The 223,077-nt window shown below is 62.7% G+C and overlaps 3 protein-coding genes and 1 long non-coding RNA gene across 11 annotated transcripts; 2 read left to right on the top strand and 2 right to left on the bottom strand.

Annotated features, from left to right (window-relative positions):
• Nucleotides 1-26,899: 26,899 nt before the first annotated feature.
• On the top strand, nt 26,900-30,973 carry LOC149121881 (uncharacterized). Its single transcript, XR_016221357.1, has 3 exons — nt 26,900-26,966; nt 30,458-30,574; nt 30,811-30,973. It is a non-coding gene; the product is annotated as an uncharacterized LOC149121881 (long non-coding RNA).
• A 28,446-nt stretch (nt 30,974-59,419) lies between these two features.
• Nucleotides 59,420-213,892, top strand: INPP5A (inositol polyphosphate-5-phosphatase A). Of its 8 annotated transcripts, none has more exons than XM_070057046.2 (16): nt 59,422-59,789; nt 115,085-115,126; nt 133,992-134,092; nt 137,118-137,205; nt 162,693-162,756; nt 170,985-171,088; nt 176,865-176,917; nt 178,365-178,484; nt 189,942-190,026; nt 199,719-199,814; nt 199,923-199,997; nt 205,821-205,894; nt 209,912-210,023; nt 212,303-212,371; nt 212,847-212,883; nt 213,015-213,892. In XM_070057046.2, exons 1-16 carry the CDS (start codon nt 59,715-59,717, stop codon nt 213,062-213,064), a joined length of 1,245 nt encoding a protein of 414 aa, XP_069913147.1. In that variant the 5' UTR covers nt 59,422-59,714; the 3' UTR covers nt 213,065-213,892. The 8 variants fall into 8 exon arrangements, with proteins under 8 accessions (XP_069913146.1, XP_069913151.1, XP_069913147.1 ...); XM_070057048.2 differs by having other exon boundaries at nt 59,424-59,789; nt 212,847-212,931; XM_070057051.2 differs by lacking the exon at nt 59,422-59,789 and adding an exon at nt 107,911-107,984 and having other exon boundaries at nt 212,847-212,931.
• LOC149121880 (uncharacterized) lies at nt 62,138-65,470 on the bottom strand. The gene has a single exon (XM_089313531.1). The coding sequence runs from the start codon at nt 64,296-64,298 to the stop codon at nt 63,147-63,149; it is 1,152 nt and encodes a 383-aa protein (XP_089169657.1). The 5' UTR covers nt 64,299-65,470; the 3' UTR covers nt 62,138-63,146.
• On the bottom strand, nt 213,539-215,920 carry NKX6-2 (NK6 homeobox 2). The gene is made up of 4 exons (XM_051830607.3): nt 215,301-215,920; nt 215,058-215,230; nt 214,254-214,925; nt 213,539-213,863 (listed from the first exon to the last, which is right to left on the bottom strand). The coding sequence occupies exons 1-3, from the start codon at nt 215,704-215,706 to the stop codon at nt 214,671-214,673; spliced, it is 834 nt and encodes a 277-aa protein (XP_051686567.1). The 5' UTR covers nt 215,707-215,920; the 3' UTR covers nt 213,539-213,863; nt 214,254-214,670.
• Nucleotides 215,921-223,077: the final 7,157 nt, after the last annotated feature.

Here is a 223,077-nt window from a genome sequence, read left to right as displayed (position 1 = left end):
GACGTGGAGGGCACAGGGCCGGGTACCCTCAGTCACCACTCGGGGCCCGTGGGTGACGTGGAGGGCACAGGGCCGGGTACCCTCAGTCACCACTTGGGGCCCGTGGGTGACGTGGAGGGCACAGGGCCGGGCACCTGCTGTCACCACCCGGGGCCCGTGGGTGAATGGGAGGGCACAGGGCCGGGCACCTGCTGTCACCACCGGGGCCCGTGGGTGAATGGGAGGGCACAGGGCCGGGCACCTGCTGTCACCACCGGGGCCCGTGGGTGAATGGGAGGGCACAGGGCCGGGCACCTGCTGTCACCACCGGGGCCCGTGGGTGAATGGGAGGGCACAGGGCCGGGCCCCCTGCTGCTGCTGCTGCGCTGGGGGTTGCTCAGGTTGCCGACTGCAGAGGGGCCGCCCTGCTGGTTTCCTGGGAAGGGGCCGGCCTCTCCCTCCCTCCCACGGCTGAGCCCTCCTGTCTCCCACAGAACCCTGGCAGTGACCCTGGGGGTGGCCGTGGCTTTGCTCGTTCCTGACTTTACTGGAATATTCTGGGTTCTGGGCAGGGACCGTGTGTGTGCGTGGGGCTGGCGGTCAGGCGGCAGAGACAGAGAAGCTGGGCTCAGAAGGCCGTGGCCGGGGGTCTCCCTGCCGCCCTGTGGCTCCGGGGGCCGGGTATGGTTGTGCCTTGGGGCAGCAGGACGGGCTCCTGGGAGCACTCGGGGATCCTCAGGCGTGGGGGGAGGAGCAGAGAGAGGGACGTGGCAGGAGCGAGAGCAGGTGCCTGCCCTCGCCTGGTCCCCTGGCTCCCCAGGCCTGGGCGACCAGGCCCACCAGGCACCCAGTCCCCCCTCGGTGGCAGCCCAGGCGCTGTCCGTCTTGGAGCCCAGCCGTGAGGAGCTACAGCTGGTGTGTGTGCAGCAGGGGCCAAGGCGGAGGTGCCGCAGGCTGGGCCACAGTGGCCTCGCCCAGGCGCCTCCGCACCTCAGGAGCCCTGAGCGTGCCCGGCCCAGGCGCTTCTGCTGTTGGCCACCCAGCCTGGGCCCCACAGGCTCCCGTGGGTCAGCGCGGCAGCCAGGGCAGGGCGGGGCTGGAGGGAGCAGGTCCTGGGGCCTTCCCTGCTCCAGGCCCAGCCTGCTGTGGCTCCTGCCTGGTGAGAGTTCACCCACAGGGGGACAGAGCTGGGCTAGGCCTCCCGCTCCGGCCGTTCTGCTGGAAGTGGAGGGGCCGTGTGCCCGGGGCCTTCTGTTTCCAGGGCAGAAAACCCCTGCCATTTCTTTGTCAGTTTGGTTTCCCAGCTCAGGCCACACCCAGAAGAGGGAGGTGGGGCACCAGGGCACCAGGGCACCAGGACCTGGGGCACCCACCCAGCCCCCAAAGCGGCCTCGGCACAGTGGCTCCAGGAAGCGGGTGGGCCCGTACCCCCGTGTGCCGGCCGGCAGCGCCTCAGCCTGGACAGCAGTGGCCAGCCCTGTGTGCACCCTCACGCCCTGCCCACGAGCTCCCGGGCTCAGTGCCTTGCTTCGACTTCGCGTGGGCGGGCTCCGGGGCACACCCTGCTATCAGTCACCACCCCATCTAGTCACAAGGGGGGCCGCACAGAGGGGCTCCTGCTCTGCTCGCTGCCCACAGGCTGGGGGAGGGAGCGCCCAGGGCAGTGGTTGGGGGCGTGAGTCCGGGGCAGGGCGGGGCTGGAGGGAGCGGGTCCTGGGGCCTTCCCTGCTCCAGGCCCAGCCTCCTGTGGCTCCTGCCTGGCGAGAGTTCACCCACAGGGGGACAGAGCTGGGCTAGGCCTCCCGGAGCTGTCTGCTCTGCGGTCTCTGGGGGAGGGGCTCCAGCCTTCAGCCTTCCAGGGAGCCACGGGGTGGGGCAGGGACCAGGGCAGGGGAGGCTCTGGCCCGGCCCCCAGAGCCTTCAGGGAAACAGCTGCGACCGGCTGCCCAGGCACTGGCGTGAGCTCCTGTCCCCAGCCTCCCCTCTCTCCACCAGGGCTGGACCTCTGAGGTGGCATGGGTGATGTGCAGCCGAGGGCCCTGTCTCTGCCGGGGCAGCGTGACTGGGCCTTGGAAGGCTGGACAGGGAGGGCCGGGTGCTGGACCCGAGCTTTGGGCCCAGGACTTGCTTGTCCCCAGGAGCCTCCGTGCCCCACCAGGGCGCCCAGGAAGGGGTGCAGTGGACTGGGGGCTGTGGGGCAAGGGCTGGTGCTCACTCGGGCCAGAGCACCTGCGGCCGAGCGCCGGACCTGGTGCCCCACACTCTGGGTGCCCAGACCCGCCGCACGGGAGCTGTTTACCGTTCATTTGTAGCCCTGTCCACGGCCATAAATTAGAAAGGCAAGTGAAGGATCTGCAGGGCCCCAGCCCCCGGGGCCTTCCGCGCGGCGCTTCCAGGGGTCAGCAGGTGCTGGCTCTGCAGATCTGGCCTCCTGCCGCCCAGCCCGCCCTTCCTGTGGCTCCTGTGCTGTCCAGGGGGCTCCCCTCCCCCACCTGCCCTGGGAGGGAGCAGGGGAGAGGGGGCTGGTTGGGTTGGGGCGCCTGTCCCTGGCCTGAGAGGAGTGGCCATCTGCTCGCTGTGCCCAGCAAGCTGAAGAAGCTTCCAGATCAGATCTCTTCCCAGCCGGAAGGAAGGCGCCACGGCTGGCCCCCGCCCAAGCCTGGCTTCCTTTTCCTCCTTGCCCAGGGTCTCGGGTGGGAGGCAGGGTCTGCTCCAGGGCCCTGCGGAGGCGCTGCCACCAGCGCTGCTGCCCTGCCGTCTATTTTTAGCCCAGCCCTGCCCTGGGCCTCTCCAGCGGGATCTGGGGCTCTGTGGACTCCAGGGAGGGAGGGCAGTGGCCTGGAGCATGGGGGTGGGGCCAGGAGCCCCATGGCAGGCCGAGGCCAGGGGCCACAGCAGAGAGGACTAGAGGGGCTGCAGCGTGCGGAGGTGGGCAGGGAAGGGGGAGGCCTGAGGGGACCAGGAGCAGAGAGGGGTGGAGACCGCACGCGTGTGTGTGTGTGTGTGTGAGGATGGGGGTGAGGGCAGGGTCAGGTGGGTGAGGGCGGGGTCAGGTGGGTGATGGTGGGGTCAGGTCCAGGTGAGGGCAGGGTTGGGTGGGTGAGGGGGTTAGGGCTACTCCGGGGAGGGCCCTCCGGGGGGTTAGGGCTACTCCGGGGAGGGCCCTCCCTGGCTGCAGAGGCGTCCGGACAGGGGTCCCAGGCAGCCCGGTGGAAGGGGACTGTCCCCACACGGCCACCTGGCAGGTGTGTGGCCCTTGCCATCCTGGAGACCCCAGGCCTTGGTGGGAGCAGGAGGGGCCAGCCTTGTGGTGGAAGCCCCTCAGGTGGGCAGTGGGGGGATACCTGTCCCCCATCGGGCACCGCACGGCCTGGCCCGCGTCTGCTGGGTCAGCCCCACCCTGGTTTTCTCCAGCGGCGTCTGTGAGGCATGTGCAGCAGGGATTGGGGTGAGCATTGGTGGGAGGGGAGCAGGGGTCTGGGGGCCTTTGAGACCATGTGGGGGGCAGGAGCGAGCCTTTAAACACAGCTCACAGGCCACGCCACTCACCCCTGCAGGTACACGGCGTTTGTCATCTACAGAGACGAACGAAGCTGTGGGCACCTGAGAGCACCTGTGTGAGTGCCTGTGTGAACACATGTCTGAATACATGTGTGTGTGAGCAGTGTGTGAGCACACGTATGAGCATGTGTGAGTCGAGCACGTGTGTGGGCAGGTGTGTTTCATTTCTCCGCACACCTGAGCGCGGAGCTGTGGGCACCTGTGGGCCGCATCTGCGTCGCCCCCTGCAGGTGTCGTGCTGCAGACTTGCAGGCCTAGGTGAGCTGGCAGCGGGGCTGACGAGCAGGCGCAGGTGCCTCCCTGCTGCCCACTGGCCCCGCTCCATCGCCACGGCTGACACACTGTGCCCCAGCCCTCCCCAGGGCCGCCCTGCGGGGGTGAAGCCGTCCCACTGCAGGCGGGGCACAGAGACTGGGAGGCCTGTCCCCTCCCCGTGGGGCCCGAGCAGAGATGCTCTGCTGAGCTGAGGGCCTGGCCAGTCTCCGCTGGCTTTGGCTTTGCCTGCCTCCTGGCCTGTAGCTTGCGAGGACGGAGCAGGCGCCGTTTGGCCGGCTCAGCGCTGGGCAGCGAGGCCCGGCGCAGGCAGCACCACTGGCCACACACCGCTGGCCGCGCTCCCCAGACGTTGAGGGGAGCTGTCTTCCTGGGCCTGTTGCCCTGGGACATTTGCATATCCAGCTCCAGCTTCAAGCCCGGCTGCATGAGGTGGACAGGGCCGTTTACGTCGTGGAGCCGAGTCTGGCTCTGGGATTTTGACACGAGGGGGGGGGGCGGATCCGAGTGAGTTCGTGTCTGGGGCAGACCGTGCGGTTGATCCTTCTCTGGGCCCTGTGGCTGAGAGCTGGGGGGATGGGCAGGGCTGGCTCTGTCCTGTCAGTGCCGGCGTGGACACTCGGGGCCGCGTGGTGGCCCAGCGCCATCTGCACTGCCAATTCCAGTCCCGGCTTCTCCGCGTCCCCTCCAACTCCCTGCTGACAGCCTGGGATCGCCGCAGAAGGCAGCCCAGGTACTTGGGTCCCTGCACCCCTGTGGGAGCCCAGGATGGAGCTCCAGGCTCCTGGCTTCAGCCTGGCCCAGCCCCAGCCATTGTGGCCGTTTGGGGAGTGAACCAGCAGATGGGAGGTCTCCCTGTCTCTCCCTCACTCTCCGCCTTTCAAATAGATAAAATAGATATTTTTAAAAAAAGAAGGAAGGAAATTCAGAATACCTCATCTCCAGAAATGAGCTTGGTTTCGTAACTGAACGCAGTAGCTGAGTTTAAACCTCACACGCATTCAGAGTGGGAGACGCCCAGCTGACCAAACGCAGCTGGGAGTGGATGAGCTGGGCGTGGGATAGAGTGGGCTGCACGAACAGTGCCGGTCCACGCGTGCCACAGGCGTGGGAGCAGCGTGACTGACGCGTGTACGCCCTGAGCTGCTCTCCGGTGTGCTGCTGCCTTCCTCGGACGCCGCCCCGGAGGTGTAGCCGGCTGGAGCCGAGGGCCGGCGGCCCAGGGTGTCCGGCCCCACTGCCCTCCCTGGCAGCACGGCTGCAGGCCAGCTGCTGCCGCGCTCCGGGGGTGGGGCTGGGGACTTGTTGTTTTCATCATTGAATAGGCACAATAAAATGGTAGAATTTATTTTTAAATTTGTGTTGATTTATTTATTTCCGAGGCAGAGAGAGAGAGACAGGGAGCACCCATCTGCCAGCCACACCCCAGATGCCCACAGTAACTCTGGTTGCGCTGGGCTGGGCTGAGGCAGGAGCTGGGACCTCCCTCCCAAGGCCCCCAGGGGTCTGCGTCAGCAGGAAGCTGGCTGGGAGCCAGAGGCAGGGTCAGAGCCAGGCTCTCCCTGCGAGAGGCAGGCACTACCCACCAGGCCACCTGGCTGCCCCAGGTGTTGTTTCTTAGAGCAGCTTTTGGCTCGCCGGAAACTGAGCAGACACTGCGGTCACCCGGCGTCCCCTGCTCCTTGCACCTGTGCTGGTGTGGCTCGTCCAGTCTCTCTGGCCCCCAGGTAACCCCCGCTCTGCAGGGGTCACTGCCAGTGCTGGGCATCCTGAGCTCAGGAAAGTGGGGACAGAATGGTCGTCACACACCGCAGGAAAGATAGCGGGCACTGTGGCACCACCCCATGCTGGGCAGCGAATCCAGTGGCCGGCGGCCCCGGGCCCTGGGGGCCAGGGGTGAAGGCAGCGGTTGGAGCAGGGCCAGGTCTTCGTCCAGTGGGAGGAAGTGCTGTACCGTCAGGGTGATGCCGCCAGGCCCTGAGCTGAGGTGCCCACTGGAGGGACCCTGACAGCCCGGGGACCAGAGCAGCACACGGCACCGGGGACCAGAAGTGCGATTCCCAGCCAAGTAGCCACAGTAGCCGTGTGGCTGCTGACAGCCGTCCAGGGGGAGTCCAGTTATCTCCCCTCGCTGGGAGTGGTGAATGAGAAGGGGAGTAGGCTTTGCAAAAGGGGGTGTGATCAGTGCCCACCACACAGCAGCTGCAGCTGCATTTCAGTGTCTTCCTGTGGCTGGGACAGGTGCTGCCTGGGCTGAGGGGGCGGCCTCGGCACACGTGTCTCAGGAGCAGTGCCAGCCACAGGGGAGCCGTGAGCACACCGCCATCTTCATCACCACATCACCGCTGGCACCACCGTCACCATCATCACCACCATCACCACCAGCAGTACCGTCAATATCATCTTCACCATCACCATCACCACCATCACCATCCTCATCACCATCACCATCCTCATCACCATCATCTTCTCAAACCCATCCTTGTGGTCATCCCCACTGCTATCTTTATCATCATCACCACCATTGGCACAGTCATTGCCATCACCGCCGTCACCATCGCAGCCAGCAGACTCCTGGTGTGAAGGCCTGGGGCGAGCAAGGCTGCTCCTGGCGAGGGGCCCCGAGGGACACCCAGTGGGCAGGCATGCTGAGCAGGTGTGGCTGGGCTCTGTGGACACAGGGGCTCTCAGGGTGGGGCGTGCCCTCTGGAGAGCAAGGGGTGGCTCCAGAGCAGGCCCTGAGGGGCGGGCAGCCGGTGGTGTGGCCCTGAGCCCTGCGCCAGCACTCGGAGGCAGTGCCTCCGTGGGGACGTCCAAGCAGGCGGGAGCCCCGGCCCCACCCCTGCTGTTCCGGTGCACGTGTCCCATTTTCTGCCCCGGTTGCTCCGACCTCCTGTCTCCAAGGACCACAGATGTCCCCTCCCCGCTGCCTCCGTCGCTGGGGTCCAGCACACGGTAGACACCCTGTCCACCTGCCCCTGGAGCTGGGGGTCTTACGGGAAGCTGGACAGCCTGTTCAGGTCCTGGGGGAGAAGCCCGACTCAGAGAAGCAGGGACTTGAGTGTCAGCCTGGGTCCCCGGGCTCGGCTCCTTCGTGTCCCTGTCCTCCCCCACAGTGCAGCCTGGCTCCGGGCCACAGGCTGCTGGCCATGGGCATGTTGGACGTGGGCGTGCTGGCCACGGCCCTGGTGGGAGGGTCGGCTCCGCTGCCCCACCCCCACCCAGTCTCCTGAGATCACGGCTCAGGGTCCGTCCACCCCCCGTCGTGTCCAGACTTTCCTGGTGCTGCCCCTGCATCCCCTCACAGCCTGGTGGAAGAGCACGGGCCCTCCCCTCCGTGTGCTCAGGGCTTGTCCGGCTCCTCTCTGGCTCTCCTGGCCCTATCTGGCCTCTGTGGACATCTGGTCCACGCGCAGGTGCAGGGCCTTGGAAAGTGGTCCTCGGCTGGAAGCAACAGAGACTGCCCTGGACCAGGGGCCCCTCCCCACCTCCTGTGTGCTCCAGGACCCCTCCACGCCTCCCCTGTGCTCCAGGGCCCCTCCCTGCCCCGTGTGCTCCAGGGCCCCTCCCCGCCCCGTGTGCTCCAGGGTCCCTCCCCGCCCCGTGTGCTCCAGGGCCCCTCCCCGCCCCGTGTGCTCCAGGGCCCCTCCCCGCCCCGTGTGCTCCAGGGTCCCTCCCCGCCCCGTGTGCTCCAGGGCCCCTCCCCGCCCCGTGTGCTCCAGGGTCCCTCCCCGCCCCGTGTGCTCCAGGGTCCCCGGCCCCGTGTGCTCCAGGGCCCCTCCCCGCCCCGTGTGCTCCAGGGCCCCTCCCCGCCCCGTGTGCTCCAGGGCCCCCCCCGCCCCGTGTGCTCCAGGGCCCCTCCCTGCCCCGTGTGCTCCAGGGCCCCTCCCCGCCCCGTGTGCTCCAGGGTCCCTCCCTGCCCCGTGTGCTCCAGGGCCCCTCCCTGCCCCGTGTGCTCCAGGGCCCCTCCACGCCTCCCCTGTGCTCCAGGGCCCCTCCCCGCCCCGTGTGCTCCAGGACCCCTCCCCACCCTGTGTGCTCCAGGGCCCCTCCCTGCCCCGTGTGCTCCAGGGCCCCTCCCTGCCCCGTGTGCTCCAGGGCCCCTCCACGCCTCCCCTGTGCTCCAGGGCCCCTCCCCGCCCCGTGTGCTCCAGGACCCCTCCCTGCCCCGTGTGCTCCAGGGCCCCTCCCTGCCCCGCCCCATGTGCTCCAGGGCCCTGCCCCGTGTGCTCCAGGGTCCCCGGCCCCGTGTGCTCCAGGGCCCCCCCCACCCCGTGTGCTCCAGGGCCCCTCCCTGCCCCGTGTGCTCCAGGGCCCCTCCCTGCCCCGTGTGCTCCAGGCCCCCCCCCCCCCCGCAATGTGCTCCAGGCCCCGCTTTCGTCCTGGGCCCTCCCTTCCTCCAGCAGCTGCTGCCTCCTGGAAAGCACAGTCCCGGGACCAGGGCCCACGCTGGGGCCCCGCTGACCGAGTGACCGCCCGGCCCAGCTGGAGAGGGGCAGGAAGCACAGGGCCCGTCTCCTCCCCTTGTGCTGGGGGCCGCAGACTCACGGGCGCTCTGGGGGTCTGGGCTGCACCTGCCCCGTCCCGTGTCCCGGGCCCGTCCTCACCCGCGTGGGCCTCTCCGCGGGCACTGTGCTGCGTCACACCTGGGCCCACCCGCGGCCTGAGCCCAGGGTGGGCTCCAGGGGCCCATGCTGCCTGACGCCGCCGCTGTTTCCTGGGAAACCAGAGCTGCCGCCGGCCCTGTCTCCTCTTCCCCAGGGGCTGCGGCGGTGCAGCCGGGAAGGCGTGTGCGACCGCGTGGTTGGGGGGGCTGTGCGGGGCATGACTTGGGTGGGGTGGGAGGGTTCATATGGGGGTGCAGGGTCATCTGTGTGTGACTGTGAGGTCTATAGGGCTGCTGTGTCTGCGGGGGGCTGGGTGCACCTGCTCTCGCTGCCTCTGCAGCCTCCCCGCCGGCCCAGTTTCAAGGTTGCTGCGTCCTCCAACAGCACAGGGCCCCCTCCACCCACACCTGCTCCCTGCCCGTCCCCCCACGAGTCCCCACTCTGCAGGGCGGGGCGTACCCTCTTTCCTGTCCCAGCCCTTGCAGGCTCTGGGAGGGGCTCTGTGGTGTGGTCCAGGCAGACTGTGGGGAGGAGCAGCACAAGTGGGTCATGGAGGGGCCTCTGGCTGAGCTGTGGGCACATCAGGGCAGGGGGCAAGGGCCGAGCCAAGTCTCTAGGCGCATAGGGACCCCCAACCCCGCTACAGGAGCAAGACGAAGACAAAGGCCCCTCCCAGCCCCCCTCAGGCCAGTCACAGCAAGGAGGAAAGGGGGCGGCGGGAGCTGGGATGTCCCTGGGGGCTGCACCCTGCTCTGGGCTTTGGGTGGCGGCCTTGTGTCTGGTGAGGCCACAGGCTCAGACCAGCGGGAGCAGGGCCTGGGGTTCGCTCTGAGGCCCAGGACACGGCCTGCGTGGGCACCAGGGACAGGAGCTTCCACTGTCCCCGCAGCCCTTTCAGCCCCATGGCTGTCCTCAAATGCTTGGCCACCCCCGGACTGCCCACCTCAGAGGCCCCAGTGGAGGGACAGGGCTCTGCAGTCCCCCACGTCTGTGTCTCCCTCAGCGGCCTGTGGAGCCCTGGGTACGTGCCAGGTTCCAGGGACCCCCGGTCACTGCAGACCCCGTTTCTGTGTTGGATGAGCAATGCTCACACGGCACCCCAAGAACCTGCTCCCCTTTACAGTAATGCCCGATGAGACGAGCGGCCTCTGAGCTCCTGCCTGCCCAGGGCAGCCCAGCCCTGGCCCCTCACCCCGGGCAGGCCCGCGTGGGCCGTGTGGGCCCAGAGCACCCCAGGAGCCGCAGCTGCCTCTGTCGCCTGCTGGCCCCTCCCCCGAGCCTCTTGGGCAGGCAGGTGGCTCGTCGTCCAAAGTGTCCTCTGGTGCCTGGTGGCCTTGTCCAGGGCAGATGGGGATCCCCCTTCCCAGGGTGGGGTGGGGGCTGCAGCATTCAGCCTGAGTCCCCGTGCAGGGGCAGACGTGGCCCTGGCCTCTCCTGCCTGCATGCTGGGGCGTCCACCTCTGCCCCGCCTGAGTGAGTTCCTGCGCTCACGGCAGGACGCCTCAGACCACACAGGCAGACAGCACCCACGTGTGGCCCACAGTCCTGGGGCTCGGGGCCACCACGTATGGAATCCGGGGCTCTGCTCCCAAGGTGGCGCCTGCTTGCCACGCCCTCCCTGTGGCGGAAGGAGGAGGAAGGCGGGGGGGGGGGCCCAAGCTCTTCTCCCAGGACGCTGGTCCTCAGGCCAAGCCCCGCAATCTCACCCCTGCTGGGGCCCACGTCCTGACCCCAGCACACTGCGGGGGCGAGGCCGCACCGGGTGACCTGGGGCCGCCAGTGTTGGGACCAGAGCAGGGCCAGCCCTGGCCACGTCCTCGGCCATGCGGGCAGCCTGGACTCTTAGCTCTTAGCTGAGGTGACAGGTGAGTCCTTGGACTCTCAAGAGAGGAGACCGTGCTCCCTCAGGAGGGGGCGGCCAGAGAGAGGAAGCAGAGCGCCTGGGAGGTGGGGACGTGTCTCCCAGCAGCCTTTGGGCTTGAGACACACGGCCGGCTGGCCCTGGCCCGAGCTGCCCGCAGGTGCCCGCACAGCTCAGACGTGCAGCCTCCACCACCAGAGAGCCGATTCCTCAAAACGACGCTGCTACACGTGTGTTCTCCGTGCATGTATGCTACATGTGCTGTGAAGAGCTGCTGGCCGTGTGCGGGCACGGAACGCTGCGGCACGTGAGCTGCGCTTCATCCGTGACTCCGTGAGGTTCCAGAAGCGCCTCATGCAAACCAGACGTGCGTCTGTGAGTGCGCGCACCGCACACACGCTGACACACACCCAGTGCGCGTGCACACACTTCTCCACACTACACACGCACACACATATATATACTGTTTCTATGTATACACACTGTGTATCTGTACATATGTATATACATATATGTGTACATATATAGACACTGTTTCTACATGCTACACACACACACACACACACACACACACTCTGTATAAAGAGAACCTTGAGTTTGTGGAAAATTCACATCACCTTTATTTCTGCTTTTTCACAAAGTTTGGAGGTCCCTCAGAAGTTTCTGCACACATACCGTCTCTGTACACACTGCGAATACACATACACACATCCTCCATATACACACGTTATACACACGTACATGGAAACTGTGTCCACCCTGCAATGTACACACATGTACACACATGCACTCTGCACACACGGTACACACACGCATGTCCACTGTCACTATGCACACTCCCTCTACACCTACCTACACACACATGTGTCCTGTACTCACATGTATGTGCCCTAGACACTGGAGCAGACACATATGGGCTCTGGTTGCACAGACACAGGTGTGCTCTCTGTGACCGTATGGACACGCATGTGGTCTGTGTTCACACGGACAAGCGTGTGCTCGTACACTTGTGCAGACACTCCGTGCCAGGGGACCTGTGTTCCCGCTACACCAGCGCTCAGTCGGGTGTGAGTTCGGGTTGGCGAATGTCCATGATGACATTTGCCCTCATCATTGCCTGGGACTGACAGAATGAAAAATTGGTGTTGATCTGAAATTCAAATCTCACTTTCTTATCTTTGACCTTTTGTGTGCGCTGGCCCGGGCCACTCCCGGGGAACACCCAGATGGGCTGAGGGGCAGGGGCAGACTGGGGAAGCTGCCCAGCCCGGCCCCTCCTTGCCTCCTGGGACCTCCCAGGTCACCTGCGCTGGGGCGAGGGCAAGGAGATGGGGTTAGACCTCTCTGGGCATGACATGCAGCCCGACTTCAAGCCGCACCCTCAGCTCACCCCAAATTCCTTTCGGGTACAATCACACTCAGGGCATTTGGCCTGGAGTTCATGGCTGGGGCCCTGCTCTGCGCCTGACCCCTGGCCCAGGTCGGCATTGCTCCCTCCTGGTTCACACTGAGGTGCGTGGCGCCTCCTCCTGGAAGCAGGAGCACCCAGCCCACGCCCGGGGCCGCAGCCACGGGGAGCCAGCCCTCCTGCTGTCCTCGGCTCCCCTCTTCCCACGTGGAAACCGTGGCTGTGCATCGTGGGTTATTCAGGAAATGTGGGGCAAAGGGGCCTTGCCGCTGCCACCAAGGAAAGCGACACACAGGCACGCGTCTGCACGTGTGTGGGGCGCTGTCTGCACGTCTCGGCCACTTGCACTGGGACACTCACTGTACACACACGGTCACGTGTCTGCACGTGTGCGGGGCGCTGTCTGCACGTCTCGGCCGTTTGCACTGGGACATGCAGTGTACACGCACGGGCACGCGTCTGCACGTGTGCGGGGCGCTGTCTGCATGTCTCGGCCGTTTGCACTGGGACACTCACTGTACACACACGGTCACGTGTCTGCATGTGTGCGGGGCGCTGTCTGCACGTCTCGGCCACTTGCACTGGGACACTCACTGTACACACACGGTCACGTGTCTGCACGTGTGCGGGGCGCTGTCTGCACGTCTCGGCCGTTTGCACTGGGACATGCAGTGTACACGCACGGGCACGCGTCTGCACGTGTGCGGGGCGCTGTCTGCATGTCTCGGCCGTTTGCACTGGGACACTCACTGTACACACACGGTCACGTGTCTGCATGTGTGCGGGGCGCTGTCTGCACGTCTCGGCCACTTGACTGGGACATGCACTGTACACACACGGTCACGTGTCTGCACGTGTGCGGGGCGCTGTCTGCACGTCTCGGCCGTTTGCACTGGGACACTCACTGTACACACACGGTCACGTGTCTGCATGTGTGCGGGGCGCTGTCTGCACGTCTCGGCCACTTGACTGGGACATGCACTGTACACACACGGTCACGTGTCTGCACGTGTGCGGGGCGCTGTCTGCACGTCTCGGCCACTTGCACTGGGACACTCACTGTACACGCACAGTCACATGTCTGCACATGTGCGGGGCGCTGTCTGCACGTCTCGGCCACTTCTCATGCTCTGCAGGTGTTCAGAAACCACAGGGTCTGCGAGCCTGGCCGTGCCCTGGGGCGGCTGCTCATACCCAGGGCAGAGTTAGAGAGACAGAGAGAGATCTTCCATCTGCTGGTTCTCTCCCCACGCGGTCACCATGGCCAGGGCTGGGCTAGGAGCCAGGAGTTTCTTCCAGGCCATTAGCAGGGATCTGGATGGGAACACGAACGCCGCTGTGCCCGGCTTCCCGGGGACCCGGAGCAGCCCCAGGACGGGGTCCGGCGTGGCGGGGCCCGGCGGCCCTGAGCCTGTGGCAGAGGACACAGCAGTCAGGGAGCCGTCCTGGGGGCAGGGCCGGCCCTGGCTTGAGACGGGGGTCACAGGGCTGTGGGAGGGCCAGGCCGGAAGGGGCTGCCTGGGGAGGGGGCTCTCTCGCACACTCCTTCCTCCAGGACGCTGAGTTCTGACCCCTGTGGAGGACCTGGGTGGCCCAGGCCAGCTGGAGTCCAGGCCACCCGTGCTGGTGCTCTCCCAGCAGCGTCAGGGCCCGGGCACCCCCGGGTGAAGCCCCCTGGCCTCTGTGTGATGGATCCAGGGACCCGGCTGCCCAGGCCCCTCGGAGCTGGCCCTGGACGTGGGCCCCTCGAAGCAGAAGAGAGATTTTCTAAGAAAAATATTCACGCGGCAAGAACTCAGGTAGCACTGGAAGGCTAAGGGGAGCAGGACGGCCCCCATGCCCCGCCCCTCGTGGGGGGGGCTGGTGGGCGGGGCTGGAGTGGGGTGGAGAGGGAACCGGGTACACGCGCTCCTCCAGCCGGATTTCTCTCTTAGCTCACTTCCTGTCACCAAAGTGACACACGGAACCTCAGCGTGTGAGCCAGCACCCCACACCCTGGCACGCCCGGGCGTTCCCGAGGCCTGGCCGGCATGCGTGTGCGTGTGCATTCTTCACCCGGGCGAGTCCTGGCAGGGCGTGGGAAGAGGGACCCCAGCGCAGGCGGTGCGCATCGCACACCCGGGCGCGGGCAGGGCTCCGTCCGTCCTGGGCGGGGCTGGGCACGTCCACATGAAGCAGGGTTCCGGAACCTCTGAGAGGGCTCCGTGGCTTCCGGGGGCAGCCCGAGCGGAGGCTGCTACTGGGTCAGCCGCGTGTGTGTGGCAAAGCCAGGCCCTGAGCTGGGCAACCCGCCACTGCCCCTCCGTCTGCCTGGCTCGGTGCTGGGCCTGCTGGAGGCCCCCTCAGGGCGGGGGAGACCTGGGGCGAGGCCCAAACAAGAGGGTGAGGTGGGCGGGGCGGGAGGTGGGCGCTGGCATTGTCCTGCCAGGACAGGATGCTGGGGCGGGCGGCCTGGGGAGAGCCCTGGACCGGCCGTGGAGGCCTCTCAGCTCCTGCTGACCCCTGGAGCATGGGGAAGAAGTGGTCAGAGCCCAGCAGGGGCAGGGTGGGGGCAGAAGGGGAGGGGGAGGCTGGTGCCAAGGTCTCCTGGGAGCAGGGCTCTGCCGTCCATGGTGGCTCCGGGGCCCCGGGCACTGGCAGACACAGGAGACAGGGCGGAAACAAGCAGATCCACGGGTGGGGTCCCTGGGAAAGTCACCAGGGGGAGGGGCCCCACTAGAGGCTGGGGGGCTCCCTGCGGGTGCCCCTCTGAAAGGCCCGACAGATCCCAGCTCAGGGGCAAGGCTGGGGACTTGACTGACAGTGGCCCGGGAACTAGGTGGAGGCTTCTCGCCCTCACCCTGCAGAGTGGCCCCATCCGGGGGCAGGGGAGCGGCTCAGGGCGCCATCGAAGCAGGGGTCTCCCGAGGGGCATCCAGAGTGGAGCTGGCAGAGGGAGGGCTGGGCACGTGCTGACTCAGCAACCGAGAGAGAGAGAGAGAGAGAGAGAGAGAGAGAGAGAGAGAGCACGCGCGCCAGGATGTGCACGTGACCCCCGGCTGGCCAGCCGGCAGAGGAAGCCACTGGGAAGTTTGGGGGAGGAGCGCAGTGCAGAGGTGCGGGCCCCTCGCCCCGCAGCACAGCCAGGAGGGCACAGGGCTGCTCCATGGGGAGCCAGGGAGAGCTGGGTGTGGTCCTCGGAGTGGCCACTGTGGCAGCCTGGGCCCTGTAGGTGGCATGGGAGCTGTCATCAGAGCTCAGAGGTGAAAGTCCCTGTGTCCACCTCACAGGCGCCTGGGGGAGGCCGGCGGCTGCCCAGTGACCAGGCCCTGTGGCTTCTGGGTGGTCTGCAGAGCCCCAGGGCACACGCGCCCTCTGCTGGCCACTGTGCAGAAAGACAAAGCTGCCGCCTGGCTCAGGGCCCCTCCCCTGCCCCCAACGCCGCACCCGCACCCCCCCCCCCGCCCCGCACACACCTGTTCCGCAACACCTGCAGGGAGTCAGGTACCCACGGCCTCGGCCTCCCCAGGCTGCTCTGGACAGCGGCTCCTTCTTTGGCCTGGGAGGTGGGACTGGTGGTTTGGCAGTGCGAGGGGCTATTCCCCGCCCTGGCCCTGTCCTGGAGCCTGGACCAGACCTTGCTGGGCCTCTGCTCTGGGGGTTTGGCCACTGTCTGGGACTTTTGCATAACCAGTACCCCCGGCCTGACCGCCCGCCCCAGCTGGGCAGGTGCACCCAGGACTGGTGCCCCAGACTCATGGGGCCACTGTGGTCTGGTCCACGTGGGGCTCAGTGACCAGAGGGGTCCCAGGAAGGGCAGGAAGACCAGGCTTCTCTAAAGCCAGGTTCAGGCCAGGCAAGAACAAACCTCTTGTGCCTCAGTTTCCCCCTCTTTCCCCAGGACTGGGCGGGGCATAAACTGCAGGCCCCCAAACCCTTCACAGACCTCTGAGAACTTCCCCGGGGTGCAGGGAGGGGTGAAAGCAGTGCGGCGGCGCCACCTGCTGGTGAGTCTCAACATTGCACCCGGCTGGCCGCCAGGCTGGAATCCTCACCGGAAGTGGACCTGGGCTTGGCTCCTGCTTCTTTGACAAACACAGTCACTACGCCGAGCAAGGAGCCATAAAGCCAGGTGGCACTGAGCTGCTCCACAGCATTCGCTGAGTCACGGCCAGGGAGCAAGCTCCGGGGGAGATGTCCTCCAGGCACTGTGGGCAGCCAGGGTGTGACCAGTGCAGCTCCGGTGACGGGCTGAGCTAGGCTGGCAGGGGAGGCAGCCAGCCCTGCTTCCCCGCCCGCTGCAGCTCTGTCCTGCTCTGCACTCAGAAGCGACCGCTCAGGGGCCCTTTTGTCGCCTTCATGCTGCAGACGTCGGAGCCGTCACCGGCCAGAGTAGCAGACTTCAGTGTAAAGATGGCCGCTGGGCCCGGGTGCACTGGACCACAGCTGGGGCCGTGACCACTGTGAGGCTGCTTCCTGGGTGCATCTGCCCGGCTGGGACACCAGGACTGGGGGTGCCGGATATGCAGAGGCCCCAGGGTGGTCTGGTCTAGTCCCCTGGAGCATGGGGGTCACACGTGGGCCCTGGAGGCCAGGGCAGGCTGTGGCCACTCCCAGCAGCCTGGCACTACACCCTCAGACTCCCAGAGGCCCCCAGGCAGGGAGCCGCCCGGGGTCTCCTCAGTGGGGAGTGTCCTCCGAGAGCAGAGCCCGGGGCTGGGCTGGGAGGCAGGAAGGGGCAGCCATCGGAAGGAGCCGGGCGGTGCGTGGCAGCTTCTCTCCCGGGATAGACAGGGGACACTGGCCCAGCAGGCGGCCGCTGCTTCAGGCCCGCTTCCCTGCTCGGCGGCACGGGGCGCACTGGGCAGAGTCTGCAGCAATGTCCCCCGCGAGCGAGGTCAGCAAGGGCCGGGGCCTAGGCAGCGCTGCAGTGCAAGGCGAGGCCGAGGCTGGGGAGCCCAGGAGGCCCACACGGCCCTGTCCTAAGCCGCGCACCTGCTGGCGCCCTGGGCCCGTGCACTTGCACCCCACCTTCTGTGGAGACCCACGCTGGACAGACGAGGCCTGTGGCCTCCATGGGAGCTCCCTCCACGCTGAGCCATGCATTCCACAGGAGCTCAGGCCAGGTGCTGCGAGGACGGAGCCACGGCGGCCACAGCAGCCTGCCAGTGGGCACGAGGCTCCTGTGGGCAGGGAGTGGGGCACGCGCCTCTCCCGTGGCCCACGCGATGGTGGCCATACAGGACACAGCTGTGGAGTGAGCGAGGCTTCCTGAACCCTACCAGCCTCTCTGTGGGGGCGGCCGCACACGGCCCCCACGCTGGCCTCTGGGGACCCGGCGGATGGGTGACCCAGCACAGCTGGGCAGCGCCCCCTCCCTGCACCCCATAATCAGAGCCACGGCTGTGCCTGAGGAATACTCCCGCCTCCCCAAGGCCAGATGGGAGGCCTGGCTTTCCGGGGGGGCACAGCTCGGGCACCGGGACTCACCGGCTCCTTCTGGGTCCTGCTTCCTCAGCCGTGGGACCCCAGAGGGACACATCTTACCCTGCCCAGGGGACAGTTTGCCCAGGATCCTGACATAAGCAGGCACCCTCGAGGATGGGACACTGGGGACGCCGGGGGCCGAGGAGGGGCCGGGGCCCTGCATTCTCCCCCCGCCCACTGACGGGGCTCCCGGGCAGCGGGGAAGGGGGCGTCCACCATGGGCAGTGGGCAGCGGGCAGCCGGGAAGGGGGCAGCCAGGGTCTCTCCTGGAGCTGCAGCCCTGCCCGCGAGGCCTGACCACGGCCCCCCGGCCTCCGGGGCTCTCCTCGCCAGCTCTGGGAGCAGGTTGGTGGGCCCAGCCGTCTGCTCTCCTGTGGGCAGGGAGTGTGACCAGGCCCCTTGGGCCATCTTTCCACACCCTCGGGAAGCCCTCAAGCCGGCTGGGCAGCACCTGCGTGGGCAGGCCAGACAGCAGCCCAGGATATGAGGGTGAGGGCCACGGGAGCACAGGGGGGAGCCGTCCTGTTTCCCAGCGAGAGATGTGGGCAGTGCCCACTGTGGGGGAGCAGCTGCCGGCGGCACCCTGAGGGGCTCCCTGGGCAGTGTTGCCCCGGGGTTCGGGTGGGGCTGCCACCCTCCCATTACCACCACAGCAGCCCAGTGTCCGCCTTCTCTCGGGTGCTCCGTGGTGACAGTGGCTAGGCTGGAGGAGCCCTGGCCTCAGCAGGCAGGGTGGGAGCTGGTGGCCGCTGAGCACCAAGGACGACCCTGCAGGCTGCACTCTCGGGCCTGGGCACCAGAGGCTCAGGGTCCCAGGAAGCCAGGGCCGGGGCGGAAACGGGGGCGGTGACTCTCAAACCTGGTGTGAAGCCCACAGGGGTCCAGGAGGGTGCGCAGTCATGATGTCCACTGGAAACAGCGTCGGCAGTCAGGTGGGCACCTGGGGTCCCAGAGGGGCCTTCTCCAGCCCAGGGTGTGGGAGCCAGAGCCCAGCCTGCCCTGGGACCCCTGCCGCTGGGGGTGACACCTCCTGGACTCTCGCAGCATAGACAGACCCGGACCCCCGGTTTGCAGCAGGTGCCCCCGGGGGTCTGACGGGCCCAGGGCACCCGACAACCTCAGACTCTGAGCTCTCATCCTGTCCTCTGGCTGCCGAGAGCCGCTGACCCATCAGTCATGCCTGGAGACCATCACTCAGCAAAAAGACCGCAGCGCCCCGGCTGCATTTACCCTGCCAGCCGGGCCCTGGGCCACGCCCCCAACCCCCAAAGACAGCAGCAGGTGGGGACGCTCCCAAGACCAGAGGGAGAGGGCCTGGCGCTGCCGGGCTGGCCTCTTCCATCTCAGCCACCACACCCACTTCTGCCAGCAGAGGGCGCCCCGACACGGGGGAGCAGGAGCCCCGCCCACCGGCTCCAGGCTTCCCGGGAGAGACCCTTGGCGAAGGAGACCCCGCCAGCCAGAGACGCCCTGCTGCCGCTGTGGCGCCCGAGCAGCCCTGGCCCTGCCCGAGCCACGAGCCTGCTCGTCACCATCCCCGCAGAGCCTGGGCCAGAGCCGGGTCAGGCGGCTCACAGGGGCCGTCCTCCAGTTTCTAAACCAGTTGGGTGACCGAGGGGCAACCGGTCACAGGGGGGGCCTTCCCTGGGGTCTCAGGGCCTCCTGCAGCTGTCACTGGTCCTGGTGGGCGGGGCGGGCCAGGAGGAGGCTTCAGCTTCTGCAGCCCCTAAGCAGGGGGTCCTTGGGGGGGGGGGCCGTGGGAAACACACACGAGTGCCTCTGGGACTGCCTGGGGCCTGGCTGTTGGCCTGCTGTGGTGCGCAGCTGTGGCCGTGGTGTGGCCATGGCTATGGTGCGTCACTGTGGCCATGGCAGTGCTGTTTGCCTTCGTCTCACGGCGGGGAAGGGGGCGTGCATCTCCTCTGGCCACCCCAGCTGATGACCACAAACGTAGTTGCTTAAACATGCAAGTGGTCCCCACCGCCCCAAGAGCGGAAGTCCCGCTGTCAGGTAGGAAGTTAGAAACCAGCCTGTATGTGTGTATGCATGTGTGTGTGTGCACGCATGTGTGTTGTGTGTACACGCATGTGTACATGCGTGTGCGCATGTGTATCTGTGTGTACGCACGTGTCCATGCATGTGTGGTTGTGTGTGCGTGTTGTTATGTGTACACATGTGTGTGTGCAGGCATGTGTCCGTGCATGTGTGCATGCATGTGTGCGTGCATGTGTGCGTGTGTGTGTGACAGGAGCCCTAGGAAACCAGAGCATCTGAAGGAGCTGGGAGCTCCCCTTGGAAGCAGCCCAGGATTCTGCACTGCAAAGTCCCGCCCAGACCCTGACTGACAGGAGGTGACAGGAGGTCCCAGCCTCCCCCAGTGACAGCTCCCAGGAGCACTGCCCAGGTGACCCAGCCTGGCAACACTGGGCAGAGTCCTCACAGCCCCCCTCACGCGGTGACCGCCCCGCCGCGTGTTCCCCCCGCGACCTCACTCGCCCTCACTCCCGGGCCTGGGTGGCTGGGCTCTCAGTTCTGTCTGCAGAGGCGTCACTGCGATGGACGCCCGCCCCGTTGAACCTTGCTACCCTGCTGGCCACTCCTCCAGGTCCCCTGAATTCTGTCCTGCTGGGAGACAAGAACCCGTCCCAGCCATCGCCGCCAACACCTGGGGCCTCACCAGAGCCTGCGGGCTGCACGGGTGTCCTCGGGCCCCTCCCTGCAGGCTGGGCTGGGGGCAGGCGTGTCCAGCTCCGGTCACCAACAGAACGACCGGCACGGGGGGGCCTTCAGCAGTGGCTGGGAGCACAGCTCTGGGCGGGGCCGGGGAGGCAGGCTCCTCCCCCCGCCTGCCCCCGCCCTGGTAACCTGGGACCACGAGGTTGCAGGCTCTCAGCCCCGCGCCCGTCAGCCCCCGCCCCGCCCAGGCCCTGCTCTGCAGAGGCTTCCCGAGGGGCAGGGAGGAGCGGCCACCCTTCATTAAGTGGTCCGGGATGCTCATCATTCCTCAGGTTTGCCCGACTGTGGAGCGGCCACAGGCTGTGGCAGGACGCACGTGGAGAGGTGTCCATCCTGGCTAGCCTGGCTCGGCCGAGCCAGCACGGAGCTGGACGGAGCAGTCTCGACTCCAGCCACACACCTCGTCCCCACCCAGCTTGTGTGGAGGTGGCCGTGGCACCAGCTGCCTGTCCCGCCGGGCTGCTTTCCCCAGGGTTGGCTCCCAAGTGGGGCTGCGGCTGTCAGGGCCCAGCAGGGCCTGTCCGCCTCCATGGAGGCTGGGGGCGCCCATGCCGGAGCGGACCCCGGTGGGAAGAGTGGTGGCTATCAGAGCCCGCCCACCAGCCCCAAGACCACTGAGACCCTCTGTAGCTCCCAGCAGCTCCAGCGACACCAGGGTCCTGGGCCCGGGCCTCATGATGGCCCAGCTCTGGCTCTGCCCACCCCAGCTAGCAGTGGCAGCCCCCTCCCAGTGCTCCCACTGCTCTCCCTCCTCCCTAGGCAGGAGCCCAGACCCAGGGTCTGTGGCTGGGGGCCCAGGGACGCAGCAGGCGCGGGCAGAGCTGTCCAGAGAGCCAGCCGGGGCCCCGCACTGGTCGCCCCGCCCGCCTCTCTCCAGGGGAGAAAAAATCAGGTCAGTGAGCTCTTCCCTGAGGGGAGGGAGGCAGCCCCGGAAACCGGGACGCCTCTCGGGGGCGAGGGTGGCCCCCAGGTCCGCTCTAAACTAGATAGAAGGCGGCCGGAGCCCAGGGGCGGGAGCACGTGCAGTCCCGGCATCCCCGGCGTGAGCGGAAGGGCCGATGCGCAGGCCACACGGCCCCCACGCAAGAAATGATGGGGTGGTGGGAGGAGGAGGAATGGAGGGCGAGGTAGGGTCTGGGCTCCTGCCCAGGTGAGGGGCTGGGCACCAGCGGGGGTGAGGAGACCACGCCTGGATAGGTGAGGGGCTGGGCACCAGTAAGAGTGGTAGGCACCTGTGTAGCTGAAGGGGCACCTGCACCCTGACCCCAGCCCAAGTAGGGGAGGAACTCTGAGGACAGGACGTGGCCCCTCTCTGGCCTGTAGCCCCCCCTGCCTGCCAAGGGGTCAGCACCCCTCCCCCCCCCCCGCCTCATTTGTCTGGGAGAGGTTGGGCTCTGTGACCCACAAAGGCCCTGGGCTGTGGTATGTGATCACCCTTGCTGGCTGGGAATGGTGCCCCAGCCCCAGAAGCCTCCCCAGGGCCTGCTGCGCTGTGGCCCAGGTAGGGCCAGCTCCTCCCCCCGGAAGCCTCGCGTGGGCTGAGGGCTGAGGGCGGCCTGAGTCACATCCACGCTTGGTCCAGGCACGGCTGCTCTCCAGCATCCTCCAGACACCCTCACCTGTCTGTGCACCCCGGGGTCTGCGGGGGCCGGGCAAAGCAGGCCTGAGTGGTACCGGCAGCTCTAGGGGTGCCCCACGGCCCAGTATGGGGGTGTCTGTGAATGACGCCAGACCCCAACTGGCATGGTAGTCTGGGCAGGAAGCAGAGAGACGGAGGCCCGGAGGGTGGGGTCCCCGATCCTAGAGGCCGAGCTGGACCCTGGGCCCCCGGCCCCCTACCCCTAGGCCCTCTGTGCTGGTGTTGTAGCTAGGGTCCCGGCCGGGAGTCTGCCTCCCACACCGCGCAGGCCGCGCCATCCCCAGCACCAGGCCTCCTGGAGGCAGGACGGCTGCTGAGGCCCCGGCGGTGGGAAAGGAAGTGGCTGGGCTGCGTGGAGGGCGCCCATCGGGTTTGCTTCACGGGCCTGGATTCCAGCCGAGCCTGCCCCAACCCGGAAGCTTCCAGGATGTGCTGCGGCCGAGCCGGCTCCGCCCCCGCAGGCCCAGCACTTGGAACTCACCCCTGCTGGCTGGGAGCGCTGAGCTCTGAGCTGAAACACCTCCCCGCCCCCAGCCACGCCGTCCCAGCCCAGGGCAGTGCGTGCAGGGGCTCAGCAGGGTCGTCCGCTGCTGTCCAGGGCTCTAGGCCTGGGCACCAGGCCTGGCCCTGGGAGGGATCTCGTGTGGATGCTGGGGAGGCGTCCACACAGATGCAGGGCTGTGGCCAAGGGCAGGGAGCTGGGCAGGTCCTGAAGGGCCCGGCTTCGACCCCTGAGGGCACCACACAGAACTGCCGGGGTGGGGGCTATTCCCCTGCCCGTGGCCTCTGTGGCCCAAGTCCCCAGGCCCCTGAAGGCCACCTGTCTCCCCTGCCTGTGAGCGAGGAGCTCACTTGCCATCCTGCATCGCTGGGGCAGACACCCACAGGAAGCGCCCCCCGCCCCACAGCCCCCCTCAGCAGCCTCCGGTCACTCAGGCAAGAGGCCCTGGGAACCAGAACGCCAGCCTCGCTTCTGCCTGGCCTGCAGAGGGAGGGAGCGGGCCCAGGCCACGCCGCCTACTCTCGAGGCTGGGCAGAGCCAGCTCAGCTCCCAGCATGCCCTGGCTATTGGACGCTGCGGTCCCAGGTGGTGACAGCAGCTGGGATGCGTCCGGCTGTCTCCACCACGTTGGTAGAGGCCGGCAGTCCTGGGAGTTCTCATGCAAAGAGGCTACTGTCCATGCCCCCTGGCGTCCTGACAGGCAGCCGGACATCCCGTGAGCCTCACCAAAGCGGCACAAGGCCAGGGCCACCATCCCCATTTTACACACGGGGAAGCTGAGGCACAAGGGACACACAGGAAGCAAGTGGCAGGGCTGGGCCACCCAGCGATCACGTGAGGGGCAGTGGCCGGCCACCCCCTCCCCAGGAGGCCCTGTCCCCGGCTGGGAGTGAGGGGGTTCAGGCCCATGCTGTGCCCTGTGAAAGATCCCACTGTGCCGAAGACCCCGCCCTCGCTGGGCTGTCCCGCCTGCCTGCTCCAGACGGTGGCCAAGGGTGAGCCAGACCCATGGAGCTGGGCTCAGGGGCCAGGGGCCCGGGGCAGAGCGCGTGCGCCACACTTGGCCCTGCCAGGCTCTTGGGGTCCCTCCTGGGCCCCTGTGTGCTCAGCTAAGGAGGTCAAGGTCAGCCCTTTCTCACATCCATGACCTGGACACCCCCTTTGAAATAACACATCCTGCAGGCACTCAAGAAGGTGCCCAGCCCAGCGCAGCCCGTGCAGCCGGCCGGGAGCTCAGTCCCAGGGGCGGGCAGGGCACCGGGGGCCCTGGGAAAGAGGCAGTTTCTCTAAGGGCGGGGACCAGAGGCAGCAGCAGCAGTTCACTCCCCCAGCGGCCTGCGGCGAGGCCACGTGTCCAGCTGGACGCAGAGGACAGGCAGGCTCCACCACCTGTGCCCCGCGTGGCAGGCTCAGTCCCTGATCCTCGGAGCCCACCTGAGCAGGTGGGGCGGGGCTCAGGCGGCTCCCGGCCTCTCCAGATTGAGGCCAGAAGGGGCTGTCCTATGAGACTGTGCCGGCAGATAGCTCCTCTTCCAGCCCCGCCAGGCGGCCCTGGCCCACCCCACCTGGCCAAGGCTGTGGGACCACCACTCAGCTGGGGGCTCCTTTAGGCAGAGGCAGGGCGGGGCCCATGGCAGGTGACACGCTCGGAGATGCTCGTACCCAGCACTCACCATTGCCCAAGGAACACACGGACCCTCCACCCTTGCGGAGAGGGCTGTTGGGGGCGGGGAGGAGCTGCAGGTTTCTGCCACCTGAGCCCCCAGGGTGAGGGGCCGATGCGCTTAAAGTGGGGGCGGTCGTCAAGTGGGGGCGGTCCTCGGCAGGGAGTGGTCCACAGCAGGGGGGCATTGGAGGTGAGCAAGAGGCTGCCCCGTGCTGGGGCTGGGCATCCCCGTCCTGGGTGCTGGGGTTTGGAGAAGCTGGGAATCGGGAGACACCTGGGGGCCTTGCCCCTCCCCCAGCCCACCCCCTCGGGCCTCACTCACTGCAGTGCCCCAGATTCCGCTTCTGGAAATAGCCTGCCATTACCAGCAAAGCCCGGAGGGCCGCCTGAACCAGGCAGACGGGGACATTGCGGTTCCCAGGCTCCCAGGGCTGCTGGGCAGATGGCAGGAATGTGAGCTCCCAGGGCTGGCCGTGGGGGCACTGGCACAGGTGACCAGGGAGGGGCCCCTGCTGGGTGCCTTGCTAAGGAACACTTTCCGTTGGCAAACAGCTGCTCTGCCCAGGGGCTGCCCAAGGAGAAAATTCCCAGGATGTGAAAGAGGGGCTGACCGCCCCTGGTGGGTGCTGGGACCCTGGCGGGGAACCCACAGACAGGGCTGAGGTACAGCGGGGGACGAGGCCCTGGGCAGCCAGCAGGGGCACAGGTGCACACCCCCTCCAGGCTGCAGAATACAGAGGTTCTCTTCAGCCCCTCGGCGACAGGAGGGATGGGAGGAGAGGGTGGGGGGAGAGGAGATGGAGGGGAGGAGGAGGAGGGGGGAGAGGAGATGGAGGGGAGGAGAGGGTGGGGGGGAGGGGAGGCTGTGGTGGCCAGCATGCAGCCTCCAGGCCGAGCTCTGCACGCACATGTGTGCACATGCATGTACACACACGTACGCGTACCCTTCCTCTGCCTCCACCTCACGCCCAGCCCCGGCCCCTTCCTTTCTGAGCTCAATGGGCTCCCTCACTGTTTGTTTTCCTTTAAACTAAACATTTATCAGTGCTGTCGGAAACGGGTAAGACAGAGGAGAGCGGCAGCACCCAGCTCCAGGGCGTCAAGGCAGCCTCTCCACTGTTTCTGGTTCCTGCGGCTGGGCGGGGCCTGGCCAAGGCGGCAGACAGGGACTCGAATCGGCGCCCCCATGGGCTGAACCCCAGCGCTCTGAGCACGCGGCTGAGCCGGGCGCCGGCCCAAGCCGTGGGCGGTGTGTGAGCCGTGCATCCTCACTCAGACAAATGCGGCGACGCGGCGTTTCTCCCTTAGCAAAGTGGCCGAGTTACTTTGCTGGGCTCACACTCCTCTGTGCTCTCACCTGGGACCGTCTAGAGAGTCTCGGAACCAGGTTAGCACTGGATGCGTAAAGGTAGCTGGGAAGTGTCCCCGCCTGCCATCAGTTCTCAATCTAGTGACTTCACAAGCATCTGTCCCTGGAAGTCTGGAACGCTCCGCCACGGACTTGTCTCCATCTGCCGCCGTCGGCCAGGACTCCTCAGGCCGTTCGGTTCATCCCGTGGTTGTTCGAGTTTCAATTTGCCTTTGAGAGGATTTCTGGAAAGCACATTTTCCTAGGAGACCGCCCCTCACTGTTCGGAGGTTCAAATTCAGCGTTGTGCTTGAGTCACTGACAATTTTTTTTTTTTTTTGACAGGCAGAGTGGACAGTGAGAGAGAGACAGAGAGAAAGGTCTTCCTTTGCCATTGGTTCACCTCCAATGGCCGCCGCGGCCGGCACATCGCGCTGATCCGAAGCCAGGAGCCAGGTGCTTCTCCTGGTCTCCCATGGGGTGCAGGGCCCGAGCACTTGGGCATCCTCCACTGCACTCCCTGGCCACAGCAGAGGGCTGGCCTGGAAGAGGGGCAACCGGGACAGAATCCGGCGCCCCGACCGGGACTAGAACCCGGTGTACCGGCGCCGCAGGCGGAGGATTAGCCTAGTGAGCTGCGGCGCCGGCTGAGTCACTGACAATTTTAAACCACTATGGTACTCTAAAAGAATTGCTTTTGGGGGCTGGCGCTGTGGCGTAGCGGGCTAAGCCTCTGCCTGCGGTGCCAGAACCCCATGTGAGCACCAGTTCTAGTCCCGGCTGCTCCTCTTCCGATCCAGCTCTCCGCTGTGGCCTGGGAAAGCAGGTGCTTGGGCCCCTGCACCCGGAGGAAGTTCCCAGCTCCTGGCTTTGGATCGGCACAGCTCCGGCCACTGCAGCCATCTGGGAGGTGAACGAGAGGATGGAAGGCCGCTCTGTCTGTCTCTCCCTCTCTGTCTACAACTCTGCCTCTCGAATAAATGAATAAATAAATAAAATATTTTAAAAGAATTGGTTTCGGCGTGTTCGGTAATTGGCAGCTGACTAGTTCCTGAGACCAGTCCCGTGTTTAGCTCCCTGCTAGTTCCCGCGACATTTCAGAGGTCCCAACACTCCCCCCGGCCGTGTCCTCACCTGGGCCAGGCGTCCAGGCGCCCTTTGCCCCTCGCTGCGTGCGTCAGCTCTGTGGTTCCATCCGACGTCCAGCAGCTCCTCTCTCGTCCCAAAGCTCACCCTACTCCAGCAAGCCCTCTCGCTGCCCCCTGCTCCCCGAGTCCTTTACCTTAATGTTCAATGGCAGCAGAAGGCCAGCACCTTAAAAACACTTTGTCTGCTAGGGAACCTTCTAGAAATGTGTTTCGTCTTCATCTTTATTGCTATGGTCACTTCACTGAGCCTGGCCTCTCCCGCTGGAGCTGTGTGACCCCTGTGGGCCGGACCCACCTCTGTGCCGCTGCACAGGTGGGTAAACTGAAGCAGGGCCCCACTACAGCCAGGGGTCTGCCAAGCATGGCGGAGCTCCGGGCAGGGGATCCCCACTGCTGTCTGGGCTGGCGCCCCTTCTCCCCACACCTCGGGGAGGCAGCACCGGGGGTGGGGGGGGAGGTCTCTGCACCACACGGCCCAGACACAGAGTGCAGGCACCAGCTGCCAGGCCTCAGAGAGCTAGCAGAAGGGAGCAGAGAGCTTCCTGGGGAGGTGTGCCTGGGAGCCCAGGTACGGGGGGAGCAGACTCCAGGTAACGGGGTGGGGGGGCAGAGATGAAGCCAGGCAGGCGGCGCCCTTAGACTAGGGGCCCCCAGGGCCTGAGGCTGCCGGAGCTGGAATCTTCCAGAAGGCGGTGCACTGGGGGCCACGTGGTGAGATGCTGCCTTCACCTGGAGGGAGGGTTCTCTGGGAGGCTGGAGGAGAAGCCACCAGGTAGGGAAGAATGCAGAGGCGGGGTGTGGTCGGGGTCCCGGGCTGGAGGAGGGGCCACGTGGACAGAGGATGGAAGGGAGGGACCGGCCAGGGCCACGGGAGGGAGGCTCCGCCCACAGGGGCCCAGCAGCAGCTCTTACTCGCGAGCGCCGAGCCGGGCGAAGGTGCGCTGATGCACACTTCTGCCGCGGTCCCGGCCGGAGCTGGACGTGCCCGTAGGCCGGGCGGGACTGCATCTCAAGAACAGGGTGCACTCCCGGGGGCTGTGGGGGCGGGCCCCCGAGGGCTGAGAAGCCCCGGCCCTCGTCCACCCCCCACCCCGGGCCTGGGAGGCAGCTGTGGCGGGAAGGGACTGCTGTCTGTCTCCCGCAGCGTGGAACAGGAGCGCGAGCTCCTCCCTGCACCCCGCTCTCGGCTGCGCCACCTGCCTCGAGGGGGAGGAGCCCAGCAGTGTCCACACAAGGCGCAGGCGGCAGACGTGGGGGTGGCGGGAGCTGGCTCTGCTGCCGGCTGCCTCAGCGCACGGGCAGGAGCCGATCCAGACCCGTGGACGGACAGGTGTCAGCCTCACCAGGTGGGCGGGGCCTCGCTCCTGCTCAGGATGGACAGGTGTCAGCCTCAGCAGGTGGGCGGGGCCTCGCTCCTGCTCAGGATGGACAGGTGTCAGCCTCACCAGGTGGGCGGGGCCTCTCTCCTCCTCAGGATGGACAGGTGTCAGCCTCAGCAGGTGGGCGGGGCCTCGCTCCTCCTCAGGATGGACGGGTGTCAGCCTCAGCAGGTGGGCGGGGCCTCGCTCCTGCTCAGGATGGACAGGTGTCAGCTTCACCAGGTGGGCGGGGCCTCTCTCCTCCTCAGGACAGACAGGTGTCAGCCTCACCAGGTAGGCGGGGCCTCTCTCAGGATAGACAGGTGTCAGCCTCACCAGGTGGGCGGGGCCTCTCTCCTCATCAGGACAGACAGGTGTCAGCCTCAGCAGGTGGGCGGGGCCTCGCTCCTCCTCAGGATGGACAGGTGTCAGCCTCACCAGGTGGGCGGGGCCTCTCTCCTCATCAGGACAGACAGGTGTCAGCCTCAGCAGGTGGGCGGGGCCTCTCTCAGGATAGACAGGTGTCAGCCTCAGCAGGTGGGCGGGGCCTCTCTCAGGATAGACAGGTGTCAGCCTCACCAGGTGGGCGGGGCCTCTCTCCTCATCAGGACAGACAGGTGTCAGCCTCAGCAGGTGGGCGGGGCCTCTCTCAGGATAGACAGGTGTCAGCCTCAGCAGGTGGGCGGGGCCTCTCTCAGGATAGACAGGTGTCAGCCTCACCAGGTGGGCGGGGCCTCTCTCAGGATAGACAGGTGTCAGTTTCACCAGGTGGGTAGCAAAAGAGATAAAGGGACAGAAACAGAGAAGGGGGTGTGTGGACACTATTAACGTTATAACCACACTGGATTCCCCTCCTGGGAGAGAAAGCATTTATCACCATCATCGTCATCAATATTCTCACAGGCAGAAAGGGCTGGTGGGGCCCAAATCCACCTCCCCACTCAGCAGGGGCCTGGGCGTGCACAGAGCTGGGGGTGGTGGCAGGCGTGGGGGTGGGCAAGTCTGGAGCACGCCCCTTTCCTGGCTCCGCCTTCACATGCGCGGCTCGTCACAGCTGGTGTCATGTCACATTCTAATGCACGTGACACCGTCAAGCTCACTCTGCGGGCTCAACTACGAGGTTGGTGGCAGCCAGTTCTGTCCAGTTTTATCAGGGACCCCAGAAGACAGCTCATCAATTTTTTTTTTTTTTTTTAGCAAAATCAGCTATTATGGGATTCCAAGTTTCCATGCAACAGGCCAGCAAGTGACTATTATGGGCTGTTAGTATGTCAGGTGAGCCCTTTGCTGTCCATGGCCTCAGAGGGAGCCCCCGTCCACCGGTTCACTGCCAGGCAATCAGCCAGGACTAGGCCAGGCTGAGGCTGGGAGCCAGGAGCCTGCTCCACATGGGGGTGGAGCCCCATGACCACAGCCATCCCCCTGTCTCCCAGGGCCCACATCAGCAGGAAGCTGGCATCAGGAGCTGAGCCGGGACCTGAACCCAGGAGTTCGGGTACAGAAAGTGGCAGCCCCAGTGGTGCCTTAGCTGCTGTGCCAGACACCGGCCGTGTCCCAGCCCTCGAGGCGATGAAGTGGCTCCCATCAGCATACCAAGATGGCTTGGCTCTTTATATCCCCCTCCATCTCTACATCCCTGTCACCTGTCACCTATCGTCCATCACCCATCACCCATCTATCATCTGTCTGTCGCCCATCTTCTATCCATCACCTGGTATCTATCTGCTATCTGTTATCTTTCTACCACCTGTCACCCACTATCTGTTACCTGTCCATCACCTATCATCCATCATCCATCATCCATCAATCATCTACCCATCATCCATCACCTATCCAACACCTATCATCTCTCATCGGTCTATAGTCTACAACCTATCATCTATGATCTATCAGTCTTCTATCTGTTTTCTGTCTCCTTCCATCACTTGTCCGTCCGTCCAGCCATCCATCACTATAATATGTTCATTACTTGGTGGGGTCTGTCCACTGCAGTGATGTCCGAGTGTCCGTTTGCCCTCTCCGCCTCTGGTCAGTGAGTTCTTCATCAAGTCACCCCGACTCCATCTGTATGATCCTGGACTCCTCGCCAGCGTCCTGGGCGTCTGGGGCTCCCCTGTGTGCATCTCCTCTCCCACACCTCGTTCAGCCACTCAGGGAGCCCGGGCCTCCCTGCAGAGGGTGCATCCAGGTGACAGGGACCCCGAGGATGCTGTGTGCGTGCGTGCGGTGCTTCTGTGCCCATCTGCTTCCTGCCTTCCCCACTGAAAACCTTGGTTCTTAAGAACACGGAGGATACAGAGGCTGGAACGCCGCAGGCGCTCGTCAGCTGGTTTCCGAGTCAGAGAAGCAAAAGCAACGCCGTAGTCGCCAGGATGCTCCTGCAGAGAGTTCTAGGAATTTTGCTCAAGTGTCCTTCCTGGGTCAGGGTCTGTGACCCCAGCACTGCACAGCCCTGGTCAGGGTCTGTGACCCCAGCACTGCACAGCCTGGGTCGGGGTCTCTGTGACCCCAGCACTGCACAGCCCTGGGTCAGGGTCTGTGACCCCAGCACTGCACAGCCCTGGGTCAGGGTCTGTGACCCCAGCACCGCCCTCCCCCTGGGTCAGGGTCTGTGACCCCAGCACTGCACAGCCCTGGGTCAGGGTCTGTGACCCCAGCACCGCCCTCCCCCCGGGTCAGGGTCTCTGTGACCCCAGCACCGCCCTCCCCTGGGTCAGGGTCTGTGACCCAGAACCACACAACTCCTGCTGTCTTGACTGGCCGTGACTGTACATTTAAATCCTGCCCCAGTGCTCGCGGGTACCCTCCAGTTATCTGGGTCTCTGAAGCCTCGGCTCCTGCCCATCTCCTTGTTCGCTGGTTTCCCCACAACTCTAATCTTTTCTTTATTCCTTCCTGATTGTAGTGTCGCGGCTCTCCTGCCTTGTTCTTCCTGGCAGTGTCTGTGCGTGAATCCCCAGTCTGCTTGGTCTGCTTGCGCTGGCGTCTCTCATGCTCCGTTCCTGCCCTACGCCTGCAGCAGGTGCCCCTCCACGTACCTGCAGGCTGTGGGGGAGGGCTGGCCTCTGGTCCACCACGGGAAGTGCTGAGCAAGCCTCATGTCTCCGAGGCTGGGGGCAGGGCATGGGGCCCATCGCCCTCCAGATCAGCCCTCAAAGTCCCTCTTCAGGGCTGGCACTGTGGCTGAGTGGGTAAAGCATCTCATTGCAGCACCATATGGGCGCTGGTTCAAGTCTGGCTGCTCTACTTCTGATCCAGCTCCCTGCTAATGCGCCTGGGAAGGCAGCAGGGCCCCTGCACCTGCATGGGAGACCCGGATGAAACTCCTGGCTTCTGGCTTCGTCCTAGCCAAGTCCTGGCTGCTGTGGCTCTCTGGGGAGTGAACCAGCAAATGGAAGATCTCTCTCTCTCTCTTTCTGTAACTCTGACTTTCAAAATAAATAAATCTTCTTTTTTTTAAAAAAAAAAAAGTCTTTTTTCCTATGCACTATCAGTATTTAAAAAAATATACGTCAGTTCTCCAGAAAGGCCCCGGCTCCCAGACCAGGCCGTGTCACCCCAGGGAGAGTTCTCGCCGCTCTTTCCTCCATTGTGGTGGCCTGCCCCATCCACAGCTCTGCCTTCGTCAGGCGATGCTTGGAGCAGGTGGGGCCGGGGTGGGGCAGGGCTCCGTGCACTTCCTGTTCCCACTGGATCACAGAGAACAACCCGGAAACCCCTGGAGTCTGTGGGGGACAGAACAGGAAGCAAGTCCCAGACACCGTCCTGGCCCGGCCACAGAGGCCGCTGTGCAGCAGGGCTGGCCTAGCGGGCACCCGTGTGGCCTCAGCACCCAGGGTCCCCGAGGCCCTGAAGGGGGAGCAGATGCTGGGCCCTCAGGGGAGCTCTGCGAGCTGGTGGTGAGAGGCACCTGCCTGCTGCAGCTGCCTGCTGCAGCTGCGGGGGGCCACGGGGGCCGGGGCCGGTGGGCACCTCGCCTGGGCACCTGCTCCCTCCTCTGACCAACTCCTGGGTCACAGCTCACTGCGGCCCCCGGACACCCTCGGAATGTCCCACCGGAAAGACCTGGAGCGCTGGCACACGGGCCAGACAGGAGACAGCGGGGACAGGGCAGCTGCGGGGGAGTGACATCCTCTGCTTTCAACCCAGCTGCGTGGGACAGCTGACCTGAACCCAGCCCTGGTCGCCCAAGGCACCACACCAGCCCGGGGCTTGGACCAGCCCCAAGGGCAGGGTCACCAGCAGGCAGCGCTGGGACACAGACGGGGCCGGCTGGCTGGGAGTAGACACACCTGCCTTGGAGACTGGGGGGACAGGGACACCCTGCTGAGGGACACGCCCACCTTGGGGACAGGGCACAACTGCTGTGGGGACATTCTCAGCCACAGGGGTCCTGTCGGGCTGGTCTGACTTCTCCCAGGACTTGGATGACGCAAAGCTCACAGCCCTGGGAAGCTGTGTCTGAGACAGCACCATACACAGGCCCTGGGCCACGAAACCTGTCCCATCTGTGCCCATCTCCTCCGGGACGCAAGACCCAGGGGCTCGGGGCGTGGACACCAAGTTACCTCACTGAGGTGTGGGAGGGGGGCCAGGGCCGGGGGCTCACCACCTGTCCCCGGTTGGCACTGTTTCCCACAGGTCACCCCCATGCACAGGGCAGGCCGAGCCTGTCACCAGATGGCTGGAGCTGCCGCAGACCCAGCCCAGCCAGCAGCTGGGATCAGGAAGCCCGCTGCAGACCTCCCGCTGCCCGTGTGAGCCTGGCCCCCCAACCAGTCCCCTGCACACACCCAGGGCCAGCACGGGACAGGCGGCCGGCCAGAGCCTGAGCATGGAGGCGACAGTGAGGGGTGGAGAGGATGGTGGGGCGTGCCCTCACCCACCACAGCCGGATCCGAGGTTTCTCCTCCCAGCCTGGGCTCTCTCAGACATCAAGGTCTGCAAGTGGTGTGGGGTGTCTGATGCCGGGGAACTGCAGGGTGCCCGTGTCCAGGGCTGTCCACCCAAAGAATGTGTGTTGGGGGGAGCAAAGGCAGGGATTGGAGGGGCCCCAGAGGGGTCTCTGGGCAGAGGCAGTGTCCTCCACGCCACCACCTGGGGCTGCAGGGGAGCAGGCAGAGGTGGGGAGCCCTGGGGAGCTGTGGGAACATTTTTAAATTCGTTCCAAGGCAGGGAGGAGGTGGCGCTATTAATACAACAGCCTGTGATTATCTCATCAAACGGCTCTCAGGTGCCGGGGTCCAACACGGGGCGACCCAGTTCCCTCAATCAAAAGCTGCCCCGGATGAGCCTGGCTTTTCCTGGGCTGCCTGTCCCTTCCTGGGCCCGGGCTAAGCCTGGGTCTGTTGTGGTTGGGCCTGGGTCTTCCTGGACCACCAAGCATTAGAAAAATGTGAATTCAAACCACAAGAAGAAGCCACTGTGCATCCAGGAAGATGGCTACCAGCAAGAAGCAGAAAAAGCCCAGTGCTGGGAGCAGGCAGAGAGCTGGAGCCCACTGCCCGACTCTGCCCCCCGGGGACGCGGCTCGGGCCGCCTCCGACACCCCAGGGCAGCGCAAGCCCATCCCGAATGGGCATTTGAGCACCCGTGGTCACCGTGGCCCTGTTCACAAGTGTCCACCAGTGGGGGATGGGTGGACACAGCGTGGATGACCCACAGGAAGTCCCCGCCCTGAATGGCAGCAGCACCAAGCCAGACGCAGTGGTCACCGGAAGTCCCACACCCATTGAGTCCACTTCTGTGGGGCAGAGAGAGGTCAGGGTCTGAGCACAGAAGCTCTCAGGCCAGGGGCTGGGAGGGCTGAGGTCCGAGGTGGGCGGAGCTGACGGGTGGCTGGGTGGCTGGGGGTGTGTTTCAGCCCAGGTGGATTTCACCACAGATTGAGGAAAACCCTGAATGTACAGCTCATCAAAATGGAACACACAAGCCTGGTTCTTCCTTAGACTTCAAGCTCAACTTATATTCCAGGATATTCTTTTTTTTTATTTAAAAAAAGATTTATTTATTTATTTATTTGAGTTACAGAGAGGCAGAGGCGGAGAGAGAGAAAGAGAGAGGTCTTCCATCGCTGGTTCACTCCCCAGGTGGCCACAACGGCTGGAGCTGTGCCGATCCGGAGTCAGGAACCAGGAGCCTCCTCCTGGTCTCCCACATGGGTGCAGGGGCCCAAGGACTTGTCCACCTTCTACTGCTTTCCCAGGCCGCAGCAGAGAGCTGGATCGGAAGTGGAACAGCTGGGACTTGAACCGGTATTGGATCTGGCACTGCAGGCGGAGGCTTTACACGTGCACACTGCCTGCCCCATTCTCTCTCTCTCTCTCTCTCTCTCTCTCTCTCTCTTTTAAGAATTATTTACTTGAAAGGCACAGCGACATAGAGAAGGGACAGAGAGAGGAGATCTTCCATGTGCTGGTTCATGTCCTCCGATGGCGGCGGCGGCGGCAGCAGCAGCCGGGGCAGGGCCCATCTCTGGCCGTCGAGATATTTAAATCCCTGCCTTCGGACTCCACAGATTTCAAACACCTTTCTCCATGCAGACCGCACCGCTCATAGTCAACAGCATGCGCCCAGGCCCAGATGCGCCCCGACGCTTCGTGGGTGCGCGCTCCAGGCTCCGGAAGTGAAGAGGGAGGCCGGTGGGGCGCGGGTTCGGGGCTCAGCAGCGGACCCCGCCCAGGGACGCGAGCCTCTGGGACAAGTGCGCTGCGCGGACTCGGCCCGACCCCAGCAGGCAGCCCTGAGCGGCCTCCCCAGGGCCCGAAGAAGGCGCGCCCCACACAGGCTTCTTGGATGTGAATCTCCACCTTGGGCCCACACAGCGCCAGGAGGAGGAGTCATCCCCGGGACGGGGCAAGCCGGAGATGGCCGGGCGGTGCCGACCGCAGGGCCCAGGACCCGGATGCGTCCTGGAAGCGGCCCCGACGTCCTCTGATCTGTGCCGGGCCGGCCCTCGCCCTGAGCCTGCGGCTTTGCGCGGTCCTAACGGCCTTTCACGCCCAGAGGGCCCGCTCTGCGCGTCCCCGCCTCCAGCCCCGCGCCGCCCCCAACCCCTGCACCGCCCACGCCCCGCCGCAGGGTAGGCCCCCTAGCCCCTCTGCACACGCCCCCGCCCCTCCCCTTCTCTGGCCACCCCAGGGAGCCGCGGCCCCGCCCCTGCTCCTGCGCACCCCCTCCCCCGTCCCCGCCTCCAACCCCCCACGCACGCCCCCCACCCCCCGCGCAGCTCCCGCGCGTGACGCCGGCCCTGTGTGCCGCTCGTGTTAGTGCCGGGGACGTGCGCGTCGGGTCCAAGCAGCCATGGAAATTTCCCACGCTATTTAGGCCAGGATGAGTCAGTGGCTAAGGAAATCTTTTTTTAGCTGCCGCTCAGAGGTCGATTCCGAGGCCCGGCCTGGATGTTTTTACAACCGAAGCGCGCGGCCCTGCGGAGATGCGCACTTGCGGCGCTGCCCCGGTCTCCCACCGCGGAAGGTTCCAGAACGCAGCCACACAGCTGGCACGTCTGGGTGCCGGGGCTGGGCCCCTGGACTCCAGGGCAGAGAGCAGAGCCGGGCCCGCAGGCCTGCTGGGGCTCCCGCCCCTGCCCCGCTCCTGCCCTCGAAGGCCTGGCCCCCGCGGTGCTGAGCCAAGCGCAGGAAGCCCAGGGCGCTGGCCGCCCAGGTGCTGGGGTAGAAAAAGGCCGGTCCTGGGCCTGTGGCTCCGCCTCAAACCGCTCAGGAAGCCCGGGCAGCCCAGGGCCCTGGGACCCTCGGGTACTGCACTCGCGGCTGCACTCCTCGGGGGTCTGCTGGGGCCTCCGAGGACTGCGCCCCACCCCCACTGCGCCTCTCTCCCCTCAGGTTACCTGGAGGCCAGGCTGCAGATTCAGATTCTGTCCCTGCCCCCCCCTCCCACCAGGGACTCCCAGACCCAGGAGTCTCCAGTGCCCATGGCCTCCTTCGGAGTGACCCTGACAGTGGAGGCCAGGCTGGTGGGAAAACGATGGTCTGATTGTCACCAGACTTGGGCTCCCAAGGTCAGCTGTGGTGTCAGATGGGAGACTCAGGGCTGGGGCAGCAGGTGCGTGGCAGCTTCCCCAGGGAGTGTGTGTTTGGGGAGGGAGCCCAGTGGGGCACGAGTTGAGTGCCAGTGCAGAAGGGAACCACAGGGACCAGTGGGCATCCCGGGGCCAGGACAGGGCCCGACCTCAGCCGGGAGCTTTTGCCTGGTGGAGCCAGCTGGAACCCCTGCCTGTGATGAGGGCGTAGGGAGAGCAGGGGTCCCTCAGGGCTGCCTCGGAGACACCCTGCCCTCCCCCTGGGGTCCTTGGGACACTTTCTGTGGGCAGGGGAGGGCTGTTCCTGGAGGACCTGTGCTGACTGTGGCCCTGGACACCATCGAGTCCCACAGGCAGCCTGGGGCCTGCAGGTCAGCTTTCTGGTGCAGCTGTCTGGTTCCACGGACAGCTGCCACGTGGTGAGGGGCCAGCGAGCCAGCCCGCAGAGCTGCGCAGCCGTGCAGCACCTGGGTCGGCTCCCTTCTCTGCCGTGCCCTCGTCTTTCCAGAAGCAGGGAGGATGTAGGCCACGGGGACGCGTCCTTGCGTAGATTGGGGGCGCTCGTCTGAGGGCAGGGTGTTCTGAGTGTAATGAGGTCGCCCACGTCTCAATTTGGCAATGACATTAAAAAGCATCCCGGAGGAGCCCCCGCGGAGACCCTGGAGAGAGGACACTTGGCAAGGCGGGGCTGCCTCGGTCCCTTTCTTCAGGCTGGGCAGGGCTCTAGCAGGTGCAGGGCTCCCGGCTGTGAGGCCAGGTTGCAGCAGGGCCCTGAGAGGGAACAGGGGGGCCTGCTCCCCGCCGAGGGTGGGGCAGACCCTGTGAGTCCTCTCGGTCACACCCCTCTCCCAGGACACACCTGCCCAGGTCATGGCCCTCGTCCACCATGCACCTGCCTAGGGAAATGTTCCCTCCTAGAAGCTCGCGGTCCACTCATCACGGACGATAGCAGCACCTGCCTCCTGGTGACACACGTGGACCTCCAGGGACCCCTCAGACTCACACCTGTTCCCAAGCCAGGCCCCAGGACCCCTTGAAACTGAGGGTGCCAGACTCCTGCTTGCCACACCTGCTCACAACTCGTGACTGCTGGGCCACACTGAGATCTGAAGCAAGGAAGCCTGGGAGGCTTTGGTGAGGTGGGGGCAGGTGCTGCCTGGGGCCCTGGACAAGCTCAGCTGCTCCCATCCGTGAACTTGGCTGGTCACGAAGACTCGGTTTCCTTGCCCGTCACGGGGGCGTGAGTGGGACCCAGGATTCCTCCCGCCCAGTCTGTGCCTCTCTGTCAGCCTGCCTTTCCTTCCGAGCAGCCTGAGGCCTCTGGGCGGGACTTCGCAGGTGCACAGGCCCGGCCCGGCCCGGCCAGAGGCCCAGCGGAGCTCCTGAGAGGCGGCTCGGGGGCACGACAGGTCTCCTGGTGACGCTCAGCGCCAGGCTCTGAGGTCCACCTGCCAGGAACTGTCAGTGCGGGGCAGCTGGCTGCACACCACTCAGCCTGGGCGTTGTCCCAGGGGAGGCAGGCGCTGGGCGCGGTGGTCAGTACCAGCTGGGCCCAGCATTCCCCCAGCTGGTCCTGGGTCTATTTGAGTTTAGAGTTTGCTATGCAAATGAAGGGAAATCCTCCCCAGTTGACAGGAACACCAGTGATGTCCCAAGTCAGCCTGCACTGAAGCCAGGCCCCATGGTGGCTGCCAGGACAGCGGCCGCCTGGACACAGTGCTCCCCCTGGCAAAGGAAGCGGCCACGTCCTGGGTGGGCCTTTCTTCACGGAAGTGTGCACCAGACAAAAGCATGCTGGGAAGTGCTTCACATACCCACTCCCCACTGCCAGGAGCAGAGGGACCGCCGCGGGTGGCCATCTCTGCCCATCTAGGTGCTCTAGGGAGGCCGAGCACCATTCCCAGGAACCGGAGGGGCGTGCTGGGGACACTGGGGGCAGCTCACGTGAGCTCAGATCACACAGGCCAAGAGCACCAGCCACCCTGGCCCCAGGAACAAAGATGGGCAGGGGGAGGAGGCTCCAGGGGTCCACAGCCTCTCCTGGGGCTGCAGCCACACCCGGCTGGGGTGCCCCCAACTCCTCACCAGCAAAAGCTTCAGCCGCACCGAGCACCAAGAGGGTCTGGGTCCCTGTCCACTTCATCCCATGGGCAGCCAGACCGGGCTGCACACAGAACAGAAGCCACTCTGGGTCTCACACACATGGGATGGCTCTGCCCTGAGGCCAGCCACGCCCACCTTGAGGGCCCAGTTCCCGGCACCTGGTCCGGGCAGGGAGGCCCTGGGGTGGACTAGAGCTGGGAGCACAGGGGACCGGCAGTGGCCAGAGCCCGGACAAAGACGGCTGGTCCCAGCAGACTGTGCGTGTACAAGCTGTCTCTGCAACCTGGAGGCGAACCCCCTGCACCCCATCCCCCTGCCCCAGGAGCCTCTGTGTGTCTGCTCTGAGTGGGACTCTGGCCCAGGTCCGGAGTAACCCACGAAGGCTGATCCCTCTGCCTGCCCTCCTCCGAGGACCGAGGACCGGCTGTTAGCAGTGATTCCTAGATAGCATCTTAAAAAAATAGCTTCCAGGGTTGCTGGCCTGTTGACTTTTCCTCAAGCTTCTAGAAGCCACTGTGTTAATTTACATTCAGAATTTTGTATTTATTTGTTTTTATTTGAAAGACAAGCAGAGATCTTGCATCTGCTGGTTCTCTCCCAAAACGCCTGCAACATCTGGGGCTGGGTCAGGCTGAAGCCAAGACCTTGGAGCTACCTCTGGGGTCTCCCACGTGAGTGTCAGGGACCCAGGTACCTGACCACCACTGCCTCCCCGCGGGCTGCTCATCAGCAGGAAGCTGGACAGGAAGTGGAGGCGGGACTGGGACGGCGTCCCCTGTGCGGAACACCTGCCGTGTTAGTTCACATCTGTGTGAGGCAGCACTGTAGGAGCCCAGGTTAACCCCGCTCTTGTGGTAGCTATAATTTTGCTGGTTCGCATTTTCTTCCCTTTTTTTGGATTCTATTCGCTGTGGGTTTCTTTCTGCCTTCCTGTCCGCCCCCCCACCCCCAGCCCAGCAGTGGGATGGTCGATTGTTTTTCTACTTTTTCAGTTTCTGAGTTCTGAACGCTTAGTTCTGCCTTCGGGTTTGTTTTGTGGCCTGCTTCGCTACTGCTTTATTTTATTTTATTTTATTTTTTAAAAGACTTATTTTATTTATTTGAAGGGCAAAGTTACAGAGAGGCAGAGGCAGAGAGAGAGAGAGGTCTTCCATCTGCTGGTTCACTCCCCAGATGGCCACAATAGCTGGAGCTGTGCCAATGCAAAGCCAGGAGCCAGGAGCCTCTGCTGGGTCTCCCACGTGGGTGCAGGGGCCCAAGGACTCGAGCCATCTTCCACTGCTTTCCAGGCTAGCACAGAGAGGTGGATCGGAAGTGGAGCAGCCAGGACTCAAACCGGTGCCCATGTGGGATGCCAGCACTGCAGGCGGCAGCGGCTTCACCCAGATGCCACTGCTTTGGTCAGATGCTTCATGGGCCTTGGCGGCTGTTCAGCAATGGCGTGCAGTCTACCAGGCTGCCTCTGGGGAGAGTTGACGCCTTGCAACTTGGACAGGTGCTGTTTCCTGACCTCTGGGCTGGCAGCTTTGCCTCTTTGACAGGCATTGTGTCTGCGGGGTCTCTAAGCCACAGGGGGCCCAGTCCAGCCTAGGAGGGGGCTTGGCCTTGCCCCGGGAAGCAGTGGGTGGACACATCGCCCAGTGGGCACCGTCCAGGCACTGGCTTCCGCTGTACTTCATGGAGGTAGGAAGATGTGGTCTCCGCAGAAGCCGCTCAGTGGAACGGACAGGATTTGTGGCCTGCTGGCTGCACACTTCCTGTGACATCTGCCTGGGGCTAACCATGGCCACCCTCCTGCGCGTCTCCCACACCCAAGTCTCAGTTCTGCTGGCCGAGGTTCTGAAGACCACCCCCCTGCTCCCATCCCCCGCTTACTGCTCATCCCTCCTGCGCGGCTCCTGCTGTGCTGTCAGCCGAGCCCACGTGTGCATGGGCCCCAGAGTCCCCAGCACGCCGTCCCCACGGTCACCTGGATCTAACCAGAGGGACGATGGCACACCACTCCCCTAGGCGGGGCCACTGTGCGAGCTCCGTGCTGTGCATGGGGGTGGGGACTCACAGGGCATGCGTGGTGTGTGTGATGTGTGTGCAGTGTGTGGTGTGTGGGGAGTGTGCGGTGCATGTGTGAGGCCTGTGTGCTGTGTGTGGGTGTGCTCTGTGGTGTGTGTGGTATGAGTGCAATGTGTGTGACGTGTGTGCAGTGTGTGTGGTGCGTGTGTGGTGCGTGTGATGTGTGTGTAAGACCAGCAACTCTGTTGGGCAAGGGCAAGACACATGGGTCTGTTCTCTGTCTCTGGGTCCAGTTGGCACTGGCTCATGTCCCAGCATAGTGACAGCCATGCCTGGCACACACACACATCTTATTCAGACACACACCTGCCCTGTGTGGCCCTTCTGTCCCCTGGGGACCTCTGTCCCAGTCCCTGTCCCAGAGGCCATGGTGTCCACACTCATGGCTGCTGGATACTCGCCCTAGCCTGGCCTGCCTGCCGATGGGTGCTGGGCCCAGCCCCCGTCTGTGCCGCAGTGTCCACGGTGTGGCTGGCGTGGCACAGGGCGGCCCCTCCCATTTCACAGATTTCTGCCAGTGTCACAGAGGTCACCGTTCCTGCCGGGGCCTCACAGCCGACTGCAGGTCCCACTGGGCACAGGCGTCCAGGGCGTCAGCCAGAAGGGCGAAGGCGGAGCCTGGCCGGGCACAGATGCCGTGCAGCAAAACCGGGTCCGAGTGATTCTGAAGTCAAGGAAAACGGTGATGCTTTTGTGCCAGGAAATGGCTTCCCCTAAACCCTTTATTTCCCCTCACTTCCTTAAGGCCAGACTGAGGAGAGAGAGAGAGAGAGAGAGAGAGAGAGAGAGAGAGAGAGAGGAAGGAAGGAGCCAGATCAGCAGGCTGGTTCACGGATTCGCCGTCACCACCTCGACGGGAGCCGTGGCTCCGGGCACGGGGGCGCCACAGCGCTTGAGACAGAGAAAACAAACCGGGGCATCCCAGATGCTCTGCAGCCACCGGCCACGCCACACCACGGGCCAGGCGGGCGGACGCCAGGGTGGGGTGCAGGTGGGCCTTGTGGAGCCCTGAGCAGGGGTGGGGGCAGGCACAGCCCCTGCCCTGTGCCTGTGTCCAGAGCCCTACGGGGCTCCCAAGACGGGGTCCCTGACGTCTTTCAAGCCGCCGCCACCAGTCCCACTGGCCGGGTCAGTTCAGACTCTGCCCGGGGCAATGCTCCCTTGCTGCTGGGGCGGGTCCCTGCTCCAGCGGAGCCCCAGCCTCTCCCCTCTGTCCTGGGCTGGCCCTGGCTGTGCGGTGGTCTCCCTCCTCCTCTCTCAACCACACAGGGCCACGGGGCTCAGGACGCTGGTCTGGGCGGTCCACACCCCTGGCTGGGGCAGGAAGGCGGCTGGCAGTGTCAGGGGACATCACTCAGAGCAGGCTGAGGAAGTTGGGTCTGTGACTGAGGCTCCCACACACGCGTGTAGACAGGCACACATCGTTCATGCACACATACACACGTGTATGTAGTGCGCACACACGAAACAGCATACTCGCACATACATGCATCAATCGCGGAACCCATGTGAGCACACACGGAACGTATGTGAGTACATAGTTACATGACGGTGTCCACACACGCACAGGTGAGCACACACATGGTTCTGCCACCCCCATCCCAAAGACTCTTCCTGGGAGAGGAAGATATCCTGGGCTCAGCACAGGGGTATGCCCCTCGGCTCCTGGTTCCCGGGCCGGCTCCAGAACCAACGGTCCAGCTAGGGCACTGGGTGGTGGGGAGGGCGCGGTGAGGCCAGCTGGGGTGGGAGCCGGGAGGAGGAGAGGGCGGCTCCCAGGGTGCCTGAGGGACCCTAGCGCCCCCTTGGGCCTCAGGCAAGGCCACTCCCTGGGAGGTGAAGGTCAGACCACATTCCTCGCCTTCACTGGAATTCTGACATCAGATTTTCCATGCTTGCATTTGTGGGAGGAGCCGGCTGGGAGCCAGGAGGGAGCTGTGTGCGGCGGGTGGGAGGAGGAGCCGCCCAGGCCGGCCCAGGCCCCCAGGGCTCCACCCCCTCCCAGGCCCTGCTGCCCAGCTTGGCCGCTGGGAGCCCCTGAGCAGCCTCGACTTTCTCACCCTGGCTCGGGCCTCAGAGTCACGGGGCTGGCTTGGAGGGTGCTAAAAATAGCCAGCAGCTCTGAGGGGCCTGCACAGGGAGTGGCGAGGCTGGCTGTGGCCCTGCTCCTGGCGACCCCAGTTTCTCAGCCCCTGGACCCCTGAGTGGACCACAACCACATGGTGGTTACACACTGTTAAAACTTGCAGAATTCGGGGCCCGTGTCGTAGTGCAGTGGGTTGAGCAGCTGCCTATAGCCCAGGGAGGCAGAGGAAGATGGCCCAAGTGCTTAGGCCCTGCCACCCATGTGGGAGACCCAGATGGAGTTCCAGGCTCCTGGCTTCTGCCAAGCCCAGCCCCAGCCATTGCAGCCATTTGGGGGGCGTGTACCAGTGGACAAAAGATCCTCCCCTATCTCCATGCTTAACTCTGCCTTTCAAATAAATCAATCATTTTTTTTTTTAAACAGCCGGCACATCCCGCTGATCCGAAGGCAGGAGCCAGGTGCTTCTCCTGGTCTCCCATGGGGTGCAGGGCTCAAGCACCTGGGCCATCCTCCACTGCACTCCCTGGCCACAGCAGAGAGCTGGCCTGGAAGAGGGGTAACCGGGACAGAATCCGGCGCCCCGACCGGGACTAGAACCTGGGGTGCTGGCGCCGCAGGCGGAGGATTAGCCTAGTGAGCTGTGGTGCCGGCCTCAATCAATATTTTTTAAAAAAGAGAGAGGCCGGCACCGCAGCTCACTAAGCTAATCCTCCGCCTAGCGGCGCCGGCACACTGGGTTCTAGTCCCGGTCGGGGTACCGGATTCTGTCCCAGTTGCCCCTCTTCCAGGCCAGCTCTCTGCTGTGGCCAGGGAGTGCAGTGGAGGATGGCCCAGGTGCTTGGGCCCTGCACCCCATGGGAGACCAGGAAAAGCACCTGGCTCCTGGCTCCTGCCATCGGATCAGCGCGGTGCGCCGGCCGCAGCGCGCCGGCCGCGGCGGCCATTGGAGGGTGAACCAATAGTAAAGGAAGACCTTTCTCTCTGTCTCTCTCTCTCACTGTCCACTCTGCCTGTCAAAAAAAAAAAAAAGAGAGAGAGAGAGAGAGAGAAACAAAGGTGAGGCTGGAGCCCCGAGCTGGGGCTCCTGGGGCCCTGAGAAGCAGAACCGGTGCCAGGAGGCCCCTTCCCAGGAAGTTCGTCTGTCCGGGAGGTCCCAAGGGACGCGGGACCTCGGACCCAAGCACTCTGCTTGTCCTGGGCCACCTGGGACCAGGGAGGCCTTGCTGAGCCTGATACTGACCTGGACCCTGGATGTCCCCACAAGTGGGGTTGGCAGAAGGCGGCTGTGGAGGACCGCTTGTCCCAGGGCACCACAGCCACCCCACGTCACCTGGCTGAGGGGCAGGAGCTGGGGTTGGGGTGGGCGCTGCCCTGCTCAGCCCTGACACACTGAGTGCGTCTGTGAGGACCTGGCCCTGTGGGAGCCACAGAGGAAAGAGCTGGGCAGGGCCCAGGGCGCATCCTGCTGCCCCCACCCCGGCACTTCCAGGCGCCCCTCCCGGATCCTTCCCCACTGGAAGAGGAAACCCCCCCCAGCCTGTTTCCTTCTGCGGAGTGTGATTTGTGACTGCAGGGGCTGCACGCCCGACCTGGCTGCCTCGGTTCACCGCTGCCGTGGTCTGGGGTGGGGGTGGGGGCGGGCACTCACCCTGCTGAGAACTTCCCGCCGCTGGGAGCCCTGTGCCCAGAGTGCAGCTCCTGCAGCCTGTCTTGTCCAGTGCTCGGCCCGTCCCCAGGAGGAGCCCCCATGGATGGCAGCTGGTCAAGGAGACCTGAGCCACGGACACGGTGCCTGGCAGACCCTCGGCTCACAGCCCAGGGCAGGCTGCCCGCCTGGGGATGAGTCCGGCCAAGGGCCTGAGATGCCATTACCTGAGTGGGGCAGCCGCGTGCCAACGTCTGCTGACCCTCCACTGTGTGTCCAAATCTACTACGCCCGTGTTTGACTTTCCAGGAGGCTGAGGGGAGTGGAGGAGGTGACCGCTGTGCGTCCCTGCGGTGGCTGCCACAGTCCTGGCTCTGGGGAGCAGCCCCACAGCTGGCTCTGGACTCGCAGCTGCTGAGCCAAGGTGTCTCAGAGCTGCCCTCCGGATGAAGCTGGGCCCAGGACTAGTGAAGTCTCGAAGGGAGGTGGCTTCAGCTGAGCTCCTGCCTGGGCCTCAGTGCCCGGCCCCACTGGAGCGAGACATGGCCAGGCCCAGTGCGTGGCCCTGCAGACAGAGGTGGGAGCAGACCGAGGAGAAGGAGGCTGCTGGCAGCAGCTCCTCTCCCAGCAGCTGGGGGCACTGCCCCGGGACCACCCTGGACACTGCTGCATGGCGGCGCTGCCTGCCCCTTTCCAGCCTGCCCCAAGCCACTCATCCCATGGCAGCAGTGGCCCAAGAAGGGGACAGGGCAGGCCCTGCATCCCCGCAGGGGACTGAGGGACCCAGCCCTGCTCTGGATCCTGTGGACAGGTGCCCAGGAGTGCCAGAGCTCTCCCCTCCCCCACTCTGGCCCCTGGGCAGGAGCTGTTGGCTTCGGTGGCTTGGGTGGGGCCACAGGGATGGGTGGTTCTGCCTAGAGATGGGACAGCGCCCCTGCCGCTCCCCACAGCCTGCTCCTGGGACATGGCCAGAGGCCAGCTGGGCAGGCCCCTCGGGAGGGGGGCACAGCAGTGCCCGAGGGCACCTGTGTGTCTCCAGGGGAGGGAGAATGGTGGGGGCACAGCCCGGACTGGGTCTGGGAGGGGCCCAGGGATGAGCTCGTGCTGGACGGGCCCGCTGAGCCTCTGCCCGCCCCCTAGGCGCGGGAACTGCGGCGGCGCGGGCCTGACGGGGCCAGGGCTCGCGTGCGCCAGGCCGAGCTGGCAGAGGCTGCACAGCCCTGCTGTGTGCAAGCAGCTGACCTGCCCGCCCAGCCCGCTGGCCAGCGCTCGGTTCCCTCCCTCCAGGAAATGGAAATGTTCCTGGAATTCTTCATGTCACAGCTGCTTTTACTTTATAAGTCTGTTCCTAAAATAGCCCAGCGGGGCCTCTGGCTTCCCTTCTCCGGGGTTAGCAACAGTCGGCGCCCTGCGCTGCCGGGAGTCGGCTGGGAAACACGGCCGGAAGCATCCCTCCCTTTTATGTAACATCGGCTTGTGGCACTTCTCGTCTGGGAGTTAAGCAAACACTGGCTTCTTCCACAAGCGTGTTCTCTTCCACAGGGACGACAAGGGTTGCTCACCAGTGAAACACGGCAAAGCACACGCTGGGGGCTCCCCGCCCTGCGCACCTGGTCTCACGACCTGCTTTGCCGCCGCTGCTGAATTCAGAGCAGGGACCGTCCCCGACAGATGGGAGCCCATCCCAGGCCCGGCACTGCCTCCCTCCCTGCAGCAGTCCCGGGAGTGTCCCCAGCCAGTGTGCATCACTGCACAGCATCTGTCCACCCGCAGTCATGCCGCTGGTGGGGGCTGGGGCTGGGGGCAACACCTGGAGCCAATCCCGCTGGCCTGAGCTGCGGTGGGGACAGCCAGAGGTGGCCCTGACCGCCAGGGGGTTGTGAGCTCCAGGCCTCCTGGGAAGGGAAGAGTGGCCAGGACCCCCTCCGACCTGCATGGTCCAGCTGTCCTGGGGAGCCCAAGTCTCCCCACCCCTGCCCCCAGATACTTCCCTGAGGACAGTGTCCTGGGAGCATCCGGTTTCTTGTCCAGAGACCAGTGGGTGGGATGGCATCTGAGGCTAGGAGGGACATCCAAGGCCTCTCTGGTGCCCCCACACCCTGGTCTCCCCAGGAGAGGAGCCCTCAGCTCCGCAGGCCCAGGTGACATGAGCTGGCCCCACCACACAGTGAGGCGCTGACCACAAGCAGCTGCTGGGTGCCAAGGCCCCTGTGGCCGCTGTGCTGGGCTGAGCAGAGCTGCCTGCCCTGGCCTCTCAGGGCTGGGCATCAGCAGAATGGTGCTTGTGGGGCTCTGCCCTCTTGGGACAGCCCAGGGCCATGTCTTGTCCCACTCCTGGGGGTGCCTCTCCACAGCTCCTAGGCCCCAGTAATGTCCCCCACCCACCAGACTCACAGGGGGCTCTTGTACTCCTGGTCCGAGGGCTCATGGGAGAGGGAGAGAGCCCTTGGCCACGCTGCCCTGGGGTCGTCACCCTGCCTGCCATAGCCACCACCAGGCCACACGTGCTGGAATGTGACTGGCAGTTCACGAAGCCTTGGGACCCAGCAGCACGAGAGGCCTGGCTGGTCCCTGACCCTGTCCTTGCCAGGCCTCCTGGTCCCTGACCCTGTCCTGCTGGGGCAGTGGGCAGCAGTGCTCTGTCTGTTCCAGGAGGCTCCTCCACTTCCGCCTCCTCCCCATCGCCTATTGGCCGAGGGCTGACCACACAGAGGTCCTCCCAGACCGTCCCAAGCCACATTTGCCTGAGCTAAACTGTGTGGCCATCTATGCCGGGTGTGGCAGAGCCCATGAGACTCCACTTCTCTGTCCCTCCCTGACCTGCTTGTCCACAGCAGCCAGGGTGACCTGGTGCCCCTGCAGGAGGGCACTGAGCCTGGCCGGCCCGAAGCAGGGACAGGCCACATGGCCCTGCTTCCTCTCCACGGCCACAACTGGCCGCAACTCCCGTCCCGCCCCTCAGCCGTGGGCAGCTGATGCTGCAGGCCAGAGCCAAGGCGGCGGTGACGGGGCAGCCGGAGGCGAAAGTGCGTAGGTGAGGCCAGCACGCCCCCTGGGTTTATTTTCACTTGCAGGGAGGTGCGTGGTTTAGGACCCGGGCACAGCGGCTGAACACCACGCAGGACGCGTTGCCGGGCAGAGGTGTTGCTTGACTCACATTTCAGAAATAAACAGCTGAATTGAGTCCATTTGTGGTTGGAAACATCCGTCACGGCTTTCCCATTCTCCGGCGCATCTTAATTCAGCTCTAAGTAGCAGGAAAATCTCCGTCTGAAGCGGTTAGCAGGAGGCCTGCCTGAGACAGGCAAGCGAACATCTAGGAAACCATTACGGGGAACAAGCCGTGAGGGAGAGGCGCACGCTGTTTGTCAATCAAACAACAGTTTGTGCGGTGGAAGACAATCTCATTCCTGGAGAAGAAGACAATCTCATTCCTGGAGAAACACAGACGGTTAAAATACACAGTGATGCATTTTCTCCCCTTTCCTTTGAAGCAGAGAGGCGAGAAGGAGAGGGAGAGAGAGATGGGGGGGAGAGGGAGAGAGAGACGGGGCGGGGGGGGGGAATTCCCCTGTGCTGGTTCACTCCCCAAGCGGATCAGACCAGGCTGAAGCCAGGGGCCAGGAGCTCCGTCCAGGTCTCCCACGTGGGCAGCAGGGACCCAACTACTGAGCCATCACGGCTGCCTCCCAGGGTTTACGTGGACAGGAAGCTGGAACTGGGAGCAGGGGGACCACGCCCTTGCACCCCAGTATGGGATGGGCACCCCACCCGGCGAGGCCTCGCTGAAGGGCTAAAGGTCCACCTGTAGGAATTAATTTAAGGAGAATGCATGATGGGAAACAAAAAGGAGCTGACACTGAGGGGGACAGGAACTCCCTTACGTTGGTAGAAAGCCTGCTTTTGCTATTAACATACTTCAGTTTTATAATTGAATATGCATGAGAACAGTGACCGACTGAAGAAACACACGGCGCCTTGGACGTCGTGAAGCCCTGGACGTCACCGCGCCCTGGACATCACCGTGCCCTGGACATCACTGCGCCCTGGACATCACCGTGCCCTGGATGTCAAGGAGCCCTGGACGTCGCCAAGCGGTTTCTGCTTACTTGAGGAGGCGCCCAAACCACAGATTCAGGCCAGAAAGTGGAGTATTGCCTGTTCACCGCCTTCGAGATGTGAATTATCCGGGGGTTGACTAGGTGGGGGGGGGCGTCTTCCTGTCCTAGCTGCAGTTACCTTCAGAACAGCCCCGTCTCGGGGGTGAACCTGTTCCTGCCACTCACACTTGCTCAAATGAAGGCGTCAGAGCTGAGGAACAAGTCAGCGGCGAGGCAGAAGGAATCCGGGGGCGTTTCTCTTCCCGTGAACAAGACAGGTGCGGCTGGTCCCGCAGGTGCTGCCAGGGCACAGGGGTCAGGGCCTGCTCCGAGCACCTGGGGCAAAACTGGGACATCATCGTCCTCCAGTGCAGGAAAAATCATTTCTGGGATCCTAAGGAACAGCTAAGGGCTTTTCTTCCTTGTTTTTTAAACTCTGAAGAGTTAACTGTAGCATGGCAGCTTTTAAAAAAAGATTTATATATTTGAAAGGCAGAGTGGGGGCCGGCGCCGTGGCTCACTTTGTTAGCCCTCTGCCTGCGGCGCCGGCATCCCATATGGGCACCGGGTTCTGTCCCAGTTGCTCCTCTTCCAGTCCAGCTCTCGCTGTGGCCTGGGATAGCAGTGGAGAATGGTCCAAGTGCTTGGGCCCTGCACCTGCATGGGAGGCCAGGAGAAGCATCTGGATCCTGGCTTCTGATCAGCACAGTGCCAGCCATAGCAGCCATTTGGGGAGTGAACCAACAGAAGGAAGACCTTTCTCTCTGTCTCTCACTGTCCGTAACTCTACCTGTCAAATTAAAATCAAAAAGGCAGAGTGATAAAAGGAGAGAGAGAGAGAGATCTTACATGCACTGATTCAAATGGTTGCAAGATTCAGATTCAGGCCAAGCTGAGGCCAGAAGCTAGGAGCTTCTTCTGGGTCTCCCATGTGGGTGGCAGAGGCCCAAGCACTTGGGCCACCCTCCACTGCACTCCCGGGCCACAGCAGAGAGCTGGCCTGGAAGAGGGGCAACCGGGACAGATCCGGCACCCTAGAACCTGGGGTGCCGACGCCGCAGGTGGAGGATTAGCCTAGTGAGCCACGGCACTGGCGCAGCTGCTCCACTTTCAATCCAGCTCCCTGCTATGGCCTGGGAAAGCAGTGGAAGATGGCCCAATTGCTTGGGACCCTGAACCACGTGGGAGACCTGGAAGAAGCTCCTGGCTCCTGGCTTTGGATTGGCCCAGCTCCAGCCATTGAGGTTAATGGGGGACTGAACCAGCGGATGGAAGACCTTTTTGTCTATAATCCTGACTCTCAAATAAATAAATAAATAAATATTTTAAAGAGAGAGAGAGGTCTCACATGCACTGATTCAAATGGTTGCAAGATTTGGGTTCAGGCCAAGCTAAAGCCAGAAGCTAGGAGCTTCTTCTGGGTCTCCCATGTGGGTGGCAGGGTCCCAAGCACTTGGTCCATCTTCTACTGCTTTCCCAGGCCACAGAGGGAGCTGGATTGGAAGTGGAGCAGCTGGCAGATGAACCGGCGCCCATAGGGGATGCCAGTGTGGCAGCAGCAGCTTTACCTACAACGCCAATGCTGGCTCCCTGGCAGCTGCTTTCAAAAATACATTAATTTACTTGAAAGACAGAGAGAGAGAGACATCTGCCATCCACTGTCCACTCCTAAACGCCCACAGTAGCTGGGGCTGGGCCAGGCGGAAGCCAGGAGCCTGGAACCCTTTCCAGGTCTCCTACATCGAGTGGCAGGGCCCCAGGCCCTTGGCCATCATCTGTGGACTCCCAGGCTCACCAGCAGGGAGCTGGCCCGGCAGTGGAGCTGGGGCCCCGATCGGCTCTGCTGTGGGATGTGGCTCACCCTGCGGGGCCACAGTGCCCGACCAGCAAACTGTCACTGGCTCTTGATCACCACGTTGTCATTTCTTCTGCTCTCCGTAAGGACAAAGAAAAGCGTAAGGCGGACGGCAGATTATGCGTGGGGGTCCCACCAAAGCAACACTGTGCCCGACTGACAGCAGAGAAGTCAGACTGACGTCGAACAAGCTGCCAATCAATAATCTGAAGCAGCCGAGGGAGTCTCCCCGCATGGTTTCCTTGCTCACTCATCTGCCTCTCACTGCCAGCTGGGGCTGAATCTCCATATGTGGGGTCTTCAAAAGTTCATGGATGCGGGGCCACGTGGTTTAGTGGGTTAAGCCGCTTCTGTGTCAACAGCATCTCCTGTGGGCACCAGTTCAAGCCTCGGCTGCTCCACTTCCAGCTCTCTGCTATGGCCTGAGGAAAGCAGTAGAAGATGGCCCAGTGCTCGGGCCCCTGCACCCGTGTGGGAGACCCTGATGGTGCGCCTGGCTCCTGGCTTCAGCCTGGCCCAGCTCTGGCCATTACAGCCGACACCTTCTGCCTTCGTAATCTTATGTAAGTAATCCGGCTGCCCCACGCTGTGCACCCGCTGACACGGAAGGCGTGGCCACCCAGTGAGCCTCCAGTGCTCACGTGTGTTAGTGCAGGCAGCGCCAGGCTCCTCCTCGGCAGCAAGTGTGTGTCGAGTTCACACATGGGCGTGCAGGAGAGGCCGAGCTGCAAGGCAGCACTGGGCAGGGTCAGCCTCCCCAGCAAAGTGAATGGGGGCCTGCTGCAGGGCCTACGAGAACTCCTTGGCCTGCAGGACCCCTGTCACCTGAGGATGTGGGCAGGGGAGGACCTCCCAGGTTGGTGACTGCCACCCCGGAGGCTGGGTCTCCTCTGGCCCCTACCACTAGCGAGCAGGGCACTGCTCCTGGGGCCCAGGGCCACCTCTCCTCATTCCCTGGCCCCATCGCGGGAGGTGACACAGAGGGCGGGCTGCCGGGTGTGTGCTGTGTGCCCCCTCCTCAAGGTGCCCCAGCTGAGCAGGCTTTGGGACACTCGTGTGTCTTCTCTGCGGGGCGCGGGGCCAGCATGTAGCTGCAGCGCACACGGGAGCGTATTCTAGAACGAAGCGTGTGGCTCTGAGCACAGTCGGTTTTCCGAGGCTTTGCTGCAATTGCACTCCGTGATCAGGGCTGTCGCTGTGACGTAGCAGGTTCAGCCACCACTTCATCCGAATCCCGGCTCCAGCTCCTTGGGAAAGCGCCTGGGAAGGCAGTGGGAAGTGGTTCGAGCACTCAGACCCCCGCCAGCCGCTGCCTCTGAGGACACAGCGGCCTGGTTTGGGGCGTCCCAGAGGAGGCGCACGGTCTCACCCTGCTGCGGTGGCCACGCGGTCCAGCACAATGATCTCGAGGTTGCCCTTCCGCTCTGCCCTGGCCTCCGGGGAGCAGCCCCTGGCGCTGGCGTGGTGCTCGGGGCGTTTTCCCAGGCCTGCAGCCACGCTGGTGTGCCCTTGCCCTGGAAGGGCAGAGCCCTGTGCCCAGGTCTCAGCAGTGCTCTCAGCTGTTTCTAGAAGCTTCCCAGTGGCGGCGTGAGTGTTTGCAGCTAGTTTTGGTGTGGTGAGGCCCAGCTGACCCCAGCACCGCTTGCTGGGCGGAGAAGCCCCGTTCCCACTGAATTGGCACCTTCACGCGGCTCCTCCGTCCTGCCCCAGGGGTCAGTGGGCCTGCCGCACCCCAGTGTGGTCCTGTTCTGCAGCCCTAGAGTGACTTTTGGATTCCTTGTTCTTTCTCAAAACTCTTGACTAATCTAGGGCATTTGCATTTCACATATATTTTATTGATTTATTTTAAAGATTATTTATTTGAAACCCAGAATTACAGAGAAAGGAAGGGACAGAGAGATTCTTCCATCTGCTGGTTCATTCCCCAGATGGCAGCAATAGCCAGTGCTGGGCCAGGCTGAAGCCAGGAGTTTCATCCGGGTCTCCCACGTGGCTGCAGGGGCCAAGCACTTGGGCCATCTTCTGCTGCTTTCCCAGGCCATTAGCAGGAAGCTGGATTGGGAGTGGAGCAGCCAGGACTCAAATCAACCCCTATATTGGATGCCGGCCCTGCAGGTGGCGGCTTGACCTGCTACCCCACAATGCCAGTCCCTCCACTTACATTTTATACCCCCACAAAAAAAAAAAAAAGGAAGGGGGGGTAGGAGGAGGAGGCTGCCGGGGTTACCCCGGGCCAGGTCAGAGGTGAGCGCACAGTCTTCGACCTGGCTCTCCCCTGCCCCGACGCTTGCTTCCATCCTGCCAGCTCCGCAGCTTCCCCTGGGGCCCCCGGCTCGTCCGTCCCGAGCTGGTTTCCAGCGTCCACTTCCAGGCTGATTTGTCGGCGACCTTGTTAAATCCGCTTAGCAGACGGCGAGTCACCGCTCCCAAAGGCAGTCTCTGTTTCAGATGGATGGCTGCCTGCGTCTCTTCCGTGTCTGAGTGCACAGCCCAGGGCTGGTGCGGTGCCGGCTGGGGGCCTCGGTGCCGGCTGGGGGCCTCGGTGCCGCCCTTGCCTGGCTTCTAGGGCTTCCGCACTGGGCTTGCTGCCGCCTCGCGCTCTCCCAGACGCTTCTTGGCCAGATTCCGGAAGCCCCTTTACTTGGTGCTTGTTGAGGTTTGTCAAGTGCCTTTTCTGCATTTATCGATCTGATCTTACTGTCTTTCTGCTTCACCTATGAAAACGAACGACCCTGGTGTTAATGAAGGTGATTTATTAACCCAGTCCTACATTTCTTGACTGAAATCCATTTGGGCTCCAGGTAGTACTCTGTTTATGTGTCCAGCAGATTTACTAATACCTCTGCAAGGGCTTTTGCTTCTGTGTTCTTAAGGGATATCGGGCTATAAATTTACTTTATGGTGTGGTCAAGATGTAGTGCTGGTAGCAGGGAACTGCAGCCTCGTGCAACGGTCGGGAAATTCACTTCCGCTCCGTGGGAGAGTCTGCACGAAGCGGCTTGCCGGTTGCCTCCTCCTGCCCGGCATGTCCCGGCTGCGCGGCCGCAGCTTCCCCTGCAGATGCGCTGACCTGCGCGGGCAGCAGCCGCGGTGCCGCCGCCCGCTTTCTTCGTGACGGAGCCGTGGCAGTTTGCGTCTTTCAGGAATGCATCCGTCTGCCTCACACGCTGGTCTCCCTGGCGGGAGCTGCCCCCAGCTCGGCACCCCTGCTCCCTGACAGGGTGTGGGGGGTCTTGCGGGCCATGTGCGCCGCTGTCCCCTGGCACACGCGCTCTTCCAGAGCTGGTGTGTCAGTCTTCCCGCTTTTCTGAGAGCTGCTTTCGTGTCTGTTCTTTCCTGTGCTGCTTGGTTTCCACCGTATGGATCTCACGCTTGGTCGGTTTGTCTCCTGTGCCAACTTCGGGCCGCGTCACCTTCTGCTGGCTTCGTGGTTTGGAGCTGCAGGGCACGGACGTCAGACTTTCTTCCTTTCGAAGATGAGCCTTGGAGCTGTGCGCTTCCAAGAACTGACCTACTCGAGCTTCGTAAATTTGATGTTTTCCTGCCCTTTATTTATATCCTTTTAAAACTATTTATTTAAAAACAGAGTTACAGAAATGCAGAGGCAGAGAGAGGGAGGTCTTCCATCCACTGGTTCACTCCCCAAATGACCACAATGGCTGAAGCTGGCCAATCTGAAGCTAGGGGCCAGGAGCTTCTTCTGGGTCTCCCACCTGGGTGCAGGGGCTCAAGCACTTGGGCCATCTCCTGCTGCTTCCCCAGGCCAGAGCAGGGAGCTGGATTGGAAGTGGAGCAGCTGGGACTCGAACCGGCACCCATGTAGGATGCTGGCACTGCAGGCGGCGGCTTTACCCGCTACGCCACAGGGCCAGCCCTTATTTATATCCTTTAACATCTGAAGTGTTGGCATCTACCCTAAGAAACATCTCCTGGGAACTGAAGACGCTTCCCGTGCAGCCGCTTCTCAGGGTGCTTCTGTAATCAGCACTGTGGAAACAGCCTGACTTGCCGGCGAGGGTGGCACCAGCTAGGTGCATCACAGTGGAGCCACCCGATGGCTGCTACCCGCAGTCAAAGCCTGGAGTCTTTGTATCCGACGCCACTCAGTCATGCTGGAGCTAACACAGAGTCAGAAGTGGGCGTGTGGCGGGATCAGATGCAGCAGGACGAAGTGCCCACAGGAAACACTGGGGCAGTGACAGCGCTTGGTCTCTTGGCGTTAAATTAGGAGGGGACGTTGCTCCTCGTCACAGCCCCGCTCCCCAGTTCTCAAAGGCACAGCAGGTTAAGCTGCTGCTGGTGATGCCAGCGCCCCGTATTTGAGTGCCGGTTCAGGTCCCGGCTGCTCCACTTCCGACCCAGCTCCCTGCTAATGCGCCTGGACACGCCCTGTGACATGCTCAGCTGGCGCCATGATGTCCCTGGAGCCGAGCAGCCCACACGGGTTGCCTGGCCGGCCCCGCTGCAGCAGGGCGGGGTCCTCCGTGCAGTCTCGCCTCGCCCTGGTGTCCGGAGTGGCACGGAGTGCAGGGGAGGCGCATAGGAAGGGGAGGCCCATAGGAGTGATGCACGGATGCACTGAACAGAGCATGGCCCCTGTGCCGCTGTGGGCTTGGAGTCCTGGCTCTGTACCCACTCCTCAGTCTCCTTCCTCCCTGCCTCCCTTCTTAAAGAGTCGTTGATTTGAAAGAGTAACAGACAGACAGACACACACACACACACACACACACATGACTTTGAATCTGCTCTTTCACTCCCCAGATGGGCACGGTAGCCCAGGCAGGGCCAGGCAGCCCAGGCCAGGGCCAGGCTGAAGATCCATCCGGGTCTCCCACGTGGGTGCAGGGGGCCAAGCCCTGGGGCCACCCTAGGCCTGTCTTCCCGGGTCAGTAGCAGGGAGCTGGGCCAGAAGCGGAGCATCCGGGACGCCCTGGCCTCTGGTGTGGGCTGCTGGCGCCATCGCAGGCAGCCGCGCCAGACTGGGCCACAGCGCTGGCTCGCCTCGGTCTTCTCAGCTGTGAGCCAGAGACCCCCGGTGTGACTGTGGTGAGGGCTACGGACGAGAGTGGGAACCCCTCCCTCGGGCTCCTGGTCCTGTGAAATGAACGAGGCAGTCCCCATGAGGGGCGGGGAGGACCCTTGCCTTCCCGACCAGCTCCAGGCAAAGCAGGGCGCAGCCATCGCATCAGTGCTGGGCGACCCCGGTCTCACTGGTCACAGGCGGCCGTGCTGAGCCAGCCCTGCAGGCCGGGGTTTTAACAGTGCGATGGGCTGACCCCAGGCGAGAGTAGGAAGCTTGGTCACTCATGCTGGACACGCCCATGGCCACGTGAGCCCAGCTGTGAGCGCTTGGCATCCGACACACGTCAGTCCACTCACTCACCGCAGGGCTGCTGCTCGGACCCAGTGCCGCCGCGGCCTTGCGGGGTGTGCACGGCCCTGCTTGTGAGCCTTCTGTTGGACAAAAATCTGGACCCAGGCTCCCTCCTGGGAGCCCGAGACCCCCGCCTCCAAGGAGGAGAGTCCGGGCCTCTGCTGCCACGCCTCCCCCTCAGACCACCCGGACTGGGTTCACCTGCCACAGGTGAGCAGGGCCTCCCCACACACCACTGTCAGTGTTTAGCAGAGGCGAGAGGGACCTGGGCCAACGCCAGCAGGAATGACACACCAGAGAGAGACCACCCTCCCCGGTGGGCTCAGTACAGTGGGGGGAGGCGAGTGCTGGGCCAGACCTGCCAGTGCCACGGTGTGGGCATGCTGGGCGAGCTCTGTGTGGGGCAGGCCATGAGGGAGACCACTGACCACGAGAGGGGACCCACGGGGTGGGCTGAGCGGCAGGAGCCTCCCTGGGCAGCTGGCCAAGCAAAGGGAGAGACACATGGACCTGAGGCCGTGGTGGACACAGGCCGGTCCCTGAGCAGGAGATGGGGATGTGCTGGGGGCAGCATAGGAGAAAGGGCTGACGGAGGATGTGTGTCCATGTTGGGGGGGTTGTGCTGTGAGACCCAAGCCGGGGACAGCACACGTGCAGAAAGGAGGGACCCAGGACCCCAGGACTCTGGGAGCACAGTGGGGGCAGGGCCAAGCAGGAGCGGCGCAGACGCCACACCGGACACGGGCTGAGACCCGGCCTGGTGACCAGGCGCCGATTCCAGGCCAGCGATCTGGAAGGCCACGACAGCGCTGTGAGCAGACTTTTAGGTTTGCCGGAGGAGCAGAGGGATGGGAGGACCACGGAGCAGGGGTGCCGGGCCAAGGGGCCGGGTGCTGGCGGCAGGCCTGGGAGCCCATGTCACTCCCCGGGGCGGCAGGAGGGTGGGAGGATCCGACAGCACATCCAGGGAGCGTGGCCTCTGACAGTGGGGGCTGTGCTCAGGCAGGCACCCTGGGACCCGCGGGAGGCCAGGCCGTGACTGTGGGTGCTCTCCTCACGTTTGCTTTCCTCTGAGTGAGGTGCAGTCTCAGAGCAAGAGAGGAGCTCGGCTCACCTGCCCTGGGGCAGCTGGGCGAGTGCAGGTGCTGGGACCGGGGGTGGGGTGGGGGAAGGGCTCATGGGGGCGACGCCACCTCAGGGTGCACAGTGGGGGGCCCACTCTGCCTCCCGGTGCGCAGGAGACCATCTCCAGGGGAAACAGGGCAGTGAGTTGTGTGCGTGTTTGTGAGTGCACACACAGATTTGTGCATGTGCACACGCGTGTTTTGTGTAGGTGCATGTGTATTTGTGTATGTGCACATGTGTATTTGTATACATGCATGTGTATTCATATATGCATGTTTGTGTATGAGCACACGTGTGTATTTGTGCGTGCATGTATTTATGTGCACATGTGTATTTATGTGCACACTTATTCGTGTATGCTCACGTGTATTTGTGTACGTGCACAAGTGTGTATTTGTGTGTGCACACATGGGTTTGTACATGTGCACACGCGTGTTTTGTGTAGGTGCACGTGTGTATTTGTGTGTGCCCACGAAGGACATACATGGGATGCTGACGGAGTGTGTGTACGCGTGTGTGTGTGTGTGTGTGTGGCGTGTGCGTGGAGGGGGCGGGAGCATGGGTGGGAGGCTGTCCAGAGGCCCCGCAGATGTGAACTCTCACAGGGTGTTCTCACTGCATGCTCTCACAGCGTGTTCTCACTGCATGTTCTCACTGCGTGCTCTCACGGCGTGTTCTCACTGCGTGCTCTCACTGCATGTTCTCACTGCGTGCTCTCACGGCGTGTTCTCACTGCATGTTCTCACTGCGTGCTCTCACTGCGTGCTCTCACAGCGTGTTCTCACTGCGTGTTCTCACTGCGTGCTCTCACTGCATGTTCTCACTGCGTGCTCTCACAGCGTGTTCTCACGGCGTGTTCTCACTGCGTGTTCTCACTGCGTGTTCTCACTGCGTGCTCTCACTGCATGTTCTCACTGCATGTTCTCACTGCGTGCTCTCACAGCGTGTTCTCACGGCGTGTTCTCACTGCATGTTCTCACTGCGTGCTCTCACAGCGTGTTCTGTGTGTTCTCACGGCTTACTCTCACTGCATGTTCTCACTGCGTGCTCTCACGGCGTGTTCTCACTGCGTGTTCTCACAGCGTGTTCTCACTGCATGTTCTCACTGCATGTTCTCACTGCGTGTTCTCACAGCGTGTTCTCACTGCATGTTCTCACTGCATGTTCTCACTGCGTGCTCTCACGGCGTGTTCTCACTGCGTGTTCTCACTGCGTGCTCTCACGGCGTGTTCTCACTGCATGTTCTCACTGCGTGTTCTCACAGCGTGTTCTCACTGCGTGTTCTCACAGCGTGTTCTCACTGCATGTTCTCACTGCATGTTCTCACTGCGTGTTCTCACTGCATGTTCTCACTGCGTGCTCTCACTGCGTGTTCTCACTGCGTGTTCTCACTGCGTGTTCTCACGGCGTGCTCTCACAGCGTGCTCTCACTGCGTGTTCTCACTGCATGCTCTCACTGCGTGTTCTCACTGCGTGCTCTCACTGCGTGTTCTCACTGCGTGTTCTCACGGCGTGCTCTCACGGCGTGCTCTCACGGCGTGCTCTCACTGCATGTTCTCACTGCGTGCTCTCACGGCGTGTTCTCACTGCGTGTTCTCACTGCGTGCTCTCACTGCGTGTTCTCACTGCGTGCTCTCACGGCGTGTTCTCACTGCGTGCTCTCACGGCGTGCTCTCACTGCGTGCTCTCACGGCGTGCTCTCACGGCGTGCTCTCACTGCATGTTCTCACTGCGTGCTCTCACGGCGTGTTCTCACTGCGTGTTCTCACTGCGTGCTCTCACTGCGTGTTCTCACAGCGTGCTCTCACGGCGTGTTCTCACTGCATGCTCTCACAGCGTGCTCTCACTGCGTGCTCTCACGGCGTGTTCTCACTGCGTGCTCTCACTGCGTGTTCTCACTGCATGCTCTCACTGCGTGTTCTCACTGCGTGTTCTCACTGCGTGTTCTCACTGCGTGCTCTCACTGCATGTTCTCACTGTGTGTTCTCACTGCATGTTCTCACTGTGTGTTCTCACTGCGTGCTCTCACAGCGTGTTCTGTGTGTTCTCACGGCTTACTCTCACTGCATGTTCTCACTGCGTGTTCTCACGGCGTGCTCTCACGGCAGTTGGTGGTGACTGGTCTCTTCTCAGCAGGATGCTGACCCGTCTGGGTCCTGTGCCCCATTAGGGCCGCGTCTGGATAAACAGTGGCGCTGGGGGAGGGCTCCAGCCTGTGTGTTTTCAGAGGGGGCACCACTCACTCCACAGCAGACACCTGCTCTCTGGGGGCCCAGCTGCCCACGGAGCCCCCACGGTCCCTCCCCACCACCCCCGGGAGGCATCACACATCTGCAGAGCCCACAGGCAGACGAGGGCTGGTGGGACCCTGCACAGCTGCCCCTGCAGAACTCCCTGGTGCGGTCTGGTCCAGCCCGGTGGCCACGGGCTCTACGTGGCTCGGGCTCATTGACGTGGGTTAAAGGCCTCGAGGTGAAAAAACCTCATCAGCGCTCTTACCTACAGGTTACCTGCTAGGTGCTTTTTGTATCCATCAAGTGGAATAGACTTAGTAACTTTGTGATTGTCACTTTTTAAAAACGCAGCTCCTAGCAAATGTGGCATTTTGCAGCCTGGCTCCCAGGATCCGCCCAGTGCCCAGCAGCCACCCTGGTGGCCCGCAGACCCCCTGGAGGGCCATTCCTGCAGGTGCTGCCCGGCGGCCCCTGCCTGGCGGCCCCCTGGCTGGCTGTGCAGGGGCTCAAGGTCCCTGGCCTGGCTGGCAAAGCAGCCCTCAGCTGTGCGTGTGTGTTTCAAGTTTGTTCGTTTTCATTTTATCTGAAAGGCAGGGAGGCAGAGCTCCCAGCCCTGGCTCACTCCCCATCCGCCTGCGCCAGCTGGGGCTGGGCCGGGCTGCAGCCAGGAGCCGGGACTCCATCAGGGTCTCAGGTGTGGGTGCAGGGTCCGGGTCAGCAGGGAGCGGGGCCCGGAGCTGAGCCGGGACCCCCCCTCCGCCCCGGACCGCCAGCGCCCGCCCCGAGGACGCCTGGCGCCGCCGACCCTCGATGGCGGCAGCCTCTGCCTGGGCGAGTCCTGCTGCGCGGGGCTGAGAAATCCCACAGAAATATCTCCCGGGGAAGGCAGACGCGCACCACCCCGGGGCCGGGATGCAGGGTCCCTAGCCCCCGCAGTTGAGTCTGCCGTGTCGTCGGGCAAGCCTCCGACGGTTGACACCTGCGGGACGCGGCCCCTTTAAGAGGCGCGGTCGGAGCCGGGCCGTGACGTCACACGAGCGCGGGGGTGGAGTCTGCGCAGCGGCGGCGCGGGGGCGGAGCGCACGGGGGCCCGGCTCCTTGACTGACAGGAGGCCAACGAAGGAGCGGCCCAGGCCAGGGCCCGTCGCGCCGCGGGCCCGCCCCGCCGGCGGGCTCCGCCCCGCCCCCGCCCCGCCCCGGCCCCGCCCCCGCCAGGCCCCGCCCCGCCCGCGGCTCCGGGGCGGGCCAGGCCTCGGCCGAGTCGGCGCTGCGGGAACTTTCCCGGCGGCTCTAATGGCCGCGCGCGGGCTGCTCTGAGGCGCGGCGGCGACAGGCGGGCGCGGGGCCGCGGAGCAGCGAGCGAGGAGCGAGCGCGGGGCCGGAGCCCCGGCCAGGCCCGGCCCGAGCCGCCGCGCCCGCGATGCGCCCCGGGGCCGCCCCTCGGCGCCGCTGACGCCCGCGGCCCCGTCGAGACCCCGGCGGCCCCGAGCCCGCGGCGCCGCGCCCAGCCCAGCGCCCGCGCCGGCACCATGGCGGGGAAGGCGGCCGCGCCGGGCGCCGCGGTGCTGCTGGTCACAGCCAACGTGGGCTCGCTCTTCGACGACGTAAGTGCCGCGCCGGCCGCGACCCCCGCCCGGCGCCCCTCAGCGCGGCCGGGCCGCCCTCGCTCCCGCAGCCCGCGGGCTCGCAGCCTTGGGACCGCTGCTGCCCGGCCCGGCCCCCGGCGCCGAGCCTGGGAGCCACGCCGCAAAGCCCGAGTCCTGGCCCCGAGCCCCTGTCCCGGGCCCGCCCCTGTTCTTGGCGCTGGCCCTTTGCTCCCTGGATCCTGGACCTTCGTCGCCACACCCCAGCCTTGGCGCCTGGCCCCCGCCCCCGGCCCCCGGCCCCTGTCCTCCGGGCGCCCTCGCCTTCCCTCCTAACTTGGTGTCTCTGAGTTCCCGGCCAGGGCTCCGGGAAGCCCTGGAGCGTCTGATTTCCCAAGCGAGGGATGCTGACGGCCCGGGGCCCAGCCAGGGACCCCAGCGGTCAGAAGCGTGGGGGCCGCGGCCGGGCGCCCGCTGGAGGCTGACCTAGTTCGGGTTTCGGCTGCGGTGCCACCCTGCTGTTGGCGCTTAAACTGCCAACCCAAATAAAGCAGAATGCGGCTCCAAGTGGTCAGCTCGTTGGAGGCAAGGGGCTGATGTCACGGGTGGGCCGTGGAGCCCTGTCCGCCCCTGCCCCCCAGGTGAGCCCCGGACAGCGCGCGTGGGAGGCCGCACGGGTCCTGGGAGAGTTGGTGTGGCCGCTGTCACCCGGAGGCGGGTACTGTGTCTGTGTCTTCTCGGGACTGGCTGGCGCCGGCGTGTCCAGCGCACCTGCTGCCCCTCTCAGACCTTGTGGCCGACCGTGGTTCCCACGGGGCAGCTGCTCCCGGTGCGTCTGCAGACTTGCCCTTCTATTCCAGGTCTCCCAGAACACGTCACTCAAACGCGGCCTTGTTTGGAGACCCAGACCCGAAGCTGCGGCTTCACAGCCTCAGAGATGTTGGAATTGAGCCTGGTGGGCGTCTTTGCCTCGGGGAGAGGCGTGTCGCCACGCGTGGACTCTGGGTTCTGGCGTTTCTCTGGTGTCTCAGCTGTGTGTGCACTTCCACACTTTCCCGGGTTCCCTCTGCTTTCCCGGGGCTGCCCCGTGGTCCCGCGTTCCCTCTGCTTTCCTGGGGCTGCCCCGTGGTCCCGCGTTCCCTCTGCTTTCCCGGGGCTGCCCCGTGGTCCTGCGTTCCCTCTGCTTTCCCGGGGCTGCCCCGTGGTCCCGCGTTCCCTCTGCTTTCCTGTTCTACTGCAAGGTGGCGAGGGCTCTGGTGTCCTTTTTGTGTTCTAAAGGCACATGTGTCGTGGTGACAGAACATGGGTGATTCTGCGGGGTGACCCGTCTGCCCATGTGGCACTGGGGCTGGGCCGGGGACTCCCCCTCTGGGGCCTCCTCCCTTGGTGGACGTCTGGGCTGGGGTGCCTGTGGGAGCTGGAACATGAGTGACCATGAACGCGAGTGCCTGTACTTGGCCTCGGAGGGGGTGTGGCTCTGCCTGTCAGTGCACGACCTGTGACAGACGCGGGCTGCTCCCGGCCGTGCTCGGACCTGCGAGGGAGGCTCCCTCGGCTGCTGTCACCTCCCAGGACAGAAGCCCTGCCAGTAACCGGTGCCTTTGCCAGTTCCAGGAGTCTGGTCCCAGGAGGGCGGTGTCTGACCTTGGAGCTGCGGGTGGCGGGGGATCCGAGTGTCTGCGACCTGGAGTCTCCCCAGGAGCTCCTGCTTCCCGTGAGATGTGGCCTCACTGCGCATGCGCACCCGTCCCCACTTAGTCCTCACCCTTGGGAGCCCCGGCCTGTGGTGTCCATGCCCACGCTCCGCTCCTCAGCCCCGTGGCCTTGGTCAGGGCCCTGGGCGGCCGGGCTGCATTTCTGAGCGTCCCCCTGAGGGCCTTCAGGGCTCCTCGGCCCTGTGGCCTTGCAGTGTTGCCGTGGATGTGTCCCAGCGTCCCGGTGCTCGGAGTGCTGTCCCTTACCTTCTAAAGAGGCCGGAGCCGCTACAGGAGCTGCCGGCAGTGCAGCTGGTAACACAGGCACGCACACGGTGCCGACCAGTGTGCACGAGCACACGCGTCCCGCCCTGGGCGTGAGGACGGGAGAGAACTCATTTTTCGGCAGTGTGGACGTAGTTTCGGCCTGGGTCATCTCTGGAGAGGCAGCCTCTCCCACCCTTGGAGGACTCTGTCCTGGCTGTTGACCCTCCTAAGCCTCCATGAGTGTCCCCCTGAGCAGTCGCGAGGGCCTAGGCATGGCTGGGAGCGCCTGTGGCTTTTCCAGGTGTAGCAGGCCCAGTGCCCTAGGGCCAGCTGGCTGGTCTTCATCCCCCACTCCTGCTGTCACTCACCAGGCACACACCCAAGCATCTGGCTTTTTGATGAGCTGGCTTTTTTTTTTTTTTTTTTTAAGGTTTATTTATTCGAAAGGCAGTGACAGAAAGGGAGAGACTTAGAGCAATCTTCCACCTGCTGGTTCACGCCCCAAATGGCCACAATGTTTGGGGCAGGGCCAGGAATTGGATTCAGGTCTCCCTCACAGGTGTCAGGGGCCCAAGGCCGACCTCCGCTGCTCTCCCAGGCACAGTTGCAGGGAGCTGGATCAGAAGTGGAGCAGCCGGGACTATAACTGGTGCTCTGATGCAGGCTGCCGGTGTCGCGGGTGGTAGCTTAGCCCGTGGTCCCACGACGCCAGACCCGATGAGCCGGCATTGTGATGAGCAGGGCGTCTGGGTTTTGGTTCCTAGCATCTCACCAGGAGTGCACAGAGAGGGTGAAGTCCTGCACACACTGCAGAACCAGCTGCCAGCTTCCCACAGCCAAACTGCAGGGTCCTGAGGGTGCCGCCGTGCCTCTGCGTGCCCGGGGCCGGCGTCCGTCTTACTCAGCTCTTGAGCAGCCCTTCCTGCCCCCAGACCTGCGGGGGAGGGGCTGGCTGTGGACAATGCAGGTGGGCGCTGGGTGGCCTCCTCCCTCCTGCACTCCCCTCTGTCAGGGGCTGCAGTTCTCCCTGCCTGAGAACCTTCCTGTGGCTCTGGGTGTCCTGGGGCCCCTCCCTTCAGTGCTCTGTGGAGGGTGGTGTCCTCGCATCAGCCCCTGCCCGGCTTTCCGCCAGACCTCTCTCACAGGGTCCTTGTGCTGTCAGAGCCTGTTGGTTCCCAGCAGTGGTCCCCTGCGATCCCCTGTGATTCCCTGTGATCCCCTGTGGTCCCTGTGATCCCTGTGACCCCTGTGATCCCCTGTGGTCCCTGCGATCCCCTGTGGTCCCTGTGATCCCTGTGATCCCCTGCGATCCCCGTGATCCCCTGTGGTCCCTGTTATCCCTGTGATCCCCTGTGACCCCTGTGATCCCCTGTGATCCCCTGTGGTCCTTGCGATCCCTGTGATCCCCTGTGATCCCCTATGGTCCCTGTGATCCCCTGTGACCCCTGTGATCCCCTGTGGTCCCTGTGATCCCTGTGATCCCCTGTGATCCCCTGTGGTCCCTATGACCCCTGTGGTCCATGCGATCCCTGTGATCCCCTGTGGTCCCTGTGGTCCCTGCGATCCCTGTGACACCTGTGATCCCCTGTGATCCCTGTGATCCCCTGTGGTCCCTGCGATCCCCTGTGGTCCCTGTGGTCCCTGTGATCCCCTGAGATCCCCGTGATCCCCTGTGGTCCCTGTTATCCCTGTGATCCCCTGTGGTCCCTGTGATCCCCTGTGGTCCTTGCGATCCCTGTGATCCCCTGTGATCCCCTGTGATCCCTGTGATCCCCTGTGATCCCCTGTGGTCCCTGTGACCCCTGTGGTCCCTGCGATCCCTGTGACCCCTGTGGTCCTTGCGATCCCTGTGACCCCTGTGACCCCTGTGGTCCCTGTGATCCCTGTGACCCCTGTGGTCCCTGCGACCCCTGTGACCCCTGTGACCCCTGTGACCCCTGTGGTCCCTGTGACCCCTGTGACCCCTGCGATCCCTGTGACCCCTGTGACCCCTGTGGTCCTTGTGACCCCTGTGACCCCTGTGATCCCTGTGACCCCTGTGATCCCTGTGACCCCTGTGACCCCTGTGGTCCCTGTGATCCCTGTGACCCCTGCGATCCCTGTGACCCCTGTGATCCCCTGTAGTCCCTGCGATCCCTGTGATCCCTGTGATCCCCTGTGGTCCCTGTGGTCCCTGTGGTCCCTGTGACCCCTGTGACCCCTGTGACCCCTGTGGTCCCTGCGATCCCTGTGACCCCTGTGGTCCCTGCAACCCCTGTGACCCCTGCGATCCCTGTGACCCCTGTGGTCCCTGTGATCCCTGCGATCCCTGTGACCCCTGTGACCCCTGTAATCCCCTGTGGTCCCTGTGATCCCCTGTGACCCCTGTGATCCCCTGTGGTCCCTGCAATCCCTGTGACCCCTGTAATCCCTGTGACCGCTGTGACCCCTGTGATCCCTGTGGTCCCCGTAATCCCCTGTGATCCCTGTGACCCCTGTGGTTCCCTGTGACCCCTGTGGGCCCCTGCAGTCCTCCCTGCTGTAGCCCCCAGGCTGTGGGTCTCTGGTTTGTGGATGTTTTACCTGGCATTCACTACTGGGATGGGATTCGCACGCCAGTCTTCACCCTAGGAGACATATGGCTCCGTGGACGTGAATTCACAGTGGGTCTGATTATCTGCACAGTCAGTTCTAGAACAGTTTATCACCTCAGAAACAAACTGTACCTGCGAGGTCAGCCCCCTCTCTGAAGCCCCTGCCCCTGGCAGCCCCTGCTGCCTTCCGTTGCTGGGGCCGGCTGCTGTGGGCTGTGTGGCCTGTTCTGTCCGGCTTCCCTCACTGACTGTGAGGCCCTCAGGTTCCTTACGTCGTCACCTGTGTCTGCCTGAGGAGGCGCCGCACTCGGTCTGCCCATCAGGCGACAGCTTTGGGGACTGTCTCCATTTCTGGCTGCTGCAAGCATCCGTGTACCAGCCCTTGGGTGTGTGCCCAGCAGGGCACAACTGGTCATGGGCCAGCTGGAGCCCCTGCCGCGCTAGGCCCAGGACTCTTCGCCTCGGCCTCCTGGCCGGCAGCCCTCACGGCCCTGAGTAGGTGTGCCCCCAGCTCGGGTCATGGACCCACTTCTGGCCTCGCCCAGGCGCTCGCCTGCTCTGTGTTAGGGCACCGGGGGTCTGCCTCAGGCTTGGCCTCAGTTGCAGGGTCCCGGGCTGGCTGGAGAATTGTGGTCTGCGTGTGGAGTCTGTGAGGTGGGCAGGGTTCTCTGTGGGCCTCACAGGCAGTGGCTGCAAGTCCTGGTTCCCGGGTCAGGTGCCCCTTCCTAACCCTGACAGGCGCTGTTCCTGGCTGCCTTTGGTGGTGGAATGTTGAAGCTGAGCTGGCGGCCAGCTGTGCCCACGCTGTCCGTGTCTCTTTCCCCTGCTGCTGCGAGGTCCCAGAGCTCGGCAGCCTTGTGAGTGGGGAGGGCACTCCTGGGTCAGGATGAATCGTGTCTCAGGTTCTGGGGAAGCACCAGAGGCCGGTCAGTGGGCATGGGAGACTATTTGCATGCGGGAGAACTCAGCCCAGTCCACCTGGGGAGTCCCGGGCTGGTAGGGCCTCATCACAAAGCTGTCCCGTGGAGGGTGGGGCTGTGTGTCCTCATCTCTGTGTGCCAGCAGCAGGTGGATCTCGGGAAGGGGGCTGGTTCAGAGGAAGAGGCCATGTGTGAACACCGTGGGCCTGGCTGGGAAGTGGCAGGTCCAGACCCAGGCTGGCCCTAGCACAGCGCCCTTTGAGAGCCGGGTCCTCGGACCTTGACTGGGTGGGGGAAGGAGGGGGAGGGAGGTGAGGGCAGCTGCGTAGGGACCATGCCCGGTTTGCTGGAGTACAGGGCTTTCCACGGGCTGACTGAGGTGGCAGGGTTTCCTGGGAGTGGGCCTGTTCTGAACGGACTGCACCCCACGTGGTGTGACCGCCCCACCCCCGTGCCTCCTCTTCTTGGCCCTGCTAGCCACCTGCCTCCCAAGGCAGCTTGTGCACAGTTGGTGTTTTCCAAGGAGAATAATTGTGGGGGCCTCAGGGGAGGAGGGGCCAGAGAAGACAGGTGTATTCCAGAGGCACAGGCGGAAGTGACTTTGGGTTCCACCTTCTGTTGTTGCCTTCAATTAATTGGGACACTTGGGAATCACTTGTAGCGGCAGCTTGTCCCCAAGCTGTGGGACCAGGACTGAAGCCACACCCCTAGGACCACAGCCCAGGTGGTGCTGCTGTGTGGCTGGTCAGGCTCCTGTGGACCCAGCTGGCCTGCCCAGTGTCCCCTCCTGACTGGAGAGCAGATTGTACTGGAGGTGCCTGGAAACCAAGATGTGGGCAGAGTGACTCCCTAGAGAGGGCAGTACTGCCCTGGCCTCCGAGCCTCCCCTGAGCTCCCTGGAGGGCCCAGGGTCCCCAGCCTTGCTGTGTGTGCCTGGGACCCCCGTGGGCTCTGGGGGTGGCTGTGGCCCCCGTGGGCTCTGTGGTTGGCTGGGCTGTGGCTGGGCCCCTGTGGGCTCTGGGGGTGGCTGTGGCCCCCATGGGCTCTGTGGTTGGCTGGGCTGTGGCTGGGCCCCCGTGGGCTCTGGGGGTGGCTGTGGCCCCCGTGGGCTCTGTGGTTGGCTGGGCTGTGGCTGGGGCCCCTGTGGGCTCTGGGGGTGGCTGGGCTGTGGCTGGGCTCCTGTGGGCTCTGTGGTTGGCTGGGCTGTGGCTGGGCCCCCGTGGGCTCTGGGGGTGGCTGGGCTGTGGCTGGGGCTCAGTTGCACTCTTTAGAGCCTCCCTTGGGCTGTGCCACTTTCTGTGACTTTTGAGACTCTTGCCACGGTTGCTGCCTCTTCTTGGCCATAGGGGATGAGAGCCTAGGTGCTGCCCGGTTCCTCCATGTCAGTTTTAAAGGTTTGTTCTGAGGGATGGCGTGCAGGTGGGGATCCATGGGGAGAGCAGGGTGCCAGGGAGCAGACTGGGGCTCCTTGCCTGTAGGGCCTTTGGAGGTGTGGCTGTACCGTGTGTGACCTCTGGTGGTGGGCTCGCCGGCCCAGCACCCTGAGGCAGGAGTCTGGATGGCACCTGTGCTGGTCTTGGTGGACACTCACAGAGGGACGTCCCTGTGAGTGATGGGCGTGTGTGTTGGGAACACAGCAGTGTCCCTCCAGGCCCGGGAGCTGCTGGGCCTGGTTCTGTTGCTCTCTGGTGAGTAAGCTGAGAGTGTGCCCTTGGGGGCGGTGTGGGTGCAGGAGTCAGCGCCTGCTGTGTGTGTGGCCTCAGGCCGAGTCCAGTCTCCCTCATGTGTTTGTGTGTCAGTGAGGGAGGTGCACGAGGCGACGGTGGCCCGGGGCTGGCATAGCACAGACACAGGCCTCCCCTGTCCCCAGGGCCTGAGCTGCATTCAGACTGCCTGGTTGGCCGATCAGTTGGTCAGTGGGCCTGAGCTCTCGTGCCTGTGGCCAGCGGTCACTGGCCTTGTCCAGCACCGGTGTAGCTGTGGGGGGAGTCTGGTCCCTCTGCAGCTGGCCACCCTGCTGCTTCCGTGTGCTCTGCCTGCCCGCTTCCCCCTACCCCCAACCTTTGTCCACACCTGGGCTCCCCTCCCCTCCTCCCCTCCCCTCCCTGAGCACCTGCTGCCTGAGTAGGCCTTGGTTTTTCCTGATTTGGGCCCCACTGAAGCAGTCCTTGTCACCAGGAGGTGGAATTTTACTTGTCCTTGGAGGAACAGCCCAGCGCCCAGCTCAGTGTGGCACCCCCAAGGCCCACCCCCGCCCCCTGCCGACTGAGTTAGTGCCTGGCTGCAAGCTCTGGCCACGGCGTGTCTCACTGCGTCACCATGCAGTCCCCTCTGCTGCCTCCCGCTGGCTGCTCTGGGGTGGTGGTCACAGTGTCTTTCACGGGCGTGGCACAGCTGGGGAGGCCTCGAGTGACTGGGGGCTCCTGAACCCTGGTTTCCAGCCATAGATGCCTCTGTCAGGATGGAGGTGGAGGCCAGGCAGGTGTGATTAAGCCTGACGCGCAGGCAAGGCCAGCCCACGCCTCACACGGCCCCGCATGCTGACGTGGGTGCTGGCTCTGCTTGCGTCTCCAGGGTGCCCCAGGGACAAGCATGGTGAGAGCCGCCCTCGGTGGACGTGGGCAGGCCTGTGCTGCTCCTGGTGGACATGGGCAGGCCTGTGCTGCTCTCAGTGGATGTGGGCAGGCCTGTGAGCCACCCTTGGTGGACGTGGGGAGGCCTGTGCCTGCTCTTGGTGGACGTGGGCAGGCCTGTGAGCTGCCCTCGGTGGACATGGGCAGGCCTGTGCCACTCCTGGTGGATGTGGGCAGGCCTGTGCTGCTCTTGGTAGACGTGGGTAGGCCTGTGTGCCACCCTCGGTGGACGTGGGCAGGCCTGTGTGCCGCCCTCAGTGGACGTGGGCAGGCCTGTGTGCCGCCCTCGGTGGACGTGGGCAGGCCTGTGTGCCACCCTCAGTGGACGTGGACAGGCCTGTGTGCTGCTTCTGGTGGACCTGAGCAGGCCTGTGCACTGCTCTCAGTGGACATGGGCAGGCCTGTGCTGCTTCTGGTGGACGTGGGCAGGCCTGTACACTGCTCCTGGTGGACATGGGCAGGCCTGTGTGCTGCCCTCGGTGGACGTGGGCAGGCCTGTGTGCCACCCTCATTGGACCTGAGCAGGCCTGTACACTGCTCTCAGTGGACGTGGGCAGGCCTGTGCTGCTTCTGGTGGACGTGGGCAGGCCTGTGCACTGCTCCTGGTGGATGTGGGCAGGCCTGTGTGCCACCCTCAGTGGATGTGGACAGGCCTGTGTGCTGCTTCTGGTGGACCTGAGCAGGCCTGTGTGCTGCTCTCAGTGGATGTGGGCAGGCCTGTACGCTGCTCTCAGTGGACGTGGGCAGGCCTGTGCTGCTCCTGGTGGATGTGGGCAGGCCTATGGGTTTTCTCTTCATTCTGAACAGTTTTATGAGGCAGAGTTGGACTCTGTCACCCTGTGTAGAAAACACGATACTGTGCAGCTGTCGTCATGCTAAGCTTTGAGACGGCTCCCACCTGGGCCTTGGCGGCCTCAGCCCCTGGCCCTGGCCTCTCCTTGTCACTTTCTGTTCCAGAATTTTCCCTTTGCCAGTGATCCCGTAGCACAGGACCACAGAGCGTGCAGTTGCTGTGTGTCTGGCTTGTTTCACCCTCTGGGATACAATATTTCCAAGGCGTGTCAGTGTGTGCTGCCTGGGGGCCGTGTGCTGTCCACTGCGTGTGCACTGTTACTTCTCGTCGGTGTGTGCTGGGAGCTGTGTGCTGTCCACTGGTGTGTGTGTACCATTGCTTCTCATCGGTGTGTGCTGGGGGCCGTGTGTTGTCCACTGGTGTGTGTGCACTGTTGCTTCTCGTTGGTGTGTGCTGGGGGCCGTGTGCTGTCCACTGGTGTGTGTGTACCATTGCTTCTCATTGGTCTGTGCTGGGGGCCGTGTGCTGTCCACTGGTGTGTGTGTGCACTGTTACTTCTCATCGGTGTGTGCTGGGGGCCACGTCCACTGGTGTGTGTGCACTGTTGCTTCTCGTTGGTGTGTGCTGGGGGCCGTGTGCTGTCCACTGGTGTGTGTGTACCATTGCTTCTCGTTGGTGTGTGCTGGGGGCCGTGTGCTGTCCACTGGTGTGTGTGTGCACTGTTACTTCTCATCGGTGTGTGCTGGGGGCCACGTCCACTGGTGCGTGTGCACTGTTGCTTCTTGTTGGCGTGTTCTGGGGGGGCTGCGTGCTGTCCACTGGTGCGTGTGCACTGTTGGTTCTGCCATTGCTACTTGGTGTGATTTGGGGCTGCTTTGAGTGGTGGGATCCACGTGTGCGTGGAGGTGGTGTCCACTTCTGATGGGTGGTGTGTGGTTGTTTTTCCTGTCAGCTGCCCAGGGCACCCCTCAGTGGCCACTCTGTGTCACGTCGCATAGGCCCTCAGCTCTGCAGTGCGTCAGCCCGCGTGAGCAGCGAGGCACTAGCGTCCTCAGGCTCAGCCTGGGGCTCGTGACCATGTGTTTGAGTCCCCGGTCAGCAACGACTGCTGGCGTGCACCTGAAGCCAGCTTTGCACCTGCGTTTTCACAGTGGGGTCCAGAGAGGACTTAGGAGCCCGAGGTTTGCTTTTGCCTTCCAGGCCGTGGAGGAGCCACCCCTGTTTGGGAGCGGAGAGCGTCTGCCTCCCTGGGGTAGAGGCTGAGTCCAGGAGACTGGCCGTCCCCGGCTGAGCGTGGGCCCTGTGCTTGGAAGGTCCCTCCCCAAGCCTGGAAGGGCTGAGCTGGGGCCCGTTACCCGTGGCTGCATTTGCCACATGCCATGGGTTCCTGACCTGCCTGAGGCCGGAGTCCTGAGAACGAGCCTGGTGGCCGTTGCCCCAACTCAGCCCCTGCCCTGGCTACTCCCCCCACCCCCACCCCCACCCCCACCCCCGGCTGTCCGTTGGATTCCTGAGCTGCTGTCAGTGATGCCTGCCCGTGAGCCTTCATGGCTGCGGCTAGCAGCCCGCTACAGAGTGTCCCTTGGGAGGGCCTTGGTGCCATCACCCTGGGAGCCCCAGGGGTCTCTTGGTGGATGGCCTCATCCTTTTTGGGTCAGAGCCCCTGGGTGGGCTGGGAGGCTGGCACTGGTTCCAGGTTGTGGGCGTGTGGGCAGCACTGGCTGTGTCCAGTTCCCGTGGGTGTGTGTGTCACGTGGGTTCATTTGGGGTCCCTTTCAGAGGGGTCCTGCCTGTTTACCGCTACCCCCTCCACACAGCAGTAGGGACGAGTTTTGCTTTCTCTCCTGCAGCACCGTCACCGATTCTCAGATCTGTTGTAACTTCCTGTTTTGACACAACACCTTCACTGCACTGTTGCAGTCAGGCAGTGCGTGTGTGTGTGCCGTCTAGGCCGGAGGTGGAGGCCACATGGGGGGCCCGCAGTGAGCAACAGGAATGACCAGCAAGGGAACAGGAGGAGCACCCAGGGAGACAGGCTCGAGGGCCTGGGCTGTCCCCAGGGCCACATGGCGCCTCGTCCAGATATGTGGCCTTTGGGGGAACGCGCGGTGCTGTTGGGAGTTCCTGAGGGCAGGGCATGGGCCTGGGGCACCCTGTGGAACGGCTCCAGGTTTTGTTGACCAAGTGCAGGTGCAGAGGCTTCAGAGCGTCAGACCAGAGCAGCAACGAAGGGCTGGCCACTGGGGTCCGCGACGCGGCAGCGGGAGTGAGCCTGCGTGGAGGCCGTGCGGCTGCTGGTGGTGAGCAGCAGGTGGCTGTGGCCTGGAGACGGCTGCCCTGAGTGTGCCCGGGCCTGTTCCCCTGCTGTGTGGGCCGTCAGTCCCCAGGACGGCCCCAAGTCCAGTCAGCCTGATCTGCAGGCTGCCGAGCTGACCGAGCGAGCTGCTTGTGGCCTGTGTGTTTCTGTAGCTGCTGATAAGCGCTGTCCCGGAAGGGCGGAAGGGGGTTTGGGCTGGGCTGTGGGGCTGAGGAGCAGGGCTCTGGACAGCAGGGTGGGTGCTCCGAGCACCCTGGGGACGCTGAGTGCGGCCCTCCCATTTCATCGTTTTAGCACAGGAACGCTCCTGCCAGGGAGAGAGTTCAAATTTGCCGACCCTGAGAACACTGACGGTAGTGAGCGAGGCAAAAGGCACGGTGTTGAAATTCTCATCCATGCCCGCGTGGGGCCTGCGTGGTGCCCACGTGGTGCTCGCGTCGTGGCCAGCACAGGTGGGAGGGGTCAGGCTTCCGTGGCTCCGGTCACATCAGGAGTCTGTTATGGGTGAAAACAGTTTGCAGCGTTTTTGTAGAATGGACGCCCACTTCCCTGCCAAGGTTTGCTGTGACTCTGGTGGACTGGCGCTGTTCCTGGAGGCCTCGCCCCACGTCAGGGGGAACCTGGCCTGGGTGTTCCCTGCCCTGGCGTCTGCTGGGGCTGCCAGGCCCCTGACATGGAGCCTGGGCACAGGGCATGGCGGGGCGGACCTCGAGGGCTAGTCTCAGGAGGGGGCTCTGATGTCTCACTGCCTGCACCCTCCCGGAGGCGCCATGAGCCTGCACAGCATTTTGACATTCATTGCACCAAATGCACACAGCAGAGCTCGCAGACCCCCCCGCCCCCACCCCATCACAGCGTCTCCTGGTTCCAGCTGTCACAGGTCAAGTGCGGTGCTGGTTCAGGGTGCCCAGGTGCCTGTTGGGGCTGTGAGCTGGGTCCAGCGTGCCCGGACAGCTTCCGTGTGCACAGCACATACTCCCACCTCTGACAGCGCCTGCTATGTAAAGTGTGTCTGGTCAGTGTAAAGTGGTATGTGAGAATTTAATTTGCATTTATTTTCCTGGTTATTTGTAGCATTATTTTGAGGTTTAAAAAAATTTTTTTTAGGACTTTAACTTTAGAATTAGGTAGCCCTTGCAAATCTTGTGTTTCAAATCCTGGTAAGTTGTTTTGGCCATGGTGTGTGTGGAGTGGGCACTACTCGTGGCTCTCTGACTCAGGGCGGTGGGCTGAGGTCTGTGTGTGGGACTCTCATTGCCCTGTCGGGGGCACCTGGTCGTTTTTTTTCCTGCACTGGGACGCGCGTTTGGAAGTCACTGCACAGACACGTGGCCAGCCCCCTCGGGCAGAGGGAGAGTTGGGGTTCCGGGGTGGTTGTCTTCTCTAGCCCCTCCTGTCCTGGCATCACAGGTCCTCGGTGCACCTGCTGTGCCGAGACCGCCCTTTTCGCCTGCGGTGTCTGCCTGGCCAAGCAGCCTGACGGCCACGTGTGGACGAGGCATGTTTCTGGTTAGGGGCAGGGGGGCCAGGGGAGACAAGGCGCTCCTAGAGTTCACCCTGTCTGCCAGTGGGGAGAGTTCTAAAAACACTCCTCTGTGGACACCAGAGCCTGGCCCTGTCGGGTGGGGCCGTTTCTGAGTGCACGTGACTGCCCAGAACACAGGGGCACACCCACCAGCTCGGGACCCCAGTATCTCAGACTGGGTTTGTGAGGTCGTTTTGAGGGTCAGCACGCACAGGGAGAAAGGGAGACCAGAGTGTGGCTGAGGACTTCCCTGGGCTGTCAGGCATGGGTGGCGAGTGACGTGCTCTCTGCCCAAAGTGTGGGAGGGGCGGAGCTCAGGGCCACTGGGGGTCTCCTGTGTGCCCCTGCCTGCCACTTGCTTGCTGTAGATCATGAACTTCATAGCTTCTAGGAAAGGCAGCCTGGCCACAGGGAGTGGGTTTGCAAGGCCAGGAGGAGACTGGAGGGGCCTGGTGGGACGGAGCCCGCCCCCCCCCCCCCCCAGCTCTCTGCGGCCCTGGAGCATTCCGGGCTCCTCGTGCTGTCCCGAGGCTGCTCGCCACAGGCTCCCCCCCAGGCCCGAGCACCCCGGCCCTCACCTCGGCATTCTGCCCCCCACAGCCGCATACTCTCCTGGCTCCTTTGTAGCAGACTGGGGTCCCCGCTGGGCAGGGGGCTGCGTGTGGCTGGAGCCCTCTCGTTCCCTGGCAAGGATGGACGCGCTCCAGGAAGCCCTCTGTGAGGCTGGAACCGAGCACCGTGCGCCGAGCCTGGTGCTCTCTCAGTCTCAGTGAGACTGATGCTTCCCTTGTAGTCAGCGTGGGGCCTGGGGGCTGGAGGTCACCTCATGGGGCTGATCCCCTGACAGCTCTCGGGCGCCCGTCGGGGTCTGGCTCCTGGGCTCCCTGGAGGTCCCAGGGCCCTCAGAGATGTCGTTTGTGGGAGCTGCAGTTCCTGCACCAGCCTTGGCTGCACCTGCTACCCTTGCCTCGCCAGCTCTGACCGGGGCCAGCCAGGCCATCTCCTCGGCCCGTCCTGAGCCCAGCCCTCGCCCACGTGCTGTCCACCTCTCGCTGACCGGCTGCTCACGAGTCACTGAGCTCGCTGAGCTGGACAGGCGAGCGTCTCGCGGTCCTGAGCTGTGGCCGGGAGGCTGTGGCTGGTGTCTGCCTGGAAGGTGAGACTCCACAGCCGATGTTAATTTCTGTGCTGCCCTGTGAAAGTTTCTTTTTATTTCTATTGTGTGTGTGATGTTCACTTTCTTGATAGTGTCCTTTGAAGAACAAACTTTTTTTTTTTTAAGATATATTTATTCTATTTGAAAGGCAGAGTTACAGAGAGAGAGAAAGGTCTTCCATCCTCTGGTTTAATCCCTAAATGGCCGCAATGACTGGGCTGAGCCAGGCTAAAGCCAGGAGCCAGGAGCTTCCTTTGGGTCTCCCATGTGGGTGCAGGGCCCAAGCACTTGAGCCGTCCCTCACTGCCTTCCCAGGTGCGTTAAGCGGGAGCTGGATCAGAAGTGAACAGCCGGGAATTGAACTGGTGCCCACGTGGGATGCCAGTGGTGCGGGCGGCGATTTTCCCCGCTGTGCCACACTGTGCCCAGGAAGCACGAATGTTTTTAATTTTGATGAAGTGCGATTTTTCTTTGATTGCTTGTGCTTCAGGTATCACAGCTAAGAAATCACGGCTAATCTCGGTCACAAAGATGCACCCCTGTTCGTCCTTTTAACACATTTGTAGTTTTAGCTCCTCCCTGTGGGTCTTTGATGCGTTGCGGATTGAGTCTGCTGTGGGTGGGGCTTCCCCTCCTTTGCATGGGGAGCTGTGTTGTTCCCCCACTAAACTGTCTTTGCCCTCTTGTTGGAAGTTAATTGACCGTAAATATCGAGGCTCAAGTCTGGACTCCTGTTCCACATCGTTGATGAGCCCCCGTGCGCTCAGGCCCGTCCCGTGCAGTCTACGTCACTGGGAGGGGTCTTCTCCCGAGTCCTGGGGTGTCTGTTGGGGCTCCTCCCACTTCTGTGGGCATTTTAGGGCTGGCTTTTCACTGTCCGTCGGTGGGAGGGTTGAGTCTGACCGCCTCTGCCCTGCACGTGGTGTCTCGGAAATCGTGAGCCTCCTCTCTGATTTCTCCAGTGCTGTTTTGCAGTTTTTAGTACCAGTCTTGACCTTCTTAAATTTATCCCTAGTCTTTTTAAAAAAAAGGTTTATTTATTTTATTTGAAAGGCAGAGAGAGGTGGGGGGGGGGGGGATCTTCCATCCTCTGGTTCACTCCCCAAATGGCTGCAACAGCCTGAGCTGAGCCGATCCAAAGCCAGGAGCCAGGGGCTTCTTCCAGGTCTCCCACGCGGGTGCAGGGGCTCAAGGACTTGGGACATCTTCCACTGCTTTCCCAGGCCACAGCAGAGGGTTGAATCGAAAGTGGAGCAGCTGGGACTCGAACTGGCGCCCATGTGATGCGGCGCTGCAGGCGGCTTTACCCGCTGCGCCGCAGTGCTGGCCTCTCCCTAATCTTTCACGTCACGGTCTATGCAGGTTTCCCAGCTCTGTCTGCTGGGACTTCAGCTGTTACCCAGCTGCTGCCGTTGTCCCCTGGGGACCCTGTTCATTTCTGTCAGTTTGGTGGTGGTGGCGTCTCTTGCATGGCTGACTTAGTAACTGCTTCCCCTCCCTTTGTCCGTCCAGCTGCAGGTCTGTGGGTGTCTCAGAGCAGCAGCTTTTGGCTTTACTGATGTGCGCTGTTGACTTGGTGCTGAGCCGGCTGCGTCTAGAATGAAGCCAGCAGCTCCCTGAGAGCAAGGTGCTCCTGGGCCTTCACCTCATCCTGCCCGGTGTCTGGTGACCCCGCGTGGCTGGCCCTCTTCCTGAGCGCGGGCTCTGCTTTCCCGCCGCAGGCCATCGTGTGCCTGGGGCCTTGGCCTGGGGCCCTGGGGGCCTGGGGCCTGGGTCCCAGGGGCTGTGGCTTTTTGAGGCCTTTCCCCTGCATGAGCCACCCTGAGACAGCTTTCCTGGAACCCTGGGACCTGCCAAGGTGGGGCTTGACGTCCAGGTTGCTGCTGGGACAAAGGCGGGGGGATGGGGCGCTGAGCAGTCTCCACAGACACCTTCCTGCGGCACTGTGCTGGCTGCGCCCTGGAGCCTGTGCTGCCTGGTATTGGCTTCCACGCCTGGGGCAACCTCTCCCTGCAGCCAGGACTTGAAAGCATCTTCCAAAGGGCGGTGAGGAGATGCCTGTCATGAACTCGGTGCTGAGCTGCTGTGTGGAGCAGCCGCCCTCCCTGTGGGCTCAGAGAGGTGGGCCCTGGGCTAACTCGAGCTAACCAGCTTGGGGTCAGTTTACCAAAAGCCCTGTCAGGATCCAGGGTGACCGTGAGGCCTGGCTTCCTCCCACACAGGTCTGCACCTGTTCCCCTTGCCCATCCCGGCCTGCGCCCACTGCCGGGTAGACCTGCTTCCGGCCACACATGAGTCTTGCAAGTGCTTTTCTTTTCTTTTCAAGATTTATTTCTTTTACTTGAAAGTCAGAGTTACACAGAGAGAGGAGAGGCAGAGAAAGAGAGAGAGAGGTCTTCCATCCGATGGTTCACTCCCCAAATGGCCGCAATGGCTGGAGCTGTGTCGATCCAAAGCCAGGAGCCAGGAGCTTCTTCCAGGTCTCCCACATGGGTGCAGGGGCCCAAGCACTTGGGGCATCTTCTACTGCTTTCCTAGGCCACAGCAGAGAGCTGGATCGGAAGTGGAGCAGCCGGGACTTGAACTGGCGCCCACGTGGGATGCCAGCCTTCAGGCCAGGACACTAACCTGCTGCGCCACAGCGCCGGCCCTGCAGGTGCTTTTCTTGACCAGATATGCGCATGAGTGGCCTTGAGCTGAGGACGGCGCTGTGGGAGCCCTGGCCCGGGGGTTCCTGACGTGCCAGTGGCCCTGTGGGCAGCTCCCCTTTGTTGCTCATGCTGTCACCCAGAGTCTCTGCAGGTTGGGGTTGTGGTGCGGGGTCCCTTTCTGGGGGACCTGAGGCAGCACATCCCTGGGTCCAGAGCGATGTCAGATGCAGCCGTGCAGGCCTGCGGTGTGGGGCCCTCCCTGCTGTTCACCTTGAAGAGTGTCAGGAGAGGCATGGCCGCTCTCAGGGTGAGTGGGTGGCCTTGTCCAGGATGCTGGTGTGGTCACTGGCTCCTCCCAGAAGGCCATGGCCTGTCCTGTGCCCCCAAGCACGCTGGCTCTGTCTGGAGGCTTGAGCTGCAGTGCCGTAGGAAGTGAGAGTGACGTCAGTGCTCTGACTTTGTCAGGCTTCTGGGCTGGGGTGGCAGGGCCTGCCTTGCCCTCGGGTGTGGTCAGCTGAAAGACAGCTTCTGGGCTACACGTACAGTGGACAGTTCTCGTGGTGCGGCTCATGCAGAACTAAAACCCATAACAGGGTTTCCCCCAGGAGGGTCCTGGAGCCAGGCAGGTGCCCGTGAGGAAGGGCCGTGTCCGTCCCCTCCACTGCCCTGGGCCCTTGGTGCCGAGAGCCACTGATGGTGCAGCCTGCGTGCGGCCCTGGTGTCCAGGGCTCCACTCTGTGGGCAGGTGGAGGGCTGAAGGCCAGGGAGCTTGGAGAATGCCCACCCAGGGGCACCTGCCTGCAGGCTGACACGTGGGCCGCAGCTGTGCGCTCAGAGCGGGCAGCAGCCCAGTGTGTTGCCATCTGCAGGCTTGTCGGCTGCTGGCCCGTGTCCTCTGCAGGAAGGAGCGGCTGCTCCATCAGGGGCCCACCTTTCTGTCTCTGAGCTTGTCCTGGAGGCTGTCCATGGGCCTGGCTCCTGGCTGACCACACAACCCACCCACCATCTCCAGCAGTTCCGTGTGTAGACTCGGCCTTGGGGAACCTGAGGGGAAGTGTTGGCCTGGAGCTGGGTGTGAAAGGAGCTATGAGAAGGACTCCTGGGTGACCCTGGCCCAGTCTGGTCAGCTCCTGTGGTCTTGGACCTGCCCTTGTGTGTGTGGTTGGTTGCCCCTGCCCTGGGCTTCTGTCTCTCACAGTCCTTGCCTTGTGCCTGTGGCCCCGCAGGGCCAGCTGATAGTGCATCTACAGGGGCGTCTACAGGGGCTGTCCATGGCCCCCTGGCAGGCTGGCGGCTCACAGGCCCTTGTTCTTAGGCACCGCCTCCCTCACAGCACGCCCAGGCCTCATCCTTTTGGTGGTCCTCAGCCCCCTTCCACCAGGCCCGCCTGTGCTCACCGCCTCTGCTCGCTGCTCTGCCGGCCTGAGAGGTCTTCATGAGGGGCAGCTGTCAGGGCTGCTGGACTCAAGTGCTTTAGGCTATTTGCAGGGTGGGGTGCCGGCCAGCAGGGTCACAGCAGCCCCTGGCTCTCGACTGGGGGTCGTGGTCGTCTCTCACCTCCCAGCTGATGTTTTGGTGGTCACGTGAGTTCCCCAGCCTGCCAGCTGGTGTTTGTGGACTCACAGCTGCGGCAGGGCTGCTGCGGGGAGCGAGAGCCAGTGTGGTGAGGAAGAGGAAGTACCACGTGCCTGCCTGGGTGGGAGGAGGGCAGGGGTCAGGTCGGGGCAGGGGGCTGGCCTTGGCCCCTTCCGGGTGCAGGGAAGCTTGGTGTTTATGTATTGTTTGAGGGGACCCCAAGGAAGGGTGGTTGGGGCAGAGGGCCAGGTCCATGTTGGCAGCAGACTGTGGGCCTGCCGGCTCCTGTGTGTTCGCCTTGAGCAGCAGGGGCCTGGTGCCTGCACCAAGGACCTGTCCCCATGGCCAGAGGGAGGAGCACAGGCCAGCTCCCTCTCCTCTCTCTCGCCCCCTTGAGTGGCACCTGTGGCCACACCCCCTTTTTGTTAGCCACCTGCCAGGTCTGCTCTGCCTTGCTGTGGAGTGGGGGTTTCCTCCTGCGGGCCTCCAGGTGGGGGCCTTACCAGTGACAGAGATGGCAACACTTTGCGTTTTGTTAAGTAAATGCAGAGCTTCTGCAGGGAGGGAAAAGTAGCACAGCCCTGTCTTTGAAAAGATCTGGCCGGCGCTGCGGCTCACGAGGCTAATCCTCCGCCTGCGGCGCCGGCACACTGGGTTCTAGTCCCGGTCGAGGCGCCAGATTCTGTCCCGGTTGCCCCTCTTCCAGGCCAGCTCTCTGCTGTGGCCCGGGAAGGCAGTGGAAGATGGCCCAAGTGCTTGGGCCCTGCACCCCATGGGAGACCAGGAGGAAGCATCTGGCTCCTGGCTTCAGATCGGCACAGCGTGCTGGCCACAACACACCGGCTGTAGCGGCCACTTGGGGGGTGAGCCAACGGAAAAAGGAAGACCTTTCTGTCTCTCTCTCACTGTCTAACTCTGCCTGTCAAAAAAAAAGAGAAAAGATCTTAGTCACTCTGCTGAATAGCTTGAAATCAAGGAACTTTTTATCCACGCTGCTTTTGAAAAAGGACGTGAGAAGGTGTCCCTACGACACTCCGGGTCCGCCCGTCCTGTGGCTGGCTGTGGTCTCTGTGGGGACAGCTGGCCAGACACGCCCTGGGGTTTTGGAGGTGAGGACGCTGCGGCCCAGCGTCTGCAGTTCCCCATGTCCTCAGCGACCTTATTTGCTCCTGGGGGGGCTCCAGGCCCACTCCACACTGACCCCCACTGCCGGTGGCTACAGTCAGCAGAGGGAGAGTCTCCGTGGTTCACGACTGAGCCAGGAGGTGGTCTGTGGCTTCGGGCTGTGCTGCCTCTTGGACCTGGACTCAGTGATGCCGTGGTCAGTCTGGACTTCTCAGCCGGTGATGAGTGGTGCAGGTGTGGGCAGACCGTTCTCTGTGCTAGGTTAGGTGCTTCTCTGCTGGGGCTGTTGCTGTGTCCTCTCTTGGCTTTTAAAAAAGATTTATTTTATTTATTTGAAAGAGCGATAGAGGGAGAGACAGGGAGAGATCTTCCATCCACTGGGTCACTCTCCAAATGGCTGGAAAGGCCAGGTCTGGTCCAGGTGGAAACCCGGAGCCAGGATCTCCACCTGGGCTCGCACGTGGGCGGCAGGCGTCCAAGCACTTGGGCCGTCTTCTGCTGCTTTCTCAGGCCATCAGCAGGGCCCGGGTGGGACGTGGTGGCCTGACCTGCTGTGACCTGCTGTGCCACAATGCTGGCTCCCTCTCTGGCATCCCCGTGACTTTTCTTCACTGTGTCACTGTCATGGGGAAGCATGGAGGCTCCCGCATTGTCAGTGGGTTCCCGCCTTTAGTGAGGAGAGCGCAGGTGGTCCTGGGGTGGTTTGTCCTGGGTCTTTGCTGATCCTAGGCAAACAGGACTTCTGTGCCATCCTGCTTCCTGTGCGGTGTGTCTTGAAGTGAGGTGCCCCCCCCCCCTTATTATTTACTTTCATCTTCGTGAAAGAACAACAGAGAGAGAGCAAGCTACTCCCTCTGCTGGTTCACTCCCCAGACGCCCTCCATAGCCAGGGCTCGGCCAGGCCAAAGCCAGGAACCAGGAACTCCATCTGGGTCTCCCACATGGGTGAGCCGTGCCCTTGAACCGTCCTCTGCTGCCTTCCCAGGTGCATCGCAGGGAGCTGGATCAGAAGAGGAGTAGCTGGGACTCTGATATGGTATACAGTGTGTCAAGTCGCAGCCTCACCAACTTACCTTTTGCCCACCGCAGAACATTCTGAATGTGTGTCCAGTAGGCTTCCAGCCCCATGGGCGCATGACCGGTGGTTCCCACGGTTGTGTGTCCACCCCAGGGTCTCTCTGGTGTGTCCGTGCGCTGTGTGCTTTGCCCAGGCTGTGGATATGGTGCTCGAATAGTTGGAAATAGTTTCTAACGATTCTCGTGGTATTTGGAACAGAAGTGTGTGTCAAGTGGATTTTAAGGGATTGAAAACTTAGGATTAAAACAGACAGCCCCCAAGTGGGGGAGGGGGTAGGGAGAAGAAGGAGGCTGTGGGGTGACCGCCAGCCCCACGGGCCTGTTGGGAGCTCCCAGGATGAGGGGGCAGTGTGTCCTGCTCTGTGTCTTGCACCCCCAAGCACAGTCAGCCAGCAAGGCTGGAACTGCTCTGCCTGTGTTCTGGAGCCAGGTGCACATGTTGCAAGAGTGATTTTAATTCCAAACCTGAAAAGACTGCCCCGAAGCTCTTCTGCGGCTGCGTTCCCCGCGCGGCCTGTGGGAGCGCTTGCTGTGCCGGGGGCATGTGCAGGGGTGGAGCTCACCAGCGGCCAGGTAGCCGGGGCTGTGTGTCCCAGACGCAGCGTTGCATCCCAGCCCAGCCTGGCGGCTGGCAGCTGTCCGGAGTTTCTGACCTGGAGCCTGTGTGTGGCTGTGACGTCAGTGTGGCTTCTGCGAAGGATCTGCTTCATTTCCTTATCAGGAGAGGAGTCGCCGGGAGCGAGTCCTGAGCCGCAGCAAGGCAGCGGGAGCGGGAGCGGCTGAGCAGAGCCAGCTGCTGGGTCTCTGGCTGGCTCACCAGCCCCGCGTTGCTGTCCTGCGCCCTCCAAGTTAATACAGTTTTTAAGACAGTAGTCTGCTCGAGTATGCTCAGATACTTCTGAACACTGTGAAATGGATTCTTTGTGGCAGAGAACTCGTGATCTGGTGGACCTCAAAGGCCCTCAAGCGCTGCCCCCCAACCCCAGGCCTAGGTGCTGTCAGGAGTGGCCACACCCACGGCCCTCTTCCAGCCTCCGCTCAGCCACAAGCACCGAGGCCAGGCAGAGGGACACGGGACGGCGGCTCAGTGGCCTGGGTTTGCGTCAGTGAAGCTGTCCCACACAGGGTTGCTGTGTGAGAATCTAAGGATGGGTCACGTTTGGGGAGCTTGGGTAACATAATTCTGTTTTCAAAAGTTGATCGTTTATCAGGACAAAAAAACCCTTATTTGGTTGTCTCCTCAGATGCTGTAAATATATCTGATAAAATTCAGCATGTTCTCTAACAAACTGAAGCAGGTAGATGCTTCTGCAATGTGTTTTAAAACTTGGGGACCAAACCGAGGTCCTGGGCCAACCTGGCTGTTCTGTGCCCCCAGGAGCCTGGCCCAGTGCAGGTGGTGGCCGGGCGAGGAGCTGGGGCACTGGGTGGGGGTGGGGGGGTTCCTTGCTGGTGGTGTCTACTGGGAGCTGTGTACACAGTGAAAGAATTTGGTAATTGAGTTTTTAAGCTTAAATGATGAGGTTTAGTGCTTCGCTCCCCTGTGTGTCCTAACAGGAAGCTGCAGACCCTGGTATGTGGCACTGTCTTGGGAGCCGTGGCACTCTGAGGGGAGAGGCGCGCTGGGCGGGGGTGTGTGGCTGGCGGGGCCGGTCACTCCTGCAGTCTGTGAACCCAGCTCCGAAGAAGCCCTGGGCATTCCTGGTGCTCAGTGGTCACTGTTCCTTCATGGTGTGGCGGGGGGGCTGGCTGTGGTCGGCAGACCCCCTTCTCCCACCGCACTCAGTCAGTGCAGGAAGGAATTTGGGGATTTGGGGACCCCAAAACCCACACAGAAACAAAAGAACCTTTCAGTTTGGAGCGGTTTCACACATGGCCCGTGTCTCCCTGTGTGGATGCTCGCGTGGCCGTGCTGCCTTTGTCCAGCTCGTAGGCTGGCGCCGACGCACCCATGCTGGGGCCAGAGCTGGGCTTTCTGGGTTGTGCTGGGTTTGCACGGCAGCCCCTTGGCTGCCCAGGGTCCCGTCCCAGGCACCTGCACACCCAGGTGCCCGCTCTCTCGGTCTCTGCTCTGGGCAGCCTCTCCCGTCCTTGGCGCCACAGGGGACTGGCCAGGGGTTCTCGGGTTGCTCCTCGTCGTAGCCCTCAGTGTTTGGGAAAGGGAGCCCAGCGGTGAGGTGCTGCCCCGGCCCACCAGGGCTCCTGATCTCCACAGGGCTCAGCGTGGGTGCCTGGAGGGGTACTTGCCAGTCTCCATTGTCCAGGGACAGCTCCTGCCCCGCCCCTCAGCCCTCTCGCCTGCTGGGAGGGGATGGGCACGTTACTGGGGATGCTTCCGTGGGGATTTCGCTCCACCCTGCGTGTTTATTTACTCGTTGTTTGCAGCAGTGGACTCGGGGAGGCTGATTTCACGCCACACTGGGTTCCAGCCCAGCGAGGTGGCTTTTTGTTGCTCGGATGTCTCTGTCATTGCTTGCCAGGACCATCCAGTGGGCTGCCTGGGCACCACACCCTGTGCAGCTGGGGCCAGGCAGTATGGTGCTGCCGCAGCCCCGTCCTGGAGGCAGCTCTGGTTCTGTGTTGCGGACGGGATGGCGTTAGACACCAGGACCTGGGTGTGGCTGTGCCCACTGCTCCTGGGGCCGTGTGCAGCCTCTTGTCAGGACCTCTTCCCAGGATGCACAGCGCGTGTCCACACTTGTACACAGGTTGGGCCCTGGCTCAGGTCACAGGAGGGTCACCCCCTGGCCCAGGTGTGTTTGCACCGGCAGGCCTCTGGGCTCTTTCTCGGAGTGCTGGCAGGTGGACTGTTCTGGAATCTGACAGGCGGATTCTGAAGTTTGCACGTGAGCAGGAGCCAGGGGAATTCTGAGAAAGAAGGAGAATGAGGAGGGCCTGCTTTCGTGGGGACTGAGACGCACCAGAAGCCGTAGGAGTTGGAATGGGCGCACAGAGTGGGTGCACGGGCTGGGCCCTGGCGTAGGGGCTGCCAGTGTGCAGCAAGGACGTGGGCCAGTGCCTCTGGACGGCGTCCGGTAGCTTCCTCGTATGACACACTGTTGTGTCCACGTCTCAGGAAGGAAAAGTGAAACTACTACCGAAGTGTAGCTGAGAGGGCCTCTTTGGTTAGAATTTGGGGATTTGGGGACCCCAAGAACCCCAAGAAATGGTGCAAATTTACAGCTGAAAATAGGTAAGAGGTAATAAGTATAAAAAAAAGGTACAAAAGAATTAAATGTGCACACACATGCTAACACATGTACACAGCACACTCATGCAAGCGTATACATGTGCAGTCTCACACATACACACGTGCTTACACATGTTCACACGTGCACATACGCACACATGCATGCTCACACGTATGTGCACACCAGGTACACCCATACAAGTACATGCACATGCACGCACACATGCACACCCACACATGTACACACAGATACTCCCATGCATGCACACAGGTATGCTCACACGTGCACACAAGGTACACTCATACATGTATATGCACATGTGCACACACAGGCACACCCACACATGTACACACAGGTACACCTATGCATGCACACAGGTATGCTCACACATGTACACACGCACAGGTCCACCCATACATGCACATGCACACAGGTATGCTCACACATGTACATGCACACATGTACACAGGTACACCCATGCATGCACACGTGCACACAGGTATGCTCACACATGCACACATGTACACAGGTACAGCATACATGCACACAGGTATGCTCACACGTGCACATGCACACATGTGCACACAGGTACAACATACATGTACATGCACACATGCACGCTCACACATGCACACATGTACACAAGGTACAGCATACATGCACATGCACACAGGTATGCTCACACATGCACATGCACTCAGGTACACACAGGTACAGCATACATGTACATGCACACATGTATGCTCACACATGCACATGCACTCAGGTACACCCATACATGTACACGCACACGTGCACACAGTTACACTCACACATGCACATGCACACAGGTACACCCATACACACACACGTGCACACAGTTACACTCACATGTGCACATGCACACATGTACACACAGGTACAGCATACATGCACATGCACACAGGTATGCTCACACGTGCACATGCACACATGTACACAAGGTACAGCATACATGTACATGCACACATGCATGCTCACATGCACATGCACACAGGTCCACCCATACATGCACATGCACACAGGTATGTTCACACGTGCACGTGCACACATGTACACACAGGTACAACATACATGTACATGCACACATGTATGCTCACACATGCACATGCACACAGGTATGCTCACATGTGCACATGTACCTGAGTGCACAGCTTCCGAAGGAGTATCACAAAGGTTGATAATTCGTTGTTTGGTAGTTTGCCTGTTTGCCTTATCCCGCACCCTGCTCTGCACGGTGGGAGCTGCTGGACTGGACAGGCCGGGTCTCTGATCCGTGTCGGTTCGGGGATGCTCCAGGCTCTCCCACTGAGCGGAGTCCGTGTGGAAGATGCAGCCTTTACATCCATGACTTGAGGTCTCACTGACTCTGGCTTCAGTGTTTCAATACTCAATGCTTCTAATGCTTTCATTAAATTTATTATTTAATCCTCTGTAAATCTTTATCCAGAAAAGACTGCGCATGAATTATCTGGCCCCACCCCCACCCCCACCCCCGCCCCCGAAGGCCTGTGTGATGACGTCGTCCTCAGTGGTCACATCCTGCAGGATGGAACCACCTGCGCTGAAACGGCAGCTGTGGTTCCTGGTGCGCAGCCGGGCCCGTCTGCCCAGCCCCAGGCGCCGCCGCGACGCCGTGCGGGTTTCTGTGGGAGCTGACGGTCACGTCTGTAGTGTTTCAGAAGCTGCTCCTTGCTGCCCTGTCAGACCAGCACAGGATTAAGCTGCGGCCTTTGATGAGAACTTCTGTGGGGAGCAACTGGGAGCAACTCGGACTAGACTAAGTTACTGGAATTAAGACTTATTCTATGCATCTGCTCTCCCACAATATGGCGCTGGGAGAGGAGGAAACAGCTTCTACACAGCTGCCTCCAGTTCAACCAATAAACTGTAGGACCTGCTCCTGATTGGAGGAGAGCAGCGTACTCGGCGTGTGGGTAGCAGAGTTGGGATTGGTGGAAGAGGACTATAAAGGAGGAGAGAGACAACATGCACCAGGAACATCTAAGGGGAACATCCGAATAACATCTGAGCAGCCCCCGAGAGAGCCGGCCGGCGGTGTGCCGCTCCCCCGCGGAAGTGGGGAAAGTGGCAGGGGGAACCGCCCTTCCACGGAGGTGGAAGGGACAGTAGCCAACCCGGGAAGAACCAGCAGCAAACCCGGGGAGGGCCGAGCAGACGAAAGAACAGCGCAGGGTCCTGTGTCGTTCCTCCGTGAAGAGGGGGAGCGACAAACTTCTGATTTTCCATTTTGAGTGAATTAAGAATTTTCGTGAGATACTTGAAGCTTGGTTCATGAGAACTGGATCTTAGTGCCGGAACCGCGTGAGTTTATGCATTCGTAAGGAGCGAGGTGCTAAATACACGTGGCAGAGAGAAGTGCTCCTTGGTGTATTTTTTTGGGTTATATATTTTCATCTTGTTTGAAAGGCAGAGGGACAGACAGAGGTGGTTCACTTCCCAGCTCTCTGCAACAATTGGGGCTGGACCAGAACGAAACCAGGAGCTAGGAGAGGCGCTCCATCCATGTCTCCCACGAGGGTGGCAGGGCCCAAGCAGTTGAGCCCTCGCTGCTGCCTCCCGGGGGTGTGCGCGAGCAGGACGCTGGACTGGAAGCAGAGGAGCTGGAGCTTGAGCCCAGGCCCTCTGTACGAAGTGCAGACGCCCGTGTCGGCCAGACGCCCGCTCATTGTTTTCTGCGTTCCGTTTAAATAGTGAGTGTCTGAGAAGGCTTGTGCTTAATCCTGACCATATGGTTGAATTCCTGTACTTCGCTCTTGTTTCCTCGGGTCGCCGGTTCTTGTGGTTAAGATAAGAAGGCGATGGGGGGGGGGGTGTTGGTGTTGTGGCACAGAGGGCCAAGACTCCACCTGTGACACCGGCGTCCTGTGTGGGAGTGCTGGCTGGCGCCCTGGGCACCCTGCGTCCAGTCCTGCCCGTGCGCTTGGGAAAGCACTGGAACTCAGCCAGGGCCCCGCACCCATGTGGAGATCAGGGTGGGGGGCCTGGCTGGGACCTGGCTGTTGTGGCCACTTGAGGAGTGAATCAGTGGATGCAGGATCGATCAATCTCTCCCACTCTACCTTTTTAATATTAATAATAACAATAATAATAGACGGAGACCTGGCACAGGACTCTTGCGTTGTCCTCTGTTTCCTCGTGGCGGCTGCACGTGTGCTTTGTCTGGACTGTGAGCTCCCTCGGCACTGGGTGGCCACTGGGGCTCATCTGTACTGAGCCTCCTGACCAGCCCCTTTCAGCATGGCCCTGGGAGTGGCTGGAGGGGACAGTGGAGGAGAGGCAGATGTGTGGGGGGTGCCCTGGGCCCCAGCCCTAAGTGGATGGAGGCGGATGTGTGGGGGGTGCCCTGGGCCTCAGCCCTAAGTGGATGGAGGCGGATGTGTGGGGGGTGCCCTGGGCCTCAGCCCTCAGTGGACGGAGGTGGATATGGGGGGGGGGTGCCCTGGGCCTCAGCCCTCAGTGGACGGAGGTGGATGTGGGGGTGTCCTGGGCCTCAGCCCTCAGTGGACGGAGGTGGATGTGGGGGTGCCCTGGGCCTTAGCCCTCAGTGGACGGAGGTGGATATGAGGGGGTGCCCTGGGCCTCAGCCCTCAGTGGACGGAGGTGGATATGGGGGGTACGCCCTGGGCCTCAGCCCTCAGTGGATGGAGGCGGATGTGTGGGGGGGGTGCGCCCTGGGCCTCAGCCCTCAGTGGACGGAGGTGGATGTGTGTGTGGGGGGGGGTGTCCTGGGCCTCAGCCCTCAGTGGACGGAGGTGGATATGGGGGGGTACGCCCTGGGCCTCAGCCCTCAGTGGATGGAGGCGGATGTGTGTGGGGGGGGTGCGCCCTGGGCCTCAGCCCTCAGTGGACGGAGGTGGATGTGTGTGTGTGGGGGGGTGTCCTGGGCCTCAGCCCTCAGTGGACGGAGGTGGATGTGGGGGTGCCCTGGGCCTCAGCCCTCAGTGGACGGAGGTGGATGTGGGGGTGCCCTGGGCCTCAGCCCTCAGTGGACGGAGGTGGATGTGGGGGTGTCCTGGGCCTCAGCCCTCAGTGGACGGAGGTGGATGTGGGGGTGCCCTGGGCCTTAGCCCTCAGTGGACGGAGGTGGATATGGGGGGGTACGCCCTGGGCCTCAGCCCTCAGTGGATGGAGGCGGATGTGTGGGGGGGGTGCGCCCTGGGCCTCAGCCCTCAGTGGACGGAGGTGGATGTGTGTGTGTGGGGGGGTGTCCTGGGCCTCAGCCCTCAGTGGACGGAGGTGGATATGGGGGGGTGCCCTGGGCCTCAGCCCTCAGTGGACGGAGGTGGATGTGTGTGTGTGGGGGGGTGTCCTGGGCCTCAGCCCTCAGTGGACGGAGGTGGATATGGGGGGGTGCCCTGGGCCTCTGCCCTCAGTGGACGGAGGTGGATATGGGGGAGGGGTGCCCTGGGCTTCAGCCCTCAGTGGACGGAGGTGGATGTGGGGGGGGGGCCTGGGCCTCTGCCCTCAGTGGACGGCTGCTGGCCAATCGTGGTGCTGTCTCCTGCAAACTCAGAAACTGCCTTCTGCACCTGGGCTGCTGCCTCTTTATTTATTTGAAAGGGAGAGAGAGAGGAGGGAGGCAGGGTGGGAGCAGAGAGAGAATGGAGAGAGGGGTAGGAGTTTGCATGGCAAAGCAGAGGCTGGAGGCTCCATGGGAAAGGGCCTGCTCGGACCTGCCACTCTTCCTGCTGGTGTTGGGCTCAGCCCTGAGGGTCTGCCGGGGCCTGCTGTCCATTTGGTTGCAGTAGGACATCTCTGGGTTCCATCCTCAGAACCCTGAGACCCAGCCCCTGGACAGTACTCATGACCCTGCCTCTCCGCGTGGCTGCTGTGTGTGGCTCCGAGTGGACCATGGGTGATCGGAACTGCCCGCTGTGAACTCCGCAGAGTCTGCCGCTGTCACTGGACACGTCTCCTGCCAACTCTTGTCTTGTGGCCCTGGGACACGTGCTGTGCTGTCCCAAGGTGTGGATGGAAACATTGGGGCCTGGACCGCTGAGCTGCCCCAGGACAGTGCGGGGAGTACCAGGATCGACCCCACCCCAGCCCAGGGCCTTGTTAATACTGACAGGGCTGGGATCAGAGAGGGGCGGCAGGCTGACTGCTGCCCTCCGTCCCTGTCTGTGCTGCGGTCCCTGGGGAGCTGGGTTTGCAGGTCCTTTGGCTGCCATTTCCACAGCCCCCGATTGGAAGAGTCCCCAGGACTGGGGAGCATCAAGAGGCCCCAGGCCACGGTCCTCTGATCTTGCTGCTCTTGACGGCTCCATTCGGCGCTATGGATTTAGCCGAGGAAAGTCGGGACTTGGCCTGGGGGCCAGGGCTGGGGACAGCAGTACCTTGGCCCAGGCGCTCCTGGAGGCCACGTGCTCGCAGGCCAAGGGCAGCTCTGACGGAAGTTGCTGGTGGGTTTGGAGGCTGTGGCTGGGGGTCTGCTTTCTGTCTGGACTGAAGTCTTCCTCAAGACTGCGATGGAGGGGTGGTCGCTGCATCTCCTAGGGGAATCAGGGTATGTAGGGTGCTGAGGGCCAGGCCGCGGCTTGTGGTGTCCCTTGGGCACCAGTGGGAAAGGGAAGATGCAGGACACATGGGACTGCAGGGTTGAGAGGCCAGAGCCCTTGCGGGTGTGTCTGGCTCATGTGAAGTGACTTTAGTGGCGCTTGCTGCTGTTCTGGGATTTATCTGTAGCTTTCATGGTCTAGGACAAAACAAAGCAGCTTTGGCTGAGGGGAGGCACAGCCCCTGTGTGTTACCTGTATGACCCAGGTGTGTCACACAGTACCCCGCCTGTCACAGGAAGCACACAGGTGTGTCACACGGTGCCCCACCTGTCAGCAGGAAGGTCACAGTGTGTGCTCAGGTATGTCACAGTCACTCCGCCTGTCAGCAGGAAGCACACAGGTGTGTCACATGGGTCACCCTGCCTGTCAGCAGGAAGTACACAGATGTGTCAGTCACCCCGCCTATCAGCAGGAAGTACACAGGTGTGTCAGTCACCCTCCCTGTCAGCAGGAAGCTCACAGATGTGTCAGTCACCCTCCCTGTCAGCAGGAAGCACACAGGTGTGTCACATGGGTCACCCCACCTGTCAGCAGCAAGCACATCGGGTCTCCTGGGCTCCGCAGGTAATTAACTGCTCCTTGCGGACCCGAGGGGCTCCGGGGCTGGAGTGAGACGTGGCTGAATTTGTTTCTCTGGTGAGGTTTTGTGGAAGCACCCTGGCGCACATGCTGCAGGAGAGCCATGGGGTGCGTTAGGCTCCGTGCACTGTGGGCTCCTGCATGGGAGGGTGTCGGGCGTCTGGACTGGCATCTCTGGGATGTCCTCCTTGGCCCAGTGGCTGTCCTGGGGGCTGGGCTGTCCTGGGGAGGCTGTGGTCTGCACGGGTGACGGATTCCCAGAGGGCTGTGCTGCACGACCTCCAGGATCCCTGCCGAGTGGCTCCGGTGTGCACAGACCTGACCGTGACAGGTGGCATCTCTGGCGCCTGGAGCTGGGAGCTGTGGACACACAGTCGGAGTCTCCCAGGCCGATCTCCGTGCAGGCTCACTTCGGCGGCGTGGGTGTGTCCGGTGCTGCCTTTTTGCCGGGCAGGACTGCTGAATGTGTGTCCCGAGAGACTCTTGCACCTGCTGTCCAGGGCACCTGTTTTCCACCTGACACGTGGTCCACCTGAAACAACCGGGCGTGTGTTGCCCAGGAGCTGCAGGGCTGGCACCCCCAGCCCCAGAGCCCCGCCCCCCCCATGAGGCCAGGCACCTGCAGAGCCTGTAGGCGCCCTCATTCTGATTAAAAGTCATAGAATCAGTAACCACACCAATGTAACCACACTCACAATCAACTGGAAACTGGTGAGAGGGAAGCGGCCGCCTCCCGCCGCCGCAGTGTGGGCTGTTTACTTCTGGGCTTTCCCCTGCAGTCTGTTTATTTGAAGTTCTGTAAGCAGTGTTTATGCTGCTGGGGAGGAGCCAGCGCGCTCCTGTCAGGGCCCTGAGCAGCCTCTGGCCAGCCGTGCACGAGCTGCCACGGGCAGGCCCTGGCTGTGGTGCTGGCTGAGTCCCGGGCCCTGTCCTCCCTCCGGGCCACAGCTGCTTTCTGGGAACCTGACTCCCTGCTGCCCTGTGCACCCGCCCTGCTGCCGCTGTGGAACTCTGCACGGTCCTTGTCCTGCCAGCACCCCACAGTAGGTGGGTGGTGGGAGGGGCTGTGCCCGGAGGCCAAGGGCAGTGCCCCTCCTGGATCCCAGCACAGCTCCCAGCCCTCGGCGCATCTGCCGGGGGATGGGCGGTGCAGGTGAGGCTGTGCAGGAGGTGTAGGTCCTAATGGGCGTGGCCCGGTGGGCTGGCAGGCGAGGCAGCCCTGGCCGACAGCGAGGGGGAGGAGGCTCACCTTGGCCCAGGCTGGGGCAGCTCCCGAGCCCCCTGGGTCCGCCTCGCATCTGACTCCATGCCCTGCCTGGGGCCTGAAGTGCCTGTGACACCGTCACATCCTTTCCATTCTGTCAGCTAAGGGAGCACGTGAGAACATTCTAGTTCTCGTGGGCACACGCTGGGACAGGTTCCGTACCTGGTGTTTCTCCAGCAGATGGGGCTGTCTCATCCTGCTTCTGAATTGAGCTGCCCCATGGTGGTTTCACAGCCGGACCCGGATACCCACGGGCGAGCCGGCTTCCCTTGCACAGCCAGGTGTGAATTCCCTGTGAGAGCTTGTGTTACTGCAGTGTGCGCCTGGGGTTCCAGGGGAGCGAGGGGTGTGGGGTCTCTCCAGGTTGGCCGTTTTTGCTCATCTCGGTATCCCCGGCACGGAGCTGGAGGAGGGAATGTGGCTCGGAGCAGGTCCGGAGCCCGCCCTTGTGATGAGGGCCTAGGGAGAGCACACTTTTGATGGCTTTGGAAGTGACTTTTCTGGGAAGGGATTCAGAGCTGAGACCCGGAAGATCTCTAGAGGAGAAGGCCAGAGGTGGCCACGGCGGCCAGCGTGTGTGGGAGCTGCAGCAGGTGTCATTCTGGCTGACAGGTGGGCAGAGCCGGCTGCAGGATGCTGGACAGCGGTGTGTCCCCTTGACCCCCTCGGAGTGGTGCCTCATCCAGGAGGTCTGGTCAGGGTTTGTGTCCTTGGGGTGAACCTGCTGCCCTTGGGGCGTCCTGCAGCCAAGACCCAGAGTTCTCTTGGGTGTTTTAGTTGTGGACGTAGTTGCTAAGTGTTGACGATTTGGCCTCACTCAGAATCTGTTTTGGGAGCAGGCTCAGTTTTGAACTTGCCCTGAAAGAAGAGAAACAGAAGTCTGGATTAAAATGTGAGACGCCGGTGCTGCCCCTTGCAGACTGCTACGGCCCCAGCAGACGGTGTCACCAGACCTTGGTACAGCCCCGGGGACAGGTGGCTCTGGTAGCACACAGGGACGCCTTGGAGCAGGTCCTCGCTGTGAAGCCTCCTGCTGGGCCGTGGAGCCCTGAGGAGGGCGTGAGGCTTCTAGGAGTGAGGGGTGTATTCTCCTGTGGACCCCTGAGGGCAGCCTTGGGTGTGGGGCTGCCGTGTCTTCAGACGTGGAGATCCGATTCTGTGCCCGGGAGGGTGGCCACTCTTGGACAACACAGAACCCTGCTCGGTTGTCTGGGCTGGGCTGTTCTGCCCAGGAGCTGGACATAGAGCTGTGGTGGGTGCTGCCGGCTGGACACCCGGGCACCTGCAGAGGGGGAGGGGAGAGACTGGGGTCTGTCGTTCCATCACCCACGTAGCCACTGCCCCAAGAGCTGTTCTCATCAATCCCCTGCTGCGGAGGCCCCACCAGCCCCTCAGAACGTGGCCCTGAGGTCTGGACACCAGGGCAGGCGTGTCCAGTCCATGGGGCTTGTGTCCTGGCGGTCCTGTGTGGACGCTGGGGAAGTGTCTCAGCCGGCCGCAGGATGCTGGACAGCGGTGTGTCCCCTTGACCCCCTCGGAGTGGTGCCTCATCCAGGAGGTCTGGTCAGGGTTTGTGTCCTTGGGGTGGAAACCCTCTTGCTCCTGTCCTAGCTCTCGTCTGTTCAGGTGCCCATTAGTGGGCACTTTGAGATGAAAGTAGCGACCACCACGCTGGGATGCCGGGCCAGCTTAGGCTCGAGAGGACAGGGCAAGGGTCCAGGTGGAGGCAGGGCTCAGACCGGAGAGACGGTGGCTCAGACCGGAGAGATGGTGGGGGGTGGGGGTTCAGATGGGAGTGGGGGTTCAGATGGTGAGGGTGGGGGTTCAGATGGAGTGGGGGTTCAGATGGTGAGGGTGGGGGGTTCAGATGGGGGTGGGGTTCAGATGGTGGGGGTGAGGGTTCAATGGGGGGCAGGGGTTCAATGGGGGGTGGGGTTCAGATGAGGGGGAAATGGTTGTTCAGATGGGGGGTGGTGGTTCAGATGAGGGGGAGATGTTGGTTCAGGTTGGGGGGGATGGTTGTTCAGATGGGGGTGATGGCTTAGGTGGTAGGGGATGGTGGGTGATGGTGGTTCAGATGGTGGGGGGTGGGGGTTCAGATGAGGCGGTGGGGGTTCAGTTGGGAGGTAGGGGGTCAGATGGGGGGATGGGGGTTCAGATGGGGGTGATGGTTGTTCAGATGGGGGGGTAGGGGTTCAGGTGGGGGGTGGGGGTTCAGGTGGTGGGGGAGATGTTGGTTCAGATGTTGGTGGGGGGATGGTTGTTCAGATGGGGGGTGATGGCTTAGGTGGTGGGGGATGGTGGGTGACGGTGGTTCAGATGGTGGGGGGTGGTGGCTCAGGTGAGGAGGAGGGTGGCCACTCAGATGGGGGTCTTGGTGTGCTCCGACAGGTGGTGGGCTGGAGCCGGGGTTGGAAGCTTCTCAGCGGGGAGTGTTAGGGAGTGAAGTACCAGCCCTGACTGTGAAAATCCCCACAGACTGTGGCTCCAACCACAGACACTTTACTTCAAGCTCTGCATCTAGGAGTTGAGGTCAAGGTGCCAACATCATTGGCTTCTCCTGAGCGGCCCCCCCTTCTGCTACCCCATCCCCAGCTTGGTGGCTGTGTTCTCGCCCTGCTCACAGGGCCTCCTGGGGTGCACCTGTGTGGAGACAGTGCCCGGCCCCTTTCCCTCTGGTGAGGACAGCGATCCTCCAGTGTGTAGGTCATGTAGGACCCCACCTGACCCCACTTCCCTGCTGGTGCAGCACACAGGGGTGGGCCCTAGCATGAACCTAGGGCCCACGGTTCAGTCCATGCAGGAGGGGGCAGCCCAGGCTCGGGCCAGAGCACAGAACCCAGGGGCTGTGCTTGGACGGGACAAGGGGCAGAAGCAGTGTGGCTCAGCCCTGCCCGCTGACTCTGGCCTGTGTGTGGGGCCTCTCGGGGTCACCTGGTTGGGTAGGGCCCTGGGCTCTGTCGCTTCTCGCAGCCCCACTGGAGCCGTGGTCATTCTTGCCACATACAAACATGTCGGTAGCAGTGTCAGGACCCCTTACAATAGTGTTCATTTTCTAAGCGTTGGTGCTTTGTGGTTTACCCTGGGTCACCTGTGAGACTTAGGCTGTTTTTAAAGAGGCGCATCCTGGCTCCCCAGCGCCTTGTTTGTGGGTCGGGGCCTGGCCAGCTGCCGAGGACGGTGCTGCAGCCACAGCTCCCACTGCCACACACAGGGCCCCACAGGGCCCGCACCAGGCTCCTGGGCCAGGCTGCTGAAGAGAAGGGGACATGTCACTTCTCCAAGGTGACAGGCACAGGGCTGTGGTCATGTGGTCTGGGGGAGTCCACGAGGAGCCTGACTGCTTGGAGTCTGGATGTCCACCAGGGATTGCTCATGGCAGCGGGAGCACGATTGTCCTTGCTGTCACACGCACGTGTCTGAACAGCATTGACCTGCCTGTCCTGGGGCAGGAGCCCGACTTGAGTGGGTGCCGACGGCGGTCAGGGTGGCGATGGCCAGAGCCCGCCTGAGCGCACGTCTGAGGCGCTGGGGTCGCTGCTGCTCGCGCTTCCTGCTGGCTTTGTCTGCGGGCGACGGTGATGGTCAGTTCCTGCCAGTTCGCCTCTCTGTGAAGGCACACACACACACACATGCACATACAGACACATGCAACATGCTCACACCCACACAAGCGTGTGCACACACACGTGTGCACACACAGGCATGCATATGCACACACGTGCACATGGGCTCATGCCCATGCACACATGCACACACAGGCACGCATGTGCACATGCTCACAACCCACACACGTGTACATACAGGCACACACGCACAGTGCATGCACACATGTGCACACATACTCATACTCCCATATGCGCATGCAAGGGATGCATCCACACACACGTGCACATACAGGCCCACAAACACACATGCATGCTCAGATGCTCACACTCACACATGCACACACATGTGCACACACAGCCACAATGCCCCCACATGCACACAGATGCTCGCACACACAGAATGCATATGCACACATGTGTGCACACATGTGCTCATCCATACACGTGCATACACGGGCACACATACACCAGTGCACATGTAGATGCTCACACCCACACACATGTGCACACATAGGCACCATTCCGGGCTCATGGGGGTGTGGCAGCTCTGCCCAGCTGGTGTCCCCTGATGGCGTCACTTCCATGGAGGCGTGTCACACCATCACACCGTGGTCTGCACCAAGCCCGGGAGTTGACGTCTGCATCCTGAGTGTGTGCTCCTCCAAGGACCAGCAGCCTCCAGCACTCTGTGCCATGGTCCATGGTGAGGGACCTCGGGCAAAGCTGCATGTCCCACCCTCTACACCCCACCTGCATGGGACCGTCTCGGTGGTGGCGTGTAGATGCCCCTGGTTGACTGGCTAGGCAGGTGATGGCCGTGTGACCCCAGGTTCTCCAGACACACGTGCACCCAGCCCTCTCCACGTCCCTGCAGCCCCGAGCCTGAGCCTCGCCTCGTGGTCCTCCCCCACCCTCTCCATCCCTGTTCTGAGTCTCCGTCACACTCTGCCCTGGTCAGGGAGCTTTGCGTGAGGTGGCCCTGACTCAGGCCAGGTTGGGTGTGATTTGCTGGTTCGTGAAGCTGCACTGGGTGTGCTGGACCTCAGCCTGAGTTTCCTCATGGCTGGGAGGTGGCTGGCGCCTCAGATGTGTGATGCTTCTCTTGGTATCACCGGGGTGTGGAGGGGAGGTGGCGCCAGTTTTGCGGCAGAGGTGCTGAGTGCCGTGCTGATGTGTGTCCTGCCAGCCTGTGGTGTACTGCGTGGGGTCCCTGTGGGAGTGGGCTCTGGGTGTCCCCACTCACCACCAGGGCCGAGGGGTGGGGGCTGGTGCTTGCTGGGAAGGGAGAACTCTGTGTTCCGAGTGCTGCTGGGTCTGGTCCTGCCTTGGCCCTGTGTCCCCAGCCCGCTTGCTCTGTCCTCCTGTGCCTGGGGACACCGCAAGGCTTGGAGAGGCCCTGCTGAGGGCTGCAGGATGACAGGGCGTGAGGAGGAGGAGCCGGGAGGATTTAGCAAGAGTTTATTTTACAGGGGCCTATTTTTAGACACTGGTTATTTTGGACTTGAATTTTGAGGCCTTCTGAGACTGAAGCTGCCTCAGTCACCAAGAGGCCACTCCCTCCGTCCCCATCTCCCTCTCGAGCTGTCCCCACATGGCTGAGGGCGGGGCCCTCCTCCTGAGCCCTGGGCTCCGGGGCTGTGGCAGCCGGTCCGACTGGCATTCTGTGGCTCCTCGCGGTGGGTCCTGTTTAGAAGGACGCCTGTCGTTTCCCGGGCCCTGGCCGTGCCTCGCAGAGTCTTGGGAGGGGTCTTTGAGACCTTCAACCTCATTTTATTTTTCATTCTGTTTTAAAGATTTGTTTATTCAAAAGACAGAGCAACCAGGGGAGGTGGGAAGAGGCAGAGGGGGAGGGAGGGAGAATGAATATTTTCCATCTGATGGCTCACTCCCCAAATGGCTGTGATGGCTGGGCCGGGCCAGGCTGACACCAGGAGCCAGGAGCGTCTTCCGGGTCTCCCACGTGGGTGCAGGGCCCAAGCACTTGGACCATCTTCTACTGCTTTCCCAGGTGCATTAGCAGGGAGCTGGATTGGACGTGGAGCAGCCTGGACTCGAACCAGCCTTTCTGATAGAGGATGCCTATTCTCTGTTCTTAAAATCTTTTCCAACATTTCTTGTAAAAACTTGGGCACACTGTGGTTGAATGGGTGTTTGAGTCAACACCTGTGTGTCTGCCTGGGCTCTCCATGGATCGTTTCCACACAGCAGGGGGCTCAGAAGGGGGGGTGTGTTGGCCGGCGCCGCGGCTCACTAGGCTAATCCTCCGCCTTGTGGCGCCGGCACACCGGGTTCTAGTCCCGGTTGGGGCGCTGGATTCTGTCCCGGTTGCCCCTCTTCCAGGCCAGCCCTCTGCTGTGGCCCGGGAGTGCAGTGGAGGATGGCCCAGGTGCTTGGGCCCTGCACCCCATGGGAGACCAGGAAAAGCACCTGGCTCCTGGCTCCTGCCATCGGATCAGCGCGGTGTGCCGGCCGCAGCGCGCCGGCCGCGGCGGCCATTGGATGGTGAACCAACGGCAAAGGAAGACCTTTCTCTCTGTCTCTCTCTCTCACTGTCCACTCTGCCTGTCAAAAAAAAAAAAAAAAAAAAGAAGGGGGGGTGTGTGTGGAGAACAGAGCTGGGGGCCAGTCTGCTTTGGTGCAGAAGAACCGCAGACTCCACGCATGGTTTCTCGTGGGGCGTGTTTATCTGTCCCTCTTGTCTGACACGTTTCAGAGTAAATAAGAACTTAATCAGCTCCAGTAAAGTTTCTGTTTAGTTTTTTCTTTTGATACAAAATTTACGTACAGTGAAATGTACACACTGCTTAATCTTTTTTTTCCCCAAAGATTTTATTTATTTATTTGAGAGGTGGAGTAATAGACAGTGAGGGGGGAGACAGAGAGAAAGGTCTTCCTTCCGTTGGTTCTCTCCCCAGATGGCCGCTATGACTGTAGCTGTGCCGATCCGGAGCCAGGAGCTTCTCCCAGGTCTCCCATGCGGGTGCAGGGGCCCAAGGACTTGGCCATCTTCTACTGCTTTCCCAGGCCACTGCAGAGAGCTGGATCAGAAGAGGAGCAGCTGGGACTAGAACTGGTGCCCACATGGGATGCCGTGCCGCAGGTGGAGGATTAACCCACTGTGCCACGGAGCTGGCCCCTCACACTGCTGAATCTTTATAATGGGACTGGCGGTTTAACTGAACCTGACCCTGACCATGCCCGCGATGACCGTGCCCAAGGAATGCCATCCCTTGCAGCCATGTGCCTATGTCCCTCAGTGTTGCAGGCCAGTCCCTGTGTGCCGGTGTTCCTGGCAAGGCTGTAGGCTCCTGGCACCTTCCGCGGGCAGCTGTGTGCCCGTGTCCCCTGGCATTGCGGGCCGGTGGGGGGGCGTCCCTGTGCGCTGGGGTTCCCCTGCAGGGCTGCAGGCTCATGGTGCATGCTTTGTGATTGTGTTGCTGACACTCGTCCCGTGTGCTGCCCTGCAGGGTGTGTGGCCGCAGTGCAAGGCCCTGGGCTCTGTGTGTCTTGGCTGTTGCGGACACAGATGATGTGAACACACATGTGACTGTGGGGACACGTGTTTGTTTTTCCAGGCAGTTCCACTGAGGCGTGGGGCTGCTGTGCCCTGTCAGGTACAGAGTGCCCTCTGCTGCTCCACCAGGGGTGTGGGAGGGTGTGGTGTCTCCGCATCGCAGATGCCAGCGTTTGGCACGTGAGGCTTTGTCCTTGGTGCCATTGCCAGGGCTAGGAGTGGCATCTTGTGGTTGTGTCTAGGCTCCCTGATGAGTGGGGATGCCACATCTGTGCAGGTGTTCATGTGTGTGCATATATGTGCATGTATGAGTGTGCATGTTTTCATGTATGTGTGTATGCACATGTGTGCACACGTCGTGTGTATCTGTGTGTATGTGTGTACATGCATGTGAATGTGTGTGCTTGTGTGCCTGTATGTGTGTGTATGCGTGTGTAGATATGTGTGTGTGTGATGTTTGGAGCTTTGGCTCACTCTGTCAGGGTGTTCCTTTGTGTCACTGTAGGAATATTCTGGTGCGTGAGGGGCACGGGCTCTGTCAGACGAGCGCTGTGCTCACGTCCAGCCTCTGACCGGCCTCTTCCTTTCCGTGGTGGTGATGTCGGCAATTCGCAGTGTTTGCTGATGCTTCTTCCAGGGTCACTTCCTGTGGCCAAAAAGTCCGCGGCTGCCGTCACAGCCACTTCCTCTGGCTCCCGCGTGCTGCTCCTCCATATTCTGCGTCTGACGTGAGCCAGCGTCGGCCCAGCCATGGTGGCTGTGTTAGGCAGAGTCGGGCTGTGTCACTGTCTGTTGGTGTCACCTTTGTCGAGCGTCCGAGCGTGCACGGCTATTCCTTCCGGGTCACTGCCTCTGCCTCCTGGGCCATCGTTGTGCGGACTGTGGCCTGAGGTCGCTGAGGTCTCTCTCCCTTAGTCCTGTGGGAGGCCGCCCTGGGTAGTCAGTGCCACGTGTGTGGCAGAGCCATTTGTGTTTCCACGAGAAGCTGCTGCTGCCGACAGGTGCAGCGAGGACCAGCGACGGACGCGAGGGAAAGCCGGCAGAGTGTGCGTGCTCGCGCCTGACTGTCACGTGTGTTCTCAGTAATGCTTTCTAAAGAGACGCCCTGCCCGCTGCCCTGGGTGCCCCCTCCCTGCCCACTGCCCTGGGTGCCCTCCCGCCCACTGCCCTGGGTGCCCCCCCTTGCCTGCTGCCCTGGGTGCCCCCCTCTCTCCCTGCCCGCTGCCCTGGGTGCCCCCTCACTCTCTCCTTGCCCACCACCCTGGGTGTCTCCCTCACTCCCTGCCTGCTGCCCTGGGTGCCCCCTCACTCTCTCCCTGCCTGCTGCCCTGGGTGTCCCCCTCACTCTCTCCCTGCCCGCTGCCCTGGGTGCCCCCCTCTCCTTGCTGGCTGCCCTGGGTGCCCCCTCACTCTCTCCTTGCCCACCACCCTGGGTGTCCCCCTCTCTCCCTGCCCGCCGCCCTGGGTGTCCCCCTCACTCTCTCCCTGCCCGCTGCCCTGGGTGCCCCCCTCTCCTTGCTGGCTGCCCTGGGTGTCCCCCTCTCTCCCTGCCCACTGCCCTGGGTGCCCCCCTCACTCTCTCCCTGCCTGCTGCCCTGGGCAGCTGCTTGGACACAGGTGCATCAGAGTGGCTCTCACTTCACAGCGAGCTCTCTGGGAGCTGGTTTCCTTTCCTCTCTGTCTCTCTCTGAAGTGCCCTTCATCAGGCAGGGATGTCTCCTGTTTCTGTGTAGCTGGCGACTTTCACCGCGGAGGAGCGGTGAATGTTGCCAAACGCCTGTTCTGTGCCTTGAAGCCCCCGTGGCTTTCCTCTCTGACTGTTGATTGGTGAGTGATGCTGTTTCTTTGTGTTAACCAAACTGGCCTCCGTGGATGGACCCTGCCTGGCTACGCTGTTTCCTTTTCTCTTTTCTGTGTGTTTCCTCTGGGGGGAGGGGCGTAGCGCAGAGCCTTGTGGTCCATGCTGCTGCGTCCAAGCCTGCCGTGTGGCAACTTTGAGTTTTGATTCTAACCCAATGCGCTGAAGAGAGACGTTTTCTTTCATAGTGAGCAGAGGCTTGCTTTGAGGGACAACAAGATTGAAGGAACGATGATTGTTTTAGAAGCTGTATTTAAGGATAATGTGCCCCGTCTCCCGAGTGGCGGGTTCGTGGGTGTGGCTCGTGTGTGGTCCCTCTGTGGCTGTGTCCTTTTCTCCACGGGCTGGCCCTGGTAAGTGGCCCTGCGGGGAGGTGCTGCTCACTTGGGCCTGGCACGGGGGCGATAAGCTCTGCCTCTGTGCAGCCATGTCTATTTCCATCGTAAAGTTCTGCTTGTTTTAAGAATGAAGTCACTCGAGCCAAGGCCCGTGGCCGGGTGCCCTCTCTGTCTGCCCTGTCCATCATCTCTTTGTGCCCTTGGCCTGAGCGGACACCCCTGCACTCTTGGCTCAATCCTTCCAGTGCCTGGCTTTGTCTTGTCAGGGCACACGCCCCGCTGTGGTCACTCTTCCACGCCGATGGCCTGTTCTCTGTGGGGGTTGGGGAGGTTCCCATCGGTTGTAGAGGAGCAGGCTCACCTCCTGGAGCTCTGGAGTGACCGCAGAGACCCTGCTGGTCTGGAGGAGTGTCCCACCCCGTGAGGCATGCGTGGGTGGGCTTGCTGGCCAGCACGGCCACTCCCTGGTCTTTCACGGGAAGCGGCAGGGTCTCTGGGTCTCCGCTGCCTCTGGCATTGTACCCATAGCCAGGGTTTGTCAGCAGCAGATCGGGGCGGCTGCCCCAAGGGGAGACGGGCGCAGTCCTTGAGGCCACTGGCGTGGAGCAAGAGCAGGCGCCCCACGTGCTGCCTCCCAGAAATCGGCCCAGCTTCCTCCTTGTGCCTGACTTTGTGGGACGCTTGGTGGTGTCACTTGTCACCAAGGATTGGAGGCCACCACAGACAGCCTGCCGGGAGGGTGGCCAGCAGGGACATCGCTTTCTTCCATGCTTGTCAATTTTCCGAAAATCTCGGGAGAGAGTGAGATTGACTTGTGCGTTGGACAGAGCAGAGTGCAGGCACCCTGCAAGGCAGCAGCGCCCCCGTGGGAGAAGCAGCCGGGCCCCTGCCCAGGCCCTGGCACGCTTGTGCGTTTCTATTGCACGCCCGTCTGTCTTCTAGACACCAAGCCTGAAGCTTGAATTTCGAGGTGACTCTGTCATCCGTCGGCTTCACAGAGCGTCACGATCTCACCGTCCTCTGCCCCCTGGGCTCGCGCGTCGTCCTCACCCAGTCACACCAAGTCCTGTAGCACGGTGATCGCGCGTTTTATTCAGAGTGGTGGAGCCTCGGGTGTGCTGTGACTTTGTTTCTTTGTACTTTCTTTTTTGTATAAACACATTTTAACAGTGAAACAGGACTAGGATGAAGACAACAGCGAGTACATGACGTCAGCAAAGCTGGAGGAAGGAAGGAGATGAGCCCAGGGCAGCTCGGGGCCCGAGGAGCGGACGGGAGCAGAGGCCCAGGGACGGCGGGCCTGGTGGGTGGCAGAGGAGGGTCGCGGGTGCAGCACACACCCGGCTGGCACAGCGGTCACGGCTGCCACCAGCATGGCTGAGGAGCTCCTGGAACAGCCACAAACGTGGCCTGGCAGGGAATCCGTTGTCCAGGGGCCGGGGACAAGGTCCATACCCACGCCCCGCGGTCAGCCCTTGTTCTCTGTGGTCGTGCACCTGGGCAGGCGCCTGGAGGAAGTGCAGCCCTGTGCAGCCGATCCTGTGATGCGAATGCAGAGGCCTCTCGGGTGGGAATGTGCCGTGTCCAGGGCACCGTGGGGGCCGCGTTCTAGAAGAGGCTTTCCTGTAGGCCCCTCCCCCCCCCAGCCGAGGTGTGTGGCTTTCACAGAGGTTTGTTGCGGTGTGCGGTGACCGAGCTCCTTCCTCTCCTTGTTGAATTGGAGAGGAGGGGTCTCTGAGTCCCTCGGAGGAGGCTCCGCCACCTGCCTCCCACTTCCTGTCTGGCCGGGTCCTCGCAGCTCCTTCCTGGCACAGAGCCGTGGAGGTGCGCCGCGCTCGCGACTCCTCAGATGCCAGTTTTCTGCAGGGGAAGCTTCCGGCCTTGCCGCCTGGTTTCGGTCGCATCCCAGAGCCCTCATTGCTGGCTCTGTTTAGAGTGACTGGCACCTGGCAGGTTGAGGTTTGTGCCTGGGTTTATTCCTGGCATTGTCATTGGCGATGGCTCCCCCGGGGTTGCCCCATCACCCCAGCTGACCCGCGTCCCCTTCTCATATGTGGGACACTGCCTCAGGATGCTCAGGGCTCCAGTGACATCAACCAAGGTCTGCACTAAGCCCAGGTTTCCAGCCCTACTCCTGCTCAAGTCCAGCTGTGCTGACCAGGAGAACTGGACTTACCTGATGCGTGAACCTGACCATGCGCTGGGAGCTGCAGAGAACCAGGTGTGGGGGTTCAGAAAGTGGGGCTCCTGGCCCCACCCCAGAGTCTCAGGAGGACGTGAAGCCACAGGGCCCCACGTGGTGTGGCCGAGGCAGGGGCCGTGGGGTGGGCTCTCCTGCCCTGCTGCAGGGGGACCAGTGGGCTCACCCCACCATCCCTGGGGGCCCTCGCGTCCCACGGCTGCCAAGCCCCCTCCCCATCTCTGCCAGGTGCCTGGACGGCATCGGCCCCTTCTGCCTCAGGGGTCTCAGGGGGTTTGTTCCTTTTTTCACTCTGGGTTTCTGGGGGGTGTCGCTCTGGTCCTGTTGTCACCAGTGCTCCTGCCTGTGAGACACTGTGGGCAGGAACCACTGACTGGAGCCTGGCTTCCCAGGCTGCCGTGGCCAGCGCTTGGCTCCCCTCTTGGGGCCTGTTTATCTGTTTAACTGTTTATCTGTGATTTGTGTCAAATATTTTCAACCACTTGACGTTTATCTTTGGATTTTGCCATGTTTTTCTTGCCTTGAAGCATTTTTCTTAATCATGTCTGTCTCCTTGCCGTCCACACAAGCGTGATAAGTGAATGGGCGTGAATGGGCTGTCGTCACGCCGCACTGCCTGGACGCCTGACTTGGAGCCTTGGCTCTTGCTCCTGCCTCCGGCTTCCTGCTGGGAGGCGACAGGTGGTGACTGCAGTGCCTGGGTCCCTGCACCTGTGTGGGAGACCTGGATGGTGCTCCAGGCTCCTGGCTTCAGCCTGGCCGCCACGGGTGTTTGGGGGGTGACCCAGCAGGTGGCAGATCACTCTGTCTCTCTCGACTTTTGCATAAATACAACACATAAAAATTCACTGCGGTTGAGCTTAATTCTTTTAAGAAATGCCTGGATTTGAGCCTGAGGATCGGCGGCCGTCTCGCTGCTGACAGCCACGCCGTGGGCTCGCCTCCTCAGGTCCAGTTTGTGTCTGTCCAGGAGCGACTTGGATGCCTTCTCTGATGAAGTCTGCACCCCGAAGAGTCGATCAGGGAGTTCCTCTCGGCCGCCTCGTGTGCTCGCACGCGCCTGTTCACATGCCCCGGCACTGCCTCCCTTCCGGCCGTTTCCCTCCCCCACTCCCTGCCGCGGCGCAGGCCATGCTGGAAGCAGTGGTCATCGCTGCCATGACCCCGGCCGTGGCAGGAGAGCTGGTGCTTCCCAGGAGGAAGGGCCGGGCTCCCGGGCAAGACCTGGACAGGCGGCCTGATGCTTCCGGGGGCGCTGCAGGCGAGACGTAGTGACAGTAGATTGCCAGTCACTGCAGCCGTGCCGTCAGCACAAGCCTGTAGGAGGGTTCCTGTATTTTGAATGCAAATCAAAAGAACGTTGTGTAAACCGTCAATTAAAATGTCAGCCGTTTGCTTGAAAACATCAGTGACGCTGTATTTGGTGAGGGGAGGGACAGACCGACCAGGTGCCACACAGCAGACCAGGGATGGCGAGGCCCTGTTGGGATGAAGGGGCCCTTGCTTGGGTCCTGCTGCAGGCAGGGTGGTGGGGGCTGCGTCCTCACGTGAGGCCCAAGGAGGCAGGGTCTGAGCCTGGCTGGCAGTACGGGTTCTCATGGCTGCAGGTGTCCAGGCTGCTGCCGACGGCCAGTGAGGCAGAGCCCTGTGTGTGCCATCGCTCTCTTCCCGCGCTCTGGAGAGCTCTCAGCAGGCCTGGCCTGCCTGCCGCCCTCCCGCTCGATTCACGGAGGTCCTGGGAGAAGGTGGGCCGACGGCTGTTCACGGAGGTCGTGGGTGCAGGTGGGCCGACGGCTGTTCACGGAGGTCCCGGGTGCAGGTGGGCCGACGGCTGTTCACGGAGGTCTTGGGTGCAGGTGGGCCGACGGCTGTTCGCGGAGGTCGTGGGTGCAGGTGGGCCGACGGCTGTTCGCGGAGGTCGTGGGTGCAGGTGGGCCGACGGCTGTTCGCGGAGGTCGTGGGTGCAGGTGGGCCGACGGCTGTTCACGGAGGTTGTGGGTGCAGGTGGGCCGCGATGCGTTCTGAGAGCCGCGGTTCATCTCTCACTTGTGCGTGCACTGCTAGGCTGGTCCCCTTACCAGGCGTTTCCCCACGTCAAAGTGTTCTCTCCACCCTGTGCTTGCTTGTTGAGAAGTTGTTGTGTTGCATGTCCGTGTCCCGGTGTTGTGTGTCCGTGTCCTGATGTGGTGGTTGTGTTGTGTGTCCATGTGCTTGTGTGATGGTTGTGTTCTGTGTCCGTGTGCTGGTGTGGTGGTTGTGTTGCATGTCCGTGTGCTGGTGTGGTTGTGTTGCGTGTCCATGTCCCGGTGTGGTAGTTGTATTGCGTGTCCGTGTCCTGGTGTGGTGGTTGTGTTGTGTGTCCATGTGCTTGTGTGATGGTTGTGTTCTGTGTCCGTGTGCTGGTGTGGTGGTTGTGTTGCATGTCCGTGTGCTGGTGTGGTTGTGTTGCGTGTCCATGTCCTGGTGTGGTGGTTGTGTTGGGTGTCCATGTCCCGGTGTGGTAGTTGTGTTGCGTGTCCGTGTGCTGGTGTGGAGGTTGTGTTACATGTCCATGTGCTGGTGTGGTTGTGTTGCACGTCCGTGTCCTGGTGTGGTGGTTGTGTTGCGTGTCCGTGTGCTGGTGTGGTAGTTGTGTTGCATGTCCGTGTCCTGGTGTGGTGGTTGTGTTGCGTGTCCGTGTGCTGGTGTGGAGGTTGTGTTACATGTCCATGTGCTGGTGTGGTTGTGTTGCATGTCCGTGTCCTGGTGTGGTGGTTGTGTTGCATGTCCGTGTCCTGGTGTGGTGGTTGTGTTGCGTGTCTGTGTGCTGGTGTGGTGGTTGTGTTGCGTGTCCGTGTCCTGGTGTGGTAGTTGTGTTGCGTGTCCGTGTCCTGGTGTGGTGGTTGTGTTGCGTGTCTGTGTGCTGGTGTGGTTGTGTTGCGTGTCTGTGTGCTGGTGTGGTTGTGTTGCATGTCTGTTTCCTGGTGTGGTAGTTGTGTTGCGTGTCCGTGTGCTGGTGTGGAGGTTGTGTTACATGTCCATGTGCTGGTGTGGTTGTGTAGCATGTCCGTGTCCTGGTGTGGTGGTTGTGTTGCGTGTCCGTGTGCTGGTGTGGTGGTTGTGTTGCGTGTCCGTGTGCTGGTGTGGTTGTGTTGCGTGTCCGTGTGCTGGTGTGGTTGTGTTGCATGTCTGTTTCCTGGTGTGGTAGTTGTGTTGCGTGTCCGTGTCCTGGTGTGGTGGTTGTGTTGCGTGTCCGTGTGCTGGTGTGGATGTGTTGCGTGTCCGTGTGCTGGTGTGGAGGTTGTGTTGCGTGTCCATGTGCTAGTGTAGCTGACCTCACTCATTTTGTCTGGCTTCTTTCTAGGTTCCCCCCGTCTGCGTTCTCTGGCTTCTGTAGTTCGAATGGGCTGTGCCTCTGTGGGTTTTTCGCGTTTACCCCGTGTGGTCTTCTCTGGGCTTCTGCGTCAGTGGCTGAGGTCATCCATTCCGGAAGTTTCTCAGGCGTTACTCAGCTGTCTCTGCCGCTCTCGGCTGCTCCTCCTCCTGGCCCCCACTGTGCCCGTGTGTGACGTCTTTGCAGATCCTCCTTGGAGGGCCTGTCCCGTGGGTTCTCTGCATGCTGCTGCTCTCTGCGCCCACTCTGGGGGCTTCTGAGGCCGTCTCCGTGCTGCCCCCCCCAGCCATCAAGGGCAGCCGCAGCGCCACTGCTCGCTCCCTCCTGTTCTGTCTCGGGTCCCCGTCGCTCCGCCCCGTGGTGCTGCCTTGTGGCCGCGGCCCCCTCCGGCTCGGGGCGCAGGTGACCCCACCCCCAGGTGACAGCTGCTCGCTCTGTGCCGCACGCGGGTCTCACGGCGCCACGTGCTCTCCGTCCGCCCACCGTTCCTCCTCCCTCTTGCTGGGCCCCCTGACTTCTGTTGTGAGCTGCGTGGGCGGGCCTGGGCCTCTGTGCTGCGTCCACTGTCGCTGAGGGCGTGGAGGCTCTGCGTCCCTCCGGGCCCTCGTTTCTGCCCCCTCAGCCCCCTTGGCCACGCCCTCACCTATGCTGGGCCCTGCTGGGCTGGAGGTGGGGTGCTGGGATCTGCAGACTCCTGGAGGCTGTGTCCTCCCCAGTGCCCCTCTCTTGGCTGAGATTGAGTGGGGGGCCATGTGAGTGGGGAGCCACGTGCGCGGGGAGCCACGTGCACGGGGAGCCACGTGAGCAGGGAGCGTCTCCCCGAGAGCAGCCAAGCCATGGCCCACTCACAGTGGCTTCCTGGTTGTCTCGCTGCTGGAGGCCAGAGAATCACACGTGCCTGTGAGGTGCCAGTGGTGAGGCCCCCAGAGTGCAGGGGCCCCATAAAATTGCAGCCCAGGACCTCATTCTCCCACCGGTCTGCACCCAGACTGCGCCTTGCTCCCGTGACCTCCGTGGCCCCCGTGGCCCTGCTGTGGTTGAGCAGAACCTGGGGGCTCCCCTGGGTGGGCTAGGGTAGGATTGCTTGGCCTTGACCATCCTCTGACAGGCCACTGGCTTCCAGTTGTTGGCTGCTTTCCTGTTAAGAGGCTAGAGGTCTGTGTGGGCTGTGTGTGTCCTGGCTTCCTTGGTGCAGTGTGGTTTTGTGGGCTGGTCAGCACGGGTTGTCGCGTGTCTTTGCTAATGCTGAGCTGTCCACGTGTTCGTGGAGTAGCGTGTGTGGTTGTGTGTGGTGTGCGGACTACCAGGTGTATATGCCAACATTATGTTTGTTTAGTAACAGGAACTTTATTTTCTGTGACTGAGAGCTGTGTTGTCTAATAACGCAGCCACTAACCACATGTGCCTGCAAATCAAATAAGACTTTCCGTGATCGAGTACAAACTCGGCCAGCGCAGCCTGGCGTGTGTGCATCACCTGCCACTCACAGCAGACGATTCCTGTGCAGGTGGAAGGTCTGCCCTAGGCACTGGCTGGGCAGTGACCACTGCATGTATGCACCCCCTTGTGTGCATGTGTGTGCCTTTACATGTATGAGCATGTGTGTCTCTATGAGTGTGCACGTCTACGTGTGTGTGAATGTGCATGTCTTTGCATGTGTATGTGAATATGTGTGTATGGGTGTGTCTTTACATATGTATGAATGTGCGTGTCTTTGCATGTGCATGAGTGTGTCTTTACTGTGTGAGTGTGTGCATGTTCATGTGAGGAGTGGAACGTGAGTGCCGCACGCGGTGATTGCAGGCGTGCTCCAGGTCGGGAAGGAGGAGGCGGAAGCGTGGCCTCAGACCCTGCCGCACTGGAGTCCGCTGTCTCTCTCCCTTCTCTGCTGAGAACCCTGGGGGCAGCTTGGCAGGACACTGGGAGTCTTCACGCTCTTCCTGGGGGTCCCCCGGGCCCCCGCAGGGTCAGTGGGAGAAACCCGGGCTGGCAGGCGTGCAGATTCCAAGGTTGTTGCCCGTGAGGACTGTGCTGTCTGTTTCATTCAGGCTTTGGACTCTGCGTGTCGGTGCGTGCCCGTGCTCAGTGGTGTTCTTACGGTCTGGCAAAGCATGCCTGATGCCCCTGTCGCCACGACGGCTGTTGGAGTTCCAGGCCTCTCCGCAGGGATGGTGCCGCGGTCTCATCACCCCTGCGCCGCGGCAGCAGCTGTTCCGACCTCCCGTCTGGAGCAGCCTGACGGAAATTTGAGACGCGGTGTCGCGGTGCAGAGCTGTTTCGAGTGGGTGCCGTCAGGACTGACTCCTGGAGACAGACTGGACATTTGGGAGGAGCAAGCGTTTCCCACGTCTCGCCAGTCACAGCGTGATCGTTTTACTCTGCAAGGTCAGGAGAAGGCTCTCGGCGTCACGGGGAAGTTGGCAGGGCATCCCGGCTGCCGTGGGCCAGGCTTGTCGCAGCACAGCCAGGCCAGATGACTGTCCTCCGTGGCTGGGGAGGCCCTGGCCGGAGCTGCTCTGGGAGAAGCTCACTCATGCGTTTTCGTCCTCGCAGGGGCAGCGTGGCCTGGCAGGCTTGTTTGGACAGGATGGGTGGCTCTCAGCTGAGGGTCCTGTTTTATAAGTGCTCTGGCATGTGTGTCCTTAAACCTTCATCTCTGCATGTGGTCTTGGCAGGAGGGCATGTCTGTGTGGGCACTTGCCATGTGCATATTGCGTACACACATGTGTTCATGTATATGTGTGTTTGCACATGCGTACACATGTGCATATTGCATTCACTGCAATGTGCATCTATACACAAGCTGCAATGTGGATCTTCGTGTGTGTGTTGCATGTACGTGTGTGCACGTGTGTTGCATGCATGTGTGTGTGTGTGTGTGTAGATGTGCATTTGCTTGCATTTGGATGTTTGAATGTGTTTTATTTTGTGGATATTTAGGACCATGAGTGCAAACCTTTCTTTTTAATATACTATGTTTTTAAAAAATACTTAAAAAATTTTATTTGAAAGGCAGAGTTAGAAAGAGAGAGTGATTATCTTCCATCTGCTGAATCACTCCCCAAGTGGGCACAACAGCCAGGGCTGGACCAGGCCAAATCCAGGAGCCAGGAGCTTCCTCTGTGTCTCCCACATTGGAGCAGGGCCCCAAGGACTTGGGCCATCTTCTGCTTTCCCAGGTGCATTAGCAGGAAGCAGGATCAGAAGTGGAGCAGGTGGGATTTGAACCTGGGCCCACGTGGAACGCTAGCACCACAGGCAGCAGCCCAACCCACCACGCCCAAAGCCAAGACAAAGCCTCTCCAGCATCTCATTGTCCTGCTGTTGCGCGCCCCTTTGCCCAGCAGGTCCTGGGAGGGTGCGTTTAGGTGTGCACAGGCATTGTCTGGACTTTCCACAGGGACTGACGGCGACCTGCTGCAGGGTGGCTGGCAATGTTTTGCACTGATATTTAGTTCATTGAAGAACTGTGGTTTGCTGTTAAAGTCTTAACATTCCACAATAGTAGAATATCAGTTTAATTTCAAGAAATTCTGTGTTTTCCCATACATCTTCAGGAATGTGTTAGGTTCTGTTGGGGTGGGGATAAATTTATATGCACAGTTTTGTTTTTTCTTAAGGCTTGTGTGCCCTTGGTGGCTGGCGTGTGGCATGTGTGACATTGGTGGCTGGCGTGTGGCGTGTGTGCCCTTGGTGGCTGGCGTGTGGCGTGTGTGCCCTTGGTGGCTGGCGTGTGGCATGTGTGACATTGGTGGCTGGCGTGTGGCGTGTGTGCCCTTGCTGTGTTCTGCAGGGAACTGGGATTTTGTTCCATCCTTGTCAGACTGGGCTTATACTGGGCTTGACACTTTTTTTTTAAAAGATTTATTTATTTATTTGAAACACAGAGTTACAGAGAGACAGAGGCAGAGAGAGAGAGAGGTCTTCCATCTGATGCTTCACTGCCCAGATGGCTGCAACGGCCGGAGCTGCACCGATCTGAAGCCAGGAGCTCCTTCCAGGTCTCCCACACGGGTGCAGGGGCCCAAGCACTTGGGCCATCTTCCACTGCTTTCCCAGGCCACAACAGAGAGCTGGATCAGAAATGGAGCAGCCAGGACTCAAACTGGCACCCATATGGGATACTGGCACTGCAGGCGGCGACTTTACCCACTGCGCCACAGTGCCGGCCCCTAAACTTTGATTCTTAACACATTGACAGTGAAGTGTGAGGCACGGCACATAGCTGGTTGGGTGGAGCTGCCAGCAGGTTTAGAAGTGCCCTTCCCTGGCGGAGTGTGGCAACACGCACACAGTGGGCAACTGGTCTCGCACACCTGAGGTGTGTGGCTCACGCGTGTAGCACTCACCACTGTCCCTCCCCAGAGTGCCTCACCTCCTGGCACTGACATCTGTCCCCACGCCCCCGCCAGCCCCTCCACCCCATTCTGCCTGTGCGTTTGGTGGCCCTGGGAGCCTCGGGCACCGTGTGGCTGGGCTGGTTCTGCTCCTGGTTTTTGAGAGCTGCTCTCTGTTCATAGCGGCCTCCCTGCCGACGGGCACCAGACCCGGTCTCTCCTGACACTGGCAGATTTGGTTTTGTTGGTTTTGTGTGAAAGCCGCAGTCGTGGGGTGGTTTCTCGGGCTTGCACCTGCATTGGTAGTGGTGGTGACCGTCTCTCGGGTGCTGACCGGCCGTTGTGGTGCTCGCGGACAGAACGTCTGTCGGGCCTGCTTCCTGGTCAGGTTGTCGTCTGCGTTACTGAGTCGTAGGAATTTGTAGGTTGGCTACCGCTGCCTCACCACGCCATCCGCGCCCATGAGCACGCCGGTCACCGGCTGCCCTCCGTGTTCTCAGTGAGGGGCTGTACCAGACACGCCGAGAACTCAGCCTGAGTTCCTTCGCGCCTTACTGAAGAGGAGCCACTGCGTGAAGGCCTGGCTCCCCTCTCCTGGGTACCAAACGTTGTCAGGAAGCATGCGTCACACCGGTGTCCCCAGGTGACGGCTGTGGTCGCCAAGGGCAGTGCTGGGGACTCCCCCGGAGAGCCGCAGTGGTCAGCGCCGCCTTCCTGCCCCGAACGGCTGAACTGCTGAGCTGGCACGGCGGGAACTTGTGACCCTGAGGTCGGTGCTCATTGGTGCCAGCGGCAGGACGGACGGGCTGTGCGGGCGGAGAGCACAGCGTCTCAGCAGTTTGATGCAGGCTTGCTCTCTGCCACGTCCTTGCACCCCTGCTGCCAGCGCTGGTCCTGACTTCCTGGGCAGGGCGCCGCCCACCGTGGGCTGTGGGTGTCCGGGCTCGCAGCCAGCCTTGTGTGTTGCTTTTGTAGGGACTGCCGTCGCCTCTGCAGGCTGAGTCCTTTTGCTTCTGGTGGGTTTGTGTCCGGATCCGCCTGTCCGGTCCCTGCTCCCGCCCTGCCTTTCCCAGGAAGCACTTTGTGTTCCTCCGTGCTGCTGTTCGCGCAGGGCGGAGAAAGCGTGGCCCCTTTGTCGTGCTGCTGCCGGAGAGCCCCCGTCTGTTCCTCCGTGCTGCTCTGTTGGGGTTGGGAGAGCAGTGTCGTGATTTGTTCTGTCCACGTCTCCGTGCCAGATGTCTGAAGTGGCCGAGAAGTTTCATCGTCCTCTTGAGAGTCTCCTGCCAGGGCCTGGGACGCTGGGGCTGAGATGATCCTGGGGGCAGGGAGAGCCCAGGATGTCGCTTATATGGGGGTGGACTGTCCCAGAAATGCTCGGTGACCCCAGGAAACCAGACAGTGGAGCTGAGAGCAGAGGAGGTGGGGGCCCGTGTGTGGCTGTTGAGGAGCTGGAAAGAGGGTACAGAGGCCCTGGGGTCAGAGGGCAGAGGTTGTCAGCAACCCCTAGGTCTCCTGAGGATCGCTGTGCGGCAGGTCTGCGCGTGGATGGGGGTGGAGCTGGGAGCTGGGAGCTGGAGGCCGGGGTGTGGGCACCCTGATGGGAGAGGCGGCTGAGCGATGGGGACAGTGGTGGGAGGAGCTGGCTGCCGCGCTGTGGGCTCTGAGGGGCTGTGTGACGTCCAGCTGGCTCTGGCGGCAGGGTGCCGTCTTCGCTGGACAGCAGCTAGAGGCCCTCAGCTGGGCACCTGGATTGCAGGGGATGAGGGCGCGGCAGTGAGGCCTGGCAGCCAGGCAGAAGGCAGCCAGAGCAGCCTAGGACACGCGTCAGCAGGAGCCACGGTTGGCTGGAGAGGCCGACCGGAAACGGCCCCTGAGCTGGGCCTCCCGCTGGCCCCCTGGCGAGCAAGGCCTGTGTTCTGAACTCACGGCTTCTTGGTCAGGACTTGCGGTTCTTGCTTTACGGCCGGAGTGTGCAGGAGGATGCAGCTTTGTTTAAACTCTTCCCAGCACTGTCTGGATTTATAATTCAGCCACTCCATGGCCAGCCCCAGCAAGGGTGGTGGTGCTGACCGCCGTGAGGGGCACGGAGCTGGACTTGGGGAGCACGGAACTGAGGCTGTGTCTCTGGGGTCCCTCCTTGGCAGGGGCCGCCCTCTGGGGCTAGGAGAGGCCCTGCTCTGGAGCGTGCACTGTCCCATTTCTGACCCATTCCCTCGACGGGGTGGGAGTTGAATATGAGGCCAGCTAATAAGCAGGTGGATTTTCTGGGACAAGCCAGAGCTGTGGGGGTCCCAGTCAGTGTGTGCCCTGGCTGCCGCTGGACGTGCATGGATCACCTTCCTCCTTCTTGGGGCTCTGTGGGTCAAGGGAGAGGCCCTGGAAACGTGTGGGCTGGGTGGGCAGAACGGGAGCTGGGGCTGCCAGGCTGCCTGGCGCACTGGGCTGAAGAGCAAGGCAGTGGCCTGTGTGCGTGCGTACGAGCACGTGTGTGCTGGGGGCCGTGCGTCGGCAAGGACCAGATTCTGAGCTCCGCGCTGGCTGTGCTGCTCAGTCAGGGCTGAGCCGGGCAAGTGGCCGAGGACGCCGGCGCCTGGCAGGGCCCTGGCTGAGCAGGTGCAGCCCGCGGGCCTCTTGCTCGTCTGGTGCCTTGGGTCCCACGTCTGCTGAGTAGCGTGGCCCGTCCCCTCTCCTCATGTCCACACGCTGCAGAGGGCTGGTGTCGGCTGAGTCCTGCCGCAAGTGTGAAGCGCGGCTTGGCCGGCCCAGCTTAGCTCCCGCTCAGGGTCCTGCAGGCCTGCTGTTTCCTGCATCTGTTTCAAGGGGAGGCGGAACTCGGGTTCCTGACACCTGATTGTCCGTGTGCAGTCGGGTACGGCCTGCTCCTGCCTGCTGGCTCCAGGGCCCTATGCTGAGTCACGGGGTCTCCTGTGACCCGGGGTTGTTCCTGCAAGGTGGCAGTGTAGCCAGCAGGGACAGCCAGCTGGTGCGAGCTCGGGCGCTCCTGGGACGAGGGCTCCGAGCCAGTGCTCCGTGGAGGCTTGCTCCTGGGGGCAGCTGCAGCTCAGGTGTGAGAGGCAGAGGCAGAGGGAGAGGGAGAAAACTCTTGTCTGCTGGTTCACTCCTCAGATGCCCACAATGACCAGGGCCTGAAGCCAGGAGTGGGGAACTCAGCCCTGTGGGTGGCAGGGCCCCGAATACTCGCACCATCACTGCTGTGTCCCGGGGGTGTGTCCACAGGAGGCAGAGTCAGGAGCTGGAGCCAGGGGTCGCATCCAGGCACCCTGGTGTGGGAAGCGCATGTCTCTCAGCACCAGGGCAGAACCACCCCGCAGCTCAGCCTGGCTCCAGCAGCCTGAGAAGGGGAGGTGCGTGGGGTTTGCCGTGGACCTCCGAGCCCTTGCCAGCTGGGCCGCACCAGCCCCAGTGAGGCTGTAGCTGCAGCACTCTCGGCGGCGGGGGGGGGGTTGGCTGACGTCGGAGAGGCCTCAGGTTGGGCCGACAGGAAGCTCCGACAGGTGGAGCCCAGCTTCTCTGGAGCAGGGGCTTCCTCAACCTGGCCGCTGTCGCTGACGGTCGAGCGTTGACTCAGGGAGCCCCCTGCTGCAAGGTCACAGCGGCCTTCACGTCCCCCTGTCTGCCCGCCTGTCCTTGGCTTCCACGGTGGTCCAGCCCGGCTCGGGGGGGAAGGGGTGGCTCCTCTCACTGGCCAGGCTCCTGACTGCAGTCCATGGGCTGTTCTCTGTCTTTCCGTGATCGTGGGGTGCGAGAGGTCCTCCCTGCCCCAGCGCGGGTGTGGACAGCAGCAGTTGGGGCACAGGCAGCCTGGGCCCGGGGCAGGGAGGCCGAGCCCCCGACACAGACGTGCCTGTCTGTGGGTGCTGGGGTAGCTCCTGCGTTTGGTTCTTGTGAGTGTCCATGTGCAGCAGGTGCTGTTGGCTGTCCTGGGCAAGGGCTGCTGGGTCTGAGGAAACCCCAGGCTGGCATTTTAAGGAGGCCACAGTGGGTACCCGCTTCACATCCCCCGGGATAGTAGGGACATCTCGTCTCTGGCCCTGTGTGGCCTTGCGCTGTGGGTCTCCCGAGTTGCTGGTGGCATTGAGCATCCTGTGTGTGCTTGCAGCCTGTCCTTGGTGCTGTCCCCCGCTGCCCAGTGACCATCTCAGTGACCTGATCCGCGTGTCCATGCCATGTGCACTGCCTTCTGTGAGTCACTCAATGACCACATCAGCGGCTGTGCTCTGGCCGTCTGCTCTAGGGATAAGGGCACCGCCGTCCACGCCCACAAGTTAGCGTCCTGCCTGTCACTGTCCACCCCTACTGTGGGCCTGTCCTGCCTGCCACTGTCCACCCCTACCGTGGGCCTGTCCTGCCTGCCACTGTCCACCCCTACCGTGGGCCTGTCCTGCCTGCCACTGTCCACCCCTGCTGTGGGGGCCTGTCCTGCCTGCCACTGTCCACCCCTCCGTGTGGCTGTCCCCTCCACGGTGTCCACGCTGTGTGCTTTCTTGCTCCCTGGCTCCTCTCAGGCTCCTCACACTTGGTCTCATTGGGCTGTGGTGCCCTTGTGGGAGCTGGGGGGCAGCCAGGGAGGGCAGCGGGACCTCGGCCTGTGCCCCCTCCATGATAAGCAGGGCGTTGTCAGGGCTGAGCTTTGCTCACCGGGGTCCTGACTGGGAGCTTCCTGGGGGGCATGTGTGCAGCAGCGTGGGAGTGTCTGGGTAGGACTGCCTCTGTGGCCAGCCCCTCTGCCGCCGCCCCCCTCAGTAGGACCTGCCCACACTGGAAAGCATGGCTCTGGGTCCCTTGAGGTGGCCGTGGCCCAGGAGTGGCCTCTCGCTGGGCAGGTGGTTACTTTGTGTGCTCTCTGGACCCTGGGAGACATCCAGAGTAGAGCGCAGTGGGGAAGGGGGCTGCGGGTGGGGAGGGGGCTGCGGGTGGGATCCAGTGTGCTGCCTGCCCTGGGCCAGCAGAGGTTCCCCTTGCTCCACCTCCTGTCACAGGATGAGCTGCAATGTGCCGCCCAGGGGGAGGGTCCCTCGGGGGAGTGGGGGCCCGTCCAGTCGGGGTGTCCCCTGGGGCTCCCAGGGAGGCCTCTGAGTTCTGGGGCCCTGCAGTGGTCTGACTGCCTTTTCTCTTCTTGATTTACAGCCAGAAAACCTGCAGAAGAACTGGCTTCGGGAGTTCTACCAGGTAAGCACTGTGGGAGCCCCTTCCCAGCACTCCCTGCGGGGTCTCCCGTGCTGTTCCTCGTGACTGTGACGTCGGGTCCGGGCGTCGTCACGCGTGGCTGTGCTGAGGGGCCCCCACCCCACCCCACCCCCGCTGATCCAGGTTCAGGTGGGGCGGGGCAGCGATGGCGCTTGTCCATGTGCATATCTGAGGGCCCTGGGAGTGTGAGGCCTGGAGGGGCCCCTGGGGGAGCGTGGCTCTGGGCAGGGACAGTGCCTGGGGGAGCCGTGGCTCTGGGCAGGGACAGTGCCTGGGGGAGCGTGGCTCTGGGCAGGGACAGTGCCTGGGGGAGCCGTGGCTCTGGGCAGGGACAGTGCCTGGGGGAGCCGTGGCTCTGGGCAGGGACAGTGCCTGGGGGAGCCGTGGCTCTGGGCAGGGACAGTGCCTGGGGGAGCCGTGGCTCTGGGCAGGGACAGTGCCTGGGGGAGCCGTGGCTCTGGGCAGGGACAGTGCCAGGCGGGGCCTGAGGCTTCCAGGCAGTGGCCACTGCCTCCCAGGCCCTGCTGGCTGAGTGTCTCGGGTGCCGGGGACGTCACTGGGGCTGGGAAGGCGACTCCCTGCCTTCCCGCGTGTCCCGTCAGGAGGAGGTGGGTGAATTGCCTGATGGGTGTCACGTGGTCCTGTGGCTGAGTCTGTGAGGGCCGGGGTGATGTGGTGATGGCACGAGAGGCCACCCTGCAGAGCTGCCATGCAGCAGGCCTGGTGGCTGAGCAGCCCGGCGTGCGCGGGTCCGAGGGGCCCTGTGACTGCAGGGAGGGTGGAGAGGGGAGAGTCCACCCTGCGTCTCGGTGTTTTCCTTCTGGTCCTCCTGAAAGCCAGCTGCTGCCTCTTCCCTGCTTTCATTCTGTAACCCTTCTGTCTGTGGAGGCAGGCGAGCCTCGGCGAAGCCCAGGCAGGCCGGCCGGGAGAAGCCCCAGCTGCCCTGTGACCTGCCCCTTCACGCTTCCCTCCCTGCGTCCTCACCCCACTGCACACGCATGCTCACGCACACATGTCCATCCCCTCACACCCCCACTCCCCCACACGTGCACACACATGTGTACACGCCCACTCCCCCACACATGCACACACATGCCCAGCCACACACATGCACACACATGCCCAGCCCCACACATGCACACACACACACCCCTTACACATGTGCACACACACCCCCACACATGTGCACACACACGCACACCCCCATGCACATACCCACCCCCACACATGTGCACACACACACCCCCCACACGTGCACACATACCCACCCCCCCACACGTGCACACATACCCACCCCTTACACATGTGCACACATACCCACCCCCTTACACATGTGCACACACACACCCCTTACACATGTGCACACACACACCCCACACACGTGCACGCACACGCCCACCCCCCACACCCCCCCACATGTGCACACATACCCACCCCCACACATGTGCACACATACCCACCCCCCCACACGTGCACACACACACCCTCTTACACATGTGAACATCCACACACCCTTTACCCCTACACATGTGCACACACACACACCCCTTACACATGTGCACACACCCACCTACCCCTACACATGTGCACACATACCCACCCCCTACACGTGCACACACACCCTCTTACACATGTGCACACACACACCTCCTATTCACACACACACACCCCACACACGTGCACACACATGCCCCCCCACACGCCCGCTCCCCCACACGTGCACACACACATGCCCCCCCACATGCGTGTACACACATGTACACACACACAAATGCCTAGCCGCCTGCTGTGTGGGCCTGCTAGCGGTATTGGCGTTGGATGAGTAGGAAATGGGCTGTCCAGGGGTTTCCCTCTCCCAGTGCTGAGACCCGAGCGAGTGCTGCTGGCCATGTCTGCGGGTGAGGTGCACGGAGGCCAGCATCCAGTCCACCTGGGTGGTCTGGACGTGGCCTCCGTGGGACCTGTGTGCCAGAGCCGCCCATACATGGGGTGCTCTTTGGTGTCTCTGAGGGCGGCTGCACAGGGGTGGAGAGGGGTCCCTCAGTCTCTGTCCCATGTTCATGAAAGTCATGTCTGCTGGGCACTGGGCTTGATGTGGGGTGGGAGGAAGCAGGTCCCAGGGGTGTCCTTAGTGAGGTGGGGCCGGCAGGTGGCTGCTGTGAGTCTGGTGTTAGCGGACAGTCTCAGGTGAGACTTGGGTCTTACTTCCACGTCTGTTCCTGCCTAGTCTCTGGCCCACTCGGGTGGAAGCTGAGAGGAGATGCAGTGTTCCTGAGCTCTGCAGGACCAACCTTGGCTGGGGCTTGGCTTCCCAGCCGGGGCATCGCTGTGTCCCTGGCCTGAGTTACTTCCAGGGATTGGAAAGGCTTGTGCCCTTCTCCCCCACCTGCCTGGCCTTATGAGGGACCCTTGGTTGGGAGGCTCTGGGTGAGTGGCAGGTGCAGGTAGGTCTCCCAGCTGCCTCAGTTTATTTTAATTTTGGCAATAATGTCTGCAGCTTAAGGTATAGCTTTGTTTGTTGTGGTTTTGTTTTGTTTTGGTTTTTTGACAAGCAGAGTGGACAGTGAGAGAGAGAGAGACAGAGAGAAAGGTCTTCCTTTTGCCATTGGTTCACCCTCCAATGGCCGCCGCGGCCGGCGCACCGCACTGATCTGATGGCAGGAGCCAGGTGCTTCTCCTGGTCTCCCATGGGGTGCAGGGCTCAAGCACCTGGGCCATCCTCCACTGCACTCCCTGGCCACAGCAGAGAGCTGGCCTGGAAGAGGGGCAACCGGGACAGAATCCGGCGCCCCGACCGGGACTAGAACCTGGTGTGCTGGCGCCACAAGGTGGAGGATTAGCCTAGTGAGCCACAGCGCCGGCCGGTTTTGCTTTGTTTTAAAAATTTGTTTTATTTATTTGAAAGGCAGAGTTACAGAGAGGGAGAGACAGAACTTCTGTCTGCTGGTTCACTTCTCAGGTGGCCACAATAGTCAGGGTTGGGCCAGGCAGAAGCCAGGAGCCAGGAGCAAAGAGCTTTATCCGGGTCTCCCATGTGGGTGCAAAGGCCCAAGCACTTGGGCCATCTTCCATCTTCCAGGTGCATTGGCAGGGAGCTGGATTGGAAGTGGAGCAGCCGGGCCCTGCCTGGAGCATGGCACCGCAAGCCTCAGCAACCGGAGCTTGTGTGCCCGGTGCCTTGGTGGCCGCAGCCCACGTGCCTGGTGGCAGGGGCCAGGGACGGAAGAGAAACCAGAGCTTGCAGCCTGGGGTTCAGCTGGGGGTGGCAGAGGTGCACGGCTGCTAGGTCTGCTCTTGGTGTCCTTGGAATCCTAGCGTCCCCATCACACACTTCCTTTGTTTTCCAAAATGGCCTTGAGCACAGCCTTGGTGGGGAAGGGAGCCAGGTCCGCCCTTCCTGCTTTTCTGTGCCCTGGAGCCCATCACAGACCACTGTCTGTCCATCGGGAGAGCCGAGGAACCTCTGGGGCTCTGGACGTGGCTGTGTGCTAGGGAGTGTGGCCCAGGTGCACTGCCTGGCTCTGGCCCTGGCTTGTGCCCGTCCTGCCTGCCCCCCGACCCCAGCTCCTTCTCACGTCAGACTCAGGGACACGTGGCCGGTGAGCCCAGAGCTCTCCCATGCTGGGAGGACTTAGGCCTGAACGAAGGAGCTGTGGTTGGAGTGCTTGTGTCCCCCACGTCCTGCCCCCAAGGGCCGGTGTTGGAGGTGACGAGGTCGACTAGAGGAGAGGCGGGAGCTGAGGTGCCCTCCCTGCACGGGGAGGGTGCAGCAGGCCTGGATCTGTGCCTGCCCCTGGGCCAGGAGTGCAGGTCTGCAGCCTGAGCCCCAAAGTGGGGATGTGTTAGGGCAGCCCAGGCTAACAACACGCCAGGGACTCGGCCAGACTCACAGGGGTGGGCCGTGGCCTTCCACAGATGGGGGCAGGGATGCACGCATGTAGCCTGAGCCCCAAATCCAGGCCTGGAGCAATCCTGCCTGCCTGGAGGGCATCCCTGTCTTCCCTCTCGAGTGTGGCCACGTCACACCCTCCCCAGCAGCCCTGGACACTGGCTGTGAGCAGATGTGGCTCTGGGTGCTGGGGGCGTGGCTGCCAGGTACCGACTCCTGATGCTGCCTGTGAGGGCTGTGCCCACAGGGGCCACTGTGGGAGGTGGAGGTGCTGGGGCAGCAGGAAGCAGCACCCCTGGGCTCCCATGCTTGCTTCTTCCTGGCCCACTGAGCAAATCTCCTCTGGAACTCCTTGGTGCCTGAGGAGGCGGCCCAGGTCAGCTTGTGGTCAGAGGAGGGTGACCTGTTGTGTGGCTTCAGACACCTGGAACCTGGAGTGCACTGAGCTCTTCTCACCGAAGCACTGGGGCCTCTCGTGTGTGATGCCTGCCTTTGTGGCCACGCGGTGCTGTGGAGCTGGCCCCTTTCCCAGGCCAAAGCCCTTGCTCCAAGGGGACCTGGGATTCCAGAGGGTACAGTGGCTCAGGCCAAGCAGCTGTGAGACCGATAGGACTGGATGCACGAGGTGGGCCACTAAGTGCTGCACTTGGGCATCTGCTCTGGTGCACCGCCATCCAGCTGGGCCTGGCCTTCAGCCAGGAGGTGCACCTGGCAAGTCCTGGCTGCCCAGGGCCTCCTGGGGGCTGTGTGTGTGTGTCTTGTGAGCTTACTTGTGTGCCCATTGGCCCCAGGAGGGCAGTGGACGCCCCTTTTCTCTGTCCCTGCATCACTGGAGATGGGTCGCAGCCTTCGCTGAGATCAGGAGGCTGCCTGGCCTTGGGAGTCATGGGTGGCGTGGACGTGGCCGCCAGGGGATACAGCAGCGCCTTGTCAGTAGTGAACCAGCATCTCAGGGCCGCACAGGCGTGGTCCCTTGTCCAGGATGTGAGACAAGGGAGAGGACAGTGAGAGGAGGGGGCAGCAGTGAGCAGAACTGAACGGCTGTGGGGAGGGCTGGGGTGGCAGGGGCCGCAGTGCTGCTGTGTGGGAGCGGAGACGTGGGGCCGTGGGCCCTCCTGCGCTGGGTCGCCTCCCACTGCGCACGCGGTTGCCTTGGGGGAGGCGCAGCTGTTGTGCAGCTTCCAGGGGTTTGGCCGGGCCGGGCAGGCACGGCGTCTCTGGTTCAGGGATCTTGTGCTGCGGCGTGGAACAGGTCCGTGGCCCAGGGCTCCTGTCCCTGGCTCATGTCCCAGCTGGTCCCTGCCTGACCCTCCAAGTCTTGGCCGAGTTAGAGAGAGGGAGATGCAGAGGCAGAGAAAGAGAGAATCTTCCATCTGCTAGTTCACTCTCCACATATCCCCAACAGCTGGGATTGGGCTGAGCTGGAGCTGGAAGCCAGGAACATAATCCAGGTCTCCACGTGGATATCAGGGACTTGAGTACTTGGGCCATCCCCACTGCCTCCCAGGGTCTGCATGAGCAGGGAGCTGGAACCTGGAGCCAGGTCTCAAACCCGGGCACTCTGCTGGGGGATCTGTGTGGTAGGATAACTGGTGCCTTAACCCCTGTGCCGAACACTTGCCCGTGGGAAAAGGGCTCAGTGGTTTACCAGAAAGGATAGCAGCAGCAAGTAACGGAAGGAAAAGTGCGCCAGGGCGCCAGCAGCACGTTTCTGCTAGAGGGGCTGAAACCCAAAGCCCCACCCCCACCCAGTGTGGACGCTGTCCACCCACCTGACCACCCCTCTGTGGTACCTGAGAACCCCGCTGCTGTCCGTGTAGCCAGCCAGCAAGCGAGTACGCGAGCACAGGGAACCTGCAGCATTTGGTGTCCCTGCCTTTGAGAAAAGCCAGGCTCGGAAATGCCTGCCTGGTGGCCCTGCGGCACAGCCCCGTGTGGGGGAGGGGCTGGGCTTTCCAGGCACCCAGGTGCCTTGGTGTTGGGAGGTGTGTGCTTCCTCCTGCAGCCTGGCTGCCTGCACCCCTCGCTCCAGGGCACTGCTCCAGTCTTGAGCCCGCCTTTTTCATTCAGCCTAGGCCTCCATAATCCTTCTAGACTCAGCCCCAGGAGCTGCATGGCTTGGGTGTCCCTGGGCCTTGGAGCCGGGGCCTCCCTGCCATCTGCCCACACCTGATGCAGCACCATGGTGCCCACGCCCAGGCCCAGTAGAGTCAGCCGTGTCAGAGTGGCTGTCAGAGTGGCTCTGGAATCTGACTGTGTCATTGCCACCACCCACCCTCCCTGGCCTTGGCAGTGACCCCCTCCTGGCCTCCTGCATCTGCTGCTGTTTCCCTACAGACTTCTTCACAGAGCAGCCTCACAGGAGCTGGGTCCTCAAGGTGACCTGGAAGGCCCTGCAGAGCCCCACCCTGCAAGTCAGCTCCTGGCTAGTGGCCTTGGCCCATGCTGGTCCCCATGATGCTGGGTCTCCCCCGGGTCCTGGCCTGGGAGACCCCCGACCTCCTCCTGGGATCCCGCCCATCGTTCTTTCTTTGATGCCTGTCCGTGTCATTTGCAGCCCCTGTTCTGTCGACCCCAGTCCCTTCCTGGCGTTCTCTGTCGCTCCGTGTCTTTCTGACCTTGGCTTCCTAACCTTATTCCACAGAGGCAAGGATTCATCCCAGCTGGCAGTCTAGACCCTGGGCTAGAGTAGGAAGCAGTCAGGAAGTAGTCACATCTTATTATTCCCAAAGTGTACCCCAAGACAAGAATGCTCGTGGCAGGAGTTCACCTGGGAGGCCAGGGGAAGACTAGCAGGGGCGTGGGCAGGCGAGACTGGGAGCAGGGATTTGTGGCCGAGGTACTAGGAAAGAGTCTGGGGTGGGTGGGCTCTGCTGCGGGGCAGGAACAGGACCCCTGGCTAGTTTGAGGCTTTGTGACCAAGGGCCAGGCCCTACTACTCTCAATTCTTTGCTTTGGCTGAGGTCAAGGGACCGCCCTGATCCAGGGCTTACACCGAGGTGCCCACTCAGCCGAGACCAGACCCAGAACAGAGTGACAGGTGCACAGTATGGGGAGTGGTGAGCTATCCACGTGGTTTTCACTTGAGGGCTAATTTATGCAGGGTGACACCTCTGTGACCTTGAAGTGCCTGTCCCAAGGTGGTACCACCTCCTCCGTTCTGCCTGTTCAGGACCCCCAGGGACTGGATTCCAGCAGGACAGGCCCTCAGCTGCCACCATGTCCCAGCTCCTGCTGCGTCATCCTTGCTACTGGGCAGCAGCTTGGTGGTCACTTGCAGATGTGGACGTCCACAAGCTGGGCTCTAAGGACCCTGGGTTTTGTTCCCTTCAAGTCCTTTCCCAGGAGAGAGCTGGCTGTTGGCCGTGTGGTGTACGTTGGGGTTATTTTTGGTTTTAGGTTGATTGATTTATATGAGAGGCAGAGTTGCAGAGAAAGGAGAGTGAGTGCTGACCCATTGGCTCACTTCGCCAGTGCAGGCTGAGGCCAGCAGCCCCAAGCACCGTCCGGGTCCCCACCTGGGTGACAGGGGTCCAGGGACTTGGGCCGTCATCCGGTTCTTTCCCAGGTACATTAGCAGGGAGCTGGATTGAAAACAGAGCAGCAGGACTCAACCAGTGCCCCTGTGTGGGATGCTTGTGTCGCAGGTGACGGCTCCACCTGCTGCCCCACAGGATGCCGCCCACACAAAGGCTGTCCTGCCTGGTGGTTCAGGCAGGTGCGTCCAGGCCGCAGTCCCGGCCACTCATCCCTACGACCCCCCCATCCTGTGGTCACTTAATGTCCACTCACTGAATTTAGTTGTTTAGTGCCTCTCAGCAGCGGGCAGTGGAGAAGCAGGTGTGTTAGAAATGGTTGGGCCCACGTGGGACCCCTTTCCTCCCTGTTCTTATTGTGTCCATTTTAAGATAAATTTATTGTGGCCGACATCGTGGCATAGCGGGTAAAGCTGCCACCTGCAGTGCTGGCATCCCATATGGGTGCCGGTTCTAGTCCCGGCTGCTCCACTTCCTATCCAACTCTCTGCCATGGCCTAGCAAAGCAGAAGATGGCCCAAGCCCTTGGGCTCCTGCACCCACATGGGAGACCCGGAAGAAGCTCCTGGCTCCTGTCTTCGGATTGGCACAGCTCTGGCTGTTGTGGCCAATTAGGGAGTGAACCAGTGGATGGAAGACCTCTCTCTCTGTCTCTGCCTCTCCTTCTCTCTCTCTGTAACTCTGACTTCCAAGTAATATGAATAAATCTCTTTAAAAAAAGATAAATTTATTGATTTGAAAGGGAGAGAGAGAGTGAGAGAGGTCTTCCATCTTCTGGTTTATTCCCTAAAGGTGGCACCAGCCAGGGCTGTGCCAGGAAGAAGGCAGGAGCCAGCAGCTCCATCCTGCTCTCCCACATGGGGGACAGGGACTCCAGCTCTTGGCCACCATCCATTGCCTTCCCAAACCATGAGCAGGAAGCATAGAAGCAGAGCAGTTGGGACTTGACTCTGCGCTCTGATTTGGGATGTCGGCTTAATCCTCTGCACCACAATGCTGGCCCCTAAATGAGTGTTTATTTGGGCCGGCATTTCAGGTGCTTTGTAAAGAGTTGTCACAGCTTGCCACGGGATGTTGCCAGCCCGCAAGCACCACTGCGGTGACTCCCATGGAGCGACCGTCTGCCTGCTTGAAGGCCCCTTCCTCCTGCTGGGGTCTGCCTGGTGGCATTTGGCTGGTGCTGTGTGTGGCCTGGGGCGGGAACAGTGGGAATAGAGTTGTGTCTCCCGCAGTGATGGCTTTGGGAGGTGTCCTGGTGTGGTCAGGATAGATGAGATGGTCACAGCCCCCAGCGGTCAAAGGTCTGTGGCAGAAGAGGCCATGTGCAAGCCGGGGGCACGGCCCCACCAAGGCCTGGTCTTCCAGAACTGGGAAAAATAAATGTTTGTGTTTAAGCTGCTGAACCTCTGTGAATAGCAGCCGGTGCCGACTGAGGTAGGGGAAGGCAGTTAGCCTGTGTCTTCCCAGGAGACCTGAAGGGGAGACCGAGGCTGGGAGTTAGTGCTGTCCCCCCACCTGTCTTGAAAGGGCCGGCCTCAGGTGCAGGGTGAGTGGCCGTGGAGGCCCCTGGGCACAGCACCCTGCAGAGGTGGGCACCCCAGGCCAGTGTCTCACTGTCCCCCTGCGTTCCCAGCTGCAGCCGGCCGCCCACCCAGTTCTTTACATCATGGTGGGCGAATGGATGAGGAGGAATAGCAGTAGTGAAAGCAGTGAGTCCAGTGTGGTTCTGGAGCCAGGGGTGCGGGTGGTCAGGGTGGTGGTAGGAGGGGTTGGCAGGCACGGCAAGGGCACGCCCTGCCGCCTTCCACTTCCTGCAGGAGCCGTGGCTGTCATCCCCAGCCGTGGAGGTGAAGCTGCGGTCTGGGGGACACCAGTGGGCATGGAAGGGGGCTGGGGCTGTGATGCGGGCACAGCCGTTGCGGAGGTGCCCCCGCGTGGAGGACTCCTGGAGGTCGCGGGTGTGCTCGCCCTGTCGGGAGCCTTGGTTCTTGTTTAATTCAGCAGCTGCTGGGCCGAGGTGTCTGTGTTGCTGTGTTCTGACACGCATCTTCACGCGTGCCGGTGGAGGGAAGCAGGCGCCTCCAGTGGGGACGAGGCCTTTGCTGGCTGAGTCGTCTTCGAGAGATCCCGTGATCCCGTGTGCCCCAGGGTGCCTAGGGACACAGGCTGAGGGCTGGGGGTCAGGGGTCTCTCCTCCTCCTCCCGCTCCCTTGCTGTGCGACTCGAGGCAGCTGCCCAGCTGCTCTGGGCCTTAGCTGCCTTCTGTTAAAGTGAAGGTGCCTACGCCTGGCTCGACGGCCAAGAGCCACAGGCTTGTTGCCGCCAAGAGCGAGTGGCTTCTCTCGGACCCAGGGTGCTGCCCCTGCCAGCAGCCACCTCTCCAGTGCTCCTGCTCCGCGCTGCCCGGCAGGTGTGCGGGGGCTCCCGGGAGGAAGCGTGGCTGACTCTATTCTCCTTCTGGATGGATGGAGGAGACTTCTGAGCTCCAGGTGATTGAAGGGACTGGAGAGGAAGAGCCCGCCACGTGTCCTGGGCGGTCAGGGTTCTTTAGGCCCCCGACGTTTCCGTGTTGTTAGATGGTGTGTTCCGTTCCCAAGAGCTCTTGCAGTTGGGAGGGGTGCTCAGGACTCCACTGGGGGGGGGTAGTGGGGGTGTGGGTGGGGGTAAGGGGGGTGGAGGGATGGTAGGGGTGGTGGTGGTGGTGAGGGAAGTGGTGGGGGTGGGGGTGGGGTGGTGGTGGTGAGGGGGTGGTGGGGATGGTGAGGGTGGTGGGGGTGGTGGTGGGGATGGGGGGATGGTTGGGTGGGGGTGGGGGGATGGTTGGGTGGGGGTGGGGTGGTGGTGGTGGTAAGGGGAGTGGTGGTGGTGGGGATGGGGGTGGTGGTGAGGGGGTGGTGGGGATGTTGGGGTAAGGGGGTGGGGGTGGTGGGGAGGGGGTGGTGGTGGGGAGGGGGTGGTGGGAGGGGGTGGGAGTAGGGGTGGTGGTGAGGGGGTGGTGGGGATGGGGGTGGTGGGGGTGGTGGGGGGTGTATTTTTGGGCTGCCCTTGGAATCAGTGTGTGGTCTACACACAGGGCACAGTGCTGCTGTGGACAGGCAGGTGTGAGGGCAGGTCTCCACTAAGGGCATGTCCAGCTCCCTCTCACCTGCAGCTGCAGCACAGCTGAGCCCCCCGCCCCGCCCCTTTCAGGGGGAGCTGAGTTGACTTGGGCTTGGTGCCCAGGGACGTGGTGACATGGGTGTGTGCAGTGCCGAGGACGGGTGACGCCTTCCAGAAGGTGTCGCAGTTACACACTGAGGCCTCCCACTTGCTGGTGGCCCTGACCCCAGCTCCCTGTTCTCGGGGGTCCCAGAGACACAGCCCCTCACTGACGGCACAGCAGCCAGAGCCCTGACGTGGTGAGCCTTTGGTGACACCGGTGTGCAAGCAGCCGTGTCATAGTCCCATCCCCCAGGAGGGCGGGACCTGCGCCACGTCCTGTGTGTGCCCTGCTGCCCGCCTGGGTCTGCTGTGCGTTCCCAGGGGCGGCGCCCGGCCCTGCACTCTGTGGTGTGGCCATGTTCCACGCTCCGTCTCACAGAGGAGAAAGCGAGACCCCAGAAGGCTGAGATGTGTTTGAGGTGGAGTCGTCGCCACAGGATGGGTCCTCTCTCATTGCGGTGCCACAGCAAGGCCTCGGTTGGTGGAGGGGAGGAGGCAGTGAGGCAGGTGCTGTGGTGGCCGGGCTGGTGGAAGCCCCTCCCTGTCCCGAGGCAGGCCCTGGAAGGACAAGGGAGACACAGAGGGACTTGGAGGTAGAGGCTGGGGTGCTGTCTGGGCTGGGCAGCCCGTCGGCTGTGGGCAGAGGAACAGGGCAGCTTGGGGTCCTTGAGGAAAGACGAGGGTGCGTGGCTGGGCCACCGGGACTCCCAGCAGCATAACTGAGAATCTGGTGTAAGTCTCAGGGGCCCTGCAGGGAGACAGGCCCAGCCGTGTCTGCTCAGGCCTGGCTGGGCCCGGGCCTGGCTTCTGGGAGGTGCTGACTTGGAGTCAGGGGTCAGGGGTCAGGGGTCGGGACTGGCCCCGTGGACGGGGCTGGTGGAGGTGGTGGGGTTGCAGCTGCTGTGATGGGGGGCAGACCAGAGCGGGGAGGGCAGCTGAGACGGGGGCTCTGTGGGAAGCCTTTGGCTAGACGCACGGGCACTGCTCCCAGGTGGGATTGCACCCCACGAGCTCTCTGTGGCTCTGTGAGAGGTTTCCAGAAGGTTCCCAAGATGTGTTGGGAGCAGCTTGAGGCTGTGGCCCTTAGCCCTGCCCCTTGGGGCGGGGGAAGCGCTCTTTGAGGCCGACTGGTTTGCGTGGAGCTCCGGGGTCTAGGGAGGTTGGACCCAACCCTTATTTCTGCCTCTCCCACCATTTCTCACAAGTGGTGGCCATCCTGCTGGCTGTCTAGTGTGATTCACACCAGTCTCCCTGGCTGTGGGCCTGGGCTGTCTCTGGCCAGCAGCTGGGTCAGTGCTGTCCAGGCCACACTGATCGGTGTGGCCTCCTTGCCTCCTGCAGGGCCCGGGGCAGCTGCGGACAGTTGCACTCACACAGCGGCCATGGCGCTGCCAGGGAGCTCGTGGCAGCCGAGGCGTCCCACGTGCCCATTGCCCGCACAGCCGGCTCGGCAGAGACTGGCACACAGGCCGTCTGTTGGGTGGCGAGGCCCCTGCAGCCCTGCAGCTGCTGCACGTGGGCCCTGTCCTGGCCGCCAGGCTGCCGCTGGCTGGGTCCGCATCCTCGTTCCTTTTTAGGTCACTCAGATGCGGCTCTCCACAGGAAGCCTAACAAGGCCTGGCCGCTGCTATTTTTAACACCGCTCTTGGCCAAGTGCGGCCAGGGCGTGCAGGGCTGGGCGCTGGCTTCCCGGAGCCCCACGCGGCAGCATGGTGGGGGTGGGGAGCTTGTCCTCGCAGCTCTGAGTGCCGGCTGGGTGCTCTTCCTGCCAAAGTACAGTTCAGGCCTCTTGGACGTGCTTTTCTGGATCCTTCTGTGGGGAGCACAGTGCAAGGAAAGAGCCCGGAGAGCCTTCTCGCCAGGTGTGGTTTTTTTTTTTTTTAACCTTTGGGTAGAAGCAGCCCCTTTCTTCTGCAGAATTTTGGCCAAAGAAGCGTTTGCTCTGGGCAGTGACTTTCCCCGTTGTCCCAACAGGGCGGGTGGGCGCAGCTGTCACATGGCTGTGGAGTGCGGAACAGGAGGCTGGTGGACAGGCAGCCCCTGGCCCTGTGTCCACGGGGGTGCATTTCCCCAGGCCCACGAGGGCGGCGTCCTGTCCTGCAGAATGGCCTTTTCCTCCCAGCCTCGGCCGCCCTGGCCAGTGGCCAGCTTGTGTTGCTGCAGAGCCCGTGTCCAGGTTCTTCGGGCTCCAGCGCTCCTTCCTGTGGCCGGGAAAGGCCAGTCCCAGAGCTGTGAGCCTGTCCTGCGCCTGCCCGAGAGCACTGAGCGTCACCTGGTTCCAGCGGAGGAACGGGTGCCAGGGCCTGGCGTCCACCGCAGCTGTGTCTCCTTGGCACCTGCTGCACCCAGCCTTTGCCAGAGGAGGTGACATAGAACTGGTGCTGCCTGTCTCGGCCTGGCCGTGTGCAGCCTGAGCCAGTGCCGGGCGTCTGTCATCAGCCCTCTGGGGAGGCATGGATGCCAGCAGAGCCGGAAATGGCACAGCAAGTCAGAGCCACAGAGCATCCTGGGAAGCCGCTCTGGCACCGCCGCTGTCCCCCGTGTTCAGTGCCCTCACGGCAGCTGAGTGTGACATGTCCGGAGCTGGGAGCGCAGCCACGGTTAAGAGTCAGGTGGCCTAAGTGTGAAGTCGATGATGTGAACGTAGCCAGGTGATCGAGAGGCAGTGCCTGCCTTGCCGCTGCGCACAGTCCAGGGCCCCCTCCGTGCTCATGGTCTCGTGGTTGGCCTGACTTCGAGAACCGTGCTCCGTGTGTCTCCCCAGCATGGTGCAGGGCGTGGGCCACAGTGGGGGTGTCTGCGCCAGGGACGTGGGCGAGTGCACACCCCTGTCAGGCTCTCCCTGACCCCCCGGAGCTTGCGGTGTCTGGAGAGGGCATCCCGGTGGCGGTACCGCCTGACGCGCTGCCCGCAGCTCCTTCCCACCCTCCCCTGGCCTGCGGGATTCTGCGCTCCGTCAGTGGAGCCTCCCGCCACCCTGTGTATGACCCCACAGCTGGACTCATTGCAGAGGGTCAGGAATTCCCAACAGACGTTCCAGACGTGAGCTGCTCCTGCCGCGCCGTGCCCAGTTCCCTCAGGACGCTGTCGGGCTCCGGAGTCCCAGGGCCCTGGTTGTCAGCCTCTGCCTCACCGGTGAGAAGCCAAGAGAGATACTCGGTCGGCGTGTGCCTGAGCGGGGCCTCTGTCTCCTCTGGCTCATGGAGCAGCGAGTGAGGTCAGCGGCCTTCTGTTTGCTGAGCTGCAGCCTGCGTGAGAGTGGGGAGCAGCAGAGTGCAGCCCAGGGCTGTCTCCCACCCCGCCCTCCTGGGAGCCGGCCCCCTGTCTGCAGCAGACCCTGGCAGGGCGTCTGTCCATGATGACGCCTCAGTGGTTGGCCCTGGAAGAACAAGCAGTAGCCCCCATGGCCTCACTGCTGTGCCCAGAGAGAGGAGCCCGGGACGCCCGGGTGTCGCTCCCCGTCTTCATGGAAGAACAACACTAAACCCTGGCTAGGCTTCATATCCGAGTCACGGCACCATTATGTCGCTCCCCTTCTTTGTGGAGGAACGACACAGGACCCTGCGCTGTTCTTTTGTCTGCTCGGCCCTCCCCGGGTTTGCTGCTGGTTCTTCCCGGGTTGGCTACTGTCCCTTCCACCTCCGTGGAAGGGCGGTTCCCCCTGGCCACATTCCCCACTTCCGCGGGGGAGTGGCACACCGCTGGCCGGCTCTCTTGGGGGCTGCACAGGTGTTCCTTCAAATAGATGTTCCCCCTAGATGTTCCTGGTGCATGTTGTCTCTCTCCTCCTTTATAGTCCTCTTCCACCAATCCCAACTCTGCTACCCACACGCCGAGTACGCTGCTCTCCTCCAATCAGGAGCAGGATCAGCTCCTGCAGGTCATCACTCAAGCTGGCGAGAGGCAGCTGCGTAGAAGTTGTTACTCCCTTCTCAGCGCCATATTGTGGGAAAGCAGATGCATAGAACAAGTCCCAATTCCAGTAACTTAGTCTAGTCCGAGTTGCTCCCAGTTGCTCCCCACACCCGGGCAGTGAGGAGACATTGTTGGCTGTCTCCCCACGGTTTCTGCAGTTCGTGTTAAAATTGGCTGGTGTTTTGATAGGAATTCGGTTTTTGTGACGCATTGAGGTTTGACTGGTGTGCAGTAAGCTTCAGGGACTTAAAGGGATCTGACCTGGGTGTGCACCTGCAAAACTGTCCCGAGCCTCAATCAGGGTAGTGACAGCTCTCTCATCCAAGGAAGGTCCTGGTGCCCCTTGGCCTCCCCTCCCCTCCCGGTCACCAGGCAGCCACTGATTGCTTTCCAATGAGTGGGCATTTTCTAGAGTTTTCTGTAGGTACACTCACATAATGATATAATTATGTGGGTTTTTTTTAAAGATTTATTTTTTATTTATTTGAAAGGCAGAGTTCAAAGAGAGAGGGAGGAAGAGAGATCTGCTGGTTCACTCCCCAGATGGCTGCAATAGCCAGAGCTGGGCGAGGCTGAAGCCGGGAGCCAGGAGCTTCTTCCAGGTCTCCCACACGGGTGCAGGGGCCCAAGCACTGGGCCGTCCTCTGCTGCTTTCCCAGGCCATAGCCCAAGCACTGGGCCGTCCTCTGCTGCTTTCCCAGGCCATAGCAGGGAGCTGGATCAGAGCTGGAGCAGCTGGGACACAATAGGAGCTGCCGACGTGTAGGCAGCGGCTCTACCTGCTGTACTGCTCTGGATTTCTGATCTGGCTGCCCCTGCTCCGCTTCCGAGGGCACAGGGCGGCCTCCAGGGCTTCAGTCTCAGAATCCCTGAGGGCCTTTCTGGAGAGCGTTTGGCTGCTGGGCCGTGGCTCTGCTCGTCCTGAGCTCCGTGGGGCGGGGCCTGTGTCTCACCAAGGCCGTGGCTTGCTCTGCGGGGACCGCAGAGGTGGTGGAGTCTCTGGCCGTGCCTGTGAGGTTTCCTGTCTCGCCCTTTGTCTGTCAGTCCCTACCTAGGGCGTTTTGTATCATCAGAAACGCGCATTGTGGTTGTGCTGTCTTTGGGATTGTTCCTGAAAGTTCTCTGCCCTAGGCTGCTTCTGCGTGGTCTGTCTTTTCCTGTGCACGTGGTCCCTTCCGTGTCACAGTGTGGCTCCTACAGGCAGCATGTACTTAAGTCTTGTTTTCTTCCTTTTTTAAAAAAATGATTTACTTATTTATTTGAAAGGCAGAGCAACAGAGGGAGACGACAGGGGGAGAGAGACAGAGAATGAAAATATCTTCCATCCACTGGTTCACTCCCACGTGGCCTCCACATCCAGGCCTCCCTCCCACAGGGGCGGCAGGGGCCCCTCATCCACTGTCTTCCCAGGAGACTTAGCAGGAGCTGGACGGGGTGTGGAGCAGCTGGGGCTCAGCACTGTCCTGGTTGTGTGCAGGCATCCACCCTGTTGCTCCTGCGTCGCCGCACTGTGTGGCAGGACTCCCTGGCAGCAGAAGTGGGTCCTGTCTGCTGTGCGAGGCAGATGACCACTTGCAGTGTGACCATGGCGCTTATTCAACTCACTGCCACAAGTGCCTTGCGGCCGGCACGTGGCTCAGGGCAGCTCACGTGGACCATCACTGTTGACACGGCTCAGTCTCCGTCTGCCATTCCAGTTTTCAGTTTGTTCACTCCGGGTCCTGTTCCTGTGTGTCTGTCTCTACCTTTAAAAGGTGCTTTTTCTCCTTTGTAGTTTACCTGCTGGCTCCTTGCTTCTTGTGGAATATTTACGTGGCTGCTGTCACTTGATGCTTTCTAGGCCCAGGTGTTTGGCCATTCGATCAGAGCGCCGTGGCGGTGTCAGCTGCGGCTCTGGGGTGGGCGTGTGCTCCCTCTGCCCCCCCCCCCCCCCGGCCCTGCCTGCTGCCTGCCTTTGGGAACGCAGCTTTTGGGGAACAGTCGTGCCCCTTGGTCTCTGTGGCTGCCTCTGTGCTGCCCGGCAGAGCTGAGCTCTCCCAACAGAGACCAAGTGCATGATGTGGCTGGTGGCTGTGGAAAGGAACCAGCCTGGGCTCAGGCACCAGAACCTGCTGCAGTTCTTGGTGGAGCCGCCTCCCTGTAGCTCTGGTGTTTGGAGGACACTTGGCTGGCTGTGGTCCTGTGCCCCGTGGTTCACACCTCGTCTTGTCAAGATGAAAAATGTTGTCTCCATGGGTTCTCACTGTCCTTGCTGTGGACTCTAGACCTGGAGGGTTGGGTGGTTTTTGTGGACGAGTCCTGGAGCAGCTGTGGGTGGATTTCCCGGTGCTCGGGTGCCGCGCGGCTCCGGTGTGGGTGTGGAAGCTGTGGCTGTGGCTGTTTGAGTTCCATCTGTGGGACTGGCAGTGTAGGGTTCTCCTTGGCTTGTCTTGCGTTTTCCCTGCTCTCCTTTCTCGCGCGGTTGTCGCTGGTTTTCCTGGCGTCACCGCCCCTTGCTGAGCGCTGAGTCCCCCTCGTGGAGTCCCCCTCGTGCTCTGTAATTGCTTCTTTGTGCCTCTTTGTCCCACCCCCCCCCACCCCCCGCCCCCGTGCTTGCAGATGCTGGCTGGGTTCAGCGGTGTTCACAGCGTGAGCTGAACTGGACTCTGCTTTGCTGCTGTTTTTCTGAGGTGGGGGAGTTTTCTTTGGTGGATTCTGAAGTTTATTCCTGAAGTGTTTTGACAGCAGCTTTGTAGCCCTGCGGCTTTGCGGCTGCAGGTGGGTGAGTTAGGATGCCTGGTCTGAGAGCGCCCCCTTCTGCCCCGTCCTGAGGTGCAGCAGCAGCCGAGCTTCTGTGTTGCGGGTCCCTCTCCCCCCTTCCCTGTCTTTCTCCTTTAATGCCCTCCAGCCTAGGCTACAACCAGGGAAGGTATGGGAGGAACGCGGGGCTCGATGCCCCGCCCAGAGGGAGCCCCACTGGGGACAGTGCTGGGGGAGGAGGAGGCGGGCACCCTGCCTTGTTTCACTGCGGCTGCCTCTGGCCTAGCAGCGGCTGAGGTTCGAGGGGGAGCATTTCAGGGGTCATGAATGTGGATGCCTTGGGTGGGAGCTGTGTTTCGGGTCTGATGGCACAGGGGTTTTGGCCAGGACCCCTTGTGTCACGAGGGGAAGAGGGGGGGAGGGGACAAGGGCAGGAGACGCTCGGATCCGCAGACCCCAGGTGCGCATGCTGGAGGGGGCAGTGGGCAGCTGGCACGGGCAGCCCTTGAGGGGCGGTGTGCGTGTGGGCCTTTGGGCAGCTCCTCCAGCTCAGGCGCCTGCAGCCTGGTCTGCACGTGGCCGCCACCGCTGGTTCTCCTCCATTCCTGCCCTCTCCCCAGGGCACCGCTGGGCACTGCTGCCTCTCGCTGGCAGAGGCCCCCATCTGGACTCATGCAGGACAGCGGGGTCTGCAAGGGCCTGGGCCCCTCCTCCCACAGACGACGTGCTACACCCCCTGTGCTCGCCCAGCCTGCTGCTGGGCCAGACGACGAGGGGAGGGCACTGGGCAGGGCTCTCAGAGCCTCACAGGGCTCCTGTGGGAGGCCCAGGAGTCGGGGAAGCTGTTTCCACGAAGCCTGAGGGTGAAACACTTTGCTGCTGGCCTCAGAAGTGTGTGCTGTGGGGGATGTGGGACTTGGTGCGCCAGAGTGTGGGGGCGAGACCTCTAGCAGGTGGACCAGTGGCTGTGTGACCTCGGGCACTCTGCTGTGACAGGGCAGCAGAGTCACCTGAGCACACAGCGTGTGTGCGGACAGTGCCTTGGACAGCACCAGCTCCTCATTCCCAAGTGTGTTAAAAGTGAATTTGTACAAGTGCTCACTCACACACATGCATGGTCATGTACCCACACACGCATGCGTGTGCATATACATGCTGCCGACGTGTGCTGTTGCACTCGTGCACCTACTCAAATGTGGTTGGACACGCAGGCACACGCACTCAGATGCCCAAGCAGTACACACCCACCCGTAACAGGCAGGTGCACACATACCCATAGCTGTGTGCACCCTCGTACACACGCCGACACGCACACTTGCACCTAGTGCCGGTCACTTTAATTGGAGATCCTGTCTGATCTGTGTGTGTTTGGGGAGCCTCCCTGCTCCCATGTGTGGTGCTCTTTTGTGATTGGGCTCAGTGATGGTGGGGAGGGCCCCGGAAGTTAAGCGCGGCGTGACTGGGACTCGGGTGGGCAGAGCCCGGGCTGAGGGGTGGGTCTTTGGCTGGCTGTGCTGTGGGCCCACACATTGCCTCTGCCCCTGACCCTGTCTGCTTCTCCCCGCAGGTCGTGCACACCCACAGGCCTCACTTCATGGCCTTGCACTGCCAGGAGTTCGGAGGGAAGAACTACGAGGCCTCCATGTCCCACGTGGACAAGTTTGTCAAGTGAGTCTGAGTAGTGACGGTGCAGGGAGGGTCTGCGGTGGGAGTGGGGGTGTTCCCGGCGCGCCCAGGCAGGACCTGCCTGGGGCACGTGGTTTCCAGAGAGGAGGCCCAGGGCCGTGGCCGCCTCTTTCCAGTTACAGTGGCATAGCTGTGCCCTGGGGCCGGGCTGTGGGTCCCTTAGCACACGCCTGGGGTTCCGGCCCACAAGGCCTGGTGCTGCTGTATGTGTCCTGGGGGGCTGCGGTTGTCTGAGGAGGTGCAGGCTCTCTCTCACCCCCATTCTGCCTTCACTTCCCCAGCGGCCCTGGGCTGCCCCAGGTGCTGTTCTAGCAGGAGAGAGCTGGGTCCTCCCTGGGTGGCCAGGGCCTCGTCCCCTGGTGCCCTGAGGTGCTCCCCTGTGGGTCTCCATTGTCCCTCTGGCCCCTGGCCACCACCTATCTCCCACCCCTCAGCTCCTGACCACAACAGGAGTTTGTCAGAGCGAGCAGTGGATGCTGCCCGGGGCTTAGCCACCCCTGCGCTGACAGCGTCACGTGCAGGGTGACACTGGGTTTGTCTTGTGGGGTCTGCAGTGGCTGCAGCTGGGAGGTGGCCTTGCCCTGCTAAGTCTGCTCCCTTTTTGTCAGGGGCTGTGGTCAGGCATGGTTAGGGAACGAGGAGGAGGCTCCCAGCCATGGGCTGTGAGGCCTCCTGGTGGAGACAGAGAGGTGCCAGGAGGAGGAGGCGGGGACAGGCCTGGCCCGGCTGAGGCCTGCGGCTCTCTGTGGATCTCTGATGCCCGCACTGCCTATCCCCAGCCCCGCCCCACCAGCCCCTTCCTGAGGGTTGGTCTGACCCACAAGCCCCCGGGCCGGGCTGCTCTGGACGTGAGTCTGCTGGCCTGCACAGGGGTATCGGCAGCTGGCCTTGTCCAGATGCCGAGGCTGGGGGCCACCTCTAGGCTTTTATCAGGTGCAGGCCTCACGCGAAGCCACTTCTGACTGCCTGTAGGTCCCCTCCCTGCGTGTCCCAGGATGCCCTGCGTCCTGCCCCGTGCAGAAGGAGCTGACCCCTGTGCTGCCACACGAGGTGCACAGCAGGGACGAGCCGCTGCCCTCGCAGGCGGAAGCCCAGCAGATGCGTCTCTGCAGAGAAGCCCCCGCTGCGAGACCCTTGGAGGTTTTCTCGTTTGCTTCACTTTGCGTGGAGCCAGACCCTGGGTCCTCACCACTGCGCTGCCTTCCGGCAGCGCGGAAAAGAAACCGCAGGCGGGGCACTGGGACGCGAGCCTGCCCGCCACTGCTGCCGGCGGCGGTGCCGGCCTTGGGCACGGGGAGTGTGGGGAGGCGGTCGAAGCACGTGCTGTCCAGGCGCTGAGCCGCCTCGCGCCGTGAACGCAGAATGCAGGTGGGAAGTGGCCGCCTTGGAGAGCCCCACAGAGTGTGGATGGCTGTCGTGGCCGGTGCACACAATGCATTCCGGCCGCATCAGCCACGTGGACATCAAAGGAGTGAAGCACGCAAGTTTAGGGGCCGGCGCAGTGGCATAGCAGGCTAAGCCTCTGCCTGCAGGGCCGGCATCCCATATGGGTGCTGGTTCGAGTCCCGGCTGCTCCACTCCCGATCCAGCTCTCTGCTGTGGCCTGGGAAAGCAGTGGAAGAGTGTGCACGTGAGAGGCCTGGAGGAAGCTTCTGGCTCCTGGCTTCAGATCGGCGCAGCTCTGGCCGTTACGGTCTATCTGTGAGCGAGCCAGCAGGTGGAAGACCTCTCTCTTTGTCTCTCTTTGTAGCTTTACCTCTCAAATAAATTTCAAACATTTTTTTAAAAAGTTTCAAATGCAGGAGAAAGTTTTCTGTGGCAGGTGGCAGAAGTGCAGCGGCAGCCTGTGAGGCTGAGTGTGGCCGAGCCGCAGCGCCGGGCGCCTGGGAGGAGGAGCGGTGCCGGGGAGGCCGAGCCCCGGCTCGCACTGTGCTGCCGCGCGCTTTCCTGCTGCCGGGCACGCGTGCGCTACCTGTAGCTGAGGCGGCCGTGTCGCCGTGGCCGGCCTCGGCTCTCCCCGGCGGAGTGGAGCCTGGCCGGTTTCCCTCAGCCTCGGGAGCTTTCTGTGGCATTATGTCCGCACAAGCCAGCTGCTGCTCAGTTATCTCAGCTTTTGTGTGTCTGAGAAGGCCTTTGTCTCCGTGTGTGAAAGGTGCTTTTGTTGGCGTAGAATCCCTGCTTGTGACTCTCTCTCGCTCTGAGGGCCCCGTTCCGCCAGCTCCGCTCCGCGTTGTTCGGGCGAGAATCCGCCGTTGTGTGCGTCTTCATTTTCTGTGTATAATGTGCCTTTCTCCGCGGCCACGCGCTGTCCTCCTCGCAGCTTGATGATGTTGCCCGTTAGCTCGATTCTCTCTCCCACCTGTGGCTTCCTCACGTCCTCGGATTGCGAGGAGACTTGTCCCTTCTCTCTCCAAACACGGGTTTTGCCCCCCCCGCCTGCGGAGCGCCTCGCGCTCTCCTGGGATTTGCTCCGCTTTCATCCGCATTCGGGCCCCCAGGGAGCTGTGGCAGCCGCCAGAGAGCTCTGCCTCTTCCTGCCAGGGCCACCGTCGCCGCCCGCCCTGCCCCGATGCATCTGTCTGTCAAACCTGAGACCCTTCCACGTGTGTGCTGTGCGTGCCCCCCGTCCCTGCCAGCTGGCCGCCCGGGGGCTCTCCTGGTGGTAAGCTGTAGCCCAGAGGAGGAACTGGGGGAGGCTCAGGCCCTGAGAGGCACCCTGGGGCCTCCTCCTTCCTGGTGCTGGGTCCCCCCTCACCTCTGCCGTGGGGCCTGACTTCTCTGATGGGACCTGGAGCTCAGCGCAGTCTCCCCCTCCCGGGAGTCCTGGGAGTCTGGCGTCCCCAGGCCGTGCCGAGTAGCCTGGCCCCTGTGCTGAGAGCTCCCTGAGAGTCTCTGTGTGTGGTCAGCTGCGGTTCTCAGGCCGTGTGAAGGTGGCCTTGAACCTGGACGGCCCCGCTCGAGGTGTCTGTGTCTGGCTTTTGCTCACGCAGCCTCCTTTCCCTTGCAGAGAGCTGCTGTCCAGTGACGCGATGAAGGAGTACAACAGGGCTCGTGTCTACCTGGACGAGAACTACCAGTCCCAGGAGCACTTCACGGTGAGCTCCCTGTGCCGACGCGGAGCGCCCGGCACTGTGCGATGGAGCCCCTGGGGAGGCTGGCGCACACACCAGGCTGGGGGGGGCGGGGTGGCCAGCATACACCGAGGGCGACTCAGCTGTCCCTGTCCAGGCGCCGATCCCGGTGGAGATCAGGAAGTGAACAGCCCAGAGAGGGTCCCTTGGCCTCGGTGGCTGAGGCTGAGGAGGAGTCGGGGGCTCTGAGGCTGCCGGGGGTGGCCACGCCAGGGCAGAGGCCGCATGGCTGTGTCATTTCTAGGATGTGGAGGCAGGAGAAGGCTTGTGAGCAAAGGCGTGTCTAAGACCCACTCACGGAGGAAGCACTGTCCCCTCCGGCCTGGCAGGTGCCTCTGTCCTGCTGTCTCTCCTGCACCCATCGTCCTGGGAGGTCTGTCATGGCCAGCAGGTGGCGTGGGCAGAGATGCCGGCATGCAGGAGCTCGTCACAGATGGTGCACAGGACACATGCATTCCCCGTTCCTGCTTGGATCTGAGACTGCAACTGTTGCCCTGGGGCCACGCACACTGTCCCCCAGCACTGTCCCCTGAGCACTGTCCCCCAGCACAGTCCCCGAGCACTGACTCCCAGCACTGTCCCCCAGCACTGTCCCCCAGCACTGTCCCCTGAGCACTATCCCCCAGCACTGTCCCCCAGCACTGTCCCCTGAGCACTGTCCCCCAGCACTGTCCCCTGAGCACTGTCCCCCAGCACTGTCCCCTGAGCACTATCCCCCAGCACTGTCCCCCAGCACTGTCCCTGAGCACTGTCCCCCAGCACTGTCCCCTGAGCACTATCCCCCAGCACTGTCCCCTGAGCACTATCCCCCAGCACTGTCCCCTGAGCACTGTCCCTGAGCACTGTCCCCTGAGCACTGTCCCCCAGCACTGTCCCTGAGCACTGTCCCCCAGCACTGTCCCCTGAGCACTATCCCCCAGCACTGTCCCCCAGCACTGTCCCTGAGCACTGTCCCCCAGCACTGTCCCCTGAGCACTATCCCCCAGCACTGTCCCCTGAGCACTATCCCCCAGCACTGTCCCCTGAGCACTGTCCCTGAGCACTGTCCCCTGAGCACTGTCCCCCAGCACTGTCCCTGAGCACTGTCCCCCAGCACTGTCCCCTGAGCACTATCCCCCAGCACTGTCCCCCAGCACTGTCCCTGAGCACTGTCCCCCAGCACTGTCCCCTGAGCACTATCCCCCAGCACTGTCCCCTGAGCACTGTCCCCCAGCACTGTCCCCCAGCACTGTCCCCTGAGCACTGTCCCTGAGCACTGACTCCCAGCACAGTCCCCGAGCACTGTCCCCCAGCACTGTCCCTGAGCACTGACTCCCAGCACAGTCCCCGAGCACTGTCCCCCAGCACTGTCCCCTGAGCACTGTCCCCTGAGCACTGTCCCCTGAGCACTGTCCCCCAGCACTGTCCCCTGAGCACTGTCCCCCAGCACTGTCCCTGAGCACTGTCCCCCAGCACTGTCCCCTGAGCACTATCCCCCAGCACTGTCCCCCAGCACTGTCCCTGAGCACTGTCCCCCAGCACTGTCCCTGAGCACTGTCCCCCAGCACTGTCCCCTGAGCACTATCCCCCAGCACTGTCCCCCAGCACTGTCCCTGAGCACTGTCCCCCAGCACTGTCCCCCAGCACTGTCCCTGAGCACTGTCCCCCAGCACTGTCCCTGAGCACTGTCCCCCAGCACTGTCCCCTGAGCACTATCCCCCAGCACTGTCCCCCAGCACTGTCCCTGAGCACTGTCCCCCAGCACTGTCCCCCAGCACTGTCCCTGAGCACTGTCCCCCAGCACTGTCCCCTGAGCACTATCCCCCAGCACTGTCCCCCAGCACTGTCCCTGAGCACTGTCCCCCAGCACTGTCTCCCAGCCCTGTCCCCAGCACTGTCATTGTTGCCCTCATGTGTGCAGATCTTTGCTGGGGGGTCCCCTGAGTGTCTTGCTGAGAGGCACCCCCTGGGTCTTGGGCAGCGCTGGGCTGCCATGGCCACTGGGCAGCCACCCCTCCACTGAAGCCCAGTGGCCTCTGGCTGTCAGAGGCAGACCATTTTATCTTTGCAAGATTGATGGCAATGAAGCCATATTTTTAGCTGAGTCTGTTTCAAATAATAGGCCATTAATTGAAGAAGGAAATTGAAATGAATTTATCTCATCCATGCGTGCTGTCAGAGGTGTTAATAGGAGTCAGAAAACAGTGGCCTCTTCCCAGAAGGCAGTTGGACCTGAAGCCCCACCTGGTGAGCCAGTCAGCCGAGGGGTTGGGGGTGCTGCGGGGGCTTCGGCAGCGGTGGCGATGTGCAGTGCCCATCCGCACCAGGAGGTGGCGCCAGTGCAGCGTTGCGCCACCCATCTTTTCTTCAGGAGATGCTGAAAAAGCAATTTCTGTACTTAAAAAAAAAATTGTTGGTCCACAGAAGACTTGTGTGTGGCCGTGGTGCATGCAGCAGGTTTGTTGGTTGTTCACGGAGCCGAGGCGGCGAGCCTGTCACCACCGGGCTCCGTGGGCTCCCGTCTGCCGCACGTTCCCCTGGACACTCCTGCCAGCACCGTGTGCCCCGGAAGGCCCTGTGCCCTGTCCCTGTTGCTGCCGCGGCGGTGGCAGGGGGAGGTGAGGGTGAGCACACCACACCCCGGCCCCAGGAGTGCCCAGCCCCTCCCTCCGGGCAGGGCCACCACCCCTGCTGCCCCTGCCTGCTCCGCCCCAGGCCCGCACTCCACAGAGCACTGCCCTGCCCTGGTTCCAACAGACACCGGGTCCCCGCGAATGTGTGTGGAGCCAGTGAGACAGCCTGGAAGACAGATGTGGTGGGGCGGGCGGGGCCGGGATCCCGTGTGCGGATTGCACGTGGTGTCCTCGGCCCTCCCAGGGGAGAGAGCTGGGGTGCAGGCCTGGCACGGAGCCGACGCTCGCCAGCATCTGGGTGCAGGCTCACCGGCTCGCTCAGGACAGTGAGGGAGCCCCAGGGAGTGGCCTGCTGGAAGCCCACATGGCAGCAAAGGAGGTCCTCTGTGTCCCCAGCAGAGACCCCTGGGATCTGTGTCCTTGGACGCTGGTGCTGCCCCATGTCCAGGGGAGTTGCCCGTGCTGTGCATTTGGGATCCTGGCGACGTCTACGTTGTGGTGGCCCAGCCATGACTGCCTGAGGGAGCCGAGCTGTCCAGTTCTGAGTCCTCGGCAAGTACACGCAGGGCATGACCAGGGTCCTCGCAGGGGACAGGTGTGTGTGGGACCGCAGTTCCTCAGGCTGGAATCAGGCTGGTCAGGTGCCTGGACCACTGTCCTGGGGACCCAGGAGCCCCTTCCCTTCAGGGTCCTGGCTGCATTTGCTGGGGACGTCGGTGCCCGGGGGCTCCCTTCCCGGCCGTGTTCTGGGGAAGCCAGCCCTGACTGCTCGGCTGCCCTGGCTGCTGCATCGTCCGCAGGATGTCTGCTCCTGATGGGGCATTTGGGAAGCAGCAAAGCGAGACAGAGCAGGTCGTTGTCACTCAGTGTCCTTGCGTGTGGCCCGCGCCCCCACCCTTGCATACCTGCTGTCCTCCCACCGCCAGCCACTGCTCTCTGCCCCGGAGCTGTCCTTGCCCGGCTGCTCTGCCCTTCCTTCGGCTGAGGGGCCTCCTCCTTCTGACTCTCAGGCCTGGCTGCTGCTCACTCAGGGCCTGTGTGTGCTGCGTCACAGAGCCACCCACGAGGACAGCTGTCTCTGCAGGCAGCATAGCCCACGTGTCCGGAATGCGTCGGGGTGGGGGGGGACAGCCCAGTGTGGCCTGTTTGAGCTGGTGGTTGCATCCGTGTGTGAGGATCCGGTGTTGGTAACCTGGTGCGTGCCAAGAGTGCCTGTGGCAGAAAAGTGAGCCATACGGCAACTTCCATGCCACCTGTGAGTACAAGGATGGCTCGGGGGGCTTTCCTCAGTGGTGCCAGAGGGGGCTGGGGTACCTGCGACCGGGGCCACTGGGTTAGGAGTACGTGAGGTGGGCCAGGCTCAGGGGAGGGGTCCTGTGAGGAGCTGCCCACGCCGCAGCCCAGGATCCAGTGGAGGCTCACTCTGCCTTGGCCTTGAGTTGCCCTCGGTGAGCTCCAGCCCGGGGAAAGGCCGCTGGACAGTGCCCACCTGTGGCGTTGGAGACTTGGAAGCAGTGTTCCAGGGTGGTCCGGGCACCGCGCTGTGTCTCACAGCAGCCCCAGCGGCCGCCACGCCGCGATTGGCCCAGGCTGCCTCGTGGGTATCGATCAGGCCCTCCAGCAGCGCAGAAATCTTGTGTCCAATTTACCCGACCACGCGAGGAGCATAGAAAACGCATCACTTAACACCTGAAAAGCTCAGCTATCAATAGGAGGCCGTCAGGGAGCGGCTTTCCTGCCGCCAGCCTCGGAGACACTGAGCGAGGAGGACTGCAGATTTGTCCTCATCTGATCTCTCTGCCGTCTTGTCTCACGGCAGGAGTGAGCACCACACCTGAGGCCGCCGGCCCAGGGAGCCCAGACAGGGGCTGTGCTTCCTGCGGGCTCCGGCGGGGAGTGGGGGCGGGCACAGGTGGCCTGGAGTCCACACTGGCCTGCTCATCACACGCCTCCTACAGGGCTGTGGGGGGCCGTGGCCGCGGTGGGCACACGGATGTGCGGTCCACAGCCCAGCTCCAGGGCTGTGTGCCCCCAGGCCGCTCTGAGTGGTGTCCCCAGGCTGAGTCATGTCTGGGCCTGGGGTGTGTGGGGCCAGGGCACAGGGGTTCTTCCCACGAGGCACCTGAGGAGACTGGATCGAAGCAGGCCAGCCAGGCTGAGGCAGGGCCCCTGTTGGCAGGGACCACGGACCCCAGATGCCCACCGCCCAGCACAGTGGAAGGCCATGGGTGGGCCCACTGCTGCCGCCTCCTTCCTGAGCTGCACACGTACCTTACTCCCTCCAGAGCTGCCAGGAGGTGCCCAGCACCAGTGTGTCTGGGGCAGCCCCACCTCTGCTCCAGGAGTGGGCCCAGCACCAGTGTGTCTGGGCCAGCCCCTCCTCTGCGTTTGCTGCCCCAGGAGTCTTGGCCATGTGCGTGGGTGGGCATGAGACCAGAGTTCTGGGGCAGCATGCGCCCTGGTGGGGAGCACAGGTGGGCTGGTGTCCACTCTCTGCCTGGAGGAAGCCAGGGCTTGGGCGCTCAGGCCCTGCAGCAGAGCCATGTGGACCAGCTTCTTGTGGGCCCAGGGACAGCTCTGTCCATTTGGTAAACCTGGCTGTCCCTCACTCGGGGCTCCTGGCCTGGGAGCAGGACCGATGCTTGCCGGTCACCTACAGAAGGGATTTTCCTTCCCCACCCTTTGTGCTGCTGTGTGCACGGGAGGGTGTGAGCAGCCGATGGGTCCCCGCCTGGGGGTCCTGCTCTGGTCGGGGGGTGTCAGGTGTCCAGGAGCCGCCCCTGCACACAGGGCCTGCCAGCCCCAGTGGGGAGCTGCCGCAGGTGGGCGTGGCATCCTTCCCAGTGGTGGTGTTTTCCTGTTCCTGGTGGGTCACAGCTCCCAGCCCCCAGAGTCTGCTTGGAAGGCAGAGCCCGTTGCTGGGCTGGAGCCGTGGAGCCGTGGAGCCGCGGAGCCGTGGAGCCGTCTCCTGCCCTCCCACCCACTCCTGCTGAGAGGCCGCCGCCGCCTCTGGACTCCCCACGGAAGTTTCAGGGGGGACGCACGCAGACGTGATGGAGCGTGCCGATGCTCTCTGGGCCCGCATTGGCAGTGCCCCCGCCCCCGCATTGGCAGTGCCCCCGCCCCTCTGTCTCCTGCCGCTCCCCCTGAGGCAGGCCTGATGAAGTGAGAGGAGCAAGATTGGTTTTCTGAGGGCAGCGGGCCCGTGGTGCCCCGCTAAATCACGGCCGTCTGCCACGCTGACGGTGATGACCTGCTCCCGCCTCGGCACCCCGGCCCCGCGGGAGCGGGTGATGTGCGGCCGGGCGGCGGTGCGGCCGCGGTGAAGGTGAAGCCGTCGTATCGATCTTTTTAGCACTGAAATATGAGCCACTTCGCTCCGCTCCCCACTGCCGCGATGTGAAAAATAATAACTCGGATCCAAATTAAAAATATTGATCTCTGGAAGGTGTTGAAAGTAAATAAACACCTCCCGAAGTTTTCAGCCCAGCCGAACGGTGGTTTTAGGCAGTAAATGTGCCGGCGTGTCAGAGCCCGGGCCCTTGATCTGTTTTTGCTTTGAATTGATTTTTCATTATTTACTTCCTAAAAGTGTTGGAATTGGGTCTCCCGCTGTGAGATCCCAGTGTTTGGGCAAATTATTTCTGTGGGGCTCATGAGGTGCTGCTAATCCACTCCCTCATTGATTGATTGATTTTTGACTCAATAAGCCTGCAGTTCTCGCTTTATTTAGGACTTCTATCATAATTTTTTATACATTTAGGCTTGACTTTTTTATTTCCCTCTAACAGATGAGCCGACACCGGCTCTCAGACAGGTGGCGAAACAGTTGCCACAGGGCTGATTTTGTTGTGGGCTCCACGCCTTCTGGAGAGGTGAGGGGTTCCGGAGCTGCGGGCAGGCCTGGGGGTCTGTGTTCCCCAGGTGCCCGGCTGCCCGGGTCTGGGAGCCGCCTGCACCGTGCAGGCTCGGGCGGTGCGAGAAGAAGCTACACACAGCGTCTGCTGAGAATTTCCCCCTTGAGGAGGCTGCTGAGACGCGCTGTACGGTGCGGCCCCAGGCCAGAGGTGCGGGTGCCAGGGACTGTGCAGGAAGAACAGAGAAACTGGTTTCATTTTATTGGAAAGTCAGAGAGACAGAGAGAGAGACAGATTTTCCCATCCACTGGCTTACGCCCCAAGTGTGTGCAATAGCTGAGGGTAGCCCAGCTTCAAGCCCAGATCTCAATCCAGGTCTCACATGTGGGTGCCAGGCATTCGACTACTTGAGCCATACCACTGCCTCCCAGGTGACGTCAGCAGGAGACTGGAATTGGAAGCAGAGGCAGGACTCGAACCCACGTATTCAATATGTGGGCCGCTGGCCTCCAGATGGTGTCTGAGCTGCTGTGCCGAATGCTTGCCCCGTGTGGGTTTCTGTGGGTGGCTAGGAAGTCAGCCGGGAAGACTTAGGAAAGTGGGCCCTGTCCAGCTGTCACTGGCTGTGGCCGAGCCGTGCGTGTCCTATGACCCTGCAAATTGAAGTTCCCGTCTGGAATCCATGTCGCTCATGCAGGCAGGGAAGGGTTAAAATCCTGTTTCAGGGCCGGTGCTGTGGCACAGTGGGTAAAGCAGTAGCTGCTGCCTGCGATGCCGGCTGCCCACATGGGTGCCAGTTCATGTCCCGGCTGCTCCACTTCCAACCCAGCTCTCTGCTCGTCGCCTGGGAAGGCAGCGGTGATGGCCCAAGTGCTTGGGCCCTGCACCCATGAAGCTCCTGGCTCCTGGCTTCAGCCTGGCTGCCTGGCCATTGCGGCCACCTGGGGAGTGAACCAGCGGATGGAAGACCTCTCCCTCTGTGTCTCTCCTCTCTCTGTAACTCTGATTTTTAGATAAATGAGTAAATCTTTTTTAAAAATAATATTTCAGATACATACCATCTGAAAGAAAAATGATGCCCTTGGTGCTCTTTGTCGGGACGTTCTCGCCCAGAACGCCTTCTGGAGCCAGGAAGCGTGGAGGTGCAGGCAGGGAGCTCAGGCCTCCACGAGCCAGGCTCTGCCGGACGGCCTCCTCTGGCTCCCCGGGTGGAGAGCCGGTGCCCAGCCCCATCTCCTTTAGCACCCACGCAGCACACCTGTGCACTAGGCCTGGGTGCCGGCTGACGCGCTGAGTTAACCAAGGAAGGCAGCGATGAGCTCCGAGGGCACACGGGGCACACGGGGCACACAGGGCACTCGGGCTGTGCGGGGCTGACCGGTGGGCTCGGGCTGACTGTCCAGAGGATCGGCGTCCTCCCTGTGCACAGTGGAGACGGGAAAATCGAGGAGCAGAGGTGAAAGCTTTGGAGACACAGAGGTGAAAACCGAAAGAAAATAAGAAGAAATGAATTGCCTCTGGGAAACAGGAGATTGAAGTGGACAGGGACTCCTGTTCCCATGACAAGCCTGTGGGACGCGCGTCTGTGTCTCAGGAGCCTTTCAAGACACAAGGCAAGGAAGCCCTCCTGGGGCGCAGCCTCTGCCTGTCCTGAGATCAGAGAAGGGGTCACTGAGGTCTGCTGTGCCCGCCGGGGTGGCTGTGGGCGCTGGGGTGGCTGTGGGCACTGTGGGCACTGTGGGCGGCTGTGGGTGCTGTGGGCCCTGGGATGGCCCTGAGCGCTGGGGTGGCTGTGGGTGCTGTGAGCCCTGGGATGGCCCTGAGCGCTGGGCGGCTGTGGGCGGCTGTGGGCGCTGGGGGTGGAGGGGGCGGAGGGGAAGTGGAGGAGGCACAGGCTGTCTGTAGCAAGGTGCAGTGAGCCCGAGGCTGGGGTGCAGCCATCTTTGAGCATCAGGCAGAGGGGCCGGGGGCCGTTGCCGGGTCTGGGAGCAGAGGTGGGGTGGTGGGGGTGCAGCAGAGGTGCGTGAAGGCCAGTGGTTGTTTAAGGCCATGGGGTTGTGTGTTTGCATCCTTGAGGTGAACACGCAGAAAGGGCGAGAAACAGTGATCCACTTTGATTTATTTTTATTTTCTGGTTCGTTCTTCTCTCTCAGCTCAGACTAGCCAGGGAGGGGTCCCCTGCTGAGCACTGCAGGGGAACGAAGCCAGATCGGGAGGGGCAGTGCAGACGGCGCCCCTGCGGGGAGGAGGACCAAGGGTTTTGTGACGAGTCACTTTGTCCACGTATTTTGGCTAGTATTTTGTCCACGTCCCTAGAATCTTGTCATGTGGTTGGTGGCTCGTGGCAGCTGTCAGTTTCTGAATGATCCTGTTAGAAGTTGAGATTTAGAAAGAGCCATTTCCCATAGTATCAAAAAATACAGAGTATTTAGGAGTAAACTCAGTCAAAGATGTGCAAGACCTGCACACCAGAACCGTGGCCTCCTGCTGAGAGAAGCTGAGTAAGATCCGTGTGGGAGGAGGGAGGGCCCGTTCGTGGGTGGAGGCCTCGGGGCTGCGTGTCCCCACACTGATGGGAAGGCGGAGACAGCGCTGTCCTGAAACCAGACACAGCCACGAACGGGATGCTGAAGTGGGCCCAGCGCTGGCGGCCGACAGAGGCATCCAGCAGATGGTGTGGGGACGTCCGTGTGGGCATGTGCCAGCGCCATCTAGAAGTTAAACTGGGTGTGCAGGAGAGACAGACCTCTACAGGATCTACAGGAGAAAGTCTGAGTGACCTTGGGTTGCCAGGCATTCTTTAGGGGGAAGTGTTTGGGGTGGTGGTTAAGATGCAGTTGGGACCTCTTTATTCCGTATCCTGGTGCCTGGCTTTAAATCCCAGCTCTGCGCCCAGTTCCAGCTCCCTGCTGGTGTGCACCCGATGGCAACCGTGCTGGCTCAAGTACGTGGGTCCCTGATGGCGTGCGACTGCGTTCCCGGGCCGTGGCTTTGTTCCAGCCCAGCCCTGGGTCTTTTGGTATTCGGGGAATGAGTCAGGGGATAGAAGCTGTCTTTCTGTCTGTCTGTCTGTCTCTATTCTCTCTCTCTCTCTCATCTGCTTCTCAAATTGGTTAAAGAAAAATAGGTTTTTAAAATGAGACACAAGAAAACATGAACTGTTAAAAAGAAACCATAATCGATCGGTCTTCATCGACATAAAAGCATTGCTCTTGGAGGGTAACTCACACAAGTGAGGACTCCCAGGCAGGGTTCTCGCGGCCCACGTCCAGTAGAGAACGTTTCATTTGGAGCATCACACCTAAGGACTCTCACAGCTCGGCCGTGATGGGCAAGCAGCCCAGGCCACCCGCTGTGTCCAGTGGGGGGGGGGGGGGTCGGGACAGAGGCAGAGATCTCAGCAGCCGAGGCAGAGATGTCAGGGCAGCAGGCGGGGAGAGGCAACACCAAAGTTCTTAAAAAAGAAACTTGAAAATACGGCCTCCGTGGGGTCCAGCCGTCCCCTCCTGGGCAGCGGGAGAAGCAGAAGTACAGCGCATGCAGACTGGGCGCAGGCGTCAGAGCAGCTCCGTCCAGAAGCAGCTTCTGGCTGCCAGCAGGGGCACGGAGAACGGATTAGAAACAGGAACTGGTGCCGCCCCGCCGGTGAGCGGTGGTCAGAGCACGGTGCTGGGTGCAAGGCACCAAAGTGCATGCTGTGTGATTTTGTGCATGGAGTACTCTTAGAAGTGCAGATAGCCTAGGACAGGGCAGAAAGCAGATCCAGTCTCCTAGGGACGAGGGGCAGGGGTGGCTGGAGGGTTCTAGAGAGACGCAGGGACACTGGGAAGCCTTTCGGAGTGGCGGCCGCGACAGAGCCCTCTGGCTGCGTATTCTGAATCTGCAGTTCTGTGAGTGCTGGCCCCACAGCGCAGCACTGCAGGCGGATGGGCCGTGAGACGCCGCATGGATTAGGCGGAGAGGGAGGTATTCCCAGCGCAGCCGGACTCTGCTCCGTGGCGAGGGAGGCTCAGAGGGTGAGGGACTTTCCTTGTCTGCAGACATACGCGGTGGTATTGATGAGAAGCTGAGAGCCTTCCTTGGAGTGGGGAAGTCTGTTGACTGAGTGTAACGTTGGGCCCGCTCATAGTGGTCTTGGCGAATGTGGATGTGCTGGGCAGGCGGGGACAGGGTTCTGGTTGGTGGCTGGGCAGGTGGGTACTGGGTTCTGGTTGGCTGGGCAGGTGGGGACAGGGTTCTGGTTGGTGGCTGGGCAGGTGGGTACGGGGTTCTGGTTGCTGGGCAGGCGGGGACAGGGTTCTGGTTGGTGGCTGGCTCCTTAGTTTGGAGTTTTGTGCGGGTTACAAGTTGTTGTGTTTCCTGTGGGGATCTGCAGCCACAGGTGTTGTGCAGCACCGAGCTTCTTCCTCTGCCGTGTTCACACCTCTTGGGTCAGTCCTTGTCTGCGTCCTGTCACCCCCAGGTCCGTGTGTCCTAGAGTGAGGGCAGCCAGGGACAGGTGCGACGTTTAGCCACAGCGAGTGCACGAAGCCACGCCTCCTCATACCACATGCCTGCGGTCCGTTCCTCTGGCCCACTCCACCCAGGTGCACCTGCTGCCGCCCAGGCATGGGCAGGGCGTGGTGGTGGCCGCTCTCCCGTGACAGAAGCACCTGTCCTCATCCTGGAGTGGGAGATGAAGCTGCCATCGGCAGGCAGCCCTGGTCGGGTCCCAGCACGACTGCGAACGAGAGCTGACCTGGGAGGAGATGGAGATGCGGGACATGGACACGTCCACTCGCCATCCCCGATGGATGCGGACAGGACACGTGTCCACTTTGCTCAAGGCTCTGCTCCTCGTCTCTGGTCCCTCCCTCACAGGCCACTCACCGTAGGCAGGAGGCCGCCCTTGGGCGGGAGGTCGGGTGTGGAGCCTCCAGGAGCCAGGCCTAGCCCCGTGACCACCGCCCTGGCCTCCCCGGGCCTCGTCCCTCCTTGGGCTCTCTGGCAGGGCTAAGGCAGGCGCCGGGGGCGGCCGATCCATCAGTGGCAGACAGGCGTGATGGAGGCCGTGTCACTGCCGCCCGGGAAGCCAGCTGCCAGGAAGTGTGCGGGGAGCAGGCTGAGAGATGGGCGGCTCTTACGGGCTGTGCCGCTCGTTAGCGTTTCCTGACAGAAAATCACTGAACCAGCGAACGTAAAGAAGTCGCCACGGTGGAGTCACAGCTCAGGGGCTCGTTCTGCCCTGGCGGTGCCGCGTGGCTGCTCCCGGCTGGCCAGGGCTCTGTCCTCACTGGGGTTCCCCTGGCACCCATGGAGACGCTTCCTCCCAGCCCAGCCCAGCCCACGCTGCATGCATGCCGCGGCCACCGCTGCACCCTCCTCACCTCCGAGCGAGGCGGAAGGCTGGCTGCAGGTCCCAGCCATGCGGATGCTGGGGAAGGGACTCGGGCCACCTGCCCAGGACGGTCCTTGTGCCCGTGGGCCACCGCCCAGTGCTTTGCTACCAGACATTGCCACGGGGTCAGCTCTGCTCCGGTCTCCGGTGGTCCTGCAGATCTCTGCTCTGGGTGACGTGTGGATTTCCTGTGAGGACCCAGGTGCCCGGGAGGGGTGTGACATCTGACAGTGGGGTCTCTGCCCCATCCCTGCAACTCCTCAGACCCCTGCCAGCCCCAGAGCTGCCGACCTCTGCAAGAGTCAGTGGCTTCCGCCGCCACTCCTTCCTGTGTTCCTGCCTTGAGAACCATCTGGGACCCCATCTTGAACCTGACTGTGCGGTGAGAAAGTGGCCATGCCATGTCCCTGTAGAAGTGGTTGCTCAGGACGACGATGTGTGTGTCCCTCCGGCCCCTGCTGTCTGAGTGCTGGGGTTATTCACACTCGGGTCATTGGTCAGTTTGTTGACCAGTGTCTGTTGACCTTTGAACTGATCTCCAGTGCCCACATGTGTGTGGCCCCGGTTCCAGGGCCGTGTCCCCGTGGGACCAGGCACCCTCTTGCCCATACTGGGCTTCTTCCAGGGGCAGTGGGTTTTACTCAGTGTGTCACCCTGTCCCCTGCTGGGTTTCCAGGCCTGGTGCTGTGGCTGTCCCTGTCTTTGCCATGATCCCCAGGAAATCTTGACACTTGAAGCAGACGTCCCTGGTTGTGAGAACAGATCACCCCAAAGAGGCAGGCCCGAGGCAGGGTCCTCGAGGGGGCCCTGGCCTCGGCTTCCGGTGCTGACACGGGGGCTTGGCCGTCATGGGTGCAGGCAGCCACTGTAGCTGTTCTGCAGGTGCTCCCGGCGTGTGCAGGTGCATCAGGGCAGAGAAGGGGTCTTTGGGGCCACTCAGTGCCTGCGCCCACGCATCCCAGCAGGGCCAGGGCCCCCGCCCCCACCCCCTGCTGCTGCCAGGAGAGAGCGGCTGTGGGGCTGGCGGGTTTCACCGAGTCCGCCCACGCCTGTCTCATAAATGCCACTGCCGGAGCTCGGGACGGCAGACGACTCCACGGTGACCCGGGCCAGGTAGCCGCCCCGCTGGGTGGCAGTCAGGCTATATAATGAATGTTGGCTGTTCTGCCGACCGTCGTAATTATTTAAAGGGTTTTCAAACGAGAGGGCACAAATCAGATCAAGCCATTACTGTTGTGTCTCATTCGGGAGTTAAGTGTATTTTTAAAAATGTGGGCCTTGTTTAGAGTCTCCTCCCAGTTTTCATCTGTTATCACAATAATTGAGTTTGTAGCTGGAATTAAATTTATCAAATTGCGTTATCCTCTTTAGAAATTGGACAGGCGTCCTGGCAGGCGAGGCAGAAGTTAATCCTGGCCGGCGAGGCCCCGGCGGCCGCACAGCGTCCCCCGGACACCGTGTAATTTCTCCTCAATCCCTTGTGCAAATAATGACATTTGAATCGAGCATTAACAGGCTTAATTACTTTAAAATTGTCATTTTAATTTACACTGATATAGTATTGATCACACGAGCAGAGATTAAGCTGTTCAGTGGAGCGGATGATGGGGAATTAAACATTAAAGGGTCCTCCAGGGGCCACGCGCCGCCCGGTGTGAGCCGGAAGAGGGATGGCGCTTCTCGGTAATGAACTGGCGGCATGCGGGGACATGAATCCCGGGCTCCCGGAGAAGGGGAAATAATGGGGTTTGGGAGCGTTTGCAGGTTATTCATTCGCTGCCATGCACCAATTCTCCAGCGATTCCCCGGCTCACCAACATTTATTTATCTGCAGACTCGGGTGCGCAGCCCCCCTCGCCAAGTGCCTTGAACGTGGTTGGAGTGGAGCTGTTTCCGGTGTGAGCAGAAGCGTGTGCTCCCCCCGACTTCCAGGTGGCGTCAAGGGGGGCACTGCCGTCTGGGGCCCTGGGGCTGAGGGGCCGAGGCGGGCGTCCCTCACACAGCCTACAGCTGGCCTCAGGCTGCGTCTCTGAAACTTCCAAAGGAAACCCCGAGGTCAGGGGTCCGGGTCCCCTCTTTAGACCGCTGCTGGCAGAGCATGGCGCCGTGCCGAGCAGCGCGGGCTTCCTGTCTCCAGGCTGGGGCCCGTCCAGGTGCCGCAGCGGGGCCCTGTTCTCAAGGCGCTGGTCTGCACTCAGCGTGGTGCGTCTTCTAACCTGACTGTTCACTTCTCAGGGTTACGTAATAAAAGCTCGAGTGATTGATTTCATAGCCCAGGAGGGAGTGATGAAATTCTTGATCGCTGTCCATAACGGCTTTATTTTAGACAGTGGGCTGGAGATTTAATTAAAGCATGATCAGGGAAGTGAGGAGATGCCGATGCTTCTCCATGTGTCCGCTGCCGGCCAGGCTCGGGGCTCGGGGCTCGGGATCGGGGCTCGTCACCGTCTCTGACCTTGGAGCAGCCCAGGACCCCCTGTCCTCATAGGCAGCACCAAGCCTTGGTTTCCATGGTCTTCCTGAAGCACCGCCATGTCCTGACACGCGTGTTCTCACAACTCCATGTTCTCATGTCACCATTTTCTCACGCATGTTCTGATGTTGCCAAGTTCTGATGTTACCATGTTCTCACACATCCATGTTCTCATGTCGCCATGTTCTCACGCATGTTCTGACATAGCCACGTTCTGACATAGCCATGTTCTGATGTTGCCATGTTCTGACATAGCCATGTTCTCACGCATGTTCTGACATAGCCACGTTCTGACATAGCCACGTTCTGACATAGCCATGTTCTGACATAGCCATGTTCTCATGCATGTTCTGACATAGCCATGTTCTGATGTTGCCATGTTCTCACACCTCCATGTTCTGACGTCCCCATGTTCTTACATGTGTGTTCTCACATGGTCGTGTCCCCCACCACAGCTCATTGGCAGCACGTTCTGCCTGCCAGGCCTTGCTCCAGAAACTTGGCAGTCCTTTCCCTGGCTCCTAGCAGGGGAGCCCTGGGCCCCGAGAGGGCGTGTGTTGGGGCGTCTCCCACTGGGGCCGTGTGCTGTGGTGTGCTGGCACAACGCTGCTCATGTTGCTCACTGGGCCAGGGGGCTGAGGAGGTGAGCGTGGCACCCACTCCCTGCGCACTCAGACTGGGAAGGCTATGCCTTCCAGTGCTTCTCTATGTGGCGAGTCGTGGTCCCCGGGTTAGCTGTGCCATGTCCCGACGGAGCCTAGCTGCCCCCAGCACCCACCCCGGGGACTCTGCCAAGTGGGCCTGCTGTTTTCGCCATTAGCTCCCTGCCCCAGCATGGCTGTCACCATGGGGAGCCCAGGATCTGCCGGCCCCCTGCCACCCTCCCATCTCCCTGTGCCTGCGGCATCATCCCAGCCCTCCCCAGCCCTGCTCTTCCCACCCAACCCATGTCTCCTGTTGGGTCCTCTGGAATGCGGGCAGTAAATGCCGGCACCGGAAGCCTCTTCCTGGTCCTCACCAACGTCTGGCAGTCCTGTGGGCCCCTCCTGGGCCTCTGTGCAGCCTGGGGAGCCCTGTGGGTGCACCCTGGCTGGTCACCACCGCAGGACCCCGCCTGCTGAGCGGGAGGCTGTGGGCTCCATGCTCCTTGCTGCCCGCCCACTTCAGGCCACCCTGACGGTGCTTGGGTCTCCCTCTTGCTTCTCTGAACCCTGTGTCTCCCTCTCTTTTTGTCCATAGAAACCAATTTCCTGGCAGTGTGTTTTTTTTTTCTCAAGGAAAATGATAGATAGGCGTGTGGTCAGGACGGCCGTGTCAGCAGAGTGCGAGAGACGGCAGCCGATGGCCTGACAGCCGTCCTTCGCTGGGTCTCTGTCGGCTCTGATTGATAACAAGGCCATTAGCGGGAGGCGGCTTGCTGTGGTTACCTTTTCCCGTCAGGCTTGTCCGAGGTTTGGCCTCGGGAAGGAGGGAGAGAAGGGGTCCACTTGGGGAGGATTGGCAGGAAGCCCCCCACAGTTGCTCCTGGTGACCTGCCTCTGCTGCTGGGGGTGGGGTGCAGGGCACCTCGGGCAGGGCTCCCTGCTTTGAGAGGCTGGCCTGGCCCCGCCCACCGCGCAGAGGGCAGCCTTGAGGCTGTGCTCCGAGTCTCCTCTGGCCTGAGAGGGGCTCCAGGTGGTCCCAGGCACGGGAGGCTCCAGGCCTGCCATGGCGGAGGGTCACCTGCCCCGTGCTGTCAGCCCCCAGGGCCACAGGTGGGGAAGTCGAGGCTCAGCGGATTCGGTGACTGCTGGAAGCCTCAGGGTCGGTGGGGCGGCCGCGCTGGCTTGCAGGCGACTGTGGTGGGTGTGAGCTTCCGGTTTGCAAGCTCTAGCAAGGCTTTTTCCAGAGGTTGCGGTGTCGCGAGCCCCGAGCCGCATCTGTGGGAGAGACTGCGCTGCACCGAGGGCCTGTGGCCTGCACACCTGAGTCTGTTCCTGCGCCCTCGCTGTGGCCTTGTGCGGTGGACGTGTGACAGGAGGCCGCTCTGGACGTGGAGCAGAGGTTCTGCTGATTTCACACACTTACCCAAATGTCAGGGCTGGAAGCAGGGTCGGCACGCTGTGCCCAGGCTGGCAGGGAAGTGGCGTGGCCAGGCCCGGGGCACGGCGGAGGGTGCGCCGCTGTGGGCGCTGCTGCAGGGAGTGACTGCAGTTGCGTGGGCGGAGTTCTCCCAGTGTAATCAAAGTTTAAAAATCAATGAGTGCTTTTTTGGTAGAGTTTTCTGTGCCCTGAGCTTGTCTAATGGCAGCAAGTGTTCTGTGAACAGCTTGTGTTCAGTGCTGGCTCCTTTAAAGTGCGTTTGCTTTAATGATCCCGTCTCCATAATGCACATTCCCTGCCTCTCCAGAACATTTGTGCGGGTGAAATGTAATTGAAAAGCTAATGATTTTTAGAAGACAAAAGATGGAAGTCAAAGCCTTTTTAATTATGATGCAAACTTTGCACGTAATTTAATTGGCATAAAAGTTTATTGATTTATTTCTGTAATCACTTAGACATGGAAAAATATAACTCAATAACATTTCATAATTAAAACTAGTTACTTTCTTAAGATCGATATTTTTCTTTGCTCATTTCAAAACTTTGAATTTGCAAACTGCTGTTGAAAAGCGGCATTCGAGCTGCACAGGAGCCCTTGGGTGACGCAGATCAGACGGTGCTGGGGGCGCCGGCCCGGAAACTTCCCCTCGCACGGCCTCGCACCTCCTGACATATGCACGAGGGCTCTATGTGTCTGTGTCATTTCTCACGGTTGCCACAGCTGGTCCTGGGCACACCATACGGATTCTGGAATGTTCTGCCTGCCCTCCACCCTCCCCAGTAAAAGCTGGGCCAGGACTTCCCGCACTTGTCCTAGCTGTTCTCTGGTGTCAGGCCGGCGTCGGCAGGGATTACCAAGGCACTGACTTAAGACAGTGGGGGCTATGTTGGTGGGGGGCGTGAGGTGAGCCCCCTTCTGAGGGCAGCACCCCAGTGACCTAAGGACCCCCACTTTCCTCTTAGCACCACCCCCTGGGGACCATGCCCCCAGCATATGAAGCCTCAGAAGACCCCTTCCTCCCCCCATCACATCCAGAGCGAGGGAGCGAGCCCTGTCAGAGGGCGCGTGCCCACCCTGTGGACTCCTCGTTCAGCACGTGCCGTGCGCCTGCGCCGTGAGCCGGGGGTGAGACTGGCAAGGTGGCAGCAGGCAGTGCACAGCCCTGCCTGTCCTCAAGACAGTGGAGGGCGGGCCCTGTGCTGCGCCGGTAACAGGTGTCCTGGGCTGGTGGAATTGATTGTGACACCGTGTGAGCCGTCAAGTGGCTGCCGTGAGCACGTGTGCTCCTCGCTGTCACAGTGACTTGTGCTCTGCCCTGGCCCTTCCTGGGCTGCCTAATTGGGGACGCTACAACCAGGCGCAGTGACAGGGTTCAGCACCCCGTGTCCAGCACGCGGCTTCCCTGGCGCACGCTTTATAAAATGCGCTTTAATTCAGGGGCAGAATGTCATTCGCTTTGTGAGTGGATGAACACCGCGCACAGCCAATTCAATTAGCGTCCGTGTCGGCTGCGGACAGCAGACACAATGAGGTCGGACGTGCCTGTCGAGCCGGTTGCCAGCCCGCGGGGCCTGGCGGTGAGGGCCAGAAGGGGCCACGCCGCGGTGCCGTTGTCCTGTGCTGGGCTGCTGCCGTGTGGATGAGTCGGCACGCATCTGGAGAGAGGACACCCGTGACTGACGTGCTGCAGCCCTCCCGGGGTGCTGGGGCCAGGGCAGACTTCCTTGTTGGGGGCAGTGCGGCCGCACTGGGTGCTAGCAGGAGCCCACTTCATTTACTGTTGCTTGTTCTGAAGAGCGTGGTGGTGACTGACTCACTTGTCCGTGTGCTCCATCGTGGTGAAGACGGGGGTCCCGGGGCGTCCTCCTGTGGTGTCGCTGCTCCGCCGCCCCGTGCTGCTTCTCGGGTGCACGCGAGCACTGGCCCTGTGCGCCGGGTCCGGAGCTGCTCTGCCGGCGGCCTGCGACGGGCTGTGCGCCTTGGTGTCAACCAGGAGCCCGGCCTCATGCTGGGCCTCAGAGGTGACCAGAAGCTTCCCTGCCCTTCCCGGGAGGGGCACAGGCAGCCGAGCGCGCAGCGGGCAGCGGGGCTGGGGCTGCTCCCAGGAGAGAGGAAGTGGCTTGCGGTTCCCGTGGAGAAGCACAGCGAGGGCTCCCCACGGAGCGGGGAGCCAGGTAGGCACGGCACAGGCGGCTTCTGGGGACAGGCCTTGGCCTGCTCCGAGCACAGCTGGAGTTTGTGAACTGAAGGGCGTGGGGCCCCTCAAGCTGCTGGAGGATCGGGGCGTGAGCGTGAGCAGTCTGAGAGACGCAGAGCGGTGGCCTCTGGGCGGAGGGAAGGCTGAGGGGACAGCAGTAGAGCAGTGCCGGGGACAGTGACCAGCAGCGAGACGATGGCAGCCTGGCCTGGCCAGGGGAGGGGAGAGAACAGGATGGACGGAGATTCCGTTGTCACCCGCAGCTCTGGGCGAAGGTGCTGGAGGGATCTGGGGACCCCCGGGGTTCCCAAGAGAAGCCACAGGGGGTGAGGGTGGCTGAGTCCTGGGTCAGGAAAGGTCTGACTTCTTAGGGACATCCCCGTGGGTCCCGGAGGCTGCCTGGACAAGGGAGGACGGGCGTGTGTGCTCCAGATCGGGGTGGGGGGCAGGAGAGGGACCCGCAGGGCCCAGAGTGGATGCCGCGCGGAGTGCGGCCTGGGGGGGGGGGGCTGTGCTGTTGGCAGGGCGGGACCCTGGAACGTGACTGATTTGTGACTAACATTGAACACTTGCACAGAATCATCCCACTGGGGCTCTGAGCAAGAAACGCAGCCAGAGACCGCGACAGCTCCGACAGTCTGCACGCGGAACCCAGCAGCACACGGGCTCACGCGTGACGATGGGGCTCGGGTTACGCCAGGAATGCAAGGCTGGCTTCCCGTTTTAAATATCCTCTTGTGGGTCACGACTTGAACCAGGCGCATGCCACGGATGCGTGTCACTTCCTCCCCTGGCCAGCTGCGCTCTGCACCTGTGGCCTGACCTGAGGCCAGCATCGTGCCCGGGGCGCGGCCCTCACGCCTGGATTTCTCCATGCTGTCACGGCTCTGAGTAGCAGCGATCACAGGCAACCCAGAACCCTGGTCTTGTCCCTGAGCTGCAGGTCAGGAATCCAGCTGCCTGAGTGTTCCCTCTGGGGAGGCCGGCAGACCTCGCAGAAAAGGGGGTCTGTGCTGAAGCCCCCCTGCTCCGTGTCCTTCATCCCTGCTGTGCCTCTGGCCCTCTGACCACGCCCCTGCCTGTGCACCTGCGTCCAGGCAGTCAGCACATCCCATGTTCTAGGAGGTCCCCACTCCAACCCCTGCTGGGGCCCTGGTCCTCCTTGCCCTGCCCTCCCCCAGCACGTGGCTGGCGCTCAGCTTGCAGCCGGCACGGCTCCTGCAGTGCAGCCAGCCAGAAAGCAGAAGGGAAGGGCGAGGGTGGTGAAGAGGCCCGGTCGGTCATGGGCGGATGGAGAAGCTGCGGTCGCTGGAACTGACCAGACTGCTGAGCGCAAGATGCAAACCAGACCCACAGCCTTGCCTCTCACTGCTGACAGACAGGTCTGAACAAGTCCCGTTTCAGAAAAGGCTTCGAGAGGGCTCCCGACATCCCCCTGGGAGAGGAGACGTGCTGTAGGGGCTGCCTGCTTCTGCAGCTCACCTGAGCGGGCTGTTGTGTAAGGTTCAGGCGAGGACAGAGAGGGCCAAAACATCAGAAATTGTGCAGGGAAACAGAAAGAGGCTCTTAGACGTATAACTGTCACGACTCCTTAAGAAGCTGAGATAAGAATAAGTGTTGTTAGGTCAGCCCAGGAACCAGCCGGCACATGGAGGTGGGTGACGCGGAGCAGCGAGCAGTGCCAGGTTCTCCGTGTGGGGTGAGGGTGAGGGAGACGGGGCCGCACCCTGCGCCCCACGCACAAGCGAGTCCCTGTCGCAGGAGGAGCTGAGGCCAGAGAATGTCCCTGGGGCCACGGTCGGGAAGCGCGTCTGGAAGACCCCGAGGTGTTGACCCCAGAGGACAGATTTGACAGTGGTAGGGCCAGAGCAAGGTCGGTGTTTGGCGGAGGTTCCGGCACTGCTTGGGACAGACCCCTTTATCGTCCACCAGAGGACCTGGGTTCGAGACCCAGATCCTGATCCAGCTTCCTGCCGATGTGCACCTGGGGGCAGCGGCGATGGCTCAGGTAGCTGGGTCCCTGCCTCCCACGTGAGAGTCCTGGATGGAATTGCCGACTCTGGGATTCAGTCTGGCCCAGGCCTGGCTGTTGTCTGCATTTGGAGGGTGATTCACAGGGTAGAAGGTGTCTCTCTGTCTGTCTGTCTGCCTCGCAAATAAAGCATTTAAATGAAGAGCTTTAAAATGTACTGTAGGTAACGAAGAAATGATTCTAGATTACATTTAAAAATGAAAACTCTAGGTCGGCGCCGCGGCTCACTAGGCTAATCCTCTGCCTAGCGGCGCCGGCACACCGGGTTCTAGTCCCGGTCGGGGCACCGGATTCTGTCCCGGTTGCCCCTCTTCCAGGCCAGCCCTCTGCTGTGGCCAGGGAGTGCAGTGGAGGATGGCCCAGGTGCTTGGGCCCTGCACCCCATGGGAGACCAGGAAAAGCACCTGGCTCCTGGCTCCTGCCATCGGATCAGCGCGGTGCGCCGGCCGCAGCGCGCCGGCCGCGGCGGCCATTGGAGGGTGAACCAATGGCAAAGGAAGACCTTTCTCTCTGTCTCTCTCTCTCTCACTGTCCACTCTGCCTGTCAAAATAAATAAATAAATAAAATAAAATAAAAAAAAGAAAACTCTACAAACAGAAAAAATAGAAAAATGGACTAAGGACATGAGATGAATTCATAGAAGAAGCCTACATGCCAGTAAACATAGAGATGCTTGCAAACACACAGGGACAGGAGTGAGCTGGGGAGACTGACACACACACACAGGGACAGGAGTGAGCTGGGGGGACTGACACACACACATAGGGACAGGAGTGAGCTGGGGAGACACAGAAAACATTGGCCGTCCGAGGCAGTAGAGAGCCCAGGCACGAGCCTTCACATGTGGGCAAACGATTTTTGACAGGCGGCTTCACTGGCTGCGGCAGCGCTGGCCCCGTCCTGCTTTCTTGTGCAGGTCTGCTGAGCTGAGTGGGACAGCCATGAGCACAGCCCATGTGTACGTGCGTGTACGTGTGTGTATATGCACGTGGACATGCAGAGACCTTAGAGTACATGAAATGCATATTATGAAAGCTGCATAGATTTAAAAAGGTTTTGCACAAAAATAACTCTTTCAATCGTATTTTGGATGCACTTTTGAAAAAAATACTCATGTTAAAAGATCTTTTATTTATTAATTACGTTATTTGTTTGAAAGACAGAAAGAGGGAAGGAGAGGAAAGTAGGAAGAGGGAGAGAGCGATCTCCCATCTGCCGGTCACTCCCCAGATACAACAGCCACGCAGCTGCAGGCAGAGCCGGGCGCCGGGCCCTGCGTCCAGGCCCCCAGGTGGGTGGCAGGGACCCCGTCCCTAGCCCCACTGCTGCCTGCCAGGTGCATGAGCAGGAAGCGGGCATTGGCTTAGAGCTGGACGCAAGGTTCCAAGCGTGGCTTCCCCTGCACAGACTCTCCATGAACTGGGACATCCCCTGGCCTGTATGTGTGTGCACATGCCTGCGTGTGTGTGTGTGTAGTCGTCCCTCCCGGAGTGGACCAGCTGTGACTCGTGGGAATGTAGGAGTGCAGACGCCCGTCTGTAGGTGGACAGACTGAAAGAGCGGTCAAAGCCAGCACGTCCTCGGGCGCGGCCACACAGGGTCAGGGCTCCGTCAGCCCTGTGGGGTCCCAGCGAGCAGCTCCTGTGTGGTTGCTTCTTTCTTGGTCTCTGGACCTGCATGTTCCCGGCCTGCGGCTGGTTTGGGCTTAGGAGTTTTCTGTTTCACAGGAAGGGCTGCAGGAGGCCCAGGTTCCTGCTGCGATGTGTGGTGGGAGTGACCAGCTACTGCCACCTGCTGTCTGCCTCCAGGTCGGGGAGGGCTTTCTGAGACGCTTGCTGTGCCCCCCTGGCCGGCCTCAGCCCTGGCCGGGTCGTCCCTGGAGCCTGGTGTAGGTGGCTGCCCAGGACAGAGGGCCACCCCTCCCCCACAGCAGGCACCAAGTGGCTGCCCAGTTTGCCGGCACCTGTCCTGTCCTGGCCGGTGTGAGCAGTGGCCGGCTGCCACAGTCGTGAGCCTGCGAGGTGCACTTGCTGCTCCTGTGTCAGCCTGAGTGGCATGACATGGCCCACCCCTGTCACGGGCAGACACTACACTTCCACCAACACCTCCAGGGGGGAGCCCGATCTGTGGGGGCTGGGACCCCGTGTGGACCACAGCGGCCCACCCTGGAGCACCTTGAGGTGAGCTCTGATGCCCTGGGCTCTCCGCCTCTCCGCCACGCCCACCATTGTGACAGAGGGTATATAAATATGCAAGAAGTATAGTAACTGAAGTCTGCGTCCCTACACACATCTGTGGACCTGCTCTGGGGCGAGAGGCCCGCAGGCCCCGCCCGCCACTGCCCGCTGGCTGGCACACGTGGCTCACGGGGGCCCTGGCTGTGTTGGGAGGACAGGGCGTAGGCAGAACACTTGGCTGGACCTTTGACTGGAAATGCTCGTCAGAGCTAATTATGGGTTTCCCGACAGCGTGAGTGGCAGCGCTCGGCTGCAGTGGCGTTGATTCCCGTGCGCTGGGCAGGCTTCGTGATGCTCCGTGAGCGAGGCCACGGCGGACGTGCCAGCACTGACGCTGCTCTGCTCACCATCTCGGAGTGCTTCCTCCTCTGACACTAAGGGAGTGACGTCATCCGAGAGGCGGCACTGGGGGCAGGAGCTGAGAAGTGCGGTCCCGAGGGCTGCCCGTGGCCATCGTCCCTCTTACTGACGGACGTCTACTCTGCTTTGTCGAAGCAAGGGATCTGAGCACAGCCGGCTGCGGTGTGTGACCTGGGCAAGCCCTGCCTGGACGGGCCCGGGCTGCAGCATCAGGTGCCTGCGACCCGTGGCTTCTCCACCGGCTGGTGCTCCCTTGACCTGCCTTCTGCAGGAGAGGAGGTACTGGGTGGGCGTCTGCCCACGGTCAGCCCGCCCTCTGTTCAGCCCGCCCTGTGTCTGTGGGGTTTCTTTTGTCGCCACCACCCCTGGCATGGGCTCCATTGTGTCATAGTGTGTCATTGGCCTGAGCCCTGTGCCTCGGGTGGTAGCCGTGATGTGGGGTTGGGAGACCAGCCGGTGCCTGGCTGGTGCCTTGGTCGGCGCGTGTGTGCACAGTGTGTGTGCACCTGCCTTAGCTGGAGCATGCAGCGATGGAAAGTGTTTGCTCCTCAGTGTGTCCCTGGTCAGTGTGGTCCCTGGTCAGTGTGGTCCCTGGTCAGTGTGTCCCTGGTCAGTGTGGTCCCTGGTCGCGTGCCCCCTGCCCCAGGAGCTGCTCCTCAGTGTGACCTGTGCCACAGGTCTGCAATACCTGCTGTGGGGTGTCCTTGGGCCAGGCACGTGTAATGGGCGGCAGTGAGTGGACACTGTGTAGAGGACCCTGGCTGCTGCTGCTGGGGGGGGGGGGCACCGAGATGGGCAGGGAGCTGCCCAGGAGGCTGGGAAGGCTGGGAGGGTTGGGCTGGGCAGGCGAGCACAGGGCGTTGCAGGCTGACTCTGTCCCACAGCACGAGGTGCGCCATGTGCAGGGTCCTGGGGCACATCCCAGAGTGGGGGGGTGGGCACAGCCCTACCCGGGTGACTGGGGGTGACCAGCACGGACTCAATCCCTGGTGGCTGCATGGATGTGGCAGCGTGGGAGGCCGGGAGGAAACATGGAGCCCAGGAGCCGGGGAGGGGCCGTGGCAGTGCCCTGTGAAGCCAGGGCCAGGGCAGGACCGTGGGGTCTCCTGTGTCAGAACGTAGAGGAGTTGTGGGGCCTGATGACTGCAACAGAAGTTTAAAGCCCACAGCACCCAGGCCGCTGTGAGCTTCCACTCCGGAAAGTCCCCTTCTTTACCAGCTGGGCCCACCCAGAGCCCCACCTCCAGACAGCACCTCGGCCGTGTGGACTGCACCTGCTGGGGCTGGGAAACCAGCGCCTGTGTCTCTGATTCTAACACTTGATGCTATTTCAACCTGTGGTTATAAAAAGTTCATTTTCACCCTATTTCCACATGGTGGTAGCTACAGCACGACTTGTTCACGTTGAAGTGTGGTGCCAGGTGATGGGCGGACAGAAGGCAGAGGCCAGGCCACACCACCCCCTGTGCCACTTGTACCGCACGGTGTGGAGCCAAACCTGCACTGAGGCAAAGTGCGTGTGCTCAGTGTGAGTGCGTGTGCATGTGGGTGTGCCTGTGGGTATGTGTGTGTGAGTGTGTGTGCATGTGGGTATGCGTGGTGTATGTGTGTGGGTGTGCCTATGTGTGGGGTGTGTGCGTGTCTGAGTGTACGTGTGTCTGAGTGTGCATGTGTCTGAGTGTGCATGTGTGTATGTAGGTGTGAGTGCGTGTGTGTCTCAGTGTGAGTGTGTGCATGTGGTGTGCCTGTGTGCACCTGAGTGTGTGTGAGTATACAGATGTGTAGAAGTGCACACATCTGCACATGGATGTACTTGAACCTGGATAAACACACACAAGATGGCCTCACATTTGCATCTGAGACCAGCACAGGGCCTGGTCCAGCCCTGCCTTGTGGCCAGCCTGGCCCCAGCATGAGTGGAAGGCCAGGTGGCTCCCGGCAGGCGGGTATCTGTAGCTCAGGTCTGAGGATGGAGGGGAGGGGATGGAGCCGGGTGCTGAGCCCTAGCCTGCCCTGGGCCTTGCTCCTCCGGCGGAGGAAGTGCCTTCCTGGTGCGTGGCTCCCGGACCTGCGCGCCTGTGCCTGGTGTTCTCGGTGGCCTGGCCGGACGTGGCGCCATCGCAGCACTCCCTGGGCTTCTGTGGCGCTGCCTCGTTCTTGTCAAGTTTTACTCCAGAATCCACGCAGCCAGCTCCCTCACCTGATTCTCCTTTTGCCCACAGGCCCTGGGAAGCTTTTACTTTCTTCACGAGTCCCTGAAGAACATCTACCAATTCGACTTTAAAGGTGAGGCCAGACGCGTCAGGGTCTCCTGATGGACTCACTTCCGGTCCGTCCTGTCCTGTCTCCTGAGAGGGCTGGTCCCTGTGGCTTGGGTTTTATGTCCCTTCCTGGTGTCTTAACCAGGGACCTGGTAGGAAAACCTGGCTTCCCGGTGTCTGAAATGGAGACACCCGGCTGGCCCCGGCCCCGCCCCAGGTACACAGAGGCCCAGCACAGGCCTGGCCGCAGGGGCGTGCAGAGCATGTGTTCTGACTGAGCTCCCACCGAATGGGAGAAGGCGAGAACCAGGGTAGAAGGTTGTGTGTTCCATGAGCAGAACTGGGCGAGGGCGCGTGTCTATGGCCGTGATTGATGTGGGCCACAGGCAGCCACGTGTGTCCGTGCCTGTGACGCAGCCCCTGCTGTGAGGGTCGCACCTCTGCCTGTTGTGTACAGGTCCCCGGAGCTCCGCATGGCTCTGTCCACCGGCTCATTGCCTGTGCTGGCTCTGGAGACCGATGGCTCCTAGGCAGCTGAGAAGCGCTGGCGTCCGTATCGAATGCAGGATTCCAGCCGGAACCGCGATTTCTCACCTGGCCTGCTGCCCAGGGAGTCTCCCAATGCTTTTCAATACCAGCGCCTGGCTCTTCCCACCCAAGAATAGCCAGGTGGGCTGGCAGGAGATGGGCGGGGCTGTCCACTCTCGGTGGTCATTCTGTGGTGGGTGTCTCTCCCTCTCTCTCTCTCTCTGTGTAACTCAGACTTTCAGATAAATAAATCTATAAGGAAAAAAAAAAAGGCAGAATCATAGAGATAGATCTTCCATTCTTTGGTTCACTTCCCACATAGTTGATGGCCAGGCTGGGCCAGGCTGAAGCCAACAGCCTGGAATTCCATCTGGGTCTCCCACATGTGTGGCAGGGCCCAAGCACCTGGGCCATCTTCCACTGCCTTCCCAGGCCATTAGCACGGGGCTGGACTGGAAGTGGAATAGTTGGGACTCGAACTGGCACCTGTGTGGATGCCGGCACTGCTGGTGGTGTTTAACCCTGCCGAGCCACTCTCCTGATCCCACGGTGCATTTCCACTGTGGCAGAACCTTGTGTGGTGACAGAGTGACAGATGCCAGGGAGCATGTACCAAACTCATGTGTCAGTGCTGACCATGGCACAGGCGTGTGGCTCCCCAGGTCTCGGGGGGTGGGGGTAGGGTTCATTGGCCCCTGCTCTTCTGCCATGAATCCAGTGGCAGGCAAAGCACCCCAGATCTGTGTAGACTTGGGAAGTAGCAGCCCAGATTGTACACAGTGTCTAGTTAGAAATGGAAGGAGTGCCAGACGTGCCAACAAAACCGGAAGAAGGGGTAAAGGAGCCAGCTTTCCCATCGCACAGGTGCCTGGCGGGGGGTGGGGGTGCTGTCCATGGGTGCCCGGGCTGAGCCAGCAGCCCCGTTGGACGAGGGCAGGGGAAGAGTGGCAGCTGCCCTCATGCAGGAGCTTCCCACATCCCAGGGACCTGCCACGGCCTCTCCCTGCATGAACCCTGGACGCAAGACTGGGGGCGAAGCTGAGCTGACTGGAGACGAAGCCTGTAGCCCCGGGCCGCCCTAGCTGCAGCAGGAGAATCGGTGCCGTTGCCCAGGTTCTCGCGGGAAGAAGTGAAGGAAGCTAACAGGACCTTCCTGTGCCCACCGCAGGTCTGAGAGGCAGGACCAGCTGTTGGGCCACACATGGAGGCGGGCAGGCGGGCACAGGGCCCTCAGCCTGCCCAGAGCCCTGGAAGGGAGCGGCTGCACGCCGGCACCAGGTGTGGCCACGCACTGCCACTCGTGCCGGTCCTCCTCGTGCACCTCCTCCGGCATCTCCGCGGCCACCGGGGCGAGGGTGTCGCCTTCCTGTCTCACCCACAGCGAGTGTGGCCACTGAGCAGTGTGCTGGGTGGGTGCTGAGACCCAGGCCCTCCCTGCCACTCCCAGCAGCCAGGCAGTGCAGTGGAGCCCTGGACAGCCAGATGCAGACACCTCCCGGGGAGCACGGACTTGATTCCCGGAAACAAGGGAAGCAGTGATTCCTGCGGCTGCAGAGCCCAACAGACACTGCGTGGCCCAGCCATGTGCACAGAACACCTGCCCCTGGAGGCTCTGCGGCCTCCGTCCCTTGTCCCAGTTAGTCATGTTCTGCTGTCAACTGGAAACTCCCAGATCAGAGGTCTGTGGGGAGAAGCCAGCCTGAGAGGCAGGTGTAGACATGGTGACTCTGACCCAAACGTGGAGCCTGGGTGGCACGTGCGGGCAGGTGCCCAGCAGGAGCAGAGCTGGAGCTCGGAGACCTGCCCGCGGCAGGCGGGGTGTGGCCGATCACGGGCCAGGGGACCAGGAGAACTTCTCCAACCACAGAGCAGAGAGAAGGGAGACCACATGAGCAGGACGGGCGTCCAGGGCTGCATGTGTAATGGTAGGGATGTGGGGAGGAGGCCCTGTGTGTGCAAGCCCTGGCTCAATGCTTCTCAGAACTCGCGGCTGGCACCAGGACACAGGAGCACAGAGCACAGGGCACAGGCCACTGAGCAGGGCAGGGGCCAGAGCACAGGAGACAAGGAAAGCGGGAGGGAGGAAGGTGTCGCGCGTCTCTAGGAGGCCACACAGGACGAGGGTGACAGGAAACACTCAGCTCTCAGCCCAATGCTGGGTCAGTGGCACGGCCCCCAGCAGCCCTCCCTGCAGTAAGGGCTGGAGACTTCCAGCAGGCAGGAGTGCGTGGGGGTCAGGTGGACGTCCTGTCCTCTCGCCTGTGATGGGTCCAATGGGCTGCAGCCTCACGCAGGGAGGATGGGTGACAGCAGTGTTGGGAGGGTCTGTAGGAGGATTGGAGGCCGAGCTCATCAAGCGGGGAGAGAAGATGGAGCCACGGCAAATGCACGGTGAAGTCGGAGAAGGTGGAAAAGAAGTGAAAGACAAAGAGGAACCTGGGAGAAGACGTGGGAGACGGGGCCGCCCGGGTGTGCAGAGGGCACGTGCTGGGCGCCCCCTGAGGAGCAGGTGGAGGGAGACGGAGGGCGCTGGGGAGGGCGGGCCTGACCGAGGCAGGAGAAAGCTGGAGTGGCCGGGCTCGCTCCAGAGAAGCGGACTCAGCTGGGAAGACGGGCAGTCGTCACGACACCGTCCGTGCCCAGGGAGACACAGCAACCCCGGCGAGTGGGTCCCAGACAGCCGAGCAGCGGGCACGCACAGCACCATGGGGACGAGTGGATGGTGCTGAGGGTGGCTGTGGCGGCGCAGCAGGCTAAGCCGCCCCTTGACGCCCACGTCCTGTCTCCGAGTGTCTGGTTCAGGTCCTGGCTGCACCACACTTCCTGTCCAGCTTCCTGCTGATGTGTCTGGGAGAGCAGCAGAGGATGGCCAAGTGCTTGAGTGCCCTCCACGTGGCAGACCTGGACAGGGCTCCTGGCTCCTGGCTTCAGGCTGCCCTGGCCCAGTCCTGGCTGCCGCAGGCATGTGGGAGCAGTGATGGGAGCTCTCTGTCCCGTGTTCTCTCCCCGCCCCCATCACTCTGCCCTTCAAATGAATAAGTGTGAAATTTAAGAAAGAAAGAAGTGGAAGCTCCAGCAGGCCGAAAGGGATGCACTGGGTCCACAGCAGTGTCCGGCAGCCGGGCCTGCACGTCGTCCACCGTGCACTTCCTGAATCCAGCACTCGCCAAGACCGCGCTGCGGGCCGTAAACCCACCTTCCTTTCCAAGTGCAAAACAGGCTGTGCCCACAGCCCACGAGGGAATTGACATCAGTAAGGAGAGCGGCCGGGAGACCCGCGGTACTTGGATATTAAGCAGCATATTTCTAAATACTCTAAAGACAAAGAAGAAGTCACCAGAGAAAGTTTTAAAAAGTATGAACTACGGAAAACGAAGCGACAGCTCTAGAGCTGGGCATCTGGGTGGCAGTCCCGCTGCCTCTCGGAATGCGTGTGTCCCGTGTTCAAGGGCGTGAGCTCCAGCCCCTGCTGCACTCCTGACGCCAGCTTCCTGCTCGTGCTCCGGGGAGACAGCAGGTGAGGGCTCGGGTGTTGGGCCTCTGCACCCACGTGGGAGACCCAGAATAGTCCCAGCCCCTGGCTTTGGCCTCACCTAGTACTGGCTGTTGTGGGTATTTGGGGAGTGAGCCAGCAGGTAGAATCTCTCTCTCTCTCTCTCTCTCTCCATCTTTTACATAAAGAAAAATTAATTTAAAGTATTTTAAAAAAATAAAATATAACCAAATTTTATAGGATATTAGCAAAAGCACTACTTAGGGAGAAATTTGTAGCATCATATATATATAAGAAATGTTTATATACATATATGAAGTAAACAGCCACCTAAAATCCATCCATTTTCTAAGCTTCTGAGGAAAATAGAAAAGGGAAAAATTCAAATAAGCAGAGAAAAATAATAAGAATCAGAGCAGAAATCAATAGAGTTATGAACAGAAAATCAATGAAACCAAAAGCTGGTTTTTTTGAGATCAGTAAAATGAATAAGCCTGCAACCCCAACTAGCTGAAAAGAGAGAAGGCACGAGTTTATCAATACAGAAGCGAGGGAGGGGCTATCGGTGCCGACCCCCCAGACCTGGAGGATAGCAGAGGGGCACGCCCGCCTGTGAGGCTGAGGGCTCAGGTGGGCACTGCGGGGTGGGGTGGGCTGCGCGCACTCCGACGGGAGGAGCCAGGCCCTCAGCTGCCACAAACCGGTAATCAGTGGCCTGGCTCCTGCAAGCACTCGGGGACGAAGGGCCACTGTTCTCTCTGGGCTCTCCCGTAAGGTGACAGCAGACGGAAGCCCTGCCCTCCTTGTGCCAGAAGCAGACCCCCATACAGGGCGGGAAAGTGCAGGTCCCTCTGAGCTCACACAGACTCTCAGCGAAAGGCCTCCAGGCTGGGTACAACCACGTGTGAGGAATTCTGCTCTGTGCCCTGTTGGGATTCACTCCAGAAATGCAGGGCTGGCTCAGCATTGGAAAATCACTTAGTGCAGCAGCCAAAGAAAACTGCACGCTCGCGCCAGCAGGGCAGGAGCTTTTCACCGAGTCCACGCCGTGCACGGCACAGACCGGCTCAGCCCGGGAAAGAACCGAGGCGGGAACCTGCAGCCGGCGTCCAGTGGTGTGAGGAAGCGGCAGCTCTCCCGCCACAGGGACCTCCCGCGCCCCAGGCCTTCTCAGGCCACTGCAGTGAAAGCAGAGGGGAGAGAAGCTGTGCAGACGGCACCGTCACACGGCAGAGTGACCCACGTGGAGACCCCGAGAGAAGCTCACCAGCAATGAGGCAAACCTGGCGCCCACTGCAGCGCGGCAAGACGGGGCACACGGGCGTTTTTTCTAAGATTTATTTATGTATTTGGAAGAGTTAGAGAGAGAAAGAGAGAGAGATCTTCCACCTGCTGTTTCACTCCCCAGATGGCTGCCAGCATCCAGGCTGAAGCCAGGAGTCAAGAGCTCCATCCTGGTCTCCGACGTGGGTGCACTTGGGCTTTCCCAGGCCAGCAGCAGGGAGCTGGATCAGAAGTGGAGCAGCCAGGACTCAAACTGGTGCTCTATGGGATGCCGACATCGCAGGCAGCAGCTTTACCCACTGTGCCACAGAGCCAGCCCCGATACAAGCTGTTGACACACACACATGACCAGTGGCTCTCATGTTTGTACATGTGTATGAACACAGCACACACAATCAGCGGCCTTCATGTATGTTTATGTATGCATATGAACACGCAGGTGCACACACAAAGAGGAAGTCATTAGGAATGCATTGCATCTGTGAGGCCAGGACCCTGAGGCGTGTGATGGGAGGGGCTGGGTGAGGCCGCAGGTACTGGAGGCACAGGCTGACTCTGTGTCCCCAGATCCCTGCATTGGAATCCGTGCCCGGATGGGGAACCAGCAGGCAGGACCTCTGGAGAGCAGGTCACTGTTGGTGTCCTCCGGATCGGATCACAGGCCGGAGCTGGCTGTCCCTTTTCTACCCTCACAGACACGGTTTCTCAGGGCCCCTGCCCCAGCTCAGGCAGCGTGGACAGATGGGAAGAGAGCATTGCTGGAACGTCACTCCTCCCTGCCTGACTTGGGTGCAGCACAGCCCCACTCAGGCTCCCTGGAGTCCCTGTGGGGAGTGGGTCAGAGGCAGAACCCCCAGCACCAGGGACAGGGCTGCAGAAGGATCAGGAGCCACCCCCAGCTCAGTGAGCAGAGGCTGCGGAAGCGTTGGGAGCAGCGCCCTGGCTGGAAGGCTTGAGGGGCCTCACAGGACAGTGGGCAGCGGAAAGATTGGCATTGAGGGGTGGCAGTGGGAGGGCGATGGGGCCACAGAGCACAGGAGTTGCAGGACAGGGGGGTCCCAGGGTCCTGCAGTGGCCGATGTGTGACAGTGTGACCACACGTGCAGTGAAAGTGTACCACACGGGCTGGCACTATGGCTTAGTGCACTAAACCTCTGCCGGCGGCACAGGATCCCACAAGGCCACGGGTTCAAGTCCCAGCGGCTCCACTTCCAATCTAACTCCCTGCTAACACACCTGGGAAAGCAGTGGAAGATAGGCCAAATCCTTGGGCCCCTGCACCCATTTGGGAGACCTGGAAGAAGCTCCTGGCTCCTGACTTCTTATCAGCCCAGCCAGCTCCTGCCATTGTAGCCATTTGGAGAGTGAACCAGCAGATGGAAGACTCCTCTCTCCCTTTCTCTCTCTAACTCTTTCTTATAAATAAATCTTTAAAAAGAGTTAGTAACAAAGTATCCATGTTGGTTCCTCCACTGAAGCAGAGGTACCACCTCCGTGCAGACTGCTTGTCACAGTGGGGAGGGAGAAGTGAGTGGACTTCCTGTCCTGCTGGAGGACTTCACTGCCCTTCAAGGAGAAAGGCCTCCTCAACCCACCCTGTCCTGGAACCCACGGCCTGTGTGCCTGGGAGGTCCACGGCCCGCATCCGTGTTCCATGTCCCTTCTCTGCGTCCTGTGTCCATGTCCCTCCTCGTGCTTCTGTCGGCTCCACACTGCTCAGTAGACATCTCTGTCAAGGCCGCCCATGGCCACGGAAGGCACTGGGGCTGCGCCTGCCTCCTCCGGGATGGTTCCTCTGCTCTGGGCCGGGGCCGGGAGGCGCAGTGCGGTCGGTACAGCGCCCTGAGCCTGCTCTCCCGACCCCTGAGCTCCCCACAGGCCTGGCTGCAGCTCTGTGTTGTGGACCCCACCCTCTACCTGGGCTTGAGTGTGGCCCAGGGCCTGGCCCCAGGGTGCTTCCACTTTGCCCCCACTGCCCCTCGAGGTTCCAGCTGCCCACAGGACATAGAGTGGGCGTCATGAAACTCCAGCAGCACAGCGTGACCTCCACACCCCAACAAGCAGGGGACTGGGAGCATGGGAACTAGCAGCAGACAGGCGCTGGACACAGGCCGTGTGGGCTGGGCCCTGGCTGGGGGCAGCCCTGGAGGACAGGCCGTGTGGGCTGGCCCTGGCTGGGGGCAGCCCTGGAGGACAGGCCGTGTGGGCTGGGCCTGGCTGGGGGCAGCCCTGGAGGACAGGCCGTGTGGGCTGGGCCCTGGCTGGGGGCAGCCCTGGAGGACAGGCCGTGTGGGCTGGGCCTGGCTGGGGGCAGCCCTGGAGGACAGGCCGTGTGGGCTGGGCCTGGCTGGGGGCAGCCCTGGAGGACAGGCCGTGTGGGCTGGGCCTGGAGACCCACATGCCATCCACACACATCTTGCCAGGGGCTGGCAGCCACCTCCACCCTCCCCAACCGAGGGCCTTCCTGTGGCTGTCCCACACCTCTGCAGGCCTGGGGTGCTGTCCACACATGTCTGCTCAGGGGGCCTAGACTGAGCCGCATCTGTCAGGGGCTCCAGGGAGGTGCTGGGCAGCCACTGCCATACCAGGTCCTACAGGCTCCTGCGCCGGTCATAGCAGACCCCTCCCCAGCCGTGTTGGCTGGGTGTGAGTGGGAGGTGGGTGCTATGAGTAGGTTTGCGTGAAGTCTCAGTGAGTGGTGACTCCACAACTCTCTTCAACATACTGCGGTCTGGAAAGAGGATGCCAGGCAGTTCCCCAGGTCTGCAGGCGGGGAGCGGTGGGGTGACAGTGGACGTTGCATTCCAGGCGGGGTCCCCGGGGCAGGTGGCTCAGGGTCAGCACAGTGTCAGCCCTCTTGGGGGTCCCCGACGTTCCCTGCAGGGCTGCCCTGGTGGCTGTGATGGGACGGAGCCGAGGTGCTCACCTTGTCTGTTGCTGTTCTGCAGCCAAGAAGTACAAGAAGGTGACCGGCAAAGAGATCTACTCGGACACCCTGGAGAGCACACCCATGCTGGAGAAGGAGAAGTTCCCGCAGGACTACTTCCCAGAGGTGCGTGGGGCCCCGCCCGGCCCCTGAAGCGAGCACTCGTGCAGAGGCCCCACACGGCCCCGCTTGCGCCGCAGGCCCGGGGGAGGAGCCCTGGCGCAGTCCCACATTTGGCTGCGTCTGTCTTGCTGGATGGCATCCATTGCAGGCCTGTGTGTGCTTCAGTCGGCCTCTGCACTGCGCAGTTCTCAGAGAGCCCTGCCATCTGCTCCCTCGGGAGGGCTCCCTGCCACTCCACAAGCACGGGCTTGCCGTGAGCTTGCCGTGAGCTTGCCGTGAGCACGTGGGAAGTGAGGCACAGGGGCTTGCCGCCTGTCGGTGTCTGCCACCTGCCGTGCTCTTCCTGGAGCCCTGGGCTTGGTGGGCTGGTCCAGGTTGTCCCAGACCAGGGCAGGACGAGGCTTGGCTGCTCAGCGTTGCATCAGTCAGCACATCCTGTAGCCACTTCAGGCAGGAGCCGTGCCTAAAAAGACGCAGGTGAATACTGTGCAGGTCACCTGTGGTGCCCTGTCCTGTGTCCATGTCCCACGTCCACGTGCCAGATGCTTGGGTGTCAGTGGGTCAGTCTGGCTGGCAGGAGAAACACCACGGTGACCACAGTACATGGGGAGCGAGGGACTGCGGGGATGGGGTCCTGTCCCTTCCCCAGCGTTCTGTTTCACACACAGGACCTGGGTCATACAGCAGTCGGCAGGCGTGGAGCCCACGTGGCCTGGACTGGCGGCTGAAGCCCGTGTCCCTGCGTTGTGCCTGCTACTTGGGCAGCTGCCTGCTTCCTTTGCCAGTCGTGCACTCAGTGTGACGTGCTTTGTGGCTTGCCCGGGGTCGCACTGTGCAGCCGGTATTGCTGGAGTCCCTGTGCCTGTGTCACCAGCTGTGTGACACGGCTGTGCCGAGTGCCTTCTCTTGCCCGTTTGTCGTCAGTTCAGTCGCGGGGTTTGGGAGCTCAGGTTGCACAGCCACATGCTGTCCCTGACAGCGTCCATGTGTTGGGACAGCTCCACCCCTGCGGTGATGCAGGGCGTGGTGTCTGGGGCTTGTGGCTCAGCCCCGTCAGGCGGCCATGCGGGAGGGGCTTGGTCGCTCTGACTTCCACAAGGCCACACTTTATTAACTTGCTTTATGACCCGCGGCTAGAGTGAGGGATGGGGCCGCCCTGTCACCCCACGGCTCATCCATCGTGCCGGGCCGAGGCCGCGGTCCCTGCACTCAGAGGTTGGAGGAGAACTGGGGGTGCGAGCCAGCGTCGAGACCTTGAGGATTCCCCACACGTTGCCACCCTTGATGTCCCCTGGCAAGATCCTTGTGGTTCCCTCGGGGAAGCCATGGGCCATTCAGGGCCCAGGCACAGCTGCCCTCTGGCCTTTGTCCACCCCAGCCTGACCCTCGCTCACCCGAAGGCCTCTCTGGGGCTGGTGCTGACTGGCACTCTCAGATTGACCAGACACAGACTTTGGGGCTCACCTGGCAGCAACCACAGAGGGAGAATTAAGAGGAGGCCAGCAGGGCTGGTGGGGGCAGCCCTGGGCTGGTCCTAGGCAGAGGCACGGGCAGCAGTGACCCGGTGGTGGTGACCCGGTGGTGCTGCTGTCCCCGCTGCACTCTCCCCTGTGCTGTGGCAGCTCCCACCCTACCCCTGCACCAGGGCATGGTTCCTCCCACCCAGGTTGGGAGCCAGGATACCGCCCTGTTCTGACACAGCGACAGGCCCTGTCCCCTCTCCTCAGCCTGTGTCCTGTCCTGCCGGGCTGTGATGGTCTGAAGGGACCCTGGACCCACAGGGTCTACTGTGTCCTGGAAGAGCAGCCCCTGAGGGAGGAGGGAGCTGGGGCGTCTGGCCTGTTGCCCTCACCCCGGGATCAGGTCTGGCCGCCCTCTGGGGTGTTCAAGGCACCTCGGCTCCTCCAGGCCAAAGCTTCATGCCCACAGCCCTCAGTGGTGTGGAAAGGAGGCTGGGGCATGGCTTGGTGTCCAGGGTGTGAGTGGCCCTCTCCTTCCCATGGGTCAGGTGGCCCCGGCCTGAGCGCTGACCCTTCCTGCGCTCATAGACTTGGCCCAGGCGCCTGCGTCTGGAAAATCCTGGAAAAGCCCTTGGGGCACTTTGGGTGGACTCTGTCTCTCGGCGTTCGGCCCAGCTCGGCTGATGAGCAGACCCTCGTGCTGCTGGTGACCACGTGGGGCACACGCCTTTCCCCGGACGTATCTCGGGGCCATGCGTGTGCCCCAGGGTGCGTGTGGGGCACACAGGAACCCCAAGTGTCGGTCACCCTGTGACGTCGCAGGAGGAAATCTGCTTCAATTCCCGTGAGCGTCTGGCCGTCGTCAGCGGTGTGGCACTTTCAGGTGTGTGCACACTTCACACGCGTGTGGCAGGTCGTGTGTGTGGACGGAGGGGATGGCGGGACGCCCTTCCCTGGCCCTGTGCCCGTGTGCCAACCGCTCGGCTCCACCTGAACGCTTTGGGGAGACGCCGGTCTGACACTGACTTCTGTTTCTTTGATCGCCATCACTTAGGGATAATCTGAATGTGATCGCCGCGATGGAGGCTGATGCAGTTCCAGATAATTGCGCCGCTGCGTTTAAACTAGCAGCACTCCCACTGCTGATGGATGGGCGCTCTCGGCTCCGTGCGAGTCTCAGATGATACCTGCGGGAGCAACACTCCAGATAATGGGAGGCCATTTTTAAAAAGCAGATTTGTATAGTCGATCAGGTCAAGTCATTTTTTCCCCGTGCCCGTGGTGAGAAATTGGTTGTTACCATAGATCACGGGCCTGCTGCAAGCTCTTATGAAAGATGGATTAATCCCGCTAATGCTGGGAGCAGGCGTGCACGCGAGGGCTGTGTGCCCGTCACCTCCCACAGCCACTCTTTGCTCCGTGCGATTTATGCTGCCTTTTAGGAGATGAAGCCTCCTGCGCCCGCCATCCGTCTGCCTGTGAAGGGACCCCATTAGCAGGGCTGGGCTGGGAGTGGACGCTGGGAGGGGACATGTGGCCGCCCTCCCCGGCGTCGGCGTGCCCTGCGTCTCGGGGTGACACCTGCTGGAGTGCAGGAAGCTGGGGGCTGCAGGGCACCCCCTGGGAGCGTGGAGCCACGCTCCACGGTACTGGTTTCAGACGGTGCTCAGTGACCAGAAATTCCCAGAACGTAGGCCAGGAGGGGAAGGACCAACCAGGGACCTGAGCAGACCCTGTCCAGGCCCACTGGTCCTCTGCTTCCGTCAGCAGGGCCCCGGGCAACAGCACCCGTGGGGCCCTTGAAGTGCAGTTCTGCGACACGGTGCCGGGTCCCCACTGCACCTCCCAGACGTGTGTGTGCATGCACCTGCATGTGTACGAGCGTGCATGCAGTGTTGTGTGGATGTGGGTGGGCGTGTTTGCGTGCTGGCATGTGCATGTATGTACTGGCCTGTGTTTGTGTGCTGGCATGTGTGTGCTGGCATGCATGTGTGTGCTGGCATGTATGTGTGTTTTGTCCTGTGTTTGTGTGTTAGCATGTTTGTGCTGGCATGCATGTGTGTGCTGGCATGCATGTGTGTCTACTGGTGTGTATGTGTTGGCATATACATGTGTGTGCTGGAATGGATGTGAGTGTGCTGGAATGGATGTGTGCTGGTGTGTGCTGACATGTGTTATGTGTGCATATGTGTATGTGCTGGGGTTGTATTGGCATGTGTATGTGTCTGCTGACATGTGTGCTAGCATGTGTGTGCTGGCATGTCTGTGTGTGTGTGTGTGTGTGTGTATTTTTGGGTAGATTATTTGGCAGGTGAGCCACAGGAGTGACCGCTGACGTGGATGCTGATTCTGGGAGTGCTCAGGGCTTGGCCAGAAGAGGAGCCGGGGTGGTCAAGACAAGGGACCTGGGGAGTGAAGAAGCTGCATACTGGGTGCTGGGTCCCGGGTCCGGGTCCTGGTCCTGGGTGCTGGGAGCTGGGTCCTGGTCCTGGGTGCTGGGTGCTGGGGCCCTGGGTGCTAAGTCTGGGGTCCAGGGTCCTGGGTGCTGGGTCCAGGGTCCAGGGTCCTGGGTGCTGAGTTCTGGGTCCAGGGTACTGGGTGCTGAGTCTAGGGTGCTAGGTCCAGGGTCCTGGGTCCTGGGTGCTGGGTCCACAGTATTGGGTCCAGGGTGCTGAGTACTAGGTCAGTCTTGGGTGCTGGTCCTAGGTTCTGAGTGCTGGGTCCAGGGTCCTGGGTGCTGGGTGCTGGGTCTGGGGTGCTGAGTAATGGGTTCTGGGTCTTGGGTCCTAGTCCTGGGTCCTGGGTGTGGGGTCCAGGATGCTGGGTCTGGGGTCCTGGGTGCTGGGTCTGGGTCCTGGGTGCTGGGTCCAGAGTCCGGAGTCCTGGGTCCTACTGTGCCCCGACTGGGAGGAAGTGGGGGCCCTGTCTCCTCACTAGAGACAGGAGTATGGTTGTTAGGGGCAGTGAGAAAGCTAGGGACAGCGGCTGGGCCATGGGGCCGGCAGGGCCACTTCCCGTCCTGCCTCTCACCTGGCTGTGCTGCACGAAGCAGTGAGGTGCCCACCTCTGCGCCGCCCGGTGCCATTTCTCTGGCCTTCCACGCAGGGACCGCGCGTCATGTGGTTGTTCTCCAGCGCCTTGGTCACCCCTGCAGTACGCCCCAGCACATGGAGGCGGGGGTCTCCGCCTGCCTGCCTCTGCCGTTCTGGGAGACCCTGTGCACCGCCCCCATGCTTGCCTCCGCCTCACCCCCCGGGCTGACCTGGGAGGGCAGGTGTTCAGGGGGTGTTTGTCGGGGTAAGGAAGGGCTCCTCCCAGAGCCTCCAGGGGATTTTCAGGGCGCTCCCTGGGCTGTGTGTCTGTGCCACTTACAGTTGATTCAGGGTAAAGTGGGATGGGAAATTCAGGTTTTCAGTCACACTCATGGAGCTTGGCAGCTGTGAGCGGCCAGTGGCTGCCGTGTTGAGCTGCCTAGGCCCAGAACCCTCCCACGTCCCTCCCGTCCGCTCGGTAGCCATGTCCTGTGCTTGGCTGCCCTGCCCAGTGGGAGCAGAGCCCCTCTGCCCAGAATGCACCAGAGTGGTGCTTGCATGACGCAGAAAGAGGACGTCAGGCCGCAGGCCCCTCCCGGGCGTGGACAGGGCCACGCCCTGCCCCTCCCTCTCTGGTCACTTCAGAGCGCAGGTGGGTGTGGCAGCAGAGCCCCTCGCGCAGGCCCTGAAGTGCAGGTGCTTCCTGGGGGCGCTCTCGTGGGAGGGCCGTCTCAGGCCACCTGGGCCGCAGAAGCACAGCGCGCTGGCTGAGTGACCGGTCGTGTTCATTTGCCATGGCTCGTTGTCTGGTGCTGGCCACCCTGTGCTCGAGAGCCGTGCCGGGCCTGCCGTGCCAAGGAGGGAGTGGAGGCCTGGGTGCTGCGCAGCCTCCCTCAGGGAACCCTGGTGGCAGCCCCGTCCCGGCGTGCTGGTGCTCAGCTCCTGTGGAGACGCGTGGGCCCACCTCGCCCCCCAGAGCAGAGCCAGGCACCGGCGCTTTATCTGCGGCATCCGGCAACCCTCCCAGCCTCCCTCCTGCCTGGGTGCTTGCCGGGCGGGGCCGTCAGGGCTGTGTGCCCGTGGAGTGGGGGTGCCTCCTGCACAGCCTCCTGGCTGCAGGCACCAGGTCCTCCCCACAGTGGTGCCCCAGAGAGAGCTCTGTGTGCAGCGCCACCGTCTGCTCCGTCCCAGAGGTGCAGAAGCGCTGGAAGTGCCGGGCCTGTTCCCGGTGGACCCTGTGTGCCGCCGGCTGTGCCAGCTCATCTCTGTGTCTTGTTTATTTTTCAGTGCAAATGGTCACGAAAGGGCTTCATCCGGACGCGGTGGTGCCTCGCTGACTGGTACGTTCCCTTATGTTAGGCCACGTTTCCAGAATGTTCTCTCAGCTAAGCTTCTACCGACAGGAAGGTGTCGCCGTCCCTGAACTCGAGTCGCAGGTCTGGGCACTCAGCACCAGTTTGTCTGCCGAACCCTGTGCTCCCGCGGGCACCCACGTGGTGAGCTCCCATGAAGCTCTCATGCGTGGGCCTGGGGCTCAGCATCCCTGCAAGGGGAGGGACTCGGGAACCCCACGGTGGCAGCTTCCTGGCTGCTGGGTGGGGACCTTGTTGGAGCCCACGGTAGTGGCCTAGTGACACAGCACCCTGCACCAGTAGCTTTTTTTTTTTTTTTACATTTTATTTTATTTATTTGAAAGAGCCAGAGAGAGAGAGAGAGAGAGAGAGAGAGAGAGGGAGGGAGGGAGGGGGAGAGAGAGAGAGAGTGAGTGAGAATCTTCCATCTGCTGGTTCACTCCCCAAGTGGCTGCAACAGTTGTGGCTGGGCCCGGCCGAACCAGGACCTCCATCTGGGTCTCTCACATGGGTGCAGGGGCCCAAGCACCTGGGCCACCTCCACGGCTTTCCCAGGGCATGAGCGGGCAGCTGCATTGGGAGAGGACTCAAACTGGCGCCTGTATGGGACGCCGGCATCCAGACAGTGGCTTTACCCACTGTGCTTTAAAGAATGATCTTTGAATGGCTTAGCCAGCTGTGGCCCAGCTGCCCCAGGCCATCCCTGATGCCTCCTGGGTCCAGAGGACTCAGTGCCATGCCCAGCCCAGGGCTGTGGCTGGAGGCCATGGCTTCTTCCCACACAGCCTCTCTTTGCTCAGGACAAGACCCTGGGAGGAAGTAAGAGAAGGGGACAGCCAGGGTCCCTGCTGACCTGTTCTGGGAGGTAGCCACCACCACTGCTGTGTGCCCCTGGTTGTAGGGACCGGCCCCAGCACAATGTGAGGGACACAGGTGGCACTGGCAAATCCGGGTGGGATGGGGGAGCGCTGAAGAGTCGGGGGGTGATGTCAAGTGTGGGTGTCCCACAGGCCCAATTCCAGCCTCACCAAGTGCACATGTGAGGGTCTTCCTTGGGACTGTGAGCTCAGAGGGAGTGGGATGGAACCCCCCAGTCCCTTTGCCCCCACTCCCACCACAGGGGTGCCGACAGCCTCACCTTTGGGAGCTGAGACCTGGGGGCCTCCTGCTCTGCCCTGGGCAGACCCTCGCTGTGGGGAGAGCCATGGCTGGTACAAGGCCTCTCCCCTAAGGAAGTAGCTTTCCTTCAGCTGTGCACAGAAGACGTAAGCAAGGCCGTGTGTCCTGCTGCCTCGTGGGAGGCTGTGCTCTGGGAGTGTGGCTGCCCAGGGGAGAGATGGGAGGTCAGATGCCGGGGCGGGCTTGGTGGGGTTAGCTGTCAGGTGACCTGCTGGCTCCAGCCCTCAGTCACTGTGTCCTCTCTTTTTGGTTGCAGTGCCTTTGACCTGGTGAACATCCATCTTTTCCACGACGCGTCCAACCTGGTTGCCTGGGAGACGAGCCCGTCGGTGTACTCGGGCATCCGGCACAAGGCACTGGGCTATGTGCTGGACAGGTGGGTGCCCGCCGTCCACTGCTGCCTGGCCAGGCTTCTGAGAGTGGGCCCTAAGGCCGTGCCCCTGGTTGGTCACTGCTCTTCCACGTCATGTGGGGAGATAGGAAACAGCACCCTGGGGAGGCCTCAGAATTCGAGGATGGGTGCTGCAGCTTGCCAGGGTGGCCAATGCCACAGCCAGCAGCGGCTGTCCGTGGTCCCCCTGGCTGTGGGCAGTGCCTTCCCGCAGCTCCAGCCTGCAGGGTGACTGCCAGAGTTGCCAGCTCAGCCTGGGCACCATACAGCAGCCCGTGAGGGCAGCTCAGCGGGGCCCCTCCTGCCTTGTCCCCGCAGCACCCTCCCCTCCCCTCCCCCCGTCCCCGAAGCACCCTCCCCTCCCTCCGTCCCCACAGCACCCTCCTCTCCCCTCCCCCTGTCCCCGCAGCACCCTCCCCTCCCCCCGTCCCCGAAGCACCCTCCCCTCCCCCCTGTCCCCACAGCACCCTCCCCTCCCCTCCCCCCTGTCCCCGCAGCACCCTCCTCTCCCCTCCCCCTGTCCCCACAGCACCCTCCCCTCCCCTCTGTCCCCACAGCACCCTCCTCTCCCCTCCCCTCTGTCCCCACAGCACCCTCCCCTCCCCCCCGTCCCCACAGCACCCTCCCCTCCCTCCCGTCCCCACAGCACCCTCCCCTCCCCTCCCCTCTGTCCCCACAGCACCCTCCTCTCCCCTCCCCCTCGGTGCCACCAGCCAGGCTGTTTCCCAGGGAGGGTGTCTGGCAACCTTTGGGACCATCAGAGCCAGGGCTCCCAGGTGCCCCAACTCCTCTCACTCAGATGCTCCAAGCCCCTCCCCCCGAGTCTGTGGCATCTGATGTGACCTCTGACACCTGGGGACCCCCAGTGAGCATGTGTGTCTGGTCCTGGGCCAGGCAGGCGGACGGCATGGCGTGGCCGCTCCTGCTCTGTCCGGGTCCCCGGCTCAGGTGACAGAATGACCACTTTGGCATGTGACAGGCGCTCACTGTGGGCATCTCCTGGGCCCCCCGCTGTCCCGACCCCTCGTGTGTGAGGAACCCTGCATTGTGCTTCTGAGTGTGCAGGGGCTCCCGCCGCCCCCCCTCCTGCACCTGGCTTCTCGGTCAGCTGCTCTGACCCAGGGCCGGCCTCCACCCACTCCCCTGCGCCCTGCGCCAGCCACAGAGCACTGTAGTCAGCTCTCCTAGGGGACTCAGTTCCCGAGTGTTGGCATCAGGCCCAGCAGGAGGGCCGAGCTGCCCTCAGCCATGTGGACAGAGGCGGTCAGGGTGTGTAGGGGCCGGATCCAGAGAGGAAGAGGGGGCACAGGGTGCTCAGACTCGGGCGTCCCCCTCTGGAGGGACGTCCACAGGAAGGGGCTGTGCCTGGCACCTCTGGGTCCTTGAGGACAGGCTCGGGACCCAGGCACTGGGAGGGGCACATTCCTGCTCCAGTGAAACCCAGACCCAGGGCAGTATCCTGAGGGCCCCCAGTGTCAGGTGGGACCAAGAAGGATGGCAGCCACCCTGAGAGGCCCTGCACCCCATGTGCCTGGGAGCAGGCAGGGCCTGTCCTCACAGCACGCATGGTCGCACGCATGCATGTGTTCGTATGTGTGTGATTGTACTGCACAGCACACGCGTGTGCTTGCTTCTGTACACATAGCTTACCGTGAGCAGTGTTATGATTGCGTTTGCATGAGTGTGAGCATTCTGTGTGACTGAAGTACATAAGGACATGTATGTGTGTGTACGTGTATTAGTTCATGTATGAGCATTGTATGCGTGTGTGTTGTATATGTGTGCATTGTGTGCATGGAGTGTGATTGTGTGTTAGCCCATGTGTCTGCCTACGTGGTCATGCATGTGGTGAGCTGTGAGAGCAGTGTGTGCCTGTGTGTGAGCGTGCACACACGTGCGTGCCTGGCTGTGCTGTGTGTGGCAGGGAGCTGGGAGCTGGGCTCTGCTGCCTGTTGGTGCCACTTGAGGTGGAGCTGGAAGCGCTGGCGTCTCCACAGGTTCCTGTCGCTGCACTGCCACGTTCGCTTGTTCTCTGACTGTGGCTAAATCACCTGCTGGTGGAGCTTGAGGTTCTGTAGGGCCGGGGGCCTGGTGCCAGGGTCGGCTCGGCCCTGGTGAAGCCCGTGATAGATGATGTCATAGCAGTAGGAGTGCGTGCAGGAGGGGCCACAGGAAGCGCAGAGGCTGGGCCAGGGCCAGTGCACTCTCGTCTTGATTTGGAAGAAAAGGAGGCGCAGAGAGAGTTCCCACCTGCCGGTCCACTCTCCGGATGCCTGCAACAGCTGGGGCTGGGCCAGGCCGAAGCTGGGAGCCAGGAGCTCCACATCTGGTCTCCCACGTGGGTGACAGGAACCTAGGCACTTGAGCCTTTGCTGCTACCTCCCAGGTGCGTGGGCAGAAGCCAGGGTCAGGACCAGAGCCAGCACTCAGACCCCCGCAGGGGTGTGGCCATCCAAGGCGGCGTAACTGCTGCACCAAATGCTCCCCTAGACTTGCTCTTGGATCGCAACCCCCTCCCAGGAGCCAGCATGGGGCCTCCAGGAGACACCCTGATCCCCTCTGAGGGCAGTCCCCGGTGGCCTGACCCCTCCCCAGGACAGACCATGTGCCCACCAGGGCCACTGTTGCCAGTGACCCTCCCAGGAGCTAAACATCCGCACTTGGGAGAGGGACACCCTAGCACCTGCCGCCACCTGCCAGGTCCTTGCAGGGAGGCCAGGGGTGTGGGACGCAGGGTCTGGGTGCTGCTTCTCTCACTGCCGTGTGCCCAGGGCTTGGCCTCAGCCCCGCACTGGGCCCACTGCAGCCACTGCTAATGCTGCCCTGCCCATGGCCAGGATGGCACAAAACTGACCACAGTGCTCGCAGGACATTGTGTCTCAGCCAGCAGGGAGGCCCCCTCTGCCCAGGCAGCCTGGGAACAAGGCCTCGTCTGCAACATGGCAGCTCTTTGAGGCACCGGGGTTTGGGGGTCCTCCCAGATGATGGCACGGGGCGACAGCACCCGAGGGCCCTTGGATCTCATTGCTATGGTGAGGTCATCAGTGCTATGGCATTAAACTGTGCCATTGCCCCACACTGTGGCACCACGGCCCCCAGCAGAGCAGGCTTGGGACCCGGATGCTCTCCTGCGCCCACATTCCCACGGGCGCTTCCGCGGCGCGCCCAGCCAGCCGCAGATCCGGACCTCCGCGGCGCGGGGCTGCCGCACACAAAGGGGGGCTCTGTCGAGGGTGCACAATGGGCCGCCCTTTCAGCGGCACTGCTAACCTTTTGGCAGCCACCAGCAGACTGCATTGTGCTGTGCTGTTCGGGCAGGACAATGCCGCGCTGGCCTTTGAATGGACGCTGCCACCAACAGCGCAGCATTCACAGGGCACTGGGAACCGCGCGCGTTGTCTGCCGGCCCCGCCGAGACGCGAGGGGTCGGCAAGGAGGCTGCTGGTGGGGGAGCGATCTTTCTGTCCACTGAGGGAGCGTGTGGCACCAGAGTGAGGGCAGGGCAGCCTTGGAGCCCCACCCCGAGGACCAGGGAGAGGCCTGTGGGGAAGCCGAGAGGCACCCGCTGCGGTCTTGGCCGCTTCTGAGTCCAGGCGATCCCAGAGTGACAACGTTTTAAAAACAGACAGACAAGTCAGTTCTAGCTAAACGCTTCAGGTGCGTGGACCCCAGGGCCCTGGCTGTGTGTGGTGTGGGGGCCTGCACCTGCAGGCGCGTGGCCTGGCACTCTGGGGCCCCAGCAGGGCGGAGCTTGAGGCTGACCACGTTCCTTGAGGGGGACCTTGGGGGTCAGCTCATCCTGATCACAAGTGATGATCCTTGTCGTGTGCGCAATTTGCAGATGTTCTTGCTTTGACTCTGTAGCACACGCGGTTAAGAAAGGAGACAAACCCCTAACTGAGGAAGCACAACTGTCTCAGAGAAGTCTCTGGCTCCATGCGCCAGGCAGGTTCCCAGGACCTGGTCCCCGCACCGTCCTCCGGGGCTCAGGCCCTACCTGGACACGGCTGCGGGAGGCTCCTGCAGCCTGCAGTGGGCTTGTCACTCAGCCTCAGATGCCAGTCAGGTGGCACCCGGAAGCTTCCAGAGTGGGGTGTGCTCTCGGGTTCCGCCCGGGTCGCGGGCCTCGTCTGTGGCCGGCCAGTCCCACAGCGACGTTTCGACATCACCACCGTGAGACCCGGGCATGAAGCAGGCCTCTGTCCCCATTGTTCTCCCACAGATGCAGTCCATTGTCGTGGTGCTGAAGTTAATTTGATCAACATTGGGACATTTAACTTTTATGTCCAGTCAAAAGAGTTGCTTCATGCTCATTTTGGGCATTCAAAGGAAATGATTGCCAGAAAAATAATTCCCCCCGGACAATTCGGAGCAATTAGTTTCCCAGGGAGAGGCCGTGTGATGCCGGCCGCCACCCAGCTCCCTTTTGTGGGCTGCGCCCGGTCATCAGTCAGCTGTCAGCAGCTCAAAGACCCTCTGGGCTGAAGGGCTCTGTGCCGGCCGTTCCCAGCGCTCGCTCGCGGTGCAGCCGGCAGAAGAAAAGCCACTGCGTCTGCAGGCGCAGGCTCCCTCACCGCGAGCCTCCCGGCGCAAGCAGGCCTCGCCCCGCGTCCTGCCTGGAGCCTGCGCTCTGGTGTGTGTGTGCACAACTGCGCGTCCGCAGACCTGGAGCCTCCACGAGGCTGGCCACAGGCCAGCGACCTCTGCTGTCCTGGCCGGCTCTCAGCCTGAAGGCCCCTGCTGGGCCTGCGTTTCCTGGGCTTCCTTAGGAACGCGCCTCGTGCAGGCGGGGCAGGCGCAGCCGCAGACCCTGCCGCGGGGCTCTTTATGCCTCGTGTCCCTGGTGATCGATGACGGGGATGTCACAGATGCCTTTACTGGAGACTGGAGCAGGATGGGCAGTCCCACGTGTGGACCTGGCCATGTCCGTCACCTCCGAGGACACTGGGCTGCGTCCTGAACCCTTTTCCTTCCCACTCCTCCTGGTCCCTTCACCCCAGTGCCCAGTCCTGTGACGCGTGCATGCGCGTCCCTGCACTTGCGCACGCGTAGGGGGAGCAGTGCCGTGTCTGTCCTACATGCCTGGGCACAGCTTGTGTTGCCAGGCGCAGGTATCCCTAAGTGATGGACTTGAGTCCTGTGTGCGGCCATCCTGCTGGAACTGCCCTCGGCCATTGTTTCCACTTCCTGCAGACCCCTCCCACGTGGGGGCTGTCAGACCGGCGCCGCCACACCCATGACTGACCAGCCTGGGGAAGGCGGGCGGCCTCCGTCCCCAGCACCCGTGCTCTCTGCCTTGTGGGGCCTCGCTCAGCTCCATGAGACCGTGGCCCTGGTGGCTGCTGCCTGGTGCCGTGCGCAAGGAGTGAAGTGGCCACAGGAGGCTGAGCTTCACGGTGTTGTGTTTGGAGCACAGGACGATGGCAGCAGTGAGAGGAGAGTGTTGTGCAGCCTGCAGCCAGGGTGGGCACGGGCACCTCCCGGGGCAGCAAGCTGGGCCGGGAGCCTTGGAAGAGGTGCAGGTGTCCTGCAGCGGAGCGGCCAGCACGCGGCCGGGTGGAGGCACTGAGCTCACCTCTTCTCGATTCTTCCTGATGGGGCCTCGCTGGGGAGAGAAGGGCACAGCCGCCAGTCATGCGGTGCCCTGGCTCACGGCTGTTTGCTGTCCGTGTCCCCTCGCGCCCTGCTGTGGCTTTGTTGACACTTGGCGCCTGCTCACCGCGACTTGCACGCTGAGGTCCATGTCTGGTGCTGGAGGTACTCCAGTGAGGGCTGGCACAGGCTGCTCTCTGCGGTGCCCCCGTGTGTGAGCCCGGCACCAGGATCTGCTAGCCTGCTGTGTCGGGGCCAGTGCTCACCGCTGCCCAGAGGCTCCGTCCCGAGGTTACCCTGGGACCAACGCTGCAGCAGGGGCCTCCTGGCATCCTCCTGGGACCACACTAGCTTCAAGCCTGGCCACGCGTCGTTCAGAACTGTGAGCAGCAGTTCACGGGCGAAGGGTGGGGAAAGGGGCACTTGGTGATTAGGCCTCAGTGACTGGAGACCAGCTGGCCCTGGCACCCTGTGTGCCCAAGCTGCCGCTGAGCCACCCCCAGGCGGATCCTGCGTCCCCTGCTGCCACTGGGAGGCTCCAGGGCTCAGCCTGCAGGCTGTGGTGGGGAGGGGCCTGAGTGAGCTGGCACTGGGGACTGGGCCGGGGCGGCAGCCATGGAGTGTCCCTGCCTTGTGGGCTGCGTGCGGGGTGGACAGCGCATGCCTGTGCTGAGCGGTCACCGCTAGCACGCTGCCGTCCACGCGCCCCATGCGCCTGCTACTGCCACAGGTGCTTCCCGGGGCAGAGCCACGCCCAGCCCTCCCTGCAGGGTCTGGGGTGAGCGTGTTTCAGGGGACTTAAGTTTACCGTGATGAACCGTTCCATCAGGCGTCTTAAGAGAAACTTGTAAGCGATTACGTGACTCTGAGAGGCTCCGCGTGGTTTTGGTGTCTACGTCGTGCGTGTGTTTGCCACAGGCAGCTGGCCGGGGAGCGTGGCCTGCACGTGGAGGAAGCAGCTGGCTTTTGTGGGGTCCTCCCTGTCTGCAGCCTGAGCGTCCTGCTGAAGATCCAGCCTCGGTTCAGTGTGAGAAAACGGGACCGAGAGAGCCGGTGTCCTTGCTTGTCAGCCAGCTTGGAGGTGGGCCCTCTGCACCTGCTCGGGCTCAGAGGCCCCATGGGGCGCGCGGGCCCTGGGCAGCACCGCAGGCTGCCTCGCCGTCGGCCCCCTCCTGGACGTCAGCAGCCGGCTGTGGCCTGGGCGTGAGCGAGGCCCCCATTGAGGCTGCGCCGCTAATGGAACCCCCGTCCAGGCAGAAAGACACCATTTCCAGAGCCTAAAAAATTGATTTTTATGGCTCTTCTTGTAATTCTGCTTTTGAATTAGGCACATGATATTGATGTGGGCCTACTTTTTAATCATAATAGCTCCTGACAAGGTAATTAATTTTAAAACAACGCTTCTTTTTTTCTGGCCCAAATGGCACTATATTGAGATTAAAAGTGGGTGCCGCGAGGGCCCCGGGCCTGGGCACTCAGGCGATTGCCTTGCCGCTGACAGCCCCTTCATCTTGCTGCTCTGCTGTGCGACCCCTCCAACGGTGCTGGTTATTAATTGGCTCCTGCTGCGTATCAGACGGAGCAGGGCACGGGGGCACGATAAACATCACGGAGGATTCCAGTCGTGCCGGAGCGGGCAGCGCCTGATGCCATGGGGCCTGGGAGGGCGTCTCGCTGAGCGCGGGGCTGTCCAGGGCTCGCTCAGCTGTGTTAAACCTGAAGATGTAGAGTGTTTTTACTTCAGAGTGGGCTCCACCGTTTAGCCAGCCACGTGATCATCTGCTTCCCATAATCCTTGGGGTGTCGTGTGCAGGCGTCTCTCCCTGCCTGCGGAGGGTTCTGCTGGCTGGAGCCGCCACTCACAGGTGCTCAGCCGTTGGCCCACACGGGAGAGCAGCGGCACCGTGCCATCCGGGCAGGGTCCTCGTGCGTGAGCGTCTTTCCTCGCTCTCCCCGGCCTGTGGGCATCGCTGCCCTGCCACAGCGGCTGCAGTGTAGCCTCCTGGCCGCCCTATGACAAGCTTTTCCCAGCCCAGGGGCTGTGCGAGGAGGGAAGGAACTCTCCAGACCCCATGTCTCCGTCTCTGGGCATCTCCTGGTGTGAACAGGAGCGGTTCCCCGGGGAGACGTTGCCATGCAGACATGGACACGTGTTCAGGTTTCTGCAGTTATGTGGTCAGGGTCTGAGTGAACCTCCAGGCCCCCATGTCAGGGGAGCCGTTGCTCTGGCGTGGGGGTCAGGGGCGTGCGCTGGTGCCTGTGATGGGCAGGCGTGAACTGTCCCTCCCTCTGGGTATCCTCCCGTCGGCAGAGCCAGGCCGTGGGTTTCCTTTGAAAAACCACAGGGAGAGAAAAGAGTGAGGCATCCCCTGGGCCAGGGGCTCCCCCCGGCGATCCTGCCTCCCTGCTGGACCTGCCAGGGTTGCAGGAAGCCCTTGGGGATCATAGTCTGCACCTTGGTAGGGTCAGACCCGGGGGTGTCTGAGAGGGGACGTGCCCGGGGCACAGGGTCCTCCCTGCAGCCTTGCCCATCCGGGTGTCTGCCCAGCACCCGGCTGGAGCCCCTCGGAGGAGGGTGCCGGGCAACAGCTGTGCCTTCAGGCTCAGGCCTCCGCAGCTGCCTTGCTGTGCCAGCCTTGACCCCAGGGCTGCTTGGCCCTGAGCAGGGAAGGGCAGGATGGCCGGCCACGAGTGGGCGGGCATCTGGGGGCGCCCGGCAGCGAGAATGAGATGTGGAAAGCAGACAGGACACACACAGACTGAGCCCAGATGGGGCGTGTGGAGTCGGTGGAGCAGGCAGCTCCACAGGGGTGAGGGGGGTTCTAGGACCTGGGCTCCCCCCAGGCCCCTGTGTCCCTGCAGATCCCTGCCCCCTGCCCGTGCCTGCCTCCCTGAGTGGCGGGCCCTCCACAGGAAGATTTCCCGTTAGGGCAGAGGAATAAGATGACCAACATTTATTCATTACTAGCAATATCTAAAGTGTGTCTTTTCAAATTAGTGTTTGAATTGAAAGCAAATCCAAGCGAAGAGGAAAATGGGACAGCATGTGGAGCTTGGCGAGGCGTTACAGCCCCATGTGCAAGAGGAGCGTGTGGGGCTGCGGCGACGTTCCCTGGGTGGGGCAGTGAGTGGGGGTCAGCAACGGCGCAGCTCTCCGCTCAGACACATCCTGGGGGGCAGTGACGAGGCTCAGGTGCTCGGACCCCGCCCATCTGAGGCCTGGATGGAGCTCCTGGCTCCTGGCTGCAGCTTGGTATTTGGGGAGTGAACCAGCAGATGGGAGATCTCTGTCTCTCAGATAACTTTTTAGGTATTAATTGGAATCCTATAGGGAAAGATAAAAAGGTTACAGAAAGCAGCAGATAACTCAGAAGACCTGTGCTATGGGGAGCCTCCTGCTGTGGCTCAGGCACTTTGGTGGTGTGACCCCATTTCCGTGTGTTAACCCCAGGGGAATTGAAGCCCAACCATAAAAGCTTGCACAAGGGGCCGGTGCTGTGGCCCAGGGGATTAGGGTCAAGGCCTGTGGCTGGCATCCCATATGGGCGCCAGTTCAAGTCCTGGGAGCTCCACTTCCAATCCAGCTCCCAGCTAATTTTTGCACCTGGGAAAGCAGCGGAAGATGGCCCAAGTCTCTGGGCTCCTGCACCCATGTGTGAGACCCAGAAGAAGATCCTGGCTCCTGGCTTTGACCTGGCCCAGCCCTGGCCATTGCAGCACCTTGGGGAGGGAACCAGCGAATGGAATACCTCTGTCCTTCTCAGTCTCTGTAACCATGCCTTTCGAATGAATAAATAAATCCCTAAGAAATTAAAGCTTCCAAGAGGGAGCCCCAAGGAGCGTCTGCGTTAGCGAGGGAACTGACGTGTACAAGCCAGCACCTCCCCTGACAGAGCTGCCGCGACCCCAGTGTGCATGGACAGGGACAGGCCTGGGGTCCAGAGCACAGGCCGTGAGCCTGTGAAAGAAGACACAGCGTCCGTGAGTGGAGCCCCTGTAACCCAGGGCTGCACGCAGGGCGGAGCCAGTGCCTAGATGAAACACAGCTGAATCCTTCGGGCGTGAAGGGGCGTGGCTGCTCCCCCCACCCTGTCTTGGAAGCCCCCAGAGGTGCACAGTGGACAGCGACCCTTCACGGGGCCATGCTGGGGCTTACAACTGCCTGGTTCTGACAGCCAGACGGGAGCTGTAGCGCCACCTGTGGTTTCCTTTCATCTTCAAGAGAATGGGTCCAGTTGCACAGCTGGGCAGGCCCTGGGGTGGCACCCCCATACCCCGCACCCAGCTGGTCACAGGGGGACTCCCTGATGGCCATGGGAGGGTTTTGCGGTGACCTGATTAGGAAGTGGTTCCTGATTCGTGCCTGACACCGTTGAGACGGCTTTCGCTCCCAACTCCTCAACGGGAAGGGAGCTGGAGGAAGCGCGTGTGGCCCCTGCCCCTGCGGCCGCACCAGAGCTCTGTCACTGTCCAGTGGCGGAGTCAGGAGCGTGGGCACCAAGTGTCCTTTGCCGTGTGTGCAGATTGCGTGTTCTGCCCCACACGCGCTCTGTTTCACGTGCTCATTTGCCTTGCAGTCAGAAGCAGCTGCCGTGTGGCCGTGTCTCCCGGTGGTGGGAGCCAGGCCCAGGTCTGGCTCTCCTTCCAGACCCTCTGTCTCAGGGAAGCCACTGCCGGGCCTTGCCAGTGTGCATCTTTTTCAGTGTAAAAAATCTCTGTGAAATAGATTAATATGAGTATTTGGAAAGGTCCATTTTAAGATTCATTATTTGTTTGAAAGGCAGAGAGTTCTCCAACTGCTGGTTCACTCCCAATGACCACGATGGCCAGAGCTGGGCCAATCCAAAGCCAGGAGCCAGGAGCTTTTTCCTGGTCTTCCATGTGGGTGCAGAGGCCCGAGGACTTGGGCCATCCTCCACTGCTTTCCCAGGCCACAGCAGGGAGCTACATCAGAAGAGGAACAGCCAGGATACAAACCTGCGCCCATATGGGATGCTGGTGCTGCAGGTGGTGGCTTCACCCGCTATGCCACGGTGCTGGCCCCAAGGTTCTTTTTTTTATTATTATTTACTCATTTATTTGAAAGAGTTACAGAGAAAGAGGGATAGACAGAGATCTTCCATCTGCTGATTCACTCCCTAAGTGGCCATATTGGCCAGTGCTGGACCAGGCTGAAGCCAGGAGCTCCCTCTGGGTCTCCCACGTGAGTGCAGGGGCCTAAGCATTTGGGCCATTTTCTGCTTTCCAAGGCACTAGCAGGGAGCTGGATTGGAGGTGGAGCAGCTGGGACCCGAATATGGGAGGCTGGTGTCCCAGGCAGCAGCTTTATCGGCTATGCCACAGCTGGCCCCTGGAAAGGTTCTTTAAGCCAGGCGGTCGCTAGCCAGAAAACACAGGTATGTTTGCCTGCGTGTGTTTGTATGTGCACATGCATGGGCATATGCGGCCGTGTCACCGAGTCGCGTGGAGATGTCCAGTTGGGTCTGGTGAATACATATGTTGGAGGCACGTCTGCAGGCGTGGCCCTGCCTGGGGGCTCTGTGCTCCAGACAGACCCCCTCAGCTTCCATCCTGCTTCTCTGGAAGTTTCTTTCCCTGTCCAAGCGCTTCTTTCCTTGCCTTTGTCCCATACCAAGGCAGCTGTTGGCTTCTGAGTTTGGTTCCAGCACTGTCCTGGCCTGGGGTGAGGCTTGGCCCCGCGCCTCCACCTCCCGTGTGGCTGCTGAAGTGTGCTGTGGCCGTGTGGTTTCCTGCAGCAGGGAGCGTGGATGCAGGGTTTGGGGACCGGTGATGGGGTTCGTGACCTCCACGTGCACCCCCAGTGACCTCTGTCTCCTCCCTTCCTGCCAGAATCATCGACCAGCGATTCGAGAAAGTCTCCTACTTTGTCTTTGGCGATTTCAACTTCCGGCTGGATTCCAGGTCCGTGGTGGAGGTAGGTGCCGGGTGCCTGCTCGGGGCCTGGCCGCGGTCCCTCGTCCACACTCACCGGCGGCCAGGGTGTTGTCGGCCTCACGGGCTACGCTTGTGGAGGCACAGTCTCCTAACGATGAGCACAGTGAGGATGAGGTGTGTGTGGGGTCAGAGGAGGGAAGTCATGGAAAGTCCGCATGAGGGAAAACTGTGAAGTTCAAGAATTTTCTGCAGCAAAATGAAACTTCTTAGTTTTGTTTCCCCACAATTTCCGAGTGCCCCGGTGTCACGGGCTGGAGCGGGCCCTGCAGGGCCGCCTGCGCCCCACAGAGCGGGTGTGGGCAGCTGCTGACGGGCTCTGCACTGCGCAGAGGGCCTGCCGTCTGCAAGCTCCCTTCCATCTGACAGACTGTCGACGTCTGGTGCTCTTTGGGACTCTTGATACTGTGTTGGTTCCTGGGGCCTGGAGGGCCAGACTCGTGGAGTGGGCACTGGGGACAGAAGCTGTGTGACGCCAGGGGTCTTCAGGGGTGAAAGCGAGTCCCGGACCACGCAAGAGGGCTGCCCCCTGTCCCGGGCTGAGGCCCACAGCAGGGGCGCTGGCATCGTGACCTGGGCTCGGGGTGTCCACTGCTCCTGCTGCCCCCTCCTGGGTCTCACGTTGGCTGTGGATGCCTCAGATCCCCAGTGCGGGGGAGGAACAGAAAGGCCACGGGCGGGACCACATGCAGCAGCCATGCCCACGCCAGGCTGTGGAAGGGCAGCAGTGTGGCCGTGTCATCACGTCAACCTTCCGCCCTCCCCAGGAGTCGCCTCTACACATGGCTGAGTGGGCTTTGGCGGGAGTGAGTAATGTGCCCTGCACCAGGCGAGGCCCCGCCACACGCGTGTGCCTGGACCTGTGGCCGCACAGGTGCCTGCTGGTCGGGACGAGGGAGCACCACTGAGGTCTGAGGGTCTGGAGGCCGGGACCCTTGCGTGGGAAGGGGCCCACAGGCCTCTGCGCCGGAGGTGAGGAGCCCAGAGCTGGCCTGTCCCTGCCTGCTGCTGCCCAGGGCACACGGGCAGGGCGCCCGCCCCATTCAGAGAATGGATTTCCTCTGGTGTGCAGTCTTGTTGCTGAATCTGAGCAGGGGTACGCATGACTCTGCCCGCTCTGCCTGGAGCCCTGGGAGACCCCCGCCCTCCCCCTGGCAGATCAAAGTGTCTGGAAATTGCCGCAAAGCCCTGACGAGGTGGCGGTGTTGCCAGGAGGGACCCTGCCTTTGCTCTTGGTGTCCGGCAGCTGCTGACCTGGGTGACGCCAGGCGTCCTGGGGTCCCTGGGGAGGGGCAGTGGGCGCCCATCTGGAGAGTGCCAGGCTGTTTGAGTGGGCCTGGGTGGGCTCCTGGAGAAGAGCTGCAGCTGTCGCTTCTCAGGGACTCGGCCCCTGCCCCGTGCCCTCTGCTCCCTGGGGACAGCGGCTCCTGCCACACAGTCGCTGCAGCTCTGCTCCACGCGGACGCTGTGCCCTGGACAGGGCCAAGGGGGAGTGGACACTGAGGGGAGCGCAGCCCTGAGTGCTGCTGCTTCCTGCTGCTCTCAAGACCTCGGTTTCTCCAGGGCAGAAGCCCGGCGGTGTCCTGGGCCCGTCCCCCAGGCCAGTGGAAGGGAAAGGTGGACGCTGCCTCGGGCCGAGCCAGCCCAGCGTTGGCCGCTGTGTCCTCTTGTGGGCCTGGCCTGTGTGGGACAGTGCATGCCCCACAGGTGCCAGGACACGCAACACCCAAGGAGCCAGATTTTGAATTTGATTTCATTTTTTAAAATATTCATTTATGTTATTTGGACGGAAGAGGCCAGAAGGGAGAACGTCCTGTTCCATCCCATCTCCTGGTTCACTGCCCAACGTGTGTGACAGCCGGGAGCTCCACCCAGGCCTCCCCCGTGGGCAGCCATCGCCTGCTGCCTCCCAGGGTGCGGGTCAGCAGGAAGCTGGGCCCAGGCTCTGTGATGTGAGCCGCAAGCACCCGAGACGCCCGCCCCTCGCTGCATCTGAGCGTCCCACTGCCTGCCGCGAGGACGAGGCGGGTCCGGGTGACTGTCACCAATGCGGACGCAGAGACCTGACACTGGAGAGAGCATTCCGCCGGGCCAGCCGCCTGCCAGCCGCACGCCCTCACCCGCTCAGAACCGTGCACGGGCCCCGCCTAGCGGCTCGGTCTCCAGCCACAGCAGTCCCTCCACGTGGCCAACGCCGTGGGTTTCCCCAGGCGAGAGGAGGGGCCCAGGGCAGAGCCAGCTCCCCTGAATGTAGCTGGCGTCTGCCCCAGCCGTGTAGTCGTCCCCGGAGGAAAAGGTTTCTCTTCGGGGCACCTGTTCGCAGGTCGCACATCACGGGACAGGAGGCCCACGCAGGTGGCACCCGCCCTGCTCAGCGGTGCTCGCGGCCCCTCCCTCACAGGCGGAGCAGAGAGTTCACCTGACAGCGGCAGGAGGAAGCATGGCAGCTGTCACTCCCACGGCATCCCGGGGTTCTGTCTGCAGGGTCCCCAGGAGACGGCGTGCCTTCATGGTCGTACGTGCCACCAAGGAAGGCCGCTGCCGCCACCTCTGGCAGTCATCTAGGTGCCTGGCCACCTGCTGACCCCGGGATGCTGCCTGCTGGTGGTGGCTGTCGCACAGGTGTTGGGTTCAGGTCTGTGGCTCCTCACGCATACGAGGAGCCTGTTGTCCGCTGGCACTTGCAGATCAGCAGGAGGGCAGTGGATAGCGTTTAACTGGACTGTGTGCTCAGTGAGTGGAAGGCGTGTGTAAGAACCACGCGTTAACTTTTGGGAGGTTTTCTTGGCCGTTTGGTTCTTTAAAGCCCACAGGTAATTAACTGTTAATAAAAACCTCCAGTTACCTGCTGCATGGTTCACTGTGTGGGCAAAGCTGACCTGGTGGTGACGTGGCAACTGCTGCTTAGTGTGGGCCTCAGTCTGCAGGCCCCCGGGTGGCTCTGCCTTCCCCGGCGGTGTCATTACTGCCGGCAGCTGTCAGTGGGAATTCCAGGGTGCGTGGAAACTGCCCACACCTGAGCCGCTGCCTCTGAGCAGCCTGCCCAGGCTGTGCCACCCAGCGTTTCTCTGTGCCCCATGTGGACAGCTCCACCGAGGGCACAGGGACCTGGTCCCAGTAGGGACGGCACATGATGCTGCCCCGCTGGCCGTGGCCGACGGCTGCCTCGGCTGGTGCCAAGCACTCACACTGCTCTATGTGCAAGAAAATCAGCTGGGGCACGCCCCCTCTTCAGGGGCCACCCCTGGGTGCCCGAACTGGCATCTGCAGACGGACTCCTGGGCCCTAAATCTGGGACGTCTGTGCCCCGGTGCGGGGGAGGTCAGACGGCAGAACCAGCTGCTAGAGGGCGGGCGGGCCGGCCAGTGTGCTCAGGGGTGGTGACCACCTCTCGAGGGTGCCCGTGAGCTCCCCCCAGCCAGGCTCCGCCTCGCTCTCGCTCTGGGTCATTGTCAGGTCAGCCCCTCCCTCCTGGCGGCCGAGGGGTCCCCCTGGCTTTCAGCGAGCACACCGGAGAGCCTCACAGCACCTCGCTGGCCCACACTGTTGGGCTGGCTGCAGGACCTGGCAGAGGTGAAGTAAATCTGTCTCCAAAATGCGGAGAGCCCAGTGAGGTGGAGCCAGGCCGTGGCGGATACACGTCACGATTGTTCATCCTGCTGGGTTGGGGGTGGGGGGCAGCCTCAGAGCCCTTGGTGCCTCCTGTGTTCAGAGGAGAGGAGCTGGGGCAGAGGGCCCCTGCGCCCCCATGCTGCAGATGCGCCCGAATGTAGGCGTGCTCGCGGAGCAGAACTGACCAGAGCGGCATCCGCGTGGAGCTGCTTAAGCGTAATTAAAACATTCGCCGATTAAACACAGTGCCATGTGCCGCCTGACGCGCTGACGCTGCTGCCTTCAGCTCAGCTCTGCTGCCGCTGCTGGGAGGCGTGTCCTGTGCCTCGCTCGGTGCAGCCGGCAGCTGGGTGCTCAGCTGGCCACGGTGACGCAGAGTGACAGTGGTGCCAGGCACTCCCGTCTCCGCACGGCCCGGCCGCACCACACCTGCTGGCCGTCACCTCGCTGACAGCCGGGTGATGGATGTGATTCTGGAGGCTGGCGGCTGTGGCTGCATGCCAGCTGCTGATCCCTGTAAGGTACCTGCCTGGGGGCCGCTGGGCCTGTCGGGGGTGGGTCCTGGGAGGGACGCCCCAGCTGCCACGGCCGCAGACAGGCAGACTGCACGAGGGGCACCCCTTTCACACGGGCACTAAGAGGGGTCCCGGCGCTGGCTCTGCTGGCCATGGGAAGGGCCACAGGGCATACCCCAAAGGTCATGCCCCACGGGAGGCCCCAGCCCTCTGGGAGAAGTGCTGGCTGGCCTCTGTGTGCACGAGTCTCCCAGACCACAGACACTGACCCAGGCAAGGCCATGGCACAGCTGTGACAGCCGCACTGGCCCCAAGCGTTCCCTTGTCTGACACCTCCATCTCCTGTGTCTGGGCCTCGGATGGGCCAGCCGTGGTCACCCTGCGTGACTCGGGATGCTGTCAGGGTCCCAGGGTTTGTCTGGCACCATGGGCAGTTTGTGTCCAGGGCAGATGGTGGGACCATGCACACACCTCCCTGTTGAGAGCTGCCTGGGGAGGAACACAGCTTCCTGAGAGCCATTAGCAGCGGACACTCAGGGCAGACAGGCCCAGCCCAGCGTGGCACCACCGCCCCCTGGGCCCCGGCCACCCCGTTCCGCTCCCGATGTGCAGCAGAGGCTTGGCCGGGGCCTGGTGCACCGAGGAGCAGCAGAGCAGCGGCTTGGGTCGTCACGCTGCTGCCGCGTCAGTGGGCGCAAGGCTGTGTCACATGTGCTCCCTGTGGCTCGGGGCCACCGTGCGTGTGTGAGCCCAGCTGCCAGCGTGTGAGACGGGGCAGACTGATCCTGGCTCTGTGCCCCTCCCCCAGCCATGTGCACAGGGCATCCCTTCCTGTCTCTGCGCCTCCCCCCGCCCTGCCCACTTGTCCCTTGAGGGGCAGCGCACTTCTGACACTGCCCTTGTCCGTGTGTGTGTGCTGTGCACAGCCGTGTGTCACGGGAAAAGCACTGACGCATTGCCCGGAGTTAGCTCAGGATTGTGTGTGTCATGTGCCACGCCACCTGCCCTCTGACCTGTGAGCGTCCCAGTGGCCCCAGGTTCTGGTGTCTGGGGCAGGGGCCCTGGAGCCGGTGGCGCGGTGGCGGGGTGTGCATCGGTAGGTGAGCCCCGGCGTCTGTGGTTGGCAGCTGTGGAGATTCCGTTCCTGAGCACGCTCCTCGGATCCTCGTCACCAGAGCTGAGTGCGGGGTGGAGGCCGGGGGCCGACGTCTACCCTGCTTCTCTCTGCGGGGACACACAGGACCCGAGGTGCTGTTGGCAGGCAGTCTGGCGCTGGGGACTACTGCCGCCGCCCTGTGCTCCCAGGTCCCGGTGTCCCGAGGTGGCGGTGCACAGCCGAGGCCCCGTGCCCAGAACCCGCAGGCACTGCCATGGGGGCGCCGAGCGCAGGCTGAGGTGCTCGTGAGGCCTCGGCAGCAGCCACGCCCTGACAGGACAGTGGGCTCCCCAGGGGCACTGCTGGTGTCCGCGTGCGCGAACGTCACGGGTAGCTGTGTTCCCTGAGCCTAAGTGAGGGACCCAGGCCTGCAGAGCGCATCTCTGTCTCGGGCTGAGTCACGGGGCAACGGAGGAGGCTCCACGTAGCCCTTGCAGCGCTGCCAGGATTCAGCCCGAATTGCCGGGGTGAGCCGCAGACAGGGCTGCGCTAGGCGCCCGCCGCCCCGGTCGGCTTCCCAGTGAGGGTCCCTCCCTCCCCCGGGCGCCCCGGTCGGCTTCCCAGTGAGGATCCCTCCCCCGGGCGCCCCGGTCGGCTTCCCAGTGAGGATCCCTCCCCTGGGCGCCCCGGTCGGCTTCCCAGTGGGGGTCCCTCCACGGGGCGCCTGGCTCGGCTTCCCAGTGAGGATCCCTCCACCCGGCGCCCCGGTCGGCTTCCCAGTGAGGATCCCTCCACCGGGCGCCCGGCTCGGCTTTCACAGCCAGGGCCGGCTTCTCTGACACCATGGTGACTCTGGCGGGTAGAGGAGAGAGGGAACCCCAAGAGTTCAGTTAGGAGAGGAAGGAGGACAAATGCCTGGGGTCAGCAGTGAGAGGAGGGCTGGCTAGGTCACCTGTGGCCAGACAGGGCCAGCTCTGTTAGGACCTGCAAAACATGAGCTGCAGGCCTCAGTCGTGTCCCTGCTGGATAAACACTGCAGAGGCCCCTGACACCCAGAAGCAGGCGGCCCCTCAGGAAGGGACAGCTCCCACGGCAGTCGACAGCCCTGCAGCCAGTGCCGCCCCGAGTTCCTGGTTGGAGCTGACAACAGACCCTGTCTCAGCAGCCCCCAGCGGCTGTGTCCAGTGTGGGTGCGCAGAGCTCAGAGGAGCCATCCCGGGTGCATGTGCTCTGTCGTCAGGCCGTGCCCTGCGCCCGGGAGAGCAGCCGCCCACGTGGTCTAGGTGGAGCGGTGCCTCCCAGGAATCGGCCAGTGCAGCCTGAGGTTTCCTAAGTTTGCCGCTGTTGGCCTGGTCCACACCCGGGTGCAGCCTGGTTGAGCGCACGGCTGTCACGGTGCTGCATGCCAGGGCTCCCAGCATGCAACTTTGCCACCCTTCGCCGTGCTGTTCGGTGAGATAGCAGAAGCCAGGGCCCAGGCTCTTTGTGGTGCAGTCCCGTGAGGCGCACAGCACACGCGCGTGGGCAAGCAGACGGCTGGATGGGCTCACCCCTGAGTCCAGAACCCAGGAGGAACCTGGCAGTGCCGAGATTTATCACCAACAGGCACGCGGCTTCCCTCGGCCCCTTCTCAATTGTTCCTTTCGGATGGTCCGCAAGCCGGCCCCCTTTGTCCCTGATTTCACGCTACCAGAGGGTCCGCGTGTTCTCCTGCGTGGCGTTGTCAGGGGATCAAAGCTCGGGTGCAGGGTCACATTTAGAGGGATGGGCGTGGAGAATCGGGGGCAGCGTCCTCAGGACCCCCCGCCAGCGTAGCCTCAGTCCCAGCGGGGCGGACCCACAAGCGCTGCGGGCACCGCGCTCTTCTGCTTTCTCGGTGTTGTGAATGGCTGCAGTGGGCGCCACCGTCCTCACCGCCATGGATCCCACTGCCTGTGAGCACCGCCCATCTGTGCCTCTCTGGAGCTGTCCTGGGAACCTCAGGTGGGCTGGGGCAGGCCTGTGCAGGGACACGCGCCAGGCTGGCCTGTGGGCGCCAACAGGTAGGTCTGTGCTGCCTCAGCCCGAGGGAACATGCCCACGCCCGGTCAACTGGGTTTGGCGCATCCGCTGTGCGTGGCGGGCAGGCTGAGTGGGCAGTGAGGCAGCCTCGTGGCTAGAGCTGCAGGCTGGACAGGACGGCCTCGAGGGGCAGCAGCAGGAGGTCCCTCGGAGCAAGCCGTTGGCTGGCTGTGGCCTCACTGTCCAAGCCGCCATGTCTGGTTTCTATTGCAGATACAGATTTGCAGGAGCTATTTTATGTGTTTTTGCTCGCTGTGCCTCTGAGCCACCGCAGACCAAAGCATCCCTTAGAACTTCCAAACCTGGTGCTTTCTGCTGAGTGCAGCCCAGGGTGAGCTGTGAAACCCACCCCTGTCTCCAGATCAGACTGGACGGGGAGCCTCCACCCGCTCTGCATGGGGCGGGGGGCAGCCTCTCCCGCAGGTGTGAGAGCAGGTGGCTCAGAGGCGCCTGCACGCACAGGGCAGTCTGGAGGTTGCAAGGCCTGGCGGGTGACACCAGACACAGTTTGCCCTTGGTGGATTCGGAATTGGTCGGGTGGAGGCCAAGGGGCAGATCCGGGGCCTGGCGGGAGCCTGGCCGCTGCTCCTGTGCACCGGGGCAGGGGCGCCTCTGCAGCCTGGCGGGGAGCAGCCCTGTCACTCACAGCACGCGGTGGTCCTGTTGCCGAGTGCCCGTGAGGCAGGTGCCAGGGCCACCCTTTGTGGGCTTCCTCCGTGAGCCCCGATACTGAAGTAAATCGTTGATGGCTTTTTAAAAATGGCATTTGGGGCATTTTTTTCTTTCAAAAGAGAAAGGTCCCTTCTGCTGCAGCTGAGCCGGAAGGGCCGGCCCTGGTGGTTTCTGCATGAGTGGTCACGACTTGGCGGGCCTGAAAGGCACAGAATGGTGGCCTGGTCACTTCTTTAAAGCTGAATGAGGCGGCTCCCTGGAGGCTGTGGGGGGCCCGGGCGTCCTGTGGGAGCCTCCACATAAAGCAGGGTTTTTAAGTTCCCAGCTGATGCCTTTGGGAGACGGAGTCCTGGGGTGGCGACAGTGCCCTCTCCCGGCCCCGCCTCCTCCCATTCACAGACGCAGCTTAAGCCCCTTAAGCGCATTTGCATCTGGATGGGGCCAGGACCTCCTTGGGACGCAGGCTGGGCTGGGCGCTCCGCGGTGTTTGGGTGCCTGTCGTAATCCCCGGGCTGTTCTAAGGCGTCCAGACTCACTTGTGACACTGAGTCCAAAAGCCACTGTGGAGGGTGCGACCCGCGACCGCTCTGGCCGTGCTCTGAATGTCAATGCCCGCGTGGGGGTGGGGCTGCGTCCAGCAGACCAGGCAGGTGCCCAGAAGAGACTGCTCAGGCGCAGAGTCAATCTTGTTGTAATGCTTTTTTTTTAAATAAAAATCACTCTTCTTAAAAATCCAGGTTTGTTAAGATGTCATTCACATAAACCCTGAGTTACAGACGGCCGGCGTCAGCCCCCATGCCCAGGTGTCCAGCACCAGATCTGCCCCGTGTCTGCGCTGTCTGAGCCTTGGGCAGACAACAGGTCACAGGCTCAAGCCCTCTGCCACAGGTGCCCTCGGGTGGCTCAGAGGCCCTGGTCCCAGTGCTGCCCCTCCCCCACACTCCCTTTGTCTGATGGGTCCCTGGGGTGCCTGAGGAGTTTCCGGCTGCTCCCTGTCTTTGGGAAGTGACCCCACTGACCCTTCCCTGCCTGGTACCCAGGTTGAGACAAGAATTTCTTAAACAACTCTGAATTTAATCACTAATCACTCGTGGGCTGGGTGCATCCCTTGGTATGGCCTGGCTGCTCCCCGGCCCTCTCTGTCCTCTGCTGCCCCCTCAGTGGCTCACCCTCAGCTGCCTGGGCTGGCTGGGCACCAGCTTCAAGGTGGCCCCATGTCTGCTGCCCCCATGCTCGTGGCTTCTCGGACGGGAGCCTGAGCAGTCATTGCTCTTCTCAGGCCCCGCCCACCTGCCTCTGGGACCCTGGGCTTGGTGTCCGTGCTGTGGTCCTCACTAAAGCCCAGCCCACTGCACCTGACCCACGGGTATGGGTGCTTGCTGGCTTCCCTTCTCACTCTGCGCCTGCCCGAGACAGGCTTAGGGCAGTGGACGCTGCACCAGCCTCAGAGGACAGGCAGGGGCCCAGCGTGGTGGCCGCAGTGTCCAGCACCTCCTCGGTGCTTGCAGTCGGGGTCTGCACAGCACTTTGCAGCTCTGGGGGTGGCGGTGGGGGTGGAGCCGTGGGTTCTGTGGGCAGCAGCCGGGGGGAGGGCTGTGGGGGGCTGTGAAGCAAGACTGTGCTGCTGTCGGGGGTCAGGCGTCCATGCAGCCAGGGCCGCTGGGAAAGCCGCGGGCTCGGCCTTGGCCGCTCCTGAGGCTGGGCCTTGTCTCTCCACAGACGCTCTGCACAAAAGCCACCATGCAGACCGTCCGGGCCGCCGACACCAACGAAGTCGTGAAGCTGATATTTCGGGAGTCGGACAATGACCGGAAGGTGAGTGACGCAGGGCTGACCGCCTGGCCACACCTGACTGGACAGCAGGACGGAGGTGGGGGCTGGGCCTGCTGGCCACACCCCCCTGAGGCTGCTGTGACGTTGCAGGTGATGCTGCAGTTAGAGAAGAAGCTCTTCGACTACGTCAACCAGGAAGTCTTCCGGGACAACAACGGCACTGCGGTGAGTCCGCCGGGCCGCCAGGGCTCAGCGTCCAGGGCCGGCTGACGAGGCTGGGCTGGTGGAGCAGACCTCCGGCTGGGCTCACAGCTCGGGGTTGGGTTTGGTGGGGAGAAGCCACACGTGCACACCTGCAGCGCCTCTGCTGCTGGCCTGGCTGTGTGCGGTGTGTTCTCGTGTACATGTGTGCATGTGTTCATGCATGTGAGGACGTGTGAGTGTGCATGTGTGTGCACGTGTATGTGGGGTTGTGTACTTGAGTGCTGTGCACACGCAGCTGCACAGGAACATTGTGTTCGTGCAACTGTGTGTGCATGACTACATAGGTCAGTTGAAGTGTGTGTGGCTCAAGTCACTCAGTAAAAGCCGTGGTCTCTGCCAGAGGCGTCCCTGGCTTAAAGAATCCACTTTCATTTATCTATTTTAAAACGTTCCTTCTCATCTGCTAGAAAGGCAGAGCACCAGAGCGAGCGGGTCAGCCCTCCGTCTGCTGATTCATCCCCACACCTGTGGCAGCCAGGGCTGAGCTGGGTTAGACTAGTGCATTGAGCTGAATCGGAAGTCGAGCAGCCAGGACTCTCGCCCCTGCTCCGTTTTCTGTTGGCCCAATATTTTATTCTCCCCCACATGCAGTGTCTTTGCAAGCATGCATTAGGTACGTGTCGCGCGCAAGTCGGAGTTCTGGTGACTGATGCTGGCAATGCATTTGCCAGCTCTTGGCTGCGAAGCCTCACTTAACAACCAGCTCCCAAGATTCCTGGAAATCAGACAGTGGGTTCTGGGTCCTTGAAGCTGCCCTGAGAAAGCAGCGAACCACCCAGGGGCTGCCATGTGTAGCAGGGGTGGGTCCTGCCCTTGGAGGCTTCCCCTAGTGACAGCTGAAGGGAGGTGATAGGGCGGGGAGAGCCCAGGCACCAGGTGGGAAGCCTGGGCTTTGTCGTGAGTTCACTGTGCATCCTGGACCCTGTCCGTGCGCCCACACTGTGCGCCCTGGACCCTGTACATGCGCCCACACCGTGCGCCCTGGACCCTGTCCGTGCACCCACACCGTGCACCCTGGACCCTGTCCATGTGCCCACACCGTGTGCCCTGGACCCTGTCCATGCGCCCACACCGTGCGCCCTGGACCCTGTCCATGTGCCCACACCGTGCGCCCTGGACCCTGTCCATGTGCCCACACCGTGCGCCCTGGGCCCTGTCCATGTGCCCACACTGCGTCCTGCGTCCCCGAGGCTGGTACCTCAGTGCTTTGTGGGGAGGTGTTCATTTCCCCTCCCAGCTGGGAGGGCTCAGGGATCAGGATGTGCAGGTGTCTAGGAGAGAGCTGGGCCCGCCTGAGTCCACACCCGGGACTGCTCCACTGTCCACCTTGTGTCCCTCGAATGTTCATAGCCCCCACCAAGGCCCTGTCTGTTACTTCATCTGCTGGCCCCAACCCTCCCTCTGCCATGTCCTTCCTCTGTTCTTGCGAGTTGCCTGTCACCACTTGTCACCTCATCACTGAGAACAGGGTTTTCTGTGGCTCCCCACCCCTCTCCCTGTGGTGTCAGGCCTGGGTCTGCCTCCCCTCCCCTTCCTGGACCCCACGGAGGCCGGCCAGGCCTCAGCGCCACGCCCTGCTATGTGTCCGTTAGGCCTGTTTTCCTGCTCTGTGGGAGCTCGCACACTGTGCGTGCACAGGCTCCACCAGCCTGTGCCTGATACCCTGCCCTCCAGTACCTGTCGCAGAGAGCTGTCTGCTCAGCCAAGTCCTGCCAGAGGACAGCTCTGTGGCTGGGTCCTGCCCTGCTTGCCTCCTGTGCAAGCAGGGTGGCAGCCTGGTCACTTTGGCCGAGTGAAGAGGACAGCAGGGAGGGGCAGGTGCACCTGTGTGGAGGGTGAGTGCCCAGGAATCCCAGCTGAGCCAGGGGAGTGGGGTCTCCAGGGACCTCGAGTAGGGCAGGAAGAAAGCAGAGGGCCCTCAGAGGAGAGCCCCTGGGAGGAAGATGCCAGCGAGGCTGAGCGGAGTGTTCTGGAGGAGCAAGGCGGGCCTGAGCCCAGGCAGGAGCGGACCCAGCGGAGGACGCACTGCTGTGCTGAGCGTGAGAAGCCCTCCCTCCCCTCACGCCTCCCCTCTGTGCTGGCTGGCTTTCTAAATAGGAGAAAATCTGAATATTCAGGAGAACCCTGCAGTGTTGAGGCCAGCAGCTGCCCTGCGCTGGAGGCTGCAGGGACACAGAGGCCGAGCCTGCGTGCCGTGGAAGTGGCTTTGCTGAGGCAGCACCGAGCACGGGTGGGCGCCGGCTGCAGCTCCCGGGTCCCGTCCGTCATGTCCGACGCGGCAGTGCCTCATCGAGGCGGCTCGTCTCATGGGTGCCCCTGGCACCTGCCCTGTTCCCCACGCGCCGAGGGGCCAGGCGCTCAGCCTGGTGCGTGTCCGAGGTGTCTCACCTCCGCAGAGGCAGGCTGCCCGCCGCAGGATGGATGTGCCTGTGCCGGCCTCGCCCAGGATCCGTGGCACCCTTCATCAACCGCCGCTCTTGTACCCGGCTGACAGAAATTTAATTCGAGCTGGCTCCTGAAAATAATTATTGTATTTTAAGAGTAGTAATCATTGGCCAGGACATGATTGAGTGTGTCCGTGCACATTGACTTTTGCTATGATTTATGGCTTTGTTTAGTCGATATCCCCATCGCCATTGTATAATTAATTGTAAGTGCGGCTGTCAGGGCGGCAGGACCGAGCGCCCTGGTGAGGATTTGCAGAGATTAAATTTCCCCCGGCGGTCGTGGGGCAGGGCCCGGGCCTTCGCCCGCGCGAGGCCTGTTGGACAGAGACGTCGGCGTGTGCGGGCGCCGCCCGCCGCAGTTGCATCGATCTCGCGCACGCCGCTTTCCCTATCAGCCGTGTCTGCACGGTCACAGAGGAGCCCGTGGAGCCGGCGGCCCTGACGGACGCTCGGCTGCCGCTTCATCACTGTCGGCCCCGGCGCTGGTCCTCACTTTGTAATCAGCAAGAATGTTTCAGATGCCTGGGAAATTGGTTATCATGTTCCTGAAGCATCTCGAAGAGATACAAATGACCAATTCAACAGAAACTCCAGGCATCGTCTCCTCTGGCACCTGACCCGCACCGCTTCCCGGAAGCTGGGAGGTCTGTCTGGGTCTCTGGGCCACTCGCCGCAGGCTGCCAGTGCAGCAGCAGCTCGGCACAGTGCCTGCCAAGTTTGCCTGCCCGGCTGCTACATTGGTGTTGCCATCCCAGGAAGGCAGAGGTGGAGTCTGGCGGTTTGTTCACTGTTGTGCCGGAGTGAGCGTGTGCTGAGCATGAGCTGAGCGTGTGCTGCATGACACTGAGTGTGCAAGCATGTCCTCGTCTTAGCATGTCTGTGACACTGGACCATGTGTGGGCCGTGCCATTTCCCTTCAGAATGGAGGGCTCTGGGGTGAGCACATGGGGACACCTCCCCCACCCCCATCTCGGCAGCTTGAAGATTCGGATTCAAATCCCTTTTACTTCGCTCACTCAAACCCGCAGCGTGGGGTGGAGGCAGGGCCGTCACACAGGAGACGGTCACTTCCAGGTGGCCGCAGCCTCGAGACACAGCTGGCTGCTGCCACTGCCCAGCACTGTGTTCCCAGGCCCCTGCCCGAGGAACTGTGGAAGGCTGGACGGCCCCTTGGGAAACAGTGCATGCCAGCCTTGTGACACCTGTTGTGACCACCAGGTTGCCTTTGGGCAGTGGGGGCAGGAGGTGGCACAGGCCGAGCCCACTAGAGCTGCTGTGGGCACAGCCTGGACCTGGCCTGCACACACCTCAGCTGCTCTGCAGCTGGGCCGGCACCATGGGTCAGTGTGCTGGGACCGGAGTGAGAGGGCTGTGGACATCCGTGCAGTGCCCCGTCCATGGCCCGGGGTCCTTCCTGGTCCCACGGAAAGCAGTGAGCCCAGCAATGAACCCAGGCCCTCACTTCAGGAGGCCCCGTGTGCCCACTCCTCCCAACTTTGGGAAGGCCAGCGCTGCCCACTGCCCACAGTGTGACAGCTGAGCCTCTGCAGAGGCATGGCAGGTGTGCCCTGGTACCTCATGGGATGACTCCATTAGGAGGTTAACGTCGGGGGTCCCCAGGCACCAGGTCAAACTGCTCACAGCAGGGCTTGCCTGGCATTCCCGGGAGTGGCCCCCGTGGTCCATGTGCTGTCTCTGGTACACAGTGGCCACATGTGCAGCCCACGGCTTCCTCCGAGGCCCGAGCCCAGCTCTCCTGCGGCCACTTCCTGGCTCACCCGGTGGCATGAGCCATCCGCCTGGAGGGCCAGGCCTGCAGACAGCAGAAACCGTGTAGTCTGGCTGCAGCCAGGCTGCCACTGGGGTCCACCTTCTGGACGTGAGGCTCGGGTAACGTACGAGGGTCAAAGTGAAGGAGTAAGGAAGAAAATCTGACTTGGGAGGTGAAATCCTGGTTGTGTGGAGGGCACTGGAGGCGTGCCCTGGCGGGCAGCGGGCGGCCACTTGGTGTGTGGCACGGCCGTGAGGCTGCAGACTGGGCAGACTGAGAGCCATGGCCATGGCTGCATGGCCCAGGTGCCCAGGGCTCGTGGACGCCTGCCCAGCACCCAAGGACGTCGAGCGGAAAATGTGTGATAGGAATATTTTAAACTGTTGAAACCACGGAAGGTGAGAGATGGAAGCAGCACACCGTGACCAGAGCAGGCTGAAGGAGGACACGGGCCTGCACCTGCCCTCTGCCCTGCACACGGAGCCCACAGAGCCCACGGAGCCCACAGCCTGCCCTGCCTCGGCTTAGTACCCGAGAAACCAGTGGGCCCGCCTTGGCGTTAGAGGGGGCTGTTCTGTCTGGAATGTTCTCATTGCGGTGCCTGTCTGTCTACGTGTATTGCACATGGGCAGGCGTGTGCGTGCACTCACGAGCAGACACGTGAGCACGCTTGTCGTGCTGACCCACGAACACAGGCGACTCTGCTCCCTCCCTGCTCCTTAGAGGAGCTGACTCCAGATAACTGCAGAAGCTGCCGGCTGGGGGTGACCCCTCCTCAGGCGGAGTAAGAGCCACCGCTCGGCACAGGAGTGTGGGCCCGGGTGGCGCCCAGCGTGGTGGCAGCAGAGCAGGGCAGGGTTCGCTGTCTGCTCCTCCCCCAGCAGGAAGTGGATTCACACAGGCACACGCAGGACCCTGGGAGCCCAGGCCTCGGCTGCACCCCGAGGGGTCTCCTGTGCTTCGTGCCTCCCCCTCTGCCCGTGCTCTGTGGGATTGTGAGGTTTGTACAGGCAGACGTGGCTGATGGTGTCACACCTTGCTGGCACCACAGAGGTGACCACTCTGGGGGAGGCCATAGTGCTGACCCCTCCCCCAAAGTGCTCAGCTGTTGGCGGGAGTGTGGCTGGGCTCTGTGGAGTCGGGGAGGCCCTGTGGGGTGAGGGGGCAGGAAGGAACAGGACTGCGGCTGGGTCCCTGAGGGTGCGTGTGGTGGCTGCTCGGAGGCGCCCTGGGCCATCCGTGTCCCCTCTGCACACAGAAGTGAACATGTCATGCCTGAGGTCTGCCAGACTGTGTGCACGCCGGGGCTGGGATTCCTGGTCCACTCATGGCCTCCCCTCTTGCTGAGTGAGCCCCTCAGGGCGGCTGCCGAGCCTGGCGGGGCCCCTGCCTGTGTCTCCACTGCAGCGCGGGGCAGCTGGACCTGAGAGCTGGGTGGACGCCCGTGTCTCACTGGTGACCGAGCAGCTGTAGGCAAGGCACGTGTCACGGCAAGTGCCTGAGCCATGCGTGTTGCCGGGACGTCACACAGAGGTGACTGTGTTTTCTTCTTTTTCTTGTCTTCAGCTCTTGGAATTTGACAAAGAGTTGTCTGTCTTTAAGGACAGGCTGTGTGAACTGGATATCTCGTTCCCTCCCAGGTAAGCGGCGCTGTGCCTGCCGAAGGAGCCAGGTAATGTGCCGCCGCCCTCCCCGGTCTGTCCACGGGCGTGAGCCGTGCGTGGCCACCCAGCCTCACGGTTGCCTGTCTCTAACAAGCAGTTCTGCTGTCGTCTTTCTTTGGAGTCTTGGAGTTTCTCCGACCTGCAAGGTCGGTCATGTCTGCCGCCTGGGGAGGGAGGCAGCCGTGACGTGGGCCTGGCCTCATGGCTGGGCTGGCGGAGCCGGGGCCTGAGTGGCACAGAGTGGCTGCTGCTGGGGTTGATTGATGGGTGTGGCAGGAGGGTGGGGCTCAGAGACGCCACGCCCACATCCCAGAACTGGACGTGTTCTGGGCAGCCGAGGGGGTTGCAGGTGGACTCAGCAAAGAACCCTGGAAAGCGAGTGTGCCTCGGCCACCCAGGCAGCTGGGCCCGGTAACCTGAGCCCTCGCTGGCTGGAGGCAGCACTGTGGTGGAGGGAGGTGGACTCAAAGCAGGCCCGGGACCCCTGGCCGTTGCTGGCTCTGAGGGCACACATGACCGCAAGCCGAGAGTGACCTTGGCTGACCCCCAGGGAGGAGGCCAGGCCTCAGCCCTACAGTCCCTGAGACCTAATCTGCTGGCTTCCTGGGTGGCCCAGGTGCAGACCACCCATGGCCCAGGTGGGGTGTCTTGGAGACCCTGAGCAGAGGAGTCGGCTGACCTGGCCTTGCCTGGACTCCCTGCTGACAAAGGCTGTCTCAGGTGGGGAGCCCACAGTGCCCACCCTCTGGCCACTGCATGGCTGGCGCCTGCACCCCTCGTCAGACTGTGAGGCCCCCTCCAGCGAGTGGGCACCTTTGCCAGCCATTGTCTTCTTGGCGGCTCTGTGGCCTGGATGGACTCTGTGGGCTGTGGCCAGGCCCTTCCTGTGGGGACTCAGGACAGAGGCTGAGGGTCAAGAGGGCACTCTGACCTGGGCGCCAGCCTGGGGCCTGTGCGCTGACCCGAGTCGCACCCACTTTGGTTTCACTCGGGAATGACCTTGAGCTCTCCGAGGTGCGCGTGGAGGAGGCCCTAGCCCTTTGCACCCCGGACACGGACTCGGGGCATCTGTCAGGACACCGCTTCCTCCCAGAACTTTCTGGAAGGCCTGGGACTCGGCCTGTTGGGGTGGGTCTTGCCCTGCTGGGCCCTCTGCCTTCCATGGAGGCTCCTGGCTGCCCATCCTCTGCTCATTGCCCATGGCCTGTGACAGCCGGGCCTCTGTCCCGCGGCCACACGGCTGGTCAGCACGGGCGTGGCTTGTCGTGTGTTTGCTGCTTATTCCTGAACTTGGCGGCTTGCCTCTGAGCTCGCTGTGCTGAGCGCCCTGGGGTCTCCTGCGAGAGAAGCCGTCAGAGTGGCCGCGTTCCCTGGGAGCTCTCACTTGCCAAGCTGTGCACCCTTAAATACTTACTATTCCATCTGAAATAGTAGTAAGCCCCTTATATGTTCCATAAAAGTACAATTTTTAGGAAAAAGTAGCAATTTCAGTTTGCAAGAAGAGCTCACCATGTTCCCCCCACCCCCACCCCGGGACTTCCTGGAACCGGGGTGGAGGGCGGGGCGTGAGCATGGCTGCACCGCTGGCCTCAGGTGACCAGGTGGAGCCCCTGTATCTGGGCGCTCTGGTACCGTCAGCGCATTCCCCGAAGTCTTGAGCCTGAGTTTGGTCATGGACCCCAAATCCTGCCCCAGGCCCACTCCTCCTGTCCCAGGAGTACCACCTCTGTCCCGTCCACAGCTCCCCGCCCCGCTCCCCACCCCTTGGCCCTCAGGGCTTCCTCACTGCCCCTCCCCTGGGCAGAGTCCTGCCTCAGGCTCCAGGGCTGCAGCAGGGACCCCGGGACACTGCCCTAGTTCCGTCAGAACACAGGGCAAAGGGCAAAGGGCGTCTCTGTGTGTTTCCAGGGCAGTTTTTGCCCCGAGTTCCTGAAAATGCCACCTTCCCACGAGGCCCCAAGCGTTGAATCACCTGGGAAGGCGACGGAGCCCAGGCTGGCCCCGCCACGGCAGGGAGGGGTATCGGAGGTGGCGAGCCCACCGTCCACGCTCGGGGACGCCGCAACAGAGGGGCTCAGCTGAGCAAACTGCAGAAGGTGGGGAGAAGGCAGGCGGAGCCCTGCGCTGAGCGAGCCATACCCTGGGGAGGGGAGAGACTTCTGCCCCGCCCCTGCAGGTGCATGGGGCTGGCACTGGGACCGCCTGCCCCCACGCTCCGCACAGGGCTGCTGCCGTTCGGGGGTTTCTGGTTTTAGCTTCTTGTTCGAGGGGCTGCTCGGTTTCCTCCATGAGTGTGGTGGGGAGGGACCATGTCAGAGCCCTGCCCCCACTGCCCCTTGGAAGCAGCTGTGTTGCCCTCACAGCTGTTGGCAGCGGCTACAGGCCTCATGCCCCCTGAGAAGCCGGGGCCGGGAAGGCCCTGCCCCTGCCATGAACATGGGCGGTGCTGCTGTGGCCGAGGAGGGCCAGGAGCTAGGCGGAGATGGGGCCCCCACCCTATCTCTTCCGGGGCTTTCCCAGACCCACACACTGGGGCTTTGTGCCTCCAGCGTCCCTTGGGCCTCCGGGCAGGGCCGGTTGGCCTGGCCATGGTAAACAGGCGGCCTGCAGCAAGGCCAAAGGGACCGCTGCCCACATCCTGCAGGGAGCCGGGGCAAGCACAGGTGGGCGATTGTTCCTTTATCACCACTTCCGTTAAAGATGACCATCCTCCCCCACCTGCCCGGCCTGCGCCAGATAAGTCTCCCGCATTAATCACCAGCACCCAGGCGGTGTCCGGCAGCACCTCGTGCCCGCGGGCGCAGGCGGGAGCAGGATGGCCATCCGTGTCCGGGACCCGGGGGCGCCCACTAGCTGCGGCCCTGCCATCCACTCTGGCCAGCACTCCCTTGGCACCAGGTTCTTGGCCCTGGTGAATCCCCAGGAGACTGGGTACAGCCTGCGAAGGAGGCAGCGCAGGAGCTACTGCTGCCTGGCTCCTCTCTGAGCCAGTCCTTCAAGAGCTGTGGGTGGAGGGCCTCCCACCCACTCCCAGCTTCTGCCAGCACTGGAGGGGACGTCAATGGGCTCAAGCTCTTTGGCACGCGTGGGAGTGAACCTGTCGTCACAGACGCATGTCAGTCACCTTGAGCTCTGGCCCTGGCTGTGTCCTTACGGGGGTCCCAGAGGCCTCCCTGAGGGCAGGAGAGAGACCCAGGACAGTGGGGACTCAGGACAGAGGCTCAGGGTCAAGCGGGCACTCGGACGTGGGTGCCCTGGAGGGCCAGGGCCTGGGGCTGCAGGGAGTGCACACCTGACAGGTGCCTGGAAAACCAGAGCCACGCCCCTCACGCGGAGCAGCCGGAAGCCTCCCAAAGTGCCCGCTGCTGACCTCCACGAGGAGGCGTGGCTGAGACGCTGCACCGGGCGGGCGCCCTTAGCGTCTCCCCAGAGTCAGGTCCTGTCATGGGGATTGCTTTGCTGCCTCCTCAGTGTGGGCCCAGTTGGAATGCCCCTGGGGGGAGGGGTTGCAGTTTAAACAGGACAGTGGGTGAGGGGCCTGAGGCTGTAGCCCCCCGATCCAGACTGCGTTGTGGTGCAGCAGCAGTGGACAGCGGCCCCCTCGCCTCTGGCTAGGCCACTGCTGCAGAGGGAGCGGGCAGGTCTGAGGGCCGTCGGGGCCCCAGCCCATGGCATGGGCAGCTGGGCTGTTCCTGAGTCCGGGCCTCAGTGGGTGGCGGGTGCCTGCTGTCCCAGACCCCACAGGGAGGTGAGCTGGGTGAAGGCTGAGGCCGCCGCCCCATGTGGATGCCCACTGTGCTTCAGACCATGCTCACGCAAAAACCGGCCCACACCAGGCAGAGGCAACAGGACGCTGTGCGGGAACCCGGCGGGGCAGGAACGCTTGCTTTCTCTTCTGGAAACTGCCATGTTCTCTCCCTGGGTGGCCTTCCCTCTGGGACATGGGCGTGGCTGGCACCGGGCACCCCTGACCTTCTGCCTCCCTGTCCCCAGCTACCCGTATAGCGAGGACTGTGCCCAGGGCGAGCAGTACATGAACACCCGGTGCCCCGCGTGGTGTGACCGAATCCTCATGTCCCCCTCTGCCAGGGAGCTGGTGCTGAGGGTGAGTGACAGCCGCGGGGACGCGCCGGGGAGGAAGGCGGAGCGTGGGCCGGTGGCTGGCCTGAGCCGCATCCCTGATCTCGTCCTGAGAGGAGCTGAACTCAGGTGCTGAGTCACCTCTGATGCCACAGACACACCAGCATCTGCCGAGTCACCTCTGGCAGACACCAGGGTCTCAGCTCCAGACACAGGCCGGTGGCTGTCAGTGAGATGCGGTCTCGTCTGCACTGAGGGTGCAGGGCTGGCGGTGTGGTGCAGTGGGTTAAGCCGCTGCTTGCAAGGCCAGCCTCCCGCGCTGGAGTGCCCGTTCAAGTCCTGGCTGCTCTGCTTGGGATCCAGCTTCCTGCTCGTGACTGGGAAGCAGCAGAGATGGGCCAAGTGCTTGGGCCCCTGCCATCCACAAGGGAGACTGGGATGGAGTTCCAGGCTCCTGGCTTTGGCCTGGCCCAGCCTGAGCCATTGTGGTGTGAACCAGCAGATGGGAGACTCCTCTCCCTCCCCCTTCTCTGTCACTGTGTCTTTCAAATAAATGAACAAATCTTGTAAGGATTTTAAAGGAGAGCGGAGGTCATAGGCACACTGGACAGGTCTGTCATCGTCTTAATTTGTAGCTGAGAGACCGCTCCTGCCTGCTGGTTACTCCCCGAGTGCCCACAGTCACCTGGGCTGGGCTGAAGCCTTGTGGGCAGCAGGGAGCCAAGCACTGGAGCTATTGCCTGCTGCCCTCCAGGGTCCGCGCCAGTAGGGAGCTGGGCCTCGAGCCCCCACCCTCTGCAGGGCGATGGGGCACCCTAACCCCTCTGCTGACACCCACACCGGAGTGGTCGGAGCTCCTGTGTGGGCCTGGAGTTACAGGAGCCGATGTCGCCGCGGTTCACTTCACGGGATTTTCAGATCTGCATTTTAACAAAGGACCGGATTCAAAGCGACCAGCGTCTGCCTCAGCTGTGTCAGCTCCCTCCTCAGGGGAGTGATGGCGGAGGAGGAAGTGGACTCTCCGTGCTTGCTGTCCAGAACCAGGGGTTTCTGACTGTGCCATGGGCTGATGGTCAGGAGGAGGCCGGGGGGGTGATCGGAGCCCCTCTGTCCAGCCCCCAGCCTGTGAGCCATCCTGCACGCCCCGTCCATGTCCCCTGCCTTGGCACCAGCCTGGGTCCTGACCACAGCCCTGCATGGTAGACCTGTCCCCAGGGCCTTGGAGCACAGGGGGCTCAGAGGGTTCCAGCCAGCAAGGGCAGAGCCCCACAGGCTGCCTCGCACTCCTGCTGGTCTCGACATGGCACTGTCCCTGGAGTGCCTGGGGCAGCCCGAGCCCTTCCCCCTGGCTGGGGGGACCTTGCCAGGCCAGCGGCTGAAGTCCACGGGTCTGTAGTGAGCTTGGGCGGGGGGCCCACCCCAGGAAGCCCCAGGAAAAGGCCACCGTGAGCTGTCGCTGTGACGGCCCTGCTGAATGAGGCTGGGCTCGGCCTGGGCTTGCTGGTCAGCTCTGTGGAGGCTGCGGTGCTGAGACGGGGCAGACGGCAAGCTGTGAGGGGCCAGAGGCATCGGCTGGCCGGTGCCCGAGGTCACAGGACCCGCACCCCGCACTTGCTCCCCATGGCGTCCACCCACGAGGAAGCCAGCCTTGGGGCCGAGGGTGTGGTCCTTCCATTCAGACACAGCACACACCTGGCTGCCCTGGAAGGAGGGCCCTGCCCTCACCTGGACTCTGGTGACCCCCCCGCAGGCTGCTCGCCTGTATGGTGCCGTCTGTCACGCCACCCTGGCACCTCGGGGCTCCCTCTGCTTCCTGGCTGCCCAGAGCCCTGTGACGCTTGGTGCCTCTGCTGTTCTAGATAATACAGATGGGAAGACGGGTGCCCAGTGACCCCCACCCCCACCCTGCACTCCAGACTAGAAGCCTCGGTGCCCTCCGCACCTGGGGCTCCCCGCAGCAAGCCCTGTGCCCCTGAGCCCCAAGATAAAGGCCTCTGGGGCCTGTGGCCCAGCAGGGGAGCAGAGCCGGGCCCTGATCTGAACCGGGTGGGTGAGCCACCGGTTGCTGAAAGTGGCAGTAGCCGTGGGCAGGGCAGGGCCCTGAGGCCGGAGCCCCAGCAGGGGTGGGAGGAGGCCCTGGGGGAAGCGGGACCCTTCCCTTCTCGTGGGCAGCTCTGAGCCCGGCAGGGTCCACAGGGAAGCAAGCTGCACCGGGCGGTGGAGACTGTGTCCCTGGGACCCCCCACACCCTGCTCCTTGCGACCCAGCCCCCGACACCAGCCCCTCTCTGCTTGCTTTTCCCAGTCGGAGAGTGAGGACAAAGTGGTCACCTACGACCACATCGGGCCCAGCGTCTGCATGGGAGACCACAAGGTGACGTAGCCAGGGCGGGCGGTGGGGCAGGGGCCGGGCAGGGGCCAGGCGGGGGCGGGGCTGGGGCTGCAGGCGGCGCGAATTTAACTAGATGTCAATGAAATTCCAAACTCAGGCCGCTGGGCGGGGAGGCTGAAATGACAGTCCCAGCAGAGTGGAACTCATGGTTTTACTTTTGCACAAAAGCCTGCTCACAGCCTTGGGTGGGGGGACGGCGATTCTCCAGCGCCTGGGTCGCAGGGTGGGGGGTGGGCGGCGCAGGCCCCGCCCCTGGCTGGGGCATCCAAGGACCTTGCGCGGCTCAGCTTCTCCCGGGCTCGTCCCGCGCTTGGGAGTCCGTTGTCCCCGGGCCGTCGCGCACGTCACCGCCCAGCACCGCGGGGATGAGGCCGGCGCCGCCCGGGGCCGCGCGCGGGGTGGGCGTGTGGGCGGGGCCGGGGCGGGGCCGCTGACCGCCCTCTCCTCCCCGCTGCAGCCCGTGTTCCTGGCCTTTCGCTTGGCGCCCGGGGCAGGTAAACCTCGCGCACGTGTGCACAGGTGTTGTGTGGTGCAGTGACGTGGTAAATATGGCTCCTTCCTAGCGCTCGTTCCGCAGCTTTGCCCGGTGTGAGTGCGCCCGTGACCAGCTGCCCCTCCCCCACAGGCAGGAGAGGCCTCTGCGGCGCCAGGGTCCCGGGCCAGCGCTCGCTGTAGCAGACTCCGCCACGCCACCTGCCCGCCGGCGGCCCCACACTTCGCTTCAGCCTCCGGACCGTTCCGGAAAAGCCTCACATACCTCACTGTCGTGTCTGTCCCTGTGACGTTAGGTAGAAATACTGGGTTTCCAAGCCGGCCACGGTCCTGTTGCCAAAACTAGCCGACGGCGGCGTCTGGCCTTCGGTCCCACGGTCTGCACCCGGCGCGGCCGTCGGAGGAGGGGCCTCGCTCGGCTCTGCCGCCGCGCTCCAGGCGTCCGAATCTCACCGCAGCTGCTTCCGGTTTTTATATATAAATATATATAAATATATACTTTTTAAAATAATTTATAAACCTTACCAAAACTTACGCTGAATCTATTTGCAGTACGAATGCACGCGCGTCTATGGCAGGCGGGCTCCGAGCCCGGGCGCGCCGCCCCAGCGCGGCCGGGGGCTCCAGCGCCCCTGCCTTTGTTCTGTGCCACACCGAGGACTGAACGAGGAGCTCCCGTGGACTCTTGTAAGCCACGTCGTCGTGTCTTGCGTTACCGTCTCATGGTGCCCGGTATTCTACAGTAAACCGTGAGCCATGGGGGACAGGGGCCCAGTCGGCCCTGGGGAGACAGCGCCTTGTACCGATCCCACTAAAGAACACTACAGCGTCCAGACGCCCGTCTGCGTGGACAGCCACCGCCACAGCCTGCCGCGCGGTGTCCGCCGCATCTGTGTCCGCCGCTGCCGGCCGGGTCTGCGCGGTCCGGGGGGTGGGGGGGAAATGTCCGTTCCCAAGGCCTGGAGAAGCGACAGCTCAGTTCCTAAGCAATAAAATTGATCGTGGTGAAAACCTGCAGCCCGACGGCCTGCCTTTGTCCGCGTCCCTGGGGCCCCTTTGAGATGCTAAGCGGCCCCTGCCTGGGCGCGCCTCTGATCCGGAAGGCCCGGGCGCGCGATTCCCGCCTCGGCAGGGCCTGGAGCCAGCGACGCGCCCGGCGTCCGGACCGGCAACCCCGAGGCTTTGCGCACCCAGCGCGGTCTCTCCGTGGGGGCCGGGTCATCGCGCACCTCTCCTGCGAGCCCGACCCGCACGCAGTCACACGTTCTGCCCGCAAGGAACCCACAAACGCGGCGGAAGCGCGGACGCGGGGTCACCCACCCTTCCAGACCCCGCACGGGAGGGTTCCGGGCGGCGGGTGCGGGGTTCGTACCTGCTACCGCCTGCCCTGGGCCGGGCACGCCCTGCTCCGTCTCGGCGCTGTCGGCTCCGCCTCTCGCTCTCCGCGACGTGGCTGCCGCCCCGCGCGACCCCCGGGTTCGGGGTCCCGCCCGGTCTCCGCGCTGCTGCGGGCTGTGGCCGCGGGGCCGGGGAGGCCGCCGCCCGGCCGACCTGCGGAGACCCCGCGCGCGGGGGAGACTGGACCCGGGGCAGGGTATGGGCGGGCCGCCCGCGGGCGCCGGGTCCCGGGCCCGACTCGGAAGAAACACGCGGTGCAGCCTCGGGAGCCACGGCTCCGACGGGGGCGTGTTAAATAATTTATTGATCACACAAAGAGATTTCGCTCTGGCGCTCTCCGAAAACAGGAGCGGGCCGGCGCGGGCCGGGCCGGACCGTGCGCGCGGCGCCCTCACACCGCGTCCGCCGCGCCGCCGCCGCACGGGCTGACCAGCGCCAAGTTCGAGGCCTTGTGCTTCTTGAGCAACCGCGTGATCTTCTCGTCGTCCGAGTTGGGGTCCAGGGGCCGGTTGTACTCGTCGTCGTCCTCGGCGTCCGAGCCGCCCGCCTTCAGCTTCTCGGCGTCCGAGTCCTGCTGCTTCTTGGCCGAAGCCATCTCGGCCGCGTGCCGCTTGCGCCACTTGGTCCGGCGGTTCTGGAACCAGACCTGGGGGCGCCGCGGCCGGTCAGGCTGCGCCTCCGGGGCCCCCGGCCTCTGCCCGCCCCGGCCGAGCGCCGCGCGCTCAGGCGGTTCGCAGGATGCGGGCGGCGGCGCCCGACCCCGCCGGGCTGCGCTCACCTTCACCTGGCTCTCGGTCATGCCCAGCGAGTAGGCGAGCCGCGCGCGCTCTGGGCCCGCCAGGTACTTGGTCTGCTCGAAGGTCTTCTCCAGGGCGAAGATCTGCTGTCCAGAGAAGGTGGGCCGCGAGTGCTTCTTCTTCCCGTCCTTGTCCAGGCCCGCGCCGGCCGGGGCTGCGGAGGAGGCCGGTGAGCGTCCGGCGGCCCGCGCGCCTCCCGCCCGCAGCCCCGCGCGGCCACTTACCGGGGCCGGCCAGGCGCGGGTCCCTCCAGGGCGAGCCGGGCACCACGCCGGGCCAGAAGATGGGCGGCCGCCCGGGCAGCTCGGCCAGCGGCTTGGGGTAGCCGCGCGCCACGGCGGCCGCGGGCCCGAAGTAAACGCTGGCCGACGATGCGAGCCCGCTCAGGCGGGGCAGGCCGCTCAGGAGCCCGCCGCCCGCCGCGCCCACGGGCCGGCCCAGGATGTCGCTGATGCCGTGCGGGGTGCCGAGCGGCAGCTGCGCGCCCAGGCCGCCCAGCGCGGGCGCCTTGAAGCCGGCCGGACCCTGCAGCGCGTACGGGAACAGCGAAGTCTTCATCTCGGCCATGTTGTGCAGCGCGGCCAGGGGCGCGCTGCCCAGCACGAACGCGCCCGGGCGGTTAGCGTCCATGGGCGCCGCCGCCGCCGGCCCGGGCTCCCATCCGGGCCCCGCCGCCGCCCGCCGGCCCGGGAAGTTCGCGCGCGGCCCAGGCGGGCGCGGGGCGCGGGCGCCGACGGCCCCGGCGGACGGACGGCCCGACGGCCTTGCGGGCGGCGGCGGCGCGGGCTGGGAGCGGCGCGGGCTGGGGGCGGCGGCGGCGGCGGTGGGCGGGCGGGCGGGCGGCTCCGGGCCGGGTCGGAGCGGCGCCGCGCGGGACGGGCGCGCTGATAACCGCGGGGCCCCAGCGCGGCGCGCGCGCTGATTGGCTGCGGGCGCCCGCGGCTCGGCCATTGGCCAGCGCCCCGCCGGCCGCGCGCCCCCGCCGGCCGCGCACTCCATGAAGGGCCCATTAGCGCGGCGGGCGCCTTCCGGGCCGTAAATCCGCCCCTGATTTATCTCCCCCGGGACGAAATAAATCCCGGCGATGGGAGTTTAGTTAGGCAAAGGTTTTAATGGGGAATCGGGAAAAAATACGAGTACATATTTTACCGCCCGGAAGAATGCAGATTTGAGGCCACACCCGCGCTCGGCGTGCCCAGTCCGCCCCGCCGAGCACCCCGGGCTGGCGGCCACGGGCGTGCGGGCTGCAGGTGCGGGCGCGTGGAGGGGAGGGCGCGAACGGCGGCAGGGAGCCGACGGGTAGACTGCGTGGGCAGCAGGCGAGGCCTGTCCCAGGGCCGAAGGCACTGCCTCCTCCGCGGGCGCGTTCTGCTGGGCGAGGTCCAGGTCTCCCTTCCGGGGCCACCGAGGAGTAGCCGGTGCCCGGCCCGGGCCTCACCCTCCGCCGTTCTCCCGCCGGTCGCAGGTCGGCCTGCGGAGCGGGCGCGCGGCCCTGGTACCGTCCTGTGGATGAAGCCTCGGCGCTCCTGGGTGGCTTCAAGCAATGGGAAGACGCGGACCGGGCTGTCACTGACCCCGCTGCGCGCTGGAAGCCGTGGTCCGGCTGGGCGCAACCGACGTCCGCGAACGGCCGGGGCCGGGGCAGTGTGCGCCGGCCGAGCTCCCGGGCCCGAGCGGAGGTCGCCGGCAACGACTTTTCTGCGTGGGCCCGGCCGTCCGGGACGTGGTGCGGCGCAAGAAGGCGGCTCGGGCGGCTCTGACCGGGGGCCCAGCCGCCGCTCCTGCCGAGCCCCCTTGGGTCCGTTTTCGTTTTGTACTCCTGGCGGCCGGGGTTGACACCAAGAGTCTCTCCACCGGTCTGCACACGGAACGGCGCTGGGGTGCGGGCCGGGCGCGAGCGCGCGGCTCGTCCCTGCCTCGGATACGCACGGGCGCCAGGTGCAGGCGGCGGCCAGCGAGGCGCGTGGCGTCCCCGGATCGGGAAGGGGCGACCTCCGCGCGCCGGGATTTCGTTGCTGCGGCTTCTTCCTCTGGTTGCCACTCGAGGGATCCGATTGGGCGCAGTTGCCCCGCCCGTGATCCGCCTGCGCGGCTTGGCACCCGTCCGCCCGACCCAAGACCGGCCTCGGGCCCAACCGGCGCCCCACTGCCTTGAGGGAAACGCTGCTCCTGCGCGTTCCGCGGGCCGGCCACGGGAGGGCACCACGCCCGCGGTCTCGGGCCGAGGCGGTCACCGGAGTTGCAAGCTCCGGGCGGGACCGAGGGCCGCGGGGAGCCGCGAACTGTGCGCTCCCGGCCGGTATGGGTTGTTGGGAACGGGGCGGCGCCGCACACAGACAGCACCGCAGGGTCCCTGCCTGCGCTCGGTGCCCGGGCGCCTCTCGCTTCCCGCGGGGACACCCAGGACTCAGGGACCTCGAGTCGCCGCCTTGCGCCTCTGCACTCTAGGTCTGTCTGCGCCCTTGGTCCTCGCCAGGCTGCGGCCAGAGCAGACCGAGTACGCAGCTCCCTATCCGATCGGGGCCGGAGTGGGTCGGGCGGACGTGGCCCTGCTTTCCTCTGCCACGGCCTACCCCGGGGCCCTTTCTTGCCTGGTGCGCCCAGGATGCGCGGGCTCCCCCTCCGGCGCTTCGGCAAGAGTGACAGGCGTGGCGTCCCCTTGGCTGGCCCGCCCCAGGCCCTCCTGGCCGACCCTTCCCCGAGGGGCCACGGGAAAGGCGGGGAGTCCTTAGCGCAAGTCAGGAGGGGGCGCCGCACGCAGGACGTCCTCCAATGCCCCCTCCTGGCCTTGGGTGAACCTGGCCTTGGGTAAACCGTTCTTCGGGGAAGTCCTGGCGGGGACGCAGAGCGGGCGGACAGCGCGCCCCTCACCCATTCCACAGGGTTCCTATACAGCATGTGAGGGGCGCTCGGCGCGGGCCCAGCCTCCGCGGGCTCCTGCCCACCTCGAGTGGATCGCCGCGGCAACGAACCTAGGAGTGCCCGCGGGGCCCCGGAGTGTGGGGGAGCAGTTGTCCAAGCCCCGGGGTGCGGCCAGGCGGGGTAGGGAGCCGTGCGCGCTGGGGTTCTGTGCTGGAAGGGTGCGAGGCCTCCTCGGGGAGAGGAATCCGGGCGCCACTGCGGGCCGCTGGGGGGTTCCCAGTGTCCCCTTTGGGGCCGCCTCCTGCTGGGCTCGGAGCAGACGGGTGGGGCCGGAGCGGGAACCCAAAGCTGGCGAGAGTCCGCCACAGCCTCGGAAACCGCAGAGGAGGCCCACGGGTGCCCATTGTCTCTGAGGGAAGTGCCAGGAGCCACGACCCTCCTCGCCTCAGGAGCCTGGCAGATACCGCCCAGCCTGTCCCAGGGCCCGGAGAGCGGAGGGCACAGGACCTGGCCCGTCCCGCCCTCTGTCCTGGCCACCACTTCCTGGTCGCTCCGTCTGGGGTGGCCCCTGCCTGGCCCTCGCCAGTGTGGTGGGCCGGCGTTCCTGGACCAGTGAGGAGAGCAAAAGGCTGATCCTGGACCAGGCGTGTGGAGGGCTGGGGACAGGGACCCCTGCTGGTCCCTACCCCAGGGGGCGGGCACTGCCCAGAGGCCTCCCAGCTGGGCCTGGGCTACGGAGGGAGCAGGCCGTGGCATCCCCGCTCCTGTCCCGGCCACAACCGGGCGCCTTCTGTGCCCTTGCCCAGGACTGGTCCTGATGAGGCCTCGGAGGACGCGGTCACACACAGAGGGTGTGAGCATCCGCGCTTCCCCAGAAGATTCGGGGAAGGCGGTGGGCGTCTGGGGCCCCTGGGGGGGAGGGAGCCCTGAAAGTGGGGACGGAAGCAACCCCCCCCAAGCCCAGGTTGGCTATTCTGAGGCCAAGCCAGGCTGGGGCGCTGCTGGGGAGGGGCCTGCCCTGTGGGAATCCAAGGAGGACACGCCCCCCAGGGTGTCCCGCCCCTCCCAGAGAACACTCAGTGTGGGGGTGGGAGGAGGCCAGGATCTGGCCAGTGGCTGAGGTCGGTGAGCCCCGCCCATAGATCTGGTCCCGCCCACACCCCCCGGGGCTGTCAGGAAGAGAAAGGCGCCTTGTGGTGTGGACTGACTGGGTTTGTGCCTGCAGAGGAACCACTGGACCAGGTGCCGTGGTGTGGGTGTGGGTGCCGTGGTGTGGGTGCAGTGGTGTGGATGCTGTGGTGTGGGTGTGGGTGCTGTGGTGTGGGTGCAGTGGTGTGGGTGCACGTGCTGTGATGTGGGTGTGGGTGCAGTGGTGTGGGTGCCATGGTGTGGGTGTGGATGCTGTGGTGTGGGTGTGGATGCCGTGGTGTGGGTGTGGATGCTGTGGTGTGGGTGTGGGTGCTGTGGTGTGGGTGTGGGTGCCATGGTGTGGGTGTGGATGCCGTGGTGTGGGTGTGGATGCTGTGGTGTGGGTGTGGTGCTGTGATGTGGGGTGCAGTGTTTTCCTGCTGGAGCCTGGGCCGTGTGGCCTAGAGGTGCCGGCCCCTGACTGACAGGTAAGCATCCCCAGGGGGGCGTTTGTGCCCCTGGTCTGCAGCCCCCACCCTGTCACCACAGCCCAGGTCTCCCAGGTGGTGCCGCCTGGTACTCATCCCCCCTTGGGGTGCCCTCCTCCGCTCTCCACGCCCAGCTCACCCGGCACCCCCACCTGTGCCCCCGTCCCGGGCACCCACCTGAGGCCCAGGTGCGTAGGCCCTGGTCTCCAGCCCCTCCTTCCCCTCTCCCCGCTCAGGGCTCCCAGGGCCCCTGCACTGCTCTGGCCCTGCCCGGCTCACCCACACCCAGACGCTCAGGGACCTGCCAGGCCCTCCTGCTCTCCACGTGGACGGCCACAGGCTCCAAGGGGGAGTCCCCTTCCTTCTCCCCGGTGCGAGGCAGGCAGCAGCCCCTGCAGGGGCCCTGGTGGGCAGGGGTGAATCTGTGGGATGGGATGGGTGACTGACAGCCTGGAGGAGGCCGTGGTGATGGGTGACTGCTGGCCTCCAGCCTTTATCCTGGGCTGTTGGTGCTCAGCTTCCTGCTGGGGCTGCTGCCCCCAGAACACCCTGAACTGACCATGGATGACGGCCTGCTGAGCCAGCAGTGGGGTGGGTGGGGCAGGGGGCAGGAGCTGCGGCCCCACTGCAGACATACCGCCCCCGGGCCCCAGGGAGGGACGGAGCTGGAGCATCGAGGCCCTGCTGGTGCAGGAGTTGGGTCAAGGCTGCTGCTCCAGGGCTGGGACAGGACCGGCGTAGCCAGGTGGGCCTCCCAGGGGCTCCCGGCCGCAGGCTGGGCCCTGGCCCCTCAGTGTGGGTCTTTCTGGTGAGGGTCAGGCTGGTGCCGTGGGCGAGCAGGCCCAAGGCGCCCCTGCCCGGCAGCCGCAGCACCGGCCTCCCTCTGAGGCAGTCCCAGTCCCTGTCTGGCGGAGGGCAGACGCGGGCGGGGTGGGGGGCGTGCAGGTGCCTCCTGGTGGTCAGACCCCAACCCTCCAGCAGGGTGGTGGACTGCTGCTTCCAAGGTGGGTGGGCTGGGCAGCCACTCCCAGAACACAGGAAGGTTGGGCGAGGGGTGGAGCTTAGCATCTTTGTCTCCTTTTCTCTGTAAGTCTGCCATTCAAATACAGTTTTTAAAAAGTCCATTTTGTTGATGGCTTTTATTTTTAAGATTTTTATTTATTTGAGAGGCAGAATTAGACATGGAGAGAGAGAGAGAGAGAGAGAGAGAGAGAGAGAGGTCTTTCATCTGCTGGTTCACTCCTCAAATGGCTGCAAGGGCCAGAGCTGGGCTGATGTGAGGCCAGGAACATCTTCCGGGTCTCCCATGTGGGTGCAGGGGCCCAAGCACTTGGACCGTCTCCCACTGCTTTCCTGGGCCGTAGCAGGGAGCTGGATCGGAAGTGGAGCAGCTGGGGCTCGAACCGGCGCCCCCATGCCCACTGCGCCACAACCCAGCGTGGACCTGTGCTCTTGTTATTTCTTAAGTGTAAAACATGCTCACACAACTCAGTAACTGTTAGCTTTGATTTTTTCCCAACACAAACATTAAGGCTTCAGATTAATCCTTTTACCCAGGAGTTATTCGGAAGCCTGTTTCTACAAATACTGCTCCAACTCCTGCATTCCCCGTGCCCCGTGAAGTGGGGTGCACCTGGCGGGAGGGGCGGGGTGGGAGAGGCAGGCCCTGGGAGGTCGGAGAGCGAGGGGGCTGAGTCCCTGTGGGGATGCTGGGGGCAGGGTGCAGTCCGCAGTGCGGTCCAGGCTGGGCACCACGCCGTAGGAGCCCACCTGGACATGGGCAGCATTTAAATCTGAGAGCTGAGATGACCCCAGGGTTTGCGACTGAGCTGCAGGACGGACAGAGGGGGCCTTGGGGACAGAACCTCCCTGAGCTCTTCCCAGCCAGGCAGCTCGGCACAGTCAGTGAGGAGGCCCCGGGCCCGGGGCAGAGGGCACCCTGGGTGGCCCACACGCATCTCAGCACCAAGAGCCCCAGCAAGGCGGCGCTGCCAGTGAGACCCGGAGTGCGGCTGGGCGGCGCTTGGCCAGGGAGGGCGGTGGAGGGCAGTTGCGGCCTGGGGTCTCTGCCAGGCCAGGGGCATGCGGGGCAGACTCTCGGGGGCTAGAAATGGGCTGATCTGGGCCGGCTGAAGGCAGCGGATGCAGGACTTGGACTGGGAGCCAACGGCCAGGCCGTGTGGACAGGGACCCCCATTTCTGCAGCCCCTCCCAAGGCCCCCAAAGGACAGGGAAGCCGCACTCTTGTGTGCCCCCACCCGGGGACCTCTGGTGGGTCACGTGACTGGCCTTCGCTTGGGAGCAGCTAAGGACTGGAGGTGGGTATGCCCGGCCCCTTGGGAGCCCCCTGCGGGCCCCCTGACCAGCCCTGAGGGTGTCCCACCATGGAAGAGGCGGGCTCAGCCGGTACCCCAAGAACTCCATGTTGCAGAGCTGGGACCCCATTAGTGTGAGGGTCCCGTGCAGCAGCAGTGGCCTGGGGCAGAGACAAGGGACCCAGCACACAGCTGGCTGCCCACAAAGGGCACTGCGGGGCACTGGGGGCTGGCTGGTTTGGGCCCAGCAGCTTGGCCCGTGGCCTGGGCTCGTCCTGCTTCCCAAGGGCCTTGAACTTGCCACTGTCCCCCTCCCAGGTCCGCACGGGCTGTGGCCAGGTCCCTGTGCCTGTGCTGAGAGGAGGACAAGAGAGGCTGCCCAGAGGGGGTGGCGCCCCTCCCCCAGAAAGGCGCGCCCCCAGCGCAGCGTACAGAGCGCCCCGCCGGATCTGACCCCGGAGGACAGCAGCCTCAGTGCCGAGATCCGCGGCGTGTGGACACCCGGGCGGCCGCTCCCGACCTCCAGGGTGGCGGCCTTGCTCCCGGGATACCCCCGGGCTGCCCCTGGTTCTGCCCGGAGCCCGACTCAAGGCCACACCCAGGGGCAGGGGCTCCCCTCCCCCCAGCCCCTGCTCTCAGCGCCCGGGGACCTGCGGGCGCGGCGGGGCTGCGGCTCAGCGGCCGCCGCCTTGGAGCGCGACGCGAACCGATGCTGCTGCAAAAATTTAAAAGGTTTTAAAAGGACATTTATTTGAAAGGCGGAGCGGCAGAGGGGGGAGGGCTTCCTCGCCCGGCCCCACCCCGTACGCCCAGCCTCCCACGGGGGGCAGGAGCCCCGCGCCCGGCCGGTCCCCGCGGCTTCCCCGGCCTCTGCAGGGGGCTGGGTGGGTGCGCAGCCCAGGGCCCACGCGCGAACCTCGCACAAGGCAGTGTGGGGGAGACCGCAGGCTGGGTCCGATTCTGAACGAGGGCTCTTCCGGGAAGCTCCGGTTTGCGCCCGCGCGTTCCTCCACGAGGCCCCGCACCCGCGCGGTCAGGATTCACTTGTGTCCCGGCGCCCGCAGCCCGCGTGAGGGGAGCACCGGCGGGGAGCTCGGGCGCGGCTCCAGCTCCACGCGCGCCCCCGCGTCCGGGCCTGAGCGTCCGTGACCCGCATGGGCGCCGCGGGCATCTCGGTCACCGCGTCCCGCGGGCAGCGTGCGGGGGCT

The sequence above is a fragment of the Oryctolagus cuniculus genome, chromosome 15, assembly GCF_051225735.1.
Source record: "Oryctolagus cuniculus isolate XC-2025 breed Fujian yellow rabbit chromosome 15, ASM5122573v1, whole genome shotgun sequence".
NCBI classification, from domain to species: domain Eukaryota; kingdom Metazoa; phylum Chordata; class Mammalia; order Lagomorpha; family Leporidae; genus Oryctolagus; species Oryctolagus cuniculus.
Note: the sequence above shows the minus strand (reverse complement) of the source record. Positions and strands in the feature narration are given on the sequence as shown.

Coding starts and splice junctions, on each gene's coding strand:
- LOC149121880 (XM_089313531.1), bottom strand. CDS start 64,298: ATGCCAGGTAAAACATCCACAAACCAGAGACCCACAGCCTGGGGGCTA.
- INPP5A (XM_070057043.2), top strand. CDS start 59,715: ATGGCGGGGAAGGCGGCCGCGCCGGGCGCCGCGGTGCTGCTGGTCACA. Junction 162,757..170,984: donor CTACCAATTCGACTTTAAAG/GTGAGGCCAGAC, acceptor GCTGTTCTGCAG/CCAAGAAGTACAAGAAGGTG. Junction 199,815..199,922: donor AGTCGGACAATGACCGGAAG/GTGAGTGACGCA, acceptor GTGACGTTGCAG/GTGATGCTGCAGTTAGAGAA.
- NKX6-2 (XM_051830607.3), bottom strand. CDS start 215,706: ATGGACGCTAACCGCCCGGGCGCGTTCGTGCTGGGCAGCGCGCCCCTG. Junction 215,231..215,300: donor CCCGCGCCTGGCCGGCCCCG/GTAAGTGGCCGC, acceptor CCTCCTCCGCAG/CCCCGGCCGGCGCGGGCCTG. Junction 214,926..215,057: donor TGACCGAGAGCCAGGTGAAG/GTGAGCGCAGCC, acceptor CGGCGCCCCCAG/GTCTGGTTCCAGAACCGCCG.